Here is a 288358-nt window from a genome sequence, read left to right as displayed (position 1 = left end):
ACCACAGGTAGATAAATCCACAAAGATGAGAAGAAATCAGTGCAAAAAGGTTGAAAACATCAGAATGCCTCTCCTCCTCCAAGAGATCACAACTCTTCACCAGCAAGGTAACAAAGCTGGATGGAGAATGAGTCTGATGAATTGACAGAAAGAGGCTTCAGAAAGTGGATAATAACAAACATCTCTGAGTTAAAAGAACATGTTCTAACCCAATGCAAGAAACTAAAAACTTTGAAAAAAGGTTTGATGAAATGCTAACTAGAATAAACAACTTAGAGAAGAAAATTAATGAATTGATGGAGCTGAAAACCACAACATGAGAACTTCGCAAAGCATACACAAGTTTCAATAGCTGAATCGACCAAGCAGAAGAAAGGATATCAGAGATTGAAGATCAACTCAATGAAATAAAATGAGAAGGTAAGATTAGAAAAAAAAAAGAGTAAAAAGAAATGAACAAAGCCTCCAAGAAATATGGGATTATGCAGAAAGACCTAATCTACATTTGATAGGTGTACCTGAATGTGACAGAGAGAATAAATCCAAGCTGGAAAACACTCTTCAGGATATTATCCAGGAGAACTTCCCCAAACAAACAAGGCAGGCCAATATTCAACTCCAGGAAATACAGAGAGCACCACAAAGATGTTCCTCAAGAAGAGCAACCCCAAGGCACATAATTGTCAGATTCACCAGGGTTGAAATGAAGGATAAAATGCTAAGGGCAGCCAGAGAGAAAGGTTGGGTTACCCACAAAGGGAAACCCATTAGATTCACAGCAGATCTTTCAGCAGAAACCCTACAAGCCAGTAGAGAGTGGCGGCCAATATTCAATGTCCTTAAAGAATTCAACCTAGAATTTCATATCCAGCCAAACTAAGCTTCATAAGTGAAGGAGAAATAAAATTCTTTACAAACAAGCAATTGCTTAGAGATTTCATCATAACCAGGCCTGCCTCACAAGATTTCCTGAAAGAAGCACTAAACATAGAAAGGTACTAGCCTCTCCAAAAACATACCTAATGGTAAAGAGCATCGACATAATGAAGAAACTGCATCAACTAATGGGCAAAACAACCAGCTAGCATAAAAATGGCAGGACCAAATTCACACATAACAATATTAACTTTAAATGTAAATGGGCTAAATGCCCCAATCAAAAGACACAGACTGGAAAATTGGATAAAAAGTCAAAAACCATCAGTGTGCTCTATCCAGGAAACAATCTCACATGTAAGGATACATATAGGCTCAAAATAAAGGGATGGAGCTTCCATTTATTAAGCAAATGGAGAGCAAAAAAAAGCAGGCATTGCAATCCTAGTTCTGACAAAATAGACTTTAAACCAACAAAGATCAAAAGAGACAAAGAAGGGCATTAACTAATAGTAAAAAAAAGGATCAATGCAACAAGAAGAGCTAATGATCCTATATATGTACCCAATACAGGAGCACCCAGATACAAAAAGCAAGTTCTTAACAACCTAGAAAGAGACTTAGACTCCCACACAATAATAGTGGGAGACTTTAACACTACACTGTCAATATTGGACATATCAACGACACAGAAAATTAACAAGGATATCCAGGACTTGAACTCAGATCTGGACCAAGCAGACCTAATAGACATCTACAGAACTCTCCACCCCAAATCCACAAAATATACATTCTTTTCAGCACCACATCACACCTACTCTAAAACTGACCACATAATTGGAAGTAAATCACACCTCAGCAAATGCAAAAGAACAGAAATCATAACAAACAATCTCTCAGACCACAGTGCAATCAAATTAGGACTCAGGATTAAGAAACTAAGTCAGAACTACACAACTTCATGGAAATTGAACAACTGGCTCTTGAATGTTGAATGGATAAACAATGAAGTGAAGGCAGAAATAAAGATGTTCTTTGAAAGCAATGGGAACAAAGACACATTTTACCAGAATCTCTGGGACACATTTAAAGCTGGCCTAGAGGAAAATTTATAGCAATAAATGCCCACAGCAGAAGCAAGGAAAGATCTAAAATTGACACCCTATCATCATAGTTGAAAGAGCTATGAAGAGAAGTTGAAAGAACATAGAAGAGAAAGATCAAAAAACTCAAAAGCTAGCAGAAGACAAGAAATAAATAAGATCAGAGAAGAACTGAAGGAGATAGAGACACAAAGCACCCTTCAAAAAAATCAATAAATCCAGGAGGTGATTTTTTGAAAAGATCAACAAAATTGACCACTAGTCAGATTAATGAAAAAGAAAAGAGAGAAGACTCAAATAGATGCAATAAAAAATGATAAAGGGGATATCACCACAGATTTCAAGAACTACAAACTACTATCAGAGATAACTACAATCAACTCTATGCACATACACCAGTAAACCTGGAAGAAATGGATAAATTCCTGGACACTTGTACCCTCCCAAGCCTAACCAGGAAGAAGTCAAAACCCTGAGTAGACCAATAACAAGGGCTGAAGTTGAGGCAGCAATTAATGGCCTAGCAACCAAAAAAAAGGCTAGGTCCAGATAATTTTACAGCTAAATTCTACCAGACATACAAAGAGGAGCTGGTATGACTTCTTCTGAAACTATTCCAAAGAACCCAAAAAGAGGGAATCCTTCCCAAATCATTTTATGAGACCAACATCATCCTGATACCAAAACCTAGCAGAGACTCAACAAGAAAAGAAAACTTCAGGCCAATATCTGTGATGAACATATATGCAAAAATTCTCAATAAAACACTGGCAAACCGATTGCAACAGCATATCAAAAAGCTTACCCACCATCAACAAGTAGGCTTCATCCCGGGGATGCAAGGCTGATTCAACATATGCAAGTCTATAAACGTTATTCACCACATAAACAGAACCAAAGACAAAAACCACATGATTATCTCAATAGATGCCGAGAAGGCCTTTAACAAAATTCAACAGCCCTTTATGCTAAAAACTCTCAATAGACTAGGTATTGACAGAATGTATCTCAAAATAATAAAAGCTATTTATGACAAACCCACAGCCAATACCATTCTAAATGGGCAAAAACTGGAAGCATTCCCTTTGAAAACTGGCACTAGACAAGGATGCCCTCTCTCAGCACTCCTATTCAATATAGTACTGGAAGTTCTAGCCAGAGCAATCCGGCAAGAAAAAGAAATAAAGGGTATTCAATTAGGAAAGGAGGAAGTCAAATTGTCTCTATTTGCAGATGACATGATTGTATATTTAGAAGACCCCATCGTCTCAGCCCAAAATCTCCTGAATCTGATAAGCAACTTCAGCAAAGTCTCAGGATACAAAATCAATGTGCAGAAATCACAAGCATTTGTAGACACCAATAGCAGACTTAAAGAGAGCCAAATCAAGAATAAACTGCCATTCACAATTGCTACAAAGAGAGTAAAATACCTAGGAATACAACTAACAAAGGATGTAAAGGCCCTCTTCAAGTAGAACTACAAACCACTGCTCTAGGAAATAAGGGAGGACACAAACAGATGGAAAGCAGTCCATGCTCATGGTTAGAAAGAATCAATATTCTGAAAATGACCATACTGCCCAAAGTAATAAATAGATTCAATGCTATCCCCATCAAGCTACCTATGACCATCTTCACAGAACTGGAAAAAAACCACCTTAAACTTCATATGGAACAAAAAGAGAGCCTGCATAGCCAAGTCAATTCTAAGTAAAAAACAGAGCTGAAAGCATCACGCTACCTGACTTCAAACTATAGTACAAGGTCACAGTAATCAAAACAGCATGGTACTGGTACCAAAACAGAGATATAGACCAATGGAACAGAACAGAGGCCTCAGAGGCAATGCCACACATCTACAACCATTCAATCTTTAACAAACCTGATGAAAACAAGCAATGGGGAAAGGATTCCCTGTTTAATAAATGGTGTTGGGAAAACTGGCTAGCCATGTGCAGAAAGCAGAAACTGGACCCCTTCTTGACACCTAACACTAAAACTAACTCCAGAGGTATTAAAGACTTAAACATAAGACTTAACACCATAAAAACCCTAGAAGAAAACCTAGGCTATACCATTCAGGACATAGGCATAGGCAAGGACTTGATGACTGAAACATCAAAAGCATGGCAACAAAAGCCAAAATAGACAAATGGGATCTAATTAAACTCCAGAGCTTCTGCACAGCAAAAGAAACAATCATTAGCATGAACCGGCAATCAACAGAATGGGCAAAAATTTTTGCAATCTACCCATCTGACAAAGGGCTAATATCCAGAATCTACGAAGAACTAAAACAGATTTACAAGAAAAAAAACCCATTCAAAAGTGGGCGAAGGATATGAACAGACACTTTTCAAAAGAAGATATATATGAGGCCAACAAACATATGTAAAAATGCTCAACATCACTGGTCATTAGAGAAATGCAAATCAAAACCACATTGAGATACCATCTCATGCCAGTTAGAATGGCAATCATTAAAAAATCTGGAGACAACAGATGCTGGAGAGGATGTGGAGAAATAGGAACACTTTTACACTGTTGGTGGAGTATAAATTAGTTCAACCATTGTAGGAGACAGTGTGGCGATTCCTCAAGGACCTAGAAATAGAAATTCCATTTGACCCAGCAATCCCATTACTGGGTATATATCCAAAGGATTATAAATCGTTCTACTATAAGGACACATGCACACATGCACAACTGTTTATTGCAGCACAGTTTACAATAGCAAAGACCTGGAACCAACCCAAATGCCCATTGATGGTAGACTGGACAAGGAAAATGTGGCCCATATACACCATGGAATACTATGCAGCCATAAAAAATGGTGAGTTCGTGTCTTTTGTAAGGACATGGATGAACCTGGAAACCATCATTCTCAGCAAACTGACACAAGAACAGAAAATCAAAACACTTTGTTCTCACTCACAGGTGGGTGTTGAACAATGAGAACACGTGGACACAGGGAGGGGAACATCACACATTGGGGCCTGTTGTGGGGGACTAGGGGAGGGATAGTGGTGGGTAGGGAGTTAGGGAGGGATAACATGGGAAGAAATATCAGATATAGGTGACGGGGATAGAGGCAGCAAACCATATTGCCAGGTATGTACCTACACAACAATCCTGCATGTTCTGCACATGTACCCCAGAACCTAAAGTGCAATTAAAAAATATATATACATATATCAATATATGTATGTATATAAAGATGATCTTTTTTGTAGCATTACTGCTATCCACTCTCCTCATCAGAAGCTTCCATTCACTATCTGGTAAAAGATATTGAACGAAATAAAAGACAAATGATAGAAGAGGTTTGGCTATAGAACGTTGCCTTTAGAGGAATGTCAGTATCAGAAGCAAACACTGTAGGCAAGGCTGGGGACAGAACAGAAGCCCAGGTGGGCTGACCTTAGTAGAAGCTGCAGTCTGTCCCCAGGTGGCCAAACAATAATTTAGGACCTGGAGAAAATTTCCTTGACATGAAAAAAGTTCTCTCTGTTCAAGTCAGCAGCTGACTGCAAACATACTTCCTGGTGAAATGCTATGGATGTTCCTTCCAAAGTTAGAAAAAAATTAAAATCACATTTATTAGTTAAGTTTTCTTTTACAGATGTTGTGTGTTTGCAGATGTTTAATCAGTCTGGCTAATTAAAGTGCCAGGTATTGTGTTAAGCACTGGGACAAAATGATGTAAAAAACATATATAGTACCTGGCCTCACGGAGTTTCCAGTGTGTAAGAGGGATAGATAGCCATTCATTGAGTGATCATACACAGCATGTGAAACTGAATTAATGATAAAGCTGCAAAGGAGAGCTCCATGGGTACTTTGAGCATATGTCATTGAAGGCTTTTATTTAGAAGGAAGGCTTCCCAGGGAAAGTGAGTCTAGAACTCAAGTGGAAAGATGTTAAGAGTTTACTAGTTGAAGAGGGGTACTTAGAACAGTGCTAGAAATGACATGTCAGAGGAGGCTTGGACAGGTGGGTGTCTGCACTGGGAGCAGAGGCTGGTAAAGTAGATAAGGACCTGCCATGCTATGCACTACAGGCCACAGTAGGGAGCTTTGTCATTATCTTGAAAGAAACAGAAAGACATTGACATTCTATGCATTGAGGCAGCATGAGCATTTCATGTTGAAGATTGTCCAGCTGACAGTGCTGAGAATAAACTAGAAGGCTGCTAGTGGGAAAGAGGGTAGACTTGGTGGGAAGCACTGGCCTCAGTGAAGGTGAGAGCTGATGTGAACTTGGACAAGAATGGCACTGATGGTGAAGAGAAGTGGACAGGTTCAGCCAGCACAGTAGTGCAGAACAAAATTGACAGGAAGGATATTAGAAGGAGTAGCACAATGCTCTCATTTACTGGAAATACAATTATCTACCTAGGAAACCAAAGATGATCTGAGAAGATTCTTTTAAATTATTAAAAATTCAACAAAAAGCCAAATTATAGAATATTATATGGATATCCTATATTTCAGCAAAAAGAAGATGCTATAATAAAGAACTTAATGTATTAATAGCAAAATAATATAAAATACCCAACAGGAACATAAATAAGAAATGTAAGAGAACAAAAAAAGAAAAACACTTATATTGCAAAAGAGGACTCACACGAATAAGTAAAAATATAATACTCCTCAGAGAGAAGAATATGTATTATAAAGATATCGATTCCTTCCAAATCTATTTATAGTTTCAACACAATACTGATGTCAGAAACTCCATAAAGACTTCAAAAATCATGACAAAATCATGGGGCAATTCATCTGGAAAATAAACAGATACATAATTTAAATTTTGTTATAGTTTACTTTAAAAGATTGCTTTTTGAATAGAAAGGAAGGGGAGGAATTTCCCTTCTAGTCATCAAACACTATAAAGCTACAGTTATTAAAAAAATTAAATATGTGATTCTGGTGCAAAACTCACCTAACATTTTAATAGAAAGAGGAGATATTGCCTTGAAGCAGATGGCAACATACAATGAAAGCTTCATTACAACTCCAGAGGGAAGGAATGGCTATGTAGCACATAGGGCTGAGTTTAACGTTGCCATTGTAGGAAAGACTCCCATGGGAACGTCTTTCTTGTTTTGAGCCACAGTGGTTGATCAAAATTATCACGGTAAAAACAAAAACAAAAAACTTGTAAATTTTTTTAAATTTTGAATTTTGCACTAGAGACTGAAACTCATGGAGCTTTTTCAGGAACTGATATCCGTAATAAAGTTAAAGTCTTACTAGAATACTTTTCTTTGTAAATAGAAGGTCAGAACCACCCTAATACAAAGACTTGGTAATGTTCTTTCTCAGCTGTAGGTATTACCTAAATTGGTTATAAAGCGTGATGAGTCTGTAAATTGAATATGTATTGTTTCCCCCTCGGGTCCCCAAATACTTTTGTCCAGTATGTTCTTTTTTTTTTTTTTTTTTTTTTTTGAGACAGAGTTTCACTCTTGTTACCCAGGCTGGAGTGCAATGGTGCGATCTCGGCTCACCGCAACCTCTGCCTCCTGGGTTCAGGCAATTCTCCTGCCTCAGCCTCCTGAGTAGCTGGGACTACAGGCACGCGCCACCATGCCCAGCTAATTTTTTGTATTTTTAGTAGAGACGGGGTTTCACCATGTTGACCAGGATGGTCTCGATCTCTTGACCTCGTGATCCACCCACCTCGGCCTCCCAAAGTGCTGGGATTACAGGCTTGAGGCTGGCATACATAACTATCTGGGAGTCTTTAGTGTGTTTAAATGCTACTGGATGGGAAGAAATACTAAAACGTTTTCTCTCTTCTCTCTCTGCCTGCAGTTACTAATTCACTCCTATAAAACACTCAGAATGATATGGCTAAAGAGAAACATCTAAAGTTTATGCATATTTCAGAGTATTTCTAATTTTGTTTCAATTTCCTATGAGCTCCACAGTTTCTACACTTACTTAGCGAAGCCATGAAATATCCCATTGGCTTTGGGGAAATGAAGATTCAGAGCAGTATTTTCTGAGTATGTGAAGTTCAGGCACGACGGGGTGTGTGGTGCAGAGTGAGAGAGGAAGCAGGCCTTGTGCCTGTCTCTTGAGACCTCACAGCCTGTGAAGAACCATGGTCAAGGTCTATGTGAGCCCCCACACTCTCGCCCAGTCCCCCTTGACCAATGTGATCAATGATTGTCTTTGCTTATGGGGTTGCATATTGTATCTGTGTTAAAGCCTTTGTTCTGTGAAAAATGACATGGTCTTGTGGGGATTTAATCTCAACTTCAGTCTTGGTCTCTGACACACTGTTTCCAATCATAACCTATAGAAACAATTCTTTTTTTTTTTTTTGAGACAGAGTCTTGCTTTGTCGCCAGGCGCCAGGCTGGAGTGCAGTGGCACGATCTCGGCTCACTGCAACTTCCACCTCCCAGGTTCAAGCAATTCTCCTGCCTCAGCCTCCCAAGTAGCTGGAACTATAGGTGCACACCACCATGCCCACCTAATTTTTGTATTTTAGTTGAGACGGGGTTTCACTACATTGGCCAGGATGGTCTTGATCTCTTGACCTTGTGATCTGCCCGCCTCGGCCTCCCAAAGTTCTGGGATTACAGGCATGAGCCACCACACCCGACCAGAAACAATTCTCTTATTTAAAATTGAGTAATTATAAACTTTCTTTTGAAGGGGAAAGGAGAGGGAAGGAAGTTGGAAACATTGATTACAAGGCTGAATTAAACACTAACAATAATTTCTCATTTCAATTTAAGCAAAAAGGGGACCTTTCTGAGAGTTCTCATGCCTTTGAACCATTAAAGATTGAGAAGGTGCACGCTATGGTTAATAGTGATGAGTTTCACACATCTGAGTCCATCCTCTTGACTCTCCTTGTTAGGAAAATTTCCTGTTTAGGAGAATGAAGAGTACAGACCAGATAGTATAACCAACTATGGAAAGATAATGACAAATTTCACTCAGCAACTATATGGAAGAGAAAGTTTGATTTCCAGTTATAGTCATTTTATTGCAGTACCTGATCATCGTAGAGTAAAACCTTCAATTGACGTTACAAAGAATGGGGCAATGATACATGTCAGCCTTGCATGTCTTCCAGTAGAGTCTCAGTCTCTCCCCATAATTAATGGCTCTTCTTAGTGAAGACTTGGATAGTTCATTGCTTAGTACTAGTCCTGTGGACAGGCTCTCCCTTTCCATTGATTTATCTAGATTTGGCCTAGTGTTTACTATCTAGGCATCATTCCCTCTGGAGAACCCCTGCAGTACGTTGATCTCTTACTGCTTCCCATGCACTATGTGATGGTTTTTGGCATGCATTTTCTTATTCAATTCTCACACATTATAGGTAGATTATAATTTTCAACTCACTTATTAAGAATAAATAACCAATAAAGGCTTTGAACAGAAAGTAAGTGGCTTTGGTGCCTGAATTCATTCATTTATAATGAGGTAATTGATATGTGACAGTTCAAAAAATCCTAGCTGCTTCTCTGAATAGGCAGAGATACCAATATCATAGAACAAATGATGCATGTTATGTGGGGAATCATTTGTGCCTTCCTAAGTAATGGAACTGTTAGGTCAGCAGGTACTCATTGGCATAGAGGAAGTTTCAACAGAAACTTTTGGGCTTACTGAATGTATTCATGCACAGGATTGGTACTGGTAAGTGGAATTCAGTCACTAATAACCTGCCCTTTCTTTGTGAGGCTCTCGGTGTAGTCAGTGCAGTGGTAAGTGAGGGTGTGATGCATTGAATACTGGAACGAAGCTGTGTGCATTCAGTGATGACCACTGGAGCTGCCCACTCAGGCAGCAGCGCAATAACTCTAAGCTGAGAAAAGCCTTCAAGGGTGGATGCGTCCATGCAGGCATCTTGCAGGAAATGGGCTTTGCCCTGGCTCTGAAGCCTGGTTCAGCCACAGTAGATCATCCTTACTCAAACTGGCTCTGACAGGAAAGCAATCCCAAATACTAAGAGTGTCTCACGGGGGCAGGCTATGGTGCCCTGTGGCCAGGATTCCAGCTCCACTCCTCGCAATGACTCTTGGCTGCACCCTCTGAATTTTGGGTTGCAGCACAATGACACGGAAGTTTCAGGAGCCAAATCCAGACAGGACAAAAGCCCAGGGAAGAACAGAGCTGTCTTTTTCTCATTCTTTGAAGCAAGAAAAACATTCCTAGAATTCCCTCAGTACATTGGCTATAACTGCATTATATGACAGATACTAAACCAATCACTGACAAAGGGAGAGAGATTACTCTGATTGGCTTGAATCTATCAAAATTTCCTCTTAGAACTGGGGATGGGGGTAGCTTGGGAGCAGATGACTTTCTGAAAGTGATTTGGGTTCTGTTAGAAGGAAGAATGAACAGAGTGGCAGTGCGCTGCAGGTGAATAGCTGAGCACATTATGAATGTAGATGTTTTATTTTTTAGATAATTAGAATCAGGAGAGGACATTCTACACAGAGGCCTCATTTGGGAGAAATGGTTAATTTAGCTGAAGCATGAAAGCAAGAGGGGGAATCACTGCAGAAGAAGATATTTTGGACAACAATGCAATTATCGTATCAGAGAACTGTTAATTTCTCAAAAATATTTTGTCTGACTGTCATACCAACTAGAACAGCAAGTCTTAACAGAGGAATCTGAAGTCCAGAGCAGGTAAGGAAATCTTCCAAGGTCACACAGCCTGTAAACAGAAAGGTCTGGTGACTTTCTGGCTGGGGTGCTTTTGCACTTCCTTGGAAATTAGTAGAGGCAGGTATATTAGTTATCTATTGCTGCGTAACAACTTATCCCAAATCTGGGAGCGGATCAGCTGAGTGGTTCTGGCTCTGTTGAAATTGCAGTGAAGCTGTCAACTGGGACGAGCCACCCAAGGCTTGTGTGGGACTGCAGGATCTGTGTCTAAGCTCAGTTGCATGGTCTTCGGCAGAAGGCCTCAGTTCTTCGCCATGTGGACCTCTCCACAGGGACCTCTCCACAGGGCTTCTTGTATTTCCTTATGGCTTGGCAGAGCCAGCAATAACAGAGAAAGAGCAGGATAGAAACTCCAATGACTTGTATTACCTAAACCTGGATGCCACACTCCATCATTTCCACTACATTCTGTTGGTTAGAAGTGAGTCAGTAAGTTCAGCCCATACTCGGAGCGTAATTAATCTCTATCTTTTGACGGGAGGAGTATCAAAGAACTTATGGGTATATTTCAAAACCATCACAGCAGCAAAAATGCAACATGCATCCTGACATCTGGGATGAGTTCACCACAGAGAAATCATTAAATCTGAAGACATTAAAATACAAAAATGTTACTTCATAAGGATAATAGACCAGATGACCCAATCGGAACCACGGCAATGATGGGGATTGGGATTTGACTAAAACTCACCAACGGAAACCTCATTATATTGGTTGCATAGCTACGCATATTTTTTTTGTTTTTTAGACGGAGTCTCGCTCTGTCGCCCAGGCTGTAGTGCAGTGGTACGATCTTGACTCACTGCAACCTCTGCCTTCCTGGTTCAAGCGATTCTCCTGCCTCAGCCTCCCAAGTAGCTGGAATTACAGGCGCCCACCACTGTGCTCGGCTAATTTTTTGTATTTTTAGTAGAGACAGGGTTTCACCCTGTTAGTCAGGTTGGTCTTGATCTCCTGACCTCGTGATCTGCCCGCCTTGGCCTCCCAAAGCGCAGGAATTGTAGGCGTGAACCACTGTGTCTGGCCAAGCTACACATACATTGGAGAGAGAGTGTCTAATATGTACAGTGATAAAGAGTAGGTGAAATTCCCTTCTCATCATTCTGCCTACCAATATGCATTAAATGCTCACTATTATAATAAAAATGACACACCATCCTCCTTTCTGCTGACTGTGAGACCTCAGGACCTAGATCTCTGTCTCAAGGTTGGGCAGTTTTCCCCACAATCACAAGATACAGGATCTTTTACTAGTACCCACTTAGCAGTTTCCAAAATGCTGGAGAGAGCTCAGCATTCTTGGAGCACAAAGGCAAGCACAGAGTGGTACCTCCCCCTACTCCCTCTGCAGCCCCAGTGAGGACTTTCAATCCAGTGGCCTCATCCCAGGAACCTTGGGAGAGCTGGCAAATACTCTAAACAGATAAAAGATAATTGAACAAGGAGTGAGTAGTAAACGGTGACAAAGTGCTATTTCCATAATAAGCTTATCTGAGTAAACTTTCTCAGAGCCCCTGAGTTCCAGAGCAGGGTGTGGATTTGGCAATAGTAAAGAAACAGGCCACGCCAGGAATGTCTGGGGAGCTAATGAATGCCCCTGAAGTGGTTGACGTTCCTATCTCTGCTTTGGATCCCTGCCACCTTGACTCAAATGTCAGACGGTGTTTAATTGGCAAACAGGGCTTCAAAGGGTTGCTGGGCCCTGCTCCCAGGGCCCTGGGGCTGTTAATGTTTAATTGTCATGTGCAAGGGCCCACTCGCTCTTCATAGATTTGGGTGTTTTATTGCACTTTGAAAAAGCAACGTTATGAGTCTCCTTGTTGCTCCATGGGCGTTTTTACAGACATGCCTGGAGTCACATGTTGCCTCACCTAAACTCTCAGTAGCAAAGTCACCATGTTATTCAGCAGGGGTAGAGAGAAACACCTTCCAGCTGAAAGTACTCCAGATTTACTGCCTGCGTCCTAAAATTAAGAAATATTGATTTCTTGGGAACATCTGGAGCAGCAACAGAAAAAAGAAAAAAGAAAAAAACTGAATTGAGGGTTTAGGTTGAGGGGAGAAGAAAAAGACACAGAAGTGAAATTGCCAAATGGCAGATTATACAATTTCTTTATTGAATGCTGGTGGCACCCACTCTCCTTGACACTGGCTCTGATACTCATGGTTCTGCTGGAAATGCAAATCTTTAAAAAATTCCTCTCCCTGAAAGAGTCTATTTGCTTTATATTGCTCATGTAATTTAAAAAGTCTAGAGACTGTCTTAATAAGACTTTATAGCCTTCATCTAATTACATAGGGAAGAATAAGAAATAATAGAAGACAAATACCTTTTTTCTCTAAAACTACATGGAAATTGTGAATAAAGGAGGAGTTTCCAACTTCCTGACATTTGAAAAGCGCTGTTTTGAATTGAATATGAATGATTCCTTTGAATTTTCAATTCAATTCCATTTAATTGAACACGTCTTCATTGAGTGCTTACTAAGTGTTCATATCAATTTCTTTGGTTTTGAGTTAGTGGCTTTTACAGAAATTGTTTCTTTTGTCAAATTCTGGAAATGTATCGGTTTGTTGTTTTAATCGTCCTTTTGCTGATTGTGAATATCTCTCTAAGGAAGGAATGTAAAGAGAAATATCTAATTACACCACTTATATCAGAATGGCAAAGTGTATATTTATCTTGTTTGTTAATTATATATGTCACAGCTAAAGACCAAACATCAGCTAATGTCGACATTAGCCAGAAGGGCCTGGCACACATCAAGAGCTGGGTGAATCACAAATAAAATACAGTATAGCAAGTGGAAAGCATCTAGACCTTTTTATATGTTTATATCAAATCAAATTTTCTTTGTTTTGTTTGCAAGTTCAACAGGCAGATTTTCATATGATGGATTTCTAAGAAGCAGGCTTTACAGCAGAATCACCACTATGAACAGGTTTCAGGGTCTCCCAGTGTGTGTTACGTTTTCAAGGCAATGTGGCAGAGACACTTAGGGTGTAATCTCTTTTCTTTAGCTCTCTTGTTTGCCTCGGTTCCCAGTCCTTCCGTCTCTACTGCTGATTTAGCGATTCCTCTCCTTTGACAAGTGGTAAGCAGACAACCCCGTTCCAATCAGAGCCGGCGCTGTGAAGTTCAGTCACATTCAGGGTTCTCAGTCCCAGAGCTCAGCCTCCTATGAATGTAGACAGGGGAGTAACCTATTGTGCACAAAGCACGTGCCCTCCAAATCCATATGCACAGTTAATTAGTTGAGAGCCCTAAAATGTTATGTGATTCCATTCTTAATAGAAATGAGAAGCTGTAAAGATGAGAGGCCTTTATTCACACTTTATCAGCTATTTTAAATTAAGGGGTATATTATTCTCTGGATAGATTTACAGGAACACCCATTATGCACCTAACTCCTATTATCATTAATGGTGGTAAATGCATGTACACACAAGCTCAGCACTCGGGGCTTTACACAAGAGGCCACTCTATTCCTCATATTATTAGCAATTCCTGCTTCACATTTCTTAAATATCTGCAAAATGAAACAAAGCATTGCTTGTGACTTAAAGACTATCTGAGTATATGTTTTTCAAAGGAAATTAGCTTGGTACATTACACAGGCTTGCAAATTTACATTATGATAGCAAATGATTATGACTGCTGCTGCTCACCCTCTTTGAATCTCCCTAGAAGGGAGCGCACAGGGCCAGGGGCGCAGTTGGGGTGAGGAGGGGCCGAGGTTTCCCATGTCAGCACGGCAAAAGGATCTACTGGCAAGGAGTTGGAACATTAGCCTGTCGACTGCTTTCTTTCAGTGTTGGCAAAGCCAGGCTTAATGTATGGAAGAGATAGAAAAGTGAGAGAACAGACTGCTAAGTAGACCTTCCAAGTATGGGGAAGAGGCTATTACTATATTCATTCATTAATTCATTCATTTGCTTATTTATCTATCCATTCCTTTGCTCAACAAATAAGCGTTAAACACCTAGTGTATGTGTGTGCCTAATGGGGTACTGGGCTATGAGGACATAACAGTGAAGAAGAAAGATTTGGGCTTCGTACCAAGGAAACTCACAGTTTAGTGAAACTACAAAATTAAACAACTAATTTCACTGTTAGCTGTGTGATCCGGGAGAAGTGCAGGGAGCCAGGAAGAACTTGGCTGAGTGGAGAGGACAGGCGGGAGAGGTGCCTCAGGAATAAATGCAGAGCCTGACTCTGCAAGGAGTGCAAAAGTCATCATGGTGATAGGAGATGGTTCAGGAAGAGCTCGCTGGGTGGAAGAAGCAGCATAAGCAAAAACCCGAGGAAAGAAAGATCCAAATTCTGGACCTGCCACTCAACAGTAACAATGATTGGTCCTTCCTTCTGAAACACTGTACAGAAGGGTGCATTTACTTTCCCCCCTGCTAAAACAGGCGTGTAACAAGGGTCACCATTTACTACCATGCATCAGTGAAGCTGAAGCTAGACCCCAGCCAAATGAATTCTTAGGGTCTGGATTTTAACATCAGCACAGTCTCTACTAAACACCCCTGCTCCCCACTCCCACTGGACAAATAATCTCTGTGCTCCCTCTGCACAAGGGTCAAACTTGGAGGGATGGGCTGTGGAAATTCTCTACACCTGTGTTCATCTAATGATCTATAAGGAAGGACCAGGTTCTTAAAAATTCTGCTGTAGGCCAGGCGCAGTGGGTCAAGCCTGTAATCCCAGCACTTTGGAAGGCCGAGGCGGGCGGACCACGAGGTCAAGAGATCGAGACCATACTGGCCAACATGGTGAAACCCCATCTCTACTAAAAATACAAAAATTAGCTGGGCATGGTGGCGTGTGCCTGTAGTCCCAGCTTCTCGGGAGGCTGAGGCAGGAAAATTGCTTGAACCCAGGAGGCAGAGGTTGCAGTGAGCCAAGTTCTCGCCATTGCACTGCAGCCTGGTTCCCAGCGACAGAGCAAGACTCTGTCTCAAAAAAAAAAAAAAAAAAAAAAATTCTGTTGTAAATGGATACTTTTATAAAATGTAATCAAAATTAATTACTAGAAAAATGATTATGCACTTTGATGTCATGACCACATTAATTTCTGGAAAAATCTTCTGAATGCTTCCTCTCAATTTCTGTACTTACCTCCTTGTGGATTGATAGCAAATGGCTTGCAGACCAGACCTCCCCTTGGAGACTAGGACTATCCCTCTGCTCCCCACACCTTGCCTCACTGACTTCCAGCCAGACTGTCAGCTAGGACTATATCTACAACTCTTGAAATTATTTACATTTCCTGCCTGGGCAAGAGGTTTTCCTGTATTACTCCTCCACAGCAAGACATAGCATTTTATTGATTAGAAACTCTAAGACGCACTCACTCAAGTCCTGGTATTTCTAGGTCTGGGAAAGTAATCCCAGGTGTCTCATGCCTGTTTCATGCTTTCTTTTCTAAAAACCTCATATAAGAACTAAGATTCAGAAGCCAGCAGTGTAGCAGATTGGAAAATCTGGGCTAATGAGTCTAGCATATGCTCGAGGCTGAAGACCCAGACAGTCGGAATAGAAGACCTTTAGACTCCTTGTTCTATGAATGTGCCTGGGAGTCTAAGAAGGGCATCTTCAGCCCTGCTGGTGGGTGGGGAGAAAGGCAAGCAAAGGCAAGAGATCGACTACAGAGCTGAGTGCAGTGAGATCCCTGCATGGGCTCTAGTCCCTGCTGGTGCTCTCTTTTGCAGGCAGGCTGTGAGCATCTGTAGTATGACCAGTTAGGAACTGGGCCCTGGGAAGTGGGAGCCATGGATATAACACAAGTCCCTCAGAACTCTGAGGAAGGAACCCCAAGGTATATCAACTTCCCTGTTGCTTACTTTCTTCCCCTGCATGACTTTATAGATGCGGAGGACCTTAATGCTTAATTTCCACCTTACTTATCTTACTCTGAGCTATTGTACTGGATTATCTTGCCTACCAACGTGACTCAATTATTTCCAAATTGGATCTCTAATGTACATTCTTTTCTGAGCTCCAAATTACCTGTCAAATTAACTCTTAACTCTACATGGTGGACTGAACAATGCTCCCCCTCAAAGATGTTCACGTCTTAATCCTCAAAACCTATGAATAGGTTATCTTTACATAGCAAAAGATGCCTTGCCAATGTGATTAAGCTGAGGATCCTGAGATAAGGAGATGGTACTGGATCATCCAGGTGAGCCCAAGACCATCACAAGGAACTACCAAAGAGGGAGGCAAAAGGGTAGCATTCAGAGGAGATGTGATGACAGAAGCAGAGGTCAGAGTGGTGAAGAGCCATGAACCAAGGAATGTGGGCGGCCCCTAGAAGCTGGAGAAGGCAAGGGACAAATGCCCTTGTAGAATACAACTCAATTCCAGAAGGAATTCGACTCTGCCAACACCTTGATTTTAGCCTAAGACTATGTCACACTTCTGATCTTCAAAACTGTACAATAATCAATGTGAGTGGTTTTAAGCCACTTAGTTTCTGGTAATTTGTTACATCAGTAGTAGGAAACCAGTACACCCTGGGTATCCCAAACTCACCATCTGCCCTCAAAAATGTGATGCTTCTTCTGAACCATTTATTTCAAGGCATAGTACCGTGATTCAGCTAGTTCCCAAACTAGAAACATGGAGGCCATCCTGACACCTCCCACTCGTTTACCCGCAATGTCCAGTGGCTTTAAGACAAAGTTTAAAATCCTTAAAGAGATCCACAGGGCCCCAAAATGTGCTCCGGGGTCTCACTGACCTCCCTGGCATCCATCTCTGGCTGGATGGGCCTTTTGAGAATGCCTAGAGATAGCTCACATGTTCACACTCGCTCCTAAGCCAGCCTGGAAGGCACTCCTCTCTCCTTCACCACCCACATCACTGGCAACTTCTTGAGGAATCAGCTCTCATGGCTTTTCCTCCAAGAAGCCTTGTCTGTGTCTACCGCTGAAGTTAGTAGGTGCCCACTTCCCTACATTCTCGTGCTTTTGCCTTGTAACAGTCACCACAAAAATTACGTTCAATTTATTCCTTCCAGTCATTCTGCCACCTCACGAAGGCAAGAACCACATCTGTCTGGCTCTTGATCATAGACTGTGCTGCCATACAAAAGCAGACACTGAGTAATATTTACTGAAAACAAAAAACAAAATAAAAAGAATAGGTGAGTAAGATTCCAGGAAGAGCTCAGGGAAAGGATCTGGTATGTAGGCACCATGGGGAGACTCAGCAAGGCTCGGACTCTCTGCTCGCCTGGAAAGATGCTGATGGAGGGTTTTGCTTGGCCCTTGTCCAGAATGAATCCACGGATCTGCCCTGACAGATCAGGGGCTGCAGGCTCCCCAGCGGTGGTTCAGGATCTGGGTGGTAGATCATAATCAGAGCTGATGCTTCTTGAGTTTTTACGTAACCAGCACTGCATCAAGCGCTTTAGTGGATTAAGTCATCTAATCCTCACCTGAACTCCATGTTGCTATGGAGTTTCCAACATGGAGTCAAGGCAAGGATTAAATGAGTTGATTTTCTGTTATTAATGTTATTAGTCACTTAATAACAATTCCATTTAACAGATAAAACAACTGAGGGAGATACTAAGTATTTTGCCTAAGATTAGACGTCTTATAAGGGACAGAGCTAGGATTTGAACCCCCACATGCTGACTCTAGAGTCTGTGTCTTAAACACTATGTCATGCTGCCTACAGCACGAAGTCAGGGACTCGCAGAGCTTATGTGGATCCATCTCTAGCCATTGATATTGGCCCATTCACTTATTTCATGGGTGTTTGCTGCTAATCTGCTGAGTAGTAGACACTATGCTAGGTTTTAGGAATGATCCCGTGAATGTCAGGTGCTTCAAAAAGCGTGGACTTGAGAGTGAAGACAAATAAGAATAAGTGTGGTATGATGTGGCAAGAGGGGGCACTAGGTGGAAGCCCAGGACAGGACCTACACCTGCTTCCTGGATTTTGAAAGGGTTGTAAACTGCCTAGGAGGAGGAGAGGCGAGGAAGGGCCACCAGGTAGAAGGGAAAGTGTGTGCGAGGACACAGGCAAGGGAGAGCAAGGCCTGTCAGGGTAAATTGCTCGTCATTCTTTCAGCTCAGTGTGGTGGACAGGAAGGTGTAGAGTGGTGCGGTGGGAGTGCAGGGCAAGATGAGGCAGACTTGGGTCAGCCCATGAAGACTGGGAACACTGTGCCGAGGACCCCAGTCAGCTCACATCATTCCTACCTGCCCAGGAAAGCAGGAGCTGCCTTTCTTCTGCTGCCTGGGTCACCATCCAGTTCTCAGCCTGAAAAGATGCATGGAAGTTATTTGGCAATGACCACAGTGGGTGTGCATTGGCCAACTGGATCAGACACTGGTCCAGGTAAACAGCTGGAGCCTCCTGGCTGCTTAGCAGCCCATCCTTAGCTCTAGCACATGGTGATGCCCCCTTCAAAGCTGTGAGGACGCTAGGAGGGAACTGCATTTTGTCATCTCTTAGAACAGGAGCATGGGAACAGCGATCTTCTGGAATGGCCCTTACCTATAAAGCATTTCCACAGGAATACAGGAGGACACATGGCACTGAGGGAGGAAGGGGCACCTGGGTTCAAAATGTGCTTCTACCGTCCAGGGAGCCTAGGACATTGAAGACTTAGCTTTCCCTCTTAGAACTCGCTTTCCTTACTTGTAAAATAAAGTTAATCCTACAAACACTACAAGGCTATTGTGAGGGTCAAATGAGATCAGGGACAGGAAAGTACCTTGTAAACAGCAAATCATGAAAAACAAACACAAATTAGAAAACAGAAAACAACAACAAAAGCCTTAGTTCTAAAGGACATAAAACTTTCATTTGACTCACTTTAGAGACCATTTATTCCTCCAACAAATAATAACTAAAGCCCTACTATGTGTCATACCTTCACCCATTCTATGAAATATTCCTATTTATACACTTTCAAGAAACCCATCATTTCCTCTTGGGAAGGACACCCACAGCATCCCCTCTGCTCCAGCTCCCGTCAGGACTCACGGGGATGCCTCTGCCACCTTCTCCTTTTCTTTCCTTGGCCTTGTCCCACCTGAATCACTCCTGAATTCCTCCCCTAAAAGCTTTTTCCTGGGTGTCCTTGACGGGCAGAGCAGCCATGGCCTCTGCTTTAACATGAGCTCAGCTTGTGCAGAGTGCAGATGAACAACCTCCACTGTTAGAGGGAGGCAAGGATATTTGTGCACTTGCCCACCCAGGGAAGGCATTGTCCCTTTCTTAGATGCCTTTCAGAGTGTCACTGTCTTACTCTAAATGGGAAGAAGCTCTCTGTGAAGGCCCAGGTGCAGGGGAAGCCAGCTGAGGAGCGATTTACAAGGGGAACAGTGATAAAGGAGGATATTTCAGTGCTTCCACCATTACCACCATCTGAAAGAGGGCTGCATTTACCGTCAGAAGAGCTGTGTCTAACTCTTCAATCTCAGCAATCTTATTTGTAAAATTAGGATAATAATCATCATCATCATCTCCTTCTTTCAGGACTATTATAAGAAATAGACTGAAATAATGTATAGGAATCAATTCTGTGTATGATAAACCCCAGTGTGTTGGTCAGCTCAGACTGCCATAACAAAATACCACTGACTGGGTGGCTTGACCACAGAAATTTATTTTCTCACAGTTCCAGAGATTGGCAATCCAAGATCGAAGAACCAGCATGGTTCGTTATTTTCTGGTGAGGCCTCTCTCCTTAGCTTGCAGACAGCCAGCTTCTCACTGGGTCCTCAGGTGACCTTTTCTATGTGTGTGCACATCCCGGGTGTCTCTTTCCCTCCTTATAAGACTCAGTCCTCCTCCACCCTCCCTTATAGCCTCATTTAACCTTAATTACCTCCTCAGTGGCCCTATCTCCAAATACAGTCACATTGGGGGCCAGGGATTCAACTTATGAATTTGAGGGGACATCATTCAATCCATAGCATCTGGTATTCATGGAAACCATGTCATCATCAATACTCATACTCAGGGCTCACCTCAGAAACAAACATGAATCGGTTTGGAAAATATTTGGAAAATGAATCATGAATGTGTAGGTACATTTCTGAAGTCAAACTGAAATGTTTCCTTTGACCTTCTCTTTATCACCCACATCCCAGCTATACTTCTTAGCCCTCAGGTGCCAATGTCAAGACTGGTTTTCTTGGTGAGAAATGTCCCTAGATGCAGAATCATTTTTCCCAGGGAGCAAGCTGGCCCTACTCTCAGCTCTGAGTCTTTCCAGCTTCAGAGGCAAGACCCCACATTCAGGCCTTGGACTCCAGGGCTTTCTCTCATCAACTTCTCACTTGAAGTTCTGCCTTTAGTACCAGGAACACAGCGGATGATACATTCAGCTCAGCATAGCTGGCTGCCTGGGAATAACCCTTTCTGTTTACCTGAAAGCTTGCCTGGTGTTGAAAGGCACAAATAAAAAGTCACTCTTCTGAATAAAAATATCATTTCAAGTCATTTTCTTCAGGAGCTATTTCAGCCAGGTGTTTCCACGGCCATGGAGTGCAGAAGGAGACTCACCTGGCAGACCTATGAGGATGTGAGGAAGCTTGCCAGGGACGTGAATCTAAGATCATTATCCTTGTTCAGCCTGGGACTGGGACCGAATATGAATCCAAGGCTACCATGAAGCACATGGCAACAGGAGTGGAACCGAAATGCCTATCTTCAAGGTAGCTCTTGATTGAGCTAGCTTTTTGCTTTTTCAAAGCTTGTTTCGGTGCTGAACTATTTCTGATGAAAAGTAACATACATCAGAAAAGGAGCAATTGACACTTCTTTTTACATTCCGCTGGGGCTGCTTAGCCCAGGTCACAGGGCAGAGGGAACTTGAGAACTGAAGAAGAGAGGTCTGCAACTGAGGCTTGGCCGGGAGCTGAGGCTGAAAGCAGCTGAATGGAGTGTCCTCTGGTAGGGGCTGGGGTCACACACCCAGTTAAATTCATACTCCTTAATTATTTAGAGTTATTGCTATCATTTTTCCTTTTTGTTTCTCTAGGTAGAGTAATTCATTTATACAAAAGCAATGACAAGAACAGCCAATACCAGGCACTGGGAATGCAGAGATCAAGGAGAGACTTTAAAAAACTCTAAGTCGAGAGGACATAACAGCTGGGTGGGTGTCAGATTTTGTTTATTCAGCTGCTTAAATGTGTCACTGAAGACCCATCTCTCTGCTCTACCGAACACAGCCTCAGTTCCAGCCTGAAGCCCTTGCTGAGTTAAAATGATTGCCAGTAGTCAATGGGCCTATTCATGTTCTTGTCTGTACCTCCCTTCAAACCATACAACCTTCTGTATGGGGCTAGTGTAGATGCACAACCCTGGCCCAATAATTGTTGTTAGTGAAATGCCATCAAGTGATGGATTTAAGAATGGGATCCTGAACATTGCTGTTTCTAGAAGGGGTCAGAGGTACTGGGATTGTCTTAGACTAAGCAGAGTTCTCAGATGAGCAGCATGAAAACACATTGATGTTCTACAGTGGAAAGACAGAATGACATTCTGGAGGCAACAGTAGCTGAGACCAGATTATAGGCAATTCTTCCTGTTATTTTAATCCATATTACTTGAAATTGACATGCATGTAGTTTAACAAAAATAAATTCTTGTTTGCATGCTTGTGATGACAAAATGAATAGTAATTCTCCCTCCCCCAACTCTGGGTCTCAAGTCTTAGAGGCAATCCTAAAAAGTCTTTTAACTATTTCTTGTTGAATTTAGCTCTTTGTCTTTAAGTAACATACTTATATTGATTTTTTCCGATGAATCTATTTAAACATTATCTATGACATTTCTCTACTGACAGGTGAGGATTTAGCATCTCGTTCCTGCCTCCAACCACCACTACCCCCACACACTCTTCCCTTTCCCTGATTCCTGGGGTATGCACACTACTGCCTGCAGGCCAGATCCAGCCACCTGCCTGTTTTTTTTTTTTGTGGTCTCTGAGATTAGGATGATTTTTACATTTTTAAAAAGTTGTAGGCCGGGTGCAGTGGCTCACTCCTGTAATCCCAGCACTTTGGGAGGCCACGGCGGGTGGATCACCTGAGGTCAGGAGTTTGAGATAAGCCTGGCCAACATGACAAAACCCCATCTCTACTAAATGTACAAAAATTAGCCGGGCATGGTGGCAGGTGCCTGTAATCCTAGCTACTCAGAAGGCTGAGGCAGGAGAATAGCTTGAACCCAGGAAGCGGAGGTTGCAGTGAGCTGAGATCGCGCCACTGCACTCCGGTCTGGGCAACAAGAGCGAGACTCTGTCTCAAAAAAAAAATAAAAAGTTGTAAACAAAAACAAAAACAAAAATATTCTGCGAAGCCTGTATGTGGCCCACAAAACCTGAAATACTGTCTTGCCTTTACAGAATGTTTGCCAAACCCTTATGTACCCTTCCAAAATAGTAGCATTTAAATTTTGGCAAAATTAGTAATAAATTTTTGCATTGTTATGATTAAGTAACATTGTTATGATTAAGTAATAAATTTTTGCATTGTTATGATTAAGTAACATTGTTATGATTAAGTAAACATATGTTTAAGTAACACAAAAAAAAATATTGCTTTTTGTGGATTTAAGTCCTGTGATAATATTCCATTTTTGTACAACATTTTTAAAATGTGGCATTAATAGTTGTACTCACCAGTCCAGGTGTTCATCAGTTCTCAATCTTTGCCAGGCTCTAATCGATGTTTCATATGTCCATTAACATTCCTTTTAAAATATCAAGACTATCATCTAATGCACCTGCTCATTTTTCATCTCAAAAACTTCTTTCCTGGGTCCGTCTGGCTTTCTGTTCCACCTTACTTTCTGTTTCCAGGCACAAATGCCATTCTGGTGCTTTACTGGACCGTTTCTTGAATCCTCTATCTTCTCTGTCTTCTCTTTCCTTGATATGTACCTTTTTTTTTTTTCTTCCAGGAGAACCTTCTCCAGTAGCCTCCCAAGAAAGAAAATATAGAAAAGGTGGGGCTTTTTTTAGGCCTTGATATCTAAAGTTGTCTTTATTCTATTCTCACACCCTTGACATTCGGCTCGATGAAGAATTCGACTTTGAATTGGGATTTTAATCTCAGAATCATAAAGGCAGGACTCCATTGTCTTTTAGTATCCTTGTCTTTCATTCCTACTTAAGAGCAGGTCACTGGAAGCCTCTGTGTCTGTATGTCCAAGCTGCTTGGTTGCTTGACTTCCCTGGGTGGGGACAGCAGGAGGGAGGGTGAGATGAACTGGCCACTTGTTCGGATGGTGCCCACATCTGGACGTCTCGTATCTGAGCTGTTTCATTCCTAGAGACAAGACTGCTGCATTTTCCACCCGAGGAGTGCACATCTGGCTTGCCAGAGTTTTCGGAAAGAAGGCTGAATCCATTTCCCCGTAACCCTCTTGTTTTCTGCACTGCCTTCTGTCCCCTCCCTCTCCCGTATCTGGTGTCTGAGGCTATAGGTCACCATTTTGGTTTCTCTAAGAAAATAAACTGCGGTCTTTTGCTTGGTTATTTAAGGTCTGGGAGGAGACTTGGAGGCTCAAATATTTCCCATATGATATTAAACCAAACCACTGGTTTTCACTTCACGCTTCCTTCACTTCTACTCCCTTCCTCCCGCCTCCCGTAGTCTGTGGTTCCTGGCAAGCGCAGGTGCAAAGCAACCTGACGGTTCTTTGGGACTTTGTGGTTTGCTTCACAAGCACCTCAGGTACTACTTTCTCCTCTCTACCACTCTTCCATTCTACTTTGGTCTCCAAAAAGTCTGATTTTCCTGCATCTTCATTAACTCATTCTGGTAAAGGAGCAGGACAGAATTGAAAGATGGGACTAAAAAAAAAAAAACCTTCTTTTTTTAAGAAGGACTAAGGAGTGAGTTGTAGGGAATAGTCTGTAGTAAGACATATTCAGAAATGATGGTGTCTCAGCCTTTGTTCAAAATTTGAGTTGTGATGTCCCAGGCTCTGTGCGAGGGCATGAATATGTATGATTTGGTCTCTGTACTCAGAGTCTGGGATCGGTGAGAGGGTAGATAGGAGAATGAACATGATGTAACTCCCAGAGAAAAGGCACTGAAGGAAAGAAGCCCAGAAGCTCAAAACTCCAGACAAGAGTCATTTGGCTCAGGAGGTTGGAGAAAACTTCCTGGTAAAGGATGAGCATAGCTGAGTAGGTTGAACTTTTCAGTTGGTTGGATAAAGGAGTTGTTCTTAACTTTCCTGGAGTCTCACATAGGCGGGTCAATCTCATCTTTTCTTAATCATGGGACCTTGGGGTATCCTCCAAGCCTGGACCCTGTGCTATGGACACAGTTCAGCCTATTAGTACATGTGGGATGGTGCTCTGTGTCCCAGTTGCGGAGTGCAAGGATAACATGGAAACCAACGCTTCCCAACTCTTACTATGTGCCAGAATTGTGCTGCTTCTCATGCATTTATCTCATAAAATGTTCATTGTAATTTTACAAGCTGGCTGGGTACTTTTATACTATTCCCACTTCATAAATGAAGAAACCTAGAGTTAGAGGAGTGAAATCTTTTGCCAAAATATCTGCTATATACGGTAGGACCAGAAATTGAAGCTTAGTTATTTTGAATTACATGCTTATATTCTCAACCACTAAGATATATCACGTCCCATTTTTTAGGATTGCCCTTTTCTCTGGGAAGGGAGTGAAATGCTGTGCATACTGGGAGCGGTGGTGTGCTAGACGCAGGAATGCACACTTTTAACTCAGAGTTCAAAACCAACTCAGGCAGGCCCTGCTCTGGGTTCATGCAGGGTAAACGCTCATTCCCAGGTCTCAAGAAAATGCCATCTAAGCAAGCAAGGACTTCACTCTGAGCCCTTCTGAGGGCACAGAATATGAAAGGCATTGGAGAAATCAGGACTTTCTGCCCATAGCTCTGAGTTGGTTAATGCATTGATGGGCCAGGAGCCACTGGCCTCCAAGGTTTATTAGTACAGTCCTTGAACCGACCCGAACTGCAGGCACTCTGGACCGAGGCCACAAACCGTGAGGCCGGGGCTCAGCCAGTCTCCCTGCTTCTGAATCACCCCACAGGACAGACAGACCCTGTGACTTCAGGGAGAGTTATGAGCTCTGGCATCCTGTAGCGAAAGAAACAGGCGTCTTCCCTCGGTCAACTGCCCTTGACACACCAAAAACATGATTCACGATTCATGAGAATTGTTTCTTTCTTCGGACGGAACCCTTGGCTTTGCTTTGGGCCCAGGAATAAATTGACCGCAATCAACTCTACTGAAGAAGTGGTTTCCCCACCACATAATTCTTCTTGCTGAGGACAATGGCTTTGCTCACTGTGGTACAGGGGAAGTTTAACCAAAGGAAAAACTGAGCCCACACTGATAAAATATCACTGTTATCAAGGGACTGCCAGGCATGAGAGTTGAAGCACCCTCGCCTTGTGGTGACTTCAGGGGCACCCTTTGTATACATTTTCCAACGGCCCCTAAGCATGGATATCCCTTCCCCCTAACACACATGAACAGTATTGACAATAATCGAGTTCAAGCAATTCAGCCTTTATAACTGAAGCTTATTCTCCAACCCTTCCTTATGCCCCACATAATTCATGATGTTGCCTTTACCGTCTGTACCAGTCACCTCCCTGGCACAAGCTGTGTGGCATTGCTGGCACCACATATGACTTGGAGGGGCTGCTAGTGTTGACTATTGAATTTCTACTATGTGTGGAAGAACTGTAATAGATGATTACATTTGTTCTCTCTTTTAATCCCCAAAAAACTTTCAGGAGAGTATTATTATTTTTTTATTTCTACAAACAGGTTCAAAGAGTTAAGCAAATTTTTAAGATGACATAATTATAGTGTAGGACTTAAACGAGGACTATTTGAAGCAAAGGAAGATGTGTAAGCTGCCAGCTAGATGTCTCTGTCTGTGTTGATCTGGGAACCAGGTCTGAGAAAAAAGAAAATGAAACCTAGGTATGTTTTTGTATGGAATTTGGATAAATCTGCTATTTCCACTAAATCCCAAAGTGCAATGGTTTTCTGACTCAGAAACAGAAATACCTATGTGGGGCCCCAAGTGGGGAGCGTTGCCCAGTCTGGCCAAGACCTTCATTTACAGGGAGACACTTTAAGTGTGGTGATGGAATGATGGCAGCTAGGAAGTCTACCTTTCATCCCAAAGAAAGGAGAAAAGAGACTCAGGGCTGGTTCTCCAGCCCCTCTCCCTGCCCAGCCAATCAAGGTGGGTACCAGCCAGGCCCCGTCACACGGCAATGCCACACCCTCACCACAGAGCAAGGCTCTCCTGGTCATCTAGACTAAAATAGTCCCTCACTCTGAGAACAGCAGGCCTAGGAGATGATCTTGCTCACCTTCCCACTATTGCTCAGTCTCCTCTATCTTAACTACTTCATGGGTGTGTATGTGTGTGTTTGTGTGTGTATACATATATACAATTTGTCCCTTTAAACACAATCTATTGTATTTTATTCTATTAGACAAATCCATTAGGTAAGTATTGAGTTTGATATAGTAGATACCCACTGAGATTGGGCAAAATGAGCTTTAGGTATAAGAGGAAATATTAGAACATCCTTTTTCTAAGTTTTTATTTGATATGTGGCTTATAACACATACAATAAATTTACAACAGATTATGTATATATTTTCCAGGCACTGTGGCTTATGCCTGTAATTACGGCACTTTGGGAGACGAGGCAGGTGGATCATCTGAGCTCAGGAGACCAGCCAGGCCAACATGGAGAAATCCTATCTCTACTAAAAATACGAAAATTAGCCGGATTTTGTAGTGACACCTATAGTCCCAGCTACTCAGGAGGCTGAGACAGAAGAATCACTTGAACCCAGGAGGCGGAGGTTGTAGTGAGCTGAGATGGAGTGCCACTGCACTCCAGCCTGTCCAGGCAACAGAGCGAGACTCTGTCTCAAAAAGTAAAAATAGGCCCTAGGAAAGAGGGGAAGGGGTACAGAAGGAAAAGTGTGTTATTGGATAGCAGTAGTGCTTAAATAAACATTAATTGTTTAGACACTTAAACTGTCAGTAGACCTTATTTTTAATTATTTCATTATTGTTATCAGTAGGATTATTTAGATACATTTATTTGACTTTTTAGAGTTTTATCTTTCCTTTTATTTTTACAGAAGTTTGTAATTGCTTAGCAGTTGCATTTAGAACATTGTTTCTAGGTATAGAATCATCCCATGCAGTGAACAGAGAAGGCTCAACTCTGTTAGAAGCTTTCCTCACTCCCTGACACAGCCTCTTCGTAAGGCAGTAACTTAGAGCCTGAAGAGGAAGTGGCAGGTGAGGTGAGGCTGAAGCTTCATTATCCAGACAAGTACAGACCTCCTTCCCCGGCGGCAGGAGATGGCATTTCCTTCCATGTCTCTTGCTTCCATGGGGGCCATACCTGCAGTGTACTCACCTTTCCTCTTTTCCTTCACTCAGAGAATCAAGGCAATGCCCATCCTAGTCGGAGTCATCCTGGAGTTCTCGCTCCCTCATCACCATTTGACACACCTCTTCCTAGATCATCAGATTGTTCTCTGGATTCCACCTCCTAAAAATTCTGCTCGTGGCCTCCCTTCTGCTTCAATTTCTGTGGCCTTTCATTCTCCATCAGTTAGTGCCCAGATTACCATGACAGCTTCCTAGCCTTCCTTCCTGCTTCCAGACTGACATTTTCTACCAATCTCCGTTCCACAGAGCTACTTTTTAAAAGCACTAATGTGATCCAATCACTGCTGCTGTTGCAGTAGCCTTCACTGACTCCCCACCTCCTAGCCTGTTAAACGAGGCCCTCCATATTCTGGCCCCAAGCTTAAGCTCCTACCACTCCCTGCCATGCCACCAACATTCCAAGTGTACACAATGCCATTGCCCTGTTTGTTTCTAGACCTTGCTCAAATGTGCCAGGTACCCTTCCCTTTCCTTCTCAAATGCAAAATCCTTCCTGACCTACAAAACCTTGCTCTGTGTCACTCTCATGACTTACTTCCTAGACCACAGGAAGAACTGATCGATCACATTCTTTTCTGCATGCCTACCACACTATAGCACCTATTACTCTTTTGTCACGGTATGTTTACACAACTCTCTATCCTATTGGACGAAGAGCTCCTTGAGTTCAGGGATTATGTCCTATCCTTGCACTCTCCACTTCAGCGGCTCCAGACAGTAGTTCAGTCAAATTCTTTCCTTCGCTGTAGATCTTCACTGGCTCAATTCCTCCTAAACCATGGGATTTCTCCCACTGTGAAGTTTAAGGGCACTCCAGTAATGACCATTATTGGATCTAAACAGGACTGGCTTACCACCAACACAGTGCTGCTAAGGGTTAAGAAATGCACATTGTTTTGGAATCTGGAAACAAGCCTTCCTAGCTGAAGCACTGGATTCTGGTCAAAGTAGCACTCCAGGGAACCGCCACCACTCATTCACAATTGGGCTGCAGGATAAAAATGTTCTCCACCCTTAGCCTCAACACTCTGTCAGTGATTCAGAGAGCTCCAGACATATGTTGAAATGGCAAACACTGTCAGAAATAATTGGTACATATGGGAAAGGGAGGTGGAACTTAGCAATATTGAAATACATTCAGGAGATTAACATATTTTGTGGGTCCAAGAACAAAGGTATTTGAAGTGAAATCCACACAGGAAGAAGCAATTAGGGAGGGACTGTCTGCATCTTAGGTACATTCTGTTATCATCACCAAGGTGGCGTGAATAAGTTGGTTCCACACTCCACACCAGAAAGCTGTCCCTTTCTCTCTTCACCTCTTTGAGCTTCCTTGTATGCTCCTCCTTCCTTCCCCTTAATCAGTTATTCATCTCCAGGGGCATGCAAATTCCTCTGCAGCTTTTTCAGAGACTGTGTGAATAAAGAGTACTGTGGGCCTCTAGGTAATGAAAGAGAGATGGAGCTGTAGGAGGAAGACGCTAAGAGCATGAAAGGGGAGCCTTAGCTGGCAACTTCTTGTGCCCAGGCTCAACTGTAAGTCTTTCAGCAACTCTACTAGCAAAACAAGAGATTGGCCAATGCTCCAAAATATCAGCCTTAGCTGCTCCAGAAGACAGATCTTTCTGGATCTAGCTAGGACTAAATGGGTAGGAGAGCCCTGGAGAAGTACCTCCCTCTAACTATACCTTAGTGGCTTCATCCATGGAGAACAGAATGGAGAGATGACATTTGTCTTCTGAAGGTAAAAGCTGCCTGCAGCTGGTAGGGCTCATGGCTGAGCCATGGTATCTGGTTGGCTTTACTGAAAGCAGGCACAGGTTCTCATATTGGGTTTAAGACCTCTGCGTATGGTTATGCAGGTAGTGCTCTGATGAAATCTAGAAGATGCCACTTGCATGAACTCTACTAGGTGACATTCAGATACACCCTACTTAAATGGAGCCCCCTAGAGTTGAACAATGCATAAGCTATGCAGTGATGAGTGGCAGCTCTGCCTAGGGAGAGCTTCACATCTGCCAGAGTAATCTTGTACTTCCTGTAACATAACGTCATGGTTCAGTTGGATACGTTGCTTTCTTATTGGAAAGGACATATACAAATTGTGGTGATCTTCTCTTCCAGAATAAAAATCAGGACCCATGGTTGGCAAAAGACTCTATGATTTATAATGTCACTGTTAGTGTGTACTCAATTTTTTTAAATTTTTTTATTTTTTATTGCATTTTAGGTTTTGGGGTACATGTGCAGAACATGTAAGATAGTTGCATAGGTACACACATGGCAGTGTGTTTTGATGCCTTCTGCCCCCTCACCCACATTTGGCATTTCTCCCCATGCTATCCCTCCCCAGCTCCCCCCACCGCTATCCCTCCCCTATTCCCCCCAATAGACCCCAGTGTGTAGTATTCGCTTCCCTGTGTCCATGTGTTCTCATTGTTCATCACCCGCCTATGAGTGAGAATATGCGGTGTTTCATTTTCTGTTCTTGTGTCAGTTTGCTGAGAATGATGTTCTCCAGATTCATCCATGTCCCTACAAAGGACACGAACTCATCATTTTTGATTGCTGCATAATATTCCATGGTGTATATGTGCCACATTTTCCCAGACCAGTCTATTATCGATGGGCATTTGGGCTGGTTCCAGGTCTTTGCTATTGTAAACAGTGCTGCAATGAACATTCGTGTGCATGTGTCCTTATAGTAGAACGATTTATAGTCCTTTGGATATATACCCAGTAATGGGATTGCTGGCTCAAATGGAATTTCTATTTCTAGGTCCTTGAGGACTAGCCACACTGTCTTCCACAATGGTTGAACTAATTTACACTCCCACAAGCACTGTAAAAGTGTTCCTTTTTCTCCACATCCTCTCCAGTATCTGTTGTCTCCAGATTTTTTAATGATCGCCATTCTAACTGGCGTGAGATGGTATCTCAATGTGGTTTTGATTTGCACCTCTCTAATGACCAGTGACGATGAGCACTTTTTCATATGATTGTTGGCCTCATGTATGTCTTCTTTTGTAACGTGTCTGTTCATATTCTTTGCCCATTTCTGTATGGGCTTGTTTGTAAACAGTACAAAAATATATTATTTTTAGTCAAATGATTAAATGATTTTTATCAAAAAGTATGAACTCAACAGTATAATGGAGTGATCTTGGAAAGCTTGAGGGCATTCAAAGGTCATGCAGATAAGGCAGTAGAAAGACATCGGATTCACCAGCTCAGTCTGTCACAACAAAATACCACAGACTGGGGGTTACACAATGAAAATTAATTTTCTCCTAGTTCTGGAGGCTGGAAAAATCCAAGTTCAAGGTGCCGGCAGATTTGTTTCCTAGTGAAGGCGCTCTTTCAGGCTTGCAGATGTCCACTTTCACTTTTGTCCTCACATGGTGGAGAGTGCCAGAGAGAGAGCTAGTGAGCCTTGGTGCATCTTCCCTTCTTAGAAGGGCAGCAGCCCTATCAGTCTAATGCCTCTAGTGAAGGTTCTCTTTCAGGCTTGCAGATGTCCACTTTCACTTTTGTCCTCACATGGTGGAGAGTGCCAGAGAGAGAGCTAGTGAGCCCTGGTGCATCTTCCCTTCTTAGAAGGGCAGCAGCCCTGTCAGTCTAATGCCTCTTTGACTTTATGTTCTTACGACCTCGTCTAACATTTACCACCTCATCACAAGCCCTATCTCCAAATATAGGCACATTGAGAGCCTGTCAACATAAAAATTTGGGGGTGGGGACACAAACATTTATTTCATAATAGATATTAAATATTATTAACGTGCCTTATAAACCCTAGCACAATATAAAGCCATCCCCTAAAGTGACTCCCCCTAATCTCTACTCCCTGATGTCCATACCCTTGTATGGACATCGAACACTGAATAAGACTGAGTTCCATAACCTGTGCCCTTTCTCCTTGCTCTTTTAAATCACTTGCTCTAGGGGAAGCTAGCTGCTATCTGGCATGGTCAACAGAGCAGCTCTATCAATACTGGTTTATTAGTGACCTGCAAAGTTTTGACTCAAGTTGTGTTGGCAGAAATACTACCAAGCTTGCATAGAAAGGAGAACATATAAAATGGAAAAGGGTCTTTGGACATCTAAACTTCTGAAGGCAGGAAACAGACCAAAGGGTGCTCAGCTACAAAAATACATTGCCTTCTTGGAAAAGGAAGAATGACTAAAATGGTAGAATCAAGAGCTCAGAGGATGGAATCAAGAATGATGGAGAATAATTCTTGGGTAGGAATGGAATGGAATCTTAGGGAACTTTCAATGAGAGCCTGGCTGGGTTTCAGAATTGCCCTTAATCCGTGAGTCTCATGTGCCTCCATTTCCCCCTTTGTTGAGGACATGTGTCTGTAGTGGTCATCCTATTCCTGCCAGACTATTGTTTGTTTGTTGGGTGTGTGGTGGGAGAAAACAGGTGTCTTCATTTCTTAGACAAACTGATTTGGAGAGGTTGTATTCAAGGAACCAGACCTAAGGAGACTTGTCTTCACCTGATTTAGATAATGAGCTCCTGAATGTGGAGCTGATGCTATAATGGGATGAGATTTTGGAGGCCTGGGCAGAGAGTGAGCATGTTTTACATGTGCAACGTGAATCATAGGGTAGGTAACTTCCCAGAGGGCCCTGGTGATTCCTGAATCTGAGGCCCATGCTTTTGTGTAGCCCCTTCCCTCTTGGAATAGAGCTGACCTGTGTCACTGACACGAAATTTGTGGAAATGATGATGTGCAACTTTGAGGCTGGGTTGTAAAAGACACTGCAGTTTTCACCTGGCTCTCTCTCGGATCCTTGCTCTGGTGGAAGCCAGAGCTTCCATGCCAAGAGGACATTCAGGCATTGGGAGAAGACTTTTGGTGATGAACCAAGGCCTTTTGCCTGCAACTAGTAATAACTTGGCATCATGTGAGAGGCTATCTTGTAAGTGGATTATTCAGCCTCCATCAAGCCTTCTCCTGAGAGACCCTAACCTATAGCCATGCAGCTAAGTTGCTTCCAAACTTGTGTCCCACAAAACTTGTGAGAAGTAATAATTACTATTGTTCTAGGCTGCTAAGCTTTACAATAATTTTTATGTAATGAGAGATGACTGATATGTACAAGATGTAATTCTTGATCAAAAAGTTTATAAATTAAGAAGCAATAAATGAAATAAAATAAAAAGGCAGTCATATCTCAAGGAGCCCTGGTCTAAGGTTAGAAGACCCAGGATCACTCTCTGTGGTGTCATTAAACACAGACACCAAAGGACATTAAACACCTTGGCCAAGGGACTTGTTTTTTGACCCCACGCCTTAGGTTTCTCATTTGTGAAAAGGTGCTCGACTCAAATGACCTATGAATGATATTATGGCTCAGGGACATAGAGAAATTCTCTAGTTCCTTCAATCAGGCAGCACCAAGGTCCAGAGTATGCAGTAGCTGCTGGGTTGAGTTAAAGTCTGAATAGCCAGACTGGTACTCGTGTGGTGAGCGTGATAAACTGCACACAGACAGTTGTTCCCTAACACTATCTGTTTATCATCAGAGAAAAAATGTCACCAGAATTTTCATGCAAAATGGAGAGCTCTTGCTTCCAAAGCTTTTGACATTTGCAATGAGCAGCGATGTTTTGGAGAGAGTGCAGGATGGTGGAAGGACCTTTGGAGTTTAGAATCTTGCTCTGCCTCTAACTGTTGGTGTCACCTTACGCAAGAGACTTCATCATCTCCCAGCCTCAGTTTCCTCAGTGGAGACAATGACAATAATGATCATAATGACAACTTGCAGGGTTGTTGATATGATTTGGCTCTAGGTCCCCACCCAAATCTCATCTAGAATTGTAATCCTCACGTCGAGGGAGGGACCTGGTGGGAGGTGATTGGATTATGGGGGCAGATTTCTTCCTTGCCTTTCCCGTGATAGTGAGTTCTTAGGAGATGTGGTTGTTTAAGTGTCCGGGGCTTCTGCCTTTTCTCTCTCTCCTGCCGCCTGGTGAAGAAGGTGCCTGCTTCCCTTTTGCCGGTTTCCATGATTGTAAATTTCCCGAGGCCTCCCCAGTCATACGGAACTGTGACTCAAACAAACCTCTTCCATTAATAAATTACCCAGTCTCAGGTGGTATTTTTTTTTTTTTTTGAGATGGAGTTTTGCTCTTGTTACCCAGGCTAGAGTGCAGTGGTGCAATTTCAGCTCACTGCAAACTCTGCCACCCAGGTTCAAGCGATTCTCCTGCCTCAGCCTCTCAAATAGCTGGGATTACAGGTGTGCACCACCATGTCCAGATAATTTTGTATTTTTAGTAGGGACAGGTTTCACCGTGTTGGCCAGGCTGGTCTTGAACTCCTGACCTCAAGTCATCCACCCACCTTGGCCTTTCAAAATGCTAAGATTATGGGTGTGAACCACTGTGCCTGGCCTCAGGTGCTATCTTTATAGCAGTGTGATAACTGACTAATACAGTTGTGAGCATTAAGGAGCAGATATGTATGAATAAAGGTGCTTTGTTTATTTGTCCTTATTTTGGAAGGGTTGCTTTTCAGCAGGTAGTAGATTTAGTAGAGCTGCTTATGTTGAATTTTTGCCAAGGTGACATTTACAATATTAAGATTCAACTGACACTTTAAATGTAAGATTTGGAGGGACACAAGGCATATCAACCCCTTCGAAAAGACAGTGTTAATAATGTTTTTTCCCCAAATTGTGACATGATGTCACGGAGTCAGCAGCACAAACTTCAATTTCCATTTTAATTTCTGTTAGAAAGAAATGCAAGCAAACAGACATACTTGTGCCAGGAAATGCAATCCAAATGTTTCTTGGGACTTTTCTCTTAAAGAACACCCATTCTAATAGACAAATAAGGAACCGATTATGTAGACTTTAGGGTCCAGTTTCAGTCTTCATCCATCTTCATGGCTCTAGGACCTTCACTGATGACACCTCCCCAGCCTGCAGGACCCTTTTCTTCAGCTTTCAAGGTTAAGCTCAAAGCACATTTCCTCCATCCAGCCCTCCTTATGTCTGCAGGCAGAATTAGCAGTCACCAGTCATTCCACTGCATCCTGTCCCAGTGTTATAATCATCCTGATCGAATAACTGACCCTAACTTTCCCTTTACACCAAAGACTGAGTTCCGGGAGGACAGAGGTCATTTGTATTTTCAGTTTGTCCTCTCTAGATCATAGCACATTGATAGCTTTTAAGTGATGCTTATATTGAAGAAGGAAGGAAAGGAGAGGAATGAAAAGGATGGAGGGAAAGAAGGATAAAGGCGGAAAAGGAAAGAGAATAGGGGAAGAGACAAGGGAGAAAGAATTATTGTTTTTCTGTTACTTATAGAAACCTTTCTGGCCAATTTTAGTTGAGGTTAATCATCAAAGTATTGTCATCATTTTATGGAGGAGAAGAGTGACACTTAGAAGTTGCCAAAAATTATGTAGCCTAGAAGTGATGCATTGAAAGGAAATGCTATGGTGGGTAAGAGAAAAACAAAAACCAAACCAAACAGAAGGCTTGAATAGAGGCTGAAAAGTTGGGCGATTTTGGGGTGACTGTAAGAATTGACGTCATTGGTGTGTACAAAATCCCAAACAACAGTGTAATCAAAAGAGAGTTGTTGTATTGGGATTTTGTGAAGGGTGGGGAAAGAAGTGGGTGATTGGAGTAGGAATCATTTTTATCCAGCATTTTTGGAGCATCAGAGCTAATCAATAAATAACAAGGACCCAACATCAAACGTGACTGCAGGGGGAGTGAGACTGCTAGCCAGACCTGCACCCTCTTCAAAGCTGGGCAGTAAATGATCTTGCCCCCTTGGGACTAAAGAAGGCTGCCAGCAGGCTGAGCAGAGAAAGCAGGTTTGCTTTCAATAGTCTCTCCCAGCCAGGACTGGGCCAGGTGGTGGAGCTTCTTCTGATCGAGCTGCAACTCATGCCCCAGGTTACTCCACTCTGCCTATCTGAATCACTGCTTTTTCTTTTTTCAGTCTGAATAACCTCTGTGTGATCTCTTCTCCTTTCATGCTTCAGTTACAAGATAGAAACTGATAATTCCTCCCTCATAGCTTCAACCTAGATTTCTCCCCTGAGCTCCATACCCACACTTGGAACCAACTGGACAGCTCTGGCTGACTGTCAAATTTGTGCCTCAGGCTCTCCAAGCCCCCTTATTGGTGACGAATTGAAATTTTGTCTTCTGCTCAACTGTAAACAATTTATTATAAACTTGGAGGTTAACTGATGAAACAGAGTTTTGGTTTTTTTTTTTTTTTTGAGACGGAGTCCCGCTCTGTTGCCAGGCTGGAGTGCAGTGGCACAGTCTTGGCTCACTGCAACCTCCAACTCCCTGATTCAAGCTATTCTCCTGCCTCAGCCTCCTGAGTGGCTGGGATGACAGGCATGTGCAACCATGCCCAGCTAATTTTTGTATTTTTAATAGGGACAGGGTTTCACCATGTTGGCCATGTTGGTCTCGATTTCCTGACCTCAAGTGATCCACCTGCCTCGGCCTCCCTAAGTGCCGGGATTACAGGTGTGAGCCACTGCACCTGGCCAAAACAGACATGTTTTATATTGACTCTTAAAAACCTTAATATCCTGGCTGGGCACGTTTGCTCACACCTGTAATCTCAGCACTTTGGGAGGCCAAGGCAGGCGGATCATGAGGTCAGGAGTTCAAGAGCAGCCTGGCCAACATGGTGAAACCCCGTCTCTACTAAAAATACAAAAAATAGCTGGGCATGGTGGTGCGTGCCTGTAATCTCGGCTACTCCAGAGGCTGAGGTAGGAGAATTGCTCAAACCGGGATTTGGGAGCTGGAGGTTGCAGTGAGCCAAAATTGCACCACTGCACTGCAGCTTGGGCTACAGAGCAAGGCTCCGTCTCAACAACGACAACAAAACAAACAAACAAAAACCTTAACATTCCCCATTTAAAGACTGGGAAAATGAGTCCCACAGCTTATGTAAACCGAACCCAGAGGTCAAAGTCTCATCTAAATTCACTCACATTAAGAACAGAGTTGAGCTATAAGCCCACATTTTTCTGAAGATTCTACCTATGGTTTTAAAATACAGGCTTCCTGGAGCGGGTGGACTGCAGTGGGAATAATTTACTTAACCATGTTAGTATTTAATGCAAAGACATTTCTAGGAAGCTTTGAAATTATTGGGGATGAAAGGCTTGGGTAACTATCATTACCACCTCCTCTTGGTTTTGGATAATAACAGCTGCTGCCTCCAACCACCAGCTTCAGCCAAGCAGCCTCTAGAAGTTTGTGTTTCAGATGTGTAAAAATAGGCCTCCATAACAACAATAATAACAGCAACATAGTAATCCTCAACAACACCAAGGACAGTTTTCTCTCAATACTTAAAATGTATTTCCAATACTTGAATCAGAAATGTCAAGGAATATGTTGTCTTAGGCCAACTGCATTTGCTTATGATAAACCAAAGATTTGCAAGCAGATATTTTAAAGAGACTCAGGACATTTTCTTTTTGTAGTTCAAAAGCTACTTGGTCCTAGGCCCATTCAGGCAAAGCAGTTATTATGGTCCCATGTGGGAAAAGGCGGGTGAGGCTGGAATGTGCGCAGTAAATAGGAAACCCCATCTACAGAGCTTCACTTGCTCCTGCTGCTCTGGTGAGGCTAATTGGAGGAGAGCAACCTTTTTGAGAAAGGAAAGAAATTTCTGGATTCGAAGCAGATGTCTGAAGCTTGCCGAATCTACAATGCAGGCTTTTAAAAGAAATATTGCAATAATTAGGAGTCCGGTTTGAAGTCAATGTGTTGTTGTAAAAATTAAGGATGTTTACAGCTGTGGGAAGGTTCTCTTTAAAAACCCAATTCTGATTCCAATTTGCTAGCAAATTGCATCCTGGCCCCATGGAGGGAGTGATCAGGGGACCTGTTTAATAGATCAGGATGCTCATTGTGCAACCAAGAGGCTGATTTTCACTTGCTGTTTATGAAATATAAATATGAACTCCCATGTATGATGCAGAATTCATTTGCAGACTTTTATAACCCCGAAAGATAGTTCAAAAGTTGAAACCAAGCAGAGTGTTTTCTCAATTGACTGAAAAACAAAAACAAACAAAAAACCCCAGAAGATTGAGCTTTCCTTGTGTGGTCCCTGGAATGGGAAATCTAGTATTTGCTAAAATTACCACCGTCTCTCAGGTATTGGTTAGTGATAAAACAGCACATAATGTTCATTGTCAGACTATTTAAGGACCACAGGTTAGACAATATATGGACTGAGTTTTCCTGTAGTCATGAATCATGATTAAGTATCTGGAAAAAGTAGTTTTACTTGCATGGATTAGAAGAGGAATGCTTATAATTATTGGTCAGTCCAAAACATGACATTAAGTAGAAAATATTGTATTAGAGGGGAATTGGAGCTAAATACACCTGAGCACAAATCCAGTTTCTACACCTTAGTAGTTCAGGGTTCAGGAGTTTTTAACATTGATTCTTTTACTATACTGGGGATAATAGTATCTAATTTTTTAGATATTTTATATAAGTATATATTGTATAATATCTACCTTCATTGATGAGAATTGATTGTAATAGAGCATGCAAAGCACTCACTATGACATGGGCACACTCCAGGCACATAAGAAACAATGAACCCTCTCTCAAGCACACATGTTCTCAGTACACACACTGTTTTATTTGCCAGGTCCTATATTCGCACAGCAGGAGGTCAGTATCATTGTTGAGATGATATATCTTACAGCAGTTTAGAGGAGTGGGAAGGAAACTATGTTAACAGTCAATGAAATATTTTCCAGTAGCTCTTCTTTCTTTTTGTAAAAGAATCCTCAAGTTCACATTGGGCACAGGACTGTTCATCTAGAGGACATCTTTCCCTGGATCTTTGCCATATAACTAGGTTATGTCCAAAGAGATGTAAGTAGAAGTGATATATGCAATTTCTACGTCATGCCACTTGTACCCCACCTCATTCTCTTCTTCCATGGGCAAGAACATGTACACAAGGGTAGTGAAACCATTTTACCTTATAGGTGAAGTCAACACCCCACTGAATATAGGGACAACAAAATAGAAGGAGCCTGGGTCTCTGGATGAGTTTTGTGGAGCAGACCTTCCTGTACCTCTGGAAACATCTAACACTTCAGACTTTCACACGGGAGATAAAAATAAAGCAGGCCAGGCACAGTGGCTGATGACTATAATCTGGCACTTTGAAAGGCTTAGGCAGGTGGATCACCTGGGGTCAGAAGTTCGAAACCAGCCTGGCCAATATGGCAAAAACCCATTTCTATTAAAAATACAAAAATTGGCTGGGCGTGGTGGCTGGCACCTGTAATCCCAGCTACTCAGAATGCTGAGACAGGAGAATCACTTGAATCTGGGGGTTGGAGGTTGCAATGAGCCAGATTGCGGCATATCACTCCAGCCTGGGTGAAAGAGTGGGACTTCATCTCAAAAAAAAAAAAAAGCTATTTTGTTTCAGGCACTTTTGTTTTGCTCATTGTTAAAGCCCCCAAACCAATATCCTATTATAGAAACTTGTCTTTGTTGTGTTTAAAGCCCAACTTAGATCACAGCAGTTCTCTGACCTGGAAACTTCCGTGGGTCCCCCTTGTTCATCTGTGAATTGCTTGCAGTAGGACTAAGAATGGCGAGCTCCATGGCAGGGAGATCAGCCTCACTAAAGTGGGGAGTAGTGGCTGCTGAATAAAGGAAGATAAGTGTGGAGAGGAGAGTTGAGGTGAGGAGCTTTATTTAATTATGAAGCCAACTTCAGGTTATTAGGTTTAGAGAGTAATTCTTGGATTTTTATCTAGCCTGGCTGAATACTAGATGATTCAATTTGATTTACCTATTGCTAGGCATTTTTTAGAGGTCCATTTTGAGTATACGAACAAACATGGAATTGACACTGAGGTTATTCTTCAAGGCCCACACTTTACATGACACACAATTCTTTAATTTTTAAAATTAAAAAAAAATTATACTTTAAGTTCTGGGGTACATGTGCAGAACATGCAGGTTTGTTACACAGGTGTACATGCGCCATGGTGGTTTGCTACACCCATCAACCCATCATGTACATTAGTTATTTCTCCTAATGCTATCCCTCCCCCTGCCCTTCCACCCCCCAATAGGCCCTGGTGTGTGATGTTTCCCTCCCTGTGTCCATGTGTTCTCATTGTTCAACACCCACTTATGAGTGAGAGCATGGACATGCAATTCTTAAAGACTCCCCTCATTACCTTGAATCATCTCCGTCTAGGTGACTTGTGAGTGTTCCACAGTGTTCAATCACTAATTCACTTATTCAGAGTTCACTAATTTAACAGAGTCTTTTTGAACACTTGCAAAGTGCCCAGTCTGTATTACGTACTGGGAGTACAGATATGCATAAAACCTGACCCTTCCGGTCATGGAGTTTGTAGTCTAGGATTTATTACTACTCCTTGTCAGTGATGGAGCTTCCCCTCTGTGATGGGTCTTTTAAAAGTGTTGTAAATAGACAGCCCTTGTCTTCAGGAAGCCCATAGTCCACGATTATTATTAGATACAGTCTTCATTTAATTCTGCCTTATACTTATAGGTAGTTGTATTCTATGCTTGACCCAATCACTAGACAGTGAGTTCCTCTCAAATAAAACCTGTGTTGTTACTTATCTTTAGTCCCCTCTCTCTCTCCACACGGGTATTTCTTGCCTAGCATGTAGTAAATATTCTACAGATATTTGCTGAAAGAAAATTCAATCTATATAGTCAAAGACATTACCCCAAACATAGACATCTCCATTCTACAGACTCAAAAGCACATGCGGAGGCATTTGAAATTTCTCAATCATTGCAGAGCACCGTCTCATTAATTGTGGCTGAGGGAATAATTTTAAAACACAAAACAATCATATCTGCTTTAATGCTCCTCCTCACATTTCTTTTATTAATGGTAAGAGATGGTGATAATTCATTTCTCCTCAATGTTTTCCAGAAACGCTTTTGTAACTGGTAAAACTCAGGTGGTTTTTAATACTTCGTTTATGAGGCAATAACTGAATAAGTGGATTTTACACTTTGTTTGTAAAGCAGCAACTGAGATACCTGAGTAAAAGTTATTTTGAACTAATTTTTCAAGACAATTTTGATTTTCAGCACCAAGACCTGCATTTGCATGAAGGAGAACAGTCATGCTTCATGTCATTTCTTCAATGTTTACTCATTTTGTTTAGAGGAGGATAAAACTGGTTTAGTAAACATGTCTTTAAAATGCATTTCTGTATATTAGTTAAATCATCAACTATAATGTTGTATTAATTTTTCAATACTGTTAATCAAATCTGGTGCGTAGTGACACGTGCCAGACAAAGCAACCCTGCCTTTAAGATATTTCTATGTGTTCTAAACACCCACCCAATAGAGAAGATTGAAGGACTAACCTTAAAGACGGAGTATGAGAAATACTTAAAATATCTTCCAGAGGCCCAAAGACGAGTCCTCAAAAAAGCATCAAATAAAAATACTTGCCTAACACTAGCCTGTGCTAAGCATGGTGCCTCTAGCAATTACCCAAAATATGGAAAACGTGAATTTACACAGTTTTTTATTGGTGATTTAAAAAGAAAATGGAAGGTTTATTTTAGCTAGAAAAAGGGGAAAAAAACGAAATAACTGTCTCGTTAAAGAAATACCCAATGGTCTTCTTTAACTCAGGCCTTAGGCCTTTGGCTTAGATGATTAAAAGAACCTCTTAACTGGCCTCTCACTCCTCTAAACGCAGCCCTCCTGAATATGGAGGCCAGAAAGAGCCGGCTAACTTGCAGATCTGACAATGTCGCTCCTCTACTTAAGATGTTTTAAATCTCCATCACTTTTAGCATTCGCAACACGGCACTCAACAGTGGCTTTCGAGCAAGGGCCCAGGGACCTGCGCTGGTCCATGCTGCCACGTTCCGACTGATCCGTGGCTAAATGACACAAAAGAAGTGCATCATGGCAGGTTGTTCATAAAGCTAAATCAGATTGAACTGATTTGATTTATTTAAAGCATATTTCTAGATTCTGAGGTAATACCACACTCACTATTTCAAAATTCCTTATTTTGTCAAATGATAGTTATTGATAGGTGTGTTTTATTTGGCAAATTTAAATTTTGGCTTGACCAGGGTGACACTTCTTGCTGACCGAGCCTCTCAACCCCCACTCATTGACCATGGAGACCTTTCTGGATCTCTTGCAATATCTTTCATCAGACCCGTGGGCTGGGCTGTCTCTCACTAGCCTCCACTCCAGAGTCACCTCCCCTACAGGTTCACTGGCTCTTGTCTCCCCTTCTGTGTCTCACAGAAGTGAATGGAGCCTCAGAAACACCAAAACCTTTTCTACCTGACGGTATCCATCTGTCCTCAGAATTGAGCTCAGACCACTCCTTGTTCTCAGAGACCAAAGGTGAGTGGGAAAGGAGCCCCTTTGTCCATTATTTCACTTACTTGTCGTAACACTCCCATCAGATATGTATTATTATTCCCGTTTTTACAGATGAGGAAGTGGAGATAGAACCATTGCTCTTGACTGACAGTGCTGGAGCTAGCAAGTGAAAGAGACAAGATTTGAACTCCAGTCATCAAACCCTATTAATTCATCCATGTCCACTATCTAGCATAGTTCCTGGCATCTGGACGACATTTGATAAATAACTCAAATAAGTGAATGATTTGTCCTTCATTTTAAAATCCTTATTTTAGCTCATGATTTTTTTGATAATAAATATACTTGCACATTGTTTGAAATTCATGTTAAGATGCAAAGAAAGAAAACTCACCTGAAATTCTCCCACCAGGAAGTAACCTACTTAACATTTTGATGACCACCATTTCACACATTTATTGTAAATATATACCCTTTATACTAAAATGTCACATACATGGGAAGTTATATATGATTTTCATAACTTACTTTTTCACTCAAAATATTATGGATAAGTTTTCCAAATGAAAAATACAGATGTGTGTGTTTTGTAATATTTTAAAAATTCATTTGGATGTACTGTGATTTAACCTTTTTTTCCCCATGGCAATCTAAGCTGTTACCAGCTTGTTTGGCGGTTATAATGGATGCCAGACTTAATATTTCCACATACACATTTCAGTAAATTTTAAAAATTATATTCTTAGTATTAATTTCTAGAAGAGAATTCTTAGAATCAAAATGTGAATGTGTCTTTAATTAGAATACATATTAAACTGCCTACAAAAGATCACTGATGTGCTTTCCCACCAAGCATGTCCGTGAGTGAGTGTGCTGACAAGCAGGACTGCAAGCTGGTTTCCTGTTAGAGTAACCTGGAGTGCACTACAACAGAATAAAAACAAAAGGAAGTGAAACTCACACCCTATCTCAACATCAATTCAATCTACATTAAGTGATAAATGTATTTTTAATATTATAAGAAACAATGATTGTTTTTCAATGTTATTGTATGATTTTGCTTCTCCTCTAGAAATATATATGTTCTAGTGTTTCCCATCCTGGACAGCATTTGACTTTGTCGGTCTTTTTAATTTTAGTCATTCCATTGGTTATACAGTGCCATATCATTATGGTTCTAATTTGAATGTTCCTAGTGACTAATAATCTAGATAGAGTTTTTCATGTATACATTTACAATTTATATATATTTTTTTCATCAGGTGTCTTCTTCTAAACTTTTTTTTTTTTTTTGAGATGGAGTTTTGCTCTTGTTACCCAGGCTGGAGTGCAATGGCACGATCTCAGCTCACCGCAACCTCCGCCTCCTGGGTTCAGGCAATTCTCCTGCCTCAGCCTCCTGAGTAGCTGGGATTACAGGCACGCGCCACCATGCCCAGCTAATTTTTTTTTGCATTTTTAGTAGAGTCGGGGTTTCACCATGTTGACCAGGATGGTCTCGATCTCTTGACCTCGTGATCCACCCGCCTTGGCCTCCCAAAGTGCTGGGATTACAGGCGTGAGCTCTACACTTTTTTTTTAAATTGGAATACTTGTCTTCCTTTTGTGGAAATGATAATTTTCTATTTATTCTGCATATAAATGTATATTTAACATATTCTGGATATAAGTGCTTTGTAGGATGTATGTTTTGCAAACATTTTCTCTTAATGTCTAACATTTCTCTAACACTGTTTTTTGAAAGATAAACAATTTTAATTTTTTTGAAAATCAAATTTTAATACTTTTTTATGCTTTAAGTCCATAACTTTCTAAGAAATTGCCCATGTCAAAGGTACAAACATTATTTTCTTCTAGGAGTTTTATATTTCCAGTTCCTATGCTTAGGTCTATCATCTATTTCTAGTTAGTTCTACTGCTTTTTAGTTGTATGCTCTATAAATTTCAATGTGGTCCAATTGGTACACAGTATAGGTCAGGTCTACTCTATCCTCTTTTTTTCTTTAATTTTTATTATTTAAATCAATTACTGAAAGACAAGTGTTAAAATTTGTAAGTGCCATTGCAGGTTTGTCTATTGTTGCAGTTCTATCAGAGCTCTCTTAATTTTTTTGAAGCTGTTTTTCAGTTTATACAGACTTAGAATTGTTATACTTTCCCCATTAATTTACCTTAATAACTTTATGAAAGGCCCTCTCTCTTTGGTAATGTTTTTGTTCTGAAATTCTGCCTAACAACAATATACATATTGCACTTTTCTAGGGACTAGTGTTTATGTGTTATTTTGTTGTTGTTGTTCTTTAAGTGTATTTTTATATTGCTACTTTACATTTATAACAGGTTTCTTATGAAACACATTTCCTTGAGTCAGTTGTGTCTTTTTAACCAGCCTAATAATCTCTGCATTTTAATTCAAGTGTTTGATCATTTTCATTTAATGCAATTATCAATGTAGTAAAGTTTAAATCTACTAGCTTGCTATGAATTTTCTACTTATTCCATCTATTCTTTAATCTTTTTCTTCTTTATTATATTTTTGATGATTAATTTGTATATTTTAGGATTCCATATAATTTATTTTTAATTACTACCACTTTCCCCTCTAGTTCTTTGTGTTATTGTTGTAATACATTCTAAAACTATTAAAACCCACGTATTGTTACTAATATTACTCTGACTTTAAACATTCCTATGACTTAAGAAATTGTATACGAAAAAAAAAAAAAAAAAATATATATATATATATATATATATATATATATATATATATATATTTTGGCAGAGGGTGGGGACAAGGTCTTTCTCTGTCACCCAGGCTGGAGTGCAGTGGCACAATCATGACTCACTGCAGCCTCGACCTCCCAGGCTCAATCAGCTCTCCCAATGCAGCCTCCTGAGTAATTGGGAATCCAGGTGCATGCCACCATGTCTGGCTAATTATTGTATATTTTTTAGAGATGGGGTTTTGCCATGTTTTTCAGGCTGATCTTAAACACCTGTGCTCAAAGCAGTCTGCCCACCTCAGCCTTCCAAAGTGCTGGGATTACAGGTGTGAGCCACTGAGCCTGGCCAAGAAAATATCTTTTATATTTACCCACATATTTATCATTTCTGATACTCTTCATTCATTTGTATAGATCCACATTTTTGTCTGGTATTATCTTCCTCGTGCCTAAACACTGTTACTTTCTTCAACATTTTTTTAATCGCTTAAGTCAGCTGCCAATAATTTTTTTCCATTTTTCTTTGTCTAGTAAGTTTCCATTCCATCATTATTTTTTAAATTCACTTGGTAAGTTCTAGATTTACATTTTTCCTTTTACTGCCTTGCAAATATTTCTCATTGTCTTCTATTTTTGAATAACTTTCATAATAAGTCTGCTGTAATTTTTTGTTCCTCTATATGACATGGATTTTTTTTTTCTCAGCTTCAGAAAGTTTTCTTTATCACTGTTGTTTAGAAATTTCATGATGATGTGCTCTGGTGTGGTTTCCTCTGTGTTTCTTCTGCATAGATTCATTGAGGTTTTCTGAACTATGTGCTTATAGTTTTCAGCAAAGTTAGAAAAAAAAAATTCAGCTGTTATTTCTTCAAACATCCTTTTCCTTCCCACATCTTTGTCTTCTTCTGTGAACTCACCTACATGTATGTTAGTCAACTTGATATTGTTCAACAGTCACTCATGCTGTGCTATTTCTTTATTTTTCTTCTTTTGCTTTCTGTTTTATTTTGGATAATATCCATTTACTTGTTTTCATGTTCACTGGTGGTTTCTTCCACATGTTTAATGTGTTGCTAATCCCTTTGTCATATTTTTCTTGTCAAATATTGTATTTTTTTCTCTCTGGAAGTTTTCTTGTTTGTTTGCCTTGTTTTTGATTTTGAGACAGAGTCTCACTCTGTCATCCAGGCTGGAGTGTAGTGGTGTCATGTGGACTCACTGCAGCCTCTGCCTCCTGGATTCAAGTAATTCTTATGCCTCAGCCTTCAGAGTAGCTGGGATTACAGGCATATGCCACCATACTTGGCTAATTTTTATACTGTTTAATAGAGATGGAGTTTTGCCATGTTGGCCAAGCTAGTCTCAAATTCCTGGCCTCCCAAAGTGCTAGTATTACAGATGTGAACCACCATGCCCAACCATCTCTCAACGTTTTATTGAGTATTTTTAGTATCTTTCATTTAACTTCTCATCACGTTCGTGTTTTTTTTTTTTTACATTTTTGAATTGTTAACATTAATTTATAATAGCTGTTTTGATGTTCTGTCTGCTAATATCATCCACTTGCCATTTTAGTGTCTGTTTCTATTGATTGATTTTTCTGCTGGCCGTGGCTTGCATTTTTGTGCTTCCCTGCATGCCTGCTAAGCCTGTCAATTTTTGCTAGATGCCCAACCCTGTGTATTTTATGCTGTTAGGTTTTGGATTTTGTTACAGTTCTTTAACATGAAGTCTTTCATTTTTTCCTGATATGTATTTAAGTAACTTAGCATAAACTTGAGCCTCTCCAGGATTGCTTTTTAACTTTGTTTTGGGAGAACCTGCAGTAACTTTTATTCTAGGGCTAATTTAACCCCATGACTAAGTCAATACTTTTTGGCTGGTTATGTCAACTATACCATTCTTCATGAGCTCCCAGAATTGCTTAGCCTACTAGTTTCTGATGTTTCTTCTTCCTCATCCCCTCATTAATCAAGTTTTTCTTGTGCATGAGATTACAAGTCAGTCAAAGAGTTAGAGCTGGCCCCTTTGCTGATCTCCAGAACTCTCTCTGAAGCTGGCTTTTCCTTGTTTTGTTTGTTTGTTTTTGTTTTTTCAGTATTTTCCCTACAAGTTGGCTTTCTGGAATTCTGATTTCTGTCCTCAACTCAGTGAGACTGCTAGGTTTCATTTGGGTTCTCTGTTCTGCACTATGTCCTGAAACTGCATCCGGGCAGCAAACTGGGCAATTGTAGGGCTCACCTCATTTGTTTCTCTTCTCTCAGGGATAACAGACTTGCTCTGCTGTTGCCCAGTATCTGAAAATAGTTGATTCATGTATTTATCTGTTTTTCTAGCTGCTTATGATGAGAAGGCCATTCCTATAACAGTTCATCCTGCATGGTTAGAAGAAGATGTTGGCATCAATATTTCCTAAATTTCTATGGATTACTCCATTGTGCAGCCAGGGTACAGAGACAGCACCTTAGACACTCATCAATACCAGTTTTGCTTGCCTTTTAAATCCTTGTCAATTCTTTACATGAGAACTTCAATGATTTGTGAGGTTGAATGACTTTTTATGTTTACTGACCAGCTGCATTTTTATTCAGACTAGCCTGGTTGAGACTTTTTTAACCCCTCTTTTTTTATTTGAGAAATTTGCTTTTTCCTTATAGGTTTGCAGTAGCTCTTTACACAGTAGTCCCCCTTAACCAAGAGGGTGCATTCCAGGACCCACAGAGGATACCTTAAACCACAGATGTATTGAACCTTATATGTTCTGCTTTTCTTCTTACCCCACATACTCTTGGTGAAGTTTAGTTTACAAATTAGACATGGTAAGAGATTAACAATAACACCTAATAATAAAATAGAGCAAGTATCATAATATACTGTAATAAAATTTATATGAGTATGGTCTCTATCTCTCTCAAAGTATCTTATTATACTATACCCACCCATTTCCAGACCACAGTTTACTATGGGTAAGTGAAGACAGATAAAGGGGGACAACAGTAGGTTACTGATCTTATTCTTTCCCTGCCAAATGATTTTTCCAAGTTATTATGCACACATCAGCCTTGTCTGCGGAGGTTGAAATATGGAATGTGTTGAGGGGAAGGCCGTAGTTTGTGCCATGAAGACTCTTCTAATTTTATATGTAGTCAGCTATACCAGTTGTTTTCTTTATGCTTTTGGCTTCCATTCCATCTCATGAAGATGCTGTTCTGTGACAGAGTAGATGGATTTATTTTGTTTTCAACAGTTTCTTAAAGGACATCCCTCCCAGGAACATTTCAAAGAAAGGGCTTCTTTTTAGTGGTACTTTGCCTTTTTTGGTTAACAAACTTTTAGAAATCTGAAAGACCATAATAGATCTCATGATCTCAGAAAACTGCATATGGGCCGGGCGCGGTGGCTCAAGCCTGTAATCCCAGCACTTTGGGAGGCCGAGGCAGGTGGATCACGAGGTCAAGAGATCAACACCATCCTGGTCAACATGGTGAAACCCCGTCTCTACTAAAGACACAAAAAATTAGCTGGGCATGGTGGTGCGTGCCTGTAATCCCAGCTACTCAGGAGGCTGAGGCAGGAGAATTGCCTGAACCAAGGAGGCAGAGGTTGCGGTGAGCCGAGATTGCGCCATTGCACTCCAGCCTGGGCAACAAGAGCGAAACTCCGTCTCAAAAAAAAAAAAAAGAAAAAAAAAGAAAGAAAAGAAAACTGCATATGTGTCCATATGCTAAAAGTCTGCATAGATTCTGGGCTTAGGGCCCCTGGTTAGTGACCCCTATTGTGTAGTCAGGTTTTTCTGCAGAAACAGGACCAACAGGAGACAGACAGATGGACAGATAGAGAGAGGTAGAGATAAATACAGTAATAGAAATAGATGATAATAGATAGATAGAAGATAGATACAGATAGATATAAAAGGCAGTTTATTATGAGGGTTTGGTTTATGTAATCATGGAGGCTGAGAAGTCCCACAGTCTGCTATCTGCAACCTGCAGACCGAGGAAAGCTGGTGGTATAATTCCAGTCTAAGATGGGAAAGAGACTCATGTCCCAGCTCGAGCAGGAAGGCAGGAAGCAAAAAGCAATGAATTTTTCCTTCCTCTTTCTTTTTGTTTTATTTAGGCCCTCAAAAGATTGGATGATGTCCACCCACATTGGGGAGAGTAATCTATTTCACTGAGTCCACAAATCCAAATGCTAATCATCTATAAATATCCTCATGGACACACCCAGAAATAATGTTTAATCTGGGTGCCCCATAGCATGCTCAAGTTGACATGCAAACTTCGCCATCACATCTACCAAAGATTGCCTATGAGAGAAGAATCTGTTACTGGCGACTGCCAGTGTGAGAGCCAGGAAGGCTGTGGCTGACTTCCCTGTGGTCACCTTGGAAGTTCTATTGCTGTGGATGAGGCTTTTCCCTGGGGTATTTCTTCTCATAAGAGTCCTCCCTTCCCACCCCAGATATTGCTACTTCACATTTTAGTGAAGTGCAGAGCAGAATGGAAAGAGCTCTGAGTTAGAAATCAACAAAGGATTGAGGTTACATTGAGGTAAGTGGAATTCAGACCCCTGTAGGACAGCCACAGTGTGATCCCGCAGATGAGCCAGGTCCATCCAGGGTTTTCCTTAGTCCTTTAGACTCCCATGCCTCTTGCAATCCACAAGAGATTGTTAACTGGCTGTATTTTCTTAGCTTGTTTCCCTCTTTAGGTGATACAGAAAGCCAAGAGTGAGAGAAACGCCCTGACCCTGAGGATTAGGCTCTGTAGAATCTTTTCCCTGGATAGCAGGTCTTCGTCATGCAGAACACTCTGGGCTACTTCAAAATGGTGACTTTCCTCCTCTTCCCTTCCACATTTTCCCCGAGAGGCAGACAGGGATCTTTTTTAGCTGTGGATCTTTCTTTACTTTGAAAACTTGGAGGAGTTACTAGAGGTAAACCCCATAGATATCCCACCATGTAACCCTGCCGGGGAGGCCAATAGACATCTCTTCCTGCCTAAGGGATTGAACGTCATGGCTCCTTGACCTTGATGGGGACTGATCTTCTCTGGATTCTAAAGAGAAATACAGTAGTAGAGAGAAATGAGATTTTACAAGCCACTGAGGTCCAGGCCATGAAAATTAGTTTGGACCTTCTTCTATGCCCAATCTAGGGGCAGTGAGGGACCACCTAAGAAGAGTTTGTGAGATTTTCAGATTTGCATATCCAGAGATCACCCAGCACTTTGTGAAGATGGGCTTAAGCAGAATGAGTTAGAAGTCAATTGCCATCATCTGGGACAGAGACAGGGAGGCAGTGGCCTGAAGTGATAGTCCGGGAGACAAGGAGAAGTTTAAGGATCCAAGAATATAAAGAAGCAGCACATTTAGTGACTGATGATGGCTGGTGGCAGAAAAAGGCACTGAGTCTGGACAGGTCCGGCATGTCATGGCTTTCAACCTCCCAGAAGTGCTCCATGGAGCTTCAGCCCAAGCACAGCTGTTCTTCCCCTTGTTCCAAGGAGGCATCGAAGGAGAGCATAGAGGTGCCTTCTGAACTCCCTTTATCCACCATCAGGCACAAGAGTCAACGTGTTCACAGGTAATTGTGAAGCATAGTCTACTTAGATTCTAATCACCCATGAAACACTTACTTGAAATTCTTAACATGGGAACAGTCCTGTTAAAGTATGAAAGATTGGCAAAATATAAAAAGAATCTGGTCTACATGACTAACCTGAACGTGCCAATTAAGCTAACTAGCAGCAGCTTATGCAATTGTTTTGTGTCTGAGAAATCTCCATGCAGAAATGGACTCGGCTGAGTACAAAGTGCTGTTCCATTACAGGCTAAATAACTTTAGACCAGCTGGGTATGCCAGCCACCTATGCTCCCATCACCATCCTGGGAACAGCAAGAACCCACAAACCACTGCCTGAACCAGCTCCCTGCTTTCTGGAAGAGGCCCTTCCCGTTTAACTGATGAAGCCATTGCATCACTGAGACATCAAACAAAAAACCAAAGCCCTTAGAAGCAAGAATCAAGCACTTCAATTAAGATACATATTACAGGAAATTTTCTTTTTAAAGATAAGTTATGAAAGTATCAATGACACTTTAAGGTAAGGTTTTATTCTTTTTATTTAACCTCTCTGAAATGATATGAAAGGATGAATGAGAAAAATGGCTATGCCAATCGGATAAAGATTTGGAAGGTACAAAAATACATGAGTATTTACAGTCAGAAAAGCATGTTTATTTTTCCCAACACTTTCAGTCCAAAAGTAAGCTCTGTATTCTGTGCTCATTCGTTCTCAGCAGCACAGACTGAAATACCATCCTTTCTTCACAGAACAGAATGTGCATCTCTTCTTGATTCCAGTGGGCAGAACATCCAGAGATTCCTCTGCAAACTATTTGTAAGGCCCATCCATGATGTGTCTGTCCCATCATGGCCCATCCAATCTTAGAGCTCCTTAGGAATTTCCATGAGACACAATGTTATTTCCTCAAAAATTCTTGTTCTGCCTCATTTGGACACTCTCACCTATCTGGGCATTTTCATTCTGCAAAGGACTTTCCTTTTTGTAGGTTCTTTCTCCAACACCCTCTAATAGGTGGCTACACAGATAATCACTCAGGCTTTGAGTCAGACAGACCTAGGTTTGAGCCCACGCTCTAGAACCATCTGATAGTGGATATTTGGGTGAATCACTTCTCCTGTCTGTATCTCACTTTTAAAAATCTGTCTAATGGAGATGCAGTTAAAGGTCATTGTGAGAAGCACATGAAGAAACAAAGAAAAAACGTGAACCTATTTTATAAACCTTAAAGTACTATATAAATGTAAAAGAAATAAATGAATATATGAACAAGATATTTCAAAAAGAGCTGTTAACCCACCTAAAAACAAATATTTTGAAACAAAAGGAGCTAAAATAATCCTGTTATTTTTAAGAGCAAATAATATAATTTCTATTTTGTAAGAAAAGTGTAATTATGTTCATTTATGTAATGTAGAAATGCCGTCACATTGAACTGAACGTAGTAAAATAAATGACACAAACAAAAAAAGAAAAAGGAAAAGAGAGCGAGAGAGAGAATCGTTCACTAAGATGAACATGCAGACCCATCACACACAGAGTTCACTTAATGAAGTCAGCCTATGCGTATGTGCTGGTAGGGTTACTGAGCAAACCTGTCACCCCACTTCTAACAGAATTGTGGGGGTGGTCAAGGCTTTCTCAATATGATGCCTGAAATTGAGAGGAGTATTACAAGGGTAACTGTTGAAATGAAAGCAACCTACCTAATTGGCTAATGTGGCCTAATCTGTGCTCAGATAAATGTAAGCCTGATGTACTTGTCACCTACACTCAAATGTAACTACTGTCATCCATGCAAGTCACAATTTTCTTTTTCTTTTCCTTTTTCTTTTTTTTTTGAGATGGAGTTTCGCTCTTGTTTACCCAGGCTGGAGTGCAATGGCGTGATCTTGGCTCACCGCAACCTCCGCCTCCTGGGTTCAGGCAATTCTCCTGCCTCAGCCTCCTGAGTAGCTGGGATTACAGGCACGTGCCACTATGCCAGCTAATTTTTTTTTTTTTTTGTATTTTTAGTAGAGACAGGGTTTCACCATGTTGACCAGGATGGTCTCGATCCACAATTTTCTTCTCTAGGACGTCAAAAGATAGAGGTAGCCCATTTTAGAAAGAAACCCTGAAAGCAGGAATGTAAACAAAGCTCCTAGAAAATGCAAGCTTATGACTAAGTAGAGCCCCAAACGTTCATCCAAATCAAAGTAACGAGAGGCAAAGACCACAGCGCAGATCACAAAAGACGGAGCAAGCCAGGTGTGGAGAGAGCAAATGAAGGGGCACCTGCTCAGTGACAAATGCTCTGTGGGGCTTGGAACATCTCGTCCTTTCTGAAAGGCCAGGGAAGGATGTTTGATAACAGCTTCCCACCACGTCGTATATGGGCAAATCCATGTTTTTAAATTGAGAAAAAACTTCAGAATATATTGATTTATACAGAAGAGCTGTTTTGTCAAATATATTTATCAGTCGAACTTCTGGAAATCGAATTACATTTTTAACAGATTAAAAGCTTGCAATATAGGGAGCTTTATATTGTATAAGGCAGACAATTGTCAATTAAGATGTGGTTTAGGTAAACATATGTATATGAGATGCAGTATTTGGATGGCACTCCTAAAACGCGGCGGCATTCTTAGTGCAAAAGACCGTGAGAGCAAAGACATTTACTTAAAACATATGCTTTTTAGATATTTTTCCTAATCATCTATGTCACACTGATTTTGTGAATAAAATGATAAATCGGTCCCTCCGATCTGTATCTTCTCATACAAAACCTTTTTAGCACTCTGAACCTGATCCTTGTAACAGTTCCGGAATATAATGGCAATGATCCCATTTACAGGTGAGGAAGTTGAGCCTTTGAAGGTCTAGCTGAGTGGGGAAGTGTCACAGGGTCAGTTTGCTGAGTTCCTCTAGAGCTAGTCTAGTGTTTCCTTCCTTAGAACTTTTCTCTTCCTTTGAGAACTGCATCATTATGGAACTAGAAAAGCATTGGCTTAGGAAGCAGGAGAACTGAATTCTCTTTTCTGCTCTGTGACTAATGCATTGTGTGTCAGTCCTGTTAGTCTTTCTCTATGACTCTGCATTCAACTGGGGGCTCACTGCCTCACAGTGGGCTGTGACATGGATTCCTTACTAGTCTCTCTGCTTCCAGGACCCCTTCACAGTCGTTGTGTGTGCACAGCTGCCAGAGTGGCTTTTCCATGATGCAGACCTCAGTGTTACACCTGCTAACCTAAAACACTTCAGTGGCTTCCCATTCCCCAAAAGACAGAGGCCACACTTATTAGCCTGGCTCATATGGTCCTCCATGAGCTAGCCCTTGCTTGTCTCTCCAGCCTCATTTCTTGTTCTTCCTTTCTGCATACACCATGCCACAGATGTACCAACATGGATCATACCCAGCTGTCTCTCATCTCTTTCTATATCATCCTTTCTCGACTTGCTTTCACCCAGCTAACTTCTACAATATAGCCTGTGTCATGAATTTCTTTGCCTAAGAAATCATCTCTGGCCATTGTGTGCTCTACCCTTCCTCAGCAAAAGGTGCCGTGAGTGTTTCACCTCTGGGGTCCTGTAATTGCTTATAAATGTCATCACTGCATGTTGACTTATAAAGAAATAAATTTTTAAAAATAGTTGCTCTTATATTGCCTATGAGGTTTCATTTTTGTTTTGATCTTAAGATTATGTCTGAGTTATCTTTCAATTTCTGACATCTACGATTGTATCCAGCACATGGTAGATGTTAAAGAAACGTTTACTGGATACATCAATGAATGAATGAAAACGATTACAGTATCTCTCTGGGGCTTTCTACTTATGATATTTCCAAAGTCTGATTCATGTGCATGCTCAGAGCATCTTGCCAGGACAGACTTTTTTCCGCTTAAGGAGATCTTGGTGCCTTTGACAGTAAGCTTCTTTCTAACAAGCCGCCGGAAGAGTTGTGAGATGAATGCCTTGCACTAGAACCCACAGGAACCAGGAGCTGGGCAAGAGCCGCTGTGGCTGTCCCACTAATCTTGGTGGACAGCTCTGCCTGCAGTGACAGTGAGGCCACCCAGGCTGTCGATTGATGTGGCCAGGACAGGCCTGAGCATGGGTGGTCAGTCTCTCTGGTTGGCCGAGGTGTGGGTGTGTGGGAATCCGCTCCATGCCCACACAACCCAGGATGCCAGGTCTTGCCTGGAGCAGTACAGGGAGAAGGTGAGCCCACTCTTCCCAGGAGACGTGGCAATGCAGGGCCTTGCCAGCCTTTCTGGGTCCTCAGAGGCATGGGCAGAAGTCGGCTCATGAGCTGCAGTGAAACAGAAGAACTTGGTCTTGGAAGACAGACAGCAGCACGAGTGGTGTCATTCCCCACAACATCCTCACTTACAGATGAGGACACTGATCTTAACAGGATGGGTTTTTCATGGTGGCTCTGCAAGTGAGCCTCAGGGGACTGACCTTTGCATTGCAAAGAGAAAGGAGAAAGTAGAACTGGTCCCGCCTGTGCTCAAGACCATGGTCCACCACACCTGATCCCGAGAAGTTCAGTGTCATATGCTTTCAGCCCTCCCCTTCCTCACCCTACCTCGACTCATTCCCCGCAGACTACCCTGGACCACACTACCAGGTTGACGGAACACCTAGTTTGCGCACACATGGATTCACAGTACACAGTTCATATCTATTGAGAGGCCAGACAGTGGAGAAGGGAAACGCACAGATGATGAAGATAAACAGTCAGTCCAGCACTTCCCAGTTTTGCCACTGACTAGCACTGTGGCCATATGCAATTATTTAACCTGTTGTGCCTCGATTTCCTAAACTTTTTAACTGGATGCTAATAACCCATCTCATAGATTTGCTGTTAGCTATGGCTATTCCATTTGAAAGCCTACCATGTTCTAGGACCTTTGCATACATAACCAGCAAATCCCAAGCAATGCCCTGCAGAGCACATGGTGTAATGATGCTTCTTGTACACAGAAAGCTCCCAATTCAGCCTGTAGGAGCTCGAGAGCAGATTCCATCCCAGGTCTGGCTGACCTCAAATCCAGAGCTCTTTCAGTTCTGATAGAAAGTCCTAATTCATGTCTTCTGTCTAGGAATAATTACTATTGCCCCCTTCACTTTCAAAAGTGTCCGGGTTTGGACAATAAGTTATACAGTTACCCTATTTTCTCCACATCTCCCCTCTGAGAAGCAGAGGCCTTTGTATAAAACATATGTTTACCTTGAAAACTTGGGCTGGAGAGCCATGCGTGGTCGGGTAAGCTACCTTGGTTAGGTAAGTAGATTGGGCATCTTGACTTACTGACCTGCATCTAAGAGCACTGGGGCTGGCCAAGAAGAAAATACAGGCAGGAAAACAGTCATACTTTTCTTTATTTTCACAAATTTGACCAAAATTCATCTGCTATTTTTTGGCCTTTTCATGGGCTGCTGTGAAAATTAGAGGCCTGTTTTGTGGTCGTTATAGTCATCTGCCCTTAAACTTGGATATTCTCTCTGCAATATTTCTTAGGTCAAGCCATATATCCTCTGTAGAAATGGAGGGTGGTAAGTTTGGAAAACCTTTTTATGCACCTTTACTTAGTTTTATTTCTGGGTTCAGTGTTCCAATTATTTAACAACATTTCTCATTCTTTATAGAACTTATTAATATCAAATAGCGAAGCCAACTTCAAAACAATCAAACACAAATCACACAGCAAACAAGAACAACGAATCAGCAGAGGTGGAAACAAAATCTGTGGTCTTTTGAAACTGACAATGGAAAGTTACTCTTGGAAGGGCAAGAATGTTCTTCAGAAAAGTCTCAGGGGAAGAAAGCTGAGAGCACATGAGTGGTGATGACATTGATGTCACTTTTGTCTTCCAGATTTGCACATGTAGAATCCAGGGGAAGATATAATCTTCCTCTCAAGCCTTGCCCTCTCTCTGCCCCCCACACACATCCAGCAGATTCCCAAGCACCTCCAGCTTCTGATCTGCAAGGTGCGTGACCTTGGACAAGTCATTCCCTGCCTCTCCGTGTTTCCAGGAGGTGATTCCAAAGGGCCCTTTCTGCTTGAAATCACCATGACCCGGATCCATTTGCTGCCATCTTTTATTGGCCAGGACGCTATGCAATGTAGAGCAATCTGTCTACATAAACTGGAGACTGACTAGGTCATTTCTGTTTACAGTAGCCAAGCTTGGAATCCTTGATCTACATTTTCATATATCTTTCATTTTCATATTCTTTCAGCTCTTTGAGAGATTTGATTGTGTTACTTTCACCACAGAATCACCAAGGCCTAGCACAAGAACATATTCCATAATTATTTGTTGATCAAATGAATGGATAAACAAATTTTTCTTACCACATGGAAATATAAAATCTTGCTCTAAGTTATAATGTCTCTTAATTACACATGTGAAACAATAACTACCATCTGAAATCCTTTTGTAAAATTAGGTGGGGAAATGAAAGAGAAATATGCACATGCTATATTCATTAATTATTGTGCTTTATCTCAATAAGTGTTATTTTCAGAAAACAAAATCTGAAAAGTTTACAGCAGTCCCTATATCTTTATGGGGGATTGGTTTCAGGACCTTCTCAGATACCACAATCCTAGATGCTTAAGACAGATTCTTTTCCATGTTGGTTGAATCTGTGAATGTGGAACTCACATAAACATAGGGCCTACTATATGTACTATGGCTCAGCCAACCTAACCAGTTGGTTCATTTGGCCTAATCCAGGCTCAGCTAGAATGCACGGTCAGTACTTAGAAGGAAATATGTACAATAATCCCTCACCAACTGTGGGCACTTCTGCAAAAAACACTGACTGAAAATCCTTAGTTGGCACGAAGAATAAAGGTCTTACTGAAAATAAGGTGTTAGGGGAAAATTGAAAGTACACTAAAGATAGATTTTTAAATGCAGTAAATAAAACTTCTAGGAAAAATCACTGTCAAAACAAACCAGTTTTCAAGTTAGAAGTCGAATCTTGGAGGCGATTCTCTTTCTGTTGTGCAAGAAGAAACGCTGCAGCTTCATGATCTACTGCTGTGAATTTTCAGTTTTGTGGATCTGAAAGCCTATCTGAAAACTGCATCCTGGAGGTTCCAGGCTCTGTTTCATTGGACACTGTTTGAACCTGCCATCACCAAGTTGAACTGCGCACTTTCCCTTTTTAAAGTTTTGCATGTCTTGGCAAAATACATCTGTAATCACCTGGCCTTTTCACAGATTATTGTGGAATTCACAAACCTGATCTGTGGTGTCATCGAGTCATCTTCCCCGAAACTGGGATCTTCTTTTTTTGTAATCTTTCGCAGGTCAGGCTACACAACCGTGGCAAAGAGAGAGAGTGGTAAGACGTCATTTATACTGTGTTTTGTTGCTTGAAAGGACTAAATAAATTCTTGAGAATTAAAAGTCATCAAAAAAGCTGGTGAGGATGTGGAGCAATAGAAACTCTCATTCATTGTTGGTGGAGATGCAAAATGGTGTAGCCACTCTGGACAACAGTTTGGCAGTTTCTTGTAAAACTAAACATATTCTTACCGTAAGATCCGGCAATCATTGTCTTTGGTATTTACCCAAAGAAGTTGAAAACATACGTCAACCCAAAAACCCGTACAAAGATGTTTAGAACAGTTCTACTTATCATTGCCAAAAACTGGGAGGCAATCAAGATGTCCTTCAGTAGGTGAATGAATAAATAAACTATACTATGTCCAGACGGGATTATTATTCAACACTAAAAAGAAATGAGTTTGCAAGCCATGAAATACATGGAGGAAACTTAAATGAATATTACAAAGTGAAAGAAGCTAATATAAAAGGCTATATATTGTATGACATTCTGGAAATGTAAAAACTACAGATATGACCGAAGGATTAGTGGTTGCCAGGGGTTGGGAGTGGGAAAATTAGGGTTAATAGGCAAAGCACAGGGGAATTTTAGGGCAGTGCAAATACTCGGTACAACACTGTCATGATAGATTTATGTCATTTTACATATGTCCAAACCTGTAGCATGTACAACAGCAAGAGTGAACCCTAAGATCAACTAGGGACTTGGGTGATTTTGATGTGTCAATGTAGGCTCATTGATTGTAACATGTACATCACTCTAGTGGGAGATGTTGATAATGGAGGAGGCTGTGCATGTGTAGGGATGAGGGAGTGTGGAAGAAATCTCTGGACCTTCCTCTTAATTCTACTGTGAAGCTAAATCTGCATTAAAAGACATAAAATCTTGAATAATTAAAAAGAGTCGTGAGTTTGAACATTTTAACATACAACTTTAAATCAGTGCCAGTTCTAATCCATAAAGAGGTGATTAAAGCTTCTGACTGCAGGGAACACCTGAATTAAGTAGACTGTTCCCTTCTCCCATCTCTTTTTTTCTGCCTCCCCTGACAACTCCCAACCATTATCAGGGGAGGCTGAGTAAACACCAAGGTCCAATGGGGTTGAGGCGAGTAGTGAGAGCATCTCCTACCACAGTTGTAGAAGGGAAGTGTTTGGGGATGCGCAAGTTGAGATCTGTGGATAATTAAACTGGAGAAAAGGTCCAAATGGGTTGTCAAAACAAGGAAGGCCTGAGGCTTATGTGAGGAATCTGATAACAGTGAAGGTGTGGGAGAGACAGTGAGACTGAGAAAAAGAAACCGTAGTAGGAAAGATGTGTAGGAGGATTTCTGGTGAGTATCAGAGACAGAGTACAGTTGAGCGTGGCTGGGCCTCTCTGTATCCCCCGTGATGAGTTATCTGGTGGGTTGGAGCCATTCCAAGAGCTTGGGATGAAGCGGGCCCATCATTTTTCCTTGGCTTATCTGGGCCTCTTACTCTTTTCTCTCTTACTTCTTCTGAACCTTCTCTTCGTATAATGTATCTTCTCCCCACTGGGATTTCCATCTAATTTAGGTGTTCCAGCATAACATACCTTATGGCATGACTGTTCAAAGACCCAGTGTATTGTTTCATGTGCATGGGGTGTAGGTGGATATGTGGCTGAGAAAAGAAGGGAATTTATCTGTAACTAAGTCTCATTTATAAAGGAGCTCTTTCTCCTGGATCCCCAAGCCCATGTTTAACATCCCCAAGTCCTGGAGTTTTCTAGACATCCCCGTAGGCGATGTTCTTCCCTAAAGGTAATGTGACAGAGAAGAAGTAACACTGGACTCTGAGCCTGGGTCTCCTGGCTTCAAGTGCAAACTCTGCCCATGACACGGTACTTGAAATCTGGCTGGGCACAGGTGCTGACAAACTCCCAGGAACTCTAGAAGAAACAGAAGATGAAGCTTCCCTTTACTTAAGTGGAATAGCTTATAGTAAAGGATACGGCACTAACAGGCAGTGCAGTGGGAAACAACATGGAAATGATGTAAAAACGGCAATGTGACGTGAGTGTCATCTGTCATAGGTGTTGGGGAAGTCCAGAGGATCAGAGCAGGAGGATGCTAGAGGAGACATCTTTATAGCCAGGACTGGACTCCAGGGAAAATGTCCACATTAAAATGCTAATTATGGTAAAACAATCTTTGTAATTATAATGACATAACTAATATGTTGAGTACCTTTTGGATGATAGGATACTGTATTAGATACTTTATTTTGATTATTTTTTATATACTCAGATGAATCTATGAGGTAAAAGTTGCTAGCTGCATTCTATGGAAGCTCAGATTAGGATTCTTACCAATGTCACACAGCTGACATTGGTAGTAGAACAGGGGGCACGTTCCAAATCTGCTCATTTCAGACACTGCCAGGTGCTCTTTTCTTTATTCGACCATGTCTCACATCAGCAATGGAATCTGTGGGAGCTGATTTTGTATGTTAACCTGACGGGGCTAGGAATGGCCAAGAAGCTGGTTGTGTCTTTGAGGGTTTCCAGAAAAAATCAGCATTGGAATCAGTGACTGAGAAAAGAAACTCACCCGCACCCAATTAGGTGAGGCCTTGAATAGAAGAAAATAACAGAGGAGAGACAAAATTGGCCTGTGCTTCAGCTGAGACATCCATCTTCTCCTGCCCTGAGACATCAATGCCCCTGATTCTAGCACTTATGGACTCAAATTGGAACTTACAGCATCTGCCCCTGATTCTCAGGTCTTCAGACTCAAACTGCATTACACAACCAGCTTTCCTGGTTCTCCAGCTTGCAAACAGCAGATTGTGGGACTTCTTGTTCTCCATAACTGTATGAGCCAATTCCTATAATAAATCTCCATATATGTATATAGATGTGTGTGTGTGTGTGTGTGTATGTGTGTGAGTGTGAACAGATAGACAGATATCCTATTGGTTGTGTTTCTCTGGAGAATCCTTACTAATACAGATCTTACTCCAAATCCTTTCATTGAATAAAGTAAAGGCAGGTCAGTCCTTCAATGGAACCAGTACTATAAATTTCAAGTTATTCAGCCATTGCTTCCTCAGTTCAGTTATAAAAAGACAAGGCCACAAAACATTCTGCAATAGAATTGCTAACCAGAAAATTAATGAGAGACAAAGACTCTGGAATTTCTTTGAGTGTCTCATTTCTAACTCCTTTATGAGGCTCAAAATAACCTATTAAACCATGTGGTCCAAATACATTGACAGGCCAAGCACGGTGGCTTTGGGAGGTTGAGGCGGGTGGCTCATCTGAGGAGTTTGAGACCATCCTGGCCAGTGTGGTGAAACCCCGTCTCTACGAAAAATACAAAAATTAGCTGGGCATGGTGGTAGGAGGCTGAGGCAAGTGAATCATGAACTCTGGAGGCAGAGGTTGCAGTGAGCTGAGATTGCACCACTGCACTTCAGCCTGGGTGACAGAGCGAGATTCTGTGTCAGAAAAACAAAACAAAATAAAATAAAAATAAATGGACAGAAACGGTTATTATTTTAATTGCACTTCAAAATATTTGATTATTCTTATTGACTTATGTGTTGAAGAATCTAAATTTAATTACCAAGTGACATACTCATTAATTCAATTTACTTTTCTAAATGAAAGCACTGCTTTGGCTGGGCCACAAACCTCACATGCTCAGTGGTTGGCTGCCTTCAGTTCGGCTGCATAAGATTGGTTGGATCCAGAGAGACTGTCTTCGCTGATGCTCTGAGTCAGTCTTGGGGGACCACCATATCGGACCTCATTCGGTTTGCTGTGACAAGAGAGGGCAGAGTATTGTGATATCGCTTTTGAAGACAATGTCATCAAGATAAGGAAGTCATGGGAATAGTGAGTACAGTGTGTGTATCCAAGGGAAATGGGGAAATGGTGTGGGATGTGACCACAGGTGTATATTTGTAAGGGGTGGAGGGAGGGAGAGAGAAAATGAAAACCACCACATAGGGAGTGCCAACTCTCTGCTAGGCACTGAGCTGTGTGTCTTACCTAAATCACACATAATCCTCCCAATGTTGAAAGGTATGTGGCAGTCTCACCATATGTTGGAGAGAGAACTAACATTAAAAGCAGTGAAGAGACTTACACAAGTCTGCAGGAAATTCAGCCATCTCCCATGCTTGTTGATACTCCTCTGCAGCTCACTGGGACATTTGCTGTGAGCCTAATCCTGTGTGAATGATCAGGAGGGGGATCAGTCTGAGAGATGGGGGCATGAAAGAGTGTGAATTCATTTTCATTCATGGAACATCCTCACAGAGGAAAAGATTCACACCTCCTGTATACCTGTTAAGAGTTAAAGCCACAGGCTTAACTGAAGCAGTTAAAGCTAAAAGAACATGTCTTTATACTCTAAAGAGTGTACAAAATGTGAGGTGATGACCTTAATAATCTTTACTCAGCATGCAATTATTTACAAGTTAAACTATTTACAAGTTCAGCTCAAAGCAATGTAGGGCAATGCAGTGCGGAGATGACCCCACCCCCACCGGGGAATGGATAGCCTGACTTTGAAGACAAAACCAAAAAAAGGCCAGAGCAAGTCTAGATCTAAGGTCCCTCACACTGTGACAATAAATATCCAAATGGTAAACAAGAGGCGTCAGGAAAAGATTAGCTTCTGTAAAGTAAAATCTCTTCTAAGAAGATGAGAAAGTGTTAATATATAGTGAAAACATTTTAATCCCAAGTAAGAATATATGGTTATATAGATGTAATAGACATGGATGCAATATACCTGAAATTCTAAGCTTTAGGTGAGAGGCACAAGTTTGAGGGGAAAAGCCATTCATACCCTTGAATTCAGAAGAAATGGTTGGTGTCCAGGCTTTCTCACTTGCTGGCCATAAATTCTTGGGCTTTTCCTGTCTGGGCCATGCTTTCTCCTTCTATAAATAGGGAAAATCTGCTCCAGCGCTGCTTCTCTCCTGTAGGATTGTAGTGAAGCTCAAATGAGAGACTGGCCTCCCATGTGTTTGATAAATTCTAAGAATCATGATCATGGTCACCATCAGGAAGATCTTCATTTCTGGCAATGCAGGCTGTATGAAATCATTTTGCACTTGGAATAGAGGCACGATGTGACTGTAACCTTACAAGGGATTCCCTCCTCTGCCTGTTTTCAGGGTCCTCTCAAGCCCGAGCAAGGGGAACTTTGCATTTTCGCTTTCACAAGTAATGTGGCTATGAACATTTTGTGAACATGTTCCGGTGCACACAGACTTGCATTTCTTTAATGTACAGGCCAGTGATTAAGTTGCTGATGGATAGGGTTTGCACATCTTTGGGCTTGATAAAGTGAAACAGCTGCTTTCCTAGAGGTGTGGTTCTTTCAGATGACAAGTGAGGTGGCTACCCTACTCTAATGAGGGTGTCCCATTGTGACCACATGCCAATCCACTTGCTTGTAAGTATTCCCTAGATGAGTTGCATTATTTCATTCTGCATTGCTCTAAAGGAATGCCTGACACTGGGCAATTTATAAGGAAAAGAGTTTTATTTGACTCATGGTTCTGCAGCCTTATAGGAAGCATGGCACTGGCATCTTGCTTGACTTCTGGTGAGGACTTCAGGAAGCTTTTACTCACAGCAGAAGGCAAGGGGAGCTGGTGTGTCACATGGAGAGAGAGAGGGAGCAAGAGAGACAGAAGGTGCTGCTCTTGAAACAGCCAGCTCTCACCTGAACCAATAGAGTGAGAACATTACTCAGCACAAGTCATTCATGAGGGATCCGCCCCCCATGACTCAAATGCTTCCCATTAAGCGCTGCTTCCAACATTGTGGATCACATTTCAACAGGGGATTTGAAGAGGACAACAGGAGTTTAAAGTTTCCAGGAACAGAAGAAATTCGGACCAGGTAGACAGGCTTTAGATGAAAAAGACCAGGTAGAGAACTGGGCCAGGAAGGGAGGTCTTAGACGAAAGAGCAGTATCTACCTCTTCCTAGCTCTGCTTCTCCCAGATCTGGACTCCACAAGTTATGTGCACCTGGAGAAGGTGAGACAATAGCTTCACATAGGGCTGGGAAGGTCCTTATTCTGGCTCCGTGTCACTGTATGCATCACAGCTGCCCTTCACTATGAGCGTGGGTGTCTCCTTGTCAGACTGAGAATCTCCAATAGGGGATGTCCAGGGGATCATGCTTGTTTTGGACCTACATTTTATCTTTATATAAGACACTTTCTGCTTCTTCCCTCACATACGTTAGCTGGGATAATGTTTGGTTATTGCAACTCTGCTGACTCCATATTTCCAGACTTTATAGTCCACTTAGTAAAGGCCTCCCTTCTCACTCTGCTTATACACTAAGCAGTTGAAGACTTTTTTTCTTTCCTGTAAGGCCTAACAGAATGCTGCAAGACAGCCAATACTTCTGTGAATTTTTGAACCACCTTCTCTAAGTCTACTGCTTTACAGGTACATGATTGTCGTTCCAAAGTAAGCATAAGGTTGGTACCACAAAAGGTTTTGAAATGCAAAACCAGGCACCTCTAACATCCCAGTCTGACCTAGAGGAGTCCTATCACTTTTTTCACGCAATCTAGTAACTGGGCCAACTCTCCACGGTAGAGTCTTTTCTTTTAAAAATTCCCACTTCTTGAGGTCTAATTTTATATCAGTTAGGGTTCTTCAAGAGTATGACTATTCTCTCATCCTCCCCCCAGCAGACACACAGGACCTTTTAATTTTAATTAGTTTGTAATATCTCCTTTACTACTCTGTGATTGAGTTCATCATTTAACCTATCCATCATATAATTAAAAAACACATCATGTCCTAACAGTAGTACAGTGGAGAAAGTAATGTATAATAGAAAGACATGTGTATATTAATATATAAATGTTGTCTCATAATTGCACTAGAGCACATGATTAAATCATCAAGAGTTTTGACATGTGACAATGAATGCAGACTAATAGAAACATATTTTGTTGGCAACTCAATCTCCATAAGTGGCATTACCATTGGAAACATCATTATCTGAGAAGGTGATCAAACCTTGGAAGTGTTTCAAACAAAAGCACAATCTTCCCTTGATTTAAACAGTGGAAACTTTAGTGTATATCAAAAGGAATAAAAAGTAAAAACACTTCATGTATGTGCAAAATAGAGTTAGGCTCTAGGCTCAGATAATAAAGGAGTTTTTTATCTACTTGGAAGTCTAAGGGGTCATTAAAAAATTGTGCAATATGAGGGAAGATTCTTTGTCACGCAGGCTTATCCCACAAATTATATCTCACTTCTTGGTCTCCATATATTAAATGTCAGTAGCATCCCCTCCCAATTATTTTGACAACAAAAATATCTATTTGATTTTTCAAAAGGGTACTCGTTTAAAAATATCTTTCAGTCAATTCAAACTGACTTAAATTTTGAAGGGGATTTTGCATTTTTCTCTCAGTCCTTCCCTGTGCACAGTGTCAACATCTACCAGCAAGATGGCTACAGCAGTTCTGGGACTCTGATCTATGCAGAATCTTGTCCAGAGAAAGAGAAACACCATCTCTTCTTGGGGCTTTCTAGAGTGAAGAAATTTCTTTTGCAGAAATATCAGAAAGTATGTTTTAGGTCTCACTGGATCAAGTTAGAGCCTTATGATTTCTGAGTCCATCAGGGGAATTACTTGAACCAATCAGACCTACTCCTGGAACTGAGTAAGGTCAGCTATCTATGAAGCACAGAAGTGGATTAGGAATGGGTGGATATTAAAATAAAAGTCAGGGATGAAGGGAGAAAGAGATTCCAGATAGGCAAGCAAAAATATCCCCTGTATATTTGCAAAGCTGAGGGTTGATTTTATTCCGGGAGATTCCAGGTTTGTTTGTACCATGGAGGACCACCTGGGCCAGAAGTTAAACATACATGGTATGTGATTCCTAAAGCATAGTCAGAGTAGCTGGGAATGGGAGGTGGGGGCCCGGGAAAGGAGGAGGCGGATGCCACAAGTCCCGACGAGCTGCCTCGTAAAAGGATCAAAGCTCTGTGAGATCCTCTGCCAAAGCTCTTGCAGTGTGTGACAGGAACCCAGGTGAAAGATGGGTGGGAGTGGAAATTGAAAGAGACCCCTTGTAATTTCCTGAGGAAACTCACCTGTTTGGCAATGACTTTGCTCTACAAGTTTTTCTTTGGCATCCACATGTCTTCATTAACTCTGAACTCACAGGAAAGCGTGATGGTTGTGAAATGGAAAAGCTACTCTTGGCAGACACAACTACCTCAAGTTCAAAAAGAGAGGTTATGCAGTACGGTCTGGCAGCCATTCTCCTCTCCTTTTCCCTGCTCTCAGGTGCGTCTCTGGTCCCATCCGTCTCATCTATACAATACCTCACAACCAGTCTTATCATTATTCCTGCTGTTGCTTTCACATCTCTCCACACTCCCACTCCAGCATCTACCTTCAGCCTGTTTCCTCCCATCCCTTCTGCGTGTTGTGACGCAGACATGCTTTCTTAAAACAAAGCTCAGCTGGGCATAGTGGCGCACACCTGTAATCCCAACATTTTGGGAGGCTGAGGCAGGTGGACCACAAGGTCAAGAGGTCGAGACCATCCTGACCAACATGGTGTAACCCTGCCTCTACTAAAAATACAAAAATGAGCTGGGCCTGGTGACGCCCACCTGTAGTCCCAGCTACTCGGGAGGCTAAGGCAGGAGGGGCTTGAACCTGGGAGGTGGAGGTTGCAGTGAACCAAGATCACTCCACTGAACTCCAGCCTGGCGACAGAGCAAGACTCCATCTCAAAACAAACAAACAAACAACAAAAAAAAAACCAAAGCTCATGCCCTTCACTTCCTCAGACACGTTCTAGTGAGTATCCATTGACTACAGAATAAAATACTAGTCCTCACCCTTCATGGCCATAGTCCTGGCCCAACCCAACAGAGCTCTACATGCTGGTCAGCAGTTTGGCAAACATTTGACGTTGTGTTTCTGCTCTGTATTGGGTACTGGGCAAGATGTAAGAACTGCTGAACGTGATTTTTTTACCACTCTTCTTTGTAAAACTTATATTTCAAGCCAGGTCACTTCCATCCATCAAAGCCTGGGGAGTATGGTATCCCCTTAGAGTGCTTGAGCTGCATTTCTCTCATGACTCCTGCACTGTGGCCTTTTTTGGTCTTGACCAATGTCCCAGATTATGAGTCAGTCATAACTGAGTTCCCTTACCTCCCTCTCAGAATCCCAGTATCTGGCTGAATTTATGGTAAGAGGTGTGCATATGCACTGAGTGTCTCCTGTACTTCCGGAACTGTCATAAAATGTCATACTCTGGGACTATCACAAAGTGTCCCATTCCTCTGGACTCTACCCTGTTGAAAGAAATAGAAATTGATTGTCCTCATTATACACACATTTTAATTTGAATAAGTTATTTTTTCAGTGTTGAAGAGTGCTTGCTGATTTTCTTAATGGTGATTTCTTGTTTGTTTGTTTGTTTGTTTTGCAGAAAATAAAGCTCTTATACTCTCATACTCCCTTTGTTGTTCGTTGGAGATTCGGAAACCGTGATGGTACCAACCTCAGATATTTTGGCATGTGTCCTTCAAGCTTTTGCTCCTAACAGTTTGGAATTGCATGAAGAATAAACATTTTTAATCTTACCTTATTTGACATGATGCCATAATTTTCCTGGCCACCATAGTTTCTGGCCACAGTATTTCACTCTCTGTCCTTTTTGCTACCACAAGCAACAGTGTGATGAACATCGAACATCTCCATGTACAAAAGACTTTCTTACTTTTATGATTACTTCTCAAAGATATATTTCCAGAACGGAAAATTGCTGGGGCAAAAGAGGGTAAGAATATTAAGACTCTAAGTTCAGACCGTGGCTTTGCTTTTCAATATATGTTTGAAGGAATGAGACAAGGCGACTGGTCAGCATAGATCTGGAAGCGGGTCTCCACGTTTCACCATCCTACCTACTTATTCCATGACTATGTTAATGTTTGCCTTTGCTTTCTTCTGAGTTTTGGAAAAAAACAAAACACTGAAACTGGATTCAGAGCCAGCCTCCCTCTTTTGCTTATAAAGTGTGCTTTCTTGATGTGAGAGGGTGAGAGCTTTAAATCTGTCTTTGGAAAAATATGCAGTGAAACTGCAGATATGGGACCCGAGACCCAGGGCCATCTTTGAATGGATGTGTTTTTCCAGTGCTTTGGGAGCATTGAAAGACTCAGTAAAATAAAATCAAGACAAAATTCACATAGTTCATGTTTTTAGCCAAAAGAACCTCACTTTCTCTATTACTGGGGTAGATATATGCAGATGCAAAACACAGACAGCCTGTCCTTGCTTTGAGTTCTGAAGCAGTGATTACGGTTGAAGGTCATTTGGCTTAGAGAGAAAAAAGACTGGTATTTGGCAGGGAGGAAGGTGAGGCTGGTGCATCACTGCCAAGGCCCTTCCATATGGGTGGCCTGGGAGAGCTTCCACCTGGCCCCAGAACAGGTCATGGCCCAGGTTAACGAGGAAGAAACAAGGAGGAGAACAGTTCGAGTAAAATGAAAAAGAGAAATGTGTTCTCTGAATCCTCTGCATTTTAAAATTAGAGCCCTCCTAAACAAGTTTTAAAAATGATTAAAAAGCAACTAGATTTTTGAGGTAATGTATCCTATTCCGTTTACACAGTCCTCCTGAGAAGAATGTCTTTATTTTAAAAACGGGATGTTTGAGAAGGGAGTCATCAGTTCCACCTTAGATTCGTGAAAGGAATTAGGGCCAATTGGTGACCTCTCCAGGTATAAATGTCTTCCGTTTACCTACTTCCAGAGGAGTTAGGGTAGGAAAGAGAACCCCCTTCACCCCGCACATCACCAAGCAGAGGATTCTACAGAAAGTGAAAGTGCGGAAGGCAGGGATGATGATTTTGTCTTGTCTGAAGGCTCAGGGAAGTGCACGCATGTGTCCCTGGGTCTGACCTTGTCAGACTCTGATGTGTATTTATCCACTCACATCTCCTGTCACACCTTCAACATCTCTAGGACCCATCTTTTCTCTTAGGATGGCTTTTCCTCTTGCCTATTTCATCTGAGTTTATCACTTTAAGAAGGGCCTCCTGACTCAACCTAGAAAGCTGGGTAGTACCAATCTTCTCCTCATGCACAGTTGTCAGCTCTCTCTTCCTAACACCTTTGTCTCCTTTTCTTCTGGTCACCTGGCTCAGTCTGCTTCATTTCTTAATAAAATCTCCTAGTTGGTTTCCTTTATCCAGTTTCTTCGCAACCCCTCTTTACCATTCTCTGTCCCGGCCTCATTCTCCCATCTACTGCCCCCACTAGGGCCAGAGTGATCTCCCTGTAATCTCATCAGATTACTGCTATGCTTAAAATATTTCAGGAGTTTCCCCGCATTCCCAGGAAGAAGGTCAAGGCTCACAGCACAGTAAGCAGAGCCCTTCAGTTTCTCAAGGTTTCTCTGCATTCCACTTCAAATTCTATGCTCTGGGACATAATATATTCTCTAAATATATCAGGGGCTTCCAAACCTCTGTCTTTTGAAATAAGCACTGCTTCTGCTTGGAATGTCCTTTCATGCTTTTTCACTTCACTAAGTCCACCACCAGACTTACCAACACGCCAGTTATGTGCTAGTCCCAAAGCTGCCTATACCTATCCCTGTGATAGCATTGATGAACCAGTCTGTAATAACCAGTCTCTGGGCCGATCTTCTTCACTGTACTGTGAGTTCCTCGAGGATATTAATCATCTCCTTCACATCCGCATTTCCTAAAAGCCTGTGGTTCTAGGCATGCAATATGCATTTAGTATATCGAATGAAGAAATTGACTGTTAAGATAAACAGTGGAAAAGAATTTTGTGCTCTCAACCAGCTTTGGCTGAACTATATTACTTGGGTCTCAAGTTCTGTCTATAAGAATACACTTTCCTAAGTTTGGCAGGTATTGGAAAGCTGGTAATAGTGGAAACTGTGTGTGTGTGTGTGTGTGTGTGTGTGTGTGTGTGTACATGTGACTATGTAACTGTGCCTTAGGTTGTATTGATTATGGATGTTAGCTGGGGGAATTTTTTTTTTTTTTTGAGATGGAGTCTCACTTTGTGGTCCAGGTAGGGTGCAGTGGCTCTATCCCAGCTCACTGCAACCTCTGCCTCCTGGCTTGAAGCAATTCTTCTGCCTCAGCCTCCTGAACAGCTGGGATTATAGGTGCTCATCACCACACCTGGCTAATTTTTGTATTTCTAGTAGAGATGAGGTTTTGCCACCTCAGCCAGATGGTCTCAAACTCCTGACCTCAAGTGATCCACCTGCATTGGCCTCCCAAAGTGCTGTGATTATAGGTGTGAGCCAACATTCCTGGTCCAGGATATTCTTATAATAGAGGGTTTAGGAAACAGAAATGAATGTTTCATGATGAACACATTTTCTATGAAAGGATAGCATGTCCTATGGAACATGTTCAGATTCAAATACAGTAGCTTCAGGATGAAGAATTTTGAGTTGTAACCTGAGTCCATCAATGAATGTGATCTGAGGCACAAAGTAGTATCAATTTGCAGTTTCATTAGAATAGCTCTTACCTGTTACATGAATTAATATTTAGGCTACAGGATGACTCTCCAATACTATATATTAAACAATTCAATTAATCATTCCCAAGTGAAGCATTCTAATTGATTGTTTTTCAGTCTCTGTTGGTGATAAAGATAATGGATGTTTTTCTGGAGTGAATTGGCTTCTTTGCTTAATATCTGTTCCTCGATGTCATTGCCCAGCAAATAAACGAAGTGTAGTTCTATAAATAGCATGATGGTTGGCAGATGAAAAAAAAAATAGCCGTGTTTCCTGACAGTGCAAATTTCACACTGTTTTAATTACCACAAACGTTCACTCCTATCTCAGAGAGCTGAGCAGGAAACTGGGAAGAACCAAGCATCCGTAGATGCTGCTGCAATGGGCAGCCTGGGATGTAGAGACCCTAGTGTGGCCAGGGTCTCTAGGACATCCTCTCCAGGAGGTAAATGTAGGCCCCCAGAAAATCAGCCAGATGTAATGGAAATTCGTCCTGCTATGTGCTATATCTGCCATGCAAAAAAGGAGACATACCTGTATCCCTAAAAGAAACTTGAAGACACAAAAAAATAAAAGCACAGAGGGTTGGAATTTTGCTATTCAGGCAAACACCTACATGCTTTCAGTTCACAATTTAGACAGTGTTAGAAAAATAACAAGAATAAGGTTACTTTAAGATATTTTCTGAATGCTAGACTTTCTGTCTCCCTCCACGGAGTATTAAGGCTTTTTCTCTCAAGTGGCCAAAATCTCTTTCCGCTTCCTCAGTAATCACCGTCTTCCTTCCCACTTTTCCCACTCTGCCCCATTGTCTGAAGCTATCTCTCTCCTCTTTCCTGAACCCTGGGAACTTTCTGGTTCTGAAATCCCGCTCCCAGGTGAGAATGGTATGAAAATGTATGTGCTCTAGCACTCAACATCTTATATCCTATTCTTGGGCCTCTTGCAGATTTTAAATTTGGGGAGAGAAATCTCTGGCTCAAGTACAGAAATCTCTATAATACTTTGTAGCAATGGAAAAAGCATGCGTGGGCACAGGCACATATAATTCCCTCCAACCTCTTACACACTTTTCCCCATGTGAGGATAAATCTCATTGGATTTAGACCCAATCAAATTGGAAATGACAGTATCTTATGATTATTCAGAGAGGTTTCAAAGCTTAAGTAGGTAGCAGAGAAGGGAAAATCTTCACTTTCCATAATAATAAAGATGTAAGTTTTATGAAGTGTAAGAGGTGGGCCTCCAAGGCTTGGAAAAGGTAAGTTTTTTAAGGAAGGTTTGGCAAGGACCTAAGGACCCAGCCAGGGCAGCAGCTCCACAGATAGAAAGGAAGCAGCCCTTTTCATCTAGCAAGAATAGGCATTCAGTGAATATTCATTGATTAAACAAAAGAATGTCCAGACTCAACAAATGCCACCAAAGGGTGCAATGTGGACTTCAAACAACATTGCTCAAAGTTTTAATTGAAAGGAAGCTTAATAAAAGTCACCAATTACCAGTGTGATGCAACAGTGAGGGTCCGTACCATGATAGCATGCTTCGGAGCCAGAGAAATGCTGTCCATACTCAAGTTCTCTGGGTCCTACTCAGCTCTGTGCTCACTGATAAGTTGAAGTCTCATGATTAACATGTTGTAGAAGACATGTTCTCAGAGGTCCAGGAGATCAACTCTAAGACTGCATCAGTGGAAGCTACCACTGCACAGACATCAGCTTGATATAAAGAATTGCATATGGAAGCTGAATCTCATTGTATTTAGACCCAATCAAATTGGAAATGACAGTATCTTATGATTATTCAGAGAGGTTTCAAAGCTAAGTAGGTAGCAGAGAAGGGAAAATCTTCACTTTCCATAATGATAAAGATGTAAGTTTTATGAAGTGTAAGAGGTGGGCCTCCACGACTTGGAGTCACAGGGTGGATAGTTGCGGTTATCAATTGATTGTGTCTTAGTTCCCAATTCCCACTTTTTGACTGTTCTGTGAAAATGGAGCTGAACGCTTTAAATATTTATCTTTTGTCAGAGGAAATGGATGTCAAGTTTTATCAATGAAGAGCCGTGGAGGGAGGCTGTAGGAGGAAAGTCTTCTGTTTCCTGATCCCTGTGTGCTTGCTCAGTAGGTCCCTGACATGCACACAGCTCCCCCAAGTCCATCTTCTGCCTCTAGGGTGGCGTTCATAGCAGCAGGATCCTATGGCATGCACACTTTTTGCAGAGCATGGAGGCCACAAGCACCCAGGGTTAGCACCCCCTGGTACTCTCAGCCTCAGCTGTGTTTATAGCAAATTGTCTCTCATAAAACACTTTCCCTTGAGCAGCTTCCCCTGGCCCCAAAGAAGGCAAATTTCTAGCAAGTTTTGCTGGTGTGAGAGCACAGTGACTTCTCTTTCGTCCTGTGAGCCTGGCTTCTTCAATAGGGCCTGGCTGTCAGTCCTGAGGAACCTCTTGCTTGGGTGCCCTCCCTTAGTCTCAGGTATAGTGACCCCTCTGTGTTGGCTATTCCTGTGTTCTCTGATGCTCCCTCTTCTTCTAACTACCAGTCCCTCATGATGGTTGATATTGATAAGTTCTTATTTTAGATATTTTCTGTTTAAATTGCTGTGTGGTTTTCCTCTACTGATTGGACCCAATACTGACATACCCAGCAACTGCACTGGGTCCTGAGGAATGAGAATTGGGATAAGCAAAGAGGAAGGAGAATGGGATATTGCAGTTAGAAAAGAGCAGTGAATTCATGTTTTTCATATTTATATTACTTTCTAAGGATGAAAGATGACCATTAAATATTCTGAATCTCATTATAAATTCCCCGAAGCAAAAACTATGTCAGATTCTTCCGCAAGGCGTATAATATTGGAATGCTTGGTGAAAGACCAAAGTGTTCTGGTCACTGGCTGGTCAATCAATTTAACCATAACTGAGACCTAAGGAGGAAAACCTCATTGCAGCACTTTGGAAATAGTAATAAATTAATAATAAAGTAATGATAATAATGTTAGAAAAAATATTGAGTGAATATTATGTGCGAGGTTTTATATTACTGAGCACATACGTAATGACCTGCAAAACCTCTATAAGGTAAATATTATTATTATACCTGAAGCGCTGAAAGGTTGGGCAGCTTGTCTATGTTTGCACAACTAATAAACAGCAAAGGCAGGTTTTAAACCAAATAATCTGGTTCCAGAGCTACTAGGCTCACTACACAATACAACTTCCCAACTATGCATAGTGTTGTGGTTTCAACCCCACAGCAACAAAGATCTTTCTTTTAAATTCTAGGAAAGCAGAATATGGTGGTCTCTACACATTAATGCAGAGCCCTTTTTCTTGATGTTTTCCATTGAGATTTTTTAAAAGGAAGAATTTCAGCATGTTCCTGTTTCAAATACTGAGTGCAGGGACTGAAATGCTCTGTATATTAACGGATGTACCTTCTTATAATAGGTTGTATGTCCCAGGGCTCCTACCCTCCAGGGTATTTACTCTTTAGTCCCGTTTTTAAGGGATTGCTGCTGTGAAAGCCCAAGATCTGTTAAAGAGATTCAGAGAGCAGCAGACAAAGCTCATCTTTGGAGCAAAAGTTCTTATAAATATTAGATCCCCTGAAATGGCCTCTTCTCATTACCTTCACGATCTGCTCTGATTTCCTTGTCATGTGATAAGGTCATTGCAAGTATGCACTGGCTTACACCCAAGTTTTTCATCTCCATATGATGTGCTTTGAGCCTGGAAGATTTGGAATCTAGGGCCGTCTCCTACCTGGAGAGAACTGCTCCCCAGGATCCCACTTGGGTTACTAAAACTTTGTGATTGCTTTGACCTACGAAATACTGACAATATTGCTTCTTCTACCTGGAATGTTTCTTTTCTCCCCTTCATCTCATTCGACAGGATCATACTCAAATAGGATCATATTCAAATATGAGAACTTCCTCCACGCCTCAGAAGAATTACTGCTCTCTGCCATGCTCCAGAATGCTTGGCTGTCCTCTCTCTCTTAGATGTCATTATGTTATGCTGGAACTGAAACATGCCTGCCTCCTCTTCAGACCGGAAGCTCTTGGAAGGCAGAAGGCTATCTCATACCCCTACCCTCTTTTCTTTTTTTTTTTTTTGAGACAGAGTTTCACTCTCGTTACCCAGGCTGGAGTGCAATGGTGCGATCTCGGCTCACTGCAACCTCCGCCTCCCGGGTTCAAGCAATTCTTCTGCCCCCGCCTCCCTAGTAGCTGGGACTATAGGCAAGCACCACCATGCCCAGCTAACTTTTTGTATTTTTAGTAGAGACGGGGTTTCACCATGTTGACCAGGATGGTGTCGATCTCTTGACCTCGTGATCCACCCGCCTCAGCCTCCCAAAGTGCTGGGATTACAGGCTTGAGCCACCGCGCCCGGCCTTCTACCTGCTTTTCAATAGCCTGAAGTTAGGACTAGGGCTAAGTAGGTGCTCAGTAAATATTTATTACTTTAATAAATCCATGAATAAGTGAATTGATTGGGGCCTTTTACAATACATACAGGATTTGTGGACCTGGGCAAACGATGTCACTTCCTTTAACTTTAGTTTAATCATCTTTAAAATGAGCCAATTTAATCAGGTGATGTCAAAGTTCCCTTCAGATTCTGTCATCTTGTGGGCATGTAATTCGTAAGCATTTTTATATGTTGTCTCTGAGTTTGAGAAACTTTCACACATATCCAAAGCTTGTTTATTATTCCAGATATTATGTACAACTTCAACTCGAAATATCTCGGGTAGAGGAGATCTGTTTATCGCCACTTCAAAAGACCAATGGGTTCAAATGCAAATGACGTTCCTCTGACTATGGGCAAAAGAGGTCTACCCTATAGTGTAAGATAAAAGTCACATTAACACTTCAGCATCGTTTTGATCAACCGGCTTCGTTAGCCACAGCTTTGGTAGTTTATAGATTACAGCAATCTATAAATTTGAGACTAGGGTGAAATTAGCTTATTTGATATTGTTATAAAACACCTACAACATGTCTTCTCCACTCTCATTGACAAGTGTGGGAGGGACCCATCGCTCTTTTGCTATTCTCATCTAAGTTTTTGGTGTAGAGAGCTTTAACCTACAAAACCTAACTAAATCCCCTTCTTTTTATGGTCAGATCTGAGCCTAAGAGAACAGAGAAAAGAAGAAAGTCTTGCAACATTTGCTCACAAATCCAAATGTCAATTTTATGAGGAAATGCAATTGTCAGGGAGGCTGCATTCTCAGGGACTTCTGTATGTTACCATACCTAGAACAGGGAGCCCAGACCTCAAGTCCTGAGACCTTGAGCACAACTGAAATTACATCCCTGAAGATAAGATTCCCTTACCTCCCCTCCCCCTTCCTCCCTCCCCCCTCCCATCCCCTCCCCTCCCTTCCCTCCTCCCCTTCCCTTCCCTTCCTCATTCCTTCCCTTCCTCATTCCTTCCTTTCCTTTTTTCTTTCCTTCTTTCTTCTTTCTTTTTTCTTCTTTCTCCTTTCTTCTCTCTCCTTTCTTTCTTTCCTCCCTCCTTTCTTCTTTCTTTTCTCTCTCTCTCTCTTTCTCTCCTTCTTTCTTTTGACAGTCTCACTCTGTCACCCAAGCTGGAGTGCAGTGGCACAATCTCAGCTCACAGCAAACTCTGCCTCTTGAGTTCAAGCAATTCTTGTGCCACGGCCTCCTGAGTAGCTGGAATTACAGGTACATGCCACCACGCCCAACTAATTTTTGTAATTTTAGTAGAGAAGGGGTTTCCCCATGTTGGCCAGGCTGGTTTTGAACTCCTGACCTGAAGTAATCCACCTGCCTTGGCCTCCCAAAGTGCTGAGGTTACAGGTGTGAGCCACCGCACCCGGTCTAAGATTTTCTATCTATGACAGAAGATTGCCAGTTTGGTTCCCTTCTTAATTTGAGACCAGTTATTGCATTATTTTTATTTTGACCTCATGCAACTATAAAGTCATTCTTTTCTGGGAAGGACAGTCTTTCTCTCTGTTTGATTAAGAAGCTAAATGAACAGTTTGCATCACAATCCTATCACCTAGGAGGGGATGCTCTGCTCTTGAATTAGAAGCTGGTAACAAACAGCCTCTTATGTCTTCCTTCCAGATGCCAGGCATTGCACAACTACAAATTATTGGTTGACTGATGCCAAGGGAGACAATGCCCCCAACTGGCCACACAAAAGAAGTAAAATGAAAATAATGAAGAGATTTGAGTGTACTTACTGACCTCCCTTTGTAGATGAAGAAACAGGCTCAGAGAAGTGAAGTGACCTGCCCAAAGTTCCAAAACTATTAAGTCTAATTCTAAAGGATGTTGTTTTCCGTGTGTGTATATACATAACAAATTTCAAAAAAAAGCAAAGTCCTAGGCATTTGTCTGTTCATATTCATTCGTTTCAAAAAAAAGAAAGAAAGAAAAGAAAGTGGCATGAAGTGCTGAAAGGCATACATCATGCAAGAAGATTTAGAACGTTAGTCTCTTTAGCTTCAGCACATTGGTTGATGTGGAGGACTGCACTGAGGAAAGCTCGCACAGCTGTGGAAAGAGCACAGGGCAAGGCTGCCGTCAAACCCTGGCCTTGGCACTATCAACTGTTTGACAAGTGTATCATCTAAATTGAACCAATGAGGAAAAGCAGGCTCAGAGAAGATAATAGCCATATTGTGTGCATTTCATGATGAGTAAGCCAAGATGATATGTGTATTTCCAACGTATCAGAGGCTCAGTAAATGTCATGATCCTCCTTCCTTGAGGAGGGTCATTTAATATTTTAATATTTTTATTATTATCATTTCAAAACTGCACATGATAAAATTTCAAAAAGATGCAGAGTTAAGGGGAGAAAAATGTCCTTCTCCTCCTCATGCCCTTCCCCAGTGGTAATCATTCTTAACCTTTTCTGATTTCTGTTATTCTCTTCGTTAGTGCCATAATTCTAAATATTATTATTGTCGTTTTATTTATCCACTTAGTTACTCTAAACAATATACTTCAACTTTTATATTTTAATTCTATACAATTTTGGCAGTTTCTTCTCTCGTGTGGTAGAATGAGAAAAATTATCACCCACTATCTCTTATTCATGTAAGACTCTCCAGTCAAATATGACAGCTCTACAATTACTTTTACATTGTCCGGATTCACAATGTAATTACATTTCATCTGCTACTATAATGAAATTTTTTCTTTTTTTGTCTACAGGTTGATCTGTACATGGAAACTGATAAACAATTTTTTTGATTATATGAATACTAGCAATTGCTAGACCAAGTATGGTATCTGGACCAAGATGGAAAGAAAATAGAATTTTTTGTCACTAATACTTTAAGGTTAAAAGAGAATGATCCAAGCAATATATTCAGAGGGATTTTTTTCTTTGCCTTTTTTTTCTTTGCTTTATTTACTACTTTGAAGCATCACACATTTTAGTTTGCTTTATGCTTGATTCTTAAATTTATAATATAGTTTTATATTGATTTTAGTGTTTCTAGTTGCTTTTTTCTTGGTATCAAAGAAACCTATCCCTTATTTACAATGTCTATAATAATATCTGTATTTTAAACTAATCATATTATCTAGTGATCCTATTTGGACTGATTGCTTTATCAACTACTCCACTGTTGTCTGACTGAGATTAAATAAACATTAATCCTGGACTCGCTTCTTGAATCTCATGTCCTTCCTTTTAGTGTGTATGTGTTTGGTTTCACTGCAATACCCTCAAGTATTTCATCACCAGAAACAGTGGATGCAAGTAACTTTCTGAGTTCTCATGTAAATGAAAATATCTCTATTTCACCATGTTTTACGATTTCTCCTGTTGTTTCTCTTGTTGTTGATGAGAAGTCAGTTGTGAAACTGATTACATTTTGTCTTAGTTTGTTTCTTTATTCTTTTTGTTTAATTCTCTCTCTTTCTCTCTCAGCACCTAAGCTTGTCCTTTTTATTCTTAGCATGCTGAACTTTCACAGGGATGTGTCCATGAGAATGTGGGTCGTGTTCCATTCATTCCACTGAGCTTCCACGGTCCTTGCAACTAAAGGTTGCTGGTCTTTGACTCTGAAAATATTTATTCTATTATTCATTTGATACATTTCTCTTTTTTATTTTCTATTCTTCTTTTCTGAAACATCTATTAGCTGTATTGTGGATACCCTGAATTGGTCTTATCTTCTAATTTTTCTCTTTCATTTACCTGTTTTTTATTTTGTTCTACTTTTTGTGAGAAATTCCTGATTTTATCTTTCATATTTTTATATTTTTCTGTCCAATCGTGATTTTAAAATAAATTTTAAATATATTTTTTCTTATTCTCTAAGTGTTCTTTTTTAGTGATTCTCATTTTAACAATAATTTTAATGTTATTTAAAACTTACCTAACAATAATTGTACTCTTTTCTTTTTTGCTCTCTGGATTAACTTTTACCTCTTCAAGAGATAAGTAATTTTCATTTCTTCTCTTGCTTAACACCACTGTCCAGGTGTAGAGCAAATCTCAGGTGCCCATTCATATTTACGAATGAAGAACTCCTTGATTAATACAGATAGCTGCCATGGGTTTCTTTCAATGTTCTGCAGGTTTGTTTGCCCAACAAGCCTTTCTCCTGAAGGGGACAACCGATTGTGAACTACGTGTGCGTGTATGTGTGCGTGTGTTGACTGGGAAGAATTAGATTGAACTTTGGGAGCAGGCTGCCCTGCCTGCACCTCCCCACCTCCCACCAGCCTGTCAAATAAGAGTTTTTCTCTGAGAACATCTGTAACACTTGGCCCCCAAGACTACTCATGGCACCTGTTCCATTTCTATAGCATGTAGTAGGGAGTGCTCTCTGCCCAGAGGCAAGTCATACAGGTTGCTCTGTGTAGGTTGAGTAGTTCAGATGGTCCACAAAGAGCTTTTTGATTAAATAGCCCAGATAAGACTCCATCATCCTTGGCCTTTCTTACGCACTGACTTCAAGTTTTGAACCTGTTTAGGGATCTATTAATTAAAGACTCACCTGCTTCTCATACCGCCTTCTCCTCTCCGATTTGGTTATCTACTTTCTTTGCTATGGATTAGCCACTTATTTGAATTAATCTGTTTTTCAACTTTCAGAAGTTAGTTAAATTTCTCAATATTTTGGCGTGCCTATTTTGTTTTTCGACATTATTATTTTATGCCCTGGCATTTATTTTTCTGTGTTCCAGCAGAAATTGGGATGAAATTGGAGGTCAATATGCGTGTTCAGGTCTCCATTATGAACCAGAAACTCTCGATCATTTTTTAAAATACTGTAAACTTTCGAAGAGATTGTATAAAATCTTTGTCATTTTTTCATAGTTCTCTGTCTTAGTCTGCTGAGGCTGCCATACCAAAATACCACAGGCTGGGTGCCTTAAACAACAAACATTTATTTCTCAAAGTCTGGAGGAAAGTCCAAGATCGAGGTGCCAGACAATGTGGTTCCTGGGAAAGGCCTTCTTTCTTTCTTGTCTTACAGATGAGTGCCTTCTCACTGTGTATTCCCATGATGGTGTTGGGGAGAGACAGAGGGAGATAGAGAAAGAGGAAGAGAAAGACACCTTCTTATAACTCCAGAAGGACCTAGTTAACTTTAATTACCTCCTAAAGACCCTATCTCCAGACACAGTCACCTTGGGGCCTAGGCTTTTAATAAAAGAATTTTGAGGCGACATAATTCGGTCCATAGCAGCCTCTAATCATTTTATTATGAGGAAAGAACATTTTAAGATACAGGTTATAAAAACTATGTGAACCCCAGAAGGCAACTTAGACAATACTATCCTGGGCAAAGATTTCATGACAAAGCCACCAAAAGCAATCACAACAAAAGCAGAAATTGGCAATGGTATCTAATTAAACTTAAGAGCTTCTGCACAATGGAATAAACCATCAACAGAGTAAAGACACAACCTGAAGAGTGGGAGAAAATATTTGCAAAGTATCCATCTGACAAACGTCTAGTATCCCACATCTATAACAAACTTAAACAAATTTACAATGGAAAAACAAACAATCTCATCAACAAGTGGGCAAAGGACCTAAACAGACACTTCTCAAAGGAAGACATACATGTGGCCGATAAGCATATGATGAAAAGCTCAATATCACTGATGGTTAGAGAAATGCAAATCAAAATCACAGTGAGATACCATCTCACACCAGTCACAATGACTATTACTAAAAAAATCAAAAAATAACAGATGCTGGTGGGGTTGCAGAGAAAAGGAAACACTTATACACTGTGAGTGAGAGTGTAAATCAGTTTAACCATTTTAGAAAGCAGTATGGTATTTCCTCAAAGACTGGAAATACCATTCAACTCACCAATCCCATTACTGGACATGTCCAGAGAAATATAAATTATTATATCATAAAGACACAGGAGCACGAGTGTTCATTGCAGCACTACTCACAATAGCAAAGACATGGAGTCAACCTAAATGCCCATCAATGATAGATTGCATAAAGAAAATGTGGTACCTATACACCATGGAATACTATGAAGCCATAAAAAAATAACAAGATCATGTCTTTTGTGGGACGATGGATGGAACTGGAGGCCATTATCCTTAGGAAGCTAACACAGAACAGAAAACCGAATACCACATGTTCTCACTTACAAGTGGGAGCTAAATGATAAGAACTTATGACCACACAGAAGGAAACAACAGACGCTGGGGTCTACTTGAAGGGGAAGCGTGGGAGGAGGGAGAGGAGCAGAAAAGATAACTATTGGGTACCAGGCTTAGTACCTGGGTGATAAAATAATCTGTACAACAGACCCCTGTGGCATGTGTTTACCTATGTAACAAACCTTCACATGTACCCCCAAACCTAAAATAAAAGTTAAAAAAGACAGTTTATAGAATTTAATCCCAAAGAAATAAGACACTTGGATAAGACCTAAACTGTAGTACCAAAATTATTTCTGAGTCTGAACTACTGACACCAACCTAAACCTGGGATTTAAAAAAATAAAAAAATAAGACCTAGAAGACAAAGAACTAAGCACAGGTAGGTACAGATGGAAGTCAGTCGCACACACTCACGTACACAGAAATTCACTAGTGTGTGTGCACACTCACCCTCCTGTCTTCCAGTGGATAACAGGATCCTCTAAATCACCGCGTGCTACTTCAAACCCATTTCATGGGCTGCACGCATGTTCAGTGAGACTTGCTGGGCCTTACTGGCAAAGGCACATGGCAATTAGAATGGCATTGCCAGTCTTCTGATCTGTCCTTACAAAACGGAAAATTCAGATTAAGGGAAGATTATGCTAAGGGGCAGAAGACATTAGAGTGGGAAGCGCTTTTTGAAGGCGGCTTGCTCCGTCTTCCCACTGACAAATGCTGTCTTTTGATGATATCCTGCCTAATGCTTTTTTTCTTGATCATCTCCAGTAACGAGAAACTCTTAACCTCCAGAGGCAGCACTTTTTTCTTTAACAGCTTGGTTGAAAGGCCTTTAAGCCGAACCCTGAGCGAGTTTTGTGTCCTTCCTAGTCTTGCACTCTAGCTGTGTCCTATACAACATATAGAACAAGTCAAAACCACTGTCATATGGAAGAGGAATTTGATTTTCCATGTTTAACAGGACAGGTGAGAAAGAGATCTTTTTCATGTCAGACAGTTGTCACTTCCCTATCTAAAAATGCTTGCATTTCTCAAGCAGGTCTTTTACAAAATACAAGCTTGTTAAGTGAAAGCTTTAAAAATAATTCCATTACCCACCTTAAAAAGACAGAATGACAGCCGATCGTCAGAAAAAGAAAGTCTTCCCCTATGATGCACAAGTTGCAAAAGATGTGGCTTCACCCATTATAGACAGAGACATACAGTGACATCCCACCAGGGGAAGTGTGTTTGCTGGTGGCCTCCAGCATTTTTATAGCTTCTGTTGATAGAGACATTCACTGCAAGCACAAGTCAAACTGCTAAAGAAGGTCTACGGTCGAAAGAGTTTAGGTGTCTTAAACTACCAGCTCTCTGACTACCTGTAAAGAGACTGCTGGAAAGTTCAGGAGAGTGGACAGCCCAGGCTGTCATTCCTGTTGCAAATGCACATCAAAGGCTGTGTCCATCTGAGTGTCCCCTGCCTACACTAGGGGCATGTGAAAAACGCAAAAGCAAGGTCCCTAGATCATAGGGCTGGAGGGGCTTAGCGTCATCGCTTCCAGTTCCCTTATCATATAGATAGGAAATTAGATGCCCAGTCATACAGGAAGTCAGTGACAGAGAAAATACTATAATCTGAGGCTTTGGTTTCCTGGTCCAGAGATGCTTTTCTCTATTCTTTACTGTCCTATTACAACTTGAAGTTCTTCATGACCTGGCCCCCACCCCATCTGACCCTCTCCTGACACTCTCCGCTTGATCATTCTGTCCCGGCTACATGGGCATCTTTGCTATTCTTGAGACACACCAAGCAGTCTCCCACCTCAGGGCTTCTGTACTTCCCGCCTGGCTGCCAGGCACACTCCTCCCCCAAGGGCACATGGACCAACTCTTCACCGCATCTAAGTCTCTGTCTAGATGTCATCTCCTCAGGGAACCCTTCACTGATCATTTGATCTAAAATAGAACTTCCTGTCGCTTTCTATCTTCTTTCCCTTATTCATCTGTCTTCTCAGTGTTTAACAGTGTCTGATAATATAGTGAAAATCAAAATATTTATGTATGTTATGTGTGTATGCATGTACCTCTGTCTCCAAGAAATGTCAGTTCCATGATGACAGGAGCTTTGTGAGTTCATCCACCACTCTATCTCTAGCATATAGTGGGTTCCAAGAAATATTTCTATAGGCATAATTACATATCACCTTTGAAAGTATTCACTGCTCTTTACAAGGTGAATCAAGTGAAACTTTAGATGGCACAATGCACCACCCCACACCCAGGAGCTCAGTTCAGAATCTCATCCCACTGAAGGCAGTATGGTTTCCATGTCTTTGATCTCTTTTTCCAATTCTTAGTTGAACTCAGATATTCACTGAGCCTGGACTCTCCTGCATTAGTAACTGTTCTAGACACTGCCTGGCTTACAGATGGCTGCTTTCTCACTGCACCCTCAAGTGAAGGAGGGTGAGGAGGGGAAGGGGGAAATTAGAGTTTAAAGAAACCCATTCTTTGGCTTTTAGCTCAAAGTTCTTACATAAGAAGAAATAACCACAAGCCACTTTGTATGTTCAGAGGTGGAACACAGACAGTGTATTATGGAATATAACAACACTGAGGGAGGAGCCTAATTTGGTCTGGGAGCTGACACCTAGTGAATGAGAAAGGTGAGTTAGCCTAAAGAGATCATCCTAGGAGGAGAATAATGGCATTTGACAATGCCAGAAGCATCTGGAGAAACCAGGTTCAGAGGTGAAACCAACTCAAAAGATGACAGGGAGGGTGAATGAATCATCAGTGCAGATAGTTACTGATGCCTAGAATGCCAGGAGAGGCCTTGCTGCTACAGGAGCCACAGCCAAGCACATTTCCTTTGCACTGTATTGTCAGCAACTTGCAGACAAGGATTGGGTTCTTTCATATCCAGCCCACTAATGTTTGCTAGACAAAGTGATGAATACATTCAACCATGTTTGTTAAATTGAGTAGTGAATAAAGCCACTGATTTTAAAAGGCACATTTTCATAAGAGAAAAAGCACGGAGGATTCGGCATCAGGAGATCTAGAATGCTAGTTCCTGGACTCTGCCACCAGCTGTGTTAGTTCAGGCAAGTCCCATACTTGATCTGCATCTTCAACTAATTACCAACTCATCAATAAAGAGGGTAAAAGAAATCAGTTATAAGAGACTGACATCCCAGAATCCCATAAAATATTCTCCAGGCATTCTTTTTTTCGACACTGGCTGGTGCTAATTATTTTAGAAATACCATTCTATTTTCTGGTCTTAGGAAAATCGGTCTTTACCACAGTGATGGCCAAGGTCCTTGCAAATAGCCAACATGCCAAACCACAGTTAGAGGCCATTTATCCACAGGTTCATTTCCCAGAAACCTGACTCATTCAGGACCTTCTGATCCTGAGCTCATCAGAAGAGTCCCCTGAGTACCCGCATTAGCTGTTGAAGTCCTAGCAGTAAGCCTGTGTGCATTGCTTCTGGTGTCCTTTTGCAAAGCCTTATGAAATCTAGATTATTGTTTTCCATCAATTACTCCGGAATGCGGTTTCTTCTGCTGGAAATTGTATTCCTGTTTGTTCTTCCAGGCGAACTCCTGAATATTCTCTGAGTTTCTCTCAAGCCTCCCTGGTCTCTGAGCTACAACTATACCTCCCTACTTCCTACAGAGTTTGTTGCTCTATCTTCTAGGTTGTACCTTCTGTATGGCATTTGCCATTCTGTATTGTGGCCATGCCTGTTGAGAGTTTAAGCCTGTTGATGTCCATGTCATGCTTTATTTACACTATCCCCCAGCATGAAATTGGTGTGCTGGGAGTGTTTTCTGGGGACTTCTAGTGATTTGGTTTTCTGGACTTTAGCAAAAGAAACACAGTACCTAGGAAAAGAACGGTTGAAGAAGGCTTTCAGGACAGACAGTTATGCGAGTCCTAAGAAAATCACAGGTGACATTGAAAGATACCGAGGGAGGAGACAAAGGACCTAAAACCAGATACAGATCTGCGTTACTGCTCAGGATGCTAATGGGTGTTTAGAATGACATCTCTGAGTGATTTTGAAATTACGTAGTTATGTATGGCAGATGGGAATTCAGAATTTCTGGAAATGTCAAATACATTTCAGAAAGATGTCTATTAAAAAGAGCTTACTATACTTGTTTGGTGTTTGACAAGCTCAACTTCAGTTATCTGGAAAAGCCCAAGGTGCCAGATGAATGAGACATTACCTCAAATTATAAACTGACAAGATTTGATTAAATGCTATCATATGCCCAGCATCGTGCAACATGTACTGTGACAAGTCAAAGGCTGGACTTTCAAGGAAGTTAAGAGGCAAAGCTGGCACAGTGAAAATGGTTAGAGTGCAAGTTAGCACCCAGTTGACTGGCACAGATCAGTGGGTGACAGGCCATTAGCAGAGGGAGGAGAGATCAGGCTCGGCTAAAAGAGACCGGGGAGGGAGGCTTCCTGCAAGAGGTGGTACTTGGGCAAACTCTTGCAGATGGGGAAGACTGAGATTAGCAAAGGTAAGGAACAAAAAGCGTCTCCAGATGCTGGGGTCACTCAAGCAAAGGCTGTGAGGTGAGACTGGCAAGAGTAAGTGAGATCAGCAGTTCGGGTTGGGTAGCAAGTAGGATAAGGTATTGCATAGTGTGTCAGATTTGGGGACTATTGACAGTTTGGCGGAAGTACTTGGAGCTAGAAATGGTAGGCAAGAGAAAGAAACAAGTGAGCCGACAGGTGAGTAGGGCAACCATCTAGTCTAACTTCCACTAGATAATCAAGTCACAAGTAGCCTGCTGTCCTGGAATCTCTCTTTGTCCCATTCACCAACCACAGCCAGAGACTGAGGCTGCAGAGTGTACAGACTGCATGGCACAGATTAACAAGCTCTGGACTTTTTTTGTAGGATCTTGCTCTGAATACTTCATCTCAGAAATGTTCAACTCATTTATTTCACAGATGGAGAAGCTATGTGTTAGAGAGCCAAAGTGATGTTGCACTGGTGATGGAGCTGAGACTAGAACCCAGATCTCAGTACCCTGACTCCAAGTTCAGGATTATCATTATCTTGCACATGCCCTTTCTCCTCTGTATTTGCACATAATCTGTTCCATTAAATATTGCATTTATAGCATGCTTTATAACAGCAGGCTTTAAAAGCAATAATTCCATAAGTACAGGAAGAGTGAAGAAATTCAGGAACAAAAGATGAAGTATTTAAGGACCATCAAGATTGGAACGTTGATACCATCTGTAGGCCTGAAAGCATAAGATGAGGGGTGGTTACCTTGCAGTCTGAGAGCTGTAGTGATAGGAGAGGGATTGCCACGGCAAAGAGTAGGGACATTAACAAGCATTGCTAAACCTGCAGCCCAGAGGTGGCAGTGGGGGCGGGTGGTGGTGGGTGTGGGGGTGCTCATTAATATCCTGACAAACCCAACTGGAACCTGACGGAAGTGAGTCAAATAGTGGAGTCCATCCACATCACTGCCCAGGGCACAGAGCAAAGACAAGAAGGGTACAGAGTCTACCTGAGAAGGAAATAGAGGTGATTCTCAGAAAGGTTCAGTGATGCTCCTGTTCACCATCCTCATCACTCTCACTCCTTGTTTCTGAGACCGTTTCTTCCCTTCTTCTTCTGCTAGTTCATAAGGGCAGACACAGGAGATGAAAGGTGACCTTCAGAAAACTCATAAAGACTTGCTGACTAAGGGAAAACCAGTGGGATACAAGTTTAGAACGCATTAATTTCTTCTAGGTCAAAGGACACAGAAGCAGAGAAAGAAATCACTAAACTGTCTTTTATTTAAACTTTTACTTTAAGTTCAGTGGTGTGTGTGCAGGTGTGTCATATAGGTAAACTGGTGTCATGGGGGTTTGTTGTACAGATTATTTCATCACACGGGTATGAAGCATAGCACCCATTAGTTATTTATTAGTTCTTTTTCCTGTTAAAGTGCCAGGAAAGGCATGAATAACATAGCTATCTTCCTGGGTGAATAAATAAATAAATAATGCAAAAGCAGGGACGACAGTGACCCCTGAGGACCCAATCTCCCCAAGCATGACTCCAGGGGCTGCAGCACTGGGACAGAAGGTTGATGTCCTCGGACACCAAACATCCCATGGCCTATGTTTCCAAAGTTGACCATGCCCATATTTATCCCATACTCTGAGGCACAGTGTCTCCCTCTTCATTGAGCTGGAGGATCCTCGTGGAGTCCAGGATCTGCTCTGAAGACTAGGGGCTAAGTAAATGCATATTAAATGGCTCCAGTACCCCTTGACTGATGTAATCTGGTTTGTAAAATTTCTAGTAGCTGTCTTCAATAACATTGCAAAATGGAGATGGGTTATTAAAATAGAGTTTGACCAGCAGTTTGAACAGCACAAATTCCTTGGCGCTCACGTCTTCTACTCCTTTCTAAAAGTTCCTCGTGGGCCAACAACCTTCCTCTGACCTGCAGAGTGGAAGGGGAGATCTCCTCTCAGATGTTATAGAAAGCCTCCCATTGGATCTTTGGGAGACAGTCACTCAAGTGCCCTGAGTTTGAAGCTGGCAAAGTCATCCCACAAACAGCGTGTATCAGTTGTTTTATGCCAGAGGTTATGGTCTGTTGATTGCTGTAGAGCCTTGAGTGCTGACCTCTTCTTTGTGGCTAAGTTCTGTCTACCCACTGCTTCTCAGTAACAGTGTTGGCGGCAGTCCCTCCTGCCTGTGTCAGCCAGCCTTAGGGAACTGGGTTTTTCATGCCCACACGGAGCCCTGTGCTTGGAGTGTGACAGGAAGGTGAGAAGTCCTTATTGAAGAAAACTGAAGGCCAAACAGAGGCACCATTGCCTATGCAAAGTGCTACACTTCTCAGCATTTTCCACAGAAAACACACTCTCATTGAATATCTTTTCAATGATCAGCTTTGACACAAGTTATGTCTCCAAAAGCTGTGTTCTTCTAAGGCAAGAATTTTGAGCTCTCTAATTTCAACCTTGGAATTCTACTTTCTTTCATTTTCCTTTCTCTCCCACTCTATGGGCAAATCTTGTCACTCGTATTTTCAAATCATGTATTCAAACCAGTCACTCCTTCCACCATCCTCCTTCACCACCCTGTACCCATCATCAGTTCTCACCAGAGTTTTTGCAACAGTCCCCAAATTGCTCTCTCTGCTTTCACCTCTGTCCTGTGGTGTCAGGTGGTTCTTTTAGAATCCCAGGCACACCCTGTTTCTCCTCCTTCTAGTAGCTTCCATCTTACTCAGAGCAAAACGCATCCCTGTCAAGACCTACAGGATTCATTCACTATGCTCTGGCTTTGGTCTCCTTCCATTCTCTTTCCTGCTTAGCCTCTAGGGCCTTTGTCCTTGATTTTTCTTCTGCCTGGAATTCTTTTCTCCAAAATATTCACATAATTTGTTTCTGGTTTTTTTTTTTTTTCTAATTGTGCTAAAGTGTCACCTCATCAGACAGGGTTCCTCTGAGCATCCTATACAAAATAAAACCTCCACGAAACCCTGAGTGCCTCTCTTGCTGATTCATTTTTCTTCCTGGCACTTATTACCAGCTAATACTTGATTTACTTATTTATTGCTATGTCTGTTTACTGTCTTTTCTTTACCCTCACCAGCCTCTAAAATATTATTTTTTAAATGCTGAGGTTCTCATTTTGTCATCATATTCCCAGTGCTGAAAACAGTGACTGGCACATGAGAGAACTCAACAAATATTTTTCAAATGAAGGAATGAATTGTGAAGCTATAGGAAGTTTCAGGAGCCCTATGAAATGATTTCCTGAGTTGTACCACCTTTTCCCAAATGATTTCTAAAACTGTCAGCAGTTTTCTCAAGGGGTTCTTAACTGATAATTTTAAGGACCTGAAGAAGGCCTGAGGGAACACTGGGAGTCGTGTGATTGCATCCTGGCTGTGGAGTTTTACCTACCTGAGGCTCAGTTTATTCCATCTATAAAGTGGGCATGCAATGCCTATTTCACTTCTATTACATTTGCAAGGGCCAAAGTTGCTGAGGCCTCCCCTATAGGTATGATTATGATCAGGTAATGACCAAGATGTCCATTTTTCCAGTCTCAAGAAACTTACAGTTCAATGAAACAATGTAAGGGAGGGTGGTGATAAATTTTAGCAACTGTGGGATGCTAATGAGAACCACTGTGGATATTCTTGCCCAAGGCCACTCAACTACAAAGAGAGTTTCCATAAAGGAATCTTCCTGCCCATGCCTATCCCACCCCTCCATATTCTAGTGCACATTTTCAGGGCACCAAATAGTGATTAAGACTGCATTTTTCACTGCTGCCTGGCATGTAGCCAAACTTCTTTGAAGAGTGTTTACACGGTGAGAACACACATGACACCCTTCCTACAACCATACCTTATAGGGCTGCTATCATAATTAAATGAGATAAAGCCTGTACAGGGCTTAGCATAGTACCAGAAATGCAATTATTATTGTGAACACATACCTGCTAAACTTTTGCTAACGCTGAAGATAATGTTTAAGTGATAATAGAAAGAACCTGGAAAGATAGAAGAAAAATGAAAGAGGAGAATAAACAATATCTATTTTGATTGTTTCATCCATAAAGCTATGTGTTCTTTGTGTATTGCGTCAATCAGGTGTTTACTAAACAGCTTTGGAAATCATAGAGATAATGTGTAAGACACAGACCCTGACCTTGAGCTCTGCTTTAGGAAGAGTAATTCAGATATTTATATAAGATAGATTGGAACCAGGGTAGGACTAAGGGCAGAAACTTGGCATGCACTGTCTGTAGTAGTTGAGGTGAGAAATTGGGAATAAAGGAAGACGATCACTGACAGAATGGTGAAGGAAAAAACACAGGGATGTTTTGAAGGAAAAAATGATAGGGCTTTGATGACAAATTTTCATTACTAACTTCATTTATTCAGTTTATTTTCCTGAATTCTTTCCTCTAGGCTATTCCACATCCACCAGAAATATAAGGATATGGGCACCATGAAAAGACACATTTGTTTTCTGGCTCCCAGGAGCCAGACAGAGTATTAGGAAGTGTGGACATCATTGCATTTAGTATTCAAAAGACCCCTGTGATAAGTATTGTCACTTTCCAGTTATGGAGACTGCAGCTCAGAGACAAAGGGCAAACAGCTTGCTCAAGCCACACAGCAAGGCTGAGCTGTGGCCGAAACTCCAAGTTTGTGGATTCTAAGCCTGTGCTCTTTCTACTACATCAGAAATGATGAGGGCATGATTTGTATCATTGAAGGCATGGGAGTCTAGTGAGCTGCAGATGGGAACAGACTTGATGGAAGGTTGTAACACTCAGAGCACTCTCAGAGCTGCTGGAAATGGAAGGAAAAGAAGGAGAAGGAAAATCTCAAGGTACTTAAACAGTTGATTCCGAAGAATTTTCTTGCTACCAACTCTGTGAAAAGGCATGGAGGCCATTTGGGAAGTGTTCTGAGGGTCTGGGTCTTCTCATCTGTCAGGAGTATGACTAAGTGTTCCCCATAGTCCTTTCCATCTCGAACCCAGTGGAAACAGATGGGGAAACTGAATTCCAGTGGGCTGATTAACAATGAGAAGCAAACAGGGAGAAATTCAGCTGGTCTTTTCGGTCTTTTTTCTTTTCCTCATTAGATGTTTCTTCCATTGCTTCCCTGTTCATCTCAAAAGTACAAGACACAGAATCAAAAGACTGAAGTTCTAGAAGGATATCTATGGGGAATCTCAGCGGGAAACCAGATGGGAAGCTGGGACAAGGCCTTCTTCTTTGGGTCCCATGATATCATTCACATTTCCCTAGAGCTTGAGGAATAGGATGCCCCATTATCAAGGCAGAGAGAGGCATGGTTGTAGACGACAGAATGCTCATGTGTATTCGTTTATTTGTGCTGCTATAATACAATACAAGATATTAGGTAATTTATATACAGTAGAAATTTATTTCTCACAGTTCTGGATGCTGGGAAGTCCAAGACCAAGGCTCTGGCGGGTGTCTGGAGAAAGTTCGTGTCTCGTAGGTGTCCTCACATGGTGGAAGGGATAGGAGAGCAAAAAAAGCTTAAGAAAGCTCCCTCCAGCCCTTTTATAAGGCACTAATTTTACTCAAGAGGGTAGAGCTCTCATGGCTTAATTACCTTCCAAAGAACATACCTCTTAATGCTACTGCATTGAGGATAAGGTTTCAACATAAATTTGGAGGGGACACAAACATTCAGACCATGGCACCATGGACAAAGGCTGGCAGCCTGGCCCTCTGCTCTCAGCACTAGGAATGAGAATGAATGAGCCAGGAGATGGCGTTGGGGGAGGAATGGGGGGGTGAAGAAGCACACTTTCTTGCAGCTGACACTCTGTGCCTTTCAGCCGGCATTCAGTCTTGCTGAATGGGGAAGCTGAGTGCCCTGCCATAGCCAGAGGCTGAGCTGTTATACACGTCTGGGCAAAAGCAAAATTGGGGCATAGAATGAACTTCTGTTGAGGCAGGATTTTCAAAGGGATCAGTGCCTACACCGACGGTTTCTGTTGGCACAGATGAGGTCTGCTACAGTGAAACTGAACATCTCCATCAACTTCCTTTCCGCCTACCTGCTTTCTTGGTCTCTCTCTTTCCTTATACTTTTCTGAACAATATCGAGAACAGTACTTTTTTTCACCCAGTTTCCAGTGAAAATAACATTAGACTCTTGGCAGTGGTGTGCTAACAGCCAGTTCCCAAGTTGTTAAATTTTCAGAGATTTTCTGAGCTGGTTGTTAAACATGGCAATTACAAAAAAAATGAATTATATAACTTATGATGCAACAGTGAAATCAACAGTAATGAATACTCAAAATCACCACTTTCTAATTATATTATCTTATCATAAACTGCAGATAAAACTGAAAAGATAAACACACACCATGACATCATATTTTCACCATCCAGATACAGTGATACAAGTCACTTCATGTTCAGTGAAGTTACCTTGGTAGCTTTAAATTGTCATTGTCGGAAGTATTTACACCACAAAAATAAGCGAACATTACAAATCAGGGCTTGGTGTATTGACTTGTTAGTTGTTTATATGTAAAAGAGTGATGGATAAATGCTAATAAAGGCAAATGAAACTTAAAAGTGTGTCATGTCTTTATCAGTTACATTGTGAGTAACATACAAAATTTTTGCGAAAATATTTGTTCACTATTACAAAATAATTGTCTGCATCAGCAAAGGAACTGCTCATGTCATTGAGGAACACATGAGATTTAAACATACATCTTCATTATTTCACTTTCACCACAACTAAAATGAGAATATCAGCTAATATTCATGACTAAACTACATGCATTATCAATAGCCATCACAGATTGGCAGCAAATATAAGAGTTTGGTAAAAATCAATAAAAGCAATTGACTTCTATTAGAACCAACTGGTTATATGGAACTTAAAATAAAGTTATTTTGTTATTAGTTTAAAATTGTAGTATACATACTTTAGTAAATTACGTATCTATCTATATGCAAGTTATAAAAATATATGCATTTACATTTTTCCTGGAGAGCTGGTGGCATATATTTAGCATACCACTGACTCTTGGGGTCATCATTTGCCTAATAGGAAATGTGACTTATAATCAAAAGCAATAAGTTATGTACATGTATAATGTCACTGTTGGTGACATTGGGCCAAGACAGCTTTGGGCACAGAGTAGATGCTATAGTTAAGTGATTTAAAGATTGTAGGCAAGATAGCATAATGTTATAAAGTTATTTTAAAGCACTCCTTCTTTTCATCAATGCCGTTTTTAAAAAAATCACTTCCTAAAACAGTCTTCATTCCTTACCTCTACACAGAAATTATTGACTACTGCCTTTGGCATTGTGGACTCCTAGCATGGCAGAAGCATGGTACAAGCTGGCAGTATTGTGGTTAAACCATGGGGTTTATCAGAAAGCAGGGAGCAGGCTGACAGAAGTGCCCTCTGCATCAAGCTCTGACTTTCTCACTTGAAAGTTTGGGTGTTTGAGGCATCAGACTCCAGGCCAGGACAAACAGGCAGGCATTTTTAAAGGCTAGAATCCTGGCAATCCACTTACACCAACCTATTTTACCTCTATGTTGTACACATTAAGCACTCTATAAATGCAGAGGCAACAGCGAGTCAAAGTTTAAGACCTATGGATCAAAAGTTGCCACTAAGTACTAAGAGTGAACTTCATGCCTTAACACAGTGCTTGGGGCTTCATATACATTAACTTTCACCTTGAAATAGCTCTCTGCAGCCATTATTGTTTTCTGATTTTATTTTACAGATAAGTAGACTGAGGGACTAAGGTGTTAAGTGGCTTTGCTTTGTTTTGCTTTTTGGACAAAGTCTTGCTCTGTCTCCCAGGCTGAAGTGCAGTGACCTCAGCTCACTGCAAACTCTGCCTCCTGGGTTCAAGGGATTCTCCGGCCTCAGCCCCCTGAGTGCCTTGGGATTACAGGCACCTGCCACCACTTGCAGCTAATTTTTATGTTTTTCATAGATATGGGGTTTTTACCAGGTTGGCAGGGATGGTCTTGAACTCCTGATCTCAAGTTATCCTTCCAAAGTGCTGGGATTACAAGCATGAGCCACCGCACTAGGTCTTAAGTGACTTAATAGCCAACATTTGTCAGATCCAATTGTTAGCTGTCCTTCCTTTAGGACCTCTCTGATCCTGCCTTTTGCTCCTGTACCACCATGAGGGAGGTAGCACCTGAGAACTGGTACCTTAGGAGCAGATGAGGCAAGTGTGCCCCCATCCCCCTGGATCTGTATGAGCATATAAAGGTAAAGACCAGAGTCGGCATAGCTAGAGGCGTTCCTCAAGCATCAGAATGACATAAAGAGACTTCAGAAAGGTATATTTCCCAGCAGGCCTCCCTGTCAGTACAGAAACAAAATATATTAGTGAGAAGCTCACATGGTCTGAATTTGCTAAGATTGACAAGGGAGGGTGTCCTGAAGCTGCTCAAACAATGCTCTGCAGTGCTGGCTGGAATTCTAGGTGGCTTTCCAGTTTACGTGTTCAGTAAATTCTTAAGGGACAAGAATAGCAACAAAAACAATAATAGCAAATATTTATGTAGTGTCAACATGTGCCAGGGACTGTTCTAAGTACTTTACAAATATTAAACTAGTAATGTTATCTTCAAAAATGTCAAAGTGACATAGGTCACTGTAACAAAGGCTGCTGCTTACCCGTTTCTGTAGTCCATTGGCTTCATCTTCTTGGGCACACAGCCAAGGCTCCCGGCGTTCCCCTAGGTTAGGGGTGTCATATGACTTGGTGCTGGTCAATGGAATGGGAGTGGAAGGTACAGGTGCCTCCCTGAAGTCTCAGGCCTTAAAGCTCCCATGAGCTCCCATCCGTGCTCCTCTCCTTCAAGGCTTCTTTGGAAATCAAATGTTACAGCTGACAAAACTGCCAGCCTGAGTCCCCTGAATTACAAGGACAGAATCCCCTGCTCATTTGAAACTACCCCAGCCTATTTTATGATTAAGACATAAACTTCTTCTATGTTGAGCTAATGCATGCTTGAATTTTGTCGTTACTACCACCTAGCCCACTCTAGACAAGTTTTATACGATTACTATTATCATCATCCTATGGACGAGCAAACTGAGGCTCTGGTAACTTGCCCAAGGTCGCACCTAGAACATGGTGCAGCTGGAATTTACTCAGGCCATCTGGCCCCAGAGTACATGTCTTTCACCATCACACTACACCCCCTCACAGGGTGGAAGAAAGTGGTCTTCCTGCCTGTCTGTAAGCACACAGGCTGTGGGAGTGAGCTGGAGGGGACACTGGCCACCAGGTGGCCTCGTGTCCTTCATGCGTATTGCTTGCATGGGTGGGTAACCCAGTAGGGAAGGAGAATAGGCTTCTTCCAGATCCTTCTACCAGGTAGTAACATTGGGGGAACCAGGTTCCATATTTCCCGATTCCCAAATCTCTCTGCTGCATCACTTAGCAACTAAACATAATGGAGCAACACATACTACTATGAATCTGCCTGAAATCTAGCAACACAGCCTTCTTTTAACCTCCGATTTTACAGATGGGGAAATCTAGGCTTGGAGAAGTGAATTATTAACCTGCCCAAGTCACTCAGCTAGCAAGTGAGGTAGAGCTGAGGTTCATATCCAGTTTGGCTCCGAGCTTTCTTTTAATCAGCCTCCAATCCTGTTTCACCTGAGCGGAGCAAAGTGGAGTGAGCTGGGAATATCCACCCCTTAGACTCAGTCTAAGAACAACGATGAAAGAGCTTTAAAATCACTCCCCTCGCTTGGCGGAATAACAATGCTCACAGCAGCCTGTGGTTCTCAGGGCATTTCTCCAAGCTTTCTTTATCCTCCCTGGAGTTTCTCCTCTCACCAGACACTCTATCTGGGCACGAGCCTCTGAAGCTCCAGGCTGTCTGGCCCGTCCGCTGTGCCCCCTCAGGGCAAGGGCTGCTGTCATTGCTCAGGGATGTCCCGGAGCCCGGCATCACTCCTGGGCATGAGCAGGAGCGCGGGAACCGTTTGCTGAGTGAGGAAGCCAACACGGCGGGGCGGGCATCATCATGCCCACTTTACAGGTGTGGAGACTGACCTCCGGGCGGCAGAGGGACCCCTCCGCTAGTCACAGCTGCTGCTTCCCCCAGGCGCCGGTCTTGTCCCTTGCAGCCCAGAATCTCTGGGTCAATAATCACGCAAAGGCTGAAAGCCAGAGGGACCTGGGTTAGCAAGTGACACGAAGGAACTTTCCAAGACCCCCTCCCCACCCTCCATAGTGGGGCCTGGCACGAAGGAGGGCTCACATCCCGGCTCCCCGAGCCCTGCGCCTCAGGCCGGGTGCGCTCACCCCACCTGCTCCCTGTGGGGGTGGTGGCGGGGTGGGTGGGCAGGGCTCCGCCCGGACTCCCCGAGCCCAAGACAGCCTGCTCCCGCCCCGCCCGGCGGCTCCCTCGGCAGAGCAGCGAGGCTCTGCATTGCAGGGGTCACACGGGCCTCAGGATCTCCGCGCCCCCACCGCTCCGTCCTTTGTCCCTGCCCTGCCGCCACGGCGTCTGCGGCCGCCTGGGAGCGTGCTTGGGCGGGCGGGGCGCGTGGCTTCGCTGCCCGGTGCACCAGCACCATCTAGGGGCGCCCCGATACCAGGAAGGGTGCTCCGCTGGCATCCGTGGGTCGCCGCTGGGTCCTGGGCAAATTTTCTCCAACTCGGGCCTCGTTTCTTGGATTAGCGTGGAGGCGACAACCACATCCACTCCTGTCAGCTGTCCTCATTTGTACAGTCTTAATCCCCTTATGAGGGGATTGATGGTCTCCACAGCCGCTGATAGACAAGGAGGGAAACTGATCCTCTAAGGGGGTTGAGTAACTTGTCCCGAGGGATACAGTTCCAGGCGGGGACAGAAGCAAGAATCAAAACCGGGTGCATCGAGCTCCCAATCTGTGCATGTAACCCCTTGGCTACGTGGCCTGGGAGAGGGCAGTTTCTCCTAATAAGCCACACACAGTGGGACAGCTTGTCCTCTGCTAGTTACTTTCTGTATGATCAGGTCATGTGACCGCTTTGAAACTCAGCCACATCACTCACTTCACCCTAGGGATCATCCCAGGTCTGCCTTCCTCCCAGCTCTCAGGGAGGGAGGTCTCAATCATGAGTTCAGAGGATGAGAGCCACAGAGAGGATCAGGAGGGAAGGGCCTCTGAGGAAAGAACTAGCTTCATAAACTTGCCCAGTTACCAGCCTCACAAGTGCAGAGCTCCCGAACCCCCAGGCAGAGGCAAACTTCCCTCAGACCCTGGCTTTGAGGCCTGCAGCCCATGTTGGCATCTCCATTTTACAGCTGAGAAAATTGAGGCACAAAGAGATTTGGGCACTTTCTCAGAGTTGCAGTCCTGGGTGAACTGTGCTCAGTGCTCCCTCTCCTGGGCTGGGGGGCTCCCTCAGGAGATCCCCAGATAGTCTGAAGCACAAGGTTCGTAAGCCCCAGTGTAGGGTGCAACCTAAGGAAGAAGGAAGTGTGAGGGTTTGGTCCTGGAAAAGAGAAGACCCAGAGGAACTCAAAGGCTGTCTCTAAATCACAGGGGCCTAACACATGACTGAGTAGGCAGATGTACAGGGCAAGAAGGACACATGGGGAGAGGGTAGAGTGGTTGAGTTTTAGCAAAAGGGGCAGCAGAAACTGAGATGGATGGAGGAGACTTGCTGCCACATGGCATGACAGATAACCTCCTCTCCAAAGCTGCCCTGCATCTGTTGTCTCCTGAAGGCTGCCCGGCTGCTCCTGGCATCCCTGGCATCCTTGTGTACCTTCCTCTAGAGATACCCTGACAGTCCACCTGTGGTTGCCAAGACCCATGGGGACATTTTTGCATCCCTTCCTTGCAAAGCCAGGGTGGTTTTGATGAGCCGTAACCCGGGCCTCCTTGGGAAATGCTGGGCAAGTCATGGGTACACCTTCCTGTGACTCTCATCAGCTCTGAATAATCCCCATCCCTTCAGGTAAACAAAGGAAGTTTATCTCTTCAACCCAACAGCCTAACTAATAGAGGTCGCATCCATTTGCTCATCCTAGAATCACATCCTAGGGATTAGACTTGTTCCCAGACACTGTAAGCCTCTTGAGATCTCAGAGAGTTTTATTCATTCTCTGTGTTTCATACCCTACTCCCACCCCAGCAGATTCCTATCTCAACAAAGAGGGAGTTTCCTAGAAACACTTTTGAAGTGACAGCAGTGTTTCCATGGGGCATCAAGCCTTCCTTCCTTCTATGTCACTTCAGGAGCTTGAGGTCACAAATACTGGCTGATGACACACTATGTGCCAGGTATTCTGCCAGATCCAGGTGGTACACCAACAAATCGTCCCAATATACCTGTATAGGCAGATTGTAGGAATTCTATTATGCATGTGACTGGTAGGAACTGTTTCAGTAGCTTGTGAATATATAAAAACGTGTCTCATTTTTCCAGTTAATCATCCAAAGTCCATTTGCCCACTTAGTGGGAAGTTCTTTCTTTCTCAAAATCAACCCCTGCCCCACCCCCAGTTGTCCAACAACCTCCCAAAAACCTTTAGGTTTTACTCAGGGCAGAGGGATTATCAGTTCTGCTTCCAAATGCCAGATGAAGAGAGAGCTGGAGTCTGGTCAGCACCATCCTTGACTTCCATGGAAAACTGGCCCTGGAGATACTGATGAGTCCACTGTGTGATGCCCTTATTGACCTGTTCCTGCGTGATCACAGTGCTTACAGTTTTTGTGGTTTCTACTGATACATTCAGTCATTGAGCTAAATGCCATCTCCTGGGCCAGCAATGCTGTCTGGTGCGGCACCATACTTCATCCTCAGTCACAAGTGCTACAAGATCCTGCCTTTCCCTCACAATGCACCTGGCCTTCTGCGGGGACCACCAAGATCCCCTGCCTTCCTGATAGTAAGGGCTGTCTCGTTCTGCAAAGAGGATCCAGTAACAGTAAACCTCAGAAGAGGAGTGAGGAGCCTTTCCTTTCAGGAGGCTTTCTTAAAAGGATCCTTTCTGGAAAAGGCCCCTCACTCTTCTTCTGAGGATTACTTTACTGGGGTTAGGAAATTTTCTTTCCAAAAGGTTTCTTGGCCCTTGTGAAAATGTGTCTACTATTTTTTTTTGTTAATTAACTCTTCTGACCAAGGTGTCAGGAAGGGCCAGCTTTGATAGGCCAGAAAAAAAAAAAAATCCCACGCTTCCTTCTTAGAGAAGAATTGATGACAACTTTCTTACTTTTTACCTAGCCAAGGGAAGCTACTTAGCCAACATAGCAGAGAGGGTCTCTGGGGCATCTAGATAGAGAAGACCTGCCACTCCTGTCACTAATATAAATAAACAAAGAATGAACCTTCCTTTCCCAGATACTCTGTCACTGTAGAGAAGGAAGCTGCCAGCAGTCAGGTTGAGAGTCATGCATAAGGTCACACAGCTACCAGTGTGCAGGAGAACTGGGATTCCATTCCAGCTCTGTCTCGCTCTAAAATCTGTGTTTGTCCCATTATTCTTCTTTCTGGTGCAGGTATTTCTCTGTTTCAAGTATGAGCCATACTTGCAACCTGTGGGAGATCTGGCATTTTTACTTCCAGTACTACTTAAAAGACAGCTCCCTTCCTTGCCATATCCCCACCACCCTATCCTCTTCCCCTAATGCCCAAACTCTGGCAAAAGTGTGTTGGAGTCAATGGGTCTGTTTTTGCTCCTGATCCCCAAGCTAAGTCGGTGGTCTCTGGTGGGCATTACATCACACGATCTGGTTAGGTATACCCACATAGTGCCTTTTGTCAGACTTGGGCCAGTGCCATAGGTTCTCCAGTGAAGGTGATGAGGCTCTGGTTTTCTCTGCACTGACAGATTCAGTGGGAAAACTTGTCTCATCTATTCTATGGAGGATGTCCACATCCCTGTGGACAAAATGTGCTGGGCCTTGACAAAAGGCCAGGACTCAGCAGAGGCCAAGTGTCATAACTTCTGAGCTAGATGAACTCCAAAAGGCGTTTAGATCACCCTTTCTATTATACAGTTAAAGAGATGGGCCCAGGAAGGGAGGGTGATTTTCTGTGGCCACCCAGAAATGTTGATGGAAGAGGATTAGAAAGAAGAGATTATATGCATCACAGAGTCTCTTTAAGTATTGCCTTCTCCAGATATTATCTTTCAAACATGCTCTCATTAAGAAGTAGATAGACCACAAATTGACATCACAAATTTATAAATAAGGAGACTGGGGCCCAGGTAATTGAAATGTCTTAGTCAGGGTCACTTGGTTGAGAGTGGAGCCAACATTAGGATCCAGATCTCTTAACAGGGAGTTGTTTCTTCCCAGTGCTTTTTCTGACCAGTAGTGAAGTGCTAAGAAGATTTTCAATCTTGCAAGATGAGGCTGTTTTCCAATTTTTCTTTCTGGGGAAAAAAGAATGACATCTGGGTACTGCTTCAAAGGAGCTTAGACCTCTGCACACTGGCTCAGCAAGAACCCAGCTTACCCCACACCTCATACCCACTTGACTTTTCATGATAAATTATGGCAAGGGAAAAAGGACTCAGGTTTGGTGTCATAAAGTCTTCAATTAAAAAAACCCTAACTCCATATTTACCACTCATGTAGTCTTAGCCACAATTCTTCAAACAACAGTGTTGTTTTCAGTTCACAGAAGGAAACGTGGTCCAAGCTTAAGATGGTTACTCAGAATTAAGGCTGCCACCTTCTCCTGGCTGCAGCTGTTGCCATTGATCCCTGGGGCCCCCTAGACTGTGAGCAATCTGGATGTTATGCCTAGAGGGAGTGAGGGGTACCCACAGGATGCTCATCTGTTACTCACAAATACACCCCTTCTTTTAAAACAAACAAACAAACATATTTTTCACACCTTCATCAATACAAGGATTGAATCCGTTCATGAAGAGGAAAGAACCCAGAGAGCTGCTTCAACAGAGTTTTCAGGCTGGACACAAGGTCAACGGAATTGCTTTCTTTTTGTTCCCAGGTTCTTACTGACCAATGCAGTTGCTTTAAATTTTTCCTGCTACCTGCATGTCATGGAAAAGACCCTCTGCATTCTTAATGCATCAATCTGTTCACCTGCTATGCAGTTGAAACTGAGGATGTCAGACCTAAGTATACCCTTAGGGTTCAAGTAGTAAAGCCTCCTCATATGAGGAGATAATTCAGGAATAGAAAACCGAACGTCATATGTTCTCACTCCTAAGTGGGAGCTTAGCTACGAGGATGCAAAAGCATAAGTATGATACAATGGACTTTGGGGACTTGGGGGGAAGGGTGGGAGAGGGTGAGGGATAAAAGGCGTTAGATATAGTGTAGACTGCTCAGGTGAGGAGAGCACCTGAAATCTCAAAAGTCATCGCTAAAGAATTTATGCATGTAACCAAGCACCACCTGTTTTCCCACAACCTACTGAAATAAAAAATAAAAATAAACAAAAATTTTAAAAAAGATGAGCTCAGACCTTCAACTTAAACCACGTACAAAACTTAACTCTAAATGGATCATAAAATTAAAGGTAAGAGCTAAAGCAATAAAAACTTTTAGAAGAAAACATAACAGAAAATCTTTGAGCCTTGGGTTCCTTGGAGATTTCTTAGATATTATACCAAAAGTACAGTGTACAAAAGAAGAAGAAAACTGATAAAGTAACCCAATCAATATTAAACACTTTTGCACTTCAAAAAAGTATTGAGAAAATGAAAGAAAAAAAAAGCAACATATTGGGAGAAAATACTTGCTAAATATCTATCAAATAAAAGACCTATCCAGAATTTACAAAGAACTCTTACAATTTAATAATATACGACAAATAATATAACTTAAAAACTTCAAAAGATATGAATAGCTATGTCACCAAAGAAGATGTGGTGAATGGTGAATAAGCACAGAAAAAAATACTCAGCACCATTCACCATTTGAGGAATGCAGATTAAAGCCATGATGAGACACCAGTACACGTGCATGAGAATGCCTGTAATAAGTAACATAGGCAATAAGGAGGCCAATGTGAAATATACTAGGCAGGGTCTGTCCTATGCTGAGATATAGGAATCAGAGAAGAATAATTAGCAAAGTCATTTGTTGAGACTTTATTTATGTTTCCTTGGGAAGGGTCATCCTTTCTTAATTCTACTGGAGCTTTCGATGTCCTGATCCTAGGTGGACAGTACAAGAAAGTCTTGGCTGAGCCTTGGTCCTGCTTGAACAAGGCAGGATGTGTGAACTTCAAACACACATGTGTCCTGTCATCTTAGTCCCTTCATTGATTGTCCAGAAGTGAGTTTAATGAGGGCAGAATGTCTCCTGTAAACAAATCATTATCCCTGATCAAGGAAGTGTAAACAGAACCTGGCCTGGGAAATAGGCTCTTTGTCTCTCCCTACCACAGACATGTAAAATGCCTGGGCTCTGGGGATTTGCTGGAATCTGGAGTCAATAATGAAACTTCCTGGAGCATGGGGGGAGACCCAAAAACCAGAGACTCTGGGAGCCCCAACAGTATCTTCGACATCAGGTCTTATTCTAAAAATTGTAAAGATGGGATTAAAACAGCAATAGACAAGCTTTATTTTTAAAAAATTGAAGGTTTATCTTAATTACATTACAAAACATTTTCTACAATATTTTAAATCATAGGACCTAGGAATTGCAGAATAGGATTCAATTTACTTACCAAAAAATTTAACATACTTTCCCTATTCCCTTAGACAAATCATTAGAACCACTTGATTCTTCATTTACAATATAGTCTCTATTGACTTTACAAGATTTATTTAGTCTTTTTCATTTTGTGGAAGAAGATAAAACTTGGATGATTATTAAAGTGCCAGATAAATAGAAGGGGTTATATTTACACAATGGACAATGTCTAGCACATGCTAGGTCCGCATAGGAGGTTGCTTTTGTAACTGTTATTAGTGATCATGATTTCCGTCACTATCACCATTTAATTGCCTGTGTGTAAAGTGAAGGATACAAGTATGTTCGAGTTAATCATGTAATAATGGATCCCTCTTATAGATTGTAAACTATGTGCCAAGTCTCTTTCTGTGTGTTTCACGTACAAATTAGCGTGTTGGTTAACCCAAGAACATGGAGAGAACGTTATTACCATCGTTCTACTGGGGCTCAGAGAACCTAGGCATCTTGTACACATTTTGGGGATTTGTCTGGGAGAGCCTTCAAAGCCAGGTCTGCCTGACTCTGTACACCCTGCTTTTTCTATTATTCTGTGCTGCCTGTTTTGGAGAGATGAACACATTTTAGAATTATTTCAAATGGCTCCCCCACCCCACTCCAAATGGGTGTCAGTCAAACCCAAGGGTAAAGCCATCTAAAATATTGAATGAGCCTCTTTGCTGAAAAATAATGTAAGCCCAGAGAAGCCTTTTGGGAAGCTCACAATCTTCCTTTCCATTTCATCGCCCCCATTGTCCTGCTAATAGTCATGTTTACACACAGTGACTCCAGCAGTATCTCCCAGGCACTGATGGGTCCCAGCCTTTCCTGAGCATTTTCCATAGTAAACCTGCCTTCCACCCTGGACCTGTCCATCATTCACCTGAAAACAGCCTTGTGGATCTAGGCTCTCCCTGAAGTAGTAACTAGCTCGACCCAGGGGTGGGATATTGCAGCCAAATCTTTCTGTGTGTCCTGCATTTCCCACCCAAACTCAGGGAGTGGCTGCATACCAGCTCACATTCAGCGAATTGCCCTTTAGATACACTTGAACACCTCCAATAATGAGAAGCTCTCTACCTCCCAAGAAAGCTCATTCCATGACTGAAAAGCTGTGGTGATGGGGAAGTTGGACATGAGCGTTCCTATTAAAAAAGAATGAAGAGAACACAAATTGGTGCATGATTTTTGGAGGACCATTTATCGATCTGTATCGGGAACATCGTTCATATGTTTCAGTCAGTGAATTCTGCTAATTCAATAAGTAATTCTGTTCTTAGAAATTTATGCTACCAAGAGAATCCAAAACAGTGAGGGAAAATGTCGCAATTTTGGATGTTAAAATTGCAATAGTATTTGTAATAGCTTACATATTAATAAATAAATGCATAATTAAATATTTCAGTTGTCCTAACTCTTACATAGACAACATGTGTATAGACACTGAAAGAAGACTTTCTAAAGTCATTTTTTTTCCACCTTAACTCCCCGCTAGAATGCCCTGGAGAAATTAGATGAAAAACTCAGGATAAGCAGAGATATCAGTATTTGTTCAAGCTGCCGAGGTGATTCTGATGTGCAGCCAAGTTTAGGTGCTATTGTTTTAGAAGGAGTTTTATAGTCACCAAAATGGTTAATTTAAATGGATCTAGCTCATATTCTCCAAAAAGGGAAGCAAGAGAACAAGAACTCTGGCTGCTTTCTAGGGGACCGTCTGGAGGAATGGCTGTTAGGCACTGCTACTCCTATGGCTAAGAGACTCAGTGCTTGGACGTTACCATGACATCCCGCTCACCCCAGCCCATCCACTCACAGAGATGAGTCTGCTGGCCCTGCGGGGAAGCCCAGATAATTTTTTTTTTTTTTTTAGACAGAGTTTCACTCTTGTTACCCAGGCTGGAGTGCAATGGCGCGATCTCGGCTCACCGCAACCTCCGCCTCCAGATAATTTTGAAGAGGGGAGGCTCAGATGTGACTCACAGACGGGGTCTCTTAAACTTGCTAAGGGTTTCTTCATATGTCCCTTCCAAGTTTGGGGCCTCTGTTTTCTTTGTAAGATGAAGGTAACTCCTGCCTCACCAGGGTGCTGCACAGTTCAAAGCGGAATGTGGGTGGAACCACGTGTGTCCTGCACACAATAAATTGCCTCTGCCCACTGGAAGTCAGCTGAGTAAGGAGACAACGCTTGACGTTGCACCAGAGTGTGGGAAGCTGAGAGGACCACCCCGAGGAGCCCAGGATGTGTGAGCTCATCTGGGTGCGGGGGAGGGGGGGACTTTCTGAGACCAGACCCTTTATCCTCTTTAGCTGTGAGGACCTGCATCTGGTCATTTCCTCCTGATGGTGTTCCTCCGGTGGTTTCTGTCCCAGTCAGCCACCTTCTTTCTCCCTCATTGTCACCCACATTCCTACAGGTATTGGCTTCTCTATTAAATTACATTCAGGAGATCAAAACTCCCACTTTTATTCCCTCTGCTTATGTTTCTGGCACAAAATGGGAAAAGCACCAAAAAATAAATTCAACCAGTTCTCTTGATATATGTTTTTTTCTGGAAACAGCTTTTCTTGTCCCACATCACAGTTGGAGGAATGATTCAGTTTCTGTTCCTTCAGCTTTTGGGTCCTTCAGAGAGGCAGGGTAAAGCTGAAGTGAGATACCTGAGAATGTGTCTCTGAGAACCAGCATCTAGACCCTTCTGGAGCTGGTGCATCTGTTTGCTTGTTCACTTATTGCAAATAAAAGCATGTTGTTACCCTACTGTGTGGCTTCTAGTGTAAAGCAGCATTCTTGGATGAACATTTGTCTGCAGGCAGAGCACAGACAATTGAGAAGCAGAAGGCAAAACTCATCCAGAATTCAGCCGTTCCTCACCACTCCTGCCCTCACTTCTTGCCCAGATGACCATGGTAGCTTCCTAAGTACTCTCCTCACTTTCTCTCTTTTCCTCTTCCCCACCTCACAGGCTAGTTTCAAATAACTCAGCGCTGTCTTCTGAAAAGGTTATTTATACTATGTCATTCCTCTGTTTAAAACTTTACAGTCGGCCGGGCGCAGTGGCTCAAGCCTGTAATCCCAGCACTTTGGGAGGCCGAGGCGGGTGGATCACGAGGTCAAGAGATCGAGACCATCCTGGTCAACATGGTGAAACCCCGTCTCTACTAAAGATACAAAAAAAATTAGCCTGGCATGGTGGCGCGTGCCTGTAATCCCAGCTATTCAGGAGGCTGAGGCAGGAGAATTGCCTGAACCCAGGAGGCGGAGGTTGCGGTGAGCCGAGATCGCGCCATTGCACTCGAGCCTGGGTAACAAGAGCGAAACTCTGTCTCAAAACAAAACAAAAAAAATCTCTACAGTGACTCACCATTTCACTCAGGGCACTCAGAGCCCCAATCCAGTAAGGGACTGCTGGCTCTGCCATGGCCCAGACCCCACTCCTAGCTCTCCACCTTCTTGCCCTCTGCCCACCTTATTCCAGCCACACAGCCTCCTGGTTCCAACCCAACACTTGCAGTTCTCCTGCCACAGGGCTTTGGTGGTATCTCTGCTCTCCTCCCCTTCCCTCGTTGCTTGTGATTCTAATCCAGGCGATTTTATTTTGCAGCCCATTGAAGAATGTTGAGTGAACGGCAGCCTTAATACAGGAGACAACAGGGAGGTCTGGAGGTTAGACATGCTAAGAAACACTAGTCTGTTCATTAAGGATTTCCTCGTCTGCTTCTACCTGAAGCTGAACATCTGGACGAAATATGCAGAAGCCAGCCTACGTGTTTGGGTGTTCTTCACATGGCAGTGTTTGCCAGAAAAACGCAGACCATCTGGTGACTGTTGCAATTTTCACGTTTTATCCTTGGGTTAAGGTTCAGTTACTTTAAATTCAAAAAACATTTGTTTACATCAACATTTTACTAGACCCCGTGTTGGTGGCAGGGGATGCAGAGATTACTGATTTTCACTATGGAGGAACTTGAAAGCTAGAGGAATGAGTGGCAAGGTCACAGGTAATTCTACCCAAGGCAAAGAGTGACAGGCAAAAGCCCTAGATCCAGGAATTGTCTTATAGCGGGGTTCCCAACAGCCAGTCATAGGCAACTAATGAGCTGGGGCTTGAAAAGTTGTAGCCTAGTAAGGCAATGGGGCAGAATTTAAAGCTTAGTTAATTGGTCTCCAGGGTTGGGGAAACAATCCTGGGTTATACAAAGCTAGGGTGGACACTAAGAAGAATTTGAGGTCCATGATATTGGGGTAATGCAATACTTATCCGCCAATGAGAGAGTGTGCATGTAAGTAAAAAAAAAAAAAAATCAGCTTAACCCATGGGCTAATCAAATATAAGACTTTTACCTATTCTGAAAATTTTTTCTCTACTGGGTAAACATTTACTGTCCACTGAAGACACAGCTTAACATCCCCCACTGTCCTAAAGAAGCCTTCTCTGACTGTGGGTATATCAATCACCTTGATCCCTCTGCAGCGACCTCTCAGCAACCTGAAGTCTGCCTTAGTTTGCATCACCCCATACTCTGACGGTATATACACAGGACCTCACACAGGCCAGAAGAAACGGAATGCATGCTCCTTTCCCTGCCTGGGCACCTTAAAGCCCGCCATCCTTTGTACTCCCAGGTGGAGCTTTCTTTAGATGCTCTCTAGGGAGCAAGTTCTGAAGGGACAATTGAGAAAAGGACACAAGGACCCTAGATGGCTGGGGTGGGCATGAGGGAAGAAAGGGGCATTGCCTGGGGGACAAACAGTGCCAAGACCTTGGCTTTCTTTTAACAGGAGGCAGAGGGGACCCAAGAGAGATGTTTTCAGACATACCACATTCTTCCATGGAGATGTCATGAAGCTGGATTTCAGGATACCTAGAAGAGCCTTCTCTCTTGTTCCCTTTCTATTAACTCCACTTTGTTCTCTGCCTTTCTTCTTTTGTCTCCTCCTTCTTTATTCCTCATTGCTCTGACACTGCCTTTCTTTTTCTCTTCCTTCCTACCTACTCACTTGAGTTCCTATGTCTTAGGAAGACCTAGCCTCCAATAACCACAGAGGAATGGAGAAGATGGAGGGAATTGCATCGCTGAGCTTGCTACCGCTCCACACTGTGCTAAATGGTTTCCATACATGGTCTGATTAAATGCTCACCTTCAGTCAGGCAGATTTCTTGTTTCTACTTTTCAAATGAGAACTACAGGGCTGAAGAGATGAAAGGATGTTTCCAAAATTACTCACTGAGTGAGGAATAGTCATGTCATTCTTTGAGTGCCAACTGTATACCAGGCCCTGTGTAAGCTGGGAGAACAAAGATAAATATGACATTTGCCGGCAAGGCCTCCTAACCTAGCAGCAGCAGGGCCCCCTGTGATTCTGCTGAGACTCTACTGTACCTTGCTGCCTGGCACAGTCAAATCACAATTTGGGGAAAACATAGCAAGTGAGAGTCTGTGGGGAGTTATAGATGAAGTAAGAATGGGCAAATACTGGAGGGTGTTGAAGTTGAGAGATCAATACCTGGAGGTTCACCATCTTGCTTTCCTTACCTAGTTAACATTTGAAAAACCTCACGTCACAGGCTTATAGTTGCCTTTTCTGAAACAGAGACACCCAACTTCAAAATGGAGCACACCTTCTCAGTAATTGAGACTCCTAAAAACAGAAAATTTCAAAAAAGATGTGTCCTTACTGGGACTTGTTCTTGCTCTCTGGTTTTCATAGGGTTTTACAAGCTAACATGGCCCCTCAGAACAAAGACCATATGCAATGAACAACCCACACTCCATGTGCCATTGGACACAGAAGACAGGAGAGCCACGTGGAATGAGAGAGCTCTGTCCAATGGGGAAATGATGAGATACTCAGTCCTGTTTTTCAAGCCTTCTGTGTATATATCACAGAAGACACTGCAAACAACTTACAGTGTTCCAAGTCACGTAGCCTTATAGGAAACCATTCTCCCTGATATTGGAGTCTCCACTTCTGAGAAGGAAATAAAATAATTCATTTCCTACAAGGCTGCTTTGCTCAGGAAAAGGAGCTTGACTGAAAACTCAAACAGATGATTCTACCTTGCATCTGCTCTGAGCAGGCTTTTCTTCCTGGTCCTTTGAAATCTTGGCCACGGTGGCTTGCTGGCATCATGGATGCATCTCTGCATGGAAGATGGCAACAAGCAAGGTCCTCTGCTGATGCCAGACCTCTTCCCACTCAAAACGCAGCCATGTGACAATCTCAGAAGGCAGCTTCTCTGGTTCTGCCTGTACTGAGAATGTGGTTTTAGCTGCTGACATGGTGCTTCTGCTGCTGCTGCACAATCTGGATGTTGAGTCTGGCCTAGTCCAGCTCTCTTGGTGGGTCAGTTCTATCAGTCTGCAGGGAATGGAGTGATGGTGCCAATCTATCACTCCGTACTTCTCCCTGAGCACATCCCACATGCTGAGGCTTGTGCTAGGAGACTGCAGGAATCAAAGAGGAGCATGATTTAGTCCATCCACATGGCAGCTGGGGCAACAGGAATAACATAACTCAAGCTACATGTTCAAAAGCTTGATCTGCTTCTTTTGCCCACAGCTCACTCCAGTTTCAGTGCATGACCCTCCACCCCACTCAGTCACTCATACTGGAGACCTGGGATTCATCTTGGATCCTTCCCTGACTTTTTTTCCCCATAGACAATCAATCACTAAGTCCTCCATAGCTTTCCTCTACACCCCGTGCTTCTGCCCCCGCTCAGCCCCTTCCTTCTCCCTCTCCCCTCCCTAGATCTCCCATGACATCTTTTCTTCATCTGAGGCTGGAAGATGGTCCACAGCACTTTCCTTTTCAAGGTTTATCAGTGACTCCCCGTCATCCTTCTGGCCAAGCCCGTCCAGTCACCTAAAACTCAGCTGCCCTCCACGCTGCATGCTCATGGGGCATCTCCCATTTCATACCCTACTTCTCTCCTTTAGGGGTCAAACCGGGCTCTTGACTCCCTGCAGGATTCAGCTCACATTTTCCCGATACCTCCTCTCTTCCTGACTTTTAGTCTGTCTGGAATGTGTCTTGCTTTCTCCAGCTACTACTGCCTGTTCTTCAGACCTCGCTCAGATGCCACCTCCTGTATGAAGCCTTCCCTGACCTGCCAGTCTGAAGGAATCTTGCTTTCCTTTAAATCCCTTTAAGGCCTCTGTTTGTAAAAGCATTGAGGTTAGAGAAGCAGCTTTATATGAAACAGGTTTGGGCTTGAAATTTGATTAAGCCACTAAATAACCAGGTACTCTTAAGGATTTAACATATCAAGCCTCAGTTTTAAAATCTGTGAAGGGGAGAATGATCGTGCCAGCTGCTTTGTGGTAAAAATCAGAGCTAATGTATGCAAAACAGTTTCACCATGCACACAGTAGGTGCTTGATAAAGAGTAGAAATTGCTGTTATTATTTATGCCAGTATCCTGTACTGTCCATGAGTTTTCTGGCTGTTGGCTGAGGCTCCTGAGCTCATCCATTCTACAGGGTGGCTGCCCAGGGTCTGCTTCTGGTGGGTGATGGGGACAGCTGCATTTCCCGTGCTGTGGGGACAGCAAGGATCTGATCTGGGGCTGCTGAGGGCACAGAGCGGTCACAGAGAACAGCAGGCCCAAGACCGACATTATCAAAGGCCCGAGGCCCTGCAAGGACTGGCATGTTTCGCTCAAACAAAGGGAAGGGTTTCCTTGAAAATCCCACTCCTGCCTCCCCCACGTTTCCCTCTCGGCTGCTTCTGTGGCCACACATGTTTCCGATGAATCCACATTCAAATGAATTTCGGCCGACAAATAACTTGATACAGCTCTTTGGTGGGAGAGAATTCCATCAGGATGAGGTCATGGCTTGACTACAGTAAAATTAAAAATAACCTGGAGCCCCCCAACTGCCCAGCCTGGCACCGACCCAGGACAGTGCATTTGGGAACCATTATCGGGTTTATCGGGGTAACGTATCACAGAAAACCTGCTTCCGTTTATAGACCATTTTATTATTCCGTTTTGACATTTCCCTTTTTTCTTCAGCCCCTTTCCCCCTTAAGCAAATATCTATTAGACTGAGTTGAAATGTGATCCAAACATACTCCTTTTCAACTTCAGGCTAAAGCAGGTCTGACTAGAAGCAGAAATGCTTAAGTGAAAAGTTATGATTTACTTTCTTCCTAAAGGGAAACAGTGTCAGAAGGAGAATTTTATGTGACAAGGGAACTTATGGCACACAGAGCAGGGGCTGACAGCTGACACAGACCTTTCCTGGGAAAGTGCTGGTGCTTAGACAACTGGGCCTGGTCTCCCAGTGTCCCGTGACAAACTAGGAACAGCACATCACCAGAACCAGAATGAGTTTGAAAACGAAGGTGTCTCCAGATTGGATTGCAGACATGGGAATGGTTAGAATGGAAAAAGAACGTAGAGATGATCTCCACTCTCACCCCCATTATCTTACTATTGGGTAAACTGAGGCCCACAAGGCTGCAGTGATTTGGGCGAGGACACTCTGCTGGGGCTTGAGTGTTGGAGGGCTTAAGCCTTAGAGTGTGGAAAATGTTGCGCCTTGAGTATGTTGTCCATAAAATGGGATAATAATTGCTGCCTGGCTTATATCACGTGATTACTGAAGGATTGAGTGAAGAAACAGCTATTCTAGCAAATATTTACCGAGTGCTTATTTTCTGAGTGTTCTAATCCTTCGCACAACCCATCTGCTCCTCACAGCAATCCTGCCGCTTGGGTACATGATTTCAGTCTCAAGGTGAGGGACATTCAGGAGAGATGTAATTTATATGAGCAAATTATGGACTTAAAGATAATAGAAGCTTGATTTTAACCTAAGTGTTTGATTCTAGAGGCTGGGCTCTTAACCATGACATGATTCTGTCTCTGTGACCAATTAAATCAGAACCCAGATGCAAAGGTGAAAGGTGAGATCCGGGGTGAGCCAGAGCAGAGAGCCAGGTCTCCTGACTCCTGCTTCCAAGTCCTTCTCTGGGACCATGGGTTGCCCCGACTTCTACAGGGGGAGGCCGTCGGCTGCTTTCCTGTGCTTTCTGTCTGGCCTGGGCAACAGATTAAATTATGAAAGAAAAAGATGGTTTGAATTCTCCTTGAATGCATCAAAGTCCAGACCTGAAAGGAATGTTGCTGGTGAGGGGTGGGAGCATGAGAGGCAGGGCCTCCCCTGAAGGCTGACACACATAATGACATTTCACGCACCGCTGGGAGGTTGTGAGATCCCGCTGCTGAATCAGGCTTCTGCTCTTGCGCTTGCTCCCCTCCTGTCTTCCTCCTTCCCCTTCACTTTTGATTGTTCCCAGGCATGGCTACCTCCACCGGACCCTGGGTTACCACCCCACCTTCCTCATTAGCTCCACGTTCTTCTCCCTTTTGCTGAGTGCTCCAGCTCCACTGCTTTGTGTGTGTGTGCGTGTGCGTGTGTGTGTGTGATTGTTACTGATGTTGTGTTCTGATTCCTTCTTGCATGCACCAAGCTCTTGGCTTCCTTGGAACTGTTGCTTCTGCCCAGAACTCTCCATCTTCGTCGGGCTAACAACTCACTCTTCAGGTCTTGGTTCAAATGTCCTTTCTTAGTCATAATTAATTGCTCATTACTTCTCTCATAGAATTATTTCCTTTTGTTTGTGCCTTTCTTACATTTTGCACTAGCATAGTTATTTATTTTGTTATATATCTCTTTGTCTAGACTGGGGATCAGCAAACTATTCTTAGTGTAGTAAACTGCTTAGTAGAGACAAAATTGCTTAACAGTTAAGAATAATGTTTACATCTTAAGTATTTACATTTCAAATATCTGTATAAGCACCTGTGTCATATCCACAATTTTGCTTCTTTGATTTTATAAGCCCTAAAATATTAATATTCATATTTACCTTTTTTTTAACAGAGTTTCACTCTGTTGCCCAGGCTGGAGTGCAGTGGCCTGATCTCGGCTCCCTGCAACCCCTGCCTCCCAGGTTCAAGTGATTCTCCTGCTCAGCCTCCCTAATAGCTGGGATTGCAGGAGGTTAATGCCACCATACCTGGCAAATTTTTGTATTTTTTTGTAAAGACAGGGTTTTGCCATGTTGGCCAGGCTTGTCTCAAACTCCTGACCTCGTGTGATCCGCCTATCTATCTGAAGATAAAGTTTGCTGTCCCTGTTCTAGACTGTAAGCTCCAGGGAAGCAGAGACCATGTCTCTTAACTACTCTGCATCTCAATGCCTGACTTGGTGCCTGGCTTGGAGTGGGTGTTTAATATTTGTTTACTCTCAATGTATTCTTTATTCCTTCTGTTTCCCCCAGTGGAAGGCAGTGAGTTCAATAGGAAAAATTCATGTTGCATTAAAAAATCTCATTTGAACTCTGTGGTTAAGAGCTGTGGGACTCTGAATTAGTAAACTCCTTTGACCCTCAATTTCTTCATCCTTTAAATGAAGTTAATAATTGGAGAGATTAAATAAGGTAATAAATGTGCAGGCGATTTGACAAAATGTAGAATGTTTATTATTATCATAATAATTAATGCTGTTGTGCAAATAGCGATTTATTGCTTCCTAGTTTCACATCCACCTTTCTTTTTTTTTTTTTTTTTTTTTTGAGACGGAGTTTCGCTCTTGTTACCCAGACTGGAGTGCAATGGCGCGATCTCAGCTCGCCGCAACCTCTGCCTCCTGGATTCAGGCAATTCTAGAAGCTGGCCTCGGCCTCCCAAGTAGCCGGGATTACAGGCACGCACCACTACCCCAGCTAATTTTTTGTATTTTTAGTAGAGACGGGGTTTCACCATGTTGACCAGGATGGTCTCGATCTGTTGACCTCGTGATCCACCCGCCTCGGCCTCCCAAAGTGCTGGGATTACAGGCTTGAGCCACCGCGCCTGGCCCCACATCCACCTTTCATTGCTTGCTCTGTGATAATGGAGAGGGACCCTGTAAATGTATCCGCCTTGCCACTTTGTGCAATATTTAGCTCCCTCAGTAGAGGGCGCTGCAGGAACACAACAGGAGGAGGGCGTCCCTTCTGGATTCTTGGAGCGTGGCATTTGGGGGACATCCACTGGTGCTCAGCCCCATCAAGTTTTGATGGTATCCCTGTGGACCATATTCTATTAATCTTCAGTGGTACCTCTGTGGCAGATCCCCAATGATTCTCATGGACACTCAAGGCTAACTCCCCAGCCTTGCCTGCACCATGGCGTGTTTCCAGTTTACCAGTTATAGTGTGAGTAACTGCCTGCCAGCTTTGGCAAACATGCGCCCCAGAGGTGCATTTCTTGCTTTCCAGTTCCTTCTGTGTGTCTCTGCCCACTGTATCAGCCTACCTGTAACTGAGAGGGGTATTTTTTTTTCCTGCCACGTTCAGCCATGCTTCCCTGCTCATCAACCTCAGCCTGGTATCTGTGGACTAGTTCCAATGTGGGGTGACCTAGGGAACTTCCTGGTCACCCAGCAGAGTATAAACCCCACCTTCCCAAAGAAGGGAGTCCTCTTGAGGAAGAGATCCTTTCTTCTTTAAATGTTCTCCATCAATCTTAGGGAATACTTTCAAGTATTCTTTACTCCTTTATAGATTAACTGTAACTTATAGTTAAAAACTCCTTATGTTCAATTTTCTCTGTCTAAATAACTCTATGGTTTCTATTTTCTGACTGGATCTTGACTGATACAGAATTTCTGTTACTAGTGGTCTCAGGAGATAGACACAAAGATGGGATTTGGGGATGAGTTTGGTTGTATTTTTAACATCGAGTGTAGTGCTATGCTTTTTATTTTTGCAGTAAGAAATGAGATGCTAATCCGTGATATGCAGTGGCATCGTGATTGATAGAGCTGTTACCTGTGGCTGAATGTGATAAAATATCCACTGAGGACATGCCTTGGGAGCTCTAGTGGCTACTGCACTTGACTGCTGTGGCCCTCACGAGGACTCTGGGGACTGTGGTGTGGGATGGATTCTTCTAAATGCGCTCAAGCAACCAGAGAAAGTAAATGACAAGTTCTGGTCCTTTGACTATCAGCCCAAGTCACAGAATGGGAATCAAGAAGCTTTCACGGTAGCCTTCAAGTAGGCTCTTACTTCTTATAGCCGAAAGGCTGATATTGCCAAAACCCAATTCAAAATTTGTTGTGCAAGTTACTGAATTATAATGACAGTTGAATTCAGAGTCTTTACAAGTTTCTTGTGTAAAAGGACACTTATTGGGAAAGGTTAGATACTAAAACTTGAGAACATCCTCTTGGACCCTGATGAAATCAATAACACTAAACTTCCAAATTTCTCTGCATTTCCCTTGACATTGAGATTGGCCCCGCAGTGTCTTAGGAGACTAGCCTTCCTTTCCTTGATAAACCTTAGTATAACCTTACCCACTGGCAATGCCTTAATGGTGGATGATCAGTCTCTTTAAAACCCACCACAACTACCCCCTGTTGCCAGTAGATCCATAGATAGAGCCATATCTCTCTATGCCCAGGTAGGAATAGCTTACACTAAAAAGGATTGAAATTGTGCTAATAAATATGGGCAGGAACCAGAGGGACAAGAAGTGGGTTTTGGGGTGTTAGATTAAGGAGGATAGAGTAGAAGAATAGATGGGGTCAAGTTGCTTGATACTATTATATATTCCAGATAATGTGTTTGGTCATGCATTTAGAGGGGGCTTTAAAAGCTTAGTTGGTTGGTTGACTGAAACTTGGTCTCAATAGTGGCCTATATTAGGGGTTGATAAACTTCAGTCTGTGCGCCAGCTCCCTGCTTTCATAAATAAAGTTTTATTGGAACATTCACACAGACATACTTCATCATCTGAGTATTGTCTTTGGTGGTTTTCATGCTACAACAAGAATTGAGTAATTGTGACAGAGATCATGTGGCCTGTAAGTCTGAGAGATTTACTATGTGACCCTTCAGAAAAAGTTTGCTGACTCCTGGGCTACGTTTAATGAGGATAAGATAACATAGTTTCCCTGTACGGTTGGGGAGATATTGTGACTGAACTTATTATGTGCAATCTGTACACCATTTCCCAACTATGTTCCATGAGGAGGCTGAGAGTATGATTCTTTCATTAAGGCATTGGCAAATGCATTACTAAGGGGTGCACTTTTATCCTTGAAAAATTGTGTTCCTGTAATTCACAGATCAGTTATGAATGGAGGGGATGCCACCATTATGATGTGTTTCCTTATTTGAATGAAGATGCAAGACTCTTGTAGAAAAGAGGCCAAATGACTGCACTTACCTGCTAAGGACAAGGTGGAGCCTCTTTCATGAAGGGTACCAGGAAAGCATCAGTGCTTGGACTGATTCGGGCCATAGAGATCTTTCATATGACAAAGATCTAGTAGGACATCAAGTATTGCTAAATGTGTGAAGGAGGAAAAATCCTACTATGTCTGATGGAGAGAGAGAGAGAGAGAGAGAGAGAGAGAAAGAGAGAGAGAGAGAGAGAGAGAGAGAGAGAACTTGACTTTCATCACACAGTGGGCGCTCCTGGACTCCTTCCAGAGTTAAGTCAAATCATAGCCACAGAAACTAGGAATTGAAATGAGACCAGGTCTCCTTGAGAAAAGACTGGACTATTTCTTCGAGTAAATACCATAAATATTCCTCCAAGCATTTCCAAAAAGGAATGTGGCCATTTACTGGAGTGAACGTGCATTAGTAAAGTAGAAATACTCAGACATTTTTGCAATTGTTAGGTGTTTGTCCTGAATTGATGTTAAATCCTGGGAACCCTAATAGACACTGTGTCCCACCAGTCATAAAGGGCACTTAGGATGGACAGTGATAGATGGGATCTTAGCTTAAGTCTAATTCTCAGTGGACATACTTGGTCCGGGATCCACCCTGTGGTTATTTCCCTTTCTTGAATCTACATTTGGAATAGACATATTTGGCAACTAACAGGATCTCCACATTTACTTTCTAACCCAAGGAATGAGAACGATAATGGTAGAGAGGGCTAAGTAGAAGTCCCTGGAACTTCTCTTCCTACCAAGATAGTAAACTAGAAGCAACACTGCATAATTGCAAAGATTAATGACAACATTAAAGACTTGGAAAAAGAAAAGTGGTGTTACCTACTACATATTCATCTAACTCAACAATTTGGCTTCTGTTGAAATCAAATGGGTCTTTGAGAATAAGTAGATCATGTAAACTTAATCAGACGTTAACTGCAATTTTAGCTGCTGTAGCATCATTATTAGAGCAAATCAACACAGTTTTTGGCACTTGGTATAACATTATCGATATGGATAATTCATTTATCTCCATCTCAATGTGCAAGGACCATGAAAGCCAAGAGGTTTTTATCTAGCATGGCTAAAAGTATGCCATCACAGTCTTGCCTTGACACTATGTCGATTCTTCAGTCCAGAGCCATTTGACATTATACAAAGAATCACACACGTCCCCTATACTGATGAACTTGTATTGATTAGGTCTTATGGGCAGAAAATAACAAGTATTTTTAATGCCTTAGTAAGACATGTAAACTAGTGGATAGACAGAAACCCCGTAAAAATTCATGGGCTCACCACATTAGACTCAGTAAAGTTTCTTTAACTATAGTGGAACATGTGAGAAGATCCCCTAAAGGGTAAAAAGAGAAGCTGGTGGACCTCATACTACCTAGGATGACAAAAGAGGTGTGAAACTTAAAAGGGCATTTAGAATTTTGGAGGCAGCATGTATCACATTTGAGTGAGCCACGTTGACCTATTGTCAGAGTCACTTGTAAGAGCGCCACATTTGAGAGTGAGAAAACAGCAGAAAATTCACTGGCAAGCTCAGTTTGTAGCTTGCACTACTACTTGTTCCTTATGATTCAACAGATCCAAGGGTATTTGAAATGGCCTTGGAAAATAGAGGAACTGTAGAGAGCATCTGGAAAGCATCTGTGGGAGAATTGTAGCAAAGGCTTCTACAATTCAAGTATAAGTCTTTGCCTTCTTCTGCATGCAATTTGAGAAATAGCTCTGGCTTGCTACTGGGTTTCTTTCTACTTGGTAGAATCTCTATACGTAGCCATGACTATTTGGCAACTTTGAGACCTGAGCTTCCCATTATCAACTAAGTATTGTCTGACACATCTAGCCATAAAGGTGGCCTTGTACAACAGCAGTCTAATAACCAATAGCAAGTTGTATTTCATAGAGAAAGCTTGGACAAGTCTCGAAGGTACAAATAGGATGCATGACCAGGTGGGTGAGACTCTTTCCAAATAGATTCCTGTTGCATCTCCTTCTCTCTCTCAATCCACGGCTATGGCTCCTGGGGTGTTCCTTGATCAGGTGACTCAAGAAGAGACAATTCAAGACTGGTTTACAGATGCCAAAACTACTCAAAAGTGGATGGCTGAAACAACACAGTCTCACTCACGGCAACCCTAAAGAACAGTGGTGAAGAAAATCCTCCCAGTGGGCAGAACGTAGAGCAGTACATGGTTTCCATGATGCCAGAAGTGAGAAGCACACTGATTTATAAACAATTGCTAGTGCTTAGGTGGACTAAGCAGGATCGAAAGATACTGACAAGAAAGTCAGAGGAAATGCTTTGTGAATGGACTTAGCAGAATCAGCACAGGCTGGAAGGTTGTTTATCTCCCAAATGAATGTCCATGGAAGGGGATGTATCCAGTGCAGATGGGGCTTTTAATAATTGAGTATAAAGGAAGACAATACTTTAGCAAAAGAAATTTGGTTTCCAGCTTTCAAAGATCCCATTGCCAACTCAAGAGAGTCAAGAGCACCCTGGGAAGCCCTGGGAAGTGGGTCAGTGACAGAGCGATTTTTCCATTTGTTTTGCATTCCTCTAGGTAAGTGTGCAGAGTTTCATGTCCCAGTTGCTGCATCTGCATTTTCAAGCCCTGCCTTGTACAGGGTCTCAGCCTGGAAACTGTGAGCTGGCAGGCTACGTGGGGTTGGCACAGTGAGGAGACACAGGGAATTATAAACCTCATCATCCCTGTAGCCCTCGAAGACTATAACTCTGCTAGGGAGAAAGACACAGAGATCCATGTAAAATGTGAATAAAAAGATCATCTCTCAGGAAGGCAGTGGCCCTGGAACGGTGAGAAAATAAGCAGAATAGGCAGCCAGAACTGTGGCGCTCAGGGGAGAGAAACTCGGAGGGGTGGCGGGGTGAAAGTGTTCCTTGGAAAGGAAGGAAAGGGCTTTGGTTGAAGTTGAAGGGGTGCCCAGGTTTTGAGGAGGTCAAGACAATGGAGCGGGGATGGGTGACAGGAGAGGAAGGCGTTAGGTCGGGAGTGAAAGCCACTCCAGAGATCAGAATCATGAGATCAGCGGAGCTTGACACGAGGCCCGCAGATGGCTGGGGTTGCTCCAGCTCCCGACAGGGCACTGACGCCGAACGTGTAAAGCACAACCTGATCATCTTCTGCCTGGGCCCAGGGCCGTTGTGCCTCCTTTCTGCTCCTAACACATGATTAGCATCGTCTTTGCATTCTACTCCCAGGTGCCCACATTTGCCTACATCAGGGTCTGAATTGAAGAAAACTAGGCCCCAGGAGACTAACAGTGACCACAGCTGGAAGTTAACCATCTTGTAAATTCTGGTTTCTTGACAGAGGACCGAACCTCTTGTCTGAAGTGATTATAAACGGGAAGGTCTGCCTCTTTCTCGAGAGATGCTACTTCTAATCTTAGGGATGTGGCCAACACCCACACCCATGGCTGAAACTCTCAGTGATATTATTTTGATCAAACACAATAGTATTTTGACCAGGAGTTCTGGCCAAGCCCATGGCTCAACCCTTGGACAATCATTTCCCATTGGGGAGCGTGCTGTCCTGCCTGCTGGTGAGGGGCTGGCTCTGGACAACCTGGAGGTGTCCTTCCAGCTCCGAGAGTTTAGGATGCTAGTTCCCATGTGTTTTAGAGCTCAGTCTGCATGAAGTGCCTTCTTGGAGGATCCAAAAAACAGCAATCTAGGGTTAGTGGTGCCTAGCTTTCTCAGAAGAGATTGCCCAGGTCAGATCAGCATGGGAAGAAAAACTGGGGACTTTGTTCTTCCTTTTGGACCCTGACTTTCACAGCACCAGGCTAATTTTAGGCTTCTGCGCATCAGAAGTAGTTCGTTGGTCACAAATGCCATAACTTCAGCTCTTGTACGGCAATATGGTTGGGAAGAGGCGGATTTGTGTTGTGTCTGTATCCCAACGGAAGCACATTCAAATCTGATGCAGTCTTACTCTGGGACCATCATCTGGAAGCTAAGCTGCTGTCCAGCTGGAGAGAGTCAAATTGGTGCTATGTGAGAGGGACTCTGTGGGACAGAGCAGGGATGAGGAGGCTAGTTGACCACCCACAAGGAGATTGTCCTTTTATTCTTGCCTCAGAATATAGTTTTGTTAATTGTAAAGGTGTTTTGTATTGGAGATAGCAGAAAACAGGCAGGGGTGTGACCTTCCACAGCAGGTAACTCATTGCTACATGCTAAAGGAAAAAGACAGGATGGTGACGGAGCTGGACAACAGGCCTTGTGAGGGACTGAAGACACAGGAAAGAAAAGAAATGTAGACAGGGCTTAGTCGCTGTCCTCAGACCTCTGGGAACAGAGGGTGACCTTGCTTTGTTCTGCCCAGTTTATATTCATTCTGGTGCTCAGAATGTAATCTCCAGTAAATGAATGTTTGAATGAATGAATGAATTAATGGATCTAAACAGCAGAGTTAGACAAATATAAGGTAAGAACAAGATGTATTTTGGCTGAATATAAACTCATTAAAAATCAAAGTCACTCCTCCCTGTTTCTGTGTGTTCTCATTGTTCAACACCTACTTATGAGTGAGAACATGCGGTGTTTAGCTTTCTGTTCTTGTGTCAGTTTGCTGAGAGGAACATCACACACCGGGGCCTGGGGGATGGGAGGTTAGGGGAGGAGTAGCGGGGGATGGGGGGATTGGGGAGGGACAGCATTAGGAGAAATATCTAATGTAGATGACAGGGCGATAGATGCAGCAAACTACCACCATGGCACGTGTATACCTATGTAACAAACCTGCACTATCTGTACATGTACCCCAGAACTTAAAGTATAACAAATAAATTAAAAATAAAAGAAAATTAAATTAAAATAAAAATTATTAAAAAAATCACAGTCACAGTTAATTAACCAGTGTTCTTTTAAAGGCATAGACTCCCAGCACTGAGGAGTGCAGACATCAGCATAATGACCCTCTCCTAGGAATGCCATAAAAGAGCACTTCTGACCAGCATAGAACCCAGGGAACACATGGCAAGCTGACACTACCTGGATTAGTGCTGATTAAGGTGTGAGATATATATGTGCGGTGGCCTCATGGGGTGGCGTTACCCTACATATCAAAGCAAGGAAAGGACACTTGCTTTGAGGCCCCATCTCTGAATTTCACGGACATTGCAGCTGTGTTCTATCAGTATCTCAAGGTTTTTCCCTAAGTAAAACACAGACTTATGAAAGGGGATGAGAGAAGACACAGAAAGCCAGGTGACCACCACAAGGCTAAATTGGATATGTCATGAATTATAAAATAAAGACGAAATATTCCTTATTATTTTCAAATTCTAACTAAATCTATTAGAAATATTTAATTACAGCTATAAAAGTTGTCATCAAAATGGCCTACTCTAATATGAACATTAAGAGAAGACACATGAAATCTTCATTAGTTAATTAAAATTCTTAATTTAATGAAGTAAATGTTATTCTGATAGATTAAGCTAAATAAGTACGGTATACCCTGTAGTTTACAAATAAAATCCTCAACAGAATAAAGCGTTAAAGGAATAACATTCTTTCCTTGTTTTGTTCATTCATTCATTCACTTATTCAGTGTCCTCACTACAGTTTAAAATAACAGGCAAGCTATTCTATGTCCAGGGCTGGCAGGATCAGGACAAGGGATGGAGCTCAATGAACATCATTTTACACATTGACGATCATCATCTACTTCAGCACACAGCCATGGCTCAACCCAGGGGAAGAAACACTCTGTTCCAGACACATTTGCTTTTTACTAGGGATAAAAGACCCCATCTACAAAGACCTTGCCACATTATAGACATTATCTGCCATATTTGAATGAGTTGCTCCGTGTATCTGCCAATAACTCTGTGGTTAGCTAGGGAGTAAGAATGAGGATGATTTGATGCCCGTCTGCCCTACTACTGTGTATCAGTGATGCTTACAGATTGCAAAATAAGTTTAGAAACATTATTTCATGGTTGGGTGTGATGGCTCACATCTGTAATCCCAGCACTTGGGGAGGCTGAGGCAGGAGGATTGCTTGAGCCTGGGAGTTTGAGACCACTCTGGGCAACATAGACCGTATCTCTACAAAAAAAAATTTTTTAAAGAAAATTAGCTGGGAATGGTGGCACATGCCTGTAGTCCCAGCTACTCTGGAGGCTGAGGTGGGAGAATCACTTGAGCATGGGAGGTCGAGACTGCAGTGAGTCATGGTTGCACCACTGCACTCCAGCCTGGGTGACAGAGGGATACTCTGTTTCAAAAAAAGAGAAAGAAAAAAAATTATTGCATTAACAGGCTTGGACTTTTATCACCAATATTATTACACTCACCTGATTGGCTGCAGGTGAATGCAATAATATTCGCTCCTGCAGGAAACTGAGCCAACCTTGGTAACTCAGCAAGAGGTATTATTCTTATCTTGGGTCGTATATCCTGCTAACCAGCCAGGATATTCAGATGCACTTGGTAAACGATTCTCTGTTTTCCTCTCATGCAAATCTGCATTTTGATTGAGGCGATAGTTTGATATCTCTTCTCAGCTTAAATCTCATCTGGCTCCAACCTTCCAACATCAGAGACTGACTGAAGTCCCCATCTCCTAACCCTCTGTTCGTATATCCTCACCACCTCATGAAGCTTTCTCTTTACTTTAATCTATGATATATCAATCCCTAGCTTGTGAGTGTCCCAAATTTTAAGATGTAAGTTTGAGGTTAGGACCCAAACCTAGCATGTTGAGAAAAACGTCTGGATATGTGTGGCGAGAACCATGCAGAACTGGAGGCTTAGAGAGTACCTGTACAACCCAATCCCCACACCTCATCAACACCAGCGTGATTGATCATGCAGCCTGGCTTACTGGGAATGCACCTACCTTTAAACCTTTGTACATATTAGTTGTTCAAACACTCATGTTCAAATTATGACCCAGTTTTCCAAGTCCGGTTTATGGATTCTGGGTTCTAGGGAGATGGCTCTGATTACTCAAACTTTACATCATCAATCTTCCCAATCTTTTAGGAGTCACAACCTCAAAACTACTGAGTCAGAACCTCAGTGTTTTTCCAAATGTGAAGTTTAATATCTTTGCACCTTTGTATTCCATGGGGATCCTGCAGTGAGTAGTTAGATCTCCAGGGCCACCACCCCACCACTTCAACCAGTTCCTTTTTTTTTTTTTTTTTGGTTTTGTTTTACCCTGGTATAATTCTAGGTAGGATTTTGTTTGAACAAAAGAGGTTTTAGACAAAAATGTTGAAAATCAAAAACCTACACCACTGTTTCTTAAAATAAATTATATAGATGAATATTACAAAATTAGATTTCTTGGCTTTCTGTAAAAACATTTCCATCAGCAGGTCTGAAATAGAGCTCAGAAGTCTGCTTTGTGGAAAGCTGTCTCAGGGGTTTTAGCACAGACATGTCAAGGCCTGGGAGACATGCAAGGTTCTTCAGCAGAATTTTCTGCCCTGACAGAAGCGTTTTGTTTGCATTGTCTGCTAGAGTAGCCATGGAACGTGGCTAGTATGTCTGAGTTATCAAATTTAAACAGAATAAAATTGTATTTATCTAACTTAAATTTAAGTAGTCACACGTGCCTAGTGGCTACCATAAATAGTACAAGACCAACATTTGCTCTGTGAAAGAGTCTGCCCACACTGTAGCATCAATAAGAGACAGACATACTTCCTTTTCTGGCTCAAAGGCCTTGTGGCCTGTGCTGGACCATTCACAGGTTGAGGAGCATTAATTAATGTGCTTATCTCACATTTATTTGTATCTGGGAATATACAGATAGAGAAATCAGGGTTATTTTCTCCAAAAAACCCAACATCTAGTGAAGAAGATTCTAATCAAAGAAAAGAGCAAGTCTAGTTACCTCAAAGAAAGATTTTGATCACGGCACACTTATTTTTATTCATTCTGTATTCTCCAGTTTCCAGCCTCCATGATGGCTTTACATCAGGTAAGCTTCTGCTTCAGTAGTTAGAACCACTGTGCAATTACAGCAATTGCCTCTTCCTGGGCAGCCCTGCAGAGCAATTAAAAGCATGGGCTCTGGAATGAGACAGCATGAGTCCAAATCCTTGTTCTGAATTTGTTATGAACTCTTGTTCACATGCCATGCGCCTGTGTGAAACATAACGAATCTTTCTGTGCCTCAATTTCTCATCTGTAAAATGAGATAATATTATTACCTGCCTTAAGCCATTGGTGTGAGAAGTCATTGGGATAAAGTATGCCAAGTGCATAACATGCTGCCTACACACTGTGGGCACCCATAAAAAAATTCCGGTTCTTACAGCACAGTGATTGAGAGAGCACAGGTCCGGAGCTCAGCTGCCTGCTTTAGAATCCCAGACCTGCTGCTTTACTTACCATCTTTGTGCTGTTAAAGAAAAATACGCAATGATGCTTGTTGGAGATGCTAAGGCAGACTTTCTTCAAGGGGAGGAGCAATCGTGATGGGCATGAGAGATTAGGCTCAACTTCAAACGTGACATGGACAAGTGGAAATTTATAGTCAAGGAGCAGGTGGGCATTGGAAGGTAGAAAATTACTAAGAAGAAACATCAGGATGAGAGGGGATTCTGGTTAAACCAGCCTAAGAATGCTTGCTGAAGGCAGGCCAGGGTGACATCACCTGGAGGTGAAGGATGAGGAACCTGATTAGATATTGAGGGTGTGGGTCCTCGTTAAATTGACTTAGCAGGATTCTTGCTAAGTTTGGCCAATGCAGAGGCAAACATGAAAGTCCAAAGTCAGACCTAGCTAAACAGAGTTCAGAAGGAGCCCAAATAGAGGTTGGTCAAGGAGAGAATCTTGACCAGTACCTCAGCTTTCTCCTCTATAACAATGGGATTTATTAGATGGTGTATTCATCTGTTCTAATACTGCTATAAAGAACTAACCAAGACTGAGGAATTTTTATAGGGAAGAGTTTTAATTAATTCACAGTTCTGCAGCACTGGGAGGCCTCAGGAATGTTATAATCATGGCAGAAGGGAAAGTGAACAAACACATCCTTCTTTATAGGGTGTCAGGAAGGAGAAGAATGAGAGCCAAGCAAATGAGGAAGCCCCTTATAAAACCAACAAATCTCGTGAGAACTTGTTCACTACCATGAGAATAGTATGGGAAAAACTGCCTTTATGATTCAATTACCTCCCACAGGTAGGGATTATGGGGCTACAATTCAAGATGAGATTTGGGTGGGGACACAGACAAGCCATATCACATAGTAGCAATCACATAAAGAGGTTAATATACAAAGTTCATTCACTGGGCCTAACTTCTGATAAATACTATGTAAGCATTCACACATATTCTCTTGTTACTAATAACTGGTTTCCTCCCTTCAATCTGTATTTTCCAAATCATCCACCAACCTAGCAGCCAGAACAATCACTGGAAAGCATACATTTGACCAAGTCAGTTTTCAGTTGAAAATCTATTCATATCTTCCCATCACCCTTATCTCCTTTTACCTTATTGTACAGCCTCACCTCTCACTGGGTTTCCATTATTTATTCTGTCTCAGAAAACAAACAAACAAATAAATAAGTAAAATGGCATGCTTCAGGGATACAAACTCCCTGAGGCCATACCTTCCTGTCTTAGCACATGCTGCTACCTCTGTTGGTAACAGGTGCCCTCATCCTTCTCCCTTTTGATGTTTTAACCTCCAGTCTTCAAAGCTTAGCTAAGTTGCCATATCCTGGGAAATCTTGACTTTCCCCCAACCTGACCCAGGCTAGGTTAGAAATTCCCATGTTATTCCTATTTAATGATGTGTTTATCTCTATCATAATAATTATCCAATTTAATCATACTTTTATGCCCCACCCCCTGACAACTAGCATGTGAACTGTCTGACTTTCATAAACCATATTCTTGGCAATTAGCACCCGGTCTTACAGTGAGTATAAGTAACTCAGTAACAACACAATGAATGCATAAGTGCCTGAGTTCAGGAGAAGAAATGGAGGCTGCTTCTATTGAGAGCTTCCTCTATATACCATGTCAATGATATTCATCTACAACCACAGGAATTCAGAGATGCTAATTTGACAACCCTCTGAAAAAATGGTGCACAGAAAACTATAATTCCATCAGTAGAGTCCTGTTATCTTGAGGCTACAAAATGACTTAATAACAGGTAATTTAAGTCAACATGCCACGCATGGCTGCTTCTCAAACAACCCAACTCTGTCTAAGGCTAGAATGGGACATTTATTAAAAACACTAGCAAAGTCTGTCAATGTGAAACCTTTCATATCCATAATTCCTACCATCTGTAACATCTTATGTTACATAAGATCCCCCATTACCAGTAGCAGTGTTAATCCATCATCTGTCTTAAATATTTTTAGATGTTCTTCATATACTCTACTTAGCTTCCCTTTCGGTTCTTCTCAGTGTATGCTCTTTCACTTGCCATAATTAATTTTATATAAACTTCTTCATATTAAGGGACTATCCAAAATCTTTTAGTAATGGCTTTTTAGTAGAATAGGATGTAATACAAATTTATATTGAAATAAAAGAAAAAAATTATAAGTCTGCTAATTAGGAGAGGCAATAAAGTTTTCCCCTCTAATAATATAATATTACAAATGTGATTATCTTACAAGGTTGTCATTTCTGCCTAGATAAGATGTTGCTCTATCAGGTGAGTGTTCTTATTTGTAATAACAAGAAAGAAGACAAAATTTCAGGAAATTACTAATGGTAATTATTTCAGAATGTATCTGTTATATCCATTCTTAATTAATACCAAAATGCTTTTTACTCTTCACATTCTAGTTTTACATAAATAAACTCTTAGTCAAATAAATGAGAAAAATCATTCACCATTTGTTAAATAAGAAGATATGGAATTATAGTTCTATTTCTCATAACATGGTTATAAAATGTCATTGTTTTCCTTTTGTGGTATTGAGCTTCCCCTCAGTGCAAGATTAGAAGCAAAGACTGGAAATTATGCCTCAAAAACATCCTTAAAAGACAAAACATTATTATTGGCACACTTCAAAAATGCAAGTGACTTTATGTATAACCTGTAATCCAGGTCTCCAGACTCCCTGAGGCAAACATGATGTCAAAGACAGTTCATGTGCATTGCCAGTGATCTACTGGTGCAGACTGAATGTGCATGCACTGTCCAGAAATCTCTTTACTGAAATCCTAACCCTCAGTGCAATGGTGCGAGGAAGTGGAGCCTTGGGAGGTGATTAGGCCATGATGGCAGAGCCCTGAGAATTGGGATTAGTGGAGGGCCAATGAAGCTCCATTGCCTCTTCTCATTCTGGCACATGATATTAGAATGAGGAAATATTGCCCATGAAACAGAAAGCGGACCCTCCCCAGGTACCAAATCTGCTGGTTCTGGGTGCCTTGATCCCGGACTTTACAGCCTCCGGAACTGTGAGAAATAAATTTTTGTTGTTTATAAACTAATCTATGTCATGCAGTTATAGCAACCTCAACAGCCTATGACACTGAACTATCTGCCTCCCAGCTTTCTGTGAAATCAAAGAGGCCTGAGGCTTGCTCTGTCCATGCACAGGTGTATCTCAGGAGGACAGGGCGCAAATGCTACCCCCACCCTGGGCAAAGTTCAGCTAATTGGGGCTAGGAAACAGTGGATAAATGCCCTAGCATCAGTCCCTCAAAAAAAAAAAAAAAATAAATAATGCTTATGAGTTTTCTACGTGGCTCCTCAGAGGGTTTTGAAAGCGCTGAGCACTAGTTTCCCACAGAAGCAGCTTGCTCAACAACGTATCTGTTGTCAGCTCCTCCTCCTTCCCTGTCTCATTCTCTCTGTCCCTTGTCTCTGCTTCCTGGGTTTCTTTCATAAAAAAATGATCTGGGCCCAAGTCCTGGTATTAAACTCTGTTTTCAGAGAAATTCACTATGATATTAGGCTACAAAGAAAAATGTGGTGAATTCCAAAGTGGTGGTGATAGTATCGATCACACGTTCTGATCATGATACAATAATACTTACATTAAAGACAAAATTAGAATGCAAAACTCAAGAAAATCTTCAACTACTTGGATTTCTAAAATCACTCCTAAATAATACTTAAATGGATAAAAAATTATACAGAGTATAAAACAACCTAGTAAAAATAATTATGAAATGCAGTTAAAGATATTGCCATAGAAAAATGCATTTTCTGAAAGAGATTTCCCATAAACAGAAAAAAAGCATTAGTCCACAAAATAAGTTATAAAAGTAAGAAATAAGAAAGCTAATAAGAGTAGAGTAGTTCAAGATGGTAGGAAATAAAGATAAAAATTACTACAATAGATATACGAATAATTATAACTAATACTTATTGATTGGTTACTATACAAGGCCCTGACAACATTTTTATAATTAACAGCTCAATGGTCCACATTAGCAGTCCATTAAACTGATATACAAATAACGTTGCCCAAGGGTGTACATTTAATAAGCCATGTAACCTGAACAAAAAACCAGGGCTTTTGCAATGAGAACTTCCCTTTCTCTCTCAAACCATTTACTATTGTCCAATAGCTACTTATCACAACACACACATACAAACATGAGTGCACAAATGTGTACACACAAATAGATAAGCACTGTATTTGTTTAATAAAGGCAAATAAAACAAAAACCAAAAATTAAAAAAAAATGGTTCCAAGGAACTGGATATAACTACAAGTAAATAATCTTTTTAAATTTAAAAATGTGTAAAAGTTTTTACTAAATGTTTTAAAATGTGGACAAAATGTATCATTTTCTATAAAAATAAAAATCACTAAAAATCAAAAGAAATACGTAGACTACATGAACAAGGGTCATAAATACAGAAGAAATTGAGAATATCGACTGAGAATTCCTTCCCTAAAACAATGGAGTTGAAAGGGCTTTTTGTTTAAGATTTTCAAACGACATATTTTCTATAGTTTTTTTAAATGCTAGAGTTGATAGAAAAAATAAATCTCTAATTCTTTTAAACTCTACAACAAAGCCTGTGAACGTGCACATGCACACACATATATGATATGCTGGTATTAACATTGATACTGATAAAATCACTAAATGAAACTAAACCAAGGGGAACCCAGACGTGTACACTACTATTCTACAAAAAATTGTACAGTATGGAATGGGCAAAAACTGGAAGCATTCCCTTTGAAAACTAACATAAGACAAGGATGCCCTCTCTCACCACTCCTATTCAACATAATACTGGAAGTTCAGGCCAGGGCATTCAGGCAAGAGGAAGAAATAAAGCATATTTGATTAAGAAAAGAGGAAGCCAAATTGTCTCTATTTGCAGATGACATGATTGTATATTTAGAAGACCTCATCGTCTCAGCTCCAAATCTCCTTAAGCTGATAAACAACTTCAGCAAAGTCTCATGATACAAAATCAATGTGCAGAAATCACAAACATTCCTATACACCAATAATAGACAAACAGAGAGCCAAATCATGAGTTAACACCCATTCACAATTTCTATAAAGAGAATAAGCTACCTAGGAATACAACTAACAAGGGTTGTGAAGGACCTTTTCAAGGAGAACTACAAACCACTGCTCAAGGAAATAAGAGAGGACACAGAGATGGAAAAACATTCCATGCTCATGGTTAGGAAGAATTGATATTATGAAAATAGCATATTGCCCAAAGTAATTTGTAGATTAAATACTATCCCCATCAAGCTACCATTGACTTTCTTCACAGAATTGGAAAAAAAAATTAAAAGCTGGAGGCATCATGCTACCTGACCTCAAACTATACTACAAGGCTAGAGTAATCAGAACAGCATGGTACTGGTACCAAAAGAGAGATATAGACCAATGAAACACATCAGAGCCCTCAGAAATAATGTCACATATCTACAATCATCTGATCTTTGACAAACCTGACAAAAACAAGCAATGGGGAAAGGATTCCCTATTTGATAAATGGTGTTGAAAAAACTGGCTAGCCATATGCAGAAAGCTGAAACTGGATCCCTTCCTTACACCTTATACAAAAATTAACTCCAGATGGATTAAGATTTAAACATAAGACCTAACACCATAAAAACCTCAAAAGAAAACCTAGGCAATACCATTGAGGACTTAGGCATGGGCAAGGACTTCATGACAAAAACACCAAAAGCAATGGCAACAAAAGCCAAAATAGACAAACAGGATCTAATTAAACTAAAGAGCTTCTGCACAGCAAAAGAAAATATCATTAGAGTGAACCAGGAACCAACAGAATGGGAAAAAATTTTTGCAACCTACCCATGTGACAATGGGCTAATATCCAGAATCTGCAAAGAACTTATGAAAATTTACAAGAATAAAACAACCCCTCAAAAAGTGGAAGAACATACACTTTTCAAAAGAAGACATTTAAGCAGTCAACAAACATATGAAAAAAAGCTCATCATCATTGGTCATTAGAGAAATGCAAATCAAAACAACATTGAGATACCATCTCACACCAGTTAGAAGGGTGATCATTAAAAAATCAGGAGACAACAGATGCTGGAGAGGATGTGAGAAATAGGAATGCTTTTACATTGTTGGTGGGAGTGTAAACTAGTTCAACCATTGTGGAAGACAGTGTGGTGATTCCTCAAGCATCTAGAACTAGAAATACCATTTGACCCAGCAATATCATTACTGGATATACACCCAAAGGATTATAAATCATTCTATTATAAAGACACATGCACATGTATGTTTATTGTGGCACTGTTCACAATACCAAAGACTTGGAACCAACCCAAATGCCCATCAATGATAGACTGGATCAAGAAAATGTGGCACATATACACCAGGGAATACTATGCAGCCATAAAAAAGGATGAGTTCATATCCTTTGCAGAGACATGGATAAAGTTGGAAATCATCACTCTCAGCAAACTGACACAAGAATAGAAAATCAAACACTGCATGTTCTCACTTATAAGTGGATGTTGAACAATGAAAACACATGGATACAGGGAGAAGAACATCACATACTGAGGCCTGTCCAGGGGTGGGGGATAGGGGAGGGATAGCATTAGGAGAAATACCTAATGTCGATGACAAGGTGATGGATGCAGCAAACCACCATGGCACATGTATACCTATGTAACAATCCTATATGATCTGCACATGTGCCTCAGAACTTAAATATAATAATAATAATAATAAGAAATTCTTCCTTATTGAAATATTGGAGAATATATACCTAAATGTTAAAAAAATTTAAAAAATTGTACAGTATGACTATACAGAATTCATTTCAAGGGATATGAATTGTTTATAATAAGAAACTAGAAACTTGTATAATTTTGTTCTTGATTACATTTTATTTCACAGGAAAAAAATGATCTCTTCATTAGATACTTAAGGGCATTTAGTAAAAAAAATTATTAATCTACTTAAATATAAAGTTTTCCAGTCTTACTATGGGCCGGGTATTATTAGACAATGGTGATAGTGTATTGAGCAACACAGAAAAGGACCCTGACTTCATGAAGTTTAAAGTCTGAAAATTAATCATAACAAAGCACTTACAAATGGCATGTGTGTTAATGAAAGAAAAAATATAGTGGACCATGGTAACACATACCTAAGAAGGATGTAAAAAATCTAAGAATTCCAGATGAGGTGTCCCAAGAAAGTGATATTTAAGCTAATACAAAATGATTGAAGAGTTTGAGTTCAAGGAGTTTGAAGAAGGGTGAATTTTACTCAAATTCTTCTGGAACATTGAAGGGGAGGAAAAATTTTCTAACTCATTTTATGAGGCCAGCACTACTCTGATAACAAAGCCAGACTGACATTACAAAGATAGGAAACTACAGAACAATATTCCTCATAAACAGATGCAACAACATTATTAGCATTTATGAAAATCAAATATTAAAATGCATAAAAAATAAATTATTACTAAGAGGGATTAAAAAGATAAATCATGACTAAATGGGATTAACTTCAATAATGCAAGTTTGGCTTAAGGTTCAAAAATCAGTTAATGTAATTCACCATGTTAATATTGAATAGATTTAAAAAGAAAAAATAATATGGTCATTTTAATAGATTCATAAAAGCATTTGACAAAGTCCACTATGCATTCCTGATAAACACTTAGCAAAACAAAAATAAAATTTCTCAAGTTTATAAAAGGCATCTATATAAAATCTACAACTAATGTCATTCTTAAAATGAAAGACTGAATGAATCCCCCTAAGATCAGGAATTAGATAGGAATGTCCACTTCTATTCAACATTGTGCTGAAGGTTTTAGTTAGTGTTATAAGTTAAAACGTAAATAAATAAAAGGGATTCCAACTGACAAAGAAAAATTATGTAGAACATTTTACAAAATTAAAGACCTAAACAAATGGAGAGATTTACTACTATTTTTGTGGATCAGAAAACTCAATGTGGTTTATATGTCTATTCCCCCCAAATTAATACATATATTCTAAGCAGCCTCAATGAAAGTCTCAGCAGGATAATTTTTTGGTAGAAATTGACAAGCTAATTCTAAAATTCATAAGGAATAAAGAGGATCCTGAACAGCTGAAATTAATTTGAAAACAAACAAAACTGGAGGATTTTTATTATCTGAGTTCAAGATTTATTATTAAGCTACATTAATCAAGACAGTGTGGTATGTATGCTAAGTTATTAAGTTATACAAATAGATCAATGGAATTGACTAGGATCTGGAATTAGATCCACACATATACAGTCAATTTATATTTGACAAAGATACAAAAGCCATTCAGTGGAGAAAGGACAGTCTTCAGCAGTTACATAGGAACTACAGGAAACCATATGCAAATAATGAAATTCAAACCGTCCCTAACACCATAGACACAAATGGACAAACATCAACACAAATTGATTAAGGACCTAAATGTAAAACCTAAAATGTTAAACCTTTTAGAAGGAAACTTAGGAGAATATGTTTGTGACATTGAGTTAGAATATTTTAGATACAACTCTAAAAGTGCAATAGAAGAGAAAAAGTTGATAAATTGGACATCATAAAATCAACAAGTATTGCTTGCTAAAGCTACTGTAAAGAGAATGAAATGACAACCACCGACAATGAGAAAATATTTTAAAATCTTGTATCTGATAAAGGACTTTGTATTAAGTCTCAAAACCCAATAATAAGAAAACAATGACGACAATAACAAAAGCAGAAGATGTGAACAGACGCTTTACCAACCAAACAAGATACATGAATAGCAAGGAAAGTACATGAATATGGTCTAAACACCATCAGTCTTCAGCAAAATGCAAATTAAAACCACAACGAGATACTACCCCTACTTACTAGAATCGCGGAGTTTAAAAAGGTTGGTTGTACCAATTGTTGGTGAGGCTTTGTGGGCAACTGAAACAATCATACATTGCTGCTGGAAATTTAAAATAATACAATCATTTTCAAAAACAATTTACAGTTTCTCAAGAAGTTTAAATACTTTTGCCATATGATCCAGCCATAATACTTTTAAATAAATGAAGCATATGTCCATATAAACGCTTACAAGTGGATGTTCATAATATTCTACTTTGTGATAACCAAATAATTTAAATGTATGAATGGATAAACAAACTGTGCCACATGCATGCAATAGAATACTAGTCAACAATAAAAAGGAGCAACCTATTGACACACGCACCAACATGGATGAATTTAAAAGCGTTCATGGGGTAAAAGCATTCATGGCCAGGTGCAGCGGCTCACACCTGTAATCCTAGCACTTTAAGAGGCTGAGGCAGGAGGATCACTTGAGAGGCAGGAGGATCAGGAGTTTGAGACCAGCCTGGCCAACATGGAGAAACCCCATCTCTGCTAAAAATCCAAAAGTTAGCCAGGCATGGTGGCAGGCACCTGTAATCCCAGCTACTCAGGAGGCTGAGGCAGGAGAGTTGCTTGAACCCGGAAGGTTGCAGTGAGCTGAGCTCGCACCACTGCACTCCCTTATAGGTGACAAGAGCAAAACTCTGACAAAAAAAAAGCATTTATGATGAGTGGATGAAATGAAACAGAAAAGAATAAGTATTGTACTGTATAGGACAATTCTAGGAGATACAGTGTACTGATAGTGACAGTAAGCAGATCAGTGGGTGCTTCAGAATAGCCGGGGCTGGAATGGGAGGGGAAGATTATGAAGGGGCATGAAGAAACAGTATAATGAACACATTTATTGTAATGATTGTGGTTATGGTTTCACATTACATGTGCATGTGCATACATGTCAAAACTCACAAATGTAGGCATTAAATAGGTTCAGTCTACTGTTCATCAATTAACCTTTAAATCTGTTTAAAACATAAGTGAAAGTAAATTGGATTAATTATATAAACAAACGTTATGTATAATGTGTATGTATGTGTGTGCTAATGTATACATCTGCCCCACTCTCATATGAACACACATGCTGGCCTGGAAAGGTGCCATTATATATTTTAAATTAAAAGTCAAGACACATAGTTATATATATTTTGAATCTATTTTCATAAAAATAAGAATATTTCTATTTCATGTAAACAACAATAATAAAAAATAAAAGATGTCAAAACATTAAAAGTTTTAAAGTATTGGCACATTATGGGAAACGATTTTTTTTTTTTTAATTGAGACGGAGTTTCCCTCTTGTTACCCAGGCTGGAGTGCAATGGCGCGATCTCGGCTCACTGCAACCTCCGCCTCCTGGGTTCAGGCAATTCTCCTGCCTCAGCCTCCTGAGTAGCTGGGATTACAGCCCAGGCAATTTTTTGTATTTTTAGTAGAGACGGGGTTTCACCACATTGACCAGGATGGTCTCGATCTCCTGACCTCGTGATCCACCTGCCTCGGCCTCTGAAAGTGCTGGGATTACAGGCATGAGCCACTGCGCCTGGCCCAGGAAACGATTTTTTAAAAGAGTTTTTCTATGCTTTATTATATCAAGGCGAAAGCTTTTCATTGTAGACCAGTGGATGGGATCAAACTTGAAAGTGCCTTTAGTTATCGCTCCCCTGGTCCAGTGGCTAATCCTCCATCATCTGACTCCATGCCTAGGCATTCATCGCTGTTCACCCAGGAACTTTGAAGATAGCTGGGTTTCACAACTCAGCAAAGAGGTCTATTCTGCAAATAAATTCACTTTCCATGTGTAAGCCTATCACCTTACACACTAGTGTGTTTATATTTCTCGACCTTGTTGAGGAAAATCTCTTTTAGGCCAACCAGCCTAAATGCTATACCACCTGGTAATTATGTCTCTGTGTCCATATTGCATGATTGCATTGGACTACTCTGTGTATATCAGGGTCTATGGAGGTGTATCCATTCTGGCACTCCAAGAACCTTAGTGTGGTACAAGGCAGCTTTTAGTATCAAAGGCTGCTCACCCTTACCTCCACCCTTGAATTTGACTATTACCGTAGAGATTGGTGAAGAACATTTGTGATTAGGTTTTGTTATTCTCCCTTGTCCAAATGTGTTGCTGAATAATAACCCATATCTGAGACCTGCTTTAGTGTGAACATCTTGGGGAAATGTTCCTGTTAGAAAACCCTAACAGCATCTTATTGACAGATCTTGGGGAGATTTATTTAGGTGAGAGTAGCAGAGTACACTGGCAGTACCAAATACACTAACAGTGAATTAATAGGGAACCCAGAGTTTCTGGATGGCCTGGTGCATGGCTGTCATCGCTCATCCTTGCTTTGTGAGAACACAAAAGGAGGCTCTTTCTTCCAGGCTAGCGCAGTCCATGTCAGAATCATGGCTTGGAGAGTAGGGCAAGAGCCAGACTATATCCATTACCGTGACATCTATTTTGAGTCATACATAGTGGCTCTGGACCAGTGTCCTTGGCAAAGGGACACTCCCACCAGAGGGAGACAGGAGGAAGAATTGTATTTGTGCAAAAGCACACAAGGTCATCTTGCTTTAAGTGATGGGTTGACCTGGGCTTCAGCTCTAAGCAAGATAAGGGAATTAATTTAAATACACCCTTAGCACACATTGAATGCTATGAATTGCATGAGATTATGTGAATAGAGACATTAAGTGGAAAATTAGACATAGTCACTGGCTTTAAGGAATTCATTGTTCAGTGAAGAATACGTAAGTGGAAAATACAATGAACATCCATATATTGTATGTTTTCATTTATGTTTGTCTTATAACAAGTCCATTTCTCCTATCTTATTCACTTTTAATATGATATTAAATACTATATTATAAATTATATTTAAAATTGCATATACATTAAAGTATATGTATTGTGTATGTGTGTATATAGATAGATCAATAGAGACAGAGAGAGAAACAGAGAAACAGAAAGAAAAGGGGGGGGAGAGAGAGAGAGAGAGAGAGAGAGAGAGAGAGAGATGAGAACCACAGAAAAGAGTCCATAAATTTTTTAAGATAGGATATGGAAAGGTCCAAAGAAGAAAAAACATTTGAACAGTGCCTTGAAGAATGAATAGAATTTTATAAGGCAGATGAAAGGAAGTAGAATTTAAGGCAGAAGGGAAAGCATTATTAGCAACATATAACTATGAAAAAATTGATGGTATGTTAGAAAACCATAACCGGTTTTGTTACATGGGAAAAATGGGATACATCTTTGGTAGAAGGTAAGTGAGATGAGAGAATTAAGAAGTTCATCTCATCGAAGGCCTTTATCTCAAGCTATTGGGTATGATTTAGTAACATTTTTACAGAATGCTTATGTCCACAAGAAATTATAGTTGTTTTGTGAAATATACAAGAGTCTTTCAGTAAATAAATGTGAGAATTGATATATATCACATGGTATACACTTCCATGGAGATTTGCAATATACAAAAATGTCTGGTAGTAGAAACAATAAAATAATGTCTTTAATCTTGTTTCACAAATACTTGAAGATTGACATCTTCCTCTCACTTCACAAACTGAAAATCAATTAACATCGCTGAGAACATATTTCAGAAAACTTTCTAAAGGCATCAATATGATTAGATATGTGTCAGCAAAAGGTGAGTGTTGGTTGTGTGGAGAAAATATTAGAGCAGCAACAGAAAAGGCTGGGTGATCTAGAGATGATGATGGTTTGAGAAAACAAAGCAAAACAAACTAGGGAGAAGTTGCTGTATTTTGAGAGCGCTTTTGAAAAAAATATGTATGACTAGAGGTGTGAGACTAAAGAAGAAGGAAGAGTCATGCCTATAAGTTTGGCTTAAATATGAGAACACCATGCAAATGAACACTCAAGGTGATTCCTGGGCATTTCAAAAGACTTCTTTCTGCCCATCTTTAATGATATTCAGAAGTTTCATAAAGAAGAAAGTGTGTTTCCATCTACCTAGTAACTTTATTTTTAGAAGAAGCATATTATCTTTGATAACCAGAGTTCTAGAGACAAAGTTGAACCAACTGATTGGGCTTGTGGAATCCAGGATAAAGAATGTGCTGTTAAGGCGCCACACCTGGGTTGCTCTCCAAGGTGCTGAATCAATTTGTCTGGTTATGTGAACGTGTCTGCTTCTGGTGTCTTTCTGCCCCTGAATGTGTCAAACTCAGCTGCTTTATAGAGTAGCAGCCGTGTCCCAGATTGATATCGCAAGACATAATTTAACTAGCATGTTGGTTTACTGCCCTTGCCAGGACTAGCTGACTGACTTTTGATCAAGACAACAGCCTGATTTCTCATCTGGACTCCTGGCAGAGCAGCCACAAGCTGCAGGCTGTGTCCGCAGAGGTTAAAAACATCCTGACAGGTAGGTAAATATTTCCTCTTGAAAGAAAATTGACCAGCCAAGGAAGCAGATAATTTGTTATTGTGGATGGTTGGTGAGCTTTAGAAATTAATTCTCAGGGTTTGATTTAAGAATATCAGGTCTCAGGAGCCTGAAGTTTCCCCTTGGCAGACAGCCTCTTGGCCACTGGCCTATATTGAGCTTACCCTTCTAAGCGACACACTCTGTTCCCCAAGGAACTCAAAATCTAGTGAAAAAAAAAAACACTTATTTCAAGTGCTATAAAGTGACCTGTATTTAGTATCAAATAAATTAAATGCATTAGGGACCCAGAAAAGGAAGGATTAGCATGGGCTAGGTTAGTTAGGGAAAGCTTCACAAAGGAGGTGGAGAATGACCTGGGCCTTGATGTACACAAATAGTCTTCAGATGGTCCTAAATAAAGAAGGTGTGCATTAATGACAGCACCATAGTGGTGAAATGCCCATGACACCTCTGAGAGATAATACTCACCTGGTTTAGCCCAGGTGAGTATTATCTACGAATGGTCTAGCATATCCTCCCCACTCACAATCACATAGAACCCCACTGCTCCTGTACCTTTCCCCACAGTGATTTTACTATTTGTCTCGTATAAAATAAATAAATATCTTTTCAAATATATTGACATTTGGAAGAAAACAATTTGATGGCTTCGCCCAGTGCATTTGATATTTTCTAGAGACATGTTCTTCAAGGTGTAGGGAGCCTCTTAAAACTTCTGTTCCCCAAATCACAGCACTAACAGCTTCACCTCTTGGTTGGCTTAAGAATGGTGAATAAAACATAGCCCCCATCTTGAAACAAAGCGTGCCATCGTGAAAACAAAGAACATTTAAAAATACACACAAAATGCAGACAGAAAAAAGAATCTGGAAATGTGAGGTTTGACACGGGAAACTGGAAGATTTCATAGAAAAACATTTATTTATTTTTTTCTGAGACAGTCTCCCTCTTGTCACCCAGGCTGGAGTGCAATGGCACAATCTCAGCTCACTGCAATCACTGCCTCCTGGGTTCAAGAGATTCTCCTGCCTCAGCCTCCGGAGTAGCTGGAATTACAGGTGTGCACCACCATGCCCAGCTAATTTTTGTATTTTTAGTGAAGATGTTGGCCATACTGGTCTTGAACTCCTGACCTCAGGTGATCCACCCACCTCAGCCTTCCAAAGTGCTAGGATTACAGGAATGAGTCACCACACCCTGCCAAGAAAAGATGTTCTTAAATTGGTTTTCAAAAACTGTCTCCAAAGACACTCTTTTAAAATTAAATTCAGATATTTACCTAAAATCCTACATAGCACAATTTCAAATGGCAATCTGATGGAGGTATTTTGCAGAAAACATCCATTTCCAACAGTTCTAGAATTTTCAGACTTTTGTGTAAGAGCAAAAGGTAAGGAAATAACTAGAGCATCACAGACACAGCCTCAGGAACCTGATGAGACCAGCACAGAAAATCTCCCCTCTTTAGAGTTTGACTTCCGAGCAGAAGCAGACAGAATGACCAAGAACTTTATTTATGATGTAAAAGGTACCATAAAGGTGAAGTCGGCATGGTATTAGGCCAGTCTGCACCAAGATTTAGGTATTAGATGGATTAATGTATTTAATGAATATGAATAGCTTAAATTATTAATACAATTCAGTATTATTTAATCAGTCACTTAAGTTGTGATGGCCAAATATAACATAGACCTTTCAAAGAGCAAACACCTGGACATTCTATCTACATGTGGATAAGCCAAAAGGCGAAATCAGGTGTGAATACAGACAGCAAATATTCACCAGGTTTCATGAATGTGGCCAGGTGAGCTCCTCATCCTCATCCTTTCAACAGAACCCTGAATAACAGCCAACTTTCTGGCTGGTAGGAAGACTATTCTGAATTGTACCTCCCTCAGTTCTTCACTATCTGCATTCCTCTTGACAGTTACACATATTCTCTCTTCCTAATGTTTTCATAACTTTGATACTCAACACTAATTCAATTAGGTACACACACACACACTCTTCAGGGCCCCTTTTCCTTCTCTCTCCTTCTAGCTTTTGTCTCCTTAAATTTGAGCACTTGTTCATTTACAGAAAAATTCCCATTTCCATTTATTTCCCATTGTGGCACAAATAATCCTAACAATTGTGCCTTTTTTTTTTTTTTTTTTTGCATAGAGCATCATGTAAGGTCTCTTTTGGGAATTCTGAGCCATGGAGAGTATACACAATCAGGTCTCAGGTGATCAGCTTCAGAAGTGCAGGGATTAAAAGTAGTGTTCTAGGAAACCCTCAAAGTTGAATAGTTAAAAAAATTATTTCAGGGCTTACATTGTCTGAAAAATGTAGTTAACATAAAATGTGTTATTTGCTGATCTTGCCAAACCCATAAAGTACTCCTGCACTCAAAAGAAAGAAAAAAAGATCACTTATTAGCGTTTCTTAGCATCTCTGGGCACATAGGGCTCATGCATCTCTAGATATCAATTATGTCTCTGTTCATTTTCTGCCCTTTTGTCATTTTCTGCCATTGGCTGTTATTTAGGTTTCTCTTGCTGAAATGAACAAAAGACAGCTGGTATCAAGAGTAGCACATTTTGGGTATTACTTTTTTTTTTCTTTTTAGAAATTCAGGTGTAGAGATGTGAAGGGAGGCTAGTGTGATTTTCTCAGAGTAAGTGTCTAGCAAACATCTACATAGACGAATCAGCATGTGCTTATCACCCACTCAACCCTGAGCATCATATAAAATAGAGGAGAATTTTTAAGTATATGTACCAAACTTTAATTTTCATTTCGCACTCAAACCTCCTGTATAAAAAAGGCAAAGCAGGCAAAAAAAAAGTACAATGACTTCATATGAAAACTTCAAAACAGCTTTGGGTCTGTAATGGCCTTTATAGATGTAGTGAGTAAACTGGGTTCCAAGGTTTTGGACTTTTTAAGACAAAATTCCAATGTTTATTACCAAAATTAAAAAAAAAATTTGTAGCTGTATAGGATACAAGATTGAATGAGAAATCTCTGAGTTCTACGGTACAATTGGATGCCAAGATTGGGAGGCTTAATTTTTCTTTGCAGAAAACATAAAATTATTTTTACTTAACTGTGATGATGCATCGGTAACCTCAGTTTACCATTAATGTCATAATTTAACGGTGATAACTAGGAACAAATGTTGATGAAGCATGATATTAACTAATAGTTAAAAGATAATATCCAAACCTTTCTTTCTGGTTGTTAATATTCTACCCCAAAGGTCAGCACATTTGAAGACATCCATTTCCAGTTGTTTCTTCTTTTTTAAGACTAATTCCTAGTGGTGCACAAAGAGTTTCTGAGAACAGTCATAACGCCAAAGTGGCAGTGCATTTGAGAAACATAATTTTTACCTCATTGCTTTCCCCAAAATAAATATCTCAGTCATGGAAAACACTGTTTATTTGAAAACGATGAGACCTCAAATATGAAATATAGTTAACAATGACATTGACATTGTTGCTATCACTTTCCCCTAAACCACCCGTAAGTCTTGGACGCATGTGCATGCAGCACAGAAACAAAAACAAAAAACCAAATGCAACAATCCATGATTGTTCAATGACTCCTGATGCTGGGTGGACAGCCTGTTAAAAGAATTTGTCTCCCACAGGATCTCTGGAGTGAGCACAACGCCCATCACCTGTTAGTGATCACAGACATTCAGTTAACCTGTCCTTCCAGTAATCAGAGGCAACAATTCAGACCCTGGACTTCTCAGAATACATGTACTGCTGAATCTTGGCTTTAAAACAAGGTGGCCTGGCTAAATTGGGGCAGGCCAGCAGCCTCTTCCTTACATTTGGTCCCATTTGACAGAAAGTCTAACTTAAAGTTATAAATGTGCTCATCTATTTACTCTGAGATCAATCTAATTTGACAGGTAATCCCTAACATTTTCTCCTTTAGCCAGCTGAGAGGCAGCTGTGGTGGAGACACATGACATGGGTTCAAGCCCCTCGTGAGCCCTGTGGTAGTTGCCAAGTCTTTTCCTTTCTTTAAGCCTCAATATCCTCACCTGATAGAGGGGGAGAAATTGACCCAATGATGATTAACATCATGTAGTTCTGCATGTGAATTCTAGAAAACTGTTGCTCAAGCGTAACATGTGACACCAAATAGACTATCTCTTAAGATGAATACCTACCTCCTAAATTTCCTCACCTGGTGTAATCATATCTTCCAGCTTCCTCTAGGGTTTTAGAATCCTTAGGTTCAAAAAAGTCATGAAGGCCGTCTAGCATATTTGTATTCTGATGAGAGAACCTTCCTCCAAGCAGCTATACTTGTTCAACTTGAAAATCTCCAAGGAAAAGAGGCTTTTCCTTCTCTGTGGACTGATTTTATATACAGACCAAGGAATCTTTCCTTCCACTTGACTGAGCTCCCTTGCTAAAACAAAATAAGACCAGCATTTTTTCCCTTTTCTTGGAGGATCCAAAGAAAGATCAGCTGACCACCAAAGTCCAGAAAGCAATGGTATCATACAGCTCATTCCTGGGATGTCGCAAATAATGCCAAACTCTGATGTACTCAGACTCCACTTCTCAGATTATCATTTACTAAACGTCTGGGTGACTCCTTTTAGTGGAAACAGGCAAATAATAATATAGACCAGACTGAGGGTTTACTTAGAAGGGTTGAATCCCATCCTATGGTATGTATTCACAGCCACATGGCATAAAAGAAAGAGCATGGAGTTAAGAGTGAAGCTTCCTGGGTTCTAGGCCCACATGGGAGCCAACCTGTACAACCACATCCTCTGGGTTTCATTTTTCCTTGGAAGGTCAGAATCAAAGCCTTTCATGATTCCATTCTGACTAAGCTCTGATCTACAGAGAGAATTACTGCAGGCTGCATAATATTGTTCCTCAATAAGACAAGGTGGGGCGATGATTACTGGATGTTTACTAAGGAAGAAGGGCGGAGTCAGTCATTTTTATTGGCTTTAACCTTACAGGGCTCTTGAAGATTGTTTTAATTGCCCATTTTAGAGAAAAGGAAGTTAAGACTCTGAGAGCTTAAACACGTTTCCCAAGATCACACTATGACTCCTTAGTAAGGCCAGGTCTCAATTCAGGTGCTCGCACCAGGGCTTTTACATTGCAACAAGCTAGCAACAGGTTTGGGGAAGAGCCATTTTTTAAAACCCAGAGAAACAAAAAACATGGATATTTCCCCTAGTTTTCTGGTAACTAATGCAGTACCCTAGACCTCTGTTCTCATATGAATGAATGGTCTTCAGAGAACAGGGCTCCTATGAGGAGGGGCTGTGCACCCAGCACTCTGCAGATAACTGGAAGGTTAGTCAATTTACAAATAACTTCAAAGCCAAAGCTCCATTTCCATAATCACTGTAGGCAGAGGGTTGAGGCAGAGATTGCTGTCCTGTTGCCTGAGTGCACCTCTGCGGACCTGTCCCCCACTTCTCAGACAACCTCCTGCATCAGTCTAGGGGAAAGAGCACATCTATCTATTTCTGTTGCTCTCCCACTAACTGATTAAAACACAGGCATTTTTATTTTCTTGTGAAATCAAAAGAGAACATTAGAAGGATATAAATCCAAACAGAAAGGGAATATGCTGATTAATAAAACACGTGCAAACAGAAAAGTTGCACGTGCAGATTGCAGTCTGAGGACAAAGGGGGTGTGTTGAATTCAAAACACTTGGGTTTAATTCTCCACATGCATTTTTCTTGGCTTCCCTTCTTCCTCTGTCAAGATAACAGTTGTGTTTCTTGTAGCTGAGCCGACACAGGAAATCAAATATTTTGTGTTTCTATAAACTATACTTCCCAGAGAGAAAACACGTCTAGAATTAAAATATTACCACAAACAATTAGGAATTTTTGATTGTTACAGGTGTTGTTAAAGGACTCCAGTGGCAAAGATCAAAGTCTCCAAAATTTGCCTTTGGAGAAGGGGGTTTCATTTCAGACATCAAAGGTAAGGCTCTCAAGTCAATTTATGCTCTGCTGGGTTGAGTCAGTCAGGATACAAATTAAGGTCCATATATTTCAGTGACAAGAAGGAAATGGTTATGTAAATACACAAGTATTAACATCAATCTGTATTAAATTATGTAAACATATACATCTTCTGAGGTCAGCACATAGATCCTCTTCTTTGAGCTGAGCTCTACTGAAGCATTGCTCGAATCTGTTTGGAAGTCGATTCATCATTCAAGTGCTTTGTAGTGAACCTAGATGGGGAATGGTAGAGGTTAGCGGCAAACAGTGCTCTGTGTCAGCTTCAGTCCTTCTTTACCTTGGGAAACACAATTGATATTTGAGCTTATTTCTTTAGACAAAGACCCACACTTCAGTGCTCACAGTCTTCTCAGACAGATTTAATATTTGATTCTTCCTTCCAAAGGAATTTTGTATTATGGTTATTAAACCAAGTAGATTTTTTTACATAATCAAATAATTACACAGAGGAGATATGAGCAGTCTCAGTTTCCAGGGAGGCAGACTTCACAGGATTGAGTGCAGAATCCTGAGTGAGCCCACCCCTGCTGACACAAATTTCAGAATAGGGATTTGCAAAGCTGCATTGCCCAGAACTTGAATGTTTATGGTTCTCCATTTTCCTGGCCACGCTGAATTAACCTCACTGCCACCACAAGGGGGCACAAACGCAGGTAAGCAAACCCACAAAAGTGGTGCAATCTGCAGCCTCCCAATAACTAGGACTCGAATCATTTATGCTAAGGAAGGAAAAGAGAATTAACATGTAATAAAACTTTGGCCAGGTCCTGGATGCTCCATGTTAAGTTTCGTGTTACAATAATTCTGTAAAGGTGAGGTTATTCCCTTCATTTTATAGATGAGAAAACTGAGGTTCAGAGAGGTTAAATGACCGATTCCAGATCACAGGGTTACTGATTTGAGATTTGTGATGATTTCTGATTCAAACCTATATTTTGCTATCTGGAAAGCCTGTGCTCCTTTCAGGTCATTACATTGCCTTCAGAAGGCACAGATTCTAACAAATCAGATGGGACAGCGTTTTGCTTGCTTGAATGAAGCTGGAAAGCTCAACACATCCTGAAGTTAAAGCCTTCTTCCTGTGTATAGAGTCATCCTGGGGTGAAATGGACACCAGGAGAAAACGTTGGTCTTCCCATAGACTCTGAAAGGCTCTTATATTAATACTAAATCTCTTCTGAAGGATGATGACTTAGCAACTCAGTAAAACAGCATCAATCTCAGGTCTATTTTGTTCATTTTGTGTGTCTCAGTTTCTTCATTAAGTGGGGATAACAGATCAGCCTTACCTCTCTGACTTGTGATGATTAAATGAGACAATGTGATTAGAAGTGGAGTATAAAACTTGAGTGCTGTACATACGTAGAGCATTATTGATCCATCCCACTGAGACTTATTGAACACTTACTGCATGTACAACACTGAGTGGAACTCAGGGGAATCAAAGATGAATAAGACAACAGGGACCATAAACCTTCTAGATTGCAATCTAGTATCAGAATGATTTACACAGCAGTGTGATTCAACCAATTCTTACAGATGTGTCAGAGCTAAAAAATAATCCCCTCTCTGAAATGGATTAAGCACATGCATCCCTGGGAAGAAAGTAGCTGCCGAGGCATCACTTGTTAGCAGTGAGGAGCTGAAACATGCCACAGCTGGCCAAATATTTAGGCATCTAGACAGTGAGTTCTCAATTCTGGTGGCTGCACATGTGAACCACCTGGGGAGCTTTAGAACAGACAAAGAAACAAAATGGATAACTGAGCCCCTAGCCCAGAGATTCCAATTCATTAAGTCTGAGTCACATGCAGTGTTTTCAAAAGATACCCACACAATCCTCAAGGGCGGCCGGGTTTGGGAACCACTGGTAAAGGGGAAAGTGAGAGCCTGGAAGCCTCTTGTTCTGAGGAGTTCCTATAAGCCCCAAAGTAATGTGGCTGAGAATTAGGTCCATGACCGTGAGGTCACCCATACCTGGGTGTAGGTCCTACCTTGTCCATTTACTGTGTGACTTTTGGCAAGTTATTTGACTTCCCTAAATCTCAATTTTTTCCATCTTTAGAAAGGGGATGATAAAAATGGTGCTGACCTCAAAAGATTGTTAGGAATATTTCAATGTGTTAAAATATGCAAGGGTTAAGTTTGGTGCTATCCACAACAGTATTTACATTTGCAATAGCCCTGAAGGGTTGGCTGTTCCCTGGGAGCCTAACAAAGAGCTGAAGCTCACCTGAGGGCATTCAGCAGCCCCTCCACGCTGTCTGGGGCCTGCTCCTTCAACACCTTTATGCAGCCTTTCATCTGGGGGGAGAAAGCACAATGTTTGTTAATATCTTAGTAATACCATCCATGCTAATATCTACCCATAATAACACCTATCCATAATGTCAGATTCTTTCTTCCCAGAGAACTCCAACACAGAAATGGCCAACAGGCTTTCCTACCCCCTCAGGCTGATAAGTTGTTTCTCTGGGCTTCTAGAATATTCTGTATGATTGCAATCATTATCAGTTTTCATACTATATTGCAATTGTACATTTCACTTTCCTGGCTTTAAGCACAAAGACTTGAGACTTTGTTCCTCTTGCCTTGTACTATGGAGCCAAATGCACGGCCTTCCATCTACTCAGTGCTCAGCTGAGATTTACCGAATAATTTTATGCCATTCTTCTGCCCTGCATGTTTTCTGTTCTTGAGCTATTTGACTGGCAAATCCTTAACAATTATTTTAGACCCAGCTGAAGATCAGCACCTCCTGGAATCCTATTCTGACCTCTCTACCTTCATTAGATAGAAGTAACCAACAGCTTTCTGCGCTCCCAGGACTACTCTACCATTTAGTAGAGGCACTGGGGAGTTTAGTGCCCATGACCGTGAGGTCACCCACACCTGGGTGTAGGTCCTACCTTGTCCATTTACTGTGTGACTTTTGGCAAGTTATTTGACTTCCCTAAATCTCAATTTTTCCTTCCTTAGACCAGGAGCTCCTGGAGGAGCAGGTCTATGTCTCCATCATCTTTGAGAGGACTGATGAAGGGCCACCGTCCAGTATGTGAACTTCACGGAGGCTAAATGTCTGAGTTCCCTTCATGCTTGTTTGTTTAGTGTCTTCACAAATCTAGGTAAGTGCCTTAGCTTTTTGTATCCATATAATACAGTTGACACATAATTTGGGGAGTGCATGGAAACTGAATTTATATTGCTCACGTTACAGTATGCATATCTTGGAGTGTTTTTTGGCAAACCAAGAATCTTTCTGCAAATAACATAATCACCCATTTTAAACCCAGCTATTCACATGCTGTTATATATTGGATTTTGTTATATGAAGGGCCCCTTTTATAACGGCCCTAAGAAACATTTTCTGTCATTGTGCTTCTTGTACATCAAAAGTTTTGTTTTACAAGCCCGATAGACCCTGATAGACTGATGGAGGCCGCCAGAGTGTGGGCCTCACTATAAGCGCATCAAGAAAGAATGTCATGGCCAATTACAGATGTCTGTCATGCGTGCTGGATTGGGAGAAGCTACAAGCATGCCAAGTATCTGCCACCCCAGGCCGAGGATGGCATCGGGCCCAGGGATGCAGGGATTCTGTCCCTCTCCCATAGTTCATTATCCTAGTGTGGAAGTGTTCTTATGAACCAAGCCTAAGAAGCAGTGAGAACACAGATGTGGAAAGAGGTAGAAGGGCAGGGAATGCTGTTTGGGAATTCTGAGTTCCACTTAGGGCAATTAAAGCTGTAGGTGTGAATAATAAGATGCTTCCCAGGATGCAGCTAGGGCCAGATGCAATGTGAATTCAACAGCATGTTCAGGAGTTGGGGGCCTTTAAGTGTAGAAACCATCCTTGACAGGTGTCAAATAATCCAGCAATGCGGTTAATATAAAAAGGGACCAGAAAGAAGCAAGAACAGAGAAAGCAGAACCAGTGAGAGCCTCTGCGGGTGTGAAGTGTGGGAGCAGCAGTGGGCATGGAGGAACAGGGAGAGATGGGGACTAATCTGAGGCCAACTCCATAGGATGTCGCTACTGATAAAATATGGGGTAAAGAAGCCATTCCTTGTTCTCAGGGACAATTCTAGGCTCTGCCTTAGAGACTGGTTGGAGGACGATAAAATGCCTGAGACAGGAACCCAGGAGAAGGAACAGGTTTGTGGGGAGAGGGGAACCTTTCATTTGGGGTGGCCATATTTCACTTTCTTAGAGGCACATGCAAACAACCATATGAACAAGACTTATGTAGTGAGAACTCCATGGACAAAAGGAAACATCAAGCCTATGTGAGAAGACATAACATGATATACTGATTACAGCCTCGACCAAAAGACTCAGTAAATAACATGGAAAGCCAAGCTTTTTAAACATTAGGGCTACAAGGAATAATTTTACCCAGTGTATGTTTAACTGTTGACTTTGTGACAAGTTGACAAATGGCTATGGTAATGAGAATGTCTCATGAGTTCTGGGTAATGAACTCAATCCATAGTCAAATAATATTTATAGAGTTATTTATACTCAATCTATAGTATGAAAACGTTAAAGCCTCACAAAGGATACAGTAAAAATATTTATTGGTATAAAAATGACATAATATACTTTTATGTAAAAGAAATATGTTTCAAAAAGCTTGTAAAGCAGGCTCCTAATTTATTAAGGACATCCACACACACGTCCACACAAGCATCTACACAAAAAGAAGGTACACATGTATGCTGCTGTATGACCGGTGGTCCTCTGCCTACAGTGAGGTTATTAAAGATACATTTAATTTTCTATATCTTCATTTCTTACATGCCAAAAGAAATTTTTTTTGACATGGAGTCTCACTCTGTCACCCAGGCTGGAGTGCAATGGCATGGTCTCAGCTCACTGCAACCTCTGCCTCCCAGGTTCAAGCAATTCTCCTGCTTCAGCCTCCCAAGTAGCTGGGACTACAGGTGCCCACCACCATACCTGGCTAATTTTTGTATTTTTAGTAGGGATGGGTTTCACTATTTTGGCCAGGCTGGTCTTGAACTCCTAACCTCATGATCTGCCTGCCTTGGCCTCCCAAAGTGCTGGGATTACCGGCATGAGCCACTGTGCCCGAGCAAAAAGTTTTTAACATAAATATTTATTTTCTTGGTAAAAAGAAATAATTACATTAAAAGTAATAAAGATTCTAGGAAGAAACATACCTAACTATGCTACAAACCCGGAGCCTCAAAATGAGTAATCAAAGTTACATTTTTTTATTGATACATTATCTAGTATTCTTCAGACTTATGGCCCTCCTGGGCATGTAGACTTTCTCTTGCATAAGGCCAAAGCGTCAGGACACTGTTCTCTGCAGATGAGTGAACACATTGCATAAGGCCAAAGCGTCAGGACACTGTTCTCTGCAGATGAGTGAACACATTGCATAAGGCCAAAGCGTCAGGACACTGTTCTCTGCAGATGAGTGAACACAGTGTGCCACCCAGACTCAGCTACACTGGAGTACGTTACTACCAAGAGGTCCTATTCTGAACATTAAAGGCTTTAAACGAATACATGGGATACGCTATTGAGTTGGTGCTGCAGACAAGTGCTCGATGGAGAAGAGATGTGCTTTATCCCACAGTCAACAGGAAAAGCACCAGCACACTGAAATCTTGTGTTTCCAATTATCTTTATTCATTCATTCATTCATTTACTCATTCATCCATCCATCCATCAAAACTCCTACAGGGCATCTGTTGAGTGCCACTCACTATGTGCAAGGCAGTAGAGCAGACATTAGGCATAGAGATTATGGGCTCTGTCCTTGTCAAGAAACTGCGCAGGAGTCAGAAAATACAAAATGGTGAGTGCTCTGGGGACCAGAGGAGCAGGAGGGCTCATCCCATGCAGAAAATGTATTCTTAGATGAATTGATGTTTGAAGCATGTCTGAAAGAAATACACCCATCAGAGAGGAAGAGGAAGGATCTCTGGGCAGGAGAAAGTACTCACACATATCCAAATGACGAGGAACAGCATGGGGCTTGAGTGGAGCAACAGGTAGGGAGCGGTGGGAGAGGAAGTGAAAGGGTCATTTGGGATTTGACCATGGTGTCTTATAAGGCAGTATCTCCCAACTCTTCAAAATAGGAAATGTATAGAATAGAAACCATCTATTTGTATGGCATATTGGGTAAATGAAGGGACAGCATGTAGCTAAGTGATTGTCCATCTGCTCAGCTCCATTAGAGGCTGAGGGAATCAATGTTGCAGCATTGCTGCTATGCTTTTGAGGTTGCATGTTTTGTCCTAAGCACATAAAAAAAGCCTGGACATCTTACTGTGAGGACAGCTGCTAGGATGGGCTGTGTGTCTTAGAAAGATCACTCTCCGTGGAGTGGTCTTGAGGAGCCTGAGGAAGAGAAAGAAAGTCTGTTTGGCAATCTTCATGGGCCTTATTTGGAAAGCACATTTCACAGCTGTTCTTACATCGATCTTGGACGTCTTGCAGAAAGCTCCCACAGGGTGGACATGATCATAGAGGATGATGACTCCCACCATCACCCTCATGCAGAACATCAGGGTCTCTTCACTAGTAAACCTGCTTTTGTACTCCCTGCAAGAGAAGAAACAGCAGCAGCGTCACTTCCTTGTCAGAGCATGTGATTTCTCCGGCCCCAAAACTGGCTACTTTAGATGCCTCTAATCCTCTCTTGAGAACAATCCCAGACCTGCAACAACCAGTTAATATGCTCCTGAGGAAATCCATGATGATAATTCTCCTTGAATCTATTCAACCAGCAATTCAGTGTTAAAATAAGGTAAATTAAAGGGCAGTAAATTCCTTTCTCATTTGCCCTTCAGCGGACTAGCTCATCATGTACATCACTCTCCCACCCATCAATCTTGGATATTTTATAGCAGGTCCTTCTGGCTGTCCAAGATTATAGAGAGTGATAGCATCATTACAGAGAAAAAGAATCAGGTTCATTTCTACAGAGCAGCTATTGTGTCTCCAGTCAGAGTAACTTTCTTTGTTAAGAAACAGGCTGCAGATATATTGGATTGGCAAAAATACCTAAATAAAATATGTATCATTCATAAATACATATCATTCATTGATACCAAGAGTATTTGTAGAGTTTGAATTTTGTCCACTTACCTTGACAGGGTCCCTGATAATTCAGGCCAATTCTAGAGGCTTTCTTAGCATCTATTTCATTATAAATTGGCTCCGCAATGAAAATGGTTGCTATTTCTGCCTTGGAATAAATCTTAACTCTGGTACAAGTGAAATATTTGAAATTAATGCTATCTTACATTTGAACAAGCTATCAGATTTTATAAGGCACTCTTGATGCCTTTGGTCTTCCTAAAGACTGCAAAGTAGACAGCCTTATGGGAACTTCATTGAATGAGGAAACCGAGGCTCAGGAAGTCAGGCTGGTTATCTACGTGCACAGCAGGGGCTGCAGATATAAGTGGAGCTCAGAATTTTGAGGACAGATTACCATGCTGCTTCATCCCCAACATTCTCAATAATTTTTAAATCTAATAAGTAGTAACTAGTTTAGGTATCAAAAAAAAAAAAAAAAAAACTGCAGAGAGAGAGAGAGAGAGACCTCCATTCTCAGTCTTGAAACAGTCTTATCATGTAAGCCCTTGGTTTTACATCTTCTCTACAATGTATTTATCATGATACTCCATCATTTAACACACCCTCCATTTGGTTCCTACACATCTTCTACAGCATCTTTGATCTGAGTCTTTGATCTGATCAAAGACTACCTAACAAGCTATGCAGTCTTTGGGAAGTCGGTCAACCAGTTTGGGTCTCAGTTTTTTCAGCTATGAAATAGGGATAGTGACAGCTGCTACCCAGAGTTCCTAATGAGATTAAAGCAGATGATATTCATGAAAGCCTGAGAGTATTGACCCAAATGGTACACGCCATTAACATCTTCATTGTAACAGACATTGGCTGGGTGGAGTCTCAACCAAGAATACACCTCTGATTTAACTTACGGAGTTTCCAGCATGACTTTACAGACACTTGTCATGGTGCTGAGGCAGTCTGTGGTGTTCTCTATTGGCAGGGTTTTGTTCTAAATGGGAGACATAAATGTGCGTTAGCGCTGCTTGCAGCTCTTCTGTGCAGTTAAGAAGAAAAGCACCTCGTTTCTCAGCTTCACTTACTTCCGAGACAAAGTGCATTGTGGCGTTGCTAAGGGTTTTCAGCATTGGTGTGGCTTCTGCATAGAAGAGGGACATTCGATTGGCCATCTCGTTATTAACTTCATTCTCAATGTCTAGCTGATGAAAACAAGAAGAGAAGATGCATTTATAAAGAGAAACTCAAACTCTCCAAATACTCTCCTCTGGAACTGCATTACAGACAAGGACATTTGTCTTCTCTCTGGGTTCTGCCTGATGCAGAAATCAAAAGAGCCATAGAGAAGGGTGCAAAGGTCAAGGCGACCCAGGGACTCACATGCATGTTGTTGATGCGGTTGCGACTGATTGTTCTCCTGTAGTAGCTGAAGTCATTCTGAATAGCTGGGTTCCTCATCTGAAATTCAAAAGAGAGGAGCGAAGGTCATCTCTGAGTATCAGATGGGGGATGTGCATCAGGAGCTCAGACACTAGGTTTTATAAATATTCCAGGGCTTCTCTTTGTTACATAAGAGTCAAAGCAACCTCTGGTTAAAAATGAGGACCCACAGCTTCATTATTTTGAAATATGCCCTGTGGGCTAGATTTCAGGGAAAGTATATTTGGTTTCAATGTGGAACAGATACTTGAAAAGGTTTTCTCTGATTTCATTTGGCAGATTTAAAATTTCCATATACAAATCATTATCTTAAATTACTTTCGCCACATGGAATGCAAGTTCTCACCACATTATATGTCTCTCTAGGAGAAGTTACATCCTACTCATTTATCCACCCACCCACCCCACAGCACTAACAGAACAGCTGTAAACAGTAAGTACTCAATACAAGCTCATTAAATTTTCACAGCACATTTGGCCTAACCTTCAGCTCGTCGAATCGAAGGGTAAAATGTAAAATTTCAGCAAACTCCTTTGCCAGGGCCTGCTCCCTTTCCAGGTGTTGGGTTGGTGTGTAGGGTGGACAAGTTAGAGATTCCAGTAAACTCTGAAGAGCTTTTTCTGAAAATCAAAGGGATAAATATATTGGAAGTGGCCCACAGAGATCCTTCAAAGAACACAGTTCCCAGCCTCAGCTGACAATCTCCGACACCACCTGCTTGAGTCTTTCCCAGTAACTACGTGTGGTATGCTGCGCGTGGACCAGAAAGAGAAGGAATCCCACATGGCTGGGCAGGCTGCCTCCCCTGTAGAAAACCCCCATGACCACAGTGTTTTGTAAATGTGTCTCTAAGCTCAGATGGACCTGGACATATTTAGGGATCCCAATTTCTGACACCATTAGAATACTGCAAATATGTGTTTTGGGGTCATGTGCATGAGACAGTCATTCCTGATTCAGGATGAGATGAGACAGTACCCTAAACACATAGGTTAGATGACTGGCTTTGCAGGGAAAGACCTCTGCTCCTATTTGACTTTTCTCTGCATCCACACACAAACCTAATCCCAGGAATAATTTTCTAGGAACCCATTGCCCTATCTACCTCCATTATTGTTCTTACAACAGATTGGCTACTCCCACTTGTCTGTTTCTAAATATTCCCTTATAGCTTGTTCTTCAATATATTTCTAATAGCACGGAGTCGTTTAACCAATCCTCTATAGCAGGGAATGGCAAGGTATGGCCCATTGGCCAAATCTGGTCCGCTACTTTTGTTTTGTAAATACACCCAAGTTTTCTTAAAACACAGACATGTTCATTCTGTTATGTAATAATTAGGGCTGCCGTTGCATGAGAGAGGCAGAGGCGAGTAGTTGCTAAAAAGACAGGATGGCCTATAAATCTAAAATATTTACAATTTGACCATTTACAGAAAAGTTTACACATATCTGCTCTATATAGTTCTTATATAACTTTTATAGCATCTCTACAAGGATGTCTCTGGCCTTTTTGAGATATTCATGCATAAGAATACACTCTCTTCTGAGAAGGCAGCCAGTTCTACCTTGGCCTGCTCTCAATGAGGAATTGTTTCCCCTCTTGCTGAGATGAATTTTGGCTCCTCAGAATTTCCATTAACTGGGTCTACCCTTTGAGGAAACATAAAAATAAGTCTATGCTCTCTGCTCCTCTCTTCTGCTGGAGAGTCTTCAGAAACCCTCTCTTCTTGGAAAACTGGTTTGGTTCATTCAAATACTTCCCTAGGTCTTAACTTCTAGTCCTCTCAACATCATGGTCATTACTTTCCCAAGATATTTCAAGTTCTGTGTTTCCCTCTTAATCTGTGGTACTCATTTTACTCTATTAAATTTATCATTTGACTTCAGACAAGCAAGTTCTTTGTTGGATGAGCAGATAACCTGTATCTTTCAACTTCTCTGTTATTCAGAAGTGTGATCAGCTCACAGTAAAACTACTAAGAGTTGGACACAGAAGAGAACAGGATCAAGAATATACTCACTGGCAGAGACACACTAAAGTTACCAATAACTTCAGGGGAGGAAACTTTGTGGTGGATTGAAAGAAGTGAAAATGACAAGAGCTGTTGTTCATAAATGGCCTCTCATTTGACACAGTGGATGGATGTGGGACATTTTCCAATATGGTAAGCTGTTCCCACTACCTACTCAAACACCAAAACAGAACTCCATATGTGGGACATGAAAAGTACAAACACATACTCACCTAGTCTAATGGAAAACTCGTAAAATCTCTTTAGCCTTACAACAAGAGGACACACTGCATTCCAAGCTTTTTCTTGAAGCTGTATGTCATTGGGATTTTGAATTGCCTATAAAAACACAGTAGAGCTGTCTGTTTAAAAAGAAGCAGCAAGCCCCACATCAAAATACCCTAAGACTGAGAAATTTTAGTTAAAAATACAATCCCTGCTGTACTTTGCTGATGTATAATACTTACATCAATATTGGTTCATTGGACTGTCCCCCAAGATGCTCATTTTGAATGAAAATTTTAACACTTGAACATAGAGCAAATGGCTCTACAATTAGATCTTGTGTCATCTTACTTGTTTCTGTTATCTTGAATACAAAAAATTCACATCTAATTGGAAGAAACTCAGTCTTTCCATCACCATTTGATTCTTCTAAAGTGGAATTAGTGCTCATTATAAAGTGCAAATTCTGTAGACATTTCCTTTCTCTTTAATAGGTACTGCATTCCTGCCAGTTTGTCGTGTTATCTAAATTATCTAAATTAAACGGTGACCCATAAGAAGAAAACCACCTCTTGGTAGACTGTTACTTTCTTAGAAACTCTGCCTTGTCTGAGTTTCAGCAACTTGAGGATTATGATGGTGGTGGTGTTCTTTTCAGAAGGATGGGGGCAGTGGCAGTACTGTGTGTGTGTGTGTGTGTGTGTGTGTGTGTGTGTGTGTGTGTGTATGTGTGTGTGTGTATTTGCATGCATATATGTATGTGTTGATATTTCCACAAAACTAATGCTTTAATATAAGAAGAGTGCCAAATTTCTTGCTTTTAAGGCATTGTGAAGTTGTAAAAGTCCAAGTGGTGATTTTCTTTTTGTTTTTTGTTAATTTTAGAAAATCTCGTAAAACATTTGAGATGACAAACTGAAGGCAAGGTGATTTTTTTGGCTGTTGTGTATAACAGTGGTGCAACCTGCCTGAGTAACTACCAAACGCCGGAAAGTACATGTCCACCCAGACTTCATGATTCATATTTCAACTGCTATTCACAGACTTCACATTGTTTCCCTTAAATGAAGTAATATATTGACACATTATTGTTTAAATGTGAGACCTACAATATCACCTGTATGTTCGAGAAGAGAATAGTTAATATTTTACTTAATCTATAGCACTGTGTGCTCATACTAATGGATTAGAATAAAAGGGGCCATTCATGCATTTTTTTTTTTTTTTTTTTTGAGGCAGAGTTTCACTCTTGTTGCCTGGAATGGAGTGCAATGGCGCAACCTCGGCTCACTGCAACCTCTGCCTCCTGGGTTCAAGTGATTCTCCTGCCTCAGCCTCCCAGAGTAGCTGGGATTACAGGCACCTGCCATCACACCCAGCTATTTTTTATTCTTTTATTTTTAGTTGAGACAGGGTTTCACCATGTTGGCCAGGCTGGTCTTGAACTCCTGACCTCATGTGATCCACTCGCCTTGGCTTCTCAAAGTGCTGGAATTACAGGTGTGACCCACCGTGTCTGGCCCACGCTTTTTGTTTTTAAGGACACGTTACCCTCCCTGTACTTCTTCCTGGTACTCTAGGAAATACTATGGCCCTTCCTTAATCTTGCTGTGTGTGTGTGTGTATGTGTGTGTGTTTGCGTGCACGCGCACACGCATGTGCGTGCACGTGTGGTTTTCCCTCTGCTCCTCGGGTGTTGTCAGTTCAGTGCGATGATTGGCATACATCTCGGATCTCTGGGCCTGCGCCTTTGTAAGCCTGCAGGTCTGCAAGGATGCTCTCAGAATCCTGAAGGACAGCGCTGATCTGGTTCCAGATTTCTCTCTCTCCTTCTGTAGGCTGAGCATCTAAGAAACAAAGAAACCGAGAGACACACAGCTTGGGATGAGGATGGATATTCAGTTCTACCTGCCTGACAATCCTATCACATTCCTACTGCTCTGGTATTTACTCTGTAACCTACTAAGCTGCTAGGATACTGGAAGGGCAAACTCACACAACTTCTGCTCATTACTCAGTTCAAAATAGTCAATGATATTTTTATAGTCATAAAATAAGCATACAGGAATCATTGTAGGCCTTATTTATTTATGTGGAACAAATCTTTTGCACACGTCCTATGTAAAACAGTGCCCTGGATGATAGAAAGAATAAACATTGTCTTTCTGAATCCACACTTTTTGGTCTTTTTATTTTATTTTTTTTTAATTACTATTTTTATTGCAGTTAAATACACATAAATTTCACCATCTTAACCACTTTTAAGTGTGCTGTTCATTGATATTAAATACATTCATAAGGTTGTACAACCATTGCTACCCTCCATATCTGTCACTCTTTTCATCTTGTAAAACTGAAACTCTATTGGGTCTGCCTTTTAAAGGATAAGCAACTGAATATTTCTGCTTTGATTGAAAATCTGTGAATCCTGTGAAAATCTGTGTAGATGGGAAAAACAGTCCACCTTATATTTCAATATTTAAAAATATGCTTAAAAACTGGATAACAAAAATACTTCAAATCATGACAGAAGCATATCACTCCTGAACACACGGATATGTAGAAAACATTTCTCATTAAACCTGAGCTCATGCTAACGAGGTTTGGCAAAGACGCGAGTTCATTTTAAAGACAACCGTTCTGTTTATCTTTGGTTTTGACCATGACTGCTACCCACAAAAACAAGTGACGCAGTGAGGCCTCCATAATGAAAACAATATTCTAACAGTCACAGCAGTACCCTCGAGCTCCTCAGTGAATTCTCACTTAATTACCTTCCTGCAGCCACTATGTGTTCTTGTTCCTGGGGGCATTTCATGGGAGCTGGTGGCTGGTGGTGGAGAGGTGGTAAAGGTTGGGTTTTATTTATCTGGTAATTCCTATATAACAGGTTATCTGCCTGGTCTAGTAGGGAAGTTCATCTCTCCATCTAAAACAAAGGCTCCGCTCATGGAGAGGAAACAGATGTCATTTTATAAAACTCTGTTTTTAAATATCCAGATCCTGAGACACCGTGTACTTGCAGCAGAACTCACTAACAGAGGGTGAGGGCTGAGTTTACACCTGGTCTAACCCTCCCAGATAAAATCTCAGTTTTACCTAATCTTTGTGGGAGTAAAAGGGGCTGATCCCGCAAAGGGGTTGTTCACCAGTGTTTCTCTGGGTGTTAAAAAAAAAAAGACAGCATTCACAAGATAAGTGATGGCCAAGTGGAGCACTGGCTAAACTGACTTGGTGTTTGGAAAGGCTGAGATCAGAGGAGGAACTGAGGCAGGGTGGCTGCTCCTGCTTCAGTTACCTGCACTCTCCATGACAGGAACCCATGGAGATTTTTAGACTAGTTGATTTACCAGGTCTTGCCTAAGACCTGAGAAGCTAGTAGCGTTTCCTAATAAATGAAGGGTGAAAATCATCAGTGCTATGGCAATTCTCTTTGAGAAAAAGATCATAGGTCCTCACAGTTATCCGGAAACTTTGCAAACTGTACATTCAAAGAATGAGACCATTTCAACTAGGAACTAAGGAGGTATGAGAACGTATGTGAATCAGGACTCAGAGAAAGAGATGAATGCGGACTGGGAAGAGTGAAAAAGTTAAAACGTAAGGGATGGGGCTTGAGCTGGGGTGATGGAAGGTGAAAGGGAGTATATTCATGAAGAGAGTACAACTCGGAAAAAGGCTTGGCAGCTGGAGAAAGCAAGGCTGGGAAACAAACAAACAACCACATCTGCCAGGTTAGAAAACAGAGTCTGCTGGAGACAGTGAGGGAAAAAGACATTTATTACAGGTTGAGCTTCCTATATATCCAAGAATCTGAAATGCTCCAACATCTGAAATGTTTTTAAATGCCCACATGGTGCGCAAAGAAAATTCTCACTGGAGCACTTTGCATTTTGGCTTTTTGGATTTGGGATGCTCAACTGGAAAGTAAAATGCAACTATTTCAAAATCAGAAAAAAAAATCTGAAACACTTCTGGTCCTAATCAGCATTTTTGAATAAGGGATATTCAACCTGTACTTTCCTAGGTTTTTATGCACTATCAGTGTTTCCCACAATCATTGGTAAGTTTTCTCAGACTTGATGTTACTCACAATATTAACCACTTTGTATTTTACCTTTTTTCTCCTTTCTCATACTTTTCTCAAAGTGACACAAGTGTCTTAAACAGAACCCTAAAAATCCGCAAGCTAGGGAGCCCATCAGTGCAGAAAGCGTTTCGGTGGAATAGAATTCCAGGGTGAGGCTGGCAGTTTCTGAGTAAGAAAAGTGTCGGGGAAGAAAACATAAGAAAGAATGCAAAACGATGATCCTAGGAAACAAATAAAAATAAAACACTGACCATTCAAATCCTTTCTTCTTTTAAAAAATCATAAACCAAACAAAGACAATTTCCTAGAGAAGAATTTCTTTGGAGAAGAAAAGCAAAATAGTCTGTGACCAAGATTCTCAGGGCTAACATGATTTGAATATAATTATGAAAAGTGGGAAAGAATGCACTTTGAGGCCAGACCAGAAAGCCTTCTAATCTCAGCTGTCACCTGGCCCTTCCCTAGCAAGTCACCACTTGATAAATTTTAAACAAAACAGAATTAAAACTAAGTGGGCCGGAGAGAAGAGCAGGAACATTAAAAAAAAAAAAATCCTGTTGATGATTATTTGAACAGAAAAAGAGAAGGATTTCATGTCAGTTTTCAAAAATAGAGGCCTCTCTTAAGTGTTTCAAAAATAAGACTGTTTCTGTTAGGGTGACCTAAAAAGGTACTGGCATTAGAGACAGACAGACTGCACTCCCATCCCAGGTGAAGGGATCCTTTCTAATACAAATCAACATTGACATTTATATGACCACAGAGTTTCACGAGTAACCAGGGGGCTGGTACCACTTCTCTCCCAGAGGAGGCGGACTTGGGGGGCTGTGGTAAACAAATACCTTCCATCCTACGGTAATTCTCTGCTGGCAGCTGGGGTGATCTATAAGACAAGACCCTTGGTCCTCAGCCTCCCTCTCTGAGAAACTGTTTTTTTTGGCAGATTTCCTGGCGTCCTATTAGAAATATCTCTCATGTGGTTCAGCAGTGGTGGGATGCGGTAGGAGAAAGCCACCCCACAATTTCCTTCTTTCATCTAGGCTTAGAAATGTGTTGCCTCATTTTTATCCAAAATGTGTTGGTTTTATTGGATGTCGAATTTATTCCTTCTTTCCTGTCGTAAAACTGAAATCGCCTCTTCCAGCCATAATTGGATGGGGAGCAGGGTCCCTGGCTTCTGGGCCAGAGTGCCGTAAGATTCTCAGGGGACTCAAATCACAAGTGGTGTCAGCTTCCAAGGAAGAGAGTGACAACTGGGAGAAGCTCCAAGTCTGTCTGTCTCTCTTTTCAAATGGGGAAAGAACTGTGTGACCCACAGTGAAATGTAACATTGGCCCAAATCCCTGTGGAAGTCCATGATTCTTTCTATTTTTGTCCCCCAGCTAAATGATCATACAGTCAGAACTAATTAATGAAAATCTCAACCATTAGACTATAGGACTATAGTTATATTTGTTTCACTCATCATTATATTTCTAGGGTGTGGCACAGGGCCTGGCACATAATAGATGCTCGAGAAAAAATTGCTGAACAGTTAAACAAATAATTTAAATATACTACTCACACTGTGTTTTGTGATTTTTTTTTTCTGCTTGTCTTTAAATCCTGAGATCTTTTGAGAAGTCCATTGGAGACAGGCAATAAACATGTGATGAATCAATGAATACATGAAGAAATGGGTAAGGTGGGATAGCATGCTGGGTACTTGAAAGCAGTGTAGTAAGTAAATGTCCTGTTACTTTTAGATCCCGTCCTCTGTCTCTACTCCTAAAATGACTTTAATTTTTTTCTTTTAAATGACAGGGTCTGGCTCTGTCACTCAGGCTGGAGTGCAGTGGTACCTATTATAGCTCACTGCAGTCAAATGGCTTTTGTGTGGTTATATCTCTCCTGGTTGCCATTAAAATATAGGTATTTACCTACAGTCAAATTGGCCATCCACTCTTTCATTAACATCTGTGTTCTCAAATCATCCATTATTGATCTACAGCCTGAATGTCTCCGCAGTGTGGTTAGCACACTAATCGGGTATTTGTTGAGTCTGACACAGTGAAAAACTGCACTTAGGTTTTACTTTTTTAATCCTAAAGCTCTTATCATTTTGCCATTTGGAAAATCCCTTTGAGAGGCTTTGGAGACTATACTTGGCTTTCTCCATATTCAGATTCAATTGGTGACCATGTTTTTAAAATTTATTGTGTTTTCAGATGTCATAGAAAGACATCTTGAAAGGAACCCTCAAGAATCCTGAAGAATTAGTGATTGAAAAGATTACTAAATTTAAGCTATCAGCAACCCTGTAAAGCATCTGCTGAGTGAACAGGAACTCTGAACTGTGAGCTTTGCTTTTCTATTTTTAACACAAAGACTGACATTTAGTCAAAAAAAAGGTACAAACACCGCCCCCGCCCACACACACCAATAATGTCATTGGTGAAAATGGGTCATTTCTAGTTGCAGCCAGTGTTTTCTTTGGTAATGTTTCTTCTAAGAACCACATTCTAAACTTCTAACCATTGCCAATTATTTCACTGAAATTGAGAATGGTTACATAAAGCCGGGGTTGCTCCTGCCTAACGATAAAGCAGATAAAAATCTCTGTGATTTACACAGGCAATTTCAGACACCAATACTTCTAGGAGCCCTGGAACAAGTGTATCCAGGACATTATCTGAGGAGATGATTTAAAGTGCTGTTGGGGACTCACTACTGTGGAAAATATGAAAAAGTATCATTTGCCCTGCCACCTTGCACACATGGACGTTTGCTGTCAAGAACTCACTAAATTCCAAGTGTTTCGAATTTGTAATAGTAAAAGCACCTTACATATTAAGATAGTTAAACAGGATTAGTTTTGTTTGCAGGAGCTCAATTTGCTAATGATTGATTAACTATCAATATTTTTCTGTCACCTGTGGCAGGGTGGAAGATTTCATTGTGGAGAACAGTGATATTTATTTAAACCAATGCATGACATTCCATGAGGCTAATGGAGAAGAAGGTGGTTATGTGCTTTGTTTACTGGGAAGGTCTTTGGTGAACTTACCGCAGGGCTTGCACTGGGGAAGGGTTATCAAATCAACATGTTCTAATGTTTATAAATTGGCCAAGGACTTACACTGTCTTCAAATGCACCAGGAGCATACACACATTTTCCTAACAGCCTCTTTAGGACTGTATGGAAAATCTGACAGAGAATCAAATTAACCTAAGGTAATATGAGTGGAAACCACCATTTGCATAGAGATGTCTTTGGTTTTGAAAGATGCCCTGGCGTTTCATCAACAGGATATATAGCTATCTCTGGGCCCCATGACTGTTGTATAAACACTGAAAAAAGTATGGCAAACTGGTTTCACCAGAGCTGTAAATTAAATTCTGCCCTTCTTTCCCACCCACTTCATCTCTCCCCCAATCTCTCTCCCCTTCAGGGTAAACTAAGAAGCATAAATTGTTATCTATTATTAATATTTGGGGATGTAAAATGGAAGTGATTTATAACAAAATACTAACTGCTTATGAAAACAGCATAAAATTGCAAATGTCTGCTGGAAAATATAAGTGTGACACGGCTGACGTATTTATTCTTAGAGGACATTAGTTATCTTACACCAGGGTCCAAAGCCCTTTCCTATGGAACAATCACAGTAGGACTGAAAAGAGTGGGAGGGTCAAAGTTCCTGCCGGCTGTCTATTTCCTTCACCTACAGTGGGACCCTGTGGTGGGAGCAGGCTAAGGATGGCATTTTTGAGACCAGGTTTCACTGCCACTCAGTATTAGACCTCAGGACAAGCCAGGTAATCTCTTTGGGTCAGATTCATTATTGCTAAAAGAGAGGGAAGCTAAGAATAGCCTGTCTCTTCCCTACCTGAAAAGGTCATAATGAAGATGATGGAACAGATTTAAAACACTTAAAAAGCAAAAATGCCAAAAATTGAAGTTTTTTTGGCATTGAATCCCTGTATTGCCATCAATAAACTGCCTGCTATGTTCTGTTTTTTGTTTGTTTCCTTTTGTAAAGTGAGGATACTTTGGATAAACCAAAAGACATCTGATAATTTCTGATATTTCCCCACTTCTTCCAAGATGATCAAGCCTCCTGTGAACAGCCTTCGGAGATGGGAGGGTAGCAGAGAAGAACAGATGAAAGAAGAAACCAGTTGTGGCAGGGAGGGGCCTGAGTTAGCAACAACAACAAAAATCGCAGGTGATAGGCTGATTTGACTCAACACTCTTGTTTTAAAGAGTAAGAGTGTATATTCCTAATAGGTCAACATAGGCAGAGTATTTTTAAGAGTACAATGATTTGGAGACTTCAGAATTTCTTTCTTTATACCCCAGCCTCCACCACATCCATTATTGATCTTGGCATTACATTATGTTAATTGATGTGAGTTTGTCTTGCAAGAAAACCATTTTTTTCAGCCACTGTCTTCTAAGAAATTTCTTTAGTCCAATCTAGAACCTGTACTTCTGGCTAGCATATCACTTGTTCTCTGGTCTGTGATAGACTTCTTCCCTAATACCCGTACTGCCGTCTCTTCCATGTGCTCACATCTTATCTCCTCAACAAATTCATATGCTTCTTGAACAAGCAGTCATGTTCTTCTAATATCCCTATATTTATGCACTGTATCTCATTCCTCCAGGTCCTCTGCCACACTAAGAACCCACACCCCACTGCTGCTGTTCCTGCCTGAGGAATTCAGGAGATGTTCTGCAAATAGTTTTTTCATTGGTAACTATCAATCAAAGCCAGTGTTCCTCAGCTTGTATTTCATGCCCAGCCCTAGGCTGGAACTGGAATAAAACACAGAATAATATAAGCATAAGATGCCATCTAAATTCTCCCTTCAGGGATTTGTACACCAGTGAGGAGACAAACATACATTTACAGAAGAAAACTACCAAGGCTTGATCCCTGACCATGTCTCAGACAGTGAGTGATTAACCAGTGGATGACTGATTCTTGGCTAACAGACTGACTTCTGCCTGCAGTTAATTCTAACACACTGATCAAATATTCTGTGTTTCCAAAGCAGTACCCAGTCAAGGTATGAGAGAAAGACAAAATCCAGAATTAAAAACGAAGAGTAGAATAGTATGAGATAATAGGAAAATCAATGAAGCATACTTACTGAGTACCTATGATATGGTTTGGCTGAGTCCCCACCTAAATCTCATCTTGAATTCCCACATGTTGTGGGAGGGACACAGTGGGAGATAACTGAATCATGGGAGCAAGCCTTTCCTGTCCTGTTCTTGTGATAGTGAATAAGTGTCATGAGATTTGATGGTTTTATAAAGAGGAGTTCCCCTGCACAAGCTCTCTCTCCTTTTGCCTGTTGCCATCCATGTAAGATGTGACTTGCTCCTCCTTGCCTTCTGCTATACTTGTGAGGCCTCTCTAGCTATGTGGAACTGTTAGTTCATTAGACCTCTTTCTTTTGTAAATTGCCCAGTCTCAGGTATTCTTTATCAGTACCTTGTGAAAATGGACTAATACAGTAAATTGGTACTAGTACAGTGGGGCGCTGCTGAAAAAAAATACCTGAAAATGTGGAAGCAACTTTGGAATTGGGTGATAGATAGAGGCTGGAATAATTTGGAGGACTCAGAAGACAGAAAAATATGGATAAGTTTAAAACTCCCTAGCGACTTGTTGAATGGCTTTGACCATCATGCTGATAATGATACAGACAATGAAATCCAGGCTGAGGTGGTCTCAGCTGGAGATGAAAAACTTGTTGGGAACTAGAGCAAAGGTGACTCTTGTTGTTTTAGCAAAGAGGCTGGCAGCATTTTGCCCTGCCCTAGAGATTTGTGGAACTCTGAACCTGAGAGAGATGGTTTAGGGTATCTGGTGGGACAAATTTCTAAGCAGCAAAGCATTCAAGATGCAACTTGGGAGCTGTTAAAGGCATTCAGTTTAAAATGGAAAATGAGCATTAAAGTTTGGAAAATGTGCAGACTGATAATGTGATATAAAAGAAAATTCCATTTTCTGAGGATAAATTCAAGCTGGCTGCAGAAACTTGCATAAGTAACCAGGAGCCAAATGTTAATCACCAAAACAATGGGGAAAATGTCTCCAGGGCATGTCAGAGAACTTTGTGGCAGTCCCTCCCATCACAGGCCCAGAAGCCTAGGAAGAAAAAATGGTTTCATGGGCCAGGCCAGGGTCTCTCTGCTGTGTACAGTCTAGGGACTTGGTGTCCTGCATCCCAGCTACTCCAGCTATGACTAAAAGGGGACAAGGTATAGCTCAGACCATAGCTTCAGAGGGTGCAAGTCCCAAGCCATGGTGGCTTATATGTGGTGTTGAGCCTGCAGGTACACAGAAATAAAAAACTGAGATTTGGGAACCTCTACTTAGATTTCAGAAGATGTATGGAAATGTCTGGATGTTTAGGCAGAAATTTGCTGCAGGGGTTGGACCCTCATGGAGAACCTCTGCTGGGCAGTAGTTAGAAAGGGAAATGTGGGGTGGGTGCCCCACACAGAGCTCCCACTGAGCTGTGGCCTAGTGAAGCTGTGAGAAGAAGGCCACCATCCTCCAGACCCCAGAATGGTAGATCTATCAAGAGCTTATATGGTGTTCCTAGAAATGCCACAGATACTCAACACCAGCTTGTGAAAGTAGCCAGGAAGGGTGCTATACCCTGCAAAGCCACAGGGACAGAGACGCCAAGGCAATGGAAGCCTACATCTTGCATCAGCATGACCTGGATGTGAGATATGCAGTCAAAGAGATAACGTGGGAGCTTTAAGATTTGACTGCCCCATTGGATTTTGGACTTGCATGGGGCATGTAACCCCTTTGTTTTAGCCAATTTCTTCCATTTGGAATGGCTGTACTTACCCAATGCCTGTTCCTCCACTGTATCTAGGAATCAACTAACTTGCCTTTGATTTCACAGGCTCATAGGTGGAAGGGACTTGCCTTGTCCTGGATGAGATTTTGGTCTTTGGACTTTTAAGCTAATGGTGAAATGAGTTAAGACTTTGGGGGAACTGTTGGGAAGGCATGATTGGTTTTGAAATGTGAGGACATGAGATTTGGGAAGGGCCAGAGGCAGAATTATATGGTTTGGCTGTGTCTCCATCCAAATCTCATCTTGAAATCCCACACGTTGTGGGAGGGACCCAGTGGGAGGTAATTAAATCATGGGGGCAAGTCTCCTAGGCCGTTCTTGAGATAGTGAGTAAGTCTCATGAGATCTGACAGTTTTATAAAGAGGAGTTCCCCTGCACAAGGTCTCTCTCTTTGCCTACTGCCATCCATGTAAGATATGACTTGCTGCTTCCGGCCTTCTGTCATAGTTTTGGGGCCTCCCTAGCCAATGGAAGTATAAGTCCATTAAACCTTTTCCATTTGTAAATTTCCCAGTCTTGCGTATGTCTTTATCAGCAGCATGAAAATGGACTAATACAGCCTATTAAGTGCAAATGATACCAGATACTTTTGGGAGATATGGATCCAACAATATAGTTCCTGTCCTCAAGGACCTTAGGAGGGTGAGGACAGGATCCTTAGATTCAGAAAGCATTTATTGGGTACTTTCATATGCCTGCCACAGTGACAGGTGATGAGGGGGATGAAGCAATTAATAAAATATGACTGGCATTCTAAAGTGAAAGTTTCAAACTATCAGTAATAATTCAGTAGAACAGTGTAAGAAAAGTCATCATACAGTGAGAGCTCAATGGCATTGAATGCAGAGACTTTTTTCAAAAACAACCTGAATGGGAGCTAAGAAAGTTGAAGACATAAAATATGGCATCATTGAAGCTATTGTGTGACCCTTTCTTGGAAATCTTCCCAGGCTTGCCCTTCTGCAACTGTCTTCCTATCTTATCTCAGATCAAATTAGTTATTCTCTCCTATGAATCCTAGAACGCAGGTAGCATCGCTGCTACAGCATTTACCAACGTTGCATTATTGATGCTGGTCATGATGTCTGCCTCCTTCAGTAGAGTGTAAACTTGCAGCTCTTCACACCACAACTAGTATAGTGCCTAGCACATAGAATACACCCTTTATGACAATTTGAAAAATTGAACCAAAAGTATTGAGTTGTTTCCATTTAAAATAAACAGATAAAGTAAATGTAGAATATACATACAATGGAATATTATTCAGTCTAAAAAAGAAGGAAATCTTGCCATATGCCACAACATGAATGAACCTTGAGGATATTATGCTAAGCAAAATAAACAAGTAACAGAAGAACACAAATTGCATGATTCCATTTATATGAGGTATTTAAAAGAGTCAAACTCATAGAAACTCAGAGATGAATGGTGGTTTCCTGGGGCATGGGGGAGGGAAAATGAGTAGTTGCTAATCAGTGGGTGTAAAGTTTCAGCTATACAAGATACATAAATTCTAGATATCTATGCTACAACAACTTGCCTGATTATAAATGTGTAATACAGTTAAAAAATACTGTACTGTGCATTTAAAATCTGATCAGAGGGTAGCTCTCATGGTAAGTTTTCTAAAAAAGAAAGAAACATAATCCAATATATTTCAATTCTGATTAGAGTAAAAAACCTATTAAATGCCATTTGAGAAAATCAGAGAAATATCTATATATACTATATATTAGATGATACAAAGTAATGCTAATTTTTAGATATAAATCTGCAAGACATTTAGATACAAATATGTAACACATTTTCATATTATTTTAAAAAGATAAAAAAATTCACGGGAACGATCCAAGATGGCTGATCGCTAACATCTCGGGATTGCAGCTCCCAGTGAAAGCTCAGAGAACGAGAGGATGCCACACTTTCAGACAAGTTTTGGTCGCTCATGGAGCAGAAGATTCCCAGTGGAGGAGCTCCATGGTTCGCCAGAACGACTCTTGTGGCCGGCGCAGTGATTTCGCCGGCACCTTGGCACGGCAGCTCTCGGTGCAGAGTAAACGGGACTGGTTCCCCTTCCGACCGAGGTTTGGAGCTCCGGGAAGGCAGAGTCGCCTATTACGGACTCAAGAAGGAAGCCAGACTGGAGATTCCCAGGCAGAAAAGCACCATCAGTCTTTTTTTTTTTTTTTTTTTGAGATGGTAGTTTCGCTCTTGTTTACCCAGGCTGGAGTGCAATGGCGAGATCTCGGCTCACTGCAACCTCTGCCTCCTGGGTTCAGACAATTCTCCTGCCTCAGCCTCCCGAGTAGCTGGGATTACAGGCACGTGCCACAGTGCCCAGCTAATTTTTTGTATTTTTAGTAGAGACGGGGTTTCACCATGCTGACCAGTATGGTCTCAATCTCTTGACCTCGTGATCCACCTGCCTTGGCCTCCCAAAGTGCTGGGATTACAGGCGTGAGCCACTGCGCCCGGCCACACCATCAGTCTTAACGCCGCTGTTTTGGCCGGCGCAGTGGGTTGCTCCTATTTCCGCCCTGGGAATTAACAACTTGGACGTCCACTCAGAGACCTAATTTGAAAGTTGGTAATTACAAAGATGACAGGTGGATAAATTTACAATGATGGTAAGCAACCAGCATAAAAAGGCTGAGAATACTCAAAATCAGAATGCCTCTCCCTCTAAAGAGGATCACAGTTCCTCATCAACAAGGGAACAAGACTTGATGGAGAACGAGTGCATCCCGTTAACAGAATCAGGCTTCAGAAGATGGATAATAAGAAACTTCTGTGAGTTAAAAGAACATGTTGTAGCCCAATGTAAAGAAACTAAGAACTTTGAAAAAAGGTTTGACGAAATCCTAATGAGAATAGACAACTTAGAGAGGAATATAAGTGAATTAATGGAACTGAAGAATACAATGCAGGAACTCCGAGAAGTATGCACAGGTTTAAACATTTGAATTGTTCAAGCAGAAGAAAGGATATCAGAGGTTGAAGTCCAACTTAATGAAATAAAATGAGAAGACAAGATTAGAGAAAAAAGGATAAAAAGGAATGAGCAAAGTCTCCGAGAAATTTGGGACTATGTGAAAAGACCAAATTTACGTTTGATAGGTGTACCTGAATGCGACGGAGAGAATGAATCCAAGCTGGAAAATATTCTTCAGGATATTATTCAGGAAAATTTTCCTAAACTAGCGAAGCAGGACAATATTCAACCCCAGGTAATACAGAGAACACCACGAAGATATTCCTCAAGAAGAGCAACCCCAAGGCACATAATCGTTAGATTCACCAGGGTTGAAACGAAGGAGAAAATACTAAGGGCAGCCAGAGAGAAAGGTCAGGTTACCCACAAAGGGAAGCCTATCAGACTTAACAGCAGATCTCTCAGCAGAAACTCTACAAGCCAGAATAGAGTGGGGGCCAATATTCAACATCCTTAAAGAACAGAACTTTCAGCCCAGAATTTCATATCCAGCCAAACTAAGCTTCACAACTGAAGGAAAAATAAAATCTTTTATGAACAAGCAAGAACTCAGAGATTTTTTACCACCAGGCCTGCTTTACAAGAGCTTCTGAAAGAAGCATTACACACAGAAAGAAACAACCAGTATTAGCCTTTCTAAAAATACACCAAAAAGTAAAGAGCACCAACATAAAGAATTTACACCAACGAATGGATAAAACAGCCAGTTAACATCAAATGGCAGTAACCCTAAATTTAAATCAACTAAATCCCCCAATCAAAAGATACAGCCAAAACCCAACGGCATGTTACATCCAGACCCATTTCACATGCAAGGATACACAAGGACTCGAAACAAAGGGATGGAGAAAGATTTACCAACCAAATGGAGAGCAAAAATAAATAAATAGATAAAAAGCAGGAGTTGCAATTCTCGTATCTGATAAAATAGATTTTAAAGCAACAAAGATATAGTGGTAAAAGGATCAATGCAACGACAAGAGCTAATGATCCTAACACCCAGATACATAGAGACTTAGACTTGCTAGACAGAAAATTGATAAGGACTCGATCCGGAACAAGTAAACTTAATAAATATTTATAGAGTTCTCCACTTTAAATACACAAAATATACATTCTTGTCAATACCACATCACACCTACTCATAGGTTTAAATGAAATATTGATTGGCCATTTTTAATACCCATTTTTTTTAGAATAAAACAACATTTCCATTCTCTCTCCCTCTTTTTCTTCCTTTCTTCCTCTCCTTCATTCCTTTTTTTTTCTTTCCTTCTCTCAAAAAAAGAAAAAAAAGAAATCAACTTGTAGACCTCTAGATCCAGGTCGGCAATGTCTCTCTCATTGCTTGATTTCCTTCCTTCCCTTCTCTCCTTCTCTCCCTCCCTCCTTCTCTCCCTCCCGCCTTCTCTCCCTCCCTCCCTCCCTCCCTTCCTCCTTTCCTCCCTTCCTGCCTTCCTCCCTTCCTCCCTTCCTAAAAAATAAAAATAAAAAAAATTCACAAAGAATATTGCTCCCACCCTAACAAAGAGGACCAGTTAGATACTCTATAAAATGTTAGTTTAACTATAAGATATTTGAGGTTGCAAAAGTCCTTAATGAATTATAATACATAAGGTGGTGAGACTTTCCTAGGTGATACGAGACCACAGGTGATTTCAAGTTTGACAGAGAAATGGTAAGAGGAGGAAGCTGTCATAAATACAGGTAACAAGAAAATAGCTGATATTTTCACATACTGTAAAAGGAAGAGTGTGAACAGTCATGAAAGCTGAGAGGCCCTGGGAGCTCCAAGCAGAAGGACAGTCTATATCTACCTGCAAAGTCTCTTCCATGAACCTTCACCAACTGCTAACAAAAGAAGCTGAGAACAGGAAAGGGAAAAAGATTTTAAAAAGGAAACTCTCTGGGTCAGGGGAAGATACACAAGAAAAATGCTCCTATACTCTCAGTCTTATCTGAGGGTGAAGCATGGCCATCTATTACTACGGGAGGGGAGAAGCACTGAGAAGGTGCCCTCTAGGGCACAGCATGCCAGGTCTGCTGTGGCAGACACAGCAAAATAATGAAGAGAAAGCCACCATCCACTTCCCAGTAAGCAAAGAACAACTGTCTGCCTGGTGAGGCCAAGGAGGATGAGAAGAGACATACTGAGAAGCAGGTGCTCTAGAGGGCCTTCTGAAGGCTGAAGAGGTGAGGCCAAGGAGGATGAGAAAAGACATACTGAGAAGCAGGTGCTCTAGAGGGCCTTCTGAAGGCTGAAGAGGTGACTGGAAAACTGAGACAAACTCTTCAGATCCCCAGCTCTGGTAAAGGGCCCCCTTTGGTCCTTCCCTCAAATATCTTAAATTTACAGAACCAGATATAACAAGCAACAGTATAGCCTAGACAGATTGCATGGACTCAACCATACTAGTGGACTGACAGAAGAAAAGGCAGGTCATTTTGCGAGTGCCCATATTAGTCACATCAGTCATTACCATTCTGCTATCTGGCATTCATTAAAAAAAAGGTAGAAATTACCAAACACAAGCAAGAAAATATCACCAAAAAAGTAAAGATTCAATAGATACACTCTAGAGATAGCCCAGAGGTTGTAATTTATAGATGAGGGTTCTAAAATAACTATGAATATATGTTAAAGAATCTAAAATGTTGAATAATATATATGTAAAAATGAAAAATTTCAGAAAATTCATTAAATGAGGTTGGTGTAAAAGTAATTGCTGTTTTTGCCAGTGAAAACAGAAATGCTAAAAATGAAAAATTCCATATTAGATGCTTTCTACTTATGATAAGCTCCTTGATAAGTTGACCATTAGTAGAAAGTATCCGTAAACTTGAAGAGAGACCAGTAAAAGTTATACAAATTGTATACAAAGAAAAAAAAATTTTAATGGAACATAGTGTCTGAGATCTGTGAAGTAATATCAAAACACCTTACTTATATAATTGGTGTCCCAGAAGAAGAAGAAAAAGAAAACAACAGACAAAGACATTTGAAAAGATAATAAGCAAGAATGTTCAAAATTAATGACAGGTATTAATTCATAGATCCAAGAAACTTAAAGAACCATACACAAGATAAATACAAAGAAAACATACCCAGGCACATCATAGTCAAACTACTACCTAAGAAAAATAGATACATTATTGACAGCAGCCAGAGTAAAACATATTACATCTAGGGGAGCAACGACAAAAATGGTTTCTCCTCAGAAACGATGAAGCCAGAAGACAATGGAATTATTTTTTTCAGGTGCTTTAAGAAAAACAAAACAAATAATAACTGCAACTACAAAACCCTCCAAACCTGTGGATCTAGAACTCTATGGAAGTATCCTTTAAAAATGAAAATCAAATACCAATACTTTTAGACAGATTAAAAACTCAAAAACTTTGTTTCCAATAGATTTGAACTAAAAGAAACATTAAAATAAGTGTTTTAGACTTGGATAAAATGACACCAGAGAGACCTTGTTATGTGAGAAGAAATGAAGAACACCAGAACAAGTAAATAAATATGCAAGTACAAATGAAGGACCTTTTAAAATCACATGCACACACATACACATGCACGCAGACACAAACAAACCTACACACACTCTCTCTTAAATGATGATTGACAGTTTAAAAAAACACATTGCAATGAAAAGTTTATGGCATATATAGAAGCAAAATATATAACAAAAGCAACGGGTGAAAAGGTGTTAGTTTGCAGGTATACTGTTAAGTTCTTATGTTCTTTATGATGTAAAGAATAGATTTTGAAGGCAGATCACAATCATGTATAGTATAACCTCTAAAGCAAGCGAAAAGTGGCATAACTAAAAAGTCAACAGAAAAGGCAAAATGCAGTACCAAAATACAATATTCAAAACAGTTTGATTTAATCAAAAAGTCAGGAAAAACATGAAGAAAAAAAGCAAATATAACAAATAGTTATAACACCAAGATAGACTCAAATACAAACACTAAGTAAATGCAATACAATAATTAATTGTATAGACTCAAATACTAAGCTCAAATACAAACATTAATTAAACATAATGCAGACATTAATTAAATGTAAATGGACTAAATATTAAGTTGAAAGGCAGTTTTTTTTCTTTTTTTGAGACGGTGTCTCACTCTAGCTTCCAGACTGAAGTTCAGTGGTGTGGTTTCAGGTCACTGCAACCTCCACCTCCTGGTCTCAAGCAATCCTGCTGCCTTAGCCTCTTGAGTAGCTGGGACTACAGGTGCATGCCACCATGCCTAGCTAATTTTTGTATTTTTTTGTAGCAATGGAATCTCACTATGTTGCTCAGGCATGAGCCACTGTGCTCAGCCTAAAAGGCAGATATTATCAGCCTGGATGAAAAAGCTAGGACCAGTTATACTTTGTTTACAAGAAACACACTATGATGATAAAGGCATAAACAGGATGAAAGCAAAAGAATGGGAAAATATATACCATGTTAAACACTAATCATAAAAAAGCTGGTATAAGTCAAAATATGAAATGCTTAGGGGTATATCTGACAAAAGATGTGTAGCACTTTTATATTAAAAACTGTAAAATATTAGTGAGCAAAATTAAACAATATCCAAATCAAAGGAAAGATATGCTATATTTATAGGTAGGAAGAATATTACTCAGATAACCATTCTCCTCTAATTGATCCATAGGTTTAATGAAATTACAATCAACATTGCAGTAGAATTTTTTTATTGTAGAAATTGAGGACTAATTAGAAAATTTATTTAGAAAAGTAAAGGAGTTAGAATAGCCAAAACAATCTTGCAAAAGAGTTAAAAGACTTATTCTTCTTGACTCTAAGACCTGTTACTTGTTACATTTGGTATTAATTGGTGAGAAGGTAGATCAATAGAGCCATCAGAGAGAACAGAGAGTACTGGAGTAGCCCACATCACACATATTACAATCAGCTAGTTTACAAAACGGACATTAAAACGATCCACTGTGCTATGACAATTTTATAGACGATGAAAAAATAATAAACCTAATACCTTTCTCACAACATATACACAAATTAGTTCAAGATCAGTCATTGACCTAAATGTAAAGCTTAAAACAATAAAGCTTCAGAAGCAAACAAAGTAGAGTATCTTTTTGGCTTTGGTATAGGTCATGATTTCTCAGAATACAGAATGTGTTTAGCACACAATTTAAAAATTATAAATTGTACTTCATCAAAATATGAAACTTCCATAGGAAAAGATATCATTAAGAAAATAAGCAGGCAAGCCAATGACTAGGTAAAAATATTTGCCAGATAATATCTCATACAACACATGTATCCAAACTGCAATAAAGAACTCCTACAATTTACTAATGCGAAGACAAGCAACCTAATTAAAACTAGGCAAAAGACATGACAAGATATTTTCTTAAATAGATAAGCAATTATACAATAAGCACATAAAAAAGAGTTCAACATTGTCAGTTATTATGGAAATGCAAATTAAAACACCATGAGTTACTACCCCACCACTGCTAGAACAGCTAAAAGGAAAAAGATTGGAATACCAAAAGTTGGAGAAGATGTGAAACACTTGTAGTTGCTTAGTTGTTGTTAGGAATGTAAAATAGAAAATCTCATTTGGACAGCTGTTCACAGGTTTTCTTTCTTTTATTTTATGTGTAAGCATATTTATTATTATTTTAATTTTTATTGTTATTCTAGATCCAGTGGGTACATGTGCCATGTGCAGGTTTGTTATAAGAGTATATTGTGTTGCTTCACTTTTTTGAAAAGTTACATATAACTGTATCACCCAGCAATTCCACTGCTAGGTATTTACCCAAGAAATATAATGCCCAAAAATATTCGACAAGAATGTTTATAGCACAGTTACTAACAATAGCCCCAAGCAGGAGATAGCCCATATGTTCATCAACAGGAAAATGAAAACAAATTGTCACAAAAAAGAAATAAACTATTGATATATGTATAACATGGCTGGATGTCAAAAACATTACGTTGAGTGATATTGAGTGAAAAATAGATACAAAAAAGCATATTCTGTATGATTCTATTTATATACATTTCAATAACTTAGAGATTTTATAGACTTATATTTTGCAATATAAGTTGGACCTGATTAATAGCTGTTTCTGGAGTCTGGGAGGTAGACTGCCTGGGAAGGGGTTTGATGGAACTTTCTGGAGTGACATGAATATCCTATGTCTTGATAAAGTGTGGCATGTGTCAAAACCAACTAAAATGTGAACGTAACATTGATGCACCTTAAAGCATGTAAATTATGTTCCAATGAAAGTAAATTTTAGCAAGCGGAGTAATCAGGAAAAGAAGAGAAATAATATATTCTGGGAAGAAGGAATAGTGTCAGCATTAACCAGAAAAAACTTGGATCTTCCAAAAAAATCCTTTTTTAAAAACAACAAAAAAAAAACTACAGCTTAGTTGAGATTTAATTCACATGCCATAAGACTCACCCATTTAAAGTGTGCAATTCAACAGTTCAAAATATATCCTTAGTGTCATGCAAGCATCACTACAGTTTTAGAACATTTTTATTGACACCCCAAAAGACATTGCACCCATTAGCAACCACTCTCCAATTCTCTCCAACCCTCTCCCCACCTCCCAGGCCTAGACAACTAATCTTTCTGTCTCAACAGATTTGCCTATTCTAGACATTTCATATAGATTAACTCAACAGTGTGTGGTCTTTGTAGCTAGCTTCTTTCACTTAGCACAATCATTTCAGGGTTCATCCATGTTATACCACATATCAGTATTTTATTTTTTTTTAATTGGTCAATAATGTTGCATTGAATTGATATGCCATTTTATTTGCCCATTTATCAGCTGATGGGCATTTGGGTTGTTCCCACTTTTCAGCTATTATAAATAATGCTGCTATGAACATTCATGTGCAAGTTCTTGTGTGGACATATATTTTCATTTTTCTTGCATATATATCTACGAGTGGAATAGCTGGGTCATATGGTAGCTTTATGCTTAACCTTTCGAAGAATTTCCAGACTGTTTTCCAAAGCAGACATACTATTTTACATTCCTACTAGTGGTGTATGAGAATATTATTTTTTTTCACATCCTCACTAACACTTATTATCTCTCTTTTTGATTAGAACAGTATTAATGGGTGTAAAATGTGATCTCATTGTCATTTTGAGTTGCAGTCCCTTCATGACTAATGATAGTGAATATCTTTTCATGTGCTTATTGGCCATCAAGCCCAAAAGAAATCTTTGATAGATCAAGTTACTTGCTGATTGAAAATGAAATAGTTTATTTGAAGTGAGAATGCATAGATTTCAATCTACTTGCACTTCTACCTAACTTGGAGATCTTCCACTCCAAGTTTTGGATATTGGAACTCAAAAAGTTGCATGGCTCAGCTTCCCTGTTGTAAACACTACCTATGTATCCTCACCTGGATACATGAGTTAAAGGTGGTTTACAAAGCAGCTTATCATCAGAAGCACCTGGAAAAGTGGGAAAAATGGATTCTTTGACTAGACAAATGAATCTGAATTTTTAGGTAAGGCTCAGGTAATCATATAAAAAGAAGGTTCCCCCAGATGTTTCTAATGATCATTTCAGCCTTGGAATTACTGAAACTATTTCATGGAAAGGTTAATGCCTGCTGCCTATGTTGGGTGCCATAACGGTGGGTCTGATTACCCAATCTTGAGTAGAGCTTCAGACATACTTCCCCTTGTAAACTAAAGCCACCACTCATGAAAGATTAGGCTGCTGCGTTAATCTTTCATTCCTCCCGTTTCCTAGCCTTCAATGAGGATATAGAGACATGACAAGGAAGTAGAGGAGAAGAAAAAAAAGTACAGGGATGAAAAAGAACAATAAAGAAGATGTTAAGTGATTCGTAGAGAAATGTGAGTGCCAATTATACAAAATGCACTGCAAAGGTCAGATGAGAAATTAAATCAGATCTATACAACTGGAAAACCTAAGGACAGATGTGTCTAATTTTGTATTATGTTTTGACCCAGCTTAATTATATCTATTTGACCTAGTTCAATTATATTCCATCACTGACTTCAAAAAGAATATTCAACACTCAAAGTAGAGGTGCCAAATTCATTAAAGGTGTTACTACATGCTGTTCAGCCTTCCTCCCTCCCACCACCTCTTCCTCCTTAACTCTTTACAATCCAGTCTCTATATTCAAAGCAACAAATTCTGAATCTGCTCCCCTAGAGGCTGCTAGTGACTTGGGCAGCTCACTGCCTAATTCATCATCCCCTTTTCAAGCTTCGTTCTTGACAGCTCTGTGGCATTGAATCCATTTACACTCCCTCCTTCTTGATCACCTGTGCTTCACTATGTTCCCTCATGGGATCAGTACATGTTATTGAGGATCATTCATGGGCTAAGTGCTGGGTCACAAAACTGAGGGGGACCCAGATCCTGCCTCCAGGAATCTCAATTTAGTAAGATGTCCTCCTTCTTCTACAGTCTGACCTCTCTCATGGATCCTGAGACTGCTCAAGCCCAAGCCCCCTTTAAACATAAGCATGCCTAATATTCACAACTGCTCAGCTCTCTGACTTTCTCTCAGGGATGTCAGCTATTCTCTTTAGAGGTGACCCCCAGTTCTGGACATCTAGCCCTAAGTTCATAAGCTTGGCAGCCTCACCTTCCCATGGTCTAACCCAGGCCAGCCTGCCACTTCATTCCCCGTTTCTCTCCAGCAAGCATTTGGCGTTTTGTCTAAATTGAACCTCTTGCTGTTCTTAAATACGCCCTTCCTATTTCAGTTTCTATGCCTTTAATCATACTGTTTCCATCTGGTAAAAAAACTCTCCATATCTGTGCCTATAGAAAAACCACTCATTCTTTAAAGCCCATTCCAAATGCCAGCTCTTGCAAACAGACTTCTTCAATTCCTCCATAGCCTTCTGTCTCCTGAGAGTAGATGTACACTTTTCCTTTCTTACTCCCATGCCACACTGTGCTCTTATAAGTCCTTTATTTATTTCGCCTTGAACCCAGTGCCTATACTGTCCTCCACTCTAGCCTGAGACTTCACTGGGCAGTGACCACTCTTGTTTACTTCTGTGTCCCTAACACTGAGTAGCTTACAAGTACACTCACAACTATGCTCAGCGCATCCTTAGTGGACTGAGTTGAAATCCAGAGACTCAAGGAGAAATCATGAGATGTCAGCCCACCTTTTCTACCCCTCCAGCCCATCATCATTGTTTCTTAAAAGTCATCTTTAGGAAATAGGATTTTCAGGATAAAATTTTTTTTTCCATGAAATGTCTTAGCTTGCAGACAACTAAGATGTCCCTCTCTGGTCAGGGATAGAACGATGGCAATAGCTCTTCTAGGAAGCTGCTGGTGGTGAGCGCTTAGGGAAGGAAAGTCAGGGGAGGAGAGCCAAAGAGATCTGTGTTCTCATCTTGATTTCCTGGTCATTCTCTGTGTGACTTCAACCTAGTTATTGATCTTCTCGTAGTCTCAGTGGAATAAAGTTAAACTTCTCCATGGGACTGATGAGGAAATAAGCAGGATTTTATATATGTTTATAAATTTATAGTTCTATGTCTTCCTTAAATACTATAGCTCTAGTCCCAGTAATAAGCCACCAGACATGGGAATCCAGTTCACACTTCTTTCTCTTGAGCAAATTACACTGACAAATGGAGTTTTAGTATGATAAACCATTATCAAAATTTGAGACTTCCAAATGCTCTATTTAGCCACCATGACCTTTCTTTACATAAAACATTAGGAAAATATTCAAAGTACCAGACTGGGCAAACCAGAGTACTCTGGTAGTAGCGGGGGGTGGGGGCGGTGGGGCAGTGCAGAAGCTCCTCTCAATGCCTCCTTGCCTGCTACAGAGGTGAGGGATGGAGTTGAACACAGGCTCAGAAATCTGATGCTCAGGAGAATACCAGTTGAGAACCAGTTTTAAATCCCTGCAAATTCTACCTGGATCACTTTAAAGGCTTTTGAGATTAGACTTGACCAAGAACTCAACACTGTTCTTTCTGGAAGCATAAAAAGCTGAGACCAAGAACAGCTAAGCAGGCAAGTGGGGCTGCTGAATTCTGGGAGGTACATGTGAGCATGCACAGATGCATACAGAATTCAGGGCTTCCAAGACAGAAGAAGCATGTTAGTCTCCTACTTTCAGGCTTTACACACCCCCACAGTTGTGAATAAATGGGACGTGTTATTACTATTTTGGCCTTTGTACACACTGAATGTAACAATGTAAACTGCATCTGATAAGAAATGGATGGGCACAATTAAACATGTAAATAACAAAAGAAGGGTGGTAATATTGTAGCTAATTTGTTTTGTAAAATTTTTTTTTAAAAATTAATAAATCCTTCTTTTAACAAAGTGTGTGTGTGTGTGTGTGTGTGTGTGTATTTTTTAGAGGAATATCAAAAGTTAAACCAGTAAAAAAAGCCCATTTGTTTGACATATCAACTCACTCTGCCTCTAGCTAAACCCCTTACCAAACCAAACGAAGCCAAACAATAGCAACAACATAGCACATTGAGTTAAATGCAACACGAGGCATCTTTCATTGACTATAATCTAGATTAAATGTGTTTTCATACTATATGAGCTTTGGGGACACTTTTCCTTTTCAAGAAGCTATTTAAAACCCTCCAAAGACTCCAAAAATTACACCTCTGGAGCTTCTACTTTTGGTTTAGTGCAACTTGGAAGGGTCTTATAGCATTTCCTTAGCAAACTTCTGTTAGAAGGTTTAATCTATATGCAAGGAAGTCCCAACTATTATTTTTAATGGAGATGAAATACTTGAAAAACTAAAGTTTAAAGCAGATTAGAATGTGTAACAGACGGTGATTATTGGGAAAAAAAAGACATTTAACTGTGCTTGCTGTTGTGGAATTGGAATTTTGAAAAGGGGTGAACATGAGAGTTAAGGGAGAAACATGAGCTTAGTTTGAGTAAACACAAATGTGCCTCATTCTGTCCTCATTCCCATTTGTCAATATATTCAATCAACAAATAAGAAAGAATCTCTCTTTTGTTTTGCTTTTTTCAGTCATGATTCTTAAGCCATTTCTCCTGAGAAAAACTTAAAGCTTTTGATAAGAGAAACATAACCTTTTGGATAAAAGATAATAAAGATATTACATATATTTTATATAACATATATATTTTATATTATATATTATATATTTCATATATATATTTTATATTATATAATATATCTATTTCATATATATATTTTATATTATATATAATATATCTATTTCATATATATATATATTTTATATAATATATATAGTCAAAATCCTGAAATGGTTCCTAAAACCAAATAATACATAAAGAATAAAGAAAATGACTAAAAATATTCTGTAAGTCTTATTTCTGGTATTGATAACCATTTTCTTTCACATTTAGCAATATTTGTTTTATATGAATCTTTGTAATTTATTGTCCTTAGTATTTTCTTTGGAATGTGATACAGTAATTCATAAATATATTTAGGAAAAATACATGATGGTTTTTTTCACATCTTTTTTTTTTTTTCCTCTGCATTTACTTAATTGCGGGCTTACGACCTTCAAAAGGAAAACAAAGACTAAAATGATCCTCTATTTATGCTAGGGATACAAAAGTTGATCACTTCTAAAATCAAAGAAAACCATGGGTACATTAAACACATTTTCCATTGGATTTCTTAAAAATTAGGATAAAGAAGAAGAAAAATGACATTAGAAATGATTTCAGCAAAAAAATGCAGTGACTGATATGATTTGGCTGTGTCTCCCCTCAAATCTCATCTTGAATTCTAGCTCCCATAATTCCCATGTGTTGTGGGAGGGACCCGATGGGAGATAATTGAATCATGGGAACAGGTCTTTCCCATACTGTTCCCATGACAGTGAAAAACAGTTTCACAAGATCTGATGGTTTTATAAAGGAGAGTTCCCCTACACAAGCTCTCTCTTGCCTGCTGCCATGTAAGATGTCCCTTGCTCTTCCATCATGATTGTGAGGCCTCTCGGGCCATGTGGAACCGTGAGTCAGTTAAACTGCTTTCCTTGAAATTACCCAGTCTCCGGTATGTCTTTAATAGCAGCATGAGAACAGACTAATACAGTGACCTTTGGATTTGGTTAAAGTATCATATAACATCTTTATATTATAACTTCCTTATCAGCAAACTAAGGGATGTAAAAAAGTTTCCATTATTATGATTTTTGAAACTTACTTTCAAAATCCAGGAAAAAGTGTGGATAGTTTTCAATTTCCCTGGTAAGGACTTTGAGCAGGTTTCCCATCCCAGCAAACCTAGGAAAGGCAACACAAAACCAAATACCATTAGCAACATAAAAAATAAACTTGCACGAATACCCTGTAGCTACCACTGAAGACCAGACAGAAAGCATCTCTACCCTAGGGGTTGAGCAATATGTAGCAACTCATTTCTAAATTGGTGGCAGATAAATGTCTCCGAGGTGTGCTGGGTCTCTAAAACTCAGGGACATGTGGCCTAAGCCATACAAAGTATGACAATGATAGAAGTGTTATGAACTCTCTCTGGAGAATACACTTGCACTCCATATCTTGTTCACCTTGTAAAACACCAAACACACAAAAGAATATTCTATGAAAAGAATCAGGCAATTTTGTTATAGGCGATAAAGTTTAGGAATATTTTCCAAAGTGCTTCCCTTCCACTTTTCCTAATTCCCTAGATTCTTACAACAAATGTTTCAGCTTTGCTTTGTTTCCCTTTAATACATGTGAAACATGTCATATCAGTGTACAAGATAAGGAGAGCATTTTAAAAATACCTGTCCAAAAACGCAAGTTCCTTAAAGCTCACGAGGAATAGAATTTAGAAAACACAGGTTAACACTCCAGGAACTTCTCTTTACATGTCTAAGAGGCCAGATTTCTCAGAGGAATGGCTCGGCTCCCAGGCAAATTAGAGGATCTTGTGATTTGATGTTTCAGTGGTAATGAGATTGGATACTTCCGGAAGCTTAAAAATCAAAAGGCATAATGCCCAAAAAGTGACTCTCAGTAAAACTGCAGCCTAAGACGTCTGCAAAAGTGAGTCAAATCAACAGAAAAAATATAAACTTGTTACATATCTTCAGTCTCAACTTAAAAAAAAAGAATAGCTAAAATGTAGGGTTTTTTTAATAAACAGAAAAATTTTTACTGCTCTCAGCTCTAGACATTATCTTCTTAGGGAAGTCACCAAACCACTCATTCATTCAACACATTTATGGAAGAGCAATTAAATGCTGGGCAATGTGCTCTTGGGAAGACATTCCTCTAACTCTACCGTAAGAGAATTCTTGTGCCTCAGATATCTCAGTTTGTGAAGATCAATTTGAAAAATTACTGAACTGGTGCAAGGGAACTGCTGGGCTTCAATTTTCAATGCCTATGGTTTCCAACAGTATTTATGCTGATACAAGGAATTTTAAAAAACACAGCACTCTAAGGAAGATGTGGTGAGAGAAGAATGCACTGAAAGTATGACTCTGTGCATGAGAATATGCAGCAAGTGGTGGAATCTGGTCTCCATAATCCTCCGCTGGGAAAACACACATTTGCAGACATACTCCTTGATATAAATCACAATGTGAAACCAGAAGAGAGACTGTTTAAGGAGTCTACCCTGTGTTAGACCGCCGGTGTCTAATCCCAGCTATTTTCTACTACCTCTGTTACCCAGAGCAAGAGACTTCATCTCTGTAAGGCCTCAGTTTCCTCATCTGTAAAATAAACTTTTGAAAAGGATCTATTTCATCAAGTTGTGAGAATTAATGATATAAAAGTATAAAATGCTTAGCACAGCACTTACAGGAAGTGCTCAAGAAAAAATACGTGCTTTTATTATTGATGACGGTGATAGTTACCACCACCATCATTATCATCATCATCATGATTATCCTAATGGCCTTCAAATACTTGTTAAGAATTAGCCTATGGAAGGGGGAATATAATAGGCTGTATGTTGCTCTAAGGAAGAGAAGACTAACAGAGAAATGATGAGAAAAAATGTCTAAACTTTATAGTTATCTAAATATTAAGTGACTCGCCTAGTGAAACAGTGAGTTTTCTCTCACTGGTGATATTTAAGTAGAAAAATGCTGTATCAGCCCTTAACATCGTTGGAAAAATGAGTTATGTGTTGGGCAGAAGGATGGACTGGACACATCCTAGACATCTCCCACCTTGAGGTATAGGAATATTTTGGACATGCACACACAGACACAATGGAAAGCAAACACCATACTTCTCTCTCCCCAAAGATTATTCTCTGTCCTTTCTGTTATTCTTCCATTCTCTCCCTGCATTTATGCACATTTCCTTTTAAGATATTTTTGAGCAAAACCCTGTTTGAGGTAGGTTCTGCCAAACTAAAGCTTGGGCTGGTAGAATCCACTCCTGCCACTAAACAGCATTCACTAATCCTCCTGGATCTCTAAGAAATAATCTGTTTGAGGGTGGGGAAGGTGGGGAGGGATAACATAGGGAGAAATGCCAGATATAGTATGCACCTTAAGTAAAAAAAAAATAAAAGAAATAATCTGTTTCCAGCTTAATGAACAATTTCAGCTTGGACTTGGAGTCACTTCTTGTAGGAAGATGATTTTACTGTTTGATGGAAGTTAAATATTCTTAAGTTTCTTAGTTTTGTGCTATGAATGTATCATGAGGAACTTGCATGGAATTTAGGCTTCCTCCTAAAATCCTGTCTTGTCTGTGATTTTACTTTCAGAGTACCTGAGTAGAAAATATGTCAAGCCTTTGAAACTCATAACAGATAGAAACAAACACAGCCATCAAAAATGATGAGTTTGTGTCCTTTGTAGGGACATGAATGAACCTGAAGAACATCATTCTCAGCAAACTGACACAAGAACAGAAAATGAAATACGCATGTTCTCACTCATAGGCGGGTGTTGAACAATGAGAACACATGGACACAGGGAGGGGAGCACTACACACTGGGGTCTGTTGGGGGAAATAGGGGAGGGACAGCGGGGGGTGGGGAGTTGGGGAGAGATAGCATGAAGAGAAATGCCAGATATAGGTGAAGGGAGGAAGGCAGCAAATCACACTGCCACATGTGTACCTATGCAACTATCTTGCATGTGCTTCACATGTACCCCCAAACCTAAAATGTAATAAAAAAAACAGAAACAAACACATGTAAAAATATGTCCAAATATTAGCTGTAGAATTCTAGCTCTTAAAATGTTATCTCAGTGGTTTGGCTGATATCATCAGATATTTTGGAACATCATTCTAACATCAACCAACATTAATTATTTGAAACTCCCAGTATTCTAGATGTGTTACTTCTCTAGAACAATGGCCGTGGACACTGCGTAGAACAGAGTTCAAGTCTAGTCCCATGGAACCTAGAAGGCCTGCGTTTCATTTCACTATGGCCAAATGATTTGATGCTTACTGCCCCATGCCAAGGTTGATAAGAATTCATGTGAGTATCTTCCGGTTTAGGGAGATCTGCAGAGTAAACTGGTCCATCATCACACAGATGTTCACCTAGTAGACACCACAGTTATTTTTAATTGGACCTAGAGTTTCACTTAGAAAGACCTCTCATCCATATTCTGCATAACAGATACTCTCCTATTATTTTTCAAGTAGCTCATCAGTGAATACAAAATATACGTAGCCATTACCACAGTACTAGTGAAATAGCTTACTTAATTCATATAGAGCTTCTTAAGTTATCTCATTCAATAAAATGACTTTAGTTATTATGCACTGTTAAAGAATGCAAATAAGTAACGGAAGTAGAAGGAGTAGGACAGAAAAAGTGAAACAGTAAAGGTAGCAGCAAGAAGTAGATGAATTATAAGCCATCCGATCCAGGACATTTGTTGATGACTTATCACTTTGGGATCCTGGATAGCCAAAGAAAAGAAGTGTCCCCTTCAATATTTGGTGTTCAGAAAATACAAACAGGTTATACTAGAGAAGTACAGCTTTATTGTTTGTTTGTTTTATTGAAAAAAGGAAAAAGAATCATGGCTAAGAGAGAGTCAAGACAAAGTGAAACCTCCTCTGGTCTCTAAGAGAAGAGGCTGTTTCACAGAGAAGTCATATTTGAGAATAAGTTGAGTCTCTGAGCTCCCATGGGCAGAACTGTGGTTTCACGGCCAAATGGGTGACAGAGTAGCTTGGTTGAGGTGTACTCTGAAGAGCTGGGAACTCTGGATTCTACATTCTATTTGGTGATTCCATGGATACCCTCCTAATGTGACCTGGTGCTGGGTCCATCTCAAAGGATGTCAGTTTGTCGCTTTTCTCTATGGTGTGGAAGCTTATATCAGAGGGAATACGGCAATCCAGCAAGCGCTCTGAGATCCCTAGGAGGACTTGAATCTCAGTATCTTAAAATGATGATTCGTGGTAGTTTCTACAGATAAATAAACTGCTTATGTAGGTTCAGAGAATAGGAAATGTCTCCACTTCTCCCAAAGTGAATTAGGAGAAACATTTCAAGAAGGAGATAAGTATGGCAAAAAATGTAGGTAAAAAAATACTGAAAGATTAGAAATAGAATGCATACAGAGGATAAGAGATGTTCTAGGCATAAAATAGTTTAAGTAGTAATTTGTAAAGCATTATTATTTGTAGAGCTATTTGTAGAGTTTATTACTTAAATCTAGTATGTTGTATATACTGTAAAGTTTAGGCTTACTTTAGACACACACACACACATACACACACACACACACACATACACACACACACACACACATACACACACACACACACATACACACACATACACACACACATACACACACATACACACACACACATACACACACATACACACACACACACACACACACACACACACACTGACTCCCTTGGTATCTTCAGAAATCATTTCTAAATTGGAGTCCTACCCAGACATACTACCAGGACATAATGTAGCTACACTGGTGCACATGCAAGTTTTTAGATCTAAATTCATTCCTGTGAGGAGGGTCTGGTAGGGGCAGAGCAAGGAGAGAGTACAAGCTGAGTATTCCGATTTCAAAAACCTGAAATCTGAAATGCTCTAAAATTTAAAACTTTTCTTTTTTTGTGGGGAGGGGCGAGGGGACGGAGTTTTGCTCTTGTTGTCCAGGCTGGAGTGCAATGGGGTGACCTCAGCTTACTGCAACTTCCGCCTCCAGGATTCAAGTGGTTCTCCTGCCTCAGCCTCCCAAGTGGCTGGGATTACAGGCATGTACCACCAGGCCTAGCTAATTTTGTAGTTTTAGTGGGGATGGGGCTTCTCCATGTTGGTCAAGCTGGTCTTGTACTGCTGACCTCAGGTGTCTGCTCACCTCAGACTTCCAAAGTGCTGGAATTACAGGCATGAGCCACCACGCCCAGCCTAAAACTTTTTGAGCACTGACATGACTCAAAGGAAATGCTTATTGGACTCCAGATTTTTGTACCTGGAATGTTCAACCTGGAGGTATGATATTTGTATCATACCAAAATAAAAACAATCTGAAATTCAAAACACTTCTGGTCCCAAGCATTTTGGATAAAGGATACTCAACGTGTACAAGGTCTTGGCTACCAGATGAAGAGAAAGCAGAGCATATACCAGTTGGAGACGCACTCATGAAGGGATGGGGTCTTGAAAATCAACATCCTTTATCTGGATGTTTCTGCTTTGGAGAAAGGCATTGGAAGGTGGTTCTCCTTTCATCTGTGTCCTCTCCAGGCGGCCTTTTACTCTTAGAGGCGCCAGTCTTCCCTGCCTAGATTTTCCAGGACTTTGCCCTTTCTCTACTGAAGTGAAGGTGTCTGGGCATCTGGGTCCCTGGGTCCCTGGCATTTGCTGGGGCTATTTCCCGATGCATTGTAACCTGAGACTAATTTACAGAGACTAAGACACAGGTTTGTGAATCTGAAAGACAGAGTAGGCCAAAGTAACAACACGGCTTATCCAAAAGGGTGCACACTACAAGTAATATGTGAACGGGATCATAGAAGAAAGTGCACCATCTAACTGTCTGCTACTCCAGAGTAAGTCACTGCAGCTGTGAGTATTCGGTTCCTCATCTACGAAACAGTAATATGATAGCATCTCCTGCATGGAACTCCTGCAAGCCCAAATGAACTGAGTGTGAAAGCACCATGTATACTGTAAAGGGCTGGGAAAATATTACATAAAATTGTTCAACATTACAACTCCTCTTATAGTGTAAGGTATTCAGGGAATCTGATAAATGGACTGACATCCCCAGCATCATACGATTCCACATGATTTCCATTTTTCTTTATGTTTCAGGTTTGGTGTCCTAAGATCCATGATCCCTTATGCATATCTTCTCTACATTAAACTATAGCCAGGTAAATGCTTATAGGCATTAATGGCTGAAAGAGATTTTTCTACATTCAAGACACTGTATTTTAGATACGTTTTCTTATTTCGTATTCAAAATATACTTGGGGGAAGACATATATTATTAGAGAATGAAGAACTTAGAATTATTAAAATTAAGTGTAGAAGCTGATTAAAAAATATAAATTCTTATGAAAAACAATTAAATTTTCAAAAGAACAATTTTTACATACGTTTTTGATAATTAGAGGCTTCAGGTAATTTTACAAAAATTTAAACCCATATTTAATGCAAAATTCCCAAGCATAAAAATGCTTTTAAAAATATGAATGATGAGGTCACTCTTTTAATAATACTCAGATTATCATCAAATATTTTACCTTTGTTTTTCTTTTTTGAGATGGAGTCTCACTCTGTTGCCCAGGCTGGAGTGCAGTGGCATGATCTTGGCTCATTGCAACTTCTGCCTCCCAGGTTCAAGCAATTCTCCAGCCTCAGCTGCCCAAGTAGCTGGGATTACAGGCACCTGCCATCATGCCTGGCTAATTTTTGTATTTTTAGGAGAGACGGGGTTTCACCATGTTAGCCAGGATGGTCTTGATCTCCTGACCTTGTGATCTGCCTGCCTCAGCCTCTGAAAGTGCTGGGATTAGGGGCGCAAACCACTGGGCCCAGCCAGATTTTACTTTTTAACCAAAGTTGTGTCTATGTGTACCCCATGTCATATAGCACAAAGTCTAAGGAAAATAATTATTTAATAAAGAAAACTCACCCAAAGTAGTTCATAAATACAGCTACTGAAAAGAAATGAAATGTCAAATAACATAGAGTTAACATGTAGATTTTCTTTCTTTCTTTTTTTTTGAAAGAAAGAGAGAGAAAGGGGAAGAAAGAACAGGAGTCTTGCTCTATTGCCCAGGCTGGAATGCAGTCTAAAAATAGGTATTAAAAACCTCATGGAATATTATGCAGCAATCAAAAACGATGAGTTCGTGTCCTTTTTAGGGACATGGATGAATCTGGAGAACATCATTCTCAGCAAATTGACACAAGAACAGAAAATGAAATACCGCATGTTCTCACTCATAGGCGGGTGATGAACAATGAGAACACATGGACACAGGGAGGGGAGCGCCACACACTGGGGTCTATTGTGGGGAATAGGGGAGGGACAGTGGTTGGGGGGAGCTGGGGAGGGATAGCATGGGGAGAAATGCCAGATGTGGGTAAAGGGGAGGAAGGCAGCAAATTACACTGCCACGAGTGTACCTATGCAACTATCTTGCATGTTCTTCACATGTACCCCAAAACCTAAAATGCAATTTAAAAAAAAAAACCTCTTGCTGATAATTGTGCTTAACAGCGGAGACAGGAAGGAATAAGGGAAGAAAATAACAAACAGCCAACCAATATTTCATTTAAGTCTGTGAAATGCTATGCAAATGCTGAAGAGTGATTTACTCCCAATTATGTGGTCACTTTCAAAACAGGTGTAATGTGATACTGAGAAAAATTTATGTTCTGTGAATCTGAGGTGAAGAATTCTATAAATATTCACTGAGTTTACTTGTTCCAGGTCTGAGTTCTAATCATAGATGTCCCTGTTAATTTTCTATCTCGTTGACCCGTCGAATATTAACAATATGGTGTCAAAGTCTCCTGCTATTATTGTGCGGGAGTCCAAGTCTCTTTATAAGTCATTAAGAACTTGTCTTATGTATCTGGGTGCTCCTATATTGGGTGCATATATATTTATGATCATTGACTCCTGGTGTTGCATTGATTCTTTTACCATTATGTAATGTCCTTCTTTGTTTCTTTTAGTCTTTGTTACTATTAAAATCTATTTTGTCAGAGATGAAAGTTACAACTCCTGTTTTTTGTTTTCTCTCCATTTAATTGGCGAGTCTTCCTCTAACTCTTTGTTTTGAGTCTTTGTGTGTCCTTGCTTATGAGATGGATCTGAATACAGTGTACCGATGGGTTTTGACTTTTTATTCAATTTGCCTGTCTGTGTCTTTGATTGGGGCATTTAATCCATTTAAATTTAGGATTAATATTGATATTTGTGAGTTTAATATTGTCATTTAGTGTTATCTGGCTATTTTGCCCATTAGTTGACATAGATTCTTCATTATGGAGATACTCTTTAGTTTTTGGTAAGTTTTTGGGATGACTGATACTGTTTGTTCCTTTCTGTGTGTAATGCTTCTTTCAGAAGCTCTTGTAAAGCAGGCCTGGTAGTGATGAAATCTCTGAGTGCTTTCTTGTGAAAAATTTTATTTTTCCTTCATTTATGAAGCTTAGTTTGGCTGGATATGAGATTCCAGGTTGAAAATTCTTTTCTTTGAGGATATTGAATATTGACCCCCACTCTTTTCTAGTTTGTAGGGTTTCTGCTGAGAGATATGCTGTGAGTCTGATAGGCTTCCCTTTATGGGTAACCTGACCTTTCTCTCTAGATGCCCTTAAAATTTTCTCCTTTATTTCAACCCGGGTGAATCTAACGATTATGTGTCTTGGGTTGCTCTACTTGAGGAATATCTTTGTGGTGTTCTCTGTATTACCTGGAGTTGAGTATCATCCTGCCTTACTAGGTTAGGAAAGTTTTCCTGAATAATATCCTGAAGAATATTTTCCAGCTTGGATTCACTCTCTTCATGACATTCAGGTACACCTATCAAACGTAAATTAGGTCTTTTCACATAGTCTCATATTTCTTGGAGACTTTGCTCATTCCTTTTTACTTTTTCTTCTCTAATCTTGTCTTCTTGTTTCATTTCATTAAGTTGGTCTTCGACCTCTGATATCCTTTCTTCTGCTTGATCAATTTGACTGATAAAACCTGTGCATACTTCTCGGAGACCTTGTATTGTATTCTTCAGTTCCATTAATTCACTTACATTCCTCTCTAAATTGTCTATTCTCATTAGGATTTCATCAAACCTCTTTTCAAGGTTCTTAGTTTCTTTACATGTTGGGCTAGAACATGTTCTTTTAACTCAGAAGTTTCTTATTATCCACCTTCTGAAGCCTAATTCTGTTAATAGAATGCACTCGTTCTCCATTAGGCCTTGCTCCCCTGTTGATGAGGAACTGTGATACCCTGTAGAGGGAGAGGCATTCTGATTTTCGGTATTCTCAGCCTTTTTATGCTGGTTTCTTCCCATCATTGTAAATTTATCCACCTGTCATGTTTGTAATTACCGACTTTCAAATTAGGTCTCTGAGTGGATGTCAAACATGTTGATTCCCAGTGCTGGGATCTGAGTAACCCACTGCACCAGCTAAAACAGCAGCATTAAGATTCATGGTGCTTTTCTGCCCAGGAATCTCCGGTCTGGCCTCCCTCTTGAGTCCCTTTTTCAATCAGCTGAATGGGCGACTCTGCCTTCCCGGAGCTTCAAACATTGACCAAAAGGGGAACCAGTCCCATTTACTCTGCACCAAGAACCACCGCGCCGGCAACAAGAGTCGCGCTGGCAACCCATGGGGCTCCTCCGCTGGGAATCTCCTGGTCTGTGAGCGACAAAAATTCATCTGAAAGTGTGGCGTCCTCTGGTTCTCTGAGCTTTCACTGGGAGCTACAATCCTGAGCTGCTAGTAATCGGCCATCTTGGATCTCTCTCACAACATGTAGATTTTCTAGCAATCTGAAGCAGGGGACTTGGGGTGGCTGCCCACTCCAGTCCTAGGAGATCTGGTTTATCTTCCTCAACACTGACTCTCTTGGTGACAGTGATCTACCTAAGTAAAAGGAAAGAGCAATGCCTATCCATGAAAAGGTAATCTGGTAACAGTTCAGGTGGCAAGTTTCTTCTACCGCCTTTGGTTTTCCAATAAAAATACTCCCTTTAACAATTACTCTGAGAGAATTAATCCCCAGGGCACTTACAGGTGGGGTATGCACTGAGCGAAGACCTGGCTTCAGCATTCAGGTGATGCACATTCTATTTAGGGAAACAGCATGAGTTTCATTAAACAATTTAATCTATCTAAAAGCAATTCCTGGTAAATTGTAAGTACTCAAAGATACTAATTGAATGTGAAAATAATAGTTTGTACCCGATATATATTAAGTAACAGAGTAATTATAGTTATTACTACTATTTATGAGAGAAACATAAATCGGCCTTTGGTTGAGTGCCCACTATGCATGTGGCACTGTACTTGAAGCATTCACACACTTTATTTCTTTCAAACCTTACAGCAAACTTCAGGTACCTATCATTATCTTCATGTTGATTGGGGGGATAAAATGGAGGCTCAAATGGCTAAACAACTTTCCAAATACTACAAGAGAATAAAAGATAGAGGCACATTTGACATTGAAAATTTGTGAATCTGAAGTCTATGCTCTTTTCTGCACAGGAGAAGTCCTGGGACTCCACATCCTTAGGAGGTCCCTGCTTGGGGGCTTCAGAGAGTGTGGTCAGCTGAAGGTGTGTGGAGGATGCTGTACTGTTGAATGGACATGCTTATTATTCTGGGGAGAGAGCCCACAGTTTCCATCAGATTCCAAAGGGGCTGGGTTTACACTAGTGCTACTCAATAGCATGTACAGGAAGGAAGGTGTTTCTTCAGGAACTGAAGGGAAAGAGAAAACCATGTGGGACGAAGTCTTCTGGAAGGGCTTGCTCCATAGAAGAAGGAAGCTGCCACCCAGACGTGAAGAATCCTGGGAATCCGGGTTGGCTGAGAGAAGCCCTCCAGCTAGAGGGGGATTCGGAGTGTGAAGGGAACACAGGATACAGATTGGGTGACTATCAATCCTCTGAAAACCAAAGATTTATTCCGCAAGATTCATTTATTGCACTAGTATTTTAAAATGGGTCTTTCAATTTTTTCCCCCCAAATAGTCTAGAAGAAGGGAGTTTCTCTAGTCACTTTAGGAGTGGGAGCAGTGCTTCAAAAGAGGCATACCCTTGCCAAGGGAGGCACTCATCTTTAAAGGGTGACAATTTTGGATGTACACATGGTATTTCCTATGACCATTTTCTTGGCTTTCAGCTCAAAACCACTTCTATGAGAGTTGGCTTTAAGGCTGCTCAGTGGAAAACCATGACTCTCTTTAAAAAATAATTTTCTAGTCACATTTCCAGTTTCAAAAAAGGGAGGAGATTTCATATACACAGACACTGTTTTTTCACTATTTGGAACTATATTTTTGTTTAGAAGAAAAAAATTAAATTGATAGCATTAGCTGTACCCCCAGAGTATAAAACCAAATGAAATCAAGCAGAGTTTATTTTTAAAAGATGTGATCATGCTTTATGGAGAAATTTGTTTGTTTTCTATAAATAAGACATATCAAAGGATGCAAGCCCAGGGAACAGGGCAGTGTGAATGATGACCTCTGCTGTGTATACCCAAAATTTCAATGCTCAGAATTCATGATTAGATAACAAGCTCCTAGGATATTTCTTTTTTGGTTATGACTATTTGAAAGGACAATTCCTAACCCAATGCTACTTTTTATCAATAATGAACAGAAGGTGAGAAAATAAATAAATACAACAGCAGCCCTACCGGGGTTTATTTTCTAACATTTTTCTTAAGGTCAGATAATACTCATCTCTAACAGATAATAAGACCTCTACCAGAAGGGGTAGATTGTCTTATCATTTTGAATAACCCAATAGCTTCCAGAATCTATAATCTCTGGCATCTCTGGTGCAAAGACTTAAAGAAATTGAAGACTCAGATTACCTACAACTCAACATTCTGGTAATAAGGAAATCCTGGCTCATCCTTTTTTTTTTTTTTTTTTTTTTTTTTGCAACATAGCATTTAAACTACAGACTGAACATGAATACAGCAATGACATATATGTATATAATTTCACATTTTGTCAAAGATGTGTCTGACTGCATTTATCTTCAGTGTCAGCATGTGTCAAAGGGAGGAAAGTTATCATTAGACTCATTTTACAGGTAAGAACCCTGTGAACAGGTATAGTAAGTATCCTTCTCAAGGTCTTCCAGATGGGTCCTGGACTTCATAATATAAAGTCCTCCTACATCCCCAAATTTCATCCCCAAATGCTGTATTGTTGAATCAACATGCTAATTTTTCTGGGGAGAGAGCCCACAGTTTCCATCAGATTCCAAAGGGGCCGGGTCTACACTAGTGCTACTCAATAGCATGTACAGGAAAGGAGGTGTTTCTTCAGGATCTGAAGGAAAACAGAAAACCATGTGGGGTGAAGTCTTCTGGAAGGGTTTGCTCCATAGAAGCAGCAAGCTGTCACCCAGATGTGAAGAATCCTGGGAATCCAGGTTGGCTGAGAATACACTCTACATTAGAACTGAGGTCATCTTTTGAAAGCTCTCATTTTACAACAAAAGGATGGGCTCAAGAATCCACAGCATTAGGGTCAAAGAATAGACTAGAAGTGGCTATCAATCTCATGCTCTGTCCATTCATACAAAAAGTAAATGGGACATCAAGTTCACTTTCTAAGACATGATGAACCCAGAATGCTCTCTGCTCCCTAGCAAGGACACCCTCACTGGTGGTCCAGAATAATTTTGCACACTTCTCTTCCTCCTCACCTTGATTTTCCTAATCCACACCCTTGCAGAGCTTGCCAGTGTTCTGCAAATAGCCTGCAACTTGATCTTCCTGACACCAGTCTTGTCTCCCTTCCACTCATTTCCATGCTGCCAGCAGAGACATCTTCCTAATCACAAATCTGAGATGCTACTTCCTTGCTTAACATGCTTCTGTGGCTCCTCCGTGCCTGCTGGATAAAATGCATTCAAATGTGTGCACTGTGCACAGAAAGCCTGGCCCCTGTCCCTCCACTCCAGCTTTGCCCTGCACATCCCGTCCCTAGAGGGACTCTGCTTCTGACTGCCTCAGGGCCCTGGCACATGCTGCTCTGTCTGCTTAACATTCTTAATGATCTGCAGGCCACAGTGAGGAGGGTGCTTTATGAATTACTATATTTTATTTTTTACAACAACCATATGAAAGTTACTCTAATCATCCAAATTTCAGAGATAAAGATTCTTAGGGACTTAAAAACTTGCCGCAGCTCACCAGTGACAGAACAGGGTCACTGGAATCCCCTTCTATCTGACCTCTAAGCACCAGGTCTTGGCAATTGCTTCCCCACACCTGCTTTCAAGTAGGAGGGTGGAAATCAGGATCCTTGGAAGGAACTCCTGAGCTCTCCCTCTCCCCTTCTATTCTACACAAGCAAAAACAAAGCAATTCTCGTGAGTGAGCTCCTCCTCTCTGCTCACCTAACATGCCTTGTGTGCCATGCGACAGTGCATATCCCAGCAAACCATAATTATATATGATTTCTCCGGTATCTCCCTGTCTTCTGGGGTAGGGCTGCTTTTACACCTCCTTGTATTCCCAGCACTTAGGACAGGCCTGGCATGTAGTAAGCACTGGAAAATAAGTCCTTAGGATTGCTCTGACTGGTGGTTCCCAAGCCTCAGTCCCTCCAAGGCAAAATGAGAAAAAATAAAAAAGCCTACGTGATGAGCCTTTCAGAAAGTTATTCAGACACCATTTCTATGTCACAGGTTTTTATTTATCTTATAAAATGATGTTGTAGTTGTCTCCTAAATTTGCCAGCCTTATGTGGATATGTTACTGGTTTATGAAATCCTGAGGTCTAGGAACACTCACCTGGCCAATGCCTTGTGTGGGGCTGGGAGCAGAGCTACAGGCGCAACCTGGCCTCCCACATCATCAGGCCGGTGGCTGCATCTGCACCTGCACCTGCTACCTCGTTTTGTTTTACCATGAGTCTGACTTTGCTGCAGTGGGGCCCCAAGATTTCCCCAGCAGGGTAGAAGTAAACAAGAGTAGAAGAAAATGATCCAGTTTTGGCTTTAGGAATGTTTCCGAAGACTGGATGTGATTTTAGGAGGGCGATTAAGACAATCTACCTTTCAAGCTGATCAACAAGTTTCAGAGTTGGAGAAATCCTGATGGGCAGCCAGGGAAGCTACTGCTGTCAGTGACATGAAAGGCTTGCAGATGTCCCAGCAGCACTTCTGGCTCCTCCCAACCATCGGCTGACATCCAGTGGGTGTCCCAGGAGGAAGGCGCCCGGCCCTGCCATGTCTAGAATTCAGATGACTCAGACACGCTTTCTCGGTCACCACAGAACCCCATATACAACGTTACACCCTCTGACTGTTTTGAATTACAGGCAAAACGAACTACCCATTTCCATTTAATCATCAGCTTACAATATGTCAGATATAAAATAGGTGCTGTTAAAAAATGCTTCTCAACTACAGGTACATTTCTTAAGAGACATAAGCAGCTGCTTTTCTGTGGGAAAATATGCAGCAGGGGAATGAAGTAGTTCAGTTGATAACTTCTGGGTGCCTGTATTCGCTAAACCAGGTTAGCGATTTTAGATGGCTGGGCTGGGCTGTATATCCCTGCTCCATCTGCCATCTTTTACAATGAAGTCATGAGGTTTTCCGTTCCATTGTCGAAAGTATTGCCAAGAGTCCAACAGATGATTTCATTCCAAGATGAAGGAATAAAACTGAAGTGGAGTGAGTCTATTAAGCACTTTCATCTGACAATAAAAATGAGTTAATGGCTAAAATGTGTTTTCAAAATGTTTTAACACTGCAAGTAATAGCACTCGAATGGGAAAATGCCTTGAATAGTCTCATCGATCATTAATACCATGGTGTCCCTCAAAAGGTCTTGGCATTCCCCGTGGAATACAAGCTGCTGGAGTCCAGTTGTAAGGCGATTCATGGGAATTAAAAAAAAAATGCCAAGAAACCATTATGGAATTAAACAATTAAGTGCAGGTTTAAAATAGCTCTTTCAATATCTGAGTTCAGTTTTCTAAAATAGACTATTACTTCATCATACCTAATTTTTCCATAAACATCAATATTACAGCAGCAAAATGTACCCAAGAAATGAGGGCAAAATTAATTCTTTTTTAGAGAATGAAAGTCAATGTGCCCCCTGATTTCAAATGCTGGTGAATGTGAGAGCAATCAAACTGGGCTCAGTTCTGGCCCAGGCCACTGCTGGGAAGTCAGCAGTGAACCTGTCCCCTTTCTCTTGGGAAATCACGAACACATTGATGAGGAAATTGCTTGAGACGTCTGCTTCTCACTCACCTAGGCAGGTGGACACTCTCAGCCCACCCAGGCCCCTGCTGCCTCATTTCAAAGGGAAAGGGATCCCTGCAGGGCAAAGGGCCCCAGAGACCCAAGCACTCATCTTGGAAATGCCATTCACTTAGTGCAACTTTGGGCAAGTACCTCTTCCTCTCTGGGTTGGGTTCAACTCCATTCTAGAAAGTGAACGAGAACGCCTAGAAGTTACCTCAAATTTGGGCTGTTCTGACAGTAAGTTCGCTTAAACAGACTGTCAGTCATTTTGGATTACAAACCTCCTTTCTCCAGAATTCTTTCTCAAGTATTTACATAAGCAACAGCCAGGACCCTCTAACCCTCTGAGGGCAGAGCTGTAGGTGGTCTTGTCGTGGGCACCGCTGATCAACTCCTTGCTGAGATGCTTGGGACCCACCCCCGTCCTCATCTCTCACTTCTCTGGAAGCTCCTCCGTAAGTTGCTACCATCTGGCCTTTAAGTCTTGGTCTCCATGTTCTTTCTTCAGCCTTTTCTCATCCTCCCTGGTGAGACCTTTTGGACTCCAACTTCCAGTCACAGGCAGATGACTCTCAACCTCTTGCTCTATACTGGACTTCTGCTCCCCGCACCAGGCCAGCAAGCACAGCCATTTGGGGAAGGACACAGAAATCTCACTTTCCACCTTTCACAAAATCTTGTCCTCCTTCACCCAATGAAAGGCATTATTATCCTCCCAATGACACCTCAATATTCATTATTCAATAATAATGAAAGGCATTATTATCCTTCCAATCTCAGCCCTGGGCACCACCCGAGATTTCTCCACCTGCTGTACCTCTTGATCTACTCTCCCACCAAATGCTCTCCACGCCTCCCTTAGATCCATGCCTCTTCCCTCTGCCCTTCTCTTGGGTGTCCTCATCTTCTCTCTCTCTAGTCTCTCTCTCTCCTCCTCCCACTCTTACACTGGATACTGGAGACCCCTGGGATTATTCATCAGTTTCTGAACATATTGCAGGGAATGTCATATATACAATGAATTCTGAGGAATTAAGTCTCTTCCATTTCTGTTAGCTTATAATATAACTCAAAACAAAACAAAACAAAAAAGCTCTGCTTGGCTTTCGTTCCCCAGGTAACAGCATCATGCATTTGTTCGTGAAGTTTATCTGCTCCCGTAGTTCTCTGGCAGGTGGTAAAATGCAACCTGTCAGGTCAAGGGGCAGGGAGGTGAGTCCTGATGAAAGTGATGCTTCTGAGAAGCAAAAGGCCCTGCAGAATTCAATGGCCTCAGGACCATGGCATGACTTGACATCTAAGAAGGTTTCCAGATGTTGAGGTTTCTTAAACTGGAGCTCACCTGGGTACCAAAGGAGGCTTTGGAGTTTACATGTCGAAGCACTCAGGGAATTTGCTCCTAGGTCAAATTTATTTTAGAAAATGCAGGGGGATATAAAAAATTATTTTAGTACCAAAAAAATGCAATAATAGCTATTACATACTAAAAACCTAAAGAATTTGAGGCCAAGGAAGGTTAGCATGCTTCGTGAACTCTCAAGCATCAAGAATGTCCAGAATGTCAAAACCTCACTTGAAATCTTGGAGACAGGTGCGGCTCTGCCTTTGCTTCCGGCTTCTGAAAGGAGCAACTGCCATTGTTTTCAATGTACTCTTCCCTGCAAACAAAACTAACATGCTAAAATAAAAGCCCTGACCTGGAACTCCAGCAAGCTGTGCAGACTGTCAACCTAAGGCTGGAACAGGAAAGGCGGATGAGGTGAGAGTCTACCGAGCGACGGGAGGTGGGCCTGTCAGGCAGGGACGGGCCAGGGTGGGGAGCTGCTACTTCTTGAAACAGAACCCAGGGAGCAAATAGAACACAGAGTTAGTTGTGTAGATGAAGTTAGCCATGGTTAGCGTAAACACTTGCCAAGCTGGCTGTCAAATAAAGGTGGGTAAAGTTTATATTTGGCATGCAAGGCTACAAACCTGGCTTGGAGCTCTCTTTCCAGATCCTGCCCCTCTGCTGAAACTCCTCTGATCACTCTGCACAGAAGCCACGCCAGAGTATGACAGTGCAAGTGTTCAAGTGTTCTTGGCTCCTTGCTGCTTTTTTCCCCAAGGTGGAGTCTGCTTTGTTACCCAGGCTGGAATGCAGTGGCACTATCTAGGCTCACTGCTACCTCTGCCTCTCAGGTTCAAGTGATTCTTCTGCCTTAGCCTCCCGAGCAGCTGGGATTACAGGTGCATGCCACCACACCTGGCTAATTTTTGTATTTTTAGTAGAGACAGGGTTTCACCATGTTGGTCAGGCTGGTTTTGAACTCTTGGCCTCATGTAACCCATCCACTTAGGCCAGCCACCCAAAGTGCTGAGATTACTGGTGTGAGCCACAGTGCCTAGTTTTCGTCTCTGTGTTTTTGCTCATGCTGTTCCCTTTGCCTGGAATGCCTAAAGATGCTCTATCTATTATTTCTCCCAGTAACCTCCTCCCCAAGCCTCAGACATAAGTAAGCACCTTTGCTGTCGTGGATTCTTGCAGGGACTATCTCTGACTGGCTGTCCATGTTTTAGCCATTTCAACCACGCCTACTCACTCCTCCCCACCCACCCACCAAGCAGGGTTTGACACATCCCATTCTTCATTTATGGTTACTGAGATAGATCGGATGGGCTGGGTGAGCAGTCGCTATCCAGCAACACCAAAGACATCAACCACACAGATTTAGCAGAGAAAAGTCAGTGGTGAGAAAAGCAGGTCAGAGAAAAATAAGCATTTCCCCAAATATAAACACTTTTGGGTGATTGGTCCTTTTGTTTTAGGATCACAGACTACTTTGAAAATCTAATGAAGACTGCCTTTCTCAGAAGAATGTACACATGCAGACTGATATATTTTCAGGAGGTAAAATAAATACACGGAAGCCCGGAAACGAGGAAATCCCTCATCTATTTTAAGATCACAAATTTCAGTTTATAGATGGCCAAGTGGAATGAGGACAGAGATCTGTAGCGTGTGGACCACAGACCAACCTACTTAAAAAGGAAAGGGAATCATTTCATGGAAACAGCATGAGCTTTGGAGACGTTGGGAGAGTCATCGGGCTCTTTTGAATCTGGGTTTCCCTTGTGAGTGAAATGCAAATCAAAATATTTCCTTCTCAGTATTGTTACTAAGTAAGTAAGACAATGGCAGGTAAAGTTCTTAATGCAGCATCTGGCACGCAGTAAGTCCCAACAACAAATAAGTATCTACGCCCCCTGCCTCGCATTTTAAAAATTGCAACCACAGTGCAAACAAGTCGTTTCCCTTTCAGCAATAAATCCTGCACTGCTGCTTTGGAGCTGGAGAAGAAAGCCGACTCAGACCACCACGTCAGTGAAGAGGTGAAGCTGGGTGCTGAACCGCTGCTGCGACGGGATCATTCACATGACTATGAATCATACAAGAGCCCATTTATGACAAACGCAGGTCACTCCCTTTGCATGACAAGGCACATGGGTCCACAGAGCCCCATTATCCAAAAAAAACAGAGCATTGTGGGCGATACAGGCGAAGGCGAGTGCACACACACAAGCGGACATTGTAAGGCTGTTTGCACAACCCCGCCGTGCTCCTCGCGGATTTCCTGCCAAGGAGACATTTAGATCTCACAGAGGCGGCTGCAGACATTTGCTCATTCAACATGGCTTCAGGCAGTGGCTGCGGAAACCCGGTGCATGGTACCCTCTGCTGGTCATCTCTGGAACTGTAGGCCAGGGATGCAGGGGATAAAGCACACAAGGGGGACCTCTGGGGCCCGAGGCTCTTCTCTCCCTCCCCTGTCTGAAGAGCAGAGTGCAGTAGGAGTGAGCTTTGCTGTCTGGAAAGCCTGACTTTGACTATCAACACCTCAACTGCAACATGGATTAGCTACAAGACCGTGGGCATGTCATCTCACCCTTCCTCAGACCTGTTTCCAGCTGGGGACCACATTTCTGCCACAGGACCTTTGCACTTGCTAGTCCTTCTGCCTGGAATACTTTTTCCCCACTCTGCATAGATTTTCTTTATCTATTCATTTGGGATTTATTTTTCAGTGAAGCCTAACCTAATTGTTCTGTCCAAAATACTACTTGACCCCCACTCCCCAGTAACTCTGTTTTTCTTTTTAATATGTATCTCATTTATTTATGTATCCCCAACTCCTAGAATAGGGCCTGACACATAGAAGGAATGCCATACGTACATGTGTAATGAATGAAGACATCTTCCATGACTCCCCTGTCGCATCTCCTCCCAAAACAAAACATAAGCTTCTTCCTCCATATCACGGGGAAAAGGGGTTCTCAGATCATCCTGATATTTTATTCACACACTCTCACTGGTCAAAGAAGCTACTACTGTGTAGTATCCAGAACCGTCTCCAGGCCTCTGAGTATGGTCCGACCAGAAGGATTCCATCTCGCTTCCATCTGGACACTAAACCTTTAATGATGCAACCCAAGATGGTACTGAGGAATTTTGGCAGACACAGCATATCACCAATATGTACTGATTTACAGCCAACAAAATATGCAATTGAGTACTTACTACTTACTTAGTAAGATGAATAATAATAATGACTTCCACAGAGTGTGCATATATTCTGTGCTACGCACTGTGCTAAATACATAAGTATCATTCATCTTTAATGCCAAACTCAAGGCTCTGTGCTATTACCATCACCCTTTTACATATGAGAACCCTTGAAGCAAGGGAATAACTTGATCAAGGTAACTCAGTTAATCACCAGCAGAACTGATATTCAAACACAGCCCATCATACTAGAAAACTCACACTCTGAGCGGCTATGTTATTTTGTCGAATACTCCTGTGCTATCATTCGATGTTTCTGGGAAACAGAAAATGGCTTAAGACATGGCCTGTGGCCTCTGGTCAGGGGAAGAGGACTGTGGAAACTCATAGCAAATTGTGTCTAATTTCTAATTAACTCATTAGCACATGGTTTGGAATTAGGTTGCCTGAATACATTTTTGGGGATTTTTGACGTTCTCATTGTATAAAACCCTAGAATGCTGGAACAGGGAGGAGTGTCCCTAATCCAGCCCAGTGGTCCAGTCCTGTTGAGTTACAGATGATAGAGATGAGATTCAAAAGTGCCAAGGCCTCCGCAGCCTATGTACACTGCAGCATGTAGTTGGAAAACATGATAAACTTTTGTGATGTTTCTGAAAATTATAAGCATAACCAAAATTTCTGTATATTTCGCAAAACTGTATTGGTTCTGCTTACTTATCTAACTATACACATTTCACTTCCCATCTTACTCAATTCCACTGATCCTCCCTCAATCCGACACCCTTCATCATCCTTGACACTTGCCCCAAAGGTAGGATGGACTTCTTCTTTCTTTTAGTCCCAAAATATATAGACCTAAAATATATATTTTGCATATATTTCTATCAAAAATATAATACACCTGTCTGTTGAACATCTTGAGAGCAGGTGTTAATCATCAAGCCACCCTCTGTACCTAGCACAGTTCTTAATACAGTGTTGAAATCTGGTGACTAGTCAAAGAGATAAATACATGAGTGTTGCTCTTTGTAGAGATTAGAGCTAAATAAAATGTGGCTCCTGCAGTAAGGACGAGAATTCATGTTCAAAGACAACTGAAATGGGGCGGAAGGCTCAAGTGAGGATTGTGATCTGGGCAAAGTGTCTGGGGCAAAAAGCCCAAAAGAGGAGGTACCTCATCCAGGCTAGAAGAGTCTGGGAAGGCTTCCTGCAGAAAGGGGCTGTAGCTCGAGATGGAGGAGAAGGAGAAACTCCCAGTGAACATCCCGCTGCCAAGAAGCCCGTGAGCTTTGAAGAAGGGAGCCCAGCGTCCTTCACTTCGGGATCTGCTGAGATCACACGTACTGGGGGGTGGAGGCTGGAGATGAGGGGTCTCTGGAGTGGCAGCTGTCACAGGATTGGCTTTAAGATCTGTGACTTTGTTCCTCCCCTACCTTCCTCCTTGATTGTGAGGCCTCCCCAGCCATGTGAAACTGTGAGCCAATTAAACCTCCTTCCTTTATAAGTCACCCAGTCTAGGTATGTCTTTATAGTAGTGTGAGAATGAATGATACATTCCTGTAAGTCAAAATGCCTCTCGGAGACTTCCATGCATTTTCAGGAGTGCACTCTCAGGCATTTAATGCCTCCACCTCTGGGCAGGAGAGCACATGATTCTCTTCAGTTCCCTTTCCTAATGCATACCAGGGCAGACACAGAGGACCCTGACACTGAAACCCCAAGACTCACTCTCCTGTTTTCATAGAGGCCTTCATCTAAGTCAAATTCTCATGATCCGATAACTATACTAACAGCAGCCATCTGCTGAGTGTCAGCCCTACACTCAATGCTACAGGAAGCGCTGCATGTAAATACTCTCATGTAATTCTCACAATTACCCTCCAGTAGGTCAGTTTGAAGAGTTACTATATTGAATATTTCTGCTAAAATGGGGAGCTTTTCTTTAAGCAACTGCAAAAGCTTGCAGTTAAGTACTTTATCCACTAAGGGGCATCCTCATCTCACATTAAAAATGCCAGACCTGGTCAGGTAGGTACTTAATACAAAGGTAAAAATTGGTGAAAAAAGGACAGAGGTATCAAGTTCAACGTCCTGAATATTTTCTAAATATTATTCCCCTCATTTGTAAAAAGTGTATAAACTCACAGTTGCGGTTAAGTGCTCACTTAATGTAGTAAGTCAATTCCCGCTTCAAGGTCATTTCAAAAGCGTTTGTCTTGACCGCTTTGCCAGAAAACGGGGCTATGACATTTGAGAAGGAAACACGAATAGACTTTGCCATTTGGTTTAGTAATTATCCTCTCCAGCCCCTTCAGCTAATTTCTTAAGTCACGTTTTCCATTGAGGAAAACATCTGTGTTGTGGCTGAATCAACTTCACTCAAGTTAAGGGTAAAAAGAGAGGTTAGGATCCCACCACAACCTTATCAGAATGAGTTTCTACAGCTCATTTAAACAAAACCTCCACTTAAAATTACATTCTGGACCTGGAAAATGCTCTGGAAATGGAAATGCACATAGTTGGAGACCCTCAATTCATGATCTGTACCCCTGAGCCTGTTCTCATGGACAGATGGGGGGCGGACAAACGTACAAGTTGCTCCCATGGAAGATGCCCCGTCAGGAAATCTGCAGTCCACAAGAGAAGGCAGCAAAGTCCTTGTGGAACTTCCCTGTTTAGATTGATAAACCAAGACCACAATTAAACCAAACAAACAAACGCACAAAGTTTATCTCCGAATTTCTGTGTAAGCCCAGCCCGGCTCCTGATGACTCAGCCATGCTCTATCCTAGTTTAAACTTTCCCCTATCATCGGGGTTCTCGAGCTGCTGTCTGCGGCCACACAGCCCTCTTCATTTGAACACTTTGCCTTTCATCCTCTTGCGAGCTTGCAAGCCTCCCAGAGAGATCAAGCAGTGTTCAGGCTAAGTCTTCATTCCGCTTGAAGACAGCAAATTGTGATTCCAACACAAGATTTGCATTGCTCCTCAGCTCATACCATCTGACAACCCAGCTAAGCTACACAAACAACCTCAGGTCCTCTGGTCCTCAGTGGAGGATGGAAAATACACTGAGGAGAGAGCGTGGAGACATCCGTTCACCTGCCTCTTGGCAGCCACGTGGCCTTGGCAAGGTGCCACATCCCTCTCCACAGCTGCCTTTTCTTGAATGCCTACTGGATGTCAAGCTCTTTGCTGGCTCTTACTTATCTTCAAAATCTCTCTGCAGAGTAGTTTTTTTAGATAAGGAAACTGAGGCACAGCAAAATTCTTGGACCTCTTCTTGGTCCTGCAGCACTGTGGTCATGTCTCCATTGCCGCAACTACTGTATTAGATGATCTGCGTTTCCCCGCTGCTCAGCCTACTTACTGCCTGTTTTATGGTCGGTACTTAAAACATGATCACATCAAGACCATTCCCTTCTGTGTGACTCCATTACGTGGACTGAATCAGGCTCCAAACAGGAGCCAGGAGTTCTTGTCCATAAAGGAGCTCTGGCAATGAATTTTCCATAAGCTGCTTCTAACCATGAAATTCAAAATGGCTTACTTTTTTCTTTGAGTTTTCTAGGCTCTTACTGCTCTGAGCATGGTCTGGGAACTGGCACCCCCCTGGGAGCGTGTTACGAATGCAGCCACTCCAGCCCCACCTCAGAACTGCTCAATGCAGGTCTACGTTTTAATACATTCCTCGGTGGCCTCAAGTCTGAGAATCACTGCACTTGAATTAAGATCTGAGGTTCCAGTGTCATATCCCCTTTTTCGTCTGCATCCCCCAAGTACCCAGTGGTTATTGTAGGATTGGTCACTAAACCGGGAGCTCCTCTCCTACTGGTTTAATAGCCTTTGGTTTTATAAGGGGCCCCTTTATTGCTTGCACTTGGCACAAATGAAAGTTTACATTGTAACCAGTGACAGGACTTACTGAGTCCCATTGCAGGCCGGGCTTTGTACTAAGTGCTTTACTAGAATATCTCAATCCTTAAGCTGGACTAGATGGCTATGAAGTCCTCACTCTTTCCACGACCAACACTGCCTCCACTCTCCAGCCTGTTTCTTCACCGGGAAATGGGATCACACAGAGGCAGCCCAAACCATCCCTCAGCTCCCTCCAAAAATGAGCTTTATGAAATTTCCGAGGTATAGCTCTCCACAGAAATCTCTGTTATAATAGAAAATCTAGATGCAATGCAAAAGCAGAAAACAGTCAACCTACATATTAGAGCTATTACTGAATGTGACTGCAACATTTGATGGCCCAGTGACCAGGCAGCTGGCCTTTCCAAACCGATACCAGCAGCTCTCCCACTGGTATGTCCCTGGTGCAAACTGGGAGGTGTAGACAGGACACAGGGCAGGTGCCCTCTGCAGGCCCAGGGTTGGCATGGTAATGCCTGGGTCCATCTTCACTTGATTCTTCTCTTCTGTTTAGCTCGATCATCACTGTGTGAAATCTTGCCCCCGAAGCACAGAACAATCCTGAGGGCGAGGCCTGATGTCAGGGGAGAACAAGCCAGTCTTTGTCAGGTCCCTCAAGGGGACAAGGCTGGCCTGGCTCAGGCTGTACACAGAGGAGGCCTGTGCTCACTCGGCCTTGGAGTGAGCTGTTCCATCCTCCATGGCGGGAACGCGCCACTTACGCTTTCTACCTCCCTGTCCTCCTGACTCCAGGGCTGGACAAAGTGGAGGACCTGCTCCTGGGAACTGCGGGCATTTGCACTGAAGAGGCTTCAGGCAGAAGTTACTGCTCACATTAGCACCAAAAACTCCCTGCTGAACAATTCCTCTCTCCTTGGCTGCTTTCCCACTGTTCCATTCACAATGGCATCCTTCCCTAAGTCACCCTTTGTCAACTCTTCAGCCTTCCCCGGCTCCCCCTGGCTCCTGCTTCCACACTGACTCTGGGCCTCTCACTCACTCCCCGTGAGAAGACTCCTCACTCAGAGGCCCTTCCTGCCTCTGGTCTCCTAAGACCTTTCACTGGTTGTCTAAGGGTACAGATGGTGTCACACACTAGGGATGCCTGCCGGCTGTTCATCCTGGTATCTGTCAGGATGCTGGCCTTGGCTTTGCAATTCCATCATCCAGGCCTAGTTCTGCACACAGAAGATGCTTCATAAAAGGTCAGCAAATGTTTGAACCTACATCGTACTGCAGATGCTTCCAACAGAAAATTCAACTGAGGCTTTAAGTCAAAATAAAAATTGCAAGCAATCACTGAGTCTTCACAATGCTCCAAGCATCTTTCTAAATGCTTACCTATATTAACTCATGTAATGATCTCAGAAGCCTTACAAGGCTGGTGCTGTTAGTCTTCTCATTTTAGAGATGAGAAAACTGTCCTATGAAGAGTCTGAGAACTTGCCCAAGAGCATCAGCTGAGAGGGGCTGAAGACAATTCCAGCCCAGGCATTCTGGCTCCAGAACCTGGGCTCCTAACCACAGCACTACAAAGAATTACACCAAGACCACAATTAAAGCAATTCTCACCTGAAGCCCACTAACATGTACAATATCTGTTATATGGGGGTCCTTAAACTAGGTACATGTGCCTCTGCAGATGTCATCAGGTTTCTAGGCTCCTTCTATTACACTTTATAGCAACTGAAGACAATTGATAGATGGCTCTTCCCCTTCTTCCCTGATTTGCAGCATAGCCAAGCCTTCAAGTCTGGAGGCACGAAAGAGCTGAGGTTCGAGAAAGGAGGTCCTAGGAGAGGCACTGATGACCAGGTGGGGGCCTTAGAGGAAATACTGGCCAAGCTGGTTTCAGCAGTCATGATTCTTCAGAACTCCTCTGACAATGTGCACCTGGCCCCAACCCCCGGACTCTTCTGACTTCCAGGTCAGTGCAGTATCCATCCTGGGGCCAGCGTGCTGCTAGCTTACAGCTCCAAGCAGAGAAAGGCAAGCTTGCCATCAGGCCTAAGCCAAAACCCCCTGCCAAGCCGGTTCTCCTAGATTCCAACCCAAAGAAGGAACAAAGACAGGGTTGGAAGAAGGAGAGAGGACAGAAACCAGGCAACTGAGCATAGTAGCTGTGCCAGAGCTCTCGGCATAGGGCTGGTAGCTGCCTCGCTAAGGCCTGCAGCCAGGAGGGCAGGGTACAAGCTGAGCCCTTTTCACTCTGTGAGCCAGATCAGCCGTTGTCTGTTCAGGGCTGACAGAGGCCCTGCCTGCCATGAAGCGGTGAGAGGTGATTTATCTCCTTCCAGCGGGGCTTCCTGGTGGAGGTGGCTAAAGTGCAAACCCCACACCAGGGTCCTGCCAGGCCATGTGGGATTCAACTGGACTCAAGGACTCTTTTGGGAGTTGGGTATCTTAAAGTCAAGTTCAGAGATGGAAGAAGCTGCATGATCAAGCCAAAGTCTCTCATAGTTATGATTAAGGGAAGAGGGTTGTCCAAGGTTAATTGGTGAGTCAGTGGTAGTTTGGACTAGAATCCAAGTTAACCCCAGATATCATGGTCATTTTTTGTTTTTCTCCTTCCACCCCTCCTACCCCCCAACTTTAAAAAAAAATCTGTATCCCTGTTGTGCCAGGCAAGTGCCATACAGGGGCAGCACTGTGGGGTGTTTCCAGCTGGGCTATCAAGGCAGGCTTCCTTGGGGAAGTGGCCTTTGGTGTGGATTCTGAGGACATGGAGGACAACAGAACCCAGGTCAAGATGAGAGTGTGCTCCAACATGCCTCAGTGCAGGGGCAGGGGCGGGAGGATGCTGCCTCTGAAAAGAACCCTGCCTCTTCCTCTCTTCACTCCCCCTTCCCAGCATCTTCTCTTTCCTTCTCTTTTTAAACAGTCCTTTTGAACTTCACCAGACATGCTCACTCCCCCTGGCTGCAGCCAGGGTTTTGGAGAGAATGGGGCCTGAGAAAGCACTTACTGAAATCTACTTTTCTTTAGAGGAAGAAGAGAAGAAACCTAGACCATTTGTCTTGCCTCCAGCCCAGTCCATTAGGAAGAACAAATAGGGCCCCTAAGAACAAGAAACCAGACAGCCCTGGCTGTAAGGAAGGCGAGTGGTTCTAAATGCAATTCAGTAAAGGGCTTGTCCCGAGCTGCTCTTGTCTCCAAAAGCCTCCATCAAAGCAAAGCACCCATCCCAAAGCCCCTCGCTGTTGAGATGTTTATGACAACCAGAACAGAAGCATGGTTAGGTTTAGAGACGATTCTGTAAGGAGGGATGGCTGCCCAGTGTCTACAACTAGAACCAGCTTCCTTGTAAGGTGGCGAGTTCCCCATCCCTGGGAGCATGTGAGCCGACACCCAAAGGGAAAAATGTAGCTTCTAGACATATGCTGCTCTGACCACACTGCTCACTCAGGCCTGCACTTTGGAGTGGAGGTGAGACTCAAGTCCACACACAATGTTTAGCTTCAGAATTTCCTCCTTGGTCTGCCTGAAGCCCCATCTGCTTGTGGAGAGGTTGATACACAGCACGTATAGAGGAAGACGGGACAGTTAGACAAGAGTTTGGATCCTGACGTTCTCATAGCTGTGGACTTTGGGCAAGCCACTTCCTCCCTGAGCTCCAGTCTCATCTTCTGTACCTGGTCCCAGGCTCCCTCCTAGAGCTTGTGAGTATCCAATACCATGAAGTGCAGAGATCTTGTCATATCCAGGGAAGCATGTAGATGAAAGTTTAGGTCTAGCCAATCCATTCATCTTCAGCCAGCAGGGGTGATGAAAGGTCAGCTGCACCAGGCTCTGAGCTAGGTTCTAGAATAAATCCTACGTAATATACACATATATACATACACACATAGATACTCATAGATACACACGCATGTAAGTACATCCACATGTACATCCACATGTACATAAACCCTCTCTCTCTGTGTGTATATCTATATATATAGGTAGATAAATAGATACACACATACACACACATATATACATATTCTACCCCAAGAGTTCCCAGAGGAAGGTAACAGGGGAAATACAGTTCTCACTTAGAAGAACAGACTCAGGTCTCTGTAAAGCTGCATTTTACCACCAGGGAGTTATGGTGCAATCCATGCTGCTAAATCCGTGTTTTGGGTGATGAAGATGAATTCCTCCTCTTCTTCTTTTCTTGGTCCCTGTACCCTCTTCTGCTCACTAACACCTCCATAGGGTCAGAGAAAAGATCAACCCAAATTAGTCAATTTGCTTCTTTTTAGTCACTGTTGGGAACAAAGTGGGAGGATGAGGAGGTGGCTACTAATGGATTTTTGAAAAGCAGAGTTGAGGCATTATCTGAGCATGATGAGCAGGCTGGCTATTTCCTCCTCACCCATGACAGAGAAATGAATGTTGGCCCTTATTTTTGGAGTGCAGTTATGTACCTGAGAGTCTCTTTTCCAGCTCCCAACTCCTACTCATCCTTCAGTGCCCAAACCATATGGCCCCTCTTGGAGCCTTCCCTGACTTTCCTGGGCAGAGAACACCTTCCATCCTCTGCATCCACATCACTTTGCTCATGTCTGGGCTCTTACCCACTATCTGCTCCTCTGATTGTTGGCTGCTCTTGTCTTTGTCACGTGATTATGAACTCCTCGAGGTGCTGACCACGTCTGATTCATCCTGATGTTCACAGGCCCAACTCTCAGATATTACCTGTTTAATGAGTGTGTAATTTCTAAGGAGAACACTCCGATTTTAGCATTCAGTGGAGAGAGGGTTAAGGAAAGGATATTACCCAATCATTTTCTGACAGGAAGAAAAGGTAACAAGATCCAAATCCCATCATTTCTTACTGGAATAGTGTAAGTCTTTGCCAGCCACTTCTAAAGAAACAAAGCTTATGTTCTAACCATTTCACAGCTATTTGTGTCCTAAGACTAGGCATGAAATGACGTTTAACACTCCCTACAGCACTAATGGTGGGAAGGGCCACTGGACGCGTCTACTACCCACAGCCATCTCATTCAGTTGTTCCGTGTGAATTTATTTTACAGCTGAGGAAACTATAATCTTACAATAATATATGAAGGAGGTATAAAATAAGCATTTTAAGGACCTGGGGTTTCAAATAAAATTAGGCTGTTTGCCTCTTAAAACTCCAATCCTATCAGCTCATCCATTTTTGGTTAAAAACTGTGAGCAGCTCTGAGCTCTCCTCAAAATAGACTCAAACCACTTGGCCTCGTCTGGAAAATCTCTAATTCATACACTCACCTCCCTCTCTAAGTGAGTCCCTTGGTCTCGCAGACTCACCTCTCTGCATTCCACAGTCTCAGGAGGGAGGTGAAGGTGCACAGCGTTCTCCAAGGCACAGTCCTTGCCTCTGCCTTTTCATCTCCCGGCCTGGAAACTCCTAAAACTCTTCCCTGAAGCATCTTGGCCTCCCTGCTCGGTACCTGTCTGGCTACATCCTGTCTCCAGGACTGAGTGCAGACATGATCCCAGGGAGCTTCCGTGGTTCCACTCCTCAGTCTGGGTCAGGGACTCCTCCTCTGAGCTCCCCAAACACCCATTCCTACTGCAACACTGATAAAGGTGTGTTGTCTAGCCATTAGTGTATCTCCTGGCAAAACCAGAGGCAACTCCACTGCAGAGGCTGACCTAGTCCTCATTTATCCCCAGTGCCTAGAGCAGTACTCACATAGAAGAGGCACTCATATGTCTGCTGAATGAATGATCCTTCTTCCACCCTGAAGGCAAGATAGAGCAATAGTCGATCATGTCAGTGAATTCCAAGAGAATAGGTAAAAGTGGCCTATGGGAGGTTCCAGTGGAAAATTCCTACTCTAGCAAATTGGCTCTATGATGATCAAATTAAGACAACTGTTTACTTCAACCTACTTTACCCATGCAACTTCCCCAAGAAGACTTGAACTAGCACCAGGCCAATGGGGTCCTAAGAATGGGGCCCAGACTCATTAATCTGCCGACTTTCAGTAGGTCGGGCCCAGTAAAGATTGTCGAATGAATGACTAACACTACACTGGGTAAGAGCTCCGGGGAAGAGAAAAGAAGAGTAGAAAAATCTCCAGAAAAGCCAGCCAGACCATAAATGCCCAAGACCTCTCTGCCCTCGCTCCCATCCACAGGCTCCACGTTCCTCCTGCTCCAATGCTACTGGTCACTCAAGGCTGGGTAAAGTCCAAGCACATTCCCTGCTCAGAGCTTCAGTTCTGGCTATTCCTTCTACCCTTGCTCCCTCACTTTCTCTAGATCCTTCCCAAATAATGCCTCATCCAGAGCTGTTCCCTGGCAGCCTGTATAAAACAGTAATGCCCATTTCCCTCAACCCTCTAGCTCTCTGACTTAGCTTTATTTTTTTCTGCTTTATATTTTTTCATAGCACCTAATACTGCCCGATGTAATACATGCATGTTTGCTACTTGCTGATGATCTCTTGACCCTACTTGAATGCAAGCTCCTTGAGAATAAGAACTTGGTTTTGCTCTGTCCTATATCCCTAGCACCAAGATCAGCACAAGCCACCCACTGCATGGTTCATGTTCTATGAATATCTATTGACTGAATGGATGACTGAATGAATGACTGCACAGAAAAGCTAACAGGCAAGGAAGGAAGCCCTGGATGAGCATGTCCTGGACCCTGACTGTCACTGAGTGCCAGGCCAGGACACCTGCCTGAAATTAATTGACCCATTACTCTGGGTCATGGATGTAGGCTCGTCTGAAGGGAAAAAGACACCAGGAGGGAGTTAGTTTTCAGCTAATACCTCAGGGGATAGAGGACAGAGTCAAAAGTCTAGGAAAGTAGTGGTTCTAACTTTGGATTTGGCAAAGAAAACCTTCCAATATCCAGGTTGGAGAGGCAATCTGGCTAAAGCCCAGGTGAGAAAAGGCTTCTATGGATGAGGAACTCTGAAATTGAAAAGGCTGTTAACAGTTCTCTCCTTTTTAAATCGTTGGGACTTAACAGTGTTTGTGGATAAGGCCTGGGCTGGATTTTAGGCACAAGGCTCAAATAAAATCCAGATATGGGATCAAAGCTGTATTTAAGTAGCTCTTAAAAAGGTTGGGTAAGGAGAGGAGCTGGCATTTGCTGAGGTCTCCTATAAGCAAGAAACCATGCTCATGCGAGATCTCACTTAATCCTGGACACCAGCCTATGACATGGAGTGTACTATCCGTACCTTACAGGTGGGGAAACAGAAGCTTGGAGATTTAAAATGATGATTTAAGCAAAATGACTGAACCAACACGTAGCACAGCTGAGATCTGAAGTCAAGTGTGTCTAAATCGCAAAGCTTTTCCCTGTCCACTGAGTTATGCTTTAGCTCAGAGACCACGCTAGAGAAAGAAACCGCAAGAGGCAGAAAGGAAGCAGGAAAGAGATAAGCGTGTTCCCCAAAGAGTAAGAGTCTGGCATCAGAAGCAAGTCTGGGATAAAACAATCCTAGGAATGCAAAAGGAGCTTCAGGTATCACCTGGTTTTACCTTCTGTCCTATGCTTAGCTTCATGAAATGCTTCTGGTTTTAGTTTTCAAGAAAACTCAAGGTATCTAGCTGAGAAACAAGAGCTTCAAGACAGAGGGCAGCAGAAGATAACACCAGAAACTAGTGTGAGAGTAAAGATGTGTAGCCATCTCAATGTGTTGGCATTTTTTTCATGATTCCTGACCTTGTCCTTGTGGGGACGCTGGGCCTACTTGAGAGAGATGTGTTAATATGCCACAGTCCAGGCAGCTGAACCCGTGACCAATCTTTAGTCATCTGGGATGGATGCCAGCCAACACCAGGTGTGAGGCCAGTGAAGACAGTCTAATAGATGTGGCCACATTCCTTGCACATAAGAAGAAAGAGATCCATAAGTGATTGGGAGGAGGGGAGAGAGAAAAGCAGTAAGAAGACAGAACCATTGCGTTGGCGGTCAGGGAAGCAGGTGACGAGAGTGGTTAGCTGCAGCCTGTCTGCTACAAGTGCTCTTGGATGAAACTTCATGAACTGAATTCGTTTCTAAAGATGTTGTAGCAGGTGGGATGCAAGTCAGGTCTCTAACATGAGATCTAAATTCCATCTCAGGTTGGCTACCAAAGGACCTCTCCTCCTACTGTCTAAATATGGTCAACTAGCATGGGCAGAAAGGAACATTAAATCTTAAACGAATTCTGTAAGGAAAAACAAACCTAGATGGGCAGCTCCAATCGTTCTTTTCCTGCATGTAGTTCTAAGCTACCCTCTTTCATTACTTAACCCTCAAAAGATAGCACAAATCTCACTCAGAATACAGCTATAGAGCCCAGGGCCTTGAACCCCTTGCAGACAGCAACCTTGAAATGAATGTGTTACTATCCATGTCCTTTCTCATTTGCCTTTCTTTAGATGTATGTGATGTCAGGAGGCACGGCTTCTGATCAAGGACAGATCTGGTCAAATGATCGTTCATAATACTTTCACATCTTTCACAATATAAGCATGCAGATGACACTCTTCCTGCAGTACAATGATGGTTATCACAGTGCTACATTATGACCAAAGCCAATTGTTTCTCACCTGGAAATATCTCCTGGGGTTCAGTTTCACCAATCCAGGCTGATGGAATGAACCAGCTTAGCTGCTGCCTGGCCAAAGTAAGTTGGGCTTAAATCAGGACTGTGGCCTCCTAGAGTCCTGTAGCTTTTCTGTCCTTCAGATGGTGGCACCCTGCTGAAAAGCGAAGGCAAGCCATGTTACTGTGAGAAGCACTTTTCCGTTCTCCGCTAGTCACAATATATTTTTTAAGGAGAGCAGAGAGAGTCACAAGATCATAGGTTATCAGGCCCGAAGGACATCTACGAGATAATCTTGTCTAATTCTTTCATTTCATAATTAGAAGATTGAGGCTCAGAGAAGAAAACAGCCTCCCTTGAGGACTCAGCAGTGTGGGAGTCACATCCACATTGGAACATGTCTCTGACGCTACGACCTTTGACATCTTTTTTAAATGCAGCCCCACGGTCAGGCTGATTTCTCAAACAAGTGGTCATTGACCTTGAATGGGAAGTCTTTTCATTTTTTGTTTAACAGATTTTGAAAAAGGGAGGTGGCACTTTTTCAGATTGCTGTTTTTGTAGTCTCACCCCTGGGAGTTAAATTCATAAAACAGCCTACCTCAGGCATGTGGTTGGGATGGTTCTCCCTATTTCTCATTAGAAAAATATTGTTATAAAATACCATGACCCATGAACACAGTGACACAGTGGGGAGTGAGTGCTGCTTTTCAGTGAGAAGCAAGTGTGGACCCAGCTGCCCCCACCCCCACCTCTCTCTCCATATTTCAGAGAAACACAGCAACAGATATGGACTCCTTTTCCATAAGTATCATTTATTGTGGGGGTATTTTCCCCCCCTGGCTACTGTGCATTTAAATGTCCACTCCTTTGTGCAAAAAACCAAATCATAGAAAATAGAGGGGAGCACTCACTTATTAAGCAAATATCTGTCAAGCATATCATAAGAATTGTATAGATATACTTTCTTATTAATTTGTCCTCAAAAAATCCCTGTAAGATACCATTAATTCCATTTTTCCAGGGAGGTAGGAAACCAGTCTTTTAAGAGCTAGAATGATCTGCAGAGTCAAAGAGATGCAAGGCAGAAACAGAAACAAGCTTGGGACTCCTAAATCTACCTTTTGTTGTCTAAACTGAACTATAGTTCGTTACTAGGACGAAACACTAGAGTTGTCTGTTTTTTTCCAGTGTTTCCATTCAAATGCATGAGGCAGTTCTTTGGAAACTGAAATTGTTGCAAGGGCATGAAAGATTATTCTTATTAGATTCTCTTTCTGCTGGGGGTGGAGGATAGGAGTGGGGCTTGGGGGGTGTCTAAAGTCCAAGGCTTCCAGCCAGGCTCCCAGCTGGGGCTCCCAGGCCCTCAGAGGCTGGGCTGGCTCTGACTCTCAGCAGCAGGGGCAGCAGCAAGAGGGCACCTCAGGAAGTCACGATTATCAACGCTCCCTGGCTCAGGGCTTTGTTCCCGTTCTCAGACAACAAGGGACATGCCAGGAGAGACAGGGTGGGGGTGGAGAAAGAGGAAGAAAAAACAGGAAGTGAAGTGGGGGAGGAGGGAAGGAAATGATAGAGAAAACACAGCAACTTTGAAATGTCCTTGGCCTGATGAGAAAGTGAATTCTGAGTGGACATTAGTGGAGCTGGGACCTGCATTTTGGCAAACTGGATTGTGATGGTAATGGGGCAGGGCAAAGAAGTTTACTTCCTGCAGACTCAGGGCTGCAGTCCACAAATCCCATCTCCCACCACCGAGCACAGCCTGGCACAGGGCTGTTTTCCACACACTCGGGTGTAGACACTGAAGGTGGTGAATTTCCAGAGATGGATTCTGGGGTAAGGCCCTGTTCCTCACCTCCTGACCGGCTGAGAGGCCAGGTGCATCAGAAAAGGATCTGGAAACAGGAGAAAAGCTCTCAAAGTGATCAGATATCCAGGAGAGGTATCCCATCCTCACTGCTTTTTGTTCTCTCAAATGTCCTCAAAATTCAACCCATTTTCAGTGTGCATGACTGGGACAGATTCACTCAGCTGGGTTCAGCACGGATGCTGCTATCTTCCTCCACAAAACCAAGAGGGTCAGTCAGGCAGAACACGGGGTTTCCTCCTGATGATGATTCTACCACACCTCCTGCCTGTTTTCTATCCATTGTCTTCACTCTACTTATTTACTGAGGCTTACAGAAATTCCTCAACTCCAAATGCACATCGTTAAGAATGACAGTCACCTGGTATGAACAACCACACACAGAGATGACCCTAATACTAACCGAATACCACTTCTACTAATGCTAATGCTATTCGTAGACCCCTGATGGGCACCAGTGGGCACAGAATGCAGAACCCCCTCCTGGGGAAGCCGTTAGATACTGGCGCCCCTACTCCAGCGGGTCTCCTGTACCCGCTAAGCAGTACAGGATTGGGTCTGTATTTTCTGTCAGCTTCTTAGCAATGGCCAGGAAATTTGTTAACACTCTTCTGAGAGGGTTTTAGTGTCACCGACCTGGCTCCGATCCACAGACAAGCATTCAGTTAACATGGACCCCAACTCTGCTCTCACTCTCACCCCACCTTCTCCCACCTAACAGATGCAACACAACAGCTCTCCAAGGGCAGAGGCTTACTCCGGGTCCCACAGCTAATGGCCTTCCAGGGATCTGCCCCACTTCCCCTAAAGTAAACATAGAACAACAAAAAGTCAGTATACGTTTGAGAGGAGTCCAAGCCTTCTGAAGCAATTGCTGATGGTTTACTGTGTGAGTCACCCCGGGGCCAAATGTCTCTTAGGGAGAACAGAGAGCAAGGGGAGGGAAAGAAACTGAAAACTCTCATCTCACGTCTCCACAGGCAGCAAAGCCTCACAGATCATCAGCAACACGAGTACGCATTTGCTCCCATCCAAGCGGCCACGGGTGGCCCACGCTGTTTCCACAGTACTCTGCCCTGTGCCTGGCCTGGTGAGACTCACACCACCAACACTATCAGGAGCTTGCCCTTCTGTAGCACCCGGCAGCCAGTAAAATGCTTTTCCGTATCTTTACATCTTCGCTCATTTTGAGAGAGGTACAAAGCTGAGGGGTAATCACCCCAGTTTATAAATGGAGAAATCAGAGACAGGAAGGGCTTCATCCAGAGTCTCAAAACAGAACTACGGCCAAAAATAGGCACCTCTTGTCTTCCAGTCCAGGGACCTTTCCCTGTGTCCTGTCCCTCCCAGTCCTATTCAGGGGAGGGCTGAGGAACAGCTTCAAACGGCTGCTGCCTTCCCCTTCTGAATGGGTTTGGAAATTGAAAAACAAGGCAGGGCAATGGAAGGGAAGGCAATATCCACTATGAGAGGCCAAAAGGGCCACAAAGACCACGTCCCCACCCTCTGGGGCAGGCAGTCAAGGGACCCAAAGCCCAGGGTGGGGCATGCTTGTTTCCACGGTTCACCAGCAGCAGAGCTTAGACTAAGTTCCTCAATGCCAGCAGCACAGACGAGCATTGAGAAACCAGAAGGGACAGGTGTTTAGATAATAAAAACAGCTAATACTGATCAAGTGCCTACTGTGTGTTGTGCTTTGTTTAGCACCTTACACCTAGTGACTCCCTGAAACCTCATGGCAACCGAACTAGGTAGCATTATTATTGTCCACTTTTACAGATGAGGTAACTGAGGCACCGAGTGATTAAGTCAGTTGTCCATGGGATTTAGCTTTAGAGTGGGAGCGTCAAGGTGTGAACTTAGGCAGGCTGGCTCAAATTCTGCAAAGCCAAATAGTGGAAAGATAGAGAATAAAGCAAATATGCTAGGAACAGATGACACCTTCCTTGAAAAGTAGAGAAGGAACATAGAGACTCTCCAGTCAGGAAATACTGAGAGATGCTATGCAGGCAGGATTAGAAATTTGGTCCCCAGTCCCTTCTGGGTAGCAGCCAACCAATGTCAGCCAACACCAGTGAATGACATTCTGGTCTCGGTGTTTATACAGCACCACTGTGGGAGGAGGGAGTAGCTGGGCCAGGGAGGGGATGAAGGGAGGGCCTGAGATGGGAGAGCCACCAGGATGGGTGGAGAGGATGATGCTCTGGGAATCCAATTCCCATGTCCCAGAGGGATGGAGCAGCTGGGCAGGCGGGCAGGCAGTTCCTTTCTGCATCCCCAGCACAGCAGGGCACACACCCCCGGGATACCAGGCTTCAGGGATGCCACCGGGTTACAGCCTCATGAAGCCTGGAAAGCCGGGAAGGATGAGATCATTTCTTACCATTTCCCCATTGAAAAGACTAAAGCCAAAGGCAGTCGCTGTCCTGGAATAAAAACAACAACAACACAGGCACCATTTGCTGGCAGGTTACGATCTGTCAGGAAATACGCTAGATGCTGTACATATATTGTGTAAAAATGATACCAACTCGGCCGGGCGCGGTGGCTCAAGCCTGTAATCCCAGCACTTTGGGAGGCCGAGTTGGGTGGATCACGAGGTCATGAGATCGAGACCATCCTGGTCAAAATGGTGAAACCCCGTCTCTACTAAAGATACAAAAAATTAGCTGGGCATGGTGGCATGTGCCTGTAATCCCAGCTACTCGGGAGGCTGAGGCAGGATAATTGCCTGAACCCAGGAGGTGGAGGTTGCGGTGAGCCGAGATCGCGCCGTTGCACTCCAGCCTGGGTAACAAGAGTGAAACTCAGTCTCAAAAAAAAAAAAAAAATGGTACCAACTCTGAGAGGTCCATATGATTCCTCTTAATTTACAGTTGAGAAAAGCTAAGTAATTTTGTAAAGGTCAAAGCTAGCAGGCTATGAGAAAGGATCTGAACCACCATTTATCAAACTTCAAGGCACCTGATCTTGCCTCAGAGCTGTGTGTGCCATGAAATGGTTAAGTGATTTACCCATGATGGTGCAGAGGCACTAACCCACAGCCAGCTTCCGAGCTGGCAGAGCTCATGGGCACTGGCGTTTACATCCACATACTCTCTACGCTACACATTCACACTAAGTGCTGCTAACCACTTTTATATACACAGACATACAACTGGGGTCACTTAGTGGTTTTTCATCCAAACCCGGATTCCTCTGAGAGTGAAAGGGGGCCCTTTTAATAATAACGCTGGGACAACAGGCAGACGCCAGGGCTGTCCTAGGCATGTAAGAACATGTGGTCACCTGAATACAATCCACACTCCCACTGGCTGGTTACTTTCACATCCAGTTGTATTGGTAGAGAACCCTCCTGGACAATGCCTTGCTTCCCAATCCACACAAATACTCCTTTGTAATAACTCATTCTCCCTGTGTTTACGTGCCTGTCTTCTGAATTCGTGGAGCTTCTTGGCCTTAGAGATAAACAGGCTGATGCCACTCAGTTATAAAGCAGTCATGCTATGGTTTGAGAAGGAAGGATGTCACTAGCTGAAACAGTGTATTTTAAAAGACGGGTGGGTTCCTTGTCCTGTGGAGCCCAGAACCTGAATGCCCAGCTGTTCTGATAAGCAGCTAGTCCCTCAAGAGCAAGGACTCTGTGGCTCTGTCATCAAGGACAGCCTGAGACAAGCAGACGGGAAGCCAGCATGGGAGCGTGGCTGTCACCACTGCTGGACCTGCTGGAGAAACCGCAGTCTACTGGGAGGACACAGACCTGGGGTCCCCGGGGTACAGGTGCATCTCTGAGACAAGACCTGGCCTTTTTCCGCTGCCAGCAGGCACTGATCAAGCCTGGGGGTGAGCAGCTCTAGCTTAGTAAGAGATACCCCCTTTCCCCAGCTACTGGGCCTAGCGGGGAAGGAGGTGGCATTTCAAGCTCGTTTTTGTTTTACTCTTTTCTAAGAATCTGCCCTCTTAGGAATCTCTGCCCAAGATGAAGGAAGAATCTGCTGTTCTTTTGAAACCAGGAAATCAGTCTTGACAACCTCTCACATCAATACAGGTAAAGTGAAGTGCTAATGAGAAAGCAGAGAGCATTTGTCCATTCTCTGAAGAGAACATTTCTGGCATATGTTTAATTGTGGAGCATCACGGGGCCTCAAGGCCAGGGATTCTTGGAGGCCCCAGAGAAGACTGCCAGCTCTTAGTGGCCCTAGAAACTCTTGGCAGGGCTCTTGGGGAGGCACTGACTGGCAGGGCTTCTGGGCCCTCGTCCTGCGATAACAGGAACAGAGAGACTTCACCTGTTTTGTGTAGGGGCTTCTACAAGTGATGATTTTTTGGTAAATAGATCCTTTTCCAAATTACATCATGTGTGCAGGTTGTGGGAGTTGGGGAATGCACTTAGCTTCTTGTGGGCCACAATTCAACACACAACAGCTGTGATTATGATTGTTATTACTATCATTCCTAACAGCAATAATAATGTTATTCTGGGGGATACTGAAGACCTAGATAAGGAAAGGATTTGTCTGATGCCACCCAGTACGCAGCCTTCCCATGGTGGGAACCCAAGCATGGAAGCAGCCCAGAGACCAGACAGGGAGTAACTAGGAGTGGCCATGGTTCAGGCAGTCCTAGACAGTCAGAGGTCAACACGCCGGTGATGGTGGTGACGGGGCAGAAGATACCAACCCTCCGTCGAGCACCGACTATGTGCCAGGCATGGGCTAGACATCGCCTGAGTGTTCCACCCAGCCCTCGCCCACTCTTGCTGGAAACAGCAGTGCTATCATCCACATCTTACAGATAAGGAGCTGGACAGTCAGAGTGGCTGGGTGAAAAGCCCTGGGTTAACGACAAGTAGATAACGAAGCATGCATTTGGACCCGCATCTGAGAGACCCCAGCCTGGGCCCTGACCATTGTACTCTACTGCAAAGGAGAGGACCCAGGCCACCCTCAGGGGTGGTGTATCTGAGTCATGGAGTGGGGAGGGCAGTTGCAAGTGGGCAAATGATAGCAGAACCAGAACAAGGGCCCAGATCTCTACCCCGGGGCTCACATTAGTTCCGTCTTCCAAGGTTGTGGTTTACCCTCTGTCAGCGGTCTTCGCAACACCTGAACAACCATTAAGGTGAGTGCACTCATGAGCGGGGCCGGAGAACACCTGTCAAACTGGCTGCAGCATTCAGGAAGCTCCACCAAGCTTTTCGAAAAGTTCACACTGCACTGCCTAAACACAACCGCTGGGGTGAGTTCCTTCTCCTTGAGACTGCATTTCAGAATGTCAGTTACACCAGGTCTCCTTTGAGTGAGGAAGTGGGAGACACATTAGAAACTCAAGGAGGCCAGCTTCCTCTTCTCTGACAACCCAGGGCAAAAGCACAATTGGATGCCAGACAAAGGGGCAATTTTACCTTCCCTCCTCCCATCCAGGGCTCCAACTAGAGGAGCATCACCATTAGGGAGGGGTAAGGGGCACATCTTAAGCAGGTTTGAGATGTCAGAAGCTGACAGTCTGCCTTGTCTCCATCTGGAAGACAGCAACAAGACAAAACCCAACAGTCCAGACTGTGGAGTCTGAGCCTCACCACCCCCAGGTGATGAAAGCCAGGAGGATGCCATGACTTAGTCTTGACCTGGGTGTACCCCTAATTTGGCCTTGGCTTGGCTGTGTGACCCTCAGTCAGTCACAGCTGTCAGATCCTCGGACACAACACCTGTTAAATGCAGATCACATGGAGATACATACCAGCAAGCTTCTTTGGTCACTTTGAAAACCAAATAAGCTATTATGTTTGTGTTTGTGTTTTATCTCCACCATTGGGTGGAAAGTTTTTTAATAAGAGACACCATGTTTCATTCATCTTTACAAACTATTGTAACTAGCCCAGAGCCCTGCTCAGAGGAGAAGTGTTGATGGTTGAATTTGTAACGTTCAGCTTCTCTGAGGGCAGTGAACAGCCCAGCATAGCTGGGGAGGAAGGAAAGAGGTGGCAGAGACAGTGAGTAGAAAAAGAGGCTGTTGCCAGGCTGTGGAGGACTTTACACATACCGATGCTTCTAAACTTCATCTGTAGCTGGATGGTGAGCTGATACCCCAGACACTTTAGTAAGTATTAGTGGAGGATGGGGCTGTGGAAAGAGTCTGGGATCTCAAGCCCAACAATCATGAACCTCAGTCTCAGGTCTTTGGAACTGAGCCTTAGTTGCCTTATCTGCTAAATGAGAATAACAGCTTCATTCCAGGGTCATTAGGGGTACCTAGCATTTAAAATGACCAGTGCAGTATTTGGCATCTATTTGAACTTCGGCAAATACTACTGCCCTAAGTGAGTGGGGCCAAGCTGACACCGACTATCAGATATAAAGGTATGTTACAGAGGTTCTAGGCCAGTGCTGCCTTGGAGTGAGAAACTACGCAATGGTACCATGGCCATACTGCAGTGAGTACAATCTAGAGCCAATCTGGCTAGAGTCATGTATTGTTCAAGTTTCCAGCAACTCTGGTGGGCTCTGGCATATCCTGTGAATACCCACAGCTCTCATGTACCCAAAGACCACATCGTGTCATGTGGCAAACCCCCCGAGTCCCACAGAGCACCTCGAAACTTCCCAGTGTCCCGGCCTACAGCACTATCTACAAGGGACACTGTCAAGTGGCTTCTGCTGGGTGTTCTATAGAGACCACTTGTGACGTAAGACCGGCTAGGAGGCACAGCACTCTGGGCTGAGAAGCAGGAGACCTGGGCTCCAGTTTCTGCCCTGGACCTAAATCTCCCTAACACACTGGAGCAAGTCACTTGCCATGTGCACAGTGGCTGAGTCTTGGGACTAAGTCTTGGGACCCTCAATGCCTAGAAGTGTCCTTCAGTGGAGTGTTTCTGTAATAGCTTAACCTACGATATACATTGCCGTTCGAGAAAGTCATGTTCTTATCAGGCAAACCTCTGCTAAAACTACCCTGAAAATGAGGCCCTTTCTATAGCATGCTCCGGTCCAAACCCAACAGGAATATGCTGAAGTCCTAGTTTCTGCCTGACCAGTTCCTGTCTGTGACACCTCAGGTGTGTCACTTCACACTTCTGAGCCTCCATTTCCTCATGTGAGCCTCAGAGGCAACAATGAATCGCTCACGCTATTTTCTAGCAAACTGTTTCCTGACACTTCACAGAAAGTACAAATCTCATTTCATTTGGATACTCTGAGGTTGGTCATCCTTCATCTTTGTGGGCACAGCCAGGCACACGTTTGCAAAGCAGGCACGGGGAAAACAAAAAACTTCCATCATTGTTGGGAAGCGGGAGAAAGTCAGAGTCCACAGGATGGGGAACGATCGAGAACACACCCATGACAGCTGGGAGCCGGCTTATCTATGATGCTGGCAAGGGTCACCCCTGGCCTCGGCAAACACTGGCAATTGCGCTCCAGACAATAGCACAGCTGCTCTTGTTCCTGGGCTCCCTGCTGTGAGGCAAATCAGGGGTCATATGATCAGTATTCAGCATTGCATTCGTCCCCAAGATGCAAAGGGATTCTGCCTTCCCCAAGGGCACAGGGCTGTGGGAGAGGGGTGCACACCCCCACCCCAATCAGAGAAGCAGCGGATAGAAGAATGGATAAAGATAAGATCCCCACAGAAACTGACTACAGCAAAATGCACTTTCCATGTGAGAATCACCACCTCCAACAAAATCCATATTCCTCAGCTAAAGGTACAAGTCCCTCTATAAACAAGTGCATACTAATTAGACTCATCCTTTACATAAACTCCCAGCTTAAGCCCAAATGTGATTTACTGCAGCTTTCTACTCCTGCCCTGCCCTGCAGCCTAGATTTTCACCCGTCTGCCCCTTCTCCCAACCTTCGAGACCAGCGGCAGTCTTACTTCCTCCAGAAAGTGTCCTCTAATACTCCCCCAAGACTGCAATCCATACTGACCTCTCCCTTTTCTGAACTCTCATAGCACTTTCTGTCTGTGTCACTCAGCATTTAGTGCCTATGAGTTGTCTCATAACTTTTATTTATTTATTATTTATTTTTGAGATAAATGAGGGTCTCATTCTGTCACCCAGGCTGGAGTGCGGTGGTGTGATCTCAGCTCACTGCAACCTCTGCCTTGAGTAGTTGGGATTACAGGTGTGGGTCACCATGCCTGGCTATTTTTTTTTTTTTTGGTATATTTTGAAGAGAAGGGGTTTCACCATGTTGCCAAGGGTTGGTCTCAAACTATCCGCCAGTCTCAGCCTCCCACAGTGCTGGGATTACAGGCATGAGCCACTGCACCCAGCTACCTCATCGCTTTCTGGCTGGACTGTTGCACCAAGCCCCTAACTGGTTCGATCCTGCTTGGGCTGTGGCCCTGTCCCCTGCAGAGAAAACTTTCGCACATTTGATGATGATACTTAAAACCCTCCAAGTATTTCCCACCACCTTCATGATAAAATCCAATGCCTTACCATGCTCCTGCCCTTCCCCTGGGGCTATCCACATTCCAGTCACACCAAAGTATTACCCAAGGTTGTGTAATGAAGTGCTATCAAAGGCAGGAGGAGAACCTGGATCTCCTGACAACTAGCTGAGGGTTCTTCCCTCAGTCCCAGGTTCTACTTGGTCTAATATTGGGCAACAGATAGGATACCAAGGAACACATGACCCTGAGTCATGGTCAAGGTGAAAAAGTCACGACCAACTAAGACTTTGATATCCAGCCCATCCCCCAAGCAACCAAGTGTGGAGTAGGCATCTGAGACTCAGGCAGAGGTTCATCTGCTCTTTACATCAACAGTGGGAAGGGGATCACCGTTTCTCCTTTCTCGGGCATGGAAAATGAGGCTCCCAGTGGTCATAGCAGCTATGACTCTATGACAGCTATCTGGACTAAAATACCAGGCACACCCCTTCACCTATATTCCAGAATGGTAAAACCCACCACTGTCACCACCTTGATGCCTCCCAAGCACCTTACACTAGACACATCTGATGCTGAGTAACAGCATCTAGTCTCTGCCCAAGAGATCATTCTGTCCAGGACCCTTCTGGGAAACTTCATTTTTGCTCTAACACCAGAGCTATCCCACTGCTTTTCCAACTCCTTCAATGGAAAGAGTCTGAAAAGAAACTTCTGTTAAATGGAAGAGTGGGAAAGCTCCACTCTAACTGCTTTATGTTTATACAGATAAATTATTAAAAACTCTTACCAGACTAATGCTTTCCCCATAGCACGTCACAGTGATAAGTGCCTATGTTTGGGGGTGGCAGAATCAAGTCCAGAGGAGAGCAAGACTAATATGTGATCAGCAGGACACATGGACCCGGGGGCATTCTGAGCTGGCTGGCACCAGCTCACCAGAGCCAAACATACAGATCTTTTCCCAACTTCACATTCAGTGAGGCCATGGAAGGAGCCTGAAGCCAGCCATGGCGGGAGTATTTACACCATGGAAATTGGCCCATGCTCCCAGCAAGTTTGTTTGGCTTTTGTTTATCCCAGAGAATTTGTTATGAAACATTTACGAGCACACCACTGAATGCATCCATAAGATGGACACGGGGCTGGGAAGACAGGACTTAAACTGTAGCTAAAGCTCTACCATCAACTCACTGTCTGACTTGGGCAACTTTCTTCCTGCCTATGTTTCCTTAACTGTGAAAGGCATAAAGAGCATTTTGGTCAGTGTAAAATAGGGAGGAGATACTTGGCAATGTCTGCAGACATTTTTGGTTGTCGCAACGGAGGTGGCTGTGGGGCTACTGGACAGGGATGCTGCTAAACATCCTACCATGCCCAGGAAAGCCCCTCCCACCCTTGCCAGAGAACTACTTCGCCCAACATGTTAGTAGTATCAAGGCTGAGAGAGCATGATGTGGAGATAGTCGCACAGTAGCCCATTCAAATACCTTGAATACATCAGCATGCAGAAGGAAAATAAAAGGCACTGGAGTCAGCTTGAGGGAACCCTGGGAGGGCAGTGGTACAGAACATTGCCACGGATGCTACAGGTTGACAATGGAAGGATAAGGCAGAGCTCTTGCCCTAACACGGTGCCGGGCACACCACATGTGCTCTGTAATCATTTGCAGGAAAAGCAAATGTGTCTAGTTGAAATAATAATGCAATCTCTCTCTAGCAAGCCTATGCTCCAGTGTGTGTGTATCCCCCCACAGTGACACCAGGCAGAAGAATCTGACAAGTGTCTATTCACCTCCTCTGGGAGGGTAGTGAAAAGAAATGGTGTGAAGTTCTAGCCCTGGAGACTGGGGTTAGACAAATATCACTAGCCTGGCATCCAGAACAGTGACGATCAGAAGAACAATTTCATTTAAGCCACTTTCTAATAGGAGTTGAAACATCTTGAAAAGTGAGGTTTTCAAAGGCTCCTCTGGGGAGGCAATTGTCAAAAACACACAGCAGGCAACCTTGCTTTCGACACATTCAAAGCCACTTTTTAAAGACAATCCGTTTATTCTCTGTACCACTTGGGATTGCAAATGCATTTAGCACAAACCACCAGAAGCAGAAACAGCGTTCAGTAAGAAATGCGACCAACATTGTGGCAAGCACGGGAAACCACAACAGAATCTGACTAGGCTGGCACCACTCAGACACGCACAAGAAAAGAGGCAATGGCAGGCAGTATCTCTACTGTCCCCCAGCCTCTGGGCCTGGAGTCAGCGAAATATGGATGAAGCATAACCACAAGTCATTCCTGGAAGTCCCTTGCAAGAGTCCAGATTCTCAGTTCTCACACTGAGAGAGGCAGCTGATTTCTAAACAAGCAGATGACAGAACAGAGGACCTCCCTCTGTGTCTCCCTGAAGATCTGAATCTGACCATAAACTATCTGACTCACAAAGCCCTTTGATTAAAAGCCCAAGGGCCCAGAGCTAATTTGAGACGTGGCAAGACCCAGTGGCTTCTCAAGGACCAGAACTGTGAGCAGATTAATGGGGATAATTCCAACCTTCCTGCTCTATGAATGACAACTCACTCAACTATAAATTATTATGCACTGAATGCCAGAGCTGGAAGACACCTGGGCAACTGTCTGCCCAACCCCTTACTTTTTGGAGGAGAGGCCCATGGCCCAGGATAGGAGGCTGACTGGCCCAGGCCTGGTCCTGAGTTTCTTACTGACTTTCAGCTAAATGCAGCTTTCTTGGTGTCCAGAGCTGAGTCACCTTTCTAGTAGGAGAAAATGTTTTTGTTGCAGTCTCTACATTCCCTCCGCAAGGCTTACTCAGAACTCAGGACAAGCTGGTTATACTCCAGCTGGGACTTAGGGCCACAGATCAGAAGTAGGACAGCTTCAGGGAAGAAATTTCTCTTGCCTGGGCAACATAGTAAGATCCTATCTCAAAGAAAAAGAAACACTAAACATTGGCTGGGCATGGTGGCATGTGCCTGTAGTTCCAGCTACTCGGGAGGCTGAGGTGGCAGAATCACCTGAGCCCCGGAAGTTGAGGCTGCAGTGAGCCATGATCATGCCACTGTACTCCAGCCTGGGTGACAGAGAAAGACCCCATCTCAAACAAACAAACAAAAAATAGAAAAGAAATTTCCAAAACCACCACATAGCAGGAGCCGGCTGTCTCCTGGGCTGAACTTGGCCCCTTCCATCATGCCTCTGTAATTCATTCCTCAAATGCACATCCCAGCACAGTGGGTCTCGTGATGCCCAGGCTAAGTGCAGTAAAGAAATCTGCTTGGCCAAACAGCTAATGGATTTCTTTGATTGCAGCGCTCATGCCTTAAACAAACTCTTTGCTTTTTAACTTAACATTGTAATATGTAAAGCAGCAACATGTTGACTTCTAGGGACTAAATGTTTGTATCCCCCTAAATTCATACGTTGGCACCTAAATTCCCAATGAGTGGTATCTGGAGGTAAGGGAAGATTCTTTGGGAAGAAGCAGGTCATGAGGATGGAGCTTTGTGAATGATATTAATGGCCTTCTAAAAAGGGACACAACAGAGATGGCTTTTCTCTCTCCACCATATGAAGATGCAATGAGAAAACAGCCATCTGCAAGCCAGGAAGCCAGCCCTCACCAGACACCAGATCTGCCTACACCTTGACCTTGGACTTCACAGCCTCCAGAACTGTGAGAAATGCATTTCTGTTATTTAAGTACTCCAGTCTACATATTCTGTTATAGTATCCTAAACTGATTAAGCCAATGACTTTTTCAATAATGGCTAAATAATTTTGCTACATATTATTAATAATCCCCTAATTTACTGGATTGCAAACTTGAATTTTTTCCTGCTAATAATGGCTAATACTTATGCACATGATTTATGTACCTTGCATTATACAAAATAATCTCTCATTAAAAAAACAGCTTTCAGTAGCATCTTCCACTCTCATTTTACTGTTGCAGAAACAAAGGTCCAGAGTGCTCAGGTGAATTTTCTGAGATCGCACAGCCAGTCAATGGCAGAAGGTTGTCTGATCTTGAACTCTGTGTTCTTCACTAGGAGCTGTGTCCACTTAGGGACCAATCAGATCCCACAGACTCTGGAAATCGGTATCTTTCATTAACATGTCTGCCGAATGTGGGGCTGAGGGCCTGGATAATGGGGGGTGATGGGTGGGGTGGCAGCTGTGACCTCATATTGGAGCCACACACCTGAATGGCACACAGTCACCGAAGCCTACCTGTTAGGTAAAGCCTTTGTTTGAGGTGCATTCAGACAAAAGAGCAGTAAGAAGGAGAAGCAATCTCACTGGAGCCCACCCTGCAGGCTGTCACTGACTTCCTGAATTTCTTCCCCTTCTGGGGTTGAAGATTCAGAGAACAAGGTATGGTACCGCCCTCTTGTTTGCTAACAGCCCGTAAGCCTCCAGAAAATATAAACACCAGGAAATGACAATGAACTACAGTGCGGCAGTTGCACAGGCTGGTGTGGAAGCATCTGTAGTGAGCACCAGACTCCACCTTTGTGATGGGATCTGGCCAGAAAAGGCTTCCTGCAGCAGCTGGGGCCTAATTAGAGTGTGAATTCCATATACCACTAACTGAGGCAGTGAGGATGTGAAGTGGGAATAGGGTGTTCAGAACATGGGCCTTGAAAATGAACAAGAGTGGCAAAGCTCCCCATGCGAGGAAGGGGTGTGGCTGGAGCATAAGAAACTGATGGGATGGAGTCGGAGAGAGGTTTGCACTGCATGTGAGGCAGGGGCTGGGAGGAGGATTACAGAGGGCCCAGCAAATCCTCGTAAAGGAACCTGCGCTTTTAATGTAGGGTTTTACCTTTTATTATTTGGCAGAGACAGGGTGCTGTTGCCAGGTTTGTATTTTATATCATGTGAGTGTGGACTGTTGCGTGTGTAGATCTACAGCTATATCTATATAATATTACTACTCTGGCAGTAGTGACCTTAGTCAAGTGACTTCACCACTCCATCAATTATTTTTTCTCTAAAACGGGAAAAACATGATGTGCCCTCCATATCTCAAAAGTGTTGTAAGAATAAAGTGAGATAATTAATAAACAATTGTTAAAGATTAAGAAAATGACAAACCTATATAAAGAACTGTATCTGGACTTTCTCAAGGCTGCATACAGAAAGGCTCAGAACTTTAAAATATCCACCGCAAAAGAATGAATTGGGAGGGAGAGTATGAAGCATGAGTGGGGAAGCCACTTCCTGCAGCTGTTGCTGTCAGTGTCTTGCAATGCCCTACCCAGCACCGCACGCTGGTATGGTAATCGCTAATCCTCTACTCCCACGTTCGGGGCTAACTTTCTGATCCAACCAACAGCGGTGAGGAAGCAAAATACCAAGACCCTCAAACCCACCTTTCCTATTTAGCTAATGAATGTATGTTTCCAATTTTAGATCAAAGAATGGCTTTCACAAAGCTCTTCCTGAATCTTAGGGAATAATGAATAGATAGGCAAAGCATGTCTGAAATTCAGATGAAATGGCAGGGTCTTTGCCTTACGTGATGGGCACAGAAATGCCCAGTTGATTTCAGTTTCCCTCTTTCAATCTGCCCTTACCCTGAACGTATTTGATTCCAGCTTAAAGAAGGCAAGACCCGTGGAAGCAGCCTGCTGCCTAAGTACCTGGAGTGTGGGGCAGTCTGTGGAGTATAAAAGCCTCTTTCAGGAAGGAATGGTTTCCAACCACTGCACAATTACCTTTATTAGCATAACGTCCCATTGTGCATTTTGCAAAACACTTTCCCATTCCATCTCAGGAAGACTATAGCGACAGAAACTGCTGCCACTGGGGGGAAGAGCATGTCTGTAAAATTTAAACCGTGGGGCATTTGTTCAAGACTCCTGGGAAATGATGCCCCTTGATATATAATTCATGATAGCCTTAAAGCTTGTCCTACTTCTGACACATAGATGATATATTTTGGAGAAGTCAGAGAGGGAGGAGGGAGAAAAATTACTTTCAAATGGCTCTGCTATTCGTTGCCTTTTGAGTAAAGCCTGACAATATTTTGGACCACTCTTTTCTACCATAAGGGCTTCCTTTAAGAGATTTTTTATTTTATTTTTTTCTCTCTTAAATTGAAGAGGCAGCATATCATCCAGTTTCAGTTTTATCTTCTGTAACACCGGATAAAAGATGAGGCTGAATCCATCTGTTAGCACATACAGGCTGCAAACTGTGTGAACGCAGGCACGCCCGAATGCGTGCGCCTGCATGCACACACACATATCCTTGCAAAAAGGGGGAAAAAATCCACACTTTTAAAAAATTTATCATCAGCAATCCTACCAATGCGGACCAGATAGCAGTGCTTTTATCCTTTTATGGGCAGATTCAGGAGGAAGCCAGCCTCACCCCCACAGAGGCTCTTCCCCCTGCACTGCCACAGGAATTGGGATGCTGGGACTGGCAGCAGGCCAGCCCTTCCCCCACAGCACTAGGGTTCTAGCCTCCCTAGATCAGTGATGATACCCTTGGGGGCCATAGCCTGCCATGCCCCAGCCAGCCCTGTATGGGGGCTGGGAGAATCGCAGGGCATTGAGAGGGCTTCCATTCTCTGGCACAATTGGCCAAGTGACTAGGCTGGTTTTCTAGGGAAAATGGGCAGGCAGCCTGCTTGGTTTTATGGAGGCAGAGTGGAGAGCCCCATCTGGTAGCTTGGCCTTTCCTATGGTGCTGCTGGTTGGGTGGCATCGTGTATCGCCTACTCTGGGCCTCCAGAGCTGTTTTTGCTCCACAATTCCTGGCAATGCTGCATGCAATGGATCAGATCAAGTGCCGCAGAAGATCAGAGATTGGAGCCAGAAGTGACCTGGATGTACCCGCTCTCACCTTTTTAGGTGGACACAGTGAAGGTGGAGAGTCTTAAAATGCACAGAGCACTTTTGTTTCCTAAGCACAGGAACTGTGTTAATCACAGACTTCCAAAAATAAGCAGCTTCATTTCATTAATGAGGTGAAGCTTGAGCACACATGGGCTTGGAAGAGGATGGTGTGGGGGTTGGGGTGACAAGCACGAGGGACAGCCCAGGCCACTGACCTCAAAAGGCTGACGAAGTTCTCAGGGAGGGCCCAGGCCCCAGATCCCCACCATGTGCCCATCCCTCTGGAGTGCTGGGCCCATGAACTCCGCTCCTGCAGTGCCTCACATTAGCCCCCTCCTCTGTTCCCACTGCTACTGCCCTAATTTAGGCCCTTATTATCTTTCTCCTGGACAGTTTTGCACACACAGCCAGATGACTCTTCCCAAAGCAGCACGGCTATTATTGCATCACTCTGTGGCTCAGAAACCTTTAATGATTCCTCCATTAACTAAGAAATAAAGCCCAGCCTCTGTTTTCTAAGGAGACTTCATCAGGTCCCTGGCCCAAATCCTAGCCTTATTCGCTACTCCTACTTCTCCCTGTGCTGCGCCTTCAGCTCAGGGAGCTCTTTCCAGCCTTCCCACCTGGGTGCCCTTACTCCTATATGCTCCTCTATCTAAAATACTCTTCTTTCTCCTCCATTTCTTTGATTCTACATCCTGTCCAGCCTTCAAGGCCAAATTTAAAGGCCACTTCAGCCATGGACTCAACCTTGACCCCCAGAGAAAATTTCTTTGTCCTCCAAACTCTCTTAATTTTACTATCCCTCCATCCCTTCTTCTGCTGTAGCGGATGCTAGACACCTTGCTTTTCTCCTTAGGCTGTAAGACATCTGAGGGTAGAAAAATACCAAGTTCAACTTTGCATACTCATTCCATCTAGCACGTGGGAGGTGCTCAACATTGTTGCATAAGCACACAAGTGAGCGTGTCTGAAGGATGGCAGCCAGAAAACTATTTTGCAGGAGTCGCAGCTACAGAAGCAGATCATTCACGATTGCATGCAAAGGAGGAAGGCTGCATGAGCTGGGGGTGAGAGCAGAGGACACGATGATCTTCACGATGCTGAAGCCAACGGTCAACTCTGTCTTCATCTACTAAACCCACTAGCAATAATTGACACAATTGAGTTATCACCCGATTTAGAAGGTTTTTATTTACTTGACCTCTTCCCAGTCTTGACCTCTTCTTAGTCTCTTTGGTTACTTCTTTCTCTTTTTCTAAATTCTTAACATTGGCACTTCCCAGGACCCGGCTCCTCAGCCTCTCTCTGCTCTATCAGGACTCGCTCCTGTAGTGATCTTGCCTTAGTTTCACACCTTTAAATACCATTTCTATTTTGATAAATGCCATGTTTACATTTCCAGCTTTGACCTCTCCCTTGCCAGCAATAACCAACAGTCTACTCAGAAGCTATGCTCTGATGCCTAACTCAAACTCAGTGTGGCCCAAAACGGAAGTCCTCCTCTTTCCTTCCAGTCCTGCTCTACCCACATCCTTTCTCATGTCGGCTAATGACAATTCCATCCCTCCAGTTGCTAGGACAAAAATACTGAATCATCTGAACCTCTTCTTTATTTCAGGCCCCAAATTCAGTCTTTCAGAAAATTCTTTTGCCTTTACCTTGAAAATATACCCGGCATCGCTGCACACCTTCTAACCAGTCCTGCACAAACATGCTGCCGCCAGGTCCCCCCCTTCCATCCCTGACATCCTGTGGTTTACTTCCCGTACAGCAGCCAGGGTGATGCCACTAAAATGCGAATCCCACCAGGACCCTTCGCTGGTACGTGCTCTCCAGCTTCATCAGACTCAGCGTGGAAGGCCTCGCCTCTCCAGGACCTTTCCAACATCAGCTGCAGCTGCTCCTCTTCCTGCGTTCTTTCAGGTCCGCCACACTGGCCTTGTTGCTTGTCCTCAGATCCGTAAGTCCCACTGCCCTTATCTCTCTCCCAGATACATGTGTGCTCATTCCCTCACCTTTTAATAGTTTTTGCTCAAATGTCATTTTTTCAATGAGAACCACCCTAGCCATTCTTTTCAACTGCAATGGCCTCCTCTGCAGCAGCCACAATCCCCTTGGTTCGGCTCCATTTTTCCCATTGACCATTTGACCTTCTAATATACTAGAAGGCAAAAAATATTTATTTATTACCTTACTTTAAAGTTATCATTTATAATAGTACACTATATGTAATATAATAATTATTACTTATAACAAATAAGATAAATACATGACTTTGTTACTTTTTTCTTAATATTATTACCATAATAAAATATTATTATTATTGCTTTAACATTATTAAAGTTATTCTTTATTATTTACTTTTTTTCCTTCACTGAGGTAGGCATTCAATAAATATCTGTCAAATGCATGAATGAATGACTTTAGTCCATAATTCTTAAACAATGAATGGCATTGAGCCACAGACAAAGGCAGCTGAAAGGCTCCTGTAGGCAGGAGAAGCTTGAGGAATCATATCCTGGAGATAAAGTTTTCTTCAATACTTCAAGATGAGACAGTATTGCACAAGCCTGCCTGAATTAAAGGACACCGCTAGAGAAGCACCACTGAGCCCAGATCTACCATAGACACTTTCAAGGGACAAAATTTGAAAATTTTTGTATTTTTAAGACATAGCGTCAAGATGTAAATGAAGCAAGCTAAAGTTGATCAGTAATTGTGTACACATTCCTTCTACAAGTTTGTTTGGCTTACACATATATTCACACCTTTAAAAATGATAACAAAGACCATATCCCCAGTTCTATCTGTATTCACCCACCATTAGACACCTTGCAGGCTCCCAGGGCCAGGCTCACATCATTGTTGCTCACTGTTCTGTTCCTAGGGCTCACCCAGACGAAGTGTTTTCAAAGCCTTTGTTCAATGAGTGAAGAGATAAATGAATGCCTTCTGAACATCTCCTGCTAGGACAAGTCCCATGACACAAGAATATATTCTGAGAAAGAGCTCTCTACTAGACTTGGCCTATGGACAGAAAATGCATGAACCATCATTAGCCTGAGTGCCAAGCACAGTGCCTACAGACATTCCATAAGTATCTGATGACTGAAGATCAAGCTCATCTACCTGCAAACCTGGGCATAATAAAGGCTATTTCTCAACTTTCTGTGCCAGCATCTCAGGGCTCTCTACTCTGCTGCTGTGGTTTGACCCCAGGTAGAGAGCCGATGTGAGTAAAGTCACACATCCCACTTAGTTGCTGTGTCTGTCCTGCCACACAGGGAGGTTAGGACTGAAACTCTAAGATCAGTCCTCTTGGTGGATGGGCTGAGTCATGAAAGCTTCAGTGTTTAGTCATGCTGGAAGACTGCCCTTGTTGTGCTCCGGCTTCAGGTGACCATTTCTCCTCTGGACAGTCCCTGCCACATCTACCCATAAGCTGAAGCCTATCACACTGTTCAACTGGCATCTGTCACACTGTTGCTGGGGCTTAACTACTGTTGTCTGTCAAAGCTTCCTCTAAGCTTGTTTTCTTCCCAGATGTTTGTGAAGACACTTGCCATTACCAAATTCAGAAGCATGACCAGGGCTTTCAGGCTCGGCTTAAGTCAGAAATTAACTGGGCTCCGGAAGTAACTTCCTTGGAGGCCCCACTTACATAACCACACGGAAGATGATTCCAACATGGCTGCGCACGCCTTTTTCTACCTTTGCGGGAGTCTTTAACAGGCAAGTGGTCAATTATTGCTATGGGAAATAAGAAGAAAATAGAGCAGAAAAATAAAGACAGACCTGCCCCACCAACCCACACACACGGAGCCACAACAAACCAGCCTCATAGCAGAGAGCAGCTCATTGAATTTACCTCTCCAAGACAAGACTTATTAAGGAAACTGATTACCATTAAAATGAAAAAGTATAAACTTCTGCTTTCATGGTGGCAGACGTCAGGAAAGAAAGACTTGGGACAGGGATAGCATTCTTTCATCTGAAAGTCATATTTCAATTGAGCTTGCAAATGTTTCAGAGACAACCCATAGGCAAGCAAAAGTGATCCATGAGAATCAACATTCTTTTCAATTTTTGCAGTATAAAGATATTTTCACAATGATTTCCAAAAGCCACAAATAACTTACGTTTAGCATTTGTTAGCCTTCAAATAAATTAACCCACCTATTCTTGGCTTGCACTTTTATTCCACAAACATCTGCTAAGGTAAGCAGACAACTGTCCTGGGCTAGAAGAAGGGTATAGCATTTGGAACCAGAAGTTTGGCTTCAACTCAGTCTGGAACTAGGTACCTCCCCTCTTTGAGCGTCAGTTTTCTTATATAATAAAACAAAGCTGATATGCACCATATATGGCTGCTCTGGAGTTTAAATGAGCTCCTGCAATGACACAGATAGTGCAGTATCTGATATGTAATAACAGATTAGATTATAAATAGACATTTTAAAATGCGGAGCTAGAACTGAATGCACGTGAAGTAAACACCACTCTGTTACATGAGCCATACATATTTTACTGTTAAGGTGGTCACGTCGTTGGAAAAGGAGATGGGATATTTCTAGCTATGACTCTAATATAAGGCGGAAAGCAGTAAAAGCACTACAGTGTCACAGAGAAAATGCTTTGGAAGATGAGACAAGCCAGAGATCACTGGCAGCTAGGGATTAGCAAATGCTTTCTAGAAGAAAGGACATTTGAAGTAGGATGAATGCTACAGTTTATTTTAAAGGCTAATGGTGGATGATTACTCCTTTATACTTTAATACATAGAAAAGTACGACTGATATGCTTGGTAATTTGGAGGGTATAAGAAAAGAAAGAGAGCATGACAAAGATCCTGTCCCCAGATGATTTATTATCTAATTGGGAAAAGATCATATGTGCTTACACACACACACCCACACAAGTCAGCTGTCCCTGACAGTCTGTGACAAATGCCCAATGAATAATTCAGAAACGAGGAGGCAGAAAAGGATCAGGCAGGCGATGCAGTATGACCGGAACTGCACAGGCGTATCCCAGGAGAAAATCGGGTGGCTTTAGCTTTGGTCTTCCCCTCTCTGGGCCTCAGTATTCCCATCTATAAGATGGATGGCTTCATTTAAATCAGATTTTTCCAGCCATGTAGCAAAGGTACACTTGTGGTCTAGGGGGACAGTTGGTAGGATCAAGGTGTCTAGAGTTCCTCCTCCCCCAACAGGCCACTACCCTGTGGCTACAAGCGGCTTCATCCATTTCTTCTGTGTGCTGTATAAATATTACCATTTTCCATGCAGCCATGACACAACACATTTTGAAAATCCCTAGTCAAGATTAACTCAAAGAATACTGCCTACTTAGTTGACCTATGAGGCAAGCTTGAGTGTTGCACTGAAAATGGAGAGGGCTTGTATAAGCAAAGGAAGTCTCAGGAATATAGAGAAGCCGATCAGTGCAAGGAGAAATGAGGCTCTGGGGCAGGCAAGCTGAGGCCTTGTGCAAGACCAGAGAAGCCATGTGCAATGTGGGAGCCTCCTTGTAACTTGACATTTTCTTTAATTGTACTTACATTCATTAAGAAATGGCCTTTGTAATGGCTAATTTTATGTATCAACTTGACTGGTGCATGGGGTGCCCAGATATTTGGTTAAACATTGTTCTGTGTGTTGCTGTGATATCTCTGGAAGAAATTAACATTTAAATAGTAGACAGAGTAAAGTGGGTGGCACTCTTCAATATGGATGGGCCTCAACAGATCCCTTGAAGGCCTGAGTAGAATAAAAGGTGAATTAAGTGGGGATTTGCTCTCTCTCCCTCTCTGGCTTTAAGCTGGAAGATGAGTCTTCTCCTGCATTTGGATTGACTGAAACCAGACTTACACCATCAACTCTCCTTGTTCTCAGCCCTTGTGACTTAGGCTGGAACTCTATGATCAGCTCTCCTGGGTCACCAGCTTGCCAGATGCAGATCTTGGGACATCTGAGCGCCCATTATCATGTTAGTTAATTACTTAAATAAATCTCTTTATATCTAGAGCCACATCCATATCTGTATCTGTCTCCTATTTGTTCTATTTCTCTGAAGAACCCAGATTAATGCATACCAGGTAACAGGGATGTGTTCATTTGCTCAAGCACTGAAACCACATCTGGCACTGTCTTCTTTCCAAAAAGATGTTTTACAGTCATTAATTGTGTTAATGCAAATTAGTGAGTTGAAATTTAGCATTCCTGTATCATCTCAGTTGATTTGAAGCAAAGAATTGAACAAGTATATTCAAATACTAGATAATTAACAAACGTCTAAATTTGAAGCATGTCTGGAGTATGCTCTGAAATCCAAGAGACCTTGTCTAAATTCTGGTTTTGCCATGTGTGAGCCACCGGATTGATCATACGTAAAAATGTAAACTCCTCTTTCTTATCTGTACCAGCTGCTCTTGCAGAATTATTAAAAAGATTAGACCCAGCTCACAGCTTAGCACACGATGTGTCCTCAGTAAGTGCCAGTTTCCTTTCTCCTTGATCAAAACTCATACTACAAGGCCCTGCAGGTTCAGTCTCCCTCTTGCCTGCATCACTGCTGTCTTCACTTACTCCTCACCATACATACCGACTCCTCTAGCTTTTCTTTGAATTAGCAAAGCACACTCTCATCTCGGGCTCTCCCCACTTTCTTTCTCCTCTGACTTGTACAATCCACATCTTTCCTTAGGATATTGGCATGGCTCACTCATTCCCCCTACCCCCCACCCCACAGCTCAAACACTTCTTCCACCTAACTGCCCATCAGACTGCCTTCCCTGACCCACCCATATCAAGGGGAATGACAATGTCCTTGTGAATGGCCTTTGTGCTTCCAATGAGCATTGCTCTGAGAGTCTCCGGTTGGAGCCACCACCACAGTAGTTTGAGGCTCATGGCCCTGTCCAACCATGATGCCCATCTCATCCCCCTGACCTCCCCAGCTCTAAACACTTTACATGTATCGCCTCATTAAATCCTCACAGCACCTCTAAGAGAAAATGCTATTCTTATCTTCATTCCATTAATCTGACTAATGAGGCACAGAAATGTTAAGTAATTTGCCTAAGGTCACACAGCTAGTGAGTGGAGAAGTGTCCCAGGGGGTCTTATCTATCCTGGAGAAACTCAGCCAGGGAGGTGGAGTCTCTGCCAAACCCACTGCCGCATACCCTGGCCCTACCCTCACATCTTGTTGCCGTGGCTCTGTCGTTTTTAAATTTAAGAGGTTACCATTGCTTCCAGGAAGACAGAGTAGGAACAACCATGACAACAGCAATGGCCGGGCGCAGTGGCTCAAGCCGGTAATCCCAGCACTTTGGGAGGCTGAGGTGGGTGGATCACAAGGTCAAGAGATCGAGACCATCCTGGTCAACATGGTGAAACCCCGTCTCTACTAAAAATACAAAAAAATTAGCTGGGCATGGTGGTGCGTGCCTGTAATCCCAGCTACTCAGGAGGCTGAGGTAGGAGAATTGCCTGAACCCAGGAGGCAGAGGTTGTGGTGAGCTGAGATTGTGCCATTGCACTCCAGCCTGGGTAACAAGAGCGAAACTCTGTCTCAAAAAAAAAAAAAAAAAATGACAACAGCAATGAAAAGAATGTAATGAATAGTAAGCATTTGGGACAGCCCCAGAGAAAGACACAACAGTCAAAAGCACTATGTCAGTACTGTCCCTGTCAAGGCCACTGCCCATCAACAATGCTGGAGACTTTGAGTTCAGTCTGTGCCACTGGAGTTATTTGATGGGATGACATGAGTTTCATCAAAAGGGGAATTTCAGCAAAAGGCTTTGTGGATGTGATTACACTTGAATTTAAGAAATAAACTGATAAACCTTTTTATATCTCTATCATGCAGCTGAAATGTGGCTTTGCTGTTTTCTAATCTTAAATAGCCTGCAGAGACTTGAATTATATTTTACTGTCTTGGGTTTCTAGAGTATTGGAACAGCTGTGAACTCATGAATTTACACAGAACAACTAATGCATACTGAATACCTACTAGATGTCAGGAAGAGAATGTAGGCCTCACCTTTAAAATGTAGGGGTGGGTAACACAAAATTTTCTCCATCATAGACTACTATGCCCTACTGTGATATTTCCCAATGAATACTGATACCAGACATAAGCTCCATTCTTAGCATCCAATCAAATATTATCTTACTAAGAACATAATCCTCACACCGTGTTTAATAAGTTTACAGTGTACTTGTTACACTGCATTATTTCCTCAATTGCAAAAGATTTTGTAGTCAGCCTTTCATAGTCACGGGTTCCACATCCTTGGAATTCAACCAACCAAGGATGGAAAATACTCAGAAAAAAAAATAAAGAAATAACAACAACAAAACGTAATACAAATTTAAAAAACAACACAGTGTAAAAACCATTTACATTGCATTAGGTGTTATAACTAATCTAGAGATGATGGAAAGCATATAGGAGGAGATATATAGGTTATATGCAAAGACTATGCGATTTTATCTAAGGGCCTTGATTATCTGCAGATTTTGATATCTTGGGAGAGGGGCAGTCTCTCTCCCAGGGATGACTGCAGTACAGGGGACAGCTGTACAGTACAGCACACGGTAGTACAGTACAGGGGACGGTTGTACAGTACAGCAACCGGTAGCACAGTACAGGGGACAGTTGTACAGTACAGCACACGGTAGTACAGTACAGGGGACGATTGTACAGTATAGCGCTCGTTAGTACAGTACAGGGGATGGTTGTACAGTACAGTGCACGGTAGTACAGTACAGGGGACGGTTGTACAGTACAGCACTCAGTAGCACAGTACAGGGGACGGTTGTACAGTACAGCACTCAGTAGCACAGTACAGGGGACGGTTGTACAGTACAGTGCACGGTAGTACAGTACAGGGGACAGTTGTACAGTACAGCACTCAGTAGCACAGTACAGGGGACGGTTGTACAGTACAGCACACGGTAGTACAGTACAGGGGACGGTTGTACAGTACAGCGCTCGGTAGCACAGTACAGGGGACGGTTGTAGAGTACAGCGCACGGTAGTACAGTACAGGGGACGGTTGTAGAGTACAGAGCACGGTAGTACGGTACAGGGGACGGTTGTACAGTACAGCGCACGGTAGTACGGTACAGGGGACGGTTGTACAGTACAGCGCACGGTAGTACGGTACAGGGGACGGTTGTACAGTACAGCGCACGGTAGTACAGTACAGGGGACGGTTGTACAGTACAGCGCACGGTAGTACAGTACAGGGGACGGTTGTACAGTACAGCGCACGGTAGTACAGTACAGGGGACGGTTGTACAGTACAGCGCACGGTAGTACAGTACAGGAGACGGTTGTAGAGTACAGCGCACGGTAGTACAGTACAGGGGACGGTTGTACAGTACAGCGCATGGTAGTACAGTACAGGGGACGGTTGTACAGTACAGCGCATGGTAGTACAGTACAGGGGACGGTTGTACAGTACAGCACTCAGTAGCACAGTACAGGGGACGGTTGTACAGTACAGCACTCAGTAGCACAGTACAGGGGACGGTTGTACAGTACAGCACACGGTAGTACAGTACAGGGGACAGTTGTACAGTACAGCACTCAGTAGCACAGTACAGGGGACAGCTGTACAGTACAGCACACGGTAGTACAGTACAGGGGACGGTTGTACAGTACAGCACACGGTAGTACAGTACAGGGGACGGTTGTACAGTACAGCACTCAGTAGCACAGTACAGGGGACAGCTGTACAGTACAGCACACGGTAGTACAGTACAGGGGACGGTTGTACAGTACAGCACTCAGTAGCACAGTACAGGGGACGGTTGTACAGTACAGCACTCAGTAGCACAGTACAGGGGACGGTTGTACAGTACAGCGCACGGTAGTACAGTACAGGGGACGGTTGTACAGTACAGCGCACGGTAGTACAGTACAGGAGACGGTTGTAGAGTACAGCGCACGGTAGTACAGTACAGGGGATGGTTGTACAGTACAGCGCACGGTAGTACAGTACAGGGGACGGTTGTACAGTACAGCGCACGGTAGTACAGTACAGGGGACGGTTGTACAGTACCACGCACGGTAGTACAGTACAGGGGACGGTTGTACAGCACAGCGCATGGTAGTACAGTACAGGGTACGGTTGTACAGTACAGCGCACGGTAGTACAGTACAGGAGACGGTTGTAGAGTACAGCGCACGGTAGTACAGTACAGGGGACGGTTGTACAGTACAGCGCACGGTAGTACGGTACAGGGGACGGTTGTACAGTACAGCGCATGGTAGCATGGTACAGGGAACGGTTGTACAGTACAGCGCATGGTAGCACGGTACAGGGGACGGTTGTACAGTACCACGCATGGTAGCACAGTACAGGGGACAGTTGTACAGCACAGCGCATGGTAGTACAGTACAGGGGACGGTTGTACAGTATAGGGGACGGCAGTACAGTACAGGGGACGGTTGTACAGTACAACGCACAGTAGTACAGTACAGGGGACGGTTGTACAGTACAGCGCTCGGTAGTACGGTACAGGTGATGGTTGTACAGTACAGTGCATGGTAGTACGGTACAGGGGACGGTTGTACAGTACAGCGCGCGGTAGCACGGTACAGGGGACGGTTGTACAGTACGGTGCACAGTAGCACGGTACAGGGGACGGTTGTACAGTACTGCGCTCGGTAGCATGGTACAGGGGACGGTTGTACAGTACAGCGCACGGTAGCACGGTACAGGGGACGGTTGTACAGTACAGCACACGGTAGTACAGTATAGGGGACAATTGCACAGTACAGTCTTGATGGTTGCCAGATGACTTGGATTCCCCTTCCCTGGGAGAAGGTCACAATTGATATAGGACTTGGACTGTTGCCTTGTTTAGCAAATGGAGTGAAGCTTCAAGAAGAGTCTCAAGTTTCTGCCACCTTGCTCAATAACTTCTGTCATGAGCATGACGCATTCCAAGAAAAAGACACTCCTTCAGGCCAGGTTCCAGAATGAGGACCAACCTGCAGCCCCTGACACAGGGCATAGCAAGTTACCCGTCACCATCAGCCACTGTTATTTCTAACTACACCAAAAGTGACATACTCCACATTTTTCCAGATTAAATCATTTTCTATTCACAGTTATTATGTTAGGGTCTGCTGAGAAGAAATTATGTCCATTGTATGGATGAGATCCCTAAGACATAAAAATGGTTTAGCGATGGCCCAGAAATCAACCAGAAAGAGAAGTAAAGCTATACACCCACTGAGTTTATAGTATATAACAAGACTGACTCACTTTAATGTAAAAATCTCTGCAAACTGCAGACTGATTAAAACAATAGCAAATCATAAAGGTTTCACTGGTATATGTCCAGTTCCTGATATCACAGATGATGCAGCAACAGACCAACAGGCCTGCAATAGAACAAATGCAGAACCTTCTCCATGAAGCTTCACGGGCTGGCAGCCCCAGCTCTCACACTCAGAGGCTCCACAAAGCAACACTAAATATCTCAGAGAGACTTGATGCTCCTCTCTGGCCTTGGAAAAGCTTCCTGAGCTCAACAGACAAGCTCTGTAGTGGCTCTGTGACAAATATCCCGGAATACCCATTCCATGCCTGGAGCCGGCACCGGGAATGGCAACAATCAGAGGGTGTGTTATTTCGCCAGGAAATTCAAACAGAAAGACCGTGACCTTCATGCAAGTCAAGAAGAGAGGTAGCAATTCAGGACAGAGGCTCACACGATTTGACATGAGTGACTAATTCAATTTTCTTGCTTCTATTGTTTTAAATTCAAACCTTATTGTTCCTTTTCTTTGCTTTATTATCTTTGTTCTCTCTTACTTTCACTTTAAAAAAAAAATTCCTTTCAATGGAGGCCAGTGAGTCACCATAATCATTTATTGAGACACATTTCAGGCTCGCTCTATGCTCTCTGGCCCCACTTGCTGACATATATGGAAGGCATTCTGCAGCAGCTGATCTTTTCACCAGAAAGCTCAATTTTCAACAGCTATTTCTGGGGTGTCTGGGAGGGTTGGCACCTTGCATGTGGCTTTCCATGACAATTCACACCCTTGGTTTCCTACCCTGACCCAAGCTAGGCTGACTTCTAACACCTTCCACTCCTGTGTACCCACATATGCTGTTTTCAAGCCTCCTCATACCTGGAGCAACAATCCTGGCCTTGGCCTTTTGATATTGTCATATTAACTACATTAAATTATCATCCTAGAGCAATTAGGTAAACATATACACGTGCATGTTTGTAAAGCATTGCACTGCATTGCGGAAGCCAAATACTAATATAAAATCAGGAAAAGCATTTCTGACAACTGGAAAAATAACCCCAAATAGTTGCAGACAAACCTGGAGAAGCAAAGTTGATAAAAATTGATCTTTGAACAGACTCTACCCTTCACCCAAAACCTCTCACCAGGTAGTAGTACCTTGTGAACATGGGTCCCTCACAGGCATGTGAGTCACACCCTGCAATTTGTACAGAGATTTCACCTTGCTTTCAAAGCTTGGTACCTTCAAAATATTCCTGAAAGGGAGGCAGGAAGGAAGATTAGCTCCATTGGAGGATGAGCAGATGAAGGCCCAGGGAGGCTGCCCAGTCACTCTGAGCAGGTCATTGGCAGACCAATAAGTACCTTCATATTATTTTAATATCAGGTGCAGTGATTTTTTTTAATTCCCCCGTTTAAAAAACGTGTTAAGTGCAATTGAATGCAGGAAATTCCAGTCATCTTACCTCAAGTACCTTCAGGTAAGGTTCTTCAGGGAGGCCCCTTGGAATGGATTCAATGAGGGCAGGGTTTATCTGTTGGAACAACGCCAGCACCTAAGCACAGTCAGTTCTCCAGAAACAGTTGTTGAACAAGGAAAAGGCAAGTCTTTGCTTTTCCCCTTTTTAATGGTTTTAAGCAAACCTATTACCTGATCTGGCAGCTGAAAGCAATCTTCCCTCCCCAACTCTCTGTAAGGAACACTCCGCAACTTTGTAACTATGGGGTCCAGCCTTTGAAACCCACACATACCTCTGGTTGGAAATCCATTTCCAGTGCTCCTTTGTGAAGATTCCCTGATAGCTTCCCACAGCTTCAGGATGTCCTCTAGCTGCAGTCTTCCCTGAGCTCTAGCTACCACCTCACAATCCAACCCTATTGAGCTACTTGTGCCACCTGCTCTAAGTTGGTCCAAGTTGCCGTAAGCCACTGTCCTGAGGAGCAGGATTCAGATGGGGAGAGCATATGAGGTGGGAGCTGGCAGTCCCCAGAGGTCCCCAACTCTGATGTGTCTCTGGAACAAATGCTTTTCTTAGCCCTCCTCTCTCCCCTTGTTGTAGTCCCATTACATTTGCTAGGATTTTTCCCTGTGTTTGAAGAAACTCAAGCTTCTCAGAGACTAGCATTTTGCTCTGTGAGGGGAAAAGCCATACCAGGGTAGGTTTTTTTTTTCTTTCTTTCTGGAAATGTCTCCAGAGACAGTCTTCCAGGTCCCACAGGCTCCCCCTGCTACCCTCTGCGTCAGCAAAGTGGGAGTGGAAAGTCCTGGCTGAAATCCTGACACACTTTGAGGGTTTCTCGAGGGCCTCCCTGTTCCAGCCTCTGGTCACTTTTTATAAACAGCAGTCCCCAGCAGGGATCCCGCGAGCTGTTAATCCCCAGGGATTCTGAAGAAGCCTTCTTCCTCTGGACTCCAATTAACACTCTCCTCTCCACAGCTTTCACTTCCAGCTTTTTCCTGGCACCTTATCCTTTCCTTAGCACAATCGTGCCTGTCTGATGGTTGTCCAGCTGGTTAATTGGGATTTAGAGCCAGCATTTCTTCCACGTTCCCATGTTTATTAAAAAAAATCACAAATAATATTTAACTAGGACTCTTGGACTTAAAACTAAATAGGAGCAGAGGTCTTCATAAAAGCTGTGCTTTCTTTCTATTCCAGACCCTGTGCTATGTGCTGGGGATGTGAAGATTGAGGACAAGCCTGGGCCCGCCCTGTGTGGTGCACAGGCCAGCGTGAGAACAAGCCAGTGAACTGGAAACAGAAAAAATGTTCTAGGTCAGAGGGAACAGCAGGAGGGCCTTGAAATCACAGGCTGCCCTGTGATGTCTCCATGACCCCATGGCCTGCAACTGTCCACTTGTCCACTCAGCTCCAGCCCTGGCCTCCCTGCAGTTTCTTCACCTGGCCAGGCACACTCTACCCTGGTTTGGCCCTCGCTGAGGCTCTGCCTGGAACACAGTTTCCCCCGATTAGCCACATGGATTCTTCTCACACTTCCTTCAGGCCTTCGTTCAATCCTCACCTTTTCTGACAATCCTATTTAAAATAGCAACTCTTTCCCCAAACTTCCCGTCATCCACCCATCCTTCTGTATATCCACCTCTGCTTCATTTTTCTTCATAGAACCTGTCACCATTTAACATAATGCACATTTTACTTGTTTATTTGTTTATGGTCCATCTTTCCCCAACGAAATATAAGCTCCATGGGTTAGGGAGTTTTGTGTGTTGGTTTACTGCTGAATTCCCAGAAGCAGACCAAGAGAAGTGTGCGACTCATTGTAGGTGCTCAGCAAATATCTGTTGGATAAGTTGATGCATGAATGGATGGATGAATTTGATGGGGACCTGGGGAAGGTTTCCAGCGAATGTTACACCAGAAGGGAATCTCAAGCCTGTCCAGGCAAAGATTTTGAAAAGAGGATGTAGCTCATGTGTGATCCTGGGTAAATCACATTACCATTTTTTCTTTTGTAATATGACGCTAATGCGTAGTATTTGCAAGTTGAGGATGAGCCGTGAAACTGAAAAATGAGCTTGGGTGAGCTAAAATGAGCCAATAGCGGTGCAGGCTGAAACAACATGGGAAGAGACAAGAGGAAGTTGCCTTTCTCCACAACCACAGATTGAGTTACGAGCAGCAGACAGACGCTGGGGACCCCAGCCCTGTAAGGTGGGAGCTGGTGAGTCAACTTGATCTCCTGGTTCAACAAGGAGTGCTTCTGTTCCAGAGCAAGGCACAACCCCAAGCACCCCATAAAATTAGTCCGTGAATCACTGATTCACAGAGCAAGCCACAATGTTGCATCTCTCCGAGTCTTGGTTTTGCCCTCTATATAATAAAGAGCACAACTTCTTCTTCCATTGAATGACACATCTGCAAGTATCCAGAAAACTGTCTGGCACTTTGGGAATACACAGTCAAAGTTTGTTAAATAGAAATACCATATACTATTTGCATGAAATTTACATTAAGGCAGGGAACACCATGGGACTCCATTGTGGGAAAAGGCAAAGAAATGAAGCTATTATCATATTTTCTGATGCTTAGGAGACTCCAGTCATGGCAGGAAAAAGGATTTCGTTTTCTTAAAAAAATAAAATAAAATTGTGGCCTGGAAGCAGTGTGTGGTATGGAAATGTGTGGAACTTCTAGAGCCAGGCAGACTTCAACCAAATCCTGGTCCCCTATTTCCAGTCCTATGACTTAAAGCAAACTGTAAAACCTTCCTTGTCTTTATCTTTAAAAGAGAAATGAAAATATCACCTTAGAAGGTTGTCTGTGGGATGAAAAATGTATATAAAAATGCTATCCAAATAGTTAGAACGAATTAATAGGTGCTAAATGTATGCTGAATAACATAATTCACTGTTATTAATATAATTAAAAATTTGGGAATACTTTGAAAAATTCGGGGTCATGTCTGGACTGGGCAACCTGTAAGTCACCAGTTTTTTAAAAAAATAGCTCATATTCGTATACCACAAATAGCGATAGCACTGTAGCTATTTTAGCTTCTATGAACTACTCAACCTATTTCCTGAATCTGAGGTTTAACAGATAAATTTACACAACCCATGACCTTACTAGCAGGTTACTGAACATACAGTGTGAAAGGGAGAAACAGGGACGAGGACTTGACAAAACAGATGTTTTAAAGGGAGAAAAAAATAGATATCCACTTAGCGTTTCATCCATGCCTGTTCAAGGTCATTTGCTCGCCCCGAGTCATGAAAGAGGAAACCCCACTTTAGACCCATGGGGAAGAGAGCTCTTGGCTTCAGTGATTGCAGCCCAGAGTCAATCTTCTCTCCATCTCGAGAAAGCCTCTGGGCCTCGAGTGTGGGGACAGGCTTGCCTCACCAACGCAGGAATGGCTTTAGACTTCATCTAGTCAAACACACTTTTTAAAAATGGAGGACCTGGCGGGGCGCGGTGGCTCAAGCCTGTAATCCCAGCAATTTAGGAGGCCGAGGCGGGTGGATCATGAGGTCAACAGATCGAGACCATCCTGGTCAACATGGTGAAACCCCGTCTCTACTAAAAACACAAAAAATTAGCTGGGCACGGTGGTGCGTGCCTGTAATCCCAGCTACTCAGGAGGCTGAGGCAGGAGAATTGCCTGAACCCAGGAGGCGGAGGTTGCGGTGAGCCGAGATCGTGCCATTGCACTCCAGCCTGGGTAACAAGAGTGAAACTCCATCTCAAAAAAAAAAAAAAAAAAAAAAAAAAAAAAAAAAAAGGAGGACCTGAGGCTCAGGGAGGAGAGGGGGCTTATAGCAGGTCAGACAGAGGGTCAGTGCCAGAGCCAGGCTTATACTCAGGGGACTCCTTGGGCAGTGCTTGCTCCACTGCCCACATGGTATTCCTGATCCTCTGCAGTTTGGTAAGCAAAACTGCAACAGTCTTTCACCTCCTCTTCTGTTCCTTCTTTCTCACATCCAGTGTCTCAACTCTGCTAAGCCCTGCTTGGGTTTGACCCTAAACACTTGAACTTTGTAAATGTGAGGCAGCTGGAGCATGGCCGCATCACACAGGCCTCCGCAGCTGCAGCACAGCTTCTCCCTCTGTGTTTCTCCTTCCCCCGCCCTTCCTTTTCTCTTTCATAATCTTTTTCCTACTTTTCCCAACTGACTTTACATAAAATTGAATAAATTCTTAGTGTGTTTCTTTTTCTTTTTAACCTGTGTTAGATTTTTCTTTATTTTTATTTCTAAAGTAGCATACACAAATGATTTAAGTGTTTCTGAAATGTGTGGAAGAAGATTTACAGGGTTCTGTGTTTCTGAAGCAGCAGAATTGGATATTTCTCCCTAAGAAATGTAATTCAGTTGCTTTCTGCCACTTAATTGTCAGATTTGCCTTTCTTGGAGGTCACTGGTCCCTGAAAGACAAAAGGTCCCTCGGCCCACAGGGGGATCTGAGTAGTTAATTCCACCTGTGAGCTACACAAAGGCCAGGGCAGAGCCTTGTCCAGAAAGTGCCTGGCAGGGCCCTGCCCTCTGCAGTGCTTCCTTGGAACTAAAAGGATTCTTTCATGGCACATGCACGCGCTTATATATACACCTGTACACATCTACATATTCACCCCTACACACCCACTCACAAACCACACACACACATACCCATATCCACAGCACCCACACTCACACATACCTATACACACACAGCTACACATCCACATATTCATCCCTACACACCCACTCACAAACCACACACACACATACCCATATCCACAGCACCCACACTCACACATACCTATACACACACAGCTATACACATCCACAAATTCACATCCACACACCCACTCACAAACCACACACACACACATACCCATATCCAAAGCACCCATACATACCTATACACACAGAGCTATACACATCCATAAATTCACAGCCACAAACACACATACCACACACACACATACCCATACTCACACCACCCACACTCACACATACCTATACACACAGTTATACACATCCACATATTCAAAGTCACACACACACTCACAAACCACACACACACACAGCCATATCCACAGCACCCACACTCACCCATACTTATACACACACATCTATACACATCCACAAATTCACATCCACACACACACTCACAAACCACACACACACACATATCCATATCCACACCACCCACACTCACACATATCTATACACACACAGTTATACACATCCACATATTTATACCCACACACCCACTTCAAGCCACACATAAACACACATACATCCAAACCACACACATTATACTTACACACTCACAAATCCAGGCCTCTCTAGTTTCGAAGGTCCCGCCATCCCAGAGGCACCCTCATCTCTGTGCGCCCCGATGTGAACCATATTTACAACTCGCTAGTGGCTCCAATAGTCTATGCAAACCAAAGGCCTCCAGGATCCTACAACTTAAGGTCACTCCCCCATGGTGGAATCCACATAGCTATCACTGGTTATGAGTGGGTGAGACCCTCCTCCAGAAGGGCAGAGTGGATCCTCAGAGAGGAGGAGCTGCTGATTTTTAAGTATCATCAGATTCTGAAAGAAATGTTAAGCTTTTGACCTAGAAAAAGTCAGAATTATGATGCGCTAATAATAAACTCAGAAGACAAAGATATAAAGAAAGAGAAAACAAGAGAGAAAGATAAGGTGGAACAGGGAGAGGTAGCTCAGTGGGTCGGTCCCCAATCCTGTTTACCTAAATGCTTTCTATTTAAATACCTAGTCTACAGAGACACAGGACCCTACATAAACTATTCCAATTCCTTCGATAAATCTTGCACTGGCCCTGTGCTCTCCAATAGAAAACTTTCACCCTCCTCTCTGACACCTCCGCAATAATGCTTAGTTATGATCTAACCCCAAAAGCACTGGAATGGCCATTGCCATTAGGGCCACTGCCAATGGCCATGCTTAGTCAAGCAGCCAGTGAGACCTCGTGGGCATCAGTGGTGCGAATGGCAGTAGCCAAAATACATCTGACACAAAGCAGCCAAAGGCACAGACCAGTGCTGTGGAAGAAGTAAAGGAAGACCCAGGAGGGAACCCAGCAGAGCACAGAGAAACTTTCTGCATGCCTCTGGAGGTCAGCCTGGGGCTGGAAGAAGCTCCCAGTACAGCCAGCCAGACAGCTCAGTGCTTCCCAATCTCCTCTGTTGACGTCCTAACCTCCATGTCTTAATTCTCAGAGAGACAAAGGAAGAAGTCATTTACTCAATAACTCAGTTCCTAGGGGTCAGGGAAGGGAAGTGACAAGCTCGAGCTCACTCAACAAGCCAAGAGCAGACCCAAGATAAGAACCAAAACCTTCTCACGCTTGGCTGAGGCTTTTCACTTCCCCATGCTTGCTCTTTTAGCTCTGGCTCTTCCTCACATGGGTAAAACGATGAGTAAGATTTAAAAATTCCCTCTACCTTCCCCTCCAAGGCCAAAACCAAAACTTAATTATAAGCCACACTCAATCAAAAATTCCCAGCTTATTTTTACTTCTCAGAAAAAGTTTTTTTTGAAAGACTTTGTCCCAATGAAATTTGAGAGCCCATGGTTTTAAATGCTTTTTGGCTGTTGTTTTGTTTTTGTGCCAAGCATGCTCATTTAGTTCAGTTAATTGACAAAACAAAAACGGCCATTAACGCTTCTGATACGCATGAGATTGGCCATGTCACCACACCCTCTAATAGCCAAAGGTAGGATAGGATATTCCCTTGTGTCATCTGGACTTTGCCGACACAGTGAGTTCTTTCAGGCTTTTTGCAAGATCTATAAACTCTTCTTTGAGACCCTTTGCTCAGAAGTGCTTCCAAATTCAGAAATGTTGTCTTTTAGAAAGGTAAAGAGTACATAAGCCATATATTATGTACATGCCCAGCAGGGTCTGAGTCACTCATCTTTCTGCTGAAAACCTCATTCATCTTGAGTGTAATACACAAAAGCTATAAAGAGTCTCCGGGCCAGCTTTTGCTTTCACATGCGTGATGAAATAAACTTCCCATTTTCAGAGCTTTTTGGATTTTGGACTTAAAAATAAGTGAATGTCTATGTGTCAGAAAATAGCTTATGACCCCATTTATTACTTCTGAAGGTATGAAAGGACCTGGATTTAAAACTGCAACACTCCAGAAAAAAATACACCATTAAAAAATAGGAAAAACACTTAGGATAAGTAGATGGATCACCTGGTGTGGGTACAGTGCTTGATTATCCTTGTTACAATCTAGGAAATAATATGGCTAGGTTCACTTCAGGCATAAACTGAAGGCTGAAAAGCTGGAAACACAAGTCCAGAGGGGCTGACTACGTGGGGCTTTTTCAGGGACGATTCAGGAATGTGCAGTCAGAGAAAGGAGAAGTTTCACGTCTCCTCATTTCCCACCCAGAACAACAAACAAAGAGGAACCTAGAGGACGTAGCAAAAACTTTACAAACAAATTTTATTCAAAGACCAGGCAAAAAGGAGGATGGATGTATATTTAATTTACATATCCCTCACCGTATTCCTGAGACACAAACATTATTAACTTTAGTTCACAAAATGGAAAACTTAGCAAGCTTAAGGAATTTGCCCAAGGGAAGGGCCAAGATTCCATCCAACCCAGGTTTGTTTGCTTCCAAACACTTGCTCCAGAACTTCAAGAAGCAGATGTCACTTGTCTGGATTTCAAAGAGTTGTGGTAGCTGAGTTTTTGTCTCAGCCTTGGAAAGCCCACTGGTCACAGTTTCTCTTTTCCTTTCTTTCTCTTTCTTTCCTTTACTTTTTTCTTTTCCTCCCTCCCTTCCTTTTTTCTTCCTTTTCTTTTCTCTTCATTCCATCCATCTACCTATCTATTAACCACCCCCCTCCAGTTTCTGTGGAACAGAGAAAGAGCAGGGGTGTCATCTACATGCATGCCTGTCACTCTGTAAGCTAAGAATGTATATCTTGTGTCCCTTCCCATGACTGCAAGCTGTCCCAGGGAAGGGCCTGAGAAGTAAGCTGGATACCACCTGCCTCAACCGGGTGTGATCCACAGCTCAGCAAGGCCATATGCCTCACTCACTGCAGGCTCAGCTCATTACTGCTGGGTGGCACCCTCCATCGAGCTGGGCTGAGCAAAGGACGCCCTGAAGGACGTCAGCCAAACACAGAAACACCAGTCACAGGGAAGCACTTGAAACACAAGCTATACTTCATTCAGTTTTAGGAGAAGGAGGCTCCTCTGGCTAGCAGAAACTTACCACCTCTTTGAGATGAAAGTTCTACCCAAGACACATGCTAATTAACTCCACGCTCCTTACCTATGCACAGCTCTTATTTATAGTGTGGGCGGTACAGAGAGATCAGGCTTTGAAGGCACACAGATGTGGTTTCAGATACCAAGCATGCCACCATTCTAATGAGGTGACATTATGTAAATTCCTTAACACCTCTGGACTTCTGTTTCCCCATCCGTAGAATGGGGATAATATCTGTTTCAAAAGTTCTTCAGAAGATTGCTAAAAGTGGGTACAAAATGCTTACCCTTGTCCTGCTGACAATATCCTACATGGCTCAGTAGGAACATAAGACTCAAGAGATCAGACAGCTTGTCAAAGCCCAGGCTGCTTGTGAGTGGGCAGAGTGACTATAAGACCGTGGGGCTTTTTGGACTCTCCACTTGCTCTTGCCCCAACCACAGCATGAAGCTTCTCTACATGAGGTGACTGGGAGCGAGCCTCATCATTGTGGCTGGAAAGGCCTGCATCTGGTTGCCAATGCAAATGAGAGAACTTGAAAAATGTTGGGATAGGTGTGTGTCACTCATTGTTCCTCATGATCAAAAAAATGATTGTGCATTTAATTTGGAAACTCAGGAGTCATCAAACTAAATAATAATTTTTAAAAAACCACATTAACTTAAAACAGAAGAGCACATTGCAGTAACTAAATCATCTGTGAGGTCAGCCTCCTTCTGCATTCATGGTGGTGAAGGCTCCAGAGTGTGGGAGTGAGCTGGTGCCTCTGTGCCACTCCTGTGTTTCTGCTTGTCTCTTCTCACTGTCATCAGCCTTTTATCGGAAGCCTCAACCAGAAAGTTGTTTCCTTCCTGGGAAGGAAAGCAGGGCTTCTTGGCTCCTTGAGGGGATTCTTCGAAGACACACTTGGTTCTCCGCATCCCAGCTCTCTCTTGGCAACCCTGCTAACTAGACACCTAGGTTTTGCCTCTTCACCTGTCACTAGAGGAAATAAGCCCAAGAGCTTACTAGAATCATCAGGCTAGATGTGGAAAGGCCCTTTCAAGTCATGAAATCCAGCCTTCCCATTTCACCAACAGTAAAACTGAAGCAGAGACCTGCTCCTCCCTTACGAGGAAGTGAGGCCTGCAGCTGACAGCTAAGCTTAGGTGGGCAGCCTTCCAGGACATGCGCTTTTCTGCTTTGTGCTCCCCTCCAAGTAATGTCAAGTGTAATTCAGGTGCTCCACAGAGAGCGCCCATGTGGAGGGAATGAACTCTATTGTAATAAGAGTCAAAACAATGCTTCCCTCTTCCCCCAGCACACCGCACTCTGTATAACACTGGCCAAGCTCCGCTTGGACATGTGTTTCCTCCCCGGCTTCTGCCATGGAGGGAGAGCCACCTGAGAGCAGGGGTGATGTTGTATTGATCGCTCTATCCTAGTGCAACAAAAGGCAAGAACCCACCCCATACATATTTGTCAAACAACTAATCTCATTTTTATGCTTGATCCATCATAAAACTGCAATTAAACTCTTTGGGGCACTCCATTTCCCCAGTTTCATTTTAAAAATCTAATTATCTATGCCATACAGAATTTTTATTAGAAAGTGAAGTCATTAAATAAGCAGACACCAGACTCAGGCCCTGAGATAATTGCAAATAGAAACGCATCTGTCTGCAGTGCCAAGCTGGACCTGGTAAACACACTGCTGGGAAACATGGCACCCATTTTCAGCTCTTGGATTTGTGGGGAAAATGGGGTTCTTAAACTAGGGAAATTAGGCTTCTAAATTACACAAGAAAGGTTCATGAGCATTTCTATAACTGCTTTTCAATATCTCCAATTTCCTAGGTGATAGCTGTACTGACAGACTGAATACCAGCACTTTGGGCGGCTGAAGCGGAAGATCTGCTTGAGCCCAGGAGTTCAAGACCAGCCTGCGCAACATGGAGAAAGCCCACCTCTACAAAAAAAAAAAAAAAAAGACCTTGGTGATGCACACTTATGGTCCCAGCTTCTCAGGAGGCTGGGGTGGGAGGATCACTTGATCTGGAGAATTCGAAGCTGCAATGAGCTACAATGTCATCAATGCACTCTGAGTGGCAGAGCATGACCTTGTCTTAAAATAAGAAAAAAAAAAATAGACTGAATCCAGATCACCTTTGTGTTTGAAGAGCCATCCACTCATATGTTCTGACCTTATTGTTTCTCCTGTCTTTGTATCCCTGGAAAGCAACTGTTATGCTTTCCATTCATAAATTCAATCACAAAATCTTGGCCTGCCTAAAGGTTCAGTTTATTTCAGTGACAAACCAGCAATCCATTCTTGGGCAAAGGAAGCTACTTCTAGCACCATCAAACATTTCCCTTAACTCAGATGTGTCAAACTCCTCTTCTATTTATCACTTGTAGAAATAAAACCCCAGCCAACTGCAGAAACCCTTCTTAAGGCTATGTTGAGAGCTAAACCCTAATAAACTCTCTAAATATTTACTAAGAGACTGAGTTACAACGCTGACCAGTTCCACCCCTGTTAAAATCTGCCTGCATTATCCAAATACAATTATTTTAGGTCACTGACATGCCAGCCAAGGAAACGACAAGACTGTGTACCACAGCACAAAGAGCAAGTGGAACCTAGCTTTAAATTCTGGTCCTGCCACTTCCTAGATGCTAGACACGATGTAAGGGACTTTACCTTTCCCTGTTTTCGTAACTGTAAAATGGAGACAATGATACTAATGTCACAGAGTTGTAGTGATAATTGGGAAAAATGTATATTCATGTTTATGGTAGCTTAAAAAAAGTTCAACATGCTCAGAATAAAAAACACGAAGCATTCATTTTAAAGTATTCTCAGAGATAGAATACGTTTCTAAAACTCAGGGTGTTTATTGCCACCTCAAATTTGTTCTTCTCTGAGAAATGAAAAGTGTTAGTAATTCCTGCGCTGTAGTGATATTGCGGAACATAGCTTATCTAGTGAAAGATAACTTGAAAATTAACCAGCAGTGCTAGGAGCCTGAGCACAGGCAATTTTTAACCTTCTCAGATAATGAATGGATCTCCAAAGGCTAGAATTCATCCAAAGAGCTTTGTACCATGGTTCTAAGGGGACCCAGAGGCCCAGTAACTGAGAACACATTTCTAATCAATATAACTAAATAACAGCAAGTCTACTGTGAGGCGGGCACCATGCCAGACCCTCTAAATACATCAGATCCTTTAAATCTTAGAATGCAAATATAATTATTGCAATTTCTCAGACGTAAGAATTGAGACCCAAAGAGGTTAGATGCACCTTCAACCACAGCTAAGACAAAGCAGTAGTGGAGTTTGATCTCATGCCTGACTCTTAAGACCACTTTCTTTCCAATCACCATGATGCCTTGTCAGGTAATTCATGCAGCCACTGAGACAAGATTTTAACCATGATGAAGTAGGAACTGGAGGCTTCTATGAGAGGATGAGTCAAAACTCAGTGAGAAAGGCAGGCCTGGTTCCCTGCCATGCTTCTCTCCCCTATGCTGCTTACAATGGCTGATGGGTGGCTCTCTAGCCATCACTCCATTGCTCCTCAAGTGGGCAGTGGAAGGACAAATGTATTTGGCCACAATGCACAGGCCACCTGATTCAACCCTCATGGGTGACTTAGTCAAGTGGCCATCTCTGGGCCCACATCAGCCTGCCCTTCCTTTTATCACACCACCTCTCTCACTGTCTTACAAGGATCTTTTCCCTTGACTACATTTTTTTTTTTTTAAAAACAGAAAGACTGTTCATTTTTTGAATCCCTTGTTTCCAAAAATGTATTTGGTACAGAGCAGATACTCAATAAAGGTAGGGTACATAAATGAATTAAAGGATTCAACATCAAGGCTGGGCAAAATGCTTCTGGAGGATGCCTCTAACACTGATATTTTATAGCCTAATTATTCCTAAGTCAGTTCTCAATCTCTGGACAGTGATTCAGGGCTCTCTTTAACACTGAGATCTCCCAAAAGAACCAGGACATTATGGGTTCTTCGGTATTTCGAAGTGTTCAAAACACTCCCTGTAGGCTATTCTATTCCATCCTAAAAGAACAGGACAGGCAAATGTGGCCAATAGGATAGATGCCATCAACCGCATTTTAAAGACTGAGAAACTGAGGCTATATGAGTGAATCGATTTTCTCAGGGCCAACATTTGACACTGAGGCTGCTGATTCTCTGGTCTTCTTGTGCTATCATAATACTTGCTCAGCTTACCTTTAATAAACCTAGAGCGTGGCAACGTGAAGGGAGTACTGACGCATAAACACCAGGGAAGGGAGGGAACAGCCACACTGGAGACTCACTGATAGCTGACAGTGGGTGCCCCTATGGCCCTGGGGAGCTATGAACTCCCTGCCCAGGGCTAGCTTGGGAGGGTCTGTTCAACTCTGTGTCCCTGACTTAGCTGGTTGCATCTGGGCCTGGGAGTAAAAGCAAACTGAATTCTTCTTGGTGCTGAGTAAAAACAGGAAATCACAAGTGGTTCTCTCTGCGCTCAGCTGGGGTCCTCAACAGTTCAGGTCAAGGGTACACTTGGGACACACCAGGCAGCTCCCTGGCAGCTTCCTCCACAGGAGTCCAGCAGGGACAGGGAAAGTGGAGACACCGTCCGAGAGCCTCCTAGAGTGCGGGTTTAGGCAGCTGGACTGAGGAGGTCTCTGTGGTCCCTCTGGGACTGGGCCAGGGAGCCCAGCTGAGATGCGTGTATGTCAGTCTCATCACTTTTCCATTCATTCAACCAAAACTGAGGGCTGACTGTGTGCTCAAATCAATGTGACCTCAGGGAAATAGCTCACTTGCTCTGAGCTTAGTTTCCTCATCTGCAAAGTGTAGAGTCCCTGCCCCCCGTGGCTATTGTGAAGATGAAAGGAAGTAACACCAGTGAGGTCCTTCCACGTTTGGGATCTGCTTTTAGCACCGAGGTACTATGCGCCCACTATGTGCCCAAGCTGTGATGCTGCTGCTCCTTCCCAGAGCCAGAGCCCAGAGGCAGGAGGGAATGTGGGCAGGTCTGTTCCACCTCGCTTTCCCACTCTCCCCTCACAGGAACCCAGGGCCAGCAGGAGGTGAAGTTCTGCCAGCCCCCAGCCTGGGCCCAGCGCCCATGTTTATGACTGTTTATTTCAGAGCAAGTAGAAAGGAGAAATTAGAGCCATGAAAGACAGGACAACAGACCAATAAAAACCAGCTCCCAGAAAAGTGAGAAGGAACAAGACAGGCAAAACTGTCACCATAGCAACACAAGACAGTCAGAAGCACGCAGGGAAAACAGCCCCTGCTCTGCCTCCTGTCTCCACTGCAAAGCAAGCCCTCACCCCCAACCCGAGATCAGTGAAAGCTGACAATCGATCCACCCAAAGACCCCTGCTCCCCAAGCCCAGACTCGGCTAGCAGCCACTCTCCTCCTGCTGGCCCGGCACAAGTCCCAGCCTCCCAGGGTCCCAGATCGGCATTCTGTGCCCTGGGGACTGGACACTGTGCAGATGGCCCAGGTCCCATCCAGAGGAGATAGTGACTGGTGACAGAGAGGAAAGTTTCTAACAGGAAAAAAAGGAGGGTCACATAGGTTCAGGGGAGATCAAGGCCCTAAACTCCAGCCCCGTGACCCTGTCTAGGGTTCCCTGGGGAGCAGGCGGGTAAACAAGGATGTGGGAGAGGACATCAGGCCCTGGACCCAGAAGGGTCGCTCCATCAGTTCTGGACTTGGCACTCCCCAAACAGTGACTGGGGGAATTCTGGGGATGGGTTGGGAAATAGCTTTGGAGGCCTTAAATGACAAAGCTAGTGGCCCCTGGTCTCTGAGGACATTGGCTAGCAAGTAGGAGCAGCTTGGAGGAGGACCCAGGGACGGGCTGGCCCATTTTGACAGTGAATGTCTCCTGGCAGACAAGACAGGTGTCTCCACCAAAAAGCATGGCTGGCCTGGGACCAGCATTTTGGGAAGTGGGTCAAATTGTTCCCAAAGCTCAATATTGGAAAAGTGCCTTTTGCCAAACTGGGGTTCTGGGTTCTGAGGGAGGAGAGAGGGTGACGGCAAGGAGTGCTGGGTCCCAGGCACAGCAGCTTTCAGGCTGGCTAAGACCGTCTGTGGCAGGTGGCAGCGGAAGGGTCCAGGTGTATAGGGACGGCGGAAGGAGGTCCATCCTTCCTTCTGGGGCTGTAGAGTGTCCAGGAGCCCGGGGCCTCGGGTGGTGGGAAGGGGAGTATTGGGGTACCCTGCAAGACTGGAGCTTATGCTACCTGGGGGTGGGGAGTAAGTGAGTGAGGGACGAGGGAGGGTGGTCTGGGAAAGGAACACAACCAGGAGGCAGCCACCGCAGAAAGGGGGCTACGGGGTACAAAGCCCGACCTCTGGCCGGTAAGCGCTGGAGAAGGGCTCCAGGACCGGGTCCTCCGCTCTGCCTCCCTCCAGAAGGCTGCAGGGGCGTCCGGGTAGAGAAGGGTGGCCGGGAGGCGCCCGCCCCGCCCCGCGGTGCCCCGCGCAGGCCGAGCCCCGCGCCCGCAGACCCCCGCCCGCGCCCCTGCCGCGCGCCCCCAGCCGCGCCGCGCTCACCGAGTCGCCGCCGCCCAGCTCCGCCGCCCGCTCCGCCGCCGCCGTGGACGCCTCTCCCGCGGCCGCCGCAGCCTGCGAGACGGCCCCGGAGCCCCGCCTCGCCCCGCCCCGCCCCGCCCCCAGCCCGGCTCGCGGCGGCCGCCCCGCCCCAGCCCCGGGGATCCCCACCCGCGCTGTCACCCGCCGCGTCCTCACCCTCGCCCGGACGACCCCCATCTCCTTTCCCGCCTCTGCCCTCTGCTCCCAGGAGCTGGTGCGGACCCGCCCAGCGCGGTCGCCCCCGCCCCTTCACAGCCTTGGCCTCTTGGCCTTGCCCTCCCGGAGGAAGCCTGAAGCAGACCTTTCTGTTTCTGCGCACCGAATTCCTCCACACCCACTATTGCCCTCCAAGAAAAAGGAGGAATCCCCGCAATCTCCAGACGTTCATTCACCTTCAAATCCATGGCCAGCCAAATCATCCCAATCCCTAGGCCCGCTCCCAAATTACTTGAGATTCTGAACCCAGCCTCGCTCCCAGTTCCTTTTCGCCCATCCTATTAACAGATCTCATCCTGGGGGCCCGCAGTTATCCCATGGGATCACAGTAAAGGCTTCCCAAAGGCTTAATCCAAAAGATGTAATTAACCTTCAAGAGTTAGTCCGAAAAAACACTTTAAAAATTCTAGGATGCAAAAAGAAAGCATCATTGACAGGATCATTGTTCTAAAACATCTGCCATGGAGGGTTTTTGCATTAGAGAGAGGGAGATTCAGGAAACCAGAGAGGACTCAGTAGTGCCAAACAGGTTGTGAGTCAGAGCTCCTGTTGAGGGGAGGGAGAGCTCCTGGGGACCCCGGCTTCGGCTGCTTCCTTTCCTAGTCCATCAGCCAGAACACCATGAAACATGTGTTAAATTCCCGTAGTGTGCCAAGGTATGTGCCCGACGCTGCACAGGTTGGGGCCCTGTGTGGGCTGGGGTCAGGAGAACGTGCTGAGGTCCCTCTCCCTTCTGATATCCAGGGTGCTTCTCCTGGAGGGACTTACTGCCCAAGTTTCCTCTGGGCTCTGAGAGGCTCTCCTGAACTGCCCACAGAGACTCTTGGTCTGTTTTTTTTGGCAAAAATTCACAGAGGGCAGGAAGGCACTGCCTAGTTAGAGTGAAATTATTTCCCACTTGGAAGGGGTCCTTAGGACCAGAAAAACACTTTCCCATTATCTTTTTGAGTTTTCCCCAAGCCCTAGACCAGCCTCCGTTGTCAATCTCCGCAAAGGTGTTTTATCTGTGAGTGTTTCTATGAGAAAAGCCTTCTTGCCATGAGCTAAACCATATCTACTTCACACACACACACACACACACACACACACACCCCTAAAATTTTCTGGCATAATCTGTTCCCCTTGAGCTTGGCTAGGTTTGAGGACCAGCAAGGACTCATCAGCCACAGACACCATTCATCCCCATAAAACACTATCATTTCAGACCATGCGAGGACTTTTCGCCTTACACCCATCTGTCTCTAATAATACAGCTTAAGTTTATGAGTAGACTATTTGATGCCTGAGATTTCACTTCCACACACTTAGAGATGGCTTCTGTTTTAATAATTGAGGGATACCTGCATGGTATTGCCCAGCCTATTAGGAAATAATAGGGTTTTCTAATGATCAGTGTGGAGCGTAATAATTGTTTCCTAAGACACAATAACCTGATGAAAGTCTTTTAACTTTATCAGTAATACTAATAACAAGTTTAAAGGTTATTATAATAAATATTATAGTTAAATTAAACTGTCATTTAGGAGGCAGGTAAGTTGAGATGGAAAACATCACTCACAATGTTTGCTAAAATATCTTTGCTTAATATCTTAATTAAATTAAATGTAAACTGAGTTATTCTAGCTTCAAGGACATCTTTTTCATGTGTTTGTTTTTTAAAAGAGATTGATGAAGCATGGATGATGTGCCAGGCACTGCTAAGTGATGGAATAAGGACACAGTTCCCTGGTCTTGAGGAGGACACAGACAGGCTGGATGTGGAAATGGTGTACAATAGAGATATTTGCCATATGGGCCCAGGAAAAGAAAGAATTCATTGTGATTGAGGGAAACTGAGAGTAGTTCTTGAAAAGGGCAGTTTTAAGCTAAAATTGAAGGTGGAAAGTTAGACTTCGAAAGGCAGGAAGTGGGGACAAAGACACTCCACGCAGAGAGGCAAAGTGGAGCCTGGGTGAAAAGTGATCCGGGGTGGCCAACGTACCAGGGGGATCCCGCAACATGGGACAGAGATGCAGAGCTAGAACATCAGCCTGAGAATCTGTACTTGATCCTGGGAGCTCCTGGGGACTACGTGGCCTTGACCAGAGTACCGAATAAGGAGACTGATGAGAGGTTAAGGTCCTTAGCAACAGTGAATGGAGAAAGAAGAGGAGGCAACAGTGCCTTCTCCACCCACTGAGACCTGTCCAAGACCGTGTGAAGCATTCCCTCTAAATCACTCAACCATTTACATTTCCCTTTCCCACCTAACTCTTCCCTCTTCGAAGGATCCTTTCTGCTTCTGGACTTTTGATGACATTCCTACCTCTGCCATCTCAGCTACCAAAAATTATTTCTTCCAATGCTAATGGTGGCCTAGGGGACAGCGTGATACCTTGGGCTTGAACTTCTGTCCTCTGAGTATTTCTATAAAATTGACAGTCTGAACCACTTACTCCTTTGACACATCACGTGTGACAGCTGTTTCTTAGTAGTGGCATTCAGGACTTTCACATAAACAAGTTTCTCAGGGACAGGGACTTTTTAAATTTTTTCTGAGTCACAGATGAAACCGTAGATTTGAAGTCAAAGCTGAACATAAATCTGAATTCTGCCACTCACTTCATACTTTATCATTTGGTGTTTTTGTTTTCTCTTCCATAAAATTGGAGTAATAAAATCTACCTGAGAAGGTTGATGCAAAGGCTATTATAAACTGCTTTGTAGCTGTAAAAGAAAAAATACGTAACGTGTCGTGTGTGTGTTTGTGCGTGTGGCCTCGTGGTGCCTTGAATTGCACTGGGAGTGTGGGAAGTGCTCATTCCAAGCTGTGTTAAAGTGCTCATTAACCCACTGACTGGTGGGTTAATTCATGGATAAGGACAGGGCGGGGAGACGGAGGAATCCTGTGTGGTGAAGCCTTGTAGTGCTCTGTGCTTGGTACTCTGTGAGGAAGGAATCTTTATTTTTGCCCTCCAAGCCCACTAATCTCCAGCAGGAATTATATAATGTTTTCCCCCTGGCATTACTATAATAGCTTCCAAAGGTGGTGGGTTTTCTTGCCAATTGCTGTCCGGGGCCCCTTTATATAACTAGGGGTTTCTACGGAAACATGGACTAGGTTTCAGAGGGAGCATAATAGATTTGATTATGAACGTGGAGCCAATTTTCACAGCTGACATGCTGCACACTTCCTTGTTGCAAAAATCGCAGCCCAAACTGTGTAGAGAAACTTTGTGATAGCTGCAAATCCTTGCCCGTGGCTGAGTTGGAGCTCACGACTTAAGAGTTCTGCCTCTACTCATTTTGAATCACTGAGCATGTCAGGCTCTTCCAGACCTTCCTTCCTTTACACATGGTTCACCACTGCCTTGAATGACCTTTCAACCTGGTCTGTTCTTTGAGTATCTACTCATTATTTTTGAAACCTGATTCAAAAGCAACCCCTCTAGAATGACTCCTTCAACTCTCCATGACCAAGTCAATTGTTCTTTTCCATGTGCTTCCATAGACTAGCACTCATACCTCTACAGGAGCACTCACCACGCTGTGGTGATTGGATAAGTTTCTACACAGTTGGTTCTTGTTATGTGCAGTAGCTATATTCTATAATGTCTCTTAAATACTGAATAAATGCTGAGCAAAAGCTTCTGGGGGAAATATAGGGTTAAGCTCCCTGTAAGCCTTTGGTCACATATTCGTCAACTAATGAACACATAAACTTGCTTTATGTGTGTTTCTGTTTAAAAATACTTTATTTAATATACAATGTTGATTCACTAACATTGAACCTGGCTGGGCGTGGTGGCTCACGCCTGTAATCCCAGCACTTTGGGAGGCCGAGGTGGGCGGATCACGAGGTCAGGAGTTCGAGACCATCCTGGCCAACATGGTGAAACCCTGTCTCTACTAAAAAAATACAAAAGAAATAGCTGCACGTGGTGGCACATGCCTGTAGTCCCAGCTACTTGGGAGGCTGAGGCAGGAGAATCTCTCCAGCAAGGGAGGTGGAGATTGCAGAAAGCCGAGATCGAACCACTTCACTCCAGCCTGGCGACAGAGGAAGACTCCACCTAAAACAAAAACAAAAACAAAAACAAAAAACACTGAACTCATGGTAACAGCACTATAACTCATGCCTGAACGAAGTTTATATAACACATGTATTTTCTCTGTAAGGAACCTCCCAGCCTTCTTTGAAACACTAGATGCCACTTCAGCACTGTGCTTTGAGGTCATTATTTAACAGTGTAATCACAGTCAACAAGCACAAAAACGAGAAAGAAGTGTAACACTAAATAGATCACAAAAAGGACGCTGTATGCGAACTGAAACAAGGCAGAATATGGTCTGGCTGGACCTCAGCTGGGAACACGCCTCTCTGGGTGCCTCAAGTGCTTCATGCTTGGGGAATGGCTACAGATCACAAAAGCGATGGAGCATTGAGTTTGAGGTTACAAATACATTTTAACAGGTAGGCAATATCACAAATCAGAATCTTCTAGTAGTGAACAGCAACTGTATGTGCCTCTGGAATAGACTATGAGCTCTTTGAGGCCAGGATTGATGCTTTATTATTGGTCTTCATATCTCCTCCACACTTAGAAGAGCACCCGACACATAAAAATTACTAATATTTAACTAAAGCCAGTTGGCTGAGTGAATCATTCAATCTGGCCTTGCATTTCTTTAGATTTTTACCAACAATTTAATAAATGTACATTAATAAAGCACAAAAATAATGTGGCTGCTTCTTTCCCCATATGAATGTCAAAGATCTGATTAGTTTCCTGCCAATTATTTGATAAGAGCCCCCAACTCTGGATGTAAAGAGCATTCTATTTAGAGTAGATTCCTCATATGTTACAAATGTAGATAATACATTGCTTCCAAGGTGGGGAAGAGTATAAACAACACCATCCACCTTTCTCCCCTACAAAGAGAAGTGGAAGATGAATTCTCAGGATTTGGAAAAATAAAGTCAAATGATAGTCAACAATGAAGAAAGAAAAATTACATAGCCCAGGAACTGTAAGGGTCACTGGTGACACACTGATAAGAGGGAAGGAGTGTAGGGACAGCGAGGTTAGAAAGACCATGTAGGAACTTTGCATACTTCATTGCCCTCAGTCTTGTTTCTCACATCCATCATTAAAATGGCTGTAACAGGACTTGCCACAAAGAATTGTTTTTGCAACTAATGTTTATTGAGGGCCTACTATGTGCTAGACAGAAATGTTAATAAGATCATGAATGTGCAGACAATTAATGAGTAGCTAGCACAGTGCCTGATGTAACCCAGCATATTAGCTTCACGTTGCTACAAAGAAATACCCGAGACCAGATAATTCATAAAGAAAAGAGGTTTAACTGGCTCACAGTTCTGCAGGCTATACTGAAAGCATGATGTTGGCCATCTGCCCAGCTTCTGGGGAGGCCTCAGCAAACTTGCAACCATGGCTGAAAGTGAAGGGAGGCAGGCACATCTTACATGGCCAGAGAAAAAGTAAGAGAGAAAGTAAGTGAAGGAGGTATTACCCACTTTTAAAACATCCGGATCTCCTGAGAAGTTACTCACTCACTATCATGAGAGCAACACAGAGAGGATGGTGCTAAGCCATTCTTGAGAGCCCCGCCCCCACGATCCAATTATCTCTTACCAGGCCCTACCTCCAACACTGGAGATTACAATTCCACCTGAAATTTGGTGGGAACACAGGTTCAAACCATATCACTCAGCTACCAAATTTAAAAAGTGATTATAGTTATTTTCACGTGCAAAAAATTTTTTTGTTCTTTCTGTCTCTCTCTTACTCTCTGATATGCAAACTCTCAGCATGTGACTTCTATTTCTTCTAAGTCCAAATCTTCTGATACTTTTTATAGGTCAGTTAATCTCATTCTTTGGCTGGCCAGGTAAACCCAGAAATTGCTGATTGTATCTACTGTTGGCACCTCTGACAAAGGACTCAAACTCACCACCTTCAAAGCTCACAGTCTCCCAAATCACCACCATCGAAGTAATGACACCTATATGCTAGCCTTTGAGCAGAGATTTAGAGCATTTAATAGACATATGCTAGTCATCTATTCAACTACACAAACAGGTAAGTAGGGATCACTTATGACTATACCCATTTATAGCCTGGAAATTAAGGCTTGATGTAACTTGTTCAAGTCATCAAACTGAGTTTCAGCCACAGCCAAGAAATTAAAACACGGGTGTCATGACTCATAGTTTGGGACCAAGTCTTAAATTCTTCAGACAACCAAATCTTCTTCTTTTACTTTGCAAAAACTTTCTTTGCTTTGCAGAAAATATATTTGTGAGCAAGTGGGTAGGTCTGATTCAGATATAGGCCAAGGGTCTCTCTTCCTATCAGAGATTCTGTCCTCGTTCTCTCTTGTCTGTCTCTCTTTCTTTTTCTCTTATTTGAAAAGTTTCAACAAATTACTTCTGTTCCAAGTCCTGATCCGCTGATATTTTTTCATGGGTTTGTTGAACTTAATCTTTAGCTGCTGAAAAATGCAATTTCAGTATGAAGACAGTGTTAAAATTATCATCAAACAGAATGGTTGACTCTATAAAGCTTCTTTGTAAGCTCTGCTAATATTATATTAATATTTCATGTGTAAATGCTGATTACTACATGAGACAACTACATAAATGGCCATATTCATGATTTTCAGCCTATCATATTTGCCTTTTAACCCTGTAACTACATGAGAAATGCCTTAGACTAGTGATACTTGCAGGAAACTTGCTATCTTTAGAATTCATATTTGGTGTATCTTCTTTCTTATTCCTCCTTCAGCCACTGCCCAGGTGAACCCCTTATCAATTTTCACCACAGTTATTTTAACAGGTTTCTGATTGGTCCCCCTGCCTTCATATCTAGCCTATCTCATTCACTGTCTACCCTGCATCCCAAGTGACCTTTCTAAAAGACAGCTAGAATCTCGGAGTCTCTTTATTGAAACTCTTCAATGGCTCACCATTAAGCTAGACCACAGTCTTGCGTTCTCTGCAGAACTCATATGGCCAGTTATAATCTGCCTTTACTCGTTCTTTCTGCTGCATTTCCCTCCACTTTTTAATTCAAAATATATCACTTCTATCTGCTTTTGTACCTGCTATTTCCTCTTCCTAGAATTTATCTCAAAGTGTTTTAATTCCGCCCATTATTTCCTGGGGTCCTGAAAATTAGAAATTATACACACACACATATACACACAAAACACACAACGTTTGTGTTCTCAATGTTTGATATCTAAATATCTAACATAAACTTAACATAACTTAAACTTAGTATTGACCTCTAATATAAACTTAATCATATCCACTGAGTTGATCTGCACTACACTGAATCCTCAAGATCCAGAGATTAGAAAAAGTGCCCTTTCAAATTATATCTGGAAAAGTACAATCAAGCCCGGAAAAACAATGTGATAACTTTTTCATAAAGAGGCTGTTTGGATGCTTTTGTGTGTGTATGAATAAAGCAAAACTCCATGATGTTGTGTGATCTTAAAATAAAATCCACATTAGTGATTATTAATCAAATCCAACAAATAGTTCTTGGCTTCTGATGTCAAAACACTTCCTTTTCTCACATGCCAACACCTCTACGTTTTCTTTGTTTTAATTATACTAAGCGTCCTTTTGTTCTTCCTGGGATATTTGCCTGGAGGCTGGGGCAAACTCTAAATAATAGTCATCATCATTATGAAAAATAGTACTTACACCGTCTATTTTTAGAGCGGAAGACAAACCTCCAGGCATGCCCAGTATGACCCTGGCAGGGCTACAGTGGTTTCCTGAAGACAGTCTTGGGCTCTTGAATATTTCACCTGTCTCATTAGTGTCACTCATGTAAGATGGCAGCTGCTTCATCTGATAAACTCTATCAAACTGCCTCCCATCTGTTAGTAGGAGAAGAAATGGAAAATTTTAGAAAATCTGGTGGTTTTATGTTTACATATATAAATGCTATTACTTTTCTGATTTCTGTTTCATCTATACCTACGCTTCAGTGAATCCATTTCATGAGTAAAAAGGAACATTACCTTTTATAGTTAAGCATTTTCAGCTCTTAGAATCTCAGAGGAGAAGGGGCTTTAGGCATAATCTAAACCTATTTATTCATTTGGCAAACAAAGAAACTGAGGCCCAGAGAGGGAAGGTGATTTCCCAAAGTCATAAGGCAAATAAACGGCAGAGCTGAGATTCAAAACCACAGCAATCGTGTGCTGCTTCCAGGCTGGTGTTTTGGGGTCTCTGATACCGAACATTCACCCGGCCTTCTGCTACGAGCACTAAAGTTTACAGCTTGTTGCGTATCTAGGAAGCTCCTCTTCTGTTTGTAAATTATCAAGTTCCTTCACAATTTCTAATGGATCCCATTGGCTTCCATTAAGTCTTGTCTCCAGGAAGGATGAGTGTATATAGTGGAAGGACCTGGCCAAATATGTGGACAAGAGTCAGAAACTGCTCTTCTAAACAGGCAGAGTGAACTAGTGGCAAGAGCTTGCAGTCCTCATCCCTGGGTGGTGGGAACAGCTCTGCTTTGAATTCCTTGTATGATTTTGGGTTAGTCAGCAAACTTCTCTTGTCTCAATGTTTTTATTTGTTCACTGTGGCTAATAAATACCTGCCCTGCCTACCTCATAAGAATGCTGAAAGAATCATATAAAATGGCAGAAGTAAAAGGACTGTGAAAAGCAAAACAAGAAATCATAATTTCATGTAGCAGAAGAAACACAGTGAAATATGTTGGCTTTGTTTATTGCCAAAGTGGCATGCATGCTAATTTGATATTCCATTTCCTGCAGGTGGTCAGTTTTTTTTCTTTTTTTTTTTTGGCTTTTTGGATTTTTTTGCCATTTTTTTCATGCCAAATATCAAATAAATTTCATATTTTTATATTTTTACATATTTCAGCTTAGTAGAATTGACCCAGAGGGAAAAGGGGAGAAGGTTAGAAATAACAACAAATATACCCAGATGTGAGTTCAGGACATTATAAATACTTCGGTTTGAAAGAAGTGATGGGCGATTTAGAGAGTGGTCATTATAGATAAATTTTCTGATTTTTCTAAGGAGATTTCTACTAGCTGTTGAAAGTGACGGGTGAATGTGTCAGTAACTAAAGTGTGACTTCAGCATGCATCTATTTCTTCTTTCTTATTTTTTGTCTTAGTGTGATAATCAAATTCACACTAAGGAGTAATGATTGAGAGGTTCTTACCTCATTCTAAGGGGACATTGACAAACATTAATGTAATAAACATCTATGTTCTTGCCACCCAGAATATTAACATTTTGTAATTTGTGCTTCAATTTTTCCTTTTATGTAATAAAATTAAGATTCAACTGAAATCTTAAATGTCCAGTGCCAAGTCACATCTGGTTTTTTTCTTTTTGGGGCACTGAGAGGACTACATTTCTCTGCTTCCTTTTCAGGGTCATGTAGTCAGTTCAGACCAGTGGTTTGTGGGCAGTCATAAGTCACAGCTGGACGGGAAGCCTTAATTGGCAATGTGAGCAATGTGAGATGCTCCAACAACTTGTACCCCTCCTGTAGCATGTTGGAGTTATAACCATACTTAATCCAACTAACATGTCTTCCAGCCCCATTCTCATTTTTCTCCTTCCAGAGACAACAACTATCATGAATTTGTTGGGAGTCTTTTCATTCACACTATCTGAACATTCTTTAAACAGCTATATACACTTAATATATTGCATGGTTTTAAAGTTGATGTAAATGCTATCATATAATATTCTGGTTTTTTGTTTCTTCTCTCAATAATGCGGGTTTTTAGAATGTTCCTTCATAATAACTATGTAATTCTGTAGACTATATACATATTTAGTTTTACCAGATATTGACAAATTCCTCTATAAAATGGTTCTACTATTTTATTGCTCATAGTAACAGTGCATCAGCATACTGATGTCTCCATATATTTTCCAGTATTTCTGTTGTCAAATTTTCTGGTATTATTTATTTCTGAGATTTAATTTTATTGTTTTTAATTGTCATTTTCTTAATTCCTAATGAGAGACTGAAAACTGAACATCTTTTCATATGTTTGCTGATTTTTCAGGTTTTCTTTTCTGAAAAATATCAAAACCTACTCTTTACAATTATAGCTATTATGCCTTTTATACTTTATAATTTTATGGTTTATCTATTATTATTCATGAAAGTCAGATATGATTTTCTGAATATTAATTAATCATCTACTCTATGCATTGCTAATTACCTTAATCTGCAGCTTGCCTTTTCACTTTGTTGTGGCATCTTTTATCATATAGAGGGCTTAACTTTGTTGAAGCCAATTTATATTCTTTTATAATTTCTAGGTTTCTTTTTTTGTTTCTTCTTTAAGGAAACTTTTTCTGACCAAAAGTCAAAAATATATTTTTTCAATGTTTACATCTAATGTCAAAGTATATTTTTCACTTTGATACATATAAAATGCATTTTGGAGAATAATGTAGGAAAGGGATCTAATAATTTTATTTTAGGAAAAGCCATTTGTGCCAACACAATCTTTTCCATTTTGTTTTCTAATACCTCTTCTAACATAGACCAAGTTCACATCTATCCCTGTTCACATACTACATTGTTCTGATCAACCTATTTTTATAATACATCCTCATCTCTGATATTTGATGTGCCCACTTTTTTCTTGGTTTTTAAACAGATTTCTTGGCTTTCTTTAGAATTTTCTTTTTGATATGGATTTTAGAATATATATTTGTATATATGTATATATATATACACACACACACAGAATATATATTAATGTGTGTGTATATATAGACACTTCACATTATTACTATTGTGAATGAATCATTTTGATATTGTGAATAAGGGATTTTTAATTAGTTATTGCTAACATGTAAGAGGTTATTGATTTATATATTGTGATTTTATTTGTAGCAATCCTGATGAAATCTTTTACTGATTTTCAGTATTTGTCCTTTACATATATATATATACATATATACACATACAAATCAGAGGTTTGCACACTATGAACTTCAGATCAAATCTAGCCCACAACCTGTTTTTATAAAGTTATATTGGAGCATAGCTAAATTCATCTGCTTGTGTATGATCTAAGGCTGTTTTCATGCTTCTGTGGCAGAGCTGAGTAGTTGTGATAGAGACTGTATATCCTAAAAAGTTGAACATATTTACTTCTGATTTTTCATAGATAAAGTTTTTCAACCCTTAATCTAGACAGTCACGTTAATTACAGTTAAGTGTAGCTGTTACTCTGTCTTTCAAGTTCTTATTTCTCTTAATTTGTTTTTCTTGTCTTACTGCATGGGCTAAGACCTTCAGTAAAGTGTTGAATAATGGTGCTTATATCCATCACCCTTGTCTCATTTCTGAGTTTACACAGAATGTCTTCAGAATTTTACCCTTAGTTGTGGTAGTTCAATAAGTTTTTGGTAGCCATTCTTTATAAAATTAAAAGCATCTTCTTTTATTTCCAGTTTTCTAAGGGTCTTTATCACAGATGATGGCAAATTTCATCTAATGGTTTCTCTGTATTTCATATGGCTTTTCCCCTTTAATTTGTTTAATATAATAAAATATACTGGTAGAGTTTCTGTTGCTGAATTATCCTTGAAATCCTGAGAGAAATCCTAATTGAAGCTATTGATTTTAATTAGTTTTACTTTTATTTAAGTTTTCAAAATTATCTTCAGGATTGTTTATTGTTTCTCTTAATTATTATTCTGGGTCATTCATTTTCTTGTATAATTTATAATTTTGTCTGTGAGCTCTTGGTCAGTGAGGATATTTTCTATTGGAAACCCATGTGACTTGCTTTGTGTAACAGTTTCTCATTTGCATCTGCTGATGCTTTATGAGTTTAAGTGTGCTGGACTAATGTTTATGTTAATTTATTTCTTTGGTGTCCTGAACTACTCAAGTAGCTTAGATTTGGACCCCTTCCTGTGTTTTGATGTTTTGAAGGTGTGTTTACTTTTAGCCACTGACCTAGGTGGATAAGAAGCTTCATTACAACTTTCTTGGGTTAGATGGGCAGTGATTTTCTATTTCTTTTTTTTTTCTTTTTTTTTTTTTCCTTTTGAGACAGAGTCTCACTCTGTCTGTCACCCAGGCTGGAGTACAGTGATGTGATCTCAGGTTACTGCAACATCTGCCTTCATGGTTCAAGCAATTCTCCTGCCTCAGCCTCACAAGTAGCTGTAATTACAGGCACATGCCACCATACTCAGCTAATTTTTATATTTTTAGTAGGGATAAGATTTCACCATGTTGGCCAACTGGTGTCTAACTCCTGGCCTCAAGTGATCCACCCACCTCAGCCTCCCATAGTGCTGGGATTACAGATATGAGTTACTGCGCCTAGACCGTGGGCAGTGATTTTCTTACAAATGACAATACCAGTGGCTGCAGAATCAATTCAGACCACTCAGTTTCAGCTCCCCACACATGGGGCTTCTGGCTGGATTCCCTTTCTGGGTGGCATTAATCCCCAGTCCCAGCTGTTAAGGCCTATAACAGGTTCCAATTTCCCTGTAACACTTTTCAGTTTTAAGTCTCACTTACCGTTTTGAGATTCCCTCTTATTTTTTTTCTTAATGTGGAATTTTCCTTTCTTGGTCTCAAATTAGGCTATGAATTTGCAATTTCTGGCTAATTCGTTTCTCCATTTTTCAGGCAGCATGTCTACAGTGTTTTGAGTAAGGGGAGTATCTTCCACATCAGCTCACTTTGTATTACCTTTCACAGGACATAAAGACATATATATTCTGAAAGGAAACACAAAACCTTAGCAGAAAGGAAGACACTTCTGTAGGCAGGCCAGACACTTTGTAGATAAGCACACGGGAAGCACAGGGCTGAAACTGGCTTATTTTTGACTCTCAAATAATTCCACTTATTTAGCAAAGGACCAACCCTTCCTGGTTACACAACTAGCCCTTCCACTGCATCTCCTTTCTTTTCACTTCTAAAGTCACTACAGGCTGTGATGGACTCGCCAGGATCAGCCCAGCTAATGCCTGCTCTGAGTGGTGCCCAGTTTGAGTCCTAGGTACTGCCTCAGCCTGTAGTGTGTGCTTTGTGAAGTTCTCTGTCCATCCCGGTAGGAAAACAGGATGCCTCCACTTTGAGCTGTGGCTACAGTTATTGTCCCAAATGTCCATGCCTTTAGAATTGATGTCCTCTTTTTCTCCATCTAGGTCAGCGCTTGGGCTTAACGACTTTAGCTAGACTATGTAATTGAAGTTAAAGACAGCGGAAGCCCTAAAAGACTGTTTTTCTGTCTCAAAATTCATAAACTTGAAAAAAGTTATCACTCTACTTTGACAACTTCAGGCTTTTAAGGATATGGATTCCTTAGTCCACATTTAAAAAATTCATTTAAAGAAAATTATTCATATCCTGAGGTTACTAAGTGATGAAAATAACACTATATGAGTTCATTAGTCTCTAATATGATTTTTCCTCTAATTTTATTACCCAATAAGGGAAGCTTTTTTAAATGATGTATTTCAGGGGCTGAAGAGAAGGAATTATGATTGGTTCCTTCACGGCTATTATCAACCATAAGAGAAAAATTCAGCTAGTTTGCAATTTTCAAAGAAGTAGAGAGATTACTTTGTTAATGTCTATTCAGTTCATTTTCTATTTGAGGAGTTGAAAATTTGAGTGTGGTTGCAGATAAATGACTGAAGAAAGCTTAAATTGCAATAGAGTGGCATTGCTCCAGCTGCAGAATTTCTTTGAAGTTGCTTGTAGTGAATGTGGGAATGTGAGTAGGAACAGTAGCCTTGCTTCCTGCAGTTGCACACTTATCCTAAATGAAGGCCTTTGGCAAAAATCACGATTGTCATCAAAAAAGCATTTATGGTCTCTACGTAGTTCTTTGCAAAGGCTTTAAAAAGGCTCGATGAGAGATTATACATGAATTGGTTGGTGTTACTTGAGATAGGCAAGAGTAATCATGTTTATCAGAGGACATACAGACACCTGAACAGGCAAGTACTTCACAGAAAGAACTCTTGTATTAAATTCTATAGGCCAAGGGGATACACTGGTGAAAAACATCACCACTGGAATGGGAGTCAGGAGACCTGGGTTTCACTCCTGCTTTGATGGTACTCAGCTGAAGGAACCTGGGACTCAGCCAACCTCCGTGGGCTTCACTTTTCTCATGTGACATGAGACACAATTAGGAAGTTAGAAGCCAATCACTGAAGAAAAATTCCAATGTGGTTTGTTTACATATAGGCAATAAAACTAACGTGAGTCCTTGCCTTCCAGCTCTGTTTGAGAAAAACAAGCCCATGGAAATGGTAGAAAGACTTCTCATCAACTTTACTAAACTGCTGCAGAATTAAGTAGAAGTTGGAGAAGATAGGTTATCAGCTACGGCTTCCAGAGGGAAGTGCAGAAATGTGTATCTAGAAAGAAAGGCTGAATATATGAACCAGGAGAAAAAGTAATCCAGGTTGGATGACAGCATGTATTAAAGCCGAGGAAGCACTGACCCCGAGGAAGAGAAGGTTCCAGAAACCCATGAGAGTAGTTGTGCAAAGTCCCATGTGGCCCCAGAGGACAGCAATAAGAGTAGAGATGGACACTACAGGGGGGCAGAACTCAGCTAGACTTAAGGGAGACTGTGCGCATGGCATGCTCTTTGATTGGAAGGCAGTGTAGTTTTTTAACCCAGAACTTGCCCCACCCGACCTGTCTTTGTAGCTTTGTGGCCCTGTTTCACTCTTGCACCATGATAGATTTGTATTCTGAGAACTTTACAAGGCCCTTTGTGGTTTTCTTTGATTTTGAGGGGAACTTTCTGTTAGAGCTACACAAATTGCAGAAGAAGAGTTAGTGTGGTGGGGAGTCTGCTGTCACTGGACATACTCAAGCAGGGTTGCTTGGCCACCTTGCAATGCTATAGAAGAAGATAATTTCTACCCTGGATCAGCTCCTTTCATGTTGAGGTTCTGTGGTTTTTTTTTAGTAAGTGGCAGAAAGAGTGGGCAGGTTGAGGAGGGCTGGCACAGAAAGGATCATCTTGAATGCAGATCTGGAAATACACTGTTGGCAGCAGCACAAGGATCCAATAAGTCAAAGGTATCGGGGAGGAGGCTGCAGCTGCCTGAGCTGGTAAGGACGAAGGAAGGCGGATCCTGGTGAGGCTAGGGTGGAAGAGCAGAGCCAACTGGCTGAGAACTCACTTACAGAGGAAAAGGGAGAGGATGACGGGGCCATTCTGGGAATGGGAGGAGAGATTCATGTGGGCGAACACAACACAGGGAAGATGAACACTTCTGTCTTTGCCAAGTTCACTGGGCGGCGGGATGGAACTTCTGGTTTATGATTCAATTTCACACATCTTTGCAGAAGCTGTAAAAGCTGTTCAGGGCATCACTGTGAGAACACAGACACAACCCACCAAGTCCTGACACACAGTGCTGTCTTAGAAGGGGAGATGGCCCATATACTCCAAGCCAGAACAAAAGGCAGTCAGGGACCAGGCCCCAAAATCCCAAAGCGGCCACCCAGACCAGGCCCACACAGAAGGAAAAAGCAGGATATTTTGATATGGTCAACTTGGCATGGCCCCTAGACCTGGAAGCCCCAAAAGGTGCACCTTCGTTCTGACACCAACCCTCAAACTTTCCCTAGGGACTCAGTTTGTTCTGCCACTACTTGGTAAGGAAAACAACTTAAATTTTAATGATTTTCAAAACAGCTGTTAAAGCCATCACATTAATATTCTTCAAAATCTCAAAAAATTGCTTTGTAATCCTCATGACAAAAATACTACAGACCCAGTAAAGAAATGAACATGGTTCTATGAGGACACAGAAGAGAAACAGGGTTGGGAGTAGGAGGGTTTAAGTAGAGTGACATGCACAGTGTTAGCTCATGCAGACCTGCTTTAACAATAATTTGGAAGAAGTGTCATGGAGACAGAGCACTGAGCTAGGAGTCTGCCGTACCACCAGCAGCATCTGTGCCATTGCTGGTGGATCCTGATCTGTGAACACAAACGCACCCCGCTCCACTGGGCATACTCATTGGCACAGGTGCCTTATGATAAAACCTCCTTTCTCCTGACTCTCCTAGCACAGGGCCAGGTGCTCAGCAGACAACAAGCAATGGGGGATTCTTGAGTCGTTTTAATAATGAAACTGGCTTTATGACTAGATTTCTTCTCCCCTTCACAGGCACCTATTGCTGAGATCCCAGCCCATGCTGGCCTGATGCTTGATATCTGGAAATAGAGAAAGCTGAGAAGCAAACAAGGCCAGAGGCCACTGCTAGGATTCCCAAAAATGGCCCAGCCAGGCTGCTTCCTCAACTCCCAGCAGTGCCTGCCTGTTCCGCACAAAGGCCATTTTTGTGTCGCTTGTAGACACCCCCTTCTCTTTGTCTCTGCTCCCTGGTTCTTATCTGATCCCATGCCTCTGCCAGGCTGGTGCTCCAGTTTCTCTTCATCTCCACTTTCAGCTCTTATTCTTTGTGTCCACTGAGGCTCAGCCCTGGGTACCGAGAGTCCATGAACTCAGAACAAAGAGAGGAAGAAAAGAGCTTCAGAGAAGCATTGAGACAGGTGGGAGGATGGGGAGGCCCCTGACAGAAGCATAAGAACAATTTTCTAATTAGGATGTTGTAGCTCATTTTCAGAGAGACTCGAAATTTGGGAGAAATGAACCTTGGAAAGGGATTGGGTAGATTAAAGGAATTAATGAGAAATAATATTTGAAGGTAGGTAAGGGTAGATCATGGAGTCAGTTAGATATCAGGTTAAATAATTTCTTGGGATTGTATTCCAGTTTTCATCTCCTCCTATTCATCTTTCTCCTCACTACAACTGATTGGAAGGCTACACAGGAGGAAGGCACAAAGTCAACTTTCACAGCAACTTGGATTTGCAGAGAAAATGGTAATTGTTTAAAAAAAATTGTGTATAATCAAATAGCCTTCTCAAAAATCTATGCTGGTAGGCCAGAATGCAATAAAACACTCACACATCAAACACACACACACACACACACACACCCCAAAAACTACTCAAATCTCAATTATTTAAGTTTGGTATAAAGTTTAGTCTCATATTAAAATTGAAGACCTCTCTCAAGGCATTATTGAATCTCAGAATTGATAAAAACTGTTTCCTTGGCTGTGCATGGTGGTGCATGCCTATAGTCCCAGCTACTCAGGATACTGGGGTGGGAGGATTGCTTGAGTCCAGGAAGCTGAGGCTGCCGTGAGCTGTGTTTGTGCCACTGCACTCCAGCCTGGGAAACAGAGTGAAACCCTATCCTCCCCCGCCAAAAAACTGTTTAATTATTTGGGGTCCCCCCCAACACAAACCCACTCCTCTGCCTAAGATAGAGTCTGAGTATGGGAAATGAAGTTAACATGGCCTCCTGGCCTTGGAAAGGCAAAGGCCCCTGTGATTCCTCTGGTCCTCTGTCCAGGTTGCACATTTTGATGTCAGAACCACACCTGCTATTTGCGTGGCCATGTGGGTGCTGGGAATGCTGGTGATCTTCATGTTGCAGTTACTGCTGACAGACCGTCTATACCTTTGGCTTCAGCAATGTTCCTTAGGGGGAAATGGTCACTCCTCTCTGCACGATTAGTCTTTCCTCACTCTCACAGGCAGCAAACCCATGCGTCTCTGCCTTTCTCTGTCAAGGCCCCATCCAGCTGCCCTCTCTTCCCAAGTTCTTTCTAAGATTTAAATTTTTCTACAATAAGTGCTGGAATCTGAAACCATCATTTCCCTGGAACGGACAACAGCTTGAAAAAGTTACACTGGGTTGAGCATTTCTTCTTCCTATGTGTCAGAGGCTCCTTATTTCTGACTCCAATAAATCTTAGGGGTAGAGAAGAATGTTTTCCTCTGCACTTTGGGAAAGATCTAAGAATATAGTTATCCAAATTTGGTTCTAAGTATGCCAGCGTGGAAAAAAATGCACTCAGTAAATTTCTCTGAAAACAATAGTGTGGCTTGGGGATTATTGTCTTGTTTCATAATTCTTTTTTTTCCTTCCTGTATGTCAAAACCTTGTTCTTCCACCTGGCCTCTCTTTCTCTTCTCTCTCTGTCTCACTCTCTCTCTCACACACACACACACACACACACGCGCACGCGTGCACACGCACACACACACACACACACATATCTCTGGAGCATATTAAAGGTCTAGTACTTGGAAAGGCCAAAGAAAAAGCACATTAGTAATGTCCAAAATCTCACTTTTTCCAATTCCTTGTGCCTGGACCATATTAAACTGGTCTCGAGTCTCATTGCATCCCTGTAATATCCAAGAAAGATGTTATGTCCATCTTGCTGGGCTGAAAGGGCTAGGGCAACACCAGAAACACAGAGTCAGCGGAGTTCAGTCATTCAGCCCATGTGCAGAGACGTGAGAGGACAAGCCCGGGGGTCAGGAGGCCAGGGCGGAGCCTGTGGCAATAACCGAGGCCCCTCAGACCCCTCAGAGAGGTTTAGGCAGGTCTAGGGCTGGGAGAGGAGATGTTTCTGGGGTTGGGGGTGGGAAGGGGACTTAACGGAGGCAGAAGTTCTGAGCCTTCATAACCGGTATCTTCGTGAGGACAGGGAGAAGAGAAGGGAAGCAGAAGAGGGAAAGGAGGTGCTAAAGATGAACCCAGGCCCTGAGTCTGTGTGACTGACAGATTGGAGAAGGGACGAGTGAAGAGGGAGTAGGTTCTGGGCAAGTGGATGAGTTGTGTTTCTGCATGAGTTCTGTTTAGGATGCAGGGAAAAAACATCATAGATGTTTGAGGAGACAACATATAAACAACTGAGACTTTAACAGCAATGCAACAAAGAAGTAGCATTCAGCGATGGTACAATATGACACAAAGCCATGTATTGGTAATAATTAGGCAAGTGTCATTCACAAACAGGCAAGCATAAGAAAGGTAATAGAAACAATTCTCATAGCAACTTTTTGGCATTTCCAAAGCACAAGCTGATTTCTCTTTCTGGAATTCCTTCTCTCTTTGTCTGGTCCATTCCTACTTTATTAAAATTCAGATTTGGAACTCGTCTGTTATGGGAGTCTCTCCTACCTCCTCTTCCAAAATCCTGTGGCTAAGAGAAGGGTGTCTGCCCTGCGAAGTCAGCCCCCTGCTTGCCTCAATCTCTCTCATTATAAACTCTGTGGGTCAGTCTCCAGCGTTAGACCTTAAACTCTGAGAATAGCAGTGCTGGCCTTCTCAGACTCCCAGTGCCTGGGATCTCATGGACATACAGTAAATGCTGCATCTGAAGGACGTGAATAAACTAGTACAGTGCTTAGGAGTTTTCGCATCCGGAGCACAAAATTTATTATGTGCACTTCTCATTTTTTAGAAGTGGACTTTTAACATCTCCATTTAATCAATGCAGGGAACTGGAGTGCCATCAGTCAATGTACATGGCCTCCAGAGGCTTCATCTGTAATGTAAACATATATGCTCAATATAAACATATTGAAAACATGATACCTATTCGATGCAAAGTTATGGTTTATTAAAAAATTATACTTTAAGTTCTGGGGTACATGTGCAGATCATGCAGGATTGTTACGTAGGTATACACATGCCATGGTGGATTGCTGCATCCATCCGCCCGTCATCTACATTAGGTATTTCTCCTACTGTTAGCCCTCTGCAATACCCCTACCCCCTGCTATCTCTCTCCCTAGCCCCCAACCCCCAGCAGGCTCCAGTGTATGATGTTATCCTCCCTGTGTCCATGTGTTCTCATTGTTATGAGTAAGAACATGCGGTGTTTGTTTTTCTGTCATAAAAAAGGGTGAGTTCATGTTCTTCGCAAGTTACAGTATTTTTTAAATAACTCATGTTATTTAAAATGGGATGTTTCCATTTTTTAAAAATATTCTAGGGGAAGAAATACAGATAAAAGGGACAGCAAAGGAACAGTTGAGCTTGCCCCCTTACTCAGGCACCCAAGCACAGCCAGTGGGCACTCACTTGGTTACTGCCCTTGAGCTTCATGGTTCAGATCAGCCACCAGCCTGCCAAAAAGGGACAAAGTATTGTGTGCACAGTGCACAGTTGATAACAAGCAAAGTACTTATGAGCATAAGAGGAGACTGTTCAAGGCACCTTGAAATGCACTGAGAGCTCTGCTTTAGCTTGAGTTCAGCGTCACATAAGACAATGGATGATATTCAATGGTTGCAGGCTATTTATGATATGAAATGTATTACAGAGCAATATGCAATGCATATTTTCTTCCCATTCAGTTGCTCATTTACTCAATAATCCAGCATTGCTTATAGAATTTATTTATTCCACTAATTAATTTTTTAATAATATTCATGAAAAACTACTTTATTTGTCTATTTATTAATGTGAAATTCTGAAGATACAGAGAAGACCTCCATCCTCACTAAGACCCTGCCTCAGGGACTTAGGAAGAACTTCCTAAAAGTAGAGCTTGAGCTACTTTGGGGATAAGTGATTGCCTGTCACCAGGCAAATAGACAAGTGGAAGAAAGATATTAGAGGAAAAAGGTGTAGGAATTCGGAGGCAGAAAGGAACGGGAGCATATAAGGTGTTCCAGGATATTCAGGAAAGGAAATCGTTTTGGAAAGGTGGGTAGGGGCAAGATTGCAGCAGGCATTGTATGGCAGATACAACTAGTTTGGGTAAAATGAGGTGATGTTCTGCCTCAGGTCACAGGGAAGGGAAACACACCACAGTCAAGGGTTTCTTAGCTGGGGTGCTATTGGCATTTAGGGCAAGACGATTTTTCATTGTGTGAACCAACCCATGAATTGTAGGAACAACAGATTTCAATAGCTGAGCACCTCTCAGTTACTGTGACAACTAAAAAAGGCCATGCATGTATTTTCAATGTCCTCCTACTTCGGAAGGGGATGGAGTATGGTCTTAGAATAAGAGGCAAATGTCTAGCTGGAGGAGCTGGCTCCTTGAGAGAGAAGTAAAGGAGATGGACTGATGTAATATTTAGCTTTAGGGCCACTAGTGGGGCTGGGGGAGATTCCCATCGACTTCCATATTGATGTTTAAGAGGCAGTGAAAGGAGCTGTGAAGTCCAATCTGAGCAGGACTAGATGAAGATCTCAAGTAAAGGAGCTGGAGGGATCCAGGCAGGGTCAGGTCCTAGTCTAGGAGCCTAAGACTCAGAAAAGATCTGTCCCAGCCTTTGAACTGGAGTGTTAGTTATGAATGAACTAATGTCCAGAGTTCAGGAAAAGAAACAAGCTTTGTTTTAAATCCCAGCTTAACTGCGACTATGCAGCTCCGAGCGTCACTTCATCTTATGAGCTGTGGTTTTCTAATTTTAAACAAGGGAAGTAATATCCACCTAAGAAGGATATGTTGTTGACCTGGTTTGAATCAATACAAGGAAATTGATAGCTTTCTGCAGCTTAGCAATGGACCGTCATTTGCTTGGTGGAAAAGGTTGCAAGGGCCTTGACTGTATGACATTAGTTACAAAATGTTCACTTTTCTGTTTGGAGATCTTCCATTTATCATAATGTCACCACTTACTTCGCTCTCCTACCCACATATTTCCCATCCTCAAAGCCCAAGAGTAAGAAGCAGGGATTTATTTCCCACTTGAAAAAGGCTTGCTGTCTGTAGCTTTCCATTGCTGCATGACAATTACCACAAACTTAGCAGCTTACAGCAGCTCCTATTTATTATCTCACAGTTCTATAGATTAGAAGTCTGGGTAGACACGACTGGGTTCTCTTCTTAGGGCCTTACGGGAGGGTCAAAATTAAAGTATTGACTGGTTGGGTTTTTATCAGGAGGCTCTGAAAAAAATCCACTTCCAATGACTTTCAGGTTTTTGGCAAAATCCAGTTTCTTGGGGTTTGTAGGTCAAAGGTACCTGTTTTTTTCCCCTCTCTGTTGACCTGGACTGCCTTCAGCTCCTCTAGGCTCTCATATTCCTTTTTCCATGTTCTCTGAATATGGCCTCCTCCATTTCAAAGCAGTAATGACACACTGAGTCTTTTTTATGCTTCCAATATTTCTAAGTTCCCCTTCTGCTTCAGAGAAAGCACACTGCTGTCAAGAACTCATGAGATTAGATCACACCCAGCTAGATAATTTCCCCATCTTAAGCTCAACTGTGCAATATAATGTAGTAAAATTATGGCAGGAATGCCTCAACATACTCACAAGTTCTGGGCATTAGGATGAGATATCTTTGAAGGGCCATTCTGCATATAGCACCTTCTAAGTCTCAACTTCCTACCCAGCAACCTGCCCTCTCTCTAGGGAATGAACCGCAGGAACGTCTATTTTTGGAAAACAGACAGATTACAACTTATTCTTCAGAAGAAAGTAAGTGAGAACTCTGTCTCAAACCTAAAGGCCCCAAAAGTGCCGCTTGGGATTAATTTAAATAGATAGATAAATAAACAAATATTTACATCTAGATATGTGATAATAAAAGCTCAGAATAAAATAAAAGAGAGAAATGCTTCTAAGTTTGCAGAAGAAGAAAAGAAAAGATCAGTAAAGATTAGATTAACACCTAACTTCTTTTTGACAATGTTGGATGCTAAGAACAATGGAGGAAGTTTTTTCAGAGTTAGGAGATAAACTTATTTTGAAAGAAGAGTTCTAGAATTGGCACACAAACTAACACTCAAATGAGAGGAAAATGTTAAGATGTTCTTGGTGATGCAAGGGCTCTTAAAACTCACAACTCAGAGAACCTTCCAAAAGACTTGTTTGAGCACAAATTGTATTGAAATAAATAATAAATTCAAGAAAGGGGAAGATACATGTTTTGTTTTTTAAATAGCCTTGCAAAAACCTCAAAGTCATCAGACCCCAGCAACCAATACAGCTTATAGTTGAAATAATTATTTTTGCATAATTTAAAAATATTTTAGCATCAATCTGTACTTTAATATACAAAGAAGCTAGGGTTAAAGACATAGAGGAAACTTTCCTAAGGATTTTATCCTGTTGAAATAAAAGATACAGATACTGGTTAGCTCTAGAGATTGATATGTAATCCAGTGATTTAAGAGTTTTCACGGGCAAAATTTATATAAGATGTTTAAACATGAAAATACTATAGAGGAATAAAATGAACAAAGAAAACTCAATCTCTTAAAACAAAAACAGGACAGAGAAATAATAAACACAGAGAAAGCTCATTAAGTATAAAATATGAATGCCAAAATAAGTCCAAAAGGAAATAATTACAGTGAATATGAAGGAAAAATATCCTTAGGTTGGGTAATGGCTCTGTACTATTTACAACTGGCACACCTAAAACAGAATGAAATATAAAAAGCAAAATGTATGCTTCATTCTGTTTTAGGTGTACTCGCTTGTAAGTAACGTAAATTGGCTCTTTTATTTGTACCAGGTATACTGTTATAGTACAAAACCTAAAATAGCAATATTAATTTCAGGAAGGAGTGAATTTAACGTGAGGATTTCTAAGCAAGACAACAGAGAGATGCAATATTGATAAATAGTATAATCCTTAAAAATCATGGTATCCATATGAATCATAGATTTTTAGATCTCTAACAATCTTGCTTCAAAATTGGTAAAGAAAAAACTAACAAATTAAAAGGGGAATAGACAAATCCACATTCATGTAGGCCATTTAATGCACAGTTTTCTGAAATCAGCAGATTAAGAAAACAATAACAAACGCTTGAGAGCTGAGCTTCCCAGCCCTTCCCACAGCGGTGTGCCGCAGATGGGTCACTGAAGTGCTGAGATATTGATCCACGTGGCCATGGGGTGGCCTGGTGGGACCTGAGGCAGCCACAGCCGAAAACCAATTACCTCAGGCTTCAAGCAGCTTTGTTCATTTTCTGAGTGTGCCATACAAATAAATTTCTTTGTGAGCTGTGCTCTGACCTGAACAAATTTTAGAACAACTAAGGATAATTAAATATCATTAGATACATTATGTGATGAAAATGAGTGAGTGATATCATATATATGTATTCATATTATATGTATTTATATGTCTATTTTCTGTGAAACTATGTACCAACAAACAGAAATGGTATTTTTTTAAAAAATGCGTATTCAAAAAAGACACTGTATTCGATCTTAAAGAAAATCTTAATAAAATACAAAAAAATCTAGATTGAATTCTTGTTATAATGTAATAAAATCAGAAAATAAAGAATGACTTACACTAAAAATCATTTATTTCAAACTAAAAAAAAATTTTGAAACACACAATCCTGTTACTTCTTGTGCATGTTTTTGTATGTATGTTAGACTTTAATAAAAATGGCCACATATAAGATTTTAAATAATTTTGAATTAAAGAGAAAATTAAAATACCTATTTAGAAATAAACTACAATGAATGCATTTCATTTTGAAAGCCGTAGACTGTTGGCTTAGCAGTCTTCATAGATAGTCTTACTTTCATATAAGAGAAAAAAGGAACATTGAGAATAAAAGAAGTAAGCATACAACTAAAGAAAGTAAGAAAAAAAATCAAAATAAATCCCCTCAGAAAAGAAGACTGCTTTGACAAAGGTAAAAGCAAGAAATATGGAAATTTTAAAAGGTTATTTAAAAAACCCTGAACAATAAAATGAAGCAAGGGAGTCTATTTTAGAAAAAACTGATAAGACAGAAAATCCATGACAAATTAATTTCCCAAATTACAAAAATATAAAAATTAAAAAAAATATGGAGATTAGAAAATAATTATTAAAAATTAATTAAAATGATAGAAGCATAACACATTTACTTTCAGGGCAAAAGTTGAAAAACTAAAAAATGTGAGTGATTTTTCTGGTAACATATAGTAAAATCAAATCAATAAAAGTTAGCACACTGATCTACTGATGTGTAAAATTTTTAAAAAGTAGTCAAGATCTAGCCCTATAAAAACAGATTTCTATTCAGTTGCTTTTCAAAAATAAGGTAATTCTGGTGTTATATTAACTGGTTTTCAGCACTGAAAAATAACACTTCATAGCCAATTTAGTGATATTTTGATACTAAGCCCTAAACAAGGTTAACCTGCATGCACACTCACACACACACTCACATGCACACACGATTTTGACTAGCCTCACAAACATATATGCAAAACCCATACAAAAGACACTTATAAAATAGTATTTTACATTGAATTAAAAACATAATGCATTATGACTAAGGTTTCTCCTTTCCTATTATAGTTATTGCCATATAATAGTTCCTCATAAGGAAAACAATTAATGAAATTCACTATTAACATATAGAAGAATAAGAGTCATGGGATCATTTTAACTGATGTCAGAACATACTCCTGATTGGCCACATGTACACATACACACACTCCTCAATCAGCTGATCTAATGAAATAGACTCATTCTGATAGCAAGAATTGATGTAATTGCATAATCCACTGCATGAAATTCATTAAAGAAAAAGAAGCATAAATATTAGTAAATAATGATATTTGCAGACTGTTTAATTATTTAGACAATTAAAACAACAAATAAGCATAATGGACTTTGTTAGGTTGTTGGCCTAAAGACCCACAAAAAAACTCAAAAATATATAGTAATGATTACATGGAAATTGTAAGATAAAAAAGTGGAAATTATGAGGGGAATTATAAGGGAAAAGCACTTCCTATTTCTATACAAATGCATTAAAAATACCTAGGGAAAAATCTTAACAAAAATATGCGTAGCCTATGTGAAGTAAATTAGAAAACGGGCAAAGGATATAAAAAGGACACTTGAATAGAAAATACCTAGTATTATAAAAATGTGACTTCAGCACATATCAATGTATGAATTAAATGCAGTTCTACTCAGAATCTTAACAGGATTGTTTTTATACTTACTTGACAAGCTAATTCAAATGTTCATATGGAAGTGAAAATAAATGCAACCAGTACAATTAGCTATGCAAGACTGACAACACAATAAAATCTCCAATCCCTTTTGATGTCTTAGAGGAGGTAATTCTCCCTGCTCTTAGATGAAAACTCCAGCAGACACATAGTTTTTCTCCTTACTCTTAGATAACAGTCTAAAATTTAAGTTTCAAACAATCTCGATCAAAAATTAGAATATGTAGTCCAAGATATTAAGTAGAACTCCAAAGTTGAGTTAGGATTAAGCCTTCTCCTCTCCCAGCATGAATATGTTTCAAACAAGAAGGCTTCCATGGCCTCCATTTTTTAATTTTTCCACTTATCGTGTCCCTTCTCCTGCACTCCTACTCCACTATACTGGTTCAGTAAGCTGTTTCTAACCCATCAAGTTTGGAAATTGGGAGTGAAGAGCATTAAAGAGATAAGAAAGTTCTTCCGTAAACTGGTCCCGTGGCAGCTGGCTTCATGCTCTGGGGCTAGGAGATATTCAGGGCACATCCCATGAATGATATCTTGCCGGAGATGGACCTCACCTATGGTTCCCAAGTTGATAACATTTAGGAGTGCATTCGAACTCTAATTTGAAAAGATGTTTTGTTTTATTTAGAAAGGGATATTAATTTTACCAAATGCCCGCTTGCTGTCTGTAAAAGTTATCACACAGTTTTTCCCTCTTTGTCTTGTGAATATATTAATTTACCATGACTTCATAAAGGTGAATTAACTTTGTATAACTAAAATGAGTATTACTTTTTCTATTTGCTGAGATTGTTCACTAACTGACATTCATTTTACCTTGAGTAACCTCAGAGAGAAGTCCTATTTTTAAAACTTGAAATACAGCGTCTGATTGGCTACTATGTTATTTATCTATGCAATATACATATATTTTCATTTTTGATTTTAAATTTTTAGTATGATTGTAACATTTTGATGTCAGAATTAAACTATAAAAAAATTGAAATTTTTTATTTCTTTCTGTGATCTAAAAACATAAAATAGCATAGGAATCCCAGAAGTCTACTTTACAAAATATTTTGTTTGCACTGATGCCATTTAATGGGACTAGTTTTAGTGACAGAGGTTTAAGTGTTTTTCAAAGTTATTGGTTTATTCATATTTTGTTTTTCTTTATAAGCAAGTTTTGCCAATTCACATTTTCATTCAAATGAAAGAGATTTTCAAATGTATTAGCAGTCAATTATATACAATATTCTCTTACAGTTTTTAACTCCCCTTTGAAGATGTACTTTTAATTCCTTTTGAATTCCACTTTGTCTCTTCTTTCCTGATATAATTTACTACAGAATTGTCATTGCTCTTTTTCATCCATTCTCCTTTTAAGCATTAAAAAATAATAATTATTTCTTTTTCTTATTTCTATAGCTTTTGGGGTACAAGTGGTTTTGGGTTTCATGGATGAATTTTATAGTGGTGAAGTATAATATTTTAGTGCGTTCATCACCTGAGTAGTGTACATTGTACCCAACAGGTAGTTCTTTTAATCCCTCATCCCTCTTCCACCCTCCCCATTAAGAGTCTCCAAGGTTCATTATGCCACTCTGCATGCCTTTGTGTACCCATGGTTTAGCTCCCACTGATACGTGAGAACATCAGTATCTGATGTCTTATTCCTGAGTTACTTCACTTAGAATAATGTCCTCCAGTTCTAGGCCAGTTGCTGCAAAAGACATTAATTTGTTCTTTATGGCTTAGTAGTATTCTATGAAGTATATATGCCACATTTTCTATTTATCCATGCGTCAGTTTATTTGCACTTAGATTGGTTCCACATCTTTGCAATTGTGAATTGTGCTGTGATAAACATACACATGTAGGTTTTATATATACATACACACACGCACATGCACACACACACACACGCATACATATATGTGTGCGTGTGTGTGTGTGTGCATGTGCGTGTGTGTATGTATATATATATGTGTGTGGTGACTTATTTTCCTAAGGTGAAACGCCAGTAGTGGGATTGCTAGATGAAATGGTAGATCTACTTTCAGTTCTTTGAGAAATCCCCGTTTGTTTTCTATAGAGGTTGTACTAATTTACATTCCCACCTGCAGTGCATAAGCGTTCGCTTTCACCACATCCATGCCAACATCTATTGTTTTCTGATTTTCTAATAATTACCATTGTGGCTGGGGTAAGGTGGTACCTCAGTATGGTTTTAATTTTTATTTCCCTGATGATTAATGATGTTGAGCAGTTTTTCTTATGTTTTTTGGCCATCTATATATCTTCTTTTGAGGAGTATCAACTCATGTCATTTGCTCACTTTTTGATGGGTTTATTTGTTCTTTCTTATGTTGTTTTGTGTGAGCTCCTTGTAGATTCTGGATATTAGTCCTTTGTCAGATGCATAGTTTGCAAATATTTTCTCCCATTCTGTAAATTTTCTGATTACTCTGATGATTATTTCTTTTGCATTGCTGAAGATTTTTAGTTTAATTAGGTCTCATGTATTTATTTTTGTTTTCTTTGCTTTTGCTTTTGAAGTCTGATATGTTTTGGCTGTGTCCCCACCCAAATCTCAATTTGAATTGTATCTACCAGAATTCCCATTGTGTTGTGGGAGGGACCTGGGTGGGGGTGGGAATTGAATTATGGGTACTGGTCTTTCCCATGCTATTCTCATGATAGTGAATAACTCTAAATAGATCTGATGGGTTTATTAGTGGTTTCCACCTTTGCTTCTTCCTCATTATCTCTTGCCACTGCCATGTAAGAAGTGCCTTTCACCTCCCACCATGATTCTGAGGCTTCCCCAGCCATATGGAATTGCCCAATTAAACCTCTTTTTGTTCCCAATCTTGAGTATGTCTTTATCAGCAGCATGAAAACAGACTAATACCGGGTCTTAGTTATAAATTCTTCACCTATACCATCGTCCAGAAAAGATTTTCCTATGTTTTCTTCTAGAATTTTTATGGCTTCAGGTCTTAGATTTAAGTCTTTAATGCATCTCGAGTTGATTTTGTATGTGGTGGAAAATAGAGATCTGGTTTTGTGTGGCTGTTCAGTTTTCCCAACACCATTTATTAAGTAAATGATATCGAATAAAATGATATCCTTCACCCCAATTTATGTTTTTGTATGCTTTGTCAAAGATCAGTTGGTTGGGCTTTATTTTTAGAGTGTATTTCTAGATTGGAATAGATTATTTCCAGATTCTTTATTTCTAGATTCTCTATTCTGTTCCACTGATCCATGTATTTACTTTTTCTTTTTCTTTTTTTTTGAGACAGATTTTCGCTCCTGTTACCCAGGCTGGAGTGCAATGGCATGATCTCTGCTCACCGCAACCTCCGCCTCCTGGGTTCAGGCAATTCCCCTGCCTCAGCCTCCTGAGTAGCTGGGATTACAGGCACGTGCCACCATGCCCAGCTAATTTTTTGTATTTTTAGTAGAGACAGAGTTTCACCATGTTGACCAGGATGGTGTTGATCTCTTGACCTCGTGATCCACCCGCTTCAGCCTCCTAAATTGCTGGGATTACAGGCGTGAGCCACCACACCTGGCCTCTACTTTTTTACTAGTACTGATGTGTTTTGACTGTGTCCCCACTGAAAGCTCACCTTGAATTGTAATAATCTCCAGATGTCAAGGGCGGGGGCAGGTGGAGATAATTGAATCATGGATGTGGTTTCCCCACATACTGTTCTCATGGTAGTGAATAAATCTCATGAGATCTGATGGTTTTATAAATGGGAGTTCCTGTGTATAGGCTTTCTTGCCTGCCACCATGTAAGACGTGACTTTGTTTTTCCTTTACCTTCTGCCATGATTTCAAGGCCTCTCCAGCCATGTGGAACTGTGAGTTCATTAAACCTCTTTCCTTTATAAATTACCCAGTCTTGGGTGTGTCTTTATTAGCACCATGAAAACCAACTAATACAAGTAGCATGCTGTTTTGGTTACTATAGTCTTGTAGTATAATTTGAAGTTGGATAATGTGATGCTTCTAGATTTAACCTTTTTGCTTAGAATTGCTTTGGCTACTTGGGTGCTTTTTTTGGTTCCATATGAATGTTAGGATTTTTTTTTCTGTGTGAAAAATGATGTTGGCATTTTGATAGGAATTGCATTAAATCTGTAGATTGCTTTGGGCAGTATGGTCATTTATGCAATATTGATTCTTCAAATCCATGAGCATGGAATGTATTTCCATTTGTTTATGTCATCTATGATTTCTTCCATCAGTGTTTTGTAGTAGAGATCTTTCACCTCCTTGGTTAAGTATATTCTGAGGTTTTTTTCTTTTTGCAGCTATTGTAAAAGGGATTGACCTTTTAATTTGATTCTCAGCTTGGTCATTGTTGTTGTATAGCAGTGCTACTGATTGATTTTGTATTGATTTTGTTGGTGTATACATTGATTTTGTAACCTGAGACTTTACTTAATTCATTTACCAATTTAATAGTGTTTTGTAGGAGTCTTTAGAGTTTTCTAGGTATACAAACATATATCAGCAAACATAGTTTGACATTTTGTTTTCCAATGTGTATGCCCTTTATTTCTTTCTCTTGCCTGATTGCTCTGGCTAGCACTTCCAGTACTATGT

The 288358-nt window shown here is 42.0% G+C and overlaps 1 protein-coding gene across 10 annotated transcripts; it reads right to left on the bottom strand.

Annotated features, from left to right (window-relative positions):
• Positions 1–141113: 141113 nt before the first annotated feature.
• On the bottom strand, positions 141114–258176 carry CYRIA (CYFIP related Rac1 interactor A). Of its 10 annotated transcripts, none has more exons than XM_078349930.1 (12): positions 258067–258176; positions 212920–213072; positions 180669–180748; positions 156204–156325; positions 154487–154592; positions 152723–152859; positions 152179–152256; positions 151884–152000; positions 151713–151792; positions 150177–150303; positions 145955–146025; positions 141114–143933 (listed from the first exon to the last, which is right to left on the bottom strand). In XM_078349930.1, the coding sequence occupies exons 3-12, from the start codon at positions 180736–180738 to the stop codon at positions 143870–143872; spliced, it is 972 nt and encodes a 323-aa protein (XP_078206056.1). In that variant the 5' UTR covers positions 180739–180748; positions 212920–213072; positions 258067–258176; the 3' UTR covers positions 141114–143869. The 10 variants fall into 10 exon arrangements, with proteins under 10 accessions (XP_078206056.1, XP_078206055.1, XP_078206053.1 ...); XM_078349929.1 differs by lacking the exon at positions 258067–258176 and adding an exon at positions 257831–257898; XM_078349927.1 differs by lacking the exon at positions 258067–258176 and adding an exon at positions 257636–257709.
• Positions 258177–288358: the final 30182 nt, after the last annotated feature.

Source organism: Callithrix jacchus, chromosome 14 (genome assembly GCF_049354715.1).
Source record: "Callithrix jacchus isolate 240 chromosome 14, calJac240_pri, whole genome shotgun sequence".
Lineage (NCBI taxonomy): Eukaryota > Metazoa > Chordata > Mammalia > Primates > Cebidae > Callithrix > Callithrix jacchus.
The sequence above is the reverse complement of the archived record's forward strand: the minus strand, read 5'-3'. Positions and strand labels throughout refer to the sequence as shown.

Excerpts from the sequence above, each read along its gene's own strand:
- CYRIA (XM_078349930.1), bottom strand. The coding sequence starts at position 180,738 with ATGGGAAACCTGCTCAAAGTCCTTACCAGGGAAATTGAAAACTATCCA. Across the intron at positions 150,304-151,712 it reads AAAGTCATGCTGGAAACTCC|GGAGTACAAAAGCAGGTTTA; the intron begins GTAAGTTAAATC and ends CTTCTCTTGCAG. Across the intron at positions 146,026-150,176 it reads GCAAGACGTCCAAGATCGAT|ATGAAAGGCTGCATAAAGGT; the intron begins GTAAGAACAGCT and ends TTCTCCCCCCAG.